The 288,358-nt window shown below is 39.3% G+C and overlaps 7 protein-coding genes across 10 annotated transcripts; 6 read left to right on the forward strand and 1 right to left on the reverse strand.

Moving 5' to 3' along the window:
• Positions 1–5,747: 5,747 nt before the first annotated feature.
• Positions 5,748–91,648, forward strand: fndc3ba (fibronectin type III domain containing 3Ba). Its single transcript, XM_079262466.1, has 27 exons — positions 5,748–5,829; positions 28,037–28,182; positions 31,311–31,386; positions 49,792–49,868; positions 51,358–51,589; positions 51,714–51,885; positions 52,238–52,365; positions 65,308–65,366; positions 67,063–67,214; positions 67,313–67,372; positions 67,497–67,635; positions 68,070–68,123; positions 68,270–68,394; positions 69,124–69,298; positions 69,814–69,900; positions 71,159–71,294; positions 71,479–71,550; positions 72,597–72,715; positions 72,883–72,988; positions 73,613–73,785; positions 74,532–74,645; positions 74,948–75,097; positions 76,019–76,299; positions 78,443–78,661; positions 87,662–87,828; positions 88,797–88,924; positions 89,543–91,648. Exons 2-27 carry the CDS (start codon positions 28,066–28,068, stop codon positions 89,852–89,854), a joined length of 3,630 nt encoding a protein of 1,209 aa, XP_079118592.1. The 5' UTR covers positions 5,748–5,829; positions 28,037–28,065; the 3' UTR covers positions 89,855–91,648.
• A 6,536-nt stretch (positions 91,649–98,184) lies between these two features.
• Positions 98,185–99,547, reverse strand: ghsra (growth hormone secretagogue receptor a; the record flags this gene model as incomplete). The annotated part of the gene is made up of 2 exons (XM_079262419.1): positions 98,693–99,547; positions 98,185–98,498 (listed from the first exon to the last, which is right to left on the reverse strand). The coding sequence occupies exons 1-2, from the start codon at positions 99,531–99,533 to the stop codon at positions 98,185–98,187; spliced, it is 1,155 nt and encodes a 384-aa protein (XP_079118545.1). The 5' UTR covers positions 99,534–99,547.
• Positions 99,548–103,745: 4,198 nt separating this feature from the next.
• On the forward strand, positions 103,746–135,949 carry pld1a (phospholipase D1a). 2 transcript variants are annotated; one of them, XM_079262586.1, is made up of 26 exons: positions 103,746–103,885; positions 114,812–115,027; positions 115,840–116,009; positions 116,112–116,254; positions 117,124–117,235; positions 117,461–117,526; positions 118,301–118,359; positions 118,551–118,643; positions 119,517–119,669; positions 120,096–120,245; positions 121,320–121,403; positions 122,745–122,826; positions 123,388–123,498; positions 123,878–124,063; positions 124,428–124,641; positions 124,835–124,963; positions 125,274–125,392; positions 126,285–126,398; positions 127,664–127,774; positions 130,661–130,749; positions 130,910–131,023; positions 131,199–131,248; positions 131,361–131,495; positions 131,952–132,105; positions 133,338–133,455; positions 133,813–135,949. In XM_079262586.1, exons 2-26 carry the CDS (start codon positions 114,844–114,846, stop codon positions 134,035–134,037), a joined length of 3,165 nt encoding a protein of 1,054 aa, XP_079118712.1. In that variant the 5' UTR covers positions 103,746–103,885; positions 114,812–114,843; the 3' UTR covers positions 134,038–135,949. The 2 variants fall into 2 exon arrangements, with proteins under 2 accessions (XP_079118712.1, XP_079118713.1); XM_079262587.1 differs by having other exon boundaries at positions 124,428–124,617; positions 124,910–124,963.
• A 4,265-nt stretch (positions 135,950–140,214) lies between these two features.
• tnika (TRAF2 and NCK interacting kinase a) lies at positions 140,215–200,956 on the forward strand. Of its 3 annotated transcripts, XM_079262650.1 has the most exons (35): positions 140,215–140,333; positions 150,715–150,780; positions 171,118–171,174; positions 172,208–172,333; positions 175,278–175,388; positions 176,642–176,732; positions 177,120–177,250; positions 177,364–177,418; positions 177,955–178,033; positions 178,172–178,347; positions 179,623–179,689; positions 179,787–179,985; positions 180,615–180,728; positions 181,817–181,903; positions 182,616–182,816; positions 187,267–187,431; positions 187,773–188,033; positions 188,899–189,005; positions 189,269–189,384; positions 189,916–190,013; positions 190,173–190,196; positions 191,083–191,151; positions 192,991–193,097; positions 193,289–193,391; positions 193,585–193,734; positions 193,830–193,926; positions 194,034–194,204; positions 194,319–194,462; positions 194,714–194,848; positions 195,801–195,901; positions 196,049–196,198; positions 197,529–197,546; positions 198,431–198,590; positions 199,532–199,671; positions 200,596–200,956. In XM_079262650.1, exons 1-35 carry the CDS (start codon positions 140,277–140,279, stop codon positions 200,677–200,679), a joined length of 4,017 nt encoding a protein of 1,338 aa, XP_079118776.1. In that variant the 5' UTR covers positions 140,215–140,276; the 3' UTR covers positions 200,680–200,956. The 3 variants fall into 3 exon arrangements, with proteins under 3 accessions (XP_079118776.1, XP_079118777.1, XP_079118775.1); XM_079262651.1 differs by lacking the exon at positions 197,529–197,546; XM_079262649.1 differs by lacking the exons at positions 181,817–181,903; positions 190,173–190,196; positions 197,529–197,546.
• Positions 200,957–203,694: 2,738 nt separating this feature from the next.
• Positions 203,695–209,594, forward strand: slc2a2 (solute carrier family 2 member 2; the record flags this gene model as incomplete). The annotated part of the gene is made up of 12 exons (XM_079261828.1): positions 203,695–203,709; positions 203,975–204,070; positions 204,519–204,697; positions 204,851–204,975; positions 205,095–205,210; positions 205,307–205,469; positions 206,290–206,396; positions 207,288–207,368; positions 207,613–207,717; positions 208,784–208,885; positions 209,077–209,280; positions 209,403–209,594. 12 exons carry the CDS (start codon positions 203,695–203,697, stop codon positions 209,592–209,594), a joined length of 1,485 nt encoding a protein of 494 aa, XP_079117954.1.
• Positions 209,595–212,314: 2,720 nt separating this feature from the next.
• eif5a2 (eukaryotic translation initiation factor 5A2) lies at positions 212,315–218,997 on the forward strand. The gene is made up of 5 exons (XM_079262282.1): positions 212,315–212,372; positions 213,545–213,719; positions 213,857–213,961; positions 217,404–217,535; positions 217,904–218,997. The coding sequence occupies exons 2-5, from the start codon at positions 213,558–213,560 to the stop codon at positions 217,964–217,966; spliced, it is 462 nt and encodes a 153-aa protein (XP_079118408.1). The 5' UTR covers positions 212,315–212,372; positions 213,545–213,557; the 3' UTR covers positions 217,967–218,997.
• A 53,832-nt stretch (positions 218,998–272,829) lies between these two features.
• On the forward strand, positions 272,830–283,362 carry slc7a14a (solute carrier family 7 member 14a; the record flags this gene model as incomplete). Its single annotated transcript, XM_079262447.1, has 9 exons — positions 272,830–273,136; positions 273,459–273,695; positions 275,360–275,577; positions 275,680–275,826; positions 279,285–279,493; positions 279,585–279,732; positions 280,719–281,214; positions 281,290–281,526; positions 283,064–283,362. 9 exons carry the CDS (start codon positions 272,830–272,832, stop codon positions 283,360–283,362), a joined length of 2,298 nt encoding a protein of 765 aa, XP_079118573.1.
• Positions 283,363–288,358: the final 4,996 nt, after the last annotated feature.

The following is a 288,358-nucleotide window of genomic DNA, read 5'->3' on the forward strand; positions in this document are numbered from 1 at the left end:
AAAAAGAAGCAGAGATGAGGAAAAAGAAGGAGCGAGCGAGAAAGCAGCTGGGTTGGTGGTAAACATCTGGTGGTTGTCGAGGCCTGGACCTCATATAGAGGGGAAATAGCTGCACGGCTGTTCCAAGATCTGCTCCCTCCAGTCTTTCCTCATCCGCTCTCCTCCACAGATCTAATCTAATGTGCCTGTCTGTCTGTAAAGGTCCAAGAAGTCACCTAAAGTTGCCCCGCTTTGCCCAGACTTATTCAGATCCATATTAGATTTTTTTTTTTTCCTTTTAAATCCACAACCACGTTGTAGACGCTTTCCACTGAACAGAATGGTGGGAACATTTTTGTTGATGTTGAGTTACAGCCTCAGTTGCACAATTCACTTTTCACTTGTATAAAACTTTCAAAGCCCCTCCCTGACTCATCTGCTTCTCTTCATTTACATCTCCTCCACTGTGGTGCTCTTTAAGATTAAGACAATTAAAATCTTCAAATGAAAACCGACTGTCTCAGTCCAAACGGCCCTTTTAGCACTAACACTTTGTCCAACTCCTCTATTTTACAGGGATGAAGACTTTTGGAAATCAAGGAGTAGTGGTCACTTAAATGGGCTGATGGAAGCTATTTGGATTGCTGGATGATCACTACTTCTTAATACCCAAACAAAAAAAGCCCTTGGAATGACTGAGTACTCAGGCAAAGGACAGAAATTGGGATTAGACCATAAATTCTGCTGAAGTTCTCATAGTGATTGATTATCCCAGCACCCAGTGGACAAGGGAGCTGAACAGATCACCTGGTGTCTGCAAGAAAGAAACCAACAACAGAGACAGTGTGATTTAAGCAGCTATTTGTCGTCCCATAAGGAGATGAATGGTACAGTCCTCGTGTCTAAAGTGTGTTGGGATTTGCAAATGACAGGTTGTGATTATGTTTGTCATTATTATGGAACTTACAAAGACTTCACACATAAAAAGTCATTATGAAAATAATAAGCAGTTTTCAACTTTCTACGAGCTAGTTGGGGACATAGCTTGACTACCGCAAAGTGGCAGCAACACGTTACGGGTGGCAGATGCGAGTTAATCAAGCTTTATGACAACTCTGCAGAGTGCTGGCAGCACCTTGTTGGGACAACTACAGTCCTTTTAGATTTCATACTGGGACTTTTCCTTGAAGGTTTAACATCTGATCCTAAATAAGCACCCCTGCAGCAGAGTCTCTGTGCTAATCAGAGTAAAAGGTGAAGTTTACTCTGCATACTCTGATCCTTAAAGGGGTGCTATTATGGTATTTGGAGTTTTCTGAGCTTTCTACAGTGTTACAGTGTTGAATCCTCATCAGACATGTGAACGGCACTGTTTTTTTTATCACCTAAATGCATTTTTGAGTTTGAGTTTGAGTTCCAGCACGCTCTCCGTTTGGTTTCCATGGCGACGGAAAACGCGTCGTTTTAGAGAGTTTTTTCTACTTGGAAATCCTTGTGACGTCCCGGGGGATAAGGTTCGGTGATTGGTTACCTTCTACTGGTTAACAAGGGCATATACAAATACATCAGGCGGGTGGAAAACGCCGGATAAAGTTATTTTGAACGATGGCTGGTGAGTTTACCAAAGTGAGACATCCTGCTGCATTCGTTGCTGTGGGTTGCTGTTTTCCACTTCATTTTCAGGGTTCCAACATGTAGGGCTGTATGCTATGTGTTGACATTATATATATATATATTTTTTTTATTGAGTTCATATTAGCCTAATCCTTCTGTTTATGAGATGTTACAATAACGGCGAAAGCAGGTGCGGTGCGCGCTACCGATGTAGTGCAGTGGCGGGAGGCGGGGCTTAATGCGGAAGAGTCTCAATCCACTCGTTTTGCCCACAGGCTGATCTGACAGCCTACGGAGAGGGTCGGTCTGAAGTAAATAAAGCGATTTGTGACAATAACTCGATCAATCCCAGCCCTTCTGGGCTCAGAAATAAAAATGAATTAGCCTGAAATACACATAATAGTTCCACTTTAAGTCTGTCTATAATTGAGTGGAAATATCCATCTATGTTGCCTTCAGCCACTGTATTTTCAGTAAAGAGATTGATGCGAAGTTCTCCAAAAAGCTAACAGCAAGTTGGCTTTGGACATGATATACTGATCGACTGCTGATTGTCTGGAAGTTAGCACAGGTCAGTTGCAACCAATTTAAAAACAAAGCTGGTAAAATAACAAAAATTGTGAATCAGTCAGATTAAAATAAGAAAAACAAATGTTGGAACACAACATTTTTCAGACATCTGTCCCCTTTAAAGTCTGTCTCTTTCAAACCAGAGCAAAGCTAACATACCAACAACACAGTCAATCAGTTCAGATCGTAACATGTTCCATGAAAACCTCTGGAGACACATAGCACAAATGAAACATTTTTCAGATTTACAAAAAAAAAAAAGAAATACAAAAAGAAACACTGTCAGGATAATTATTAAGATCCCACTGGAAATATGGAGCTGCAGTTCTGAACATCTGTCTTATAAAGCTCAACAAAAAACAGATGTTTCAGTGGAGACAATTCAGGTGAGCTCTCCGCCTTCGCCATGTTCTCCAATCACAGCTATTTCATTCACCGACCACTGCATCCCTCTCTCCACATCTGTAATGCTTGACCCCAACCTTTCATTTGACCACCATATTCAACATCTCTGTAAGACACCTTTTTTTCATCTCAAAAATATGTCTAAACTCCACTCATCCGTTTCTTCTGGTGATGCTGAAATGCTGATCCATGCCTTTTTTTCCACCAGTCTGGATGACCGTAACACCCTCTTCGTCAGCATCCTGGAGGAGCCTGCAGAGACTTCAGCACACCCAGAACTGGGCAGCCCGCATCCTGATGAGGAGTCAAAAATTTGACCACAGCACTCCTGTTTTGCGGTCCTTGCATTGGCTCCCTGTCGAGCAGAGGATATATAATATATAGATCTGCCTGCTAACTTCCCAGTGTCTGCATGGCCATGCCCTAAAGTATCTAACAAAGCTACTGTCCCCACACACCACAATTCGCCGCTAAGAGAACACACGAGGACACACACACACACACACACAAACAAGATAAACACACTGCTAATCAAGAACATAAGTTCAATGTAATATCCTCACAGAGCTGGTTGTTCATTGCTGTTTAAAGGTTTTAAGTGTCATAAACTTCTAAGAGAGACTTTAGTAGAGATATTTGTACACATTATTATCAGATTATCAGATAGTAACAGTTATAATTATCAAAATTTTTACACCCTTTTGCATTAGTTTGCACAGTTATCAGGTAGCAGCTGTTTAGCAATGACAGCCCATGACTGTCTTGTTCAATGTGGGTCTGGTTCCAAATATTTGCCTGTCAATAACTTACGTGAGAAATAGGGTCAAGGTTGAAAAATATTCCTTTACAAGCTCAAAGAATTTTCTTGCAAACTCTTTTTCCCATCATCTTGCGATTTTTTGACAGTTCCAAATGATCCATTTCTGAATATTACTCAGCATTTTGATGTAAAACTGAAGTAATGTTTTGGAGGACTCGTTTATTTCTTTACTTTTGGTGTTGTCTCAGAGACACCAGCTGCACATCAAGTTTAAATATTATAAACTTGCACACTGAAAACCCTAATAATGCAAATTCATTTCAGTTAAATGAAAACTAATAAACTTTATCAATATCAATAAAATGAGCACAGTTAGATTATGGAGCTCCCTCACATGGAGGATTGTAGCGTTGAAATTACCTGTGTTGCGTGGTTACAACAGCAAGAGTTAAAATCAATAATTTTACAATGTGTAATATTAGCCAGTGCTTTATTACATATATATATATATATATATATATATATATATATATATATATATATATATATATATATATATATATATATATATATATATATATATATATATATATATATATGTATATATATATATATATATATATATATATATGTGTGAATATATATATATATATATATATATATATATATATATATATATATATATATATATATATATATATATATATATATATATATATATATATATATGTGTGTGAATATATATATATATATATATATATATATGTGTGAATATATATATATATATATATATATATATATATATATATATGTGTGAATATATATATATATATATATATATATATATATATATATATATATGTGTGAATATATATATATATATATATATATATATATATATATATGTGTGTATATATATATATATATATATATATATATGTGTGAATATATATATATATATATATATATATATATATATATATATATATATATATATATATATATATATATATATATATATATATATATATATATATATGTAATAAAGCACTGGCTAATATTACACATTGTAAAATTATTGATTTTAACTCTTGCTGTTGTAACCACGCAACACAGGTAATTTCAACGCTACAATCCTCCATGTGAGGGAGCTCCATAATCTAACTGTGCTCATTTTATTGATATTGATAAAGTTTATTAGTTTTCATTTAACTGAAATGAATTTGGTTTAATTCCTTTCAGGCAAATTGTTTTAGTACAACAGGGGCTGTTTTCTTTGTTCAGTTGCTGGAATGTGTGTGTGTGTATGTGTCTGTGTGTGTGTGTGTGTGTGTGCTAGTAAAGTAAAATCTAGAACTCAAAAACAGTAAGTAAATGCCTTTGCAATGCTACAGTAGATCATTTCCATCAATCCAGATGAGTTTAATTCATTTTTTAAAGAGATGCATTCATTAAATAGCAGACACATGGATCTGTATTGTAAATATTTCAATTATGCATTTAGTACTGAAGCATGTTTACCACTCTAATCATTACATGTACAGAACAAGTTGACATTAATGTTTTCATTTTCAAGCTCCAACATGCCCACATCTTTCACAGAAGAAGACTACCGTGTGAATATAATTTGAGATAATTTATCTGGCATATATTTTTTCTGAACTGAAATGAAAAGTAGTTAAACTTGCACCAAAGTCACCACAAATCATGAATTTTCCTAAAGACCAGACAATCATAGGTTTTATCTAGAGTTTGTTTTTTTCAAAGCAAAACCAAATCCTAAGCATAAGTATCAGACTTGTATCTTCCACAGCAGTCATTCAGGGGATGCTGGATCCATTAGAGAAACTTTTCTCTGTCTTTTCTCTGTCTTCAAAGTGCCAAGCCTGAAACATTTTAAATGTGTCCACATGACACATTTAAAATTTTATACATCAATGTAAGAAGATATAATCAATGTGATCACAGCCAGAAGGGTGACACAGGGTCAGGGTGTTGGATATTATCCTGAAAGGCAAACCAGAGTAAACTGGATTCAGCCTTGCCTTTATTTGCAGAAGAGTTCACCCACCTTTTGGAGGTCGATTCCTTTAATCAACAAATAGTTAAGTCAGTACAATAACTCTCAGAGTAAGGCACAGTTTGTTTTGGTTGTGTTCATCAGCACAACGACACTAAAATGAGTTCAGACGCTTGTCAATGTCTTGTTTTCATGCGGGACTGGCAAACGCTTGTCTGAGTGGCGAGAGAGCGACTGAGATTTCTGTTTTGGCTTTCCTTTTTTCCAATGCGCACAGTGTATTACGGTAAGAGGGAGGCGGGACCTGACCGCCATGTGCGTCGCGTTTTGATTGACATGGCGGAGTCTCCCTCTCCCAGTACGCGTCGCGCCGCGCCAGCAGACAGGCAGGACCCGACCCTGGGAATTAAAAAAAAAAAAAAAAAAAAAAAAAAAGGAACGCACAGCCCTGTGCGCTTGAAGATTATTTTATTCCAGCGAGGTGAGTTCTTTCTTTTTTTTTTTCTTTTTACACTTCTTCTTTCGGTACAAAGCAACCCGGAAAGAAAGGGAATCGAGGCCAACGGACTCGATGTTTGGAAAAAGTTTTCGAAGTGCGTGTCTGTGTGTGAGTTTGGAGAGCTGAGCGCTGACGCCGGCAGTCTGGGCCACTTGGCCAACGCAAAGGAAAAAGGAAAACTGCTTCATTGCCGTGGAGTGGGGGTGAATCGAAACTTTGGGAGAGATTTCCCCCCCCCCAGTTTATTCTCAAACAACAAGGAAGAGCATAAAAAAAGAGAGAAAAAAAACCATTGGGGACTGCCGTGCTGGTTCTTCAACACCAGACGGGTGAATGTGTCGGGCTGTGCGCTTTTGGAGTCTGCTCTTTGTGGTCCCGATTTCTCAGCTTTCACGAAAGAATGTGTTTTTGTCTCCGAGGACTTCAGATGGAGTGAGTGCGCAACAGGACAAAACCTTTGCCTTCTTTTTTTCCTCTGATTTCTAATAGATCACAGAGGATTGCGCTTCGGCTTGCATTGTGGAAAAATGTCGGGTGTTTATTTGTTGCGTAAAAGTACGAAATAAACACTGTTAGTACTGCTAGAAAATAACTTGGACTAGAAGATGCTGATGCAGTCAGATTTGACAGAGGAGGTTGCGAAACCACTGAATCGACACTATATGAGGGTATATTGCATTGGATAACTGTGGAGAAACGTTGAAGGGAGTAGTGTGGAAGTGTTTATCTGTAGAGGTTTTATGCGGTTGCAGAATGCAGGAGAAGGAAAAAAAAAGCTTTGGGGAGGAAAAAAATATCCCAACTCCAGCATATCCTAGCATTCCTTCCAGCCAGTCTGTCTGTCTCCCTCTCTGTCTCTGTCTCTCTCTCTCTCTCTCTCTCTCTCAGAAACGACTACGTGTCTGTTTGTGCAGAGAAGACAAATCCCTCTCTCAGCTTCTGTGATGCAGACGTGGAAATCAAACATTGAAACGATCGATTATGTGACTTGCATGTACCTTAAAGTGAGGACAGCTCACTGTGTTAGTAGTGCGTTGCCCCATATCTGAAAGTGGGCCAGGGAATTAAAGATGAGTTGATTTGCAAACTTGATATTTGATTGTCAGTTTTTGTTTTTTTTTTAATTGCCACTTAAAAAAAAAAAGGCACAGAGATGTTGGTTGTCATGCTGCCATCATTGGGGAGTCGTCTGCGCTGTGAAGGTTGGGGTTGCACGTCTCCAGGATCCAGTGGGCACGTTGGAGAATGTAGTCTCTGAGGGGGTTGAGGGGTCGGAAGAGAGTTTATAACACATTACATACACATGTACCCTTATTTTTTTCATGTGGGGGGGGGCTGGAGACTCAGAAATCTATAAATAAATATATGACGTCAGATGACATTCCTTTGGTAAAAGGCTGATGTGGCTGTGCAGTTTTTTTCCTTTACTTGGAAAAATCCAATTTAAGACTTTTTTTTTGGGGGGGGGTGCTGCTGTTGGAATTGGGGGGGGGTTGGGGGATGAATGGGGTTGGCTTCCAGCTGAAAAGGTGTGTTTCGGTTTGGAGTGAAAAGGAATTCTCTCCGTGGTGCGTGAATGAGCAGTTTATTTTGCTTTTCAGAAGTCAGGAGCCTCAGAAAGTCTCGGCATCAGAGGGTTTATGCACACTACAGGACGTTAGCAGAGCTTTAAATGGGATTCATTTTTAGAGAATCCGCCAGCATTTGTAGCGTGATTCATTTCATTGAGTTGTGCTGAAATGCTTTCTGGGAATGTCACATTTCTGGCTGTCGTCTTAACTCTGATTTCAGCAGTCACTTAACAGGTAAGATAGGATTTCTCATGGGATTTGGGGAGGCCCCTGCTCCCCAGCCGCCGGATGTTCCTGATTCTTTTATTGGTTGTAGTCGAGGATCTCTAACAAAGCCTGCAGCTTGCATTAGACGTGTGACACCTGAAACTAGTTCTGAAACTGTGGGATTCTGTGATTTGTCAATTTCTGCCAAGCAGTGGACACAAAGCATCAATGGTGCTGAGCTGGTCGCCGGTGTGATCCATATTTATTTAGGAAAAAAATAAAGTCTTTAGTTGCTTGTGAAGGGTTCTTAACAAAAGCTGAAGGTCTATTCATGTCTCTCTGAATGTTATGTTCTTTTTTGGCTTCAACATTTATACTCAAAAAGAATATATAGAAAGCTTACAGGCTTGTGTGTGAAAAGTTATGAGAGCTGTTCATCTTCCATTTAGAATAGATTGAACAAAGAGAAAGGAAGATCATTGTTGAGAACGCTCTCTTCGTCAACTATAGATGACGTCATATCTTCCAGAGTTTTTCCTCTCGGTCTGGGAGCTAAAGATGTGTTACAGCATAATTTAAGCAGCTTTTTGCACTTGAAGTGATGCAATTGGATGTAAGTGACTTTTCTTTTTAGTTTGCTTTCTGTGTGTGTGTGTGTGTGCTTTGAATCAATCCTGCTGAAATGATATAACAGTGCAAAAAAGAAGAGAGTAAAGGCTGGACTCAGGTTGAAGGAGGGTAGGCTTTGTTGCTCTGGCCTTTTTTTTTTTTTTTGCAACTTACATGAATAGGCAAGGGGCTTGAATAACGCTTTATATAAGTCAACCTGTTTTGTGACCATTTCAGCTTTCTCACACACACTTCAGTGATGGTGAGTCATTGCTGAAGGGGTGATAATGTAATACAATATCTGATCCCATTTAAATGGTGTTTCAGTTTGTTTTTTTTTTATTTTAATTAAGTGTCTGAATGTGGAACAATGAATAATTGCTTACAAGTAAACATTGTTTATCCGCTCCTTCCATCAAAAAGGAACAATAGGATTGACATATCATCCAGACTTGATGAAGAGACTATGTTTTAGTGGAAATGGCAACATTTGTCCCTTCAATTTTTGATGTTATAATCGTTCTAAGCACAGTGAAGAATTTATGTTTTATAAGGACTTGTGTCTGTCATTGTCTACCTGCACTGGCTTTTGGTTTGCTATACCTGCCTAATAAAACCTTTTGGTATGCCTGGTCAAAATGGGGTCAGGGAGCGGGCAGGATGATACTTGCCTTTGTGTGTGCATGCTTGTGTGTCTGATGGTAACCTAGAACATGTTATCCGATGGCTAAAGTTACCAGGCAGAGCTTGTGTATCAGGGACAGAAGCTGGCGAAGTGATAGAGTTACACAGTTCAAACAATGCTGTGCTGGAAAGTGTGTGAGAGCATGTGGAAGAGGTGATGAAAAGAAAAGGAAAAAAAAACAAAAACATGATCAATGTCACTGTTGTCTTCAGGCATAGTTCTTTGGGCTTCTTGAAGGACATTACAAATTTCTTCTTTGGAGGTTGGCTGTCTTTAGCTTCTTTGACAATATCATCCCAAACTGCTTCAGCACTGCTGAGATCTGGGATCTGGGGAGGATTCATCCCTCTATTAAACCCCTTCCTACTGACTTTCACTCTAGTTCTTGTATAGTTGATGCACCTCAACCTTCTATCCCCTTTTCCCTTCCTTAAGATTGACTTCTTGACAGCTCTCAGGAACTGTTTAAGGTGTTTGCTGATTTTTTTCCCCCTCTTACGTCTTACTTCTAATTCTTCTGTCTCGCTCTTGTTCAGTTTCCTGAAATCTGGGGTCACACTGCACAGCATGCTGACATTTGCCACCTTCCTGACTACTTGCTATTTGGGAAAAACAGAGCTTCATAGCTTCAAACTACATATGCATAAGAAATGGGACCATGTAATGTGTATTAGTGATAATTACAGACCTTTAAGTAAAATTTTAAATAGCTACTTTGCTGTGTTATGCTTAGAGACGATAATTGATTCATCCCTTGAGTTAGGTACTTTTTTACTACTTGAATAATTTTTGATTTGGTATTAAGTAGCTTTAAAAAACATTTTAATAGAAACAGTCAAGTACAGGGAAAATGTACAGGAAAAAAAGGTAAGAAGCAGCCAATGTCCAAAGAAAACCCTACTGCACCTGACAACTTTATAAGAAAAGAAAGCTTGGCTTAGTAGAAGCAAATAACAGAAAAATAAAGTGTCAGATATTGATATTTGGTCCATTTCCTTCCAGACACTGGTTCACTTTGTAGCCATGTGCAGTGCTGTCTCTGCATGTCTGCAGTTTTATAACATCTGCTGTCAGTTGTGCCATCTGCTTCTCCAAATGCAACAGGTGTCCTTTTCAGAAAGATTGCTGCCTTCACTATTACTGTAGCTAAATCCCTGTTTGGGTCAACGGGGGAAATCTGCTTCCCGCTTCCTTGTGGGTGACCAGCGGTCTTTGAGTGGATGTGATCAGGCGTTCCTCTCCGGTGAGGTAAAGGCTTCACACCTGGACTGGAGAAGGAGGACGACTAAAAGCGGTTTTCTCTTCGGTCTTTTTTCCTCCTGACACATTGTAAAGCACGCAGGTTTTCCTTGTGCCTAACTGGCTTTTTGTGTAAAAAAAATGCTTCGTTGTGATTTGATGATTTTGCAGATCAGCTCTGGAGAGTTCACTGACTCTAAAATACATTTTTTAATTCACGGAAAGTAAATGAGAACTGCTTCATTTATGATCCATGCGTGTATGGAAGTTTTTGTTCCTTCAAGACAAGGACTTTGTCTTGCATTTCCAGTTCCTGGCGAACACACACCAATTAGGAGTTGCATTGAGATCTGCCTGGGGAACAGTGAAAAAAATTGCTCGTCTAGCCAGTTATCTGCTGCATGATGCTTTCACTTTCCATTTCCTAGTTTTTGACTTCTGTCCCTGCTGGTGTCTTTCATGTTTTCTCTTTCCTTTTCTCCCCCTCTGTTTCTCAGTCCCCTTTTCTCTGCCATATAAATGGAAGCTTTTTGTTGAAGTATCCCAGCATCCCATGTTTGCTTGGCATAGAGATGTAATGTTTACCCTCTTCTTCTCTCTTTTTCTGTTTCCCTGCCATCCTCCCTCCTTCCTTGTGTCTGCCCCTCTTCAGAGTCCCATTTCCGCCCTTTTTTTGTCTCCTTTGATAATTTCCTGCATTGTTGGCAGTGGATTTAATAGGAGATAAAAGAGACCTTTCAACTTGCCATCCCATCTATCCTCCTACATCCACCTCGTATTTTTCTTTCCTGGTGTAAAATTGATGTATTATTTTTCAGAGGTTTTGTCCTTAAATCAACTTCTTGTTTAGACCCCTAAAATGTGAGAAAACTATATTTATATAAAACACAGTAGTATTTACAAGGTTGTTGCTCCTTAATAATTCATTGATGATTGCTTTATTATATCCAAAATAGTAATTACTTGCCATATTTCAGTAATAAAATAGATGACCTACAACTTGCTGTTCAGTACAGTATCGTCTACGAGAGCATACGGTTAATGTTTGTCCTAAAGACAATTTTTGAACGGCTTATTAGCATGTCAGTACAGCGTGTCTGACGCATGACTCAACTCAGCATGTGACTTCCCCAAAAACATTGTTCCAGCTCAACGGTGATGAAAGGAAAGGCAAACTGAAAATGATTGCAGCAAACAGATATTATGTTGATGAGGCTGTCAGGTTTGTAATCAGTCTGGGAAATTTTTGTTGACGTCAGCATGTGGAAAAGCTGCAGTGATTCTGATGTGGTTTATTGCTGTTGGGTCGGCCCGGTCTGCTGGTGCCCTTGTACAGTTCCTCAGGGGAGTCATTCATGGCAATGACTTGCTGAAGAGTTGCCCACACTGCTCTCTCTCTCTCTCTCTCTCTGTGCGTGTGAGCTGTTGGGTAGTTGAAGGGATAAAGTGTGCACCTGTACACACACAACATGGAGTTAGTACACATGCATGAAACATACACACACACACAGTTAGCTTTACGTGCTTTATTAGCATGCCAGGCGTGTTGTTGTTGCTAGTTGGCAGGCCCGTGGAAAGTTCCGTCTGTCGTTAAGAGCTGTTTTTTTGAGAGTGTATCTCAAGCGCCTTGGGTCTGTGTTGAGTTTGGGTTCTCCTGTGTGTGTGTGTGTGTGTGTGTGTGTGTGTGTGTGTGTGTGTGTGTGTTTCAGTGCTTAAATGAGAGCATCAAATGTGTAGTGGATTTTAAATCTAAAATTAAGCTGTTTTGTCCGGTATAGGAAGTTATACATGCACATAGTTTTAACAATGCTTCTGTCTGCATGTGTTGCTCTCTTTGTTTGGATGCAGGTAACACGATTGTGTGTGACAGAGCTGTAAATGCACATGTTGAGCAGACAGAACCTCAGTTAGGGGCTCAGTTGAAGGAGGAAGTAGGTGCTCTTTAATAATGCAAACGCACGTTTTTGTTTTTTTTTTATTGCTTTTCCTTGTTAAACCACGCCCCCCCCCCCCCCCCTCCTTTTCTGCTCTGTCACTCCCTTCATGGCCTGCAGACACTCTCCCTCCCCTACCGCTACCACGTCTACCCCCACCCGTCTCAACTCCACATACCTGTCATTTCTTCTTTTTATTTAGTCGTTTACAACCCATCTCTACAAGACTAATGAATGTAGATGGGAATGGAAAATACCGATAAAGTGATTAAAGCCATTTGCACTCGAATAAATCAGAAAGAAGGTTAAATCTGGAGCCTATTGTTCTGCTTAAAACATTGTCTTTGATTGTGGGTCTTAAAAGACCCTCTTAACCCATCACGATGGTCAAATCACATTATCTTTCCCTTCAGGAACACTTTTAAGGATTCAGAAATGCATTTTGAGGGGCTCCTCAGATTTCTCTGTGCATGGTGTAGACATGGCCTCAGGTCTCTTTTTTTTTTTTTTTTTTTTTACCTTCACACATCCCCTCCCTGCCCTCAAGCTGGACCCCCCACAAATCACCAAAATATCCCAAACTTACATTCCCACACACATACACACTCCTGAACGAGTGTGTGAAATCCTGAGGCTGATTGAGGAGGAGGAATGTAACCTTCTGACCCTGTGCTGTGGGGAGGGGTGCTATAAGTGCGTGTGTGTTTGATGCGAGGAAGCAAGTGATTGTATGTACACTTTCCATTGGCTTCCTATTCCCAGAAGTGTCTTCTCTCATTTTTCAGCCTGATTTTCTTCTAATGACTTAAACACTGACACCTGCACTTTCTTGCTGTTTTTTTTCTCCCCATCTCACTCAAACACTCTCACACACACACACACACACAAACACACACATATTCAGAAACAAACTTTCAGCTATAGAATGAAGCACATAGAAAGGATTCATTCATGATTGCAAGCCATGATGTACATTTAATTGACGTGTAGATGCAAAGGATTTTGTGTGTGTGTGTGTGTGTGTGTGTGTGTGTGTGTGTGTGTGTGTGTGTGTGTGTGTGTGTGTGTGTGTGTGTGTGTGTGCACATCTCCCAGACCTGCTTGCTGTCCTGTCTGTGAGGGAGTAGACAGGATTCTCATGTAGGTGTGACTAAATAGTCTTTCTCTCTCAGCACACATGCACACCCACACACACACACACACACACACACACCACCCACTGAGCAAGCTTTTTCATGGCCCATAAAACTGATGATCTGAATGTCTCTTGGGGGTTCGTGCTCCTTCATCCAAAAAAAACAGCGTCTCATGCATCCGCGTGTGTCCGTGCCTGTGAGAAGAAGGGGGGAAGGTAGAATTCACTTCTTGACTCGGCATAGCTGTCTTAATTAAGACTCATGGCATCCAGCCCTGATGGAGCTGAGCATTAGTGGCAGAGGCATGCTGTGTGCAGGCCTGGACGGCAGCAGGTCCACTGGCAGTGAATGTGGGCTTATTGTCTGGACTCTGTGGTTGTCCTCCCTCACTCCTTTTTACAAGCCGCTTGTAATGTAGAGCTGATTACAATGATTGTAGGTCATTGCACTGAAACACACGGTTAACGCCGAGGTCTTTGAGCCAAAGAAGCTTTAAAGCAAACTTCACAGCTGAGGTCAAACAATGAAAATGATTTTTAACAACTTTAAAGCTAAGTGATAGCCGCACATGTTTTGTTATAATATCCTGCATGGAGTAACTTGCGTAACTTTGGCTTCAACTTGGTTTGGTTCAAGCTTCAAAATTGAGAGGTTTTACGTGATTATTATTCCTGTAGCTCCACTGCAGAGATTACATTAATTAATTCAAATGAAACACAGCTTAGTTTTATTAAAAAATGAGCGATAAATGTTTGGAATGTTGTAGTTTAACAGTCCATTACTATAAATTGTAAGATGGTCAAGAGCAGGGGGGTGTATTCATGCGGACCAAGCTGCACTTTGGTCAAACAAGCCAAAGCAGTAGAGGAATATATCCCCATTCTCACCAAAGGTGGCGCTGCAATAGTATTTAGCAAAGGAGAGGACACTTGAAGAAGAAAAGTCTGTTTCCTTCACTTGTGAGGTAAACATGGAGCACGAAACTCTTGCTGTTTTGGGTTTTTATTTTGTCTTATGCCAGTGTACTGCAGAAATACACTGCAACAATCAGCGCAGAATGAGCTACAGATGAGGCAGAGGACTCTTAACGTGCTATGTTATTACCCACAATGCAAAGCTACACCAAATGCAGGAACTGAGATTTTTTTTCGTGACTTTGTAGTCTGCTTCCTGTATTTGGTTCACTTGAAATGGCCCTAGACCTGCGTTTGAAGGTGGACCAAGTCCGCTTCTTTGATCCAAATCAGAGTTCGTTTGGCACATTCGCATTTCCCCAAATGAAGCCGACTTTCTGAGCAACCGAACTGGGATTTAAATAAAAAAGTCTGATGTGAATGTGCCCTAAGCACCCTGCAGATGTATGGAGATGTGAACTGTTGACCTGGTAAATGAATTGACACATGAATTATGCAGATTTTGTGCTGTGGAACAATGTCTTTACTTCACGGTCTCTCATGCCACAGGGGAAAGCAAAAAAATGGTCTTGCTGTCTAAGTTTCAGAATTTGTGGATCCCTACTTAACAAAGAAATGCTAAATGCATAAAGATGCCAGTGTCTTACCCTAAGCAATTCATAATTGTCTAATTAAAACTATAATAATTAGAATAACAACATTGTTTCAGGAGTCACTGTGTGGAATAAAGCTAACTAAATACATTTTAACAGTTATGCTACAAAAACAACAGATTCAGGAATTCCTTCAATGTTTTTCTACTTTTAACTTTCTTTTTTTTTTTAATTTTAAGAATAATGTTGTAAATTTATGTAACAGTTCTGGCAGCACTTAAGACATTCCTCAAAGAATTGATTCAGAAATTTGGTTTATGTTAGTATGTAAATGCTGTCACATTTTAAAGGCTTCGCGTAAAAGCATCTTTAATATTACTCTTAACCAGCAGGTTCACATTAAAAGGATTGTCAGCCTGCATAAAAGCACATTTGTAAAAGTTCTTGTTCCACATGCAGTTTGTCAGGATGTGATGCTTTATCCACAGGCAAGTGGCTTTCCAGTAATCTGGTTGCGTGGACCATGTCTTGCATTTATGTGTTTTCTGACACATCAAACAATCCATGTTTTGTATATTGTGATTGTTTAGTGATGGTTTGGGCTCTTCGAATTAATTCATTTAAATATATTGTAGATTATTGGGCAAAACTTAAAAAAGAAAATGCTTGTACATACTTTCATTATGATCCCCTGCGTTGTGACTACTAAGTCTGGGTACAGCTTCAGATTTTGTGGCTGGAGAGCAACCTGTCTGCTACTTGTCAGGGCATTCTGTTGTGCATGTACATGTGTGTGTATATTTTGTGTACCTTTGCTTGCTCTTTGTGTATCAGTGTTCAAACATTAGATTGTGTGCGTGTGTGCAACCGTCTGTATGTCAATGTGCACGCTGAGGAGGAAGTGGCTGTGTTTGTTTAAACTAAGCACGCTCAGCCATGTGGGACAATTTAGCGGGAATGAGAGCCTTAAACTACCCCCTCGCTTCCACCTCTTCCCAGCCTTCTCCACTGCTGCATTGCGCTCCTCCTCCATCCCACCCCAGCCCAAAAAACTTCTGAATGGGCGGCTGTCTTTTGAAGGCTCAGGGGTTGTTTGGGAAGTAGGGCCAATAGTGCGAGTTGTGGGGGAGGAAGATGAGAAAAAGGGCCGAGACAGGTTAAAGCTGGAAAGCAGGCAGTTAAAGAGCTAGTGCTTAGAAATCAAAGTGTAACTAATGTTCATTAGCCACCGATCTTCTCTTGTGAAAGGCATGCAACCACCACCGTTATACATAACACACTTTTTCTGCTGTCTCTGAGTTGCTGTTTGGAAATAATCCAGCTCCACAAGCAAAGCCCCATATTTGTGCTAAAGGGCTGCATTACATGGAACAAACTGCATTACACACTTATAAAGCAGAAGGACATACAGTGAAGAGATGAATGAGGATGTGGAGCTAGTTGTGTACAATGTTAAACTAGAACAATATTGTCATGGCTGGGATGCAAATGCATTTCTGGTGCCTTTGTAAGGCTTGCTGAAAGCTCACATAGTGGATCATTTTGTATTGATGTATGTGTGTGTGTATGTGTGTGTGTATGTGAGGAGGACAGACAAAGAGTGAATGTTTGAACTTGAATTCACTCCTTTATATCACCATGACAACAAACGGAGGAGAGCATACTATGGATTTTGTGTAGTGTCTCACACAACGGAGTCTAAACAGAAACACAAATAAACAAGTTCAAATCAAATGTTGAAGTATTCATCAGTTCTGTAGGTCTGAAAGTTACAGGTCAGTTCTCCAAACACAGTACTTTTGTCCCATCTCTTACATGTCTGAGTACACTGATGAAGATGCTCAGTTTGACACACTAATCAGGTTTGCTTTCACACTTGCAACTGTACTTACTTCTCCACTTCATACAAAGATTGCATGATTTATGATAAGATAAATATGATTGCTGAGTGAAAACTTGACACAAAGGTTTTGTCTTCGCAGCTCCTTGTAGATTTGATAGATACTTTACATGGTTCCTTCACTGAAACATAAGGTGTGGGGAGGAGCTAGACACCTGTAAATGCAGGTTATATATGAAATTGTTATTGAAGCTGGAGAAAACAGTCCTCTGTGGATACAAATCTCACTCCTTTTGAGTGAGTGTGAGTTTTCATTTACTCATCTTCCATTGCTTCACCAAGTTTTGATAAATCCAGATTGGATTTTTTTTCCCATAGCTTTGGTGAAAAACACTTACCGTAAATATTCCTCTACCAGCTTTCACCTCAGTACAAGGGAAAAATAGAGTTTTCCTTTCTAACTGTGTTTGTCCTGCTTTCTTTCGGTTCCTCTGTCTTTTCTTTACTGATTCTTTGTATGTCGTGTATGACTGAAAAAGACTGTGTGAAATACCTAACATGATCTTTGTTTATTCAGTCTGAGTTATTGCTTGCAGTTTACCTAAAGGCATGCACATCTTTGGTGTTTGGCCAAAAGGTTGAAGATCAGTAGGGTAAGAATTTGGGAAATGATCCATGGATGTTAAAAGCCACTAGACTTAAATCTGGAAACTTCTAGGTAATATTATGTAGAAGTTAACCCGGCATGGCAGTACCCAGACTGTATGTGTATGCATACACACCACAAGCCAGCCCAACTTGGCTTTTAGTCTCCTGACCTGTGAGACCAGACTTTCTGCGTGTGGCCAGACTGATCCGTGGAGATCCAAGGTGTTAGGAGGGGGTTAGCCATGAGCTACGCTCGAGCTCAGTGCTCGGCAGAGAAAATCTCTTACTGTGGTGGGGCAGGAGGAGGAAGGGGAGGGTGGGATGAGTTCGGGAAAGAGAGAGACGAGAAGGAGGGGGAGAAAAGGACAAAAGGAGAAGAAAAATCTGGAAGCAACGAAGAAGAGTGAGTCATGTTCATGCGGTTGTGGGAAAATAGCCACTTCCTCTGTATTAAACACACACAAACTGCAACAAAATATGGCCTGTTCTGAGGGCAGTCTGCCACTTTGGTCAGTAGAGTCCTATTGGAGATGAAGTTGCAAGTAACATGTGTCACAACAGAAGTGATGTTAAAGAGATTGATGAATATGATGGATGTAGTTGGGACAATGACTTTTCACCAATTTGACCTTCTCTTTATTGCTATGATAATGATGAATTGGGTTTCTCTTTTCACCAGAGTTGCTTTATTGTATATGTGTGTATGGTCATCACTTAGTGGAACCAGGCTCTGAACATCAGCAGAGCTCAGCTGCCCTAGGTGGGAATTAAACAGTACCAGTGGTGGTCCAAGCTAATACAGATGAAAGTGTTTTATAAAGTCAGTTTGTGTCTGTGCTTGGCTGCTGCGTTGCTTCTGTTTACACTCCCACAGAATGACCTACATTATTTCACTTTATTAGTTTCTTGCTTCTGCTTGTTTTTTTCCCCCTTCAAACACCAGTATAGATCTCCTGCTTTTCCCTTCTCTTGTCTGGAGTTACGTCGTGGCTACGTGGCAAGCGTTGGACTGTCAGGGCCTCTGCTGTGGGTTTACTGCCTGCTGGCCTCCAGCCCAGACACACACACATGGCTAACTCATAGTTGCACAGCTGCAGGAGGGAGGGTTAGCTTCTGCAGATGTGCACATCTGCTGGAGATAGTGCTGCTGTGCTAATGAGAAGCTAGCTAGCCGCTAACTCCCGGTGCAACATAGAGCTTATTGTCAACGCTCTTCCCTCAGTGAAGTGAAGAGTGTGTCTTAAACTCTTGGCTTGATGCTTAATTTGCCGGACTCATTCAATTTTCTCCTCCTCTGTCCCACACACACACACACACACACACACACACACACACACACACACACACACACACACACATTTACTGCCTGCTGTCTGCGGTATGACAGGCAGGACTAATGTTTGCTCTGCAGCAATAACACAATTAGGATTCCACACATTTCTCCCTCCACACACACATCACCTCTGGCCCTCCCCTTGTCTTCTCGTCCCAATTTTCTCCACTCTCCTCTTTTCCTCTCCCCTTTCCTCAGGTGTTATCTCTTTACCTCCATTCTTCTTCCAGCTTTACTTTGTATCTGTCCTTCTCTTCATTAACAGATTACTGTCAGTTCCATCTTGTGCAGACAGGCAACTAATAATATTTATTTGATAACACCTGATTACTTTGTTTTTCACAAAACTGCAGGGCTGTGTCAGCTAAGTGTCCCTCTGTGTGTGTGTGTGTGTGTGTGTGTGTGGACTGTAGCCCTGGCACAGTGATCCTATCCGGTCCACTGCTCTTCCGCTTGGGGTTTGATGCAGGTGATCTTCCACTACACACCAATTAACCTTTCTCTCTCTCTCACACACACACACGCACACACACACGAAAACACACACACACGCACACGCAGTTAACTTGAAATACTCCTATCTGACCTGAGTGTAAAATAGCCATTTCCTCTTCATTTTGTTTCCAAGGAAAACTGATGCCTAACCTACTCCTCCCTGTCTTTCTTCCCCATTCTCAGCTTCTCCTCATCTTTTCTTTGCTCTCCCTCCATTATGCTGTCACCTTTCCTTCTTTCTGACCCTGTTTTTGTGTGTTGCGGCTGCCCTCTTGATTCCGGTTTGGTGGTACGTAACGGTAGTCTTTCTCTGAGAATGGACTGCTGCGTCTTTGGGATTAGTGTCTTGACTTTACCCACCCAATACCACGGCAACGGCCTGCGAGGGAAGCTGGTGATTCTCCATGAACCACTTGGAGAGGAGAGCTGTATTTTGACAGGGCACTGGAATGTAATGAGGGCGGGGTCTTTCCAGGAAGTTGATGGCAAGAGTCATATCCTGGATTTTTTTTTTTCTGACTGACTTACAGAGTAGGCACCTTGAAAAAAACAGATGTTTTATTTTTTATTTTTTAAGGAATATGGAAATTTAAAGTTTTCTGCATTATTTATAATGAAACATAGCAGTTAACAGAATAACTTGAAAACTTAAAAAGCTTATTGTGCTCATAAAGAAGAGACAGGCCAAGAAAGGGTTGATTTAAAGTCACTGGTTCGTGTGTTTCTTTGCCCGTGTTCCTGGAAATCCATCTTGATGAGAGGATTGGCTGGGTTTGTAGATGGATGTGATGGATGGGAGGATGACAGGGGAGAAAGGCTTTGCTCAGGGTACTCATTTTGTATGTGTGCGCATATGCATGCAAACGTTGGAGGAAGGAGAGAAATGCTGAGGGTGTCGTTTACCAGGCTGAGTCCTGACTTGCCTGCGCTCTGATGCCCGGCATTTGGAGGAAAGAGGAAAAAAAAAAGAGTGAAAATGAAAGAGGAAAAATAGTTTTAACTCAGCAAGAACTTTGGAAAACTGGAGTAATCCACATTGGTGTTTTCTGCTGTTTAATATTAAATTAAATGAATTTAGAGCGATAACTGGATTTAATCAGACGCAATGAAATGCAATGACTGTAGTCATCTGTAGAAATAGACACATGCTGAACTATTCACAAGTTATAAGATGTGGCTACATTAAAAACAAATATTTGACATTTATTGTGCTCATACAGTGAGACAAAGGTCTGTGCAGTGAAGTCGCAATTTTAATTTTTGTATCATTATGTTATTTTCATCACATATATTGTAAATTAAGCAGGCTTGCCTGGTACAGCAGGGTTTTTTTTTAATTGCTAGCTCATTGTCACTAAACTTTAACTGAGCATTTGAAGTACCATGCTAAAAAAGTTGGAGCTGCTAAACTAGATTAAAGTGCTTATTTCTTTAACAAAGGACAAAACTTTTTTTTTTATCACCTTCACCCATGGTACCATCAAGGTTAAATGGGCCGAATAAAATCTTAAGAATATGCTTGTTAAGAGAATTTAAAGTTTTAAGCAACAGCTGGCTGATTGAGACTTTTAACACCATCAGATGTTTTTTTAAAATTTTTTTTATACGCTCTATCTCAGCTGTTAAGAGAAAAAAAAGTTGTGGCTTAAAGTCTTCAGTTTAGGAAGTTTGAAGAAGAGCTTGTTCATAGATGGTTTACAAGTGGAACACGTGTGCGCTCATATGTGTCCGTTGCATTCCACCCCACCCCGCTTTGAGTTCTTCTTCTTTGATGACATATCATTACGGCAATTACAGGGCAAGAGGACTTCAGCCATACTCGGGTGCTGAGACGCGCACACATAAAGGCGCTGCACAAAATGCACGCACATGCATATGCAGGCCAAATGCAGGTGGGCAAATTGTAGAACAAACTACAAATTTTAATTTCGTCTCAGATGCTTTCCTGCTGTCTCTCACTGCCCACCCACTCGCCCGCTCTCTTCCCTTCTTTCACACACACACACACACACACACACACACACACACACACACACACATGCAGTCTGCATATGTGCTGAAAGCTGCTGGTCAATGTGGGAACCAAAAGAGGTTCCATCGCTTATAAATCCCCTCTCTGTAGCTTCCAAGTGTGTGTGTGTGTGTGTGTGTGTGTGTGTGTGTCAGAGGAGACTGTGTGTCAGCGGACGCCAAGCACAGCATTCCTCTTTTGCCTTCGTCTCTGCTCTTCTTTTTTCTTTTCCCACCCCCTCCCTCCTTTTCCACATGTCCTCTTTTTTTCATTGCACCTCACTCCCTTCTGGTTAAAAGGTACCAACCGAATCTATGCGTTTTTGTGTGTATGTGTGTGTGTATGTGCATGTGTATTAGAAAGAGGGCGATTGAGAAAGAGAGAGCCCAGGTCTCTCCGAGACTGAATACCTTTTGTAAAAGGAGCTGCGGTTGAATGGGAGTAGTGTTGGTAGCACTTTCCCACCATATTTAGAAGCTACCCCCATTTCTCAAACACGCAAGCACAATTGCACATTTCAGCGCATTTCTGTGCATGTATTAAAGGCCATCGCAGACTAAAATTGTCAGCTGAACGGACTTAAGTAGGTTTCAACTGTGGTTTGTTTGACTGCGTTTGTGAGCGTTTGAGATTTTGCTTTGGCTCTGCCGGGAAAAGTCATTCAGTGCCGACACCTGAGAGCATTCCTAGCTGCTCAACACACCCTCTACGAGAAAGCAGATAGCTTTTACCTGTGTCTCTTCTCTCTCTGTTATCTCTCCTCTTCTGTATCACTTCTACATGCATGTTACAAATATCTGTTATTTCAATCCAAAACAAAGCATAATGCACGCTCTGACTTAAACAGGAAACATTATGAATGAAGCATTTCAAGTCCACTGAAAATGTATTCATCCTATTTTCCACTAAGTCACAGGAAACTATTGTCCCAACTTGAACTCTGGGTCATCACTGAAATCAGTGAAGTAAAGTTAGATCTGTATTCATGACTATTAAACTACACAGTGATGGACAATAACACTGGCCCCCAGATAGTTTCAATTCTCCATCTTGCTTCCTCATTTCTCTTTTTGTCTGACCTACCACTAGCGAGATCCACCCAAAGGAAAGTTCCCATCGCTAACAGATGCAAGATAGTCAGACAGTAGTTGGATGTGCTTGCACTTATATTTTCACCCACTCTGTGTATCTTGTTTGCATGCATAGAAAAATCAACAACAGCCTAAAAATGTTTGGTCTGGAAACTTTGAAACTGCGAATGTGTCAGGAATCCTGCACGTTTTTAGCTAAACTGTCGGTGTCTGTGCAGTTCTTCTTTGTGTTTACCAAACATGTATGCTAGAAAATTTACATTACTTGACAGCTGATTGACAGCTGGGTGTTTAAAGGGTTTCAGACGCAAAAATGACAGGATTTAAGCTACTTTCTTTCCTGTATTTAGCATTGTGGACAGGTGGGACCCACTAATTTTCAGCCCAATGAAAACTAGTAACTTGGTTTGGAGGCAGTGTGGATATTTTGTCTTCTTGCAATGATAAAACAAGACTCTAAAAACACAAACCAACCAATCTATTTAAACGCCCCACATCTATGCAAATATTCCTATCTTTTTCATGCCTCTTCGTCACACAGTCTCATTCCATATCCAGATTAGAAATCAAGGTTACTTAACTCCTTTTGGACATTTAATCAGACCGGTTCAATTTTGTGTCTGTCCAGCTTTTTAGACTTTTACAGATTTTTTTTATATCCGCTCCCTCACCTTTGATAATAGATGTTAGGGATTTAGTTTGTGATGTTAGTCACATGGTCAGAGTACTGTAACAAATAAATGTCTGATACTCTGACCCCTTGTTGTTTTAAAGACCAGCAGTTGTCTGGTATAATTCTTTGGAAGACTTTGATGTGTCATTTATGAATGAAATATATATTTAGCCTTAAGTTAGATGACAAAGTAGAAATGTTCAGTTTCTCATGGTTTTTTCAAGTTTTTGTTTGTATGAATGATGCAGAAAATAATATGGGAAATAGCAAAGTGCCTCAGTAGTTAGTACTGCTTCCTCACCGCAACAGATTCCTTGTTGAAACTATGACTGGTACCCACTTGTGCTGGGACTTTAATGAACTGGCAATTTATCCAGAAAGCAAACTGGAAACACCAAGTTACAGTGAGATAGGCCCCATGTGACTCTGGACGGGATAAAACCCAATGCACCGATTCACTTTTTGGGAGTTCCAATCCGATACCGATACTGATACCGATACCGATGCCAATACCGATACCGATAACGATATCTGAAGTTTGAGTATCTGCAGATACCAATATTTGCTGATATCAAATCTGATTATGTGAACATTATTGTGACTATGGTTATTGTTGCTGTTATCACTGTGTAAGATTTCATTAGGTTGTAATTAATTATCTTTCTTAAGTTACTTCACCAATACAAATAATAACATTACAGATCTAACAATTTCAAGTTTTATTTTGATTTGGCACATTTTACCCAAATACAACTATATATGTGCAATTTTGCAACAAAGATCTTGCTTTTAGTGTAAAAAAAAAAAAAAAAAAAAGTCACATTTTAACATTCAAGGCATTTATTTCTTTTAAAACGTAACCAAAGCTTGTCATCAAACACATCTGCGCTGACTTAACTGGTGTGGTATTGGCTATCGGTTGTGGTATTAGAACACTTTTATAATACCGAGTACACACACATGGTATTGAGCCAATACCGATAATGATATGTGGTGATACTGTTGAACGAGTTTATTTATGGATAAATTCAGTTACAGCTTCTAAGATCAGACATGATAAGATGCCAGGCTTTGATTTTTTTTATTGTTTGATGTATTCACAATGCTGTGTGTGCGTGTGTGTGTGTGTGTGTGTGTGTGTGTGTGTTTGTGTTTTGGTTTCTTTGGTTATTTGACTGGTTGTAGGGAGACAGAGGTGTGAAGCAGTCAACTGGAAGTAAGTCAGACAGTCTGTTAAGTTGCTGTGAATATCCATTATGCTTCATCAGGATGGGCAAACTAGAGTCATTGGGTGTGTGTGTGAGTGTGAATAAGGAATGGCTGTATGAGTAATGACTGTTGTGTTATGAGGTCAGAGCTGCCACTGGTGCTTCTGTGTGTGTCTGTGTGTGCGTTACATCTCGGTGTGCACTTTTCTCTATGCATCTTTTATGTCAGAGAGGCAGTTTTCATGCTTATACCAGACTTTCTGTTTAATGACAGAGACACGTGTACGTGCACAGACAGTCTTTCAAACACACATTCACACAAACATTCATAAACTTATACAAGCAGCTGATTGTTTTCTGCATCCAACATGGAACTTTGCAACATTTTATCCCTGTTGGTAATCAGTACCTTATTCCTCCCCCATTCCAAAGTGGAACTGAAACCAGTATATGTTAAGGTGTGTGTGTGTGTGTGTGTGTGTGTGTGTGTGTGTGTGTGTGTGTGTGTGTGTGTGTGTGTGTGTGTGTGTGCTTAGCTAAAATTATAAAGACAGCAATATTTGGTCATGATTTCAATGAGAAACATATGTCCTTATTGATTAAGTAACGCATTCAGTCCTCAGATATGGATGTTATATATGTTGTAGACAATATGTGCAATACACAACAGTTGGAAATAAACATGCATTTATGGCTGCTTTTCTTTCAACAGCATAACCATAGTTACACTAGCAACATGGTAGGTCACGGTCAACAAATGCATCAGATGAGCATTTTTCTGTTATTGTTGTGTAAATAGCCTCTAACCTATATATATTTGCACATCAGTTCCTTCAAATTACAGCAAAATATTACATGAAAGACATCATCAAGCTTAGAACCTTAAATATTTGCTAACCGTAAAAGTAGAGCAAGAAGTTTTATTTAATCTCAGAAGTTGGAATTTCTGAGTTTCCAGTAGCAAAAAAGTCAGCTGCAACATGCTTGAAATGTATGTTCCTAACTAGGTCTAACTTCTAATTCTAACAATAATGTAGCAATAAACTGTTCAATAGCACTTCGATCAGGGTGTGTCATGAAATTAGCATATACACTCCAGCTTTGTATTTAGCAGACAGGAATGAAACGTATTTAAGACCCAATGAGAAAACTTTAAAAGTGCAACATTTCAGATGTGTAGTACTGTATAAGGTTGGGCTAAAAAAATCTGAGTACTTTTTTTTAATTTTACATTTTATTAAAGGGACAAATAAAGACCTCATATTCAAAGAATTTAGCTTATCTGATCATTTTGTCATGGGTCGTGTCTTTATGAGTTAAATCAACATTTTTATTGTGGGAGGTTTAAACATAATCTTCATGACTGCATGCCCCGAGATGTAGATGTGAGGTTTAAAACATCCATTTAGGGTTAAATCTATGTGCGACCTAAGTGTGAAATCACATCAATGGCATGCACTGTTGGTTTTAGTCTTCTCTTTTCTGTGGGGATTTAATTTTGAGCAAAAATATTATATGAACCATTTGATTTTGATAAACACTGTGTGATTTGTAGGGAGGTCTTGAACTGTCCTCCTCCTCCTGTATTTTATCATGAACTACTTAGTCCCATCGTCTTCCCCTCAACTTTCTTCTCAAACTTGGTTTCTTCTCTTTTTCCTGGCAAAGCTGACAGTGGTATTACCATCTGTCTGTGATGTATTGTGTGTGTGTGTGTGTGTGTGTGTGTGTGTGTGTGTGCGTGCATGCTCAAGGTAGGATGGCCAGGCTGAACTGGGAACATGGCTCAGACGGAGAATTAAAGAGGAGAAGAACAAAGTCAGTCATTTAAAAGAGAAGATTGATTGAGAAATGGTAAAAGATGCTGAAAGGGGTTGTGTGAGTGTGTGTTTATGTACGAGCCCCAGCTGTATGAGACACTAACCCTTCCAGCGACCCTGTCAGAGCCTGAAGAAGACCAGCTGAAAGAAAAGACACACAATGACACACAGCTGTTTTTGGAGAAATGCTGTGTGCGTGCACATGCTCATGCACTCTGTGTGTCAGTGATGGATATCTAATGGCTTTCTTATTTCTTACCAAATGAAAAAAAATCCCACATAGATACATATTTCATATGTCACTTGTGTGTGTGTGCAGCTTATATAGACATCAATCAGTAGATCTTTAGCAGTGGCTTCTTTCACCAAACACCTACATCATATAATAATCTACTTCTGGCAACGAATGTGTGTGTTTGAATATATGTTTGTGTGTGCAAATGATGTGCAACTGCGGAGCACTTTTGGCAGCACTTCTTAGCTTCCCCGTGTGTTTGTTTCTTTCTGCAGACAGCATATAGAGCTTTAGTGATTTGGCCGTGTTTATCTGTGTGGTTTTTGCTGTGTGTATGTGTAAGCACACACACTTTGTTAAAGGTTTGGGTTAAAACCCTGATGAGGACCCCGTGCATAGCTGACACATGCCTCTTTGGTTTCTTTGTGCTCTTGCCCTGTAGCCGGTTTGATGATGCCATGTTATTTTCCACTTAAGATGAATGGCACTGGTTGCTGTTTTATTTTCTTCACGCTGATGTTGTTTGGCTTTTACTTCTATTATTATGCAAGCCGAGAAAGCATGGCCAGATTTAGCTTTCACTCACTCTGCATAGAGCAAAAACGCAGTTGACCCCAGAGGACCTTAAAGGTGGAGTATGTAAGATTTTCAATATTTTCAAAATAAATTACCCAAAAAAAATAATGTAGGTTCCAGTCTGTCCATATTTGATGTGTTATTAAATTACAAGTTTAATTCATGACAAAGACCCTTCTTAAATGTTTGCCTACCAGTAAAAAAAAAGTGCTTTTTGTCATTGGTCATTAATTAAACTTGGACAAATATGGACAGACTGGAACCTACATGTTCAAAAAACTATCTAATTATGATTGTAGTTATTTTATTAGTTAATTGATTTAGAAAATATTGAAAATCTTACATACTCCACCTTTAAGGGACCTCTTGTATTTTAGTGTGCTTTCATGTATGGGTAAAATACTCGTCTTTCTTTACTGTATTGTTACAGCCATGCAGTTACCTCTATTCACCAATAAGCTTAAGACCTTTTTTTTTTTTTTTTTTTTTTGAAATCCCAGGTCTCTTTTTTTCATTAGCTGTCTAAACAAGACCATAATCCCAAAGACTATTGTTGATGGTGAAAAGTTTTAAATTGATTGAACACTCATTTGTTTTCTTCTTCCCTTTTCATCATACCTTTTATTTGATATTAACATGATATGACTTGAGATCTTTTGAAGGCTATCTTACCCATGCAAACCAGTGTGCAACAAGACAAACATACAAGACGAAATTGGAATGAGTGGTGTTTTTTCCACCTGTCTACTTGTTCACCTTTGTTAAAATGAACTCTACATGTTGTTCATTGTCATTTTGCATCAGTGTGCATAGCTTGTATTTCATTCACCTCCATTGTAACAAAGATCCTTAAATATTGCCCCAAAAGCTTATTGAAATTACGATTAAAAACTGCACGACTGCTTTAAACTCATTGGAAACAGGGAAATTTGATAAAAGCTCGTCATCAATGCAAAGACGCTTCCATGCTCACAGGGAGTGGAAAATTGCTTTGTCAATGAGAAAATTGGATGATAAACACTTTTGGACACACATTGTCTGGTTTAATAGAGGTGTAGCATGATCTGGATATAATTGCAAAGTCAGTTTGGGAAATAAGAAGACTTGCTTTGTTGTTTGATGAAAGCCCAATAATCAGTGTTATTTTTTGCCTGTTTAGTGTGTTGCTAGCAGCTATAAGCAAAGTGTAACTGGGCTTTCTTACATTGTTGGATTTGTGTCTAACTTTTGAATTTTAACTATTATAGCCATCTATTTATTTCTTCTGGTCTCTATTATGTGGTTAAAAAGATGGAGATGTGATTCTGACATTTACTGCCTTCGTGATAAAACAATAAGAATGTCCTGTTTTTTGTCTCTGTACTTTCCCAGGTAGGGCAGTTCAGTCAATTTCTCCATGAATGTACGTCACAATGATGATGACAGACCAGATTCCACTGGACTTGGCTCCGCACCTCCCCCTGAACGGGGAGGTCCCTCTCATGCCTCACATGGTTAACGGTGACGCAGCGCAGCAGGTAAAAACAAACGCCGTCTCACACAGGTGCACATTTGCATCCAGCTGTCTTTGCAGGGGTGAATTTGCAAATGGAGCCATCTACCTTCAGCATAACTTTGCCGTTCACATATGTTACATTTTGCTAGGATACACATGAAGCCAACTTGCAGCTCTTCTCTTTGTTGTCATTTCACATTGCCACAGGTAATGACAAGCTTCCAAGCTTTTGTAACACAGAATTAGCCACTGCCAGGAATAAGACTGAGCACCTGGATAGATAGAGATTTATTAACATTCATTCAGTACTACAGTTAAGCAGCTTAAGCTCACTTGCTCTACTGATGAATCCAAGGCCTTAGCTTTAAATACTCTGGAGTTCGCTGCTTCTGTGGCTGTTTTATCAGATGCTGCGAAGCCAGCTGGATCAGCATCAAAGTACAAAACCCCACCCGAGCTGTGCACAGGCAAAAGGAAGCAATCATTGTAATTAAAAGCAACACAGTCACTTGACTTGGATTTAATCCTTTTGTCACAGACACAGTTTCACACTGTGTGCTTTTTGTGGATGAGGGATGGCAATAGTTTTTTTTTTGTTTTTTTTGTCATCCCTGTTCCCTCACAGCCGAAAGGAAACATGGTGGGCGTGTTGTGTGACACATAACATTTATGGGGATTTTGGCTGTAGTACACAGCAGTTAGGGAGCTCTTTTTATTGTAACACCCTGCAGTTTAAACTCGGTTCCCAATGTGGAATCACAGATCTAGACAGATGATTATAAAGATTTGAGTCAGCAAGTGTGTGTCCTTTTTCTGTGTACATTTGTTTTCTCGGTTTGTCGTGCTCCATGTGTGTTAGAGTGGATGTGTTTGTTTCTTCAAGTCTTTCAGCATCCGTGTGGGCACACTAGTCTGTGTTGAGTCTGAAGACGCTCTGATGTGTTTGTCTGCTTGCTTGTCTATCAGCTTTTCTGTCTATCTGCATTTACATGCCTACACGTACATATCGGTGTCTGTTGCCTCGGTGCAATGAAACTAGGAGACATACATGTGTACAGTTGTAAGGTTTCGACAGCAGCTCATTTTAAGATGAACTGCTGTGCGAATATGTTAGTTGCATTATTGATAATATTTAACTCAGAGCTAAACTGCTGATTACATTTGTCAAATTGATTTTTTAAGAGAAAAAATATAATATTTTTTATATACTATTGGAATTTTAAAGCTCACCTTATGATGTATATAATAGCCAATACTTTTCAAATCTTTTTTTGGTACCTATGATCCAAGTGGTAAAGTCCTTTTGATATGAATGATTGGGAATAATGGCGAGAAGTCTTTTCTGTTAGAATGGTAGGACTTTATTTTGTGCCTTTGACTGTGTTTTCTCTTTGGCAATCCTGTCTGGGACTCATGCTAACACTAGTACTTAGAGTAGTCGGTCATGCCAAAAGACAAAAATGAAAAAATTTAAATTGGTGGTTGCAACATAAGGCAAGGCAATTTATTCATTTTGTACAATTCAGCAAAGAGATTTAAAGGGCTGAAGAGGACTTTTAAAATGTTACAAGACACACTATCTCAACAATAGTAAACTGAAATAAAATAAAATAAGATGAAAAAAAGTATAAGTGGCCTTGCTGTGACAGTTCATAATGAAAGTCCACTGATTTCCTCCAGCCACTCAGCTACACTGGCAAACATGAAAGTATGCAGATTTGATCTATAAGAAGCAAGCGTTGCAGCAAACCTACTGGTCCCTAGAAGTTTGCTCCCTCAGATATCGTGCATAAAAGCTGAAGGCTTCTTGTCCCTGTTTAGTTTTAATGATGGCACAGAATGCACACCTTTTCCAGATGACCTGTAAGACCCTAAAAGGATCAGATATTTATATTTGGGCTGTAAACTTTTTAAAACTTTGATTTTAATATGAAAAGTCAGTGTTATGTATAACGTAAGTAACTTTTGCTTGGGTCGTGTTTTTACTCTTAAACGTGTGCAGTAACCACATCATGAAATACATAATTTATCTGCCTGACAGAAGGAAGCACACACAACAAGATCCGCATCCGCTGTAATTTATTTATACTCAAATAAGTCCTGGAAGCCAAGGTTAATGCCTTTGTGTTTTCTTCCGGAAAAAGGTCATTCAAAGGGGTGTGACAGAAGGGAAGGACATGCACCGAGTTGCAAAGCCAAATCATGGAGTGTTTCTAAAACTGCAGTGTTTCAACATGAAGACAGAATTCTAACAGCTTTTATGCTTAAAATGTTTCGTCAGTTAATCAAATATTTTACTGACTGGATCGTCATGACGTTTTTTACATTCACGCACGCCATGATCTTAGAATGTGCAGGTTTTAGGTATTCCCTCCACACACTCATGCCCACATGGTCCGATATTGGAGTTTTCTCGGTGCTTAGGTCACCATGTACTATGCTGAGGTTGCCATAGCAACAGCAGCCGCTGCAGCAGACAGAGCAGGAAGTGTGTGAGTGTGTGTGTCTGAGGAAGAGGAGCAGGTTAGCACTGAGATGGGAGAAGATGCGGAGACAGCAGGAGGAGTGAAGGACATGAGACTGCTACAGCAGCACACCTGTGGAGGATAGACAGAGCTGCGCTTGGGTGTGCATGCATGTGTGGCCGGATATGTGTGCAATGGAGGGTCACCTGTTTCATGTCTACAGCCACGTGTACACTCTCAACAGTCTGTACGCGGAGAACATGACGGTAGGGAGCAGGCATGCTTTTTTCAGGCTCGTTCTGGAAACAACACTCCGAAAGCGAAACAATGTTTTTCTGGCTTCATCCGTCACCTCATCCGTTCAGCTGAGAGACACGCATCTCTGTGTGTTATGTCTGTGTGTTCTGGTTTTGTGTTGAAACAGGAAAAGCTTTTTTCTCAAATACAGTTGTGTTACGAGTGGATTATTTAACACCACATTAGTATGTGTGAACTCTCAGTGCACGCCCTGATACGATGTCTATTATGCCTCTGCAAAATGATTGACTGCACACAAGGGACTCTATCATGTTGCATTGTTGTTCAAGATTGATGTATTTTTAGGATGGTATATACATGCTTAAATTAATTTATTTAATTTGCATGATTTCTTTTTTATAATGATGTTTTTCTTTGTGTTTGACAGGTCATTCTGGTGCAGGTGAACCCGGGGGAGACGTTTACCATCCGGGCGGAAGATGGTTCACTGCAATGCATCCAGGGTCAGTTTCCTCTTACAGTATTGTATTATATTACCATGTGACCTGGTCACTATTGTCTTGTGCATCATTGTGAAATAGAGTTATTCCCCATTTTTTGAACGTTACGCTTGCTGTATGAGTTTTGAACTTAAAATATATCAAGTATGTTGCAAGGCAAACAAAAGTTTTACTTTATGGAGAATTTTACCTTCCACTTTTCCTTCTGGATCAATCTAAAGTTTGATCCAGAAGACCTGGTGGGAATGCTCCCTAAATGAACTCTTAAGTGTAAAAGAGATACACTGAACCTCAATAATGCAGAAAGTAAGGGTGAAAAGAGGGACAAGGGTGGGTTGGCATTGAAGGGTGTAATCTCCCAACTGAAAAGTGCTTGCTTAAAGCAGTCTGCTCAACTGCAGAGCCAATGAGGCTGGGCAGCTGTAGCTGTACTCAGGCTGTGTCCCATGTCTGCACATGAAAAGCCTGGAAATGTGAGCCACTTAAAAGCTCTTAAAGAAGGAGGGAGATGACAGTAACATGGGATTTCCCCCCCGACTCTTTTGGAACTGTCTCACTTTGATGATGTCAGAGAGTGTAAGCTGCTGCTCAGAAACTTTGAAAGGATGTCTTTGTTTTCCTTACAATCTTTTTCCTACAATCGATCCACGTCTTCTTCCTTCAGTCTTTTTTCGCTTTCTCAGTTGAGAGAAAGCAGTTTTGGCTCAGACACAGTTTTGCGCGCCCCCCCCCCCCCGCTCATAAAACCCTCACCACTAAAGCACTGTTTGTAGTAACAAATAACAGCCAGCATCCATTCCTCTAACCACTACATAATTCAATTTTTACTGAAATCAGAAGGGTTGCTGCAGGCAGACCTACAGGCAGAGAGAAAAATGCTGTGATAAGATGAGTGGATGCAAAGATTTACAGATTCAACCAAAGATCTCGGACATGGATAAGTGACTTGTGGAAAGATGGTTAGAAGATGAAAGATAGAGAAGTTTTTTTCAGTCATACCAGGGTCAAATGAGAGGGAGAACAGGTTTTGATTGGCTAAAAACTCACAGTGTTGACACAGTTCTGGTCTGGCTTTGGTGGTTGTCTGTTTATTTGTACGGCTGCATGTGTGCCACTGTAAGCAACGCTGAGCATTGAAGGCACAGTGTGTCCATGTTTGCCTTTTTCTGGTGCCTTTTTCTTCTCCTACAGTTGCAGGCAGTTAATATGGCTGAAAGGTTGGTGGCTGGAGGTCAACTTTGAATGCAGATGTTATTAATGTGGAGGGCCACACACACACACACACTCCAACTCTTTCCCTCTATCTTCCTCACCGGGTTTAATGAGCAGTGGAGTGAGATGGTGTGTTTTGAAGACGAACTGAGCTGCTCTTTAGACCGACTCGGTGTGATTACTGAGACCTCAGAGCTTTGTGTTTGCACATGCTTGTGTACTTGTGTGCTTACATTAGTACTCAGGGTGCAAGTGTGTGTGACTTTACAGAGTGAGATTACAGAGACCTCAGGGCACAGCCGGGGAACGGCTTTTATAGAAAGTAACCTCTGTGTAGCTGCTGCACTGCAGTGCATGCATGCAAGCGTGTGTAGACACACTCGGGTGCTCTGCCACGACAGACCAACTCCGGAGACATCAACTCAGCAGCCAGAAAAGATTATACACTATCCACCCAATATCTTCTTCATTAGTCTCCTGTTTTATTCTCTCTTAATGCACACCTGGAGCAGAATAGATGGTTTTGTATTGAAGGGATTGATGCTTAAGATTAGCTGCATCAGTGCTAACAGCTACTGAATCCATTTAGCTAATTGGTTTTAGACTAAAACTTACCCTTATAGCTTAAGAAACGTTTAGAAATCACATATACGTTTAAATAACTCACAGTTTCCCTGATTTATACTTATTTCTTTTTAGTCGTTTTATGTCAGTGAGATGCTGCTGCCTTCCCTCTTCACTCCCAATGGCTGCCTTCCATTTTAATTCCTCGCTTTCATCTTTTAGGGTGTTTTTTTTTCTTCTTTTGGTTCCTTTTCAGCAGAACATCAGGTTATCTTAATCTTATCCTTCCCTATATCAGTCAGCTAATTAGCATTTTCCGTGTGTGTGCAAGTGCCAGCGTGTCTACATCCCCTGCTTAAACAGACTGACCTGTCAGTGCTCCAGGGGTCAGCTTCAACTAGTGCCCCCTCTTCAGCTCCCCCTTCCCTTTTTCTCTCCCTCCCCCCACTAAGACCATTCCCCTGAGCTTTCCCACACTCACATCAAAGGGCAAGACTCTAGAGGGTGTGTTAGAGCACCCTGCTCTGGAATGCGAGTGTGTTACCATGCGTTTGTGTGCATGCAAGTGTCTATGTGTGCTTTACAAGGCTGTGTTGGTTTACTGTGTTGTTTGGTCTTTGTTGAGATTTTATGGGGGGATGATGAGGCCAGGGGGTGAAGAGCAGGAAGGTGTGCCCTGCCGAGGAGGATATGACATCATGAGTCTTGGGTGGCTGCAGCAACATTTTTCATGCAGCTTTGTAATAGGCTGTGGTTTGGTTGGAGTCATGGCCGTCTGGCAGCCACGCTAAAAGTCCTCAGTTTATTGGATATAAAAATGGTGTCTATGCTTCAGGTATATAAGAACAAAACTGTGCCATATTTTCTCTAAAACCGACATGCAGTTGTAGCTTTTATGCTTTTAAAGGTGAATAGAAACTAAATGCAAGGGGACAGACCGCCACATGATCTCATTTTTATTGTTTCTCATCTTCTGTTTGATTGATATATTAATTCATTTTTTTCATATTTTTTTAGTTGTTTGTATATAACTATACTAAAAACAAATGTATTTAGCTATTATTAAGCAATTAATTAGTAATTATTAAAATGAATTTAAAGATTAATATTTTAAAAGAACATCATCTTAACAATTGTCTTTGATAGCAAACTGATATTAATTTTGTGCGATGGTTTTTTTTGCAGACTGATCCCTTAGTTCAGTCTCAGTGCTGCTGCAGTGCAGGGGCATGTTGGGAAATGCAGTCCTGCTCTCTGCTGCAGTCCTGTTTGCTATTTTTTTTTCTGAAAAACACATGGTTGTGTTCAGCGCTGCCTGTGTGACCTCTGTTTTGTGTTGCTGCATTAGCTGGCTGGATGTTTTCCTCTGAACACATGGAGGTGGGAATCAGGGGTCTGTTTTGTGTTGTGCCAGCAGATGTATGCAGTTTTTTGCTCCCTCTACTCTCTGATTAATGTTCTTCGTGCTCGTCCAGGGTATCCTGATTCTGTTATTTCACGTCTTCACGCTTCTTCAAAATCGATCAGCCCTGCTGTCGGTAAAGACGTTCCGCTGACCTTAATGCTGCTCAGAATGGCTTTGATAAGACATCAATGCGATACTTCTCTTGTAATGTTAACTAGAAACTGTATTGTAACCACAACATGAAAGTGCTTATCAAAAAAAGTCATCTAAATGAGACATGCTACAAAAAGATTGTAATGAAGAAGCTTTATAGTCTTGGTTTCATGGAACTCACCTTTATCGCTTTATTGTAAGTTTCAGCCACCATGTATGAACCACAGACTCTTGTTGAAATGTCGTATCTTCGTTAGTTATATGAAATTATTTGGTCTCCTTATGATGCATATTGTAAATGAAATTCCTTAAAGATTTGTTCAAACTCGGGCAAACTAGGAAAGAATGGGGACATGAGAAGATGTTAAACAGGCAGAATATCCCCTTCATTTCACTTCATTCCTCCACTTTGTTGCCCTCTACGTCTCTCTTTCACTGGGTTTGTCTCTGCTTCTCCTCGCTGCACTGTTTACCCCGTTTGGATAGGCTATGCTGATATTGCTCTTGTTGGATTCACTGCCTTGCTTGAGAAGTTTGCTGAGGTTTTCTGTGACTAGCCTTCTGCCAGAGTGTGCACTTCTACTCTCTGAGCCCTTTGATGTAAATGGAAATTGCTGGTTGAGAGAAAAATGATGGAAAGTCTCGCGGCCTGTGTTTACTTCCAGCCAGATGGCTCTAAACAAACTGGGTGAGGAGACACAAATACATTTTTTCAGAAGGGTTTAATTTAGTGTACTGTTTTGGATGGTCCTTTTGCTGTTTGTAACCAGAAGTGGTTGTTTTAGGATCTTTTTCAAACCTGCCTTGAAATCCAAATCCCACCCATACGGGACAGAGTGACAGGGTCGCTGAAATAAAAGTTGCTGTGCAATAGAAATGTGGAAGATGTCTGTATTCAGGTCAGCTGAAAGCATATACAGTGCATTTATGATAAATCAGCTTATTGTTTTAATCGCTCTTCCTTGGGAAAATAAATAATAAAGTCATATTATCCCAAAATAGAGCCCAATTTTCTCTTTGCTTTTCTTTATGTTTGAAAAGGTGTCATTAAGAATACTAGCAGGTACTAATGTTATTGTCAGGCTCAGAAATGAATCTTTTAACCACCTTAATTTAATTTTAAGTGCCCAGAACAGTCATTGTGTCCTATTTTCTTTTTGCCATTATTTGTATTTTATCTGTCTAATAAAACTGTTTGGCACTACAGAAAACAGGGTTCTTTTCAGCTTTTGTTGTAAAGGTTTTTTTTTTCTAAATGATTCAATGGAGTTTTAAATCATCAAATTGGATTGTGTAATTTTCAGTCAACTAACAAATACAACTCAACAAATTTCCAGCTGCAAGATTGTCACCTGGCGTCCGCATTACTCACATAAATGCATTCCTAAAACAAGCAGCCCAAACTATTTGTCAAGCTCATTGCAATGAATTAGCAGTGATGTCTCAGTTGTGTGTTGAGTCAAACCGAGTGTTTTCCAGCTTTCTCTCTGCTAAACATTGCATCTAGCTGACTTCTGTTGAATCTATGTTTATGGAGCATGCTTCATATCATAGCAGAAACAGATCAAAGAATGGCAAAATCCTGTATGTGTGTGTGTGTGTGCTGTATGTATTCGTGTGTAAGTATGCCTCTGTGTGTACTTAGTATTTATGTAATCTCAGCTTGACAGGCGGTGAAGAAAAATCTTTTTGTAGGATTTACCTACAAGATTGTCTGCCCTCGGGGCAACTGTAAAACTGGTTAAAGGGAGTGTTTTGAGTGCGTATATCTTAATTTTGTGTTATGTCCCATTGTATTTGGGTAACTGGTCGCCATGGGAACTGTCTCTGACTCCAGGTGGTGTGCAATGGAATGTGATCCCTCTGGGCACAGTTAAGTGTACTTTGTGCATGTGTGCTTGTGTGTTGCATACCTGACTTTCTCTTTTTCTTCAACCAACAATCTCAACTCCAAAGTAGTTTGTAAGAAAGAGAAGAACAGAGACAGAGATTCAATTCGACGCAAGGTAGTTTAAACCTGTACTTCAGTGTGTGTGAGGCATAGAGAGAATTGGCTGTTGCTGCATGCCCTGCCTGGCACTTAATTATAAACTCAATGCCCTCACTCAGTAAAGGCATGAGGAGGCAGGGCAAGGATGAGAGAGGGGAAGGAATGGAGGTGAAATAAAATGACAGAATGCAGGAAGGTAAATAAAGGAGGCAGGAAGAGAAAGAAGGATAGAGTGAGAATAAGCGAAGTAGACGCTGCATGTCTGGTCGTGCCTGCTGCTGTGCATTCCGGGTGAGGCCACTTCCTCCATGCGATGACCCCAGCCACCTCTGTGCTGCAGCTGAGCCGGCCTAGTTTGCCAGCTCATAATTTCTGTTGCGACTGGCCCACTTGGGTAACCTGGGAGTGGGAGTGGTTTGGAAGAGGAGAGCATTGTGACTGCAGCCCTTGAGAATACAGCGTCTGTGTAGAGGAGATTTTTCCAGACAGACAGGGGGAGAAGGAAAGATCTTTTCCAGGGATGAAATTCTTGGCTATATTGAAGCTCAGGGTACAGCTGGAGCACTTCTTTCCCCTTTCTCCACCTTCAAAACTTCCTCACCTCTTTCTCTTTAACTCTTCCACTTCCACTTGTCCTTGCTTATCTGTCTTTAAATATGTTTTTTTGGTTATGAGTTTTACTTATAAGCACGCAGTTTTTAAACATAGGTCTCAAAACCTCTTCATTACTTCATAAACTGTCAAGAAAATTGAAAGTAGGTGCAGTGATTTATTAAAATGTGCACAAAAAAAATAGAACTGCAGAGTTTGACAAGTTGTATAACCATAAAAGTTTATATTGGGTTCAAACATCCTCATATGTGAACACATCCTGAACTTGCTTTAAAAAAAAACAACTTCTTTTTATGTGTAATTTCTTTAAAAAGTTTAAAGGAATAGTTCTGCAGGATGTCCTAAAGCTTTTCTTAGGATCTTGGCTGTCTTTTGTTTTGCACACTGTCAAGATGATCCCACACAATATAAGGTCTTAGCTCAGGGGAGGATTCACTCCAAAATACCAGCTTTTTCTATTCATCTCCTGTCTAATTTGGTAAACAAAAGTCTTTTCACTCTGTTTCCTTCTTTAAAGGAAATATTAGCAGGCGCCATTTCTAATCAGACCACCTCCAAGATCCTAGACCAGGTCTTTGTTGTTTTTTTCCCCATTTCTTAAGGACATCACTTTCAGGTAGTGTTCATCTACTGAAGACAGTTTTTCAGGCCTGAGACTTCTCATTTTGCCTTCCACTTCTTTGTATTTCTCAGTTCTTTTGAGGACACACAGCCATGCTGAAATTATCCAATTTTTCAGCTAATAGGTCTTTGTGAACATCTTGTTGGTGCAAAAATATTACTTTGCTTGTTGAGCTATTTATCTTTTGGTATATTTCATAGATGCAACCACATATAAAGGATTTAAAAACTAAGTGTTTGCAACAGGCTTCTAACAACTATATTCCAAAAGATGCAATTTGAAATGTTTTGCTTAGTTGTCTATTATGTGTAGACACAATATTTAATCATCCCTTGAGCCAGGTGACTTTTTACACCTGAAGGATCCATAGTTCGTCATGTTAAGCAGCTTCAATAAGCCAAGCATTTCTTTAAGAGTGATCAGAAAGAAGAAGCTGTTCAAAAAAACAAATTAAATTACATCCAATACCCAAACATAAAACCTTGGAGATCCATTCCTTCAAACCATTTTTAAAGATTATAAGAACATCTTTCAGGTGTCGGCTTCCCCACAACCCTTAATCAGACTAAGCGGTTAGAATAATGAATGAATAAATGAATGAATGAAGAACATTTTGCCTCTCGGAAGCAGACTTTTGTAGAGAACTCTGAATCCTGGGATCAGTTTAAAATGTTTGCATGCTTGCACATGCCCTGTTTTAATTATATAAATTATATATTGTATTCACCAATCAGCACCTTTTAAGTTGCAAGTTTGGATAATACATATCAATGAGTCTGTATTTATTACAGATTGAACCAAGCGTGCCTGAGTCTTCCTGCACAGCTGCACGAGCTCCACATGTGATTGTTTACATCATGTGTGTTTAGATTTCACAGGGAAGCCCTTGTTTTTTTTTTCTTGGATTGATCTGGGGGGGGGGGGGGGGGGTGTCAGTCAAAGGGTGGGCTTAACCAGGGAGGTCAAGGAATAATTGGAGACAATGGCTGAGAGACCTGAAAATTTTTTTTAGTGTGACCTAGATATACACATCCAGCATGTCTTCACTTACTTGCTCGTCTTATCATCTAACAACAGTAAAGCGTGCACACGTACCCATGCACACACACACACACACACACACACATTACTGCAGAAACACACACAGAAACAGTGGAATTCATAGTTGGAGTGTGGGGGAAAGTCCCTTCTAATTTAGGCCTTCCAGTCTTGTCTTCCATCTTTTCCACTGACATTCTCAACTTCTCTTCTCTTCTCTTCTCTTCTCTTCTCTTCTCTTCTCTTCTCTTCTCTTCTCTTCTCCTTTCATCCATTCTCTCCTCATCCCCTCACACACTTTCTCTGCTCCCAGCGGTGGTGGACACAAACTTGGTGCTGTTCAGACGGTGACTCATACCCCAGGAATGCCCCACATTAACATGTGGAGAGATAGGAAAGAAGTGAGGGGGAGAAGTACAGCGGGGTACAAACACAGCGCATCGTGTACAGAGAAGGGGAAAAAATTTGTAAAAAGTACCAGAAGTTTTGCCGTGGCTCGATTTGAGGATTTCAGAAAGTGGGGGGGAAACAGCAATGAGCAAAAAGAAGCAGAACAGGAAATGATTCCACGACTTTGTGTCTGTCTACGCACCAACAGCTGTTTTACTTCTAGTCTTTCTTTCTCTCTTTTTCTTACTTTCTTTTTTCTAGACTTCTAGAGGTAATTAGAGAAGGAACACAGTGAGTCACCCGTGTCTGGGTTGTGTATGTTATTGTGCACAGGTGCATGCTTGCACATCTTTGCCAGGGGTTTATACACACAACCGTATGAATTTGTGTATGTGTGCATGTACGTTTGGGCGATGAGTGAAGTACAGTATGTCAGAACTATGGGTTTAATGTTGCTTGGATACCAATCCCAAAACATTTGTTTCTCCATGCTTGAGAATAGTCTCATGTGATAACACTGGGAACAAGTAGTAAGAGTTTGTGTGAGTGGTTATGTCCAGATTTAAGCCATGCTAGCCTGAATGTGTATTTGATTTTAGAATGTCGTTTAAGCCAAGGTGACCGTGATTTATGTCAGTGTACACCATCTGAATGCCACTATGCTTTAAATGTTAGTTGTGTATCAACAACGGCAACGCTTTCATGTCTCTTTTATGTCAGCGCAACACCCAAAGAGGTCATACACTTATGTCCAGGTGTGTATCCAGAAACTTATCTGCTGGCTGAAATTTGTTTGTCATAGCGTGTACGTTTGTGCCTGTGAGTATGTGCGCAGCTGTTAAAGTGTCTGTTTGCACATGTTTAGGATCTTGAGAACAAAGCTTAGTGTCCCTCCAGACATTACGTTGCTCTGCTCTGGAGCCGATCCAGCAGCAGAAGTAGGTCGCCCGACAGCACCCTTCCTCTAGGTGGGGAAGAACCAGAGAGCGATCTGGGCTGGGTGGAGGTATGGGCTGGCTCTCATACAACATGCTGAACACACTGAACAATGTTTGTAGGCTAGCGGGTAATTTAGACGACAATCAGGATAAAAGATCATAAGGTAAGAAATGTAATGCTCCTGGCAAAGTTTGGAAGCACCTCCCCCATGATGAGTTGACTTGAGTGTATTTGCCAAAATAGGAAAGACTTATTTCAGTATAACTGCAGGAATCTAGTTTTATAAAAGGGTAAATCATTTTTGAAAACTGCAAGTATTTGATACAATTTCTGTAACTTTTAACAGTGATGATTTTTATGTGTTCATGTAGAAATAATAATACTTATGGTGTGTTCAGACCAAACGCATTTTGAGCGTCAAAAATGCTCAAAACGCTGAATGCTCGACGCTGGTCACTAAACTGCCACTTTTGTGTCCGACGCCCAAAACGCTCCTGACGCTCCTGCCGCGTTTGCCACTTGTCTGGAGCGAGCGGCAAATGTGGTGGAAAAGAGAGGGGAGAAAGGCGAAACTTTTCTTCCTGTCAGTCTGAATGATGGCAGATTCAGTAGAGATATGGCATGGTTTTATTTAATAAATAAAGCTAGAGAACGTCGTCGTAGGGCAGTGATAGTCACTGTTAATGCAACAAGAGCCGCACTCAGCAGAGAGCCGCCACCCCCTCCAAACAAAGCGTTGCCAGGGAGCGTATCCTGCTACGTTGCCAAATCAGTAACTTTCAGCTTTTTAGCAAGGAATGGTTATCCTAAATATTGCACAGAGTAATGGCGTCTCAGCCCCCTGTCTGGGTTCTCCACAGAAATCCTCCAGGAGCTGCAAGCTGATCGCTCTGATTGGTTGACGTCCTGTGTCGAGCGGCCAAAGTTCAGCTTTGCCCATCTCTGGCTTTTGATGCGCGTTCCGTGCGGAACGCACATTGAGCTTAAAAAACTTCTTAAATTTTCGGCGTGTTCCACGCGGAACCACAACGCAACACGAGAAAGCCACGCCTCCACATAGACTTTACATGGCAACCTGCCGCTCTTGACACTCAAAAGGTGTTTGGTCTGAACACACCGTTAGAGCAAGATCTCATAGGCCACCAGCTCCACTGTCAGCGTAATGTTCACATTTTTTGCTTGATTACGACACAGTTTACCACATGATGCACATGTTCACAAGTAATTTCTTGCAAGTCAAAGTCAGCTCTCAAGTCTTTGAGTGGCAAGTCCAAGTTAAGTCCCAAGTTGCTTGTATTAACTCATTCATCATTCATTTTCTATCCCACTAAGTCGGTTCACAGTGAAGCTGGAGCTTATTCCAGCAATTAGCACCTGCCTTTTCTGTGCTAATTGCTGGAATATGCTGCAGCTTCACTGTGAACCTGAACTGGACTTAGTGGAATAGAAAATGAATGATGAATGAGTTAATACAAGCAACTTGGGACTGAGCAGATCACCAGTCCATTGCAGAGCCAACATGGAAAGAAAAATAACCGCTTACATTGACTTTCATTCCGACTGAGAATTTAGTGACCAATTAACCTAACATGCATGTCATTGGATAATGGGAGGAGTCGGGAGTACCAGGAGAGAACCCAAGTCTCCTTTGGTTGTAATAAAATCAAATCAAATGAAATTTTGTTTATAAAGTACTTTTTATGCTGAAGGGAGCACGAAGTGCTTTACAGCATAAAAGAAATTTATGCATATAAAAAAATGTAAAAGCCATCACCCACCAGAGTATATAACAGTAATTTAAAAACACACACCTCATTATAGTCTCTTTCTCATGCGTTCACACACACAAACATTAGTGCATGAATAACCGCCTCCACTCCCAATAAGTAATCCGCCATGCAAAGCCTGTCGTCTGGTCTGCCGGACCACTGCATTGTATTATGCAAGGAATTTCAAATCCATACTCCCCCTTTTACCTAACAGCAAATGTAACAGCAGTGATCTCAAGCTTTAAAAGCTGAAGCAGTCAAAAGCAGAATTTGGGAAACCTTGAGATTAAAATAAAAATGTATTCAGACTTGTTACTATGCTTTTAACAAGCAACTTATTTAAGAGTTTTTAATGCGCAAAAATATAACTTTGGACACATAGAGAACTTTTCAAAGCTAATCCTGTAGTTTACAGCTTCCTTCTACCTCCTAGGCTAGAGTCCTGATGTTTCACTGGCCCTTTGAATCAGGTGTGTTGCAGCAGAGGAACATGATGCAGGTCCAGAGTTGGTGACCCCTGAGTAGGGGTGTAATAAACAAAAATACAAAATAAACAAACCAGCAAACAAAAAACTCGAAATGACTGAATGAGATGAGTGCAAAAATATTCAAATAAAACTTGTAATCATTTTTTTTTTTTTTTTTTTTTTTAATTTTTTAAATAATAAATGCATATCATTAATGTATATGTCAAATATTGAGGGAAAAAAAGGCACATAAAAGGGCATGTTATGGTGCTTGAGGTCCTGGGTTCAAATTTTGGACGAACCCCAATTATGTTACTGTCCCTAAAACACGAACAAAATATAATGTCACCACAGATCAGTAATAATGAAAGAAGTTTCATAAAATAAAGGCATGACAAACTAAAACCATAAAGGAGTAGAGTGTCCGTGCTGCTGCGGTTTCATACAGCTATGTGAGCATTTCCAACCAATCACCAAAGAGGCAGAAGGCAAGTTAGGCTCACGCGTTCACCACGCCTAGACAATGGCATGCACAATGGAAAGAAGCCTGCAGAATTACCTGAAAATGTCAGCGTTTGGCTAGTATGGCTGTTCGCCAGCAAGCACTTCACCACAGTTTTTTTCTTGAGCTTTCTTAATGCTGATCTTTGATGTTGATGAGATCATCCCACTGTTGATAGTTTCATCAGCTGACACAACAGATAAGAACTTTTACTTGTTTCCTTACGACACAGTTATGCAACTTTGAGTTTAACAGCTTAAAGTAGAGTGGCTCACTCATCCTAAGGAATGTGTTTACACATACCTGCATAGACACACACACACCCACACAAACACACACACAAACACAGAAAAATATACATACAGCAAGGCCCTGTGTTCAAACGTTGCAATTCTCAAGCTTATGATTTACATTCCACTGCAAATCAGCTGCCCGCTCAAATTACAGCCTCTTGAGTGGAACATAGATTCAGGATCCAAAGTGTGGATATCCACTCTTCTGAAGGCGTTCGTCACATGAGACACCAGCTGTACGTCCATTCATCCATGACTGTGTATGTGTGCTTGAACATGCGCTATATTCCACCTCACCCTGCTGAGTGTCAGTGTCAGGAGAGCAAAGGACCGAAGGCAGGGCAGTGCAGGAAGTCCTCACTTCCTCCTTGATCACTGAGCCTCACCCTGCCCAAGGCAAAGACGTCCGCTGGATTTGACTGGAAGCAGAAAAACTGGAGGCCTGTGAATCGGGTGCATTATTGTTAGTCTGTACACATGCAAGCATTAAGTGATACAGGTTGTGTGTATACTGTGCATTGACTGTGCTATTTATAAGTTGTCTCCCATATTTCCTGCTGAAACAATCTCGCCATCTTCCTCACTCTGTTTCTCCTTTTATTGTTTCCCTCTCATTACACTTCCCATTATGCTCCTCACTCTGTTCCCTCTCTGAGCATCTAGTAGCCACATCAGCTGACTAAAAGATCCATTGGGATTCGTTTCATTTTTATAAAAGGCATTTGTCTTAGAAGTGACAATAGGCCATGTGCTCCCAGTGTGTGTTTTTGTGTGTGTGTGTGTGTGTGTGTGTGTGTGTGTGTGTGTGTGTGTGTGTGTGTGTGGATTGGCTAGGCAGTAGAGGAAGCTGTCGTGGGAGTGACTTGCTCTCAGAGCTCCAAGGACAGATAACATTACCCTGCTGATGCTTACATAACTTCCAGGCAACGCCACGTCACAACTGACCCAGACGCGTGCACACACACACTCATACACACATGTATGCACAGACGCACATTTAAGATATACACATACAGGAATACAAATATCCATCTAGACTGGACAGCTGCCTCCATGGGGCTCTGTTAGGGTGAACAAACTTTGTGCTTTTTGTGGGAAAGTTGTATTGTTAAAGTAAAGAGAACAACAATGCAACTTTTTCAAACTTTTTTGTTTGTTTCTGTGTCGTTTGGAAATCCTTTTGAGTCTAGGTGGCTTGTATGTAGGTCAGCTCACGAACAGGCCCCAACACTCGACACACACACACACAAACAGACACATGCACACATGCCTTCCCGAGAGGGTCTGCGTTTCCTTTCAATGTGGTGACCACATGTGCCGAGATGAAGGAATTGAAGGGAAAGAGAAAAAGCACTTTGCCTTTTTTTTTTTTTTTTTTTTTTAAAGATGGAAAACACTTTCAGTCTGATACTCACAGTTGGCATATATTCACTGTTCGTACTGTCTGATCTATAAGTGTGGATGACCGCATGTGTTTATATGGTGAGCACAAGTAATTGCATTACAAAGGACACAAGTAATTTGGTGTGTGTGAGGCCACTTTTTCTGTGCTGTGCTTTGGGGGCCCTTACACAGCTGTCTCTGACAGCTGTATCATGGGAAACAGCTGATAACATGTTGCTTCATCTCCTCTTTTCTGTGTGTTTATCACTGTATGCATTGGTGCCTGTTGCCCCCTTTTTTTTTTATTATTTAATCATTGTTTAAATTGATTTGCTTTATAAATCAAATCAGCCCGTTGACAAGCAGGTTTGCTGCCTGCCGGAGTTGTGTGTTTGTGCTTGTGTGTGCTAAAGTCTGAGACAGGATGTTTACCATGAACATGTGTATATTTCTTGTGTAAATCTTTATAAGCAAGAGTTTAACTTTGTAAGGCGACACTTAAAAAATTGCGCGCTTGTGTGTACAAATGTTTTATTAGTGTGAGCATGTGGCTGTCATGGGTTTCCTGTTGCAAATTGTCATTTCCAGTTCCAGCCAAGTTCTTCTTATACTATTTCTTTGATTTGGTGGCAGTGGAGTTTAATTCCAGCTGTTATACAGCGAGAGGCAGGGTGCACCCTGGACAGACCATGCCAGTAACAAACACACAGACAAACAGCCTTAAAAAGCCCTGCAACTCCACACCTATCATCAATTTAGAATTACTAGACAACATAACACTCAAGTTTTGGACTGTGGGTGGAAGTTTAACCATTCTCCAGCTGAGATCCTTCTTGCCACCACCCAACTTCACTCTGTATACAATTCACATTATAATTCGAGCCACTTTTCATATCTGCATTGCCTCCCATTAACTTTGATTTGTTGTCATGAGAAAACTGCAGGATCAATGGAAACATCTGTATAGACTTAAACTGAGCAAGATGCTCTCTGCAGCATATGAAGTTCCACCATGGTTCTACATGTCTGTGCTCAGACTCTTTGTCATACCTAACTTAAATTCACAGATTAATTATTATTATTGTATTGTGTCAATGTATTCAAATTTAATTTTGATCAGGATGACCACAACATGTAGAAAATATTGCTTCAAGCGTGTGCATTAACTGTGTTTAGCTGTACCCATCTTTTGTTTGATCTCATTATTTGTTTCTTTTGAGGAAAAACAGACAAGCAATTTTTTTCAAAAGTCAAGAATCACACATTAGGAAGTCCGACAGTAATTCTAAGAAATGCTGGACTTCAGATTACAAATGCTGATGTGCTGTAATAGTGACATCATGCTAAATGCAGGAAATGACCTCATTACTGATCCTCTGATCTGCCTCCTCCAGCGGTCGGAAGCGGAAGAAGCAACAGATGGAAGATGAGTGCAGGGAGCACACAGGGGCTGTGGAGTTGCTGAACTGTGTTGTCTGGGATTTCAACAGGATTAGGCAGAGGAAGTCAGGACTTTATTTGTGGTGCTTAAAGGGTACAGCTGGAGACGAGACCGCAGAGTGACGTTACTGCTATGCAGATCACGGACCACACTCACTTGTGTAACTTATGTATGTGCACCCCCACACGCACACAATTACAACCGTTTCTATGCACATGTACAAATGCTCGATTATCCTCTCTAAATGGAAGTCAGTCTAATATTGTATGACTTACAGCTGTGTGTGTGTGAGGGATTGCAGGACAAAGAGTGTCTTGTATTTTGGGGAAGGGTTGGGGGTAGTTGGGCCTGTTGGGTCCAGTCCTGGGGGCCAGGGATGGGAATGTTCCCTTAGTGTGTGTGCATGTGTGTGTGTGTGTGTGTGAGCAGAGGAATGCTGCTGTTTGCTGAGTGAAGAGCACAGAGGCAGCAGAGACTGTCCAAACACACGTCTGTTTGCCAAGAGTGTATGTGTGTCTGGGAGTGTGTGTGTGTGCAAGCAAGAGGGAAAGTGTGCTATGAACAGGGATGGAAAGAAGTTTAGGGGAACTCTGTGTGTGTGCTGTGTGTTCTCCACATGCTATGACCTTCTTCTCAATGAGCACTTTCATATCCAGTCCCGCTCTCTATGCTAAGGAAGCGGATGGGACAGAAGAGGCCTGTCTCTACCTACCTGTGACCCACTCACTGCACACACTAGTCCACACTGCAGACTTTGCGAAGGTTGTGTTTGCGTGTGTGTAGGTGTGTGTATGTTTACTGTACTGTTACCCGTTTGTTTGGTCGATGAGAGGTCAGGCCGGTGGGTGAGAGGCGGAGGAGTGGAAGGGAAAGTTGATGGAAAGAGGTGGGCAAGGAAGATGGGGAGGAATGGCGGAATATGAAAACGATGAAATTAGGAAGGGTGAAGTGAGAAATATTTGGAAAAAAAAAGTGAGGGGTGTAAGAAGATTAGTAAAAGAGGGATTTGATATTGGAGGGATTCTTCAAAAGGAGATGAAAAGATAGAAATGAAAGTAAGTGAGTGAGAGCAGAAGAGGGAAGATATAAGAACTGAATGTGGGAGAAGTTGTTAGCTCGGCCTGTGCTGAATGGAGGAAAAATAAAAATGGGAAACATGAACAGAATCAAAAAAGATATATAGGAAAGATACACTTCATCTGAATAAATTTCGCTCCACTCCATAGACCTCCACAAGAACCTGTTGACACTGATTTTCAGTCCAGCTATTATGTCTTTTGGCTCACATCAACGTTTTCTTCTAGTTTCCCTTAGATTAAATTCATGACAGCCATCTTTGCATGAAGACGTATTATGATGGGGTTTTTTCGCAAACAGTGACCCAGGTCATCTCGGGTCCTGTGTCAGATCTTTCATGAGTTTGTCTCAATTTCTTAAGTGTATCACTTTCAGATACTGCAATATTTTTTCCCCCTGCCACTTCTTTAGTCCTCTGTTTATCCAGTGTTTAACGTCTCGCTGTAGTCAGACCATGCTCTTTGGGTATGACCTTGTTAAATACAAAAGTATGATCTTCTTTCTGTCAAACTTTGTTATCTTTTGTATAATTCATATGCAATTACAGATATGGGAACAAATTCTGTCTTTTCATCAAGTATTATCTATAAAGACGCTGATTAAAATAAGTTATTTTCTCATGGTTGATTATCCAGAAAACAGCAAATACATGCAGCATTTATGTGAGCACTAGGCTGAAACTAGGTGATAAGGCAATCACAGTCAAAAGAAAGCAAATAAAAGACCTTTAGAAAACTATTTGTTAGGACTATCTTAGAAGACTGAGTCTGTTCCCTTGGCAAGACAATTTAGAAATGAATGATGTCTCCTTACTTTTGCACATTACCACATATGCCAGAGTTAGCCACACTATGTGGTGATGTACTGCCTTATAGCGTGTTCATTTTGGGGCTTTTCTCGATAAGTCACATGCAAAAATTACTGACAAACTAATGGAAAATTGGTACAATGTCAAGGAACATACTTTTACCCAGCAACCAGCAGGATTTTAAATGTTTGAGCCTTTTTGGGTAGCTAGCAGATGCTAACGGCCTCAAGTTTGTTTGTAGCTGCTTGCTTAACTCTGGTTTACTGTAATTTACTGTAACATTATCTTCAATAACAATTACTGTGTTCTGACCAAACAAATTACTCCATATCACAATATAGTGTCTCTAAACTTTATACTTGTTATTTCCCTGTTTGGAAGCTTATGAGGTTAAACCCTTCTGGGTGGCACTCACATGCTAGTTATCTCAGTTTGTTTTTAGCCAAGTGCCATATGGCTACTTGTTGAATCCAGATCTAGCTCTTTAATGTCATACTTTACACCTGTTACGCTCATCTGGTTTCATCCTAACCTAAAAATTGCGTCTTTTCTTTCAAATTCCGACCTGCTAAAAGTTATGCGTACTTTTAACTATACTTGCTACTGATTATTGTAATCTGGGATCAGCCATGTCTCCCTCCATTGCACTGAAAAAATACTGCCGCAAGACTCATTACTGGTGCAAAAAAGAATGAACATATGACTGCTGTGCTAATTTCCTTCACTTCCTGATTTTGGATTAATTTAAAAAAAAAAAATACTGCTCACTTTCAAAACCTTACTTGGCCTCTCCCTGACATACATCTCAGGTTTATTTACATGGTATGTGTTCTCCTGGACAATGACATCTACAGACATTTTCTCTAAACATTGTTTAATAACTTAGGTGCAATTTAATGTTTACATAAAGGTGAATTCACTTCTAAGCCTGATCAGCTGGTTGTGTTTATTCAACTTTTAAAAATCAAATTTTGTGTGATTTTAGTAAGACTAACTTGTTTATATGCATTTCAAGTCTAGTTTTAGTCAGACTAACACAAAATGTGTAATCTTTTACCAACATTAAGCAAAATCATTGCGTTGTACCCCTAGATGTTGTGTATTTGTTTTTTTAAAATTATTTTATGTGTGACAACGACCTGTGAAGTAGAAGAGGTTGAAGACATAGTTTTCTGTTATTCGGCACACGTCACCACAGACAGAAAATATTAGTGTTCATACTTGCATGTGTGTTTGTAGTTAGTGGGGGCCTCTGTTCATGTGTGTGTATTTTGTGTGTGTGCCTGTACTGTGTGATTTATTCTGAGGCCAGGTCTGCCTCCAGCTGTCCCAACGGGGTCCCAATGACTTTAACAGCTCCAGACCTCCATCACAGAAAACGGAGGAAGAGAGAGACGGAGAGATTTGGGAGGAGGAGATATGGATAGTGGAAAAGTCAACAGAATTTTCAGTCTGCTAATTCTATTTAGATTTTCATGCTTTTCCATTAGTTTGTTTATATGTATATAGTACTTACTACTTTACATCCTACAAATTTATACAAGTTTGAAGCCATTGGTTATAGTGGTTAAAAGTGGTAAAAGAACGAGAGAAACTGTTGCAGCCAAAAGCACTGCAAGATAAAATATTACAAATTTCTGTTGCACTTAACAATTAATGCAGTGTGTAAAATGCATTTGTGTCTCTGTATGTGAACTGTAAATTAAACATTTTATTTATTTATTTATTTATTCCCCCTTGCAGGTCCTGCTGAGGTTCCAATGATGTCCCCAAATGGATCAATCCCCCCCATTCATGTACCTCCAGGATACATCTCGCAGGTATGTCTGCATGATTTTCTTTAGTCTGATGCATTAGTCATCTGCCGTTTTCCCTTTTCTGCTACAATAACTTTATATTAATTATTAATGTATAGTGTTCAGTTTAGAAGCACAAACAAATAAGGCAGTCTCTTCTATGAAGAGCAACAAGCAGGGACGTGCTACTTTTGGGGTCTCACACATGCATGTGCGCCTGCGTTCACCATTAAATGCTCCTGTATTTTTGGAGAAAACACAAAAGCGGGGTTTGCAAAATGTTACAATAAACTGTCCTCACATGTAGAGTGTTAGAAATACATCTGTGGGCTCTTTGTGGTGAGACTGTGCTTCTACGCCAATAGAAGTCAGGTCATTAGCTCACCATGGGTGAGTGTTTGTCTTTGCATGTGTGTGGGTGTGTGTTAGTGGAGAGTGGGCCAAGCATGAGCGGGAAACAGTGTCACTCTTACATAAACAAGTCTGATAGGGGAGGCAGGCGTTCACTGGGCAGTTCTTTTTTCGGGGGGGGGGCCAGTCACACACATAAGATGGACTTTGCATGTGCGTATATCTGTGTGTGATGTGCGTGTGTGTTGTTGCTTTGTGTTTGAATGTGTGTGTCATTTCCAATAAAAGTTACATATGGCGCTGGTATGTAGGCCAGATCATGCAGGAACTTTGCTCTTGTTTTCCTGTAAACACTGTTTTTCTCTTCTTTTTAGCAGCAAAGGGGACGAGGGGCCTCCTCCTTCCTCCACCTCTTACTCTCCCCCACTCTACTAGATCTTTCTCACTCTGATTAGTTTTGTAACCCTCTTCGTCCCCTCCTGACACCTCTTTTATTTCCATGCTTCTTTCTTTTTATCTGTCTTATTATGAGAGTCTGTTACATCTCAGTATGTGTTGGGAATTTTGGGGTGGTACTGTTTGGTGTGTCTCTGATAGTGTGTGTTGTTGTTGTCAGGGACCATAGATTGCTTCCCCTCTCTGCAGGGAGTGTGTATTTGCTCTCTCCTTGGAATGCAGGCATGTGAAAGTGTCTGAATAGTTGGAATGTGTGTGTCCCAATCCATGAATGCGAAAGTGAATACGTGTATAGAATCTATGGTAATTTGAGGCAGATATTTAAACCTTGTTGTTATTGAAATGTGCCCACCATCTGATGACAATGTTGCACTTGTTTGCGCCATTTTAAGGGACAACACCACGTCGTTTTGGTTGCCAAAAACCTTTCTTCAATTAATTCCTTCATTCGATGTCCTCATGTCCCACACAGAACACCTGCTTTTCGCTTGACTAAAACTCAAGCCAACTTTACCATGGGAAACCTCTACTGCACAATGAAAAAGCAACCATATATTTGTGAAGTTTTCCAAAAAACCAACTGCTTGTGGGCACAAAAAAAAAAATCTGATATCTCAGTCACATACACACAAACACACACAAATGTGTCGTCTTTGTTTCAAAAGTCTGTATCTGTGTCAAATCTCCATATTGCTTTGTCCCACAGGTGCTGGAGGACACAACGGGGGTTCGCAGAGTGGTGGTGACTCCTCAGTCTCCAGAGTGCTACCCTCCTTCCTACTCTCCAGCCCTGTCCCCCACACACCATCTGCCCCCGTACCTGGCTCACCCTCACTTCATCCCCAACTCTCACACTTTCTACCCCCCTGTAAGCCCAGGGGAGATGGCACCCCACCAGTACTACCAGCACCACCTTCCCCCCATGTATGGTGATCCAGGTACTGACTGAATGGACTTACCTGCTGAACAACCATAGTATTTTATGTTAAAAAAAAAAAATGTTAAGAATTGGAATAAGTTACATAAAAACTGCTATTTATTATTATTATTTTCTCTCCTCAGAAATAATTCCAGTTTATGGTATGTCAAACTACATAAGCAGAGAGGAGACATACAGCAAGCCCCAACCTAAAAAGATAAAGGAACAGAGACAACTAGAGCGACAGAACCGGCTTAATTCCCCTCCCTCCACTCTCTACAAGGGCAGTCTGGGGCCAGCACACAACGGATACAGGTGATCCATCACATTGCATCTGGGCTTTTAATGATTGGCATGAAGATGAATTTACTGATGTATAGATTGTCTTTTAATGTTTTTTTTTTTTTGGGGGGGGGGGGGGGGGGGGGGTTGTAATAAACTTGAATAATTGCTGTTCACCTTAACATGTCATCACATTTTGATGAAATACATAAACATGTCACATCTGTCTTTTCATTTGTATACTTATTTATTATTTGTCTGTTTAGTAATTATGACTGTTTCTTCAGTTAATGTTTCATTGCTTACACCTTGATTGTCACAATTAATTCTTTTTTTTTTTTTTTTTTTAAATCCTTTTGTTTTTTTTGTTTGGTTTATATTGCAGCAACAAATCGCACGCGTCATCACTGGGGTCAGTGGGATCAGGCGGAGTCAGCAGTCCAGGGGGCAAGAAGCCAGAAAGACGACTCCGCAGCAGTCCACGAAACAGTGAGCCAGAGACACACACACAAGGTAAGAAACCCACACAAGTAGAAAGCAATTAGAAAGACTGGCAAGGTTTTTTGGGGGCTTAGATAATTTTTTTTTTTTTTTTTTTTGGCCTTTCAGATATTGAAATTACAACTACACAAGGACTGAGTACAGAAATGTGAAATCAATGAAATTTTCTTTCTCACACATTAAACCATTAACATGCCAAACTACTGTGATTAACAAAAAAGAGCCCATCACTATAAGCATTAAGACTATCTAAAACACGGTATGTTAAATTCTTGATTTTACATATCTGTCAATAGACATGTCAAAAAAAGAGCAGTGGAACTGCTTTATTGTTTAAATAATGGATATATTACCAAGCAACAGTAACGTCATATCTTTTTGTGGAGGAGTAACTTATGTTTTTGCTGCATGCTCTTTCTGTTGGTCCCCATGTGACTGCATCTGTTGTCTTCAACCTCGGTGCCTCTCTGCATTCAGAGGCCAGATAAAACACACCCTTCGTTCCTCTGTTTCTACTCCTCTCTGTCTCTTTTCTGCACAGAAAGTCACCTAATAAATGAATGGATAAAGAATGAATGCCGTCTCGCTGAGATGAAGCGCTCAGAAGGGGGCAGGTGGAGGGATTGAGGTGGGAAGATGGGGAAGGGGGTAAGAAAGGCTGTCTGGGTAACCACATAGCTGAACCCGTCCCTGAGCGCTATCGTTTTACCCTCACTACAATACTGGCCTTGTTACTGAAGGCTCAACCACAGAGACGGGGGTTTGGTGGGAGAAGTGCGAGAGAGATAGGGGGAGGAGGGAGTCACATACCTGTAGAGTCCTGCTTGGGATGAAGGAAACCTTTGAGCTCAGAGATTTAGACACCAAAGTTCAGCTTCATCACTTGTGCAACCACATATACACACCAGCACATCTGCTAAGACAGCACACGCTCACATACACTAACATGTGGTGCTACTTTTCTTTAATAACAAGTCTTTTTCACATCAAAGTTATTGAGAAGAGCAGAATATGTCCTTTATGTGCTCACATGTAGCACACAGGGGTCTCTGTGACGGTGATGACAGAAAAGCTTACAGACGTATGAATTTTTTGTTTTCCTGACTGTAGCTTGTCAAGCTCTTCTTAAAATTCACCATCCCCATTGAACAACAGTTAGTCCTTCACTGCAGGACTCCAGCTGGGTCAGCGTTAGATAATTTTTTTCCCAAAGATCATGATCAGAACTAACAAAAGAAAAAAAATTACAAGTATACCTGGTTTAGGTCTGTAAGATTTTCACTGCATGATACATTACAATAATGATGTTACTGTGATAGCAATGGAAAACTTAGATAAAATATACCATTATCAGACTGAAACCCTCTAACATCTGGTTCCTGATAGCAGTGTGAAAGTGTTTAATTAGCATACAGTCCCAAGTCAAAGAACTCTGCAGCAGACATGAGATTTAATTAGCTCCAGCTTGGCTCTGCATTAATGGGAATACAACACCAGGATATACTTTCTAATTTCACTGAGGATGCTGCGGTCAGGGCAACAGAAATACATGTCTCCCAACTGTAGCATCTCCCAAAGGCTCTGAAACTGACAACAGCAAGTCAAGGAGAAAGGATACAGTCAAAAGTAGCATATATACATATATGCTACTTTTTATATATATTTATATATATATATATATATATATATATATATATATATATATATATATATATATATATATATATATATATATATATATATATATATACTGTACTCTTTTAATAAGTAGTTTGTGTATAAACTAAGAATTTGAAATACAGAACTGAAAAATAATGGACTGAAATTGTGCAAAAATGACAAAACTATATCAGTACAGTATCAGTTTTTAACTCTTAATTTTATTCACACTTGAATAATTAACCCACATGTGTAGTAACATAGGAGACCTGGAGGACCCTCATAAATTAATATTAAAAGAACCTTAGTTTAATTTCTATTCAAACTAGTGTGTTAACAATCTAATTTAACATAAAATCTGCAAATGTCTTTACATTTGAAAATATGTGTTTAGGATTAACACAGCTCAAATTGATGTCAAACTGAATCTGAGTAAATGGAAAACTTAGTAAGCACAGCAAATAGTCTTTCATTTACATGTTGATGCAGATTAGATGCCGTGTTTTTTATCTGCCAGTATTTTTTCGCAGTAAACCAAGGAAATGGTGTACATATAGGCCATTTCATTTAGGCATTTGTCTCTTAAATGTTCAATTTCCCTTGAACGTGATTTAGGAGGAAGGCTATTCCAGTTGAGATGGGGAAAAATAGATTTATTCAGTGCAGATAATGAAACGCTGAAAAAAGTTTAAGTACACAAAATGATATGCTGAAACGTAACAACAGGAAATAATTGTAATTACTTTCATCTCTAAAAGTCATTACTTACTATGCTTGCCTTCATAATGAGGCCTGTGGCTTATCCAAAGTGACTGAAATGCTATTTTGTAATGCTCTAGAAGGTACCAGCTTTGTAGGCACAAATAAAACCTCCAACCAAGGTTTTGAGAAAACAAAACAAACTACTTGTGCAGCACGTTCCGATCAAAGTGACATACTGTGAGGTTTAAATGGACCGATCAAACATTCTGCTCTATGCAGTTTGAAAGTCAAGTTATCAGGCACAACTAAACCTGCACAAAAGCTCTGCTAAAAAGGACTGGATTTTTTACATTTTTGCACATACATGATACACACAATAATATATTGGAAAGGCAGCTAAGCCTTTGAGTTTCATAGTTTCTTGTAATGCAGACTTCAGCACCCAGACATCAATGACACACATGACTGACAGGAACATGTCAACATGTCTTCGACTGGCTGTTCTGGTCTACCAGGGTCTCCGTACAGGGCTGGAGATCAGGCTGACTCCGCTACACATGTCACAAAACACACTTACACATGTACAAACACCCTGTGAATGAGTTTCCAGTAAGCAATTGAAGCATGAGGGTCCGAAGGATGGGATGTAAACAGAAGGAGGGGAGGAATGTATGATTTGAGGGAAGCATGAGAGCAGACAGATATGGAATGATTGCGAAGAGCAAAAATATTGAACCAGAACTCCTACATCATAAAGTGAGGAAAAATGGAAAGACAAGAGAGACGAAGAGCTAAAGAGCAGAGTACAAACATTCCGACAAAGTTGCTGCTTGGCCTAGCGGATCCAAGTGCACCACACACATCCACACACAGACACACACAGCCGCCTACGCTTTGCCCTTGATGCCCTCTCTTTCCCTGTGTGTGTGGTGATTGCCTCGTGCCAGTAAGGCAGCAGGCTGACTTGGCTAGCGCAGTGTCCATTCCCTAGGAAAGCCAGATCCGCAGGCCTTTTGCCTCAGAACTCAACTGCTTGCTGAGCAGAAACAGATGTGTGCTTCGTAGTCTCTGTTCCTCCATCTTGGCTCTGCATCATCACCACCGCAAATCCTGTCTCTCACTCAGAAAAACTGGGATTTCAGCAGAAACAGATGGGCCGGCTCCCTCAGCCCCTCCATCTTTGTTGTTACGTCATTGCCAAGTGCTGTGAGTTCTGGAGAAACCAGATGCGTGCTGCGACTCCTCTGTCTGCCATGTTGGCTCTGTTAGCGGACAGAAAAATAAGGCTGACCATACATATAACAGTGATCTGAGATACTGTGGAATTGTAGAAGTGTGGAACCACATGAATCAGTTTCAAAGATGAAAATATTCTTTACAAAAAAAGCAAAAGAAAAGAAAAAAAAGACTTCCCAAAAAGTCCATTTTGGCTTTCACTGGGATTTTTGAGGTGAAGCTTAACTTGCACAATCATCTTGGCAAAAAAAAAAAAAAGAGAGAAAACATCTCATGCACCCTTACTGTTGACATATAAAACCCAAAGCAAACAAAATGACTAAAGATTTTTTTGTAATTGCCTCTCATATCGACGGCTTTCCAAGACTGATGTTTTGAAATGAGGAACGTACGACTGGAATTGAATGTTTTCTCTGTGGCACATCTAAAATACAGTTTTCTGTCTCGTCGCACTTTCACCTCAATTTTCTGATCATGTAGACTCTAAGACATTATAAACGGTGTGAATTCTCTTCACCATCAGATTTTCCTTCCTCACTCCTCTTCAAACATGGCTAACTTTAGCTGAACTGCGGCCAAATTTCAATTACAGGGTAACTGTAAATGCTTAAACATATGGTGCAACAGTAACATAAGTAGAAAGGAGTCATAAAGTCAGTGAACTGGGTCAGTAGCATCAGTTCCCTACTTTTAACAGAAGCTATTGGTATTGTCCGAGCAAATTACACCATAGCATCTTATAGCCAGAATTTACAAGAGTGTGTTTTCTTATCAGCTGAAATTTTTTTTTTTTGGAAGATAAGAATTTGTTTTAATCAATTTTAACATAAATCACTGTCAACAAAGCATTTTTGTTTACATTATTAGTTGTCTTTACTGGTTTTGACATTGAGGAATCATGTGCCACAACTTTCAAATCAGTTTTAGTAATTAATGTGGAAAGTGTTAGTTGCCAGGTTTGGAAAAATTTCACTGAATCATCACTGGTTTTCTCTTCCCACTTATTACTCATACTTGACTGGTTAGAGTCATGACTCAGCAGTTAAAGTAACTATTAAACTCCCCTTTCACCCCCTCCTGCTGTGACCGTAGTAACAGGCCTGGAAATGTGTGAAGGCACTCACTCTTTCCTTACCAGACTGTTTTAGTAAATCACCATGGTGATAATCTCCATGCTCCCCACACCCCATCCTCTTTCCTCCCACACACACAAGCTCAAACCTCTTCCCACCAACCCCAAATACGGCTATGTTGGGTTAGATGGCAAGATGGGGGGGCAGTGAGGTGGAAAAGAGACACTGGAAGGAGGGGGAGGTCTGGAGACGAAAGGCAAAAGATGAGATAGAAAATTGTAAAGGTGGTGGTGACGGTAGTGGTTGTGGGGTGTTGTGGGTGGGAATTACAGTGAAAAGGGGCCAATCTCAAAAACGGGAAACAAGGGATGGATTTACAAGCAGAAAAATGCCTTTCCTGCTGATATCGTGTAACGGGACCAGAAGAGGATTAGAAAAGGAGGTTGTTCGCACCAGTCACAATAGGTTTTACATTAAATCCAACTGAGTAAACAACCCCTGCACTGTGCGAAAGAAGATAGGATGCTGACCTTTACTTCTGTTAACATCGTATGTCTGAAAAACAAGAAGAAAAACATGCATAACTTTTCTTTTGCATCATGCAGAAGCAAATCCAGCTTTTTCAGTTCTTGAAAGAAGACATGTAAGCATAAAAGTTACGTCCAACTGGGAATAGGCATTTTAAGTGATCTTTGCAGTCAACTAGTCAGGTCAGTTAAAATCAATTAGTTGATAAGTTGTGACTGTTAATAATAAAATGAAAAATACCATAAAAATGAAAACAAAAAAACAACAACTGTATATAGGAATTTAAAGTCAAGCACTATTTTTCACAGTGTAAATACATCCATGCTGATTGTTTAGCTTCGCGATCACTGGTGCTTTTCAGGGAATATGCAACAGAATAGGATTTGGAGCATGTTTCGCTAAACGAAACATCAAGTATCCAAAACAAGGTTATGAGAGTGCTCTGTAACTTGCACATGCATTTGCACTTTTTGAAAGAAAGTCTGTGAAAACATGTTAATGAAGCAAAACCACCAGAACCAGCTGCAACAGTATAGATCTATTTTATTTAGCTACCTCCTCATTGGATGCTACAATTGGAGCTTTTGCGTGTATGCATTTCAGTCTGGAAAGCGAGACTGATCTTTCTTGTCAGTAATGGCGGTTTGACATAAATGGCATCTAAAAACACAATACGTGTGTTTTTAATTTGTTTTGCTCCAGTTTGGATATGTCGTTGGTGTCTGTCTGTCTCATCCCAGCCACCTACTGTGCTGTTACTCTCGCTAACTGCCTTTTCTGTCTGTAGATTTGCCTTCTACAGTCACTCTCAAGGTTTTTTTTTTTTTTTGGCTGAGCAGGGTTGAATGGGGTCAGGGTTCTGAAAGCCACATCCCCATAATCCCTCTCGGCCTGGCTGTGCCATTCATAGCACACACACACTAGGGTAAACACGCATGCATACATTTGCAAAAATTCTTAGTGTTGTTTTTTTTTGCCACTCTTGGCAGCTGAAACGCTTATTTCTTTGCTGAGTTGAAGGACTGTGGACGAGGTCTCTGTCTCCAACTATGTTTATATGCACACATGAAACCTAATTATTGAGGTAAATCAGTTTAAAACAAGGAACTGGGGAATGCAATTTTATGTGAATATACAGCCACCTATTTGTTTTAGTTTCAGTCTAAGTCAAATCTTGGAATTGTTTTGTCTATTTTGGACATATGGTCTTTTTTTTTCTTTCTGTGCTCTAGCTTAAAAAGGATGTCTTGTAGTCTTCCATACAAAAACGTCCTGAAACTTCGATATGTGGTCTGGAAATCGTGCCCCTCCTGCAAAAATATAACAAATAAACATATACTGAAAAGGATTTTACTCTCTGTTTTTGCAATTTTATTTTATTTATTTAATTTTTTTCTTTAACTTTCAATCTTTCTTACTCTCTTTAGAACATTCTCTGTGCCAGTCCCTCTGCCCACGTCTCCCTTTCTAAGCCCCTCTTTATAAACAGTTAGGGTCCTGGCCATGAGAACCAAACCTTCACCATGACAACCACAATTTCAGGCATGTCCCAACAACTTCACTGTGCATGAGTGTGTATGTGTGACTGTTTGCAGCCCAGCTGTTGAACACATGGAATGCTCACTATGCAGCAGATGATAATAGTGTGGGATTCAAGGTCTGTACCCCTCTCTACCTCCACTTTCCTCCTACCTCTATTCCTCTTTCTCATCTCTGTTTCGCTTCTGCTTTTCCTGTCTCCCCTTTGTCTTGCATCTTTTTTCTCTTTTTTTTAAATTCTTTTCCAGATGTTTCTATCACTTTGCTTTGTCCTCACTGATTAAATGCTTCCAAAGATCCCTTTGTTTCCTTAGCGCGACACACACCACACGCACTCTTTGGCCGGTATTTGTGTGGTGTGGGGGCTAAGTGAGCAGCCGTTACAGCATTTTTCACATTTTTTTCTTCAGGCCTTAGAGGTCTTTTTCTGTCCCGGTGCAGACAGACTGAGGAGACGCACAGGCCGTCATGCAAGAGGAATGCAACCTTCTCAGTGTCAAAGCAACTTTTTTTTTTTTTTTTACAAAAGCTCTGTTTGCAAGCTTTGATACTAAATTACAAATATTATGTATATGCTGTATATGCAACATTAAATAGATGCCTATTTTTTTTTATTAAGCCACAAATTTGAAGAAGTGATGGGGCAAGCGAGTTAGAATGATTGAAATGACTAAACAAAATAAAAATTATTCAAATGAAACACATTGACTGTGAATACAAGATGGATGTAGTTACCATGACATCAAACAAAGGTAAAGGTAAAGAACATTGTTTAAGGAAGATATCTTAAGGAATATCTTGACATTTTGGGGGGGAAAAAACATACAGAACTGTTAAGATTTTCACAGATTTCCTTGTTAGCAATAATAATCAGGCCCTTCACTGCAGATGCCTCACAGCAGCTTTGCATACAGAATGACATATGTCAGCGTAGATTCTCGGTCATCCAGGTCAGAGTAATCCAAAGTACTTAACTGGAAAGCAGCTGGACTTCTTTTTTGGAGTGAGCCAAAAGCAAAGTCCAGCTGTCCTCTACTTTAGCACAAACCAGAACAACTGAAGGCAAGGGGACGCTGCTAACCTCACTGTCGCTTGTTTGGATGCTAACAAAAAGATTTCAAACCATTTGGGGCCTAGTTGCAAAAATAAGTTACTGTGTTGACATTAACCCTCTCAGGTTCTGGTCTATCCTTTTGTTAAAAGTAAATTTGCAGCGACTTTGATTAATTTGTTTAAAAAAATTGTTGAAACAAACCTGCCTGAGCCATCTCTACCAGTTGGTTAGGGTATGTATATGTTTGTTGTAACGCTACTGATTCAAATTTCAACCATTTACTGTTGTCATATTGTCATTAATTCTTCTTTTTAGCATCTCAACTATTTACTAAAAACATTTATTCTGTTTATTCTCATCCAAAACAAATGGAAAAAGACAGACTAAATTTTTTTGGGGGGCCTTTTTGCTAGTATGAATATTAAAGAGTTGAAGCAGCTCACTTTTGTTGGGGAACATCATCAGAGCAAACTTTGAAATGGAAAACTGCTACAATACATGTATATTTTCAGTTTGTTTTTACGACTTTAAGGAAATTCAGCCTGTAATTGTGAGCAGTGAATCCTACAATGTACTACTTTGAGATCAGTGGCGCGCATCTGCTCCGTATCTTCTGATGATGTCACAAAAGTTAGCGTAATCCTCGCCTCACATCCCGTTAAATCCTTTCCCCCCCTTTACCCTTTCATCCATTCCTTCCCCCTCCTCTCTGTTGATCCCTGGCTTGCTCTTTGTCTCTCAATTTCCTTGTGGTTTTTTTTTTATACCTAATCTCTTACCCAGACTCATCTTGCCCGTCCTTTCTCCTTAAACTCACTGTCCTTCAGCGTCTCTCTCTCTTCCTCTAAATTCCCGTCTTGCCTGGTTTTGGCTTGGCTCAACCTCCCCCCCTATCCTTTTTTCCTCCCATCCTTTGCACTCCCTCACTCCGCCTGAGTGTCCTCAATAACCAAATACAGGCGTTCAGATGCAGACAGGATGTGAGGTCAGACGGGGAGAGGAAGTAAGGGTTCGTGGGCTGCACAAAAACAGACAAGAGAGGACAGGAGGGACTGTGTAGATAAAGCAGAGTCAGTGGCGTAACACAGAGGGAGGAGGGTCGGTTTTTGTTTCAGCCGTCAGCATCAGCTCTTTGTGGTTGATATCTATATTAAACACTTAAGCAGCTGGACTCGACAGGCCACAGCGAGTCATAACAGTCAGCTGTGAGGTAAAGCAGCAGTTTCAAACTTTATTGCTGCTCTCTTGAAATTTCAGACTTTTTGCTGTCGCAATCTGACCTTGTGGTTTGGCCGTGGTTTTTTTTTTTCCCTTTACTGAAATATTGATGTTTTGTCTACTACTGTTAGTACCATAGCTATATTGTAGCTCAAATTCAGGAATATTAATAATAAGAAGAAATATGCTGCTTCATACAATCCTTTAAGTTCAGATTCATCCCAAGTCCAGGAAAAGTCACAAGATGGAAAAACTGTTCAAATACTTACTGAAAATTTATTGAGAATGCAACCTACTGTAATACTTACTGCAAGATGTATCCATCACTGTGTGATGTGAATGTTACTGAACTGGGATTCACCAGTATCCAGTTGAAAGAATAACGGTAAAATCTACAAATTTGTGAGATGTAGACGGACATCGACCTTGATTTCTAACTGAATGTGAAGTCATTTCCCCTCCGCTCGTCTGGGAGCTTTTGGATACATAAGAAAAGCAACACTGCTCTGAGCAGGCTGTGTTCTTCTTCGTCACTCAGCCTGTGATAAATTAGTGGAATAAGCTGGCTAATGTCTGAAGTCAGGTGTGTGTGTGTGTGTGTGTGTGTGTGTGTGTTTTCATCCCATAAAAGACAAAAAGTTCAAAGTAGATGAAAGAGGACAAGAGTGCGTGAAATAGAAAAGAGAGCGCTAATGAGTCAATGTGTTGAGCGGTGATACAGAATGTGTTCTTCACCTGTTGAACTCTCCTCATGCGCTGCAGGTCCCGACTCACACACGCACACACAGACACACACACACACACACACACACAACACAGTAGCTTAACTCCTCTCCTCCTGTTGCGCATTGCCGTCTCCTGTAACCTGATACTGAGATACACATAGTCTTTCTTTCGCTCTTGCTTTTTATTCTAACACACACACTTGCAGAGAGGTCATGTCGAGGTTGTGATTCCATGACATCACTGTTGCCATGACTCATAAGTGAACCCCCAGGCACAGTAAAGCCCTCTCTCCTACTGAACCTGTTAGAGACTCACACGCATACACTCAGACAATTTCTCATTCATCACTTACACTAAGTATACATCCTTCACAAACTACTTTGTATAAAAATACACTCAACATATTAGTGCATAGCCAGTCCAGAGGAAGGTTTGAGTGCACCAGCTATTCAGTTTAAATGTGTTAATATGTAAAGTCATTTCACTGTTACCATACTGGTGCATGCATTCATGTAGGTATACACAGTGGCATGGAAAGAGTAGTTAAGTTAAAGGCTTATTAATAAAGAAAAATGACCAGACTTTCAAAATAGCTTAAGGTAAAGATAACACATTTCTTTTACAATATACTATATTACATAGAAAGTACTTGCAATTACAAATAGGACACAATAGAAAATGTAACATGTAGTAACATTAGTACCCTTCTATCTTCTATACCTGCTTAGTCCAGTGTGGTGTCACAGAGGAGCTGCAGCTCAGTCCTACAGCAGCTACAAGGCGAGTTCTAGGATCCACCTTGGACCCAACATTAGTACTGTAAAAACAATTTGACTTGAAAGAGGTTGAGCTCAGGTGTATCAGCGAGGGCCGCACTTCAATTAGAAGTCCTACATTTGTGCACGTTTTACTGCCACCTGACATGCACAGGTGCACAAGTTTAATGCAGCCCTCCTTAATATAACTTAGATGAGCACAATATTTTGTGGGGTATATTTATATGTTGCATGTCATATTTCCGTTACAAAGTTTAATAATGAAACCTTGTAATTGATCAAATCAAATCAAGCTTTATTTGTGTAGCACCTTTCATACAAAAGCATATCAAAGTGCTTAACAACATCCAAATAAAAAACAGTTTCACACCTTAAAAACACTTATGCACACAACCCAACCCTTCCACCCTTCATATTAATATAATTTGATATTCATTAACACTACCCGTTGCTAAATCTCACAGCTTTTTTAGTCGATTGTTTTAGTGAGATAGGACTTCTGTTCATACACACATAAGGTATCTTGCGTGATCTGAGACTGGCAACATGATTCAGAAGACTTATTTTTAATCTTGTTAAGATGCTTCTGATGCTTTTGGTTTATGGTTGTGAAATATTAAAAGGTTTGAGAGACTGTTTTATGTTTCATGTTTTGATTAGAGATTAGTTCTTATTAATTTCCCTTTAGCTTTTACTGAACGTGATTAGAAGTGGCCAACTTTTCTCAAGCCACTTTGTGTGTAAATACTTGCCTGATCCACTTCTGTGTTTGACAGTCTTCTCAGTTCTTTAGTCTGTAGTTTCTTACTTGTATTACTTACTTTTTTCACAAACATGGACACACACACACAGACACACACACAAGCACATCCTGTGTGAGTTGGAGCAGTCAGATGGAGAAAGCAGGTCTCTTCTGGCTGGAAAATCCTCAGCTTGGGGGAACACACGAGGGAAATACTTCCATTACCCACACATGTGCACACGCATACGCTTGTGCTGGCTCTCATAACAACCTCCAGCGTCCAGTAAATCACCTTAAGATGAGTCAGTGGCCCAGACCAGCGCATGGATGTGTGTCTGTGTGTGTGATGATGATACAATTTCATTCAGAGGCTGACTAGCACCTCATGGCACAATCACCCTTATGGCATATTGGGCGGCAGCTATTAATAAGTTCTTATCTTTACACTTAGTGTTATCTCTATATACCTATCAGAAAACAGCTGATCTGCTTCTCCTGGAGCCTGAAATGAGCTTCCTCACATTTCTTGTTTGGCCGAGTCCAGCAGAGCAGCTAAAGGTTCAGTACAGTCAAATAAAAGGAGAGAAATAGTGAAACTTCAGCTCTGATAAACAGACACAATATAAGTTTGGCATTTTTCTGATATAAATGACATAATAAGCGTCAGCATTTCTCAGGAATAATTGGGCTTTTTTAGTCTGTGGAGAGTTTTTGTATTATTATAATGCAAAACATGACGTAGCAGCACAATTACCAAAAACACACATCACTGTACTGTATCATGGCACACACAACAAGCTGTATGGAAAAGCTAGAAGCAACAGCTCTGCTTACGTCAGATGTTTCTGAGCATAATTGTTCACAGGTGTACGGACAACTGTTTTAAAAATTAGACATAATAATGATTAGAATAATGATTTCCAGGAGAAAATTATATAAAATATAAGTCCTAGTTCCTACGTACAGGACAGAACACACTGCTGATTATGAGTCATGCATTAGTTTTTTTGGTGATCCCTGTGTTATTTGCTCTCAGAAAGGGGTGAATAATACTTTTCCACAGAACGTTGTATAATTTTGCCTATTTCTTTCTTTTTTTCCCCCCCTAAGAGCTGTGTTCATTGCAGTTTGATATGATGAAATAGGCACATGTTGAAGAAAACAAGTGTTGCATCACACGCCATTAGTCTGCGTGCTCTCTGGAGAATTTCAGTCTGCTTTTGGGCAGTTCCAGTTCTATTTTTTCACAGATGATTGCAGCTGGATGGAATATGCACAGGCAGTAACAGGGTTGATTAAAGCATTTTAACTGAGGCTATATTTAGTCCCACAACTTCACAATCAAAATGCAGCCTTTGACTGATCTTGGGACAAAAACTGTGTGATAGATTTTTTTTGACATAAGAAATTAAAGATTGGTGCAAATATCAGTTAATAGCCTTTTTTTTAATATAAGCATTGCCAAAACTGCAGCTGCAGATCTGTTTTTTGTTCTTTTTTTTAATTTAATGAAAACTAATCATATTATTAAATGCAAAAAAAAAAAAGCCCCATAAACAAAACCTTGGTGAGAATGCCCCAGCATGCAGAACTTCCTCCCAGTTCTTACGTCTCTCCTCTGTGTTTTATCTTCCATTTGAACTCTTCCTTCAAGCTGATTTATTGTTAATTACTTTGTTTTCTCTTTGTCTGTCTGCTCAGATCATGATTCAGAGGGGAAACGTGTTCAAGACATGTTGTCTACCATCGACAAACCGCAGGTTGGTATGCACACCTCTTCCCATTAAATGCACACACACACACACACACACACACACACACACTTAAAAACTACTTCAATCAATCACCTCTTTGTCGCCGGATTGAACATTGATGTCTTCTTCATATGTGTATCCTGTCAGTATTGTTGAAAATCAAATGTTAATACTGACAATAACACCCACAGTTCTTCATCCTGAGGTTATTTCTTAGAATTTGGCAGCTGATATAAACAAGTTAAAGCTGTGCTCACTGTGGCCACATGAGGGCAGCATCCTCTCATCCCTGCCATTAACTTGCCACCGTACCTCCATAAGCTGAAAATGATTTTAACTTTTTTTTTTCTTGGCCATCTCAAGGGGAGGGGGGGGGGGGGGGGGGGAGGGGGGGGGGGGGGGTGTGAATGACTGAACCCATGTTGTGGTTTGGCAGAGAGGAATTGCTCACTCCCAGTGAAAAGAGTTTGGGCAGCATTCTGTGCAATTGGACAATTTAACATAGTGAGTTTGTAACAGGGTCTGAAATTGACATCAGAAAGTGCAGTAATGACACACAGTGAAATATTGGGGTACTGGGAGATGCTGAGAAAGACTGGAAATTTATGTCTAGTGGCTATTTGTCAGTCTGCATATCCTTAAGTTACCCCTGAAGTGATGAAGTCTGCAGATGTGAAACGGAGATAAAAGAAAGGAAAGAGAGAGAGTGCATAAAAAATGGGTTTCCATTTCTTTAACTACTGTCACTTCACACTTAATAGTGATAAAATAGACATGGTGTGAAGAGCCACATTGGGATTGAGCTTTTTCAAGATTTATTGTCAGATGCTTCTACGTAAGGATCAGAAGGTTAACACTGTGCAGGAGTGTCAACATATTTAGTTTGATAAGACTTGTGCCATTCATGCATTGAGCATAAATTTTGCGCCAGACTGAAATCTCACAAGATCAATGCTTTAATATCAGTTTATTCCCTCCACATAACTTCTGACCTTTGCACAGCAGTGCATCAGTTTGACAATTTGTCTTTTAGGATTGTAAAACAAATGATGCAGAAACCATTAAAAGGTTCCTTCAATCATCCTTCTGTTTATGATCCTCTTTTTCTCCTAACCTCTTGTTTCCTGGTGCCATTGTCTTGATGTCTCTGCCATCATCTCATGGTCTCTGTCTTTGGTTCTCACCATTTGTCGCTCATCGAGCTGTTGTACAGTAAATCATCACTTTTCTTAGCTGTAAATTGGAGCAGCATTGTGTTGTTGTATCGTACTGCAGATACTGTAGCTTAGACCTGCGTGAAGTTCATTAAAAACAAAGTTTGGTCTCACCTACAGTCTTTTGCTTGTCTGTGCCGATCCCTGTTCATGTCCTTACTGCTTTCTAGATTTTAAAACAGCAACCGAATCAGTTGTTTTTTCTCTGTTACACACATATTGACTCTTAAGATAAAAACAAACATGGACATACAGACATGTAAAATGTTTCTTTATAAAACAATTGTACTTTTTTGAGGTTTATTGATAAATAAAATGCAATAGAAAGGAGCATCAACAAAGAAGCTATACTAGATTATTTAGGCTGTATCGCTGTGATAATAAACCTATTTTTAAAACAATTTAAAAAAAAAAGATGCATGAATGATGTTTTTTTTCTTGTTTTATTTGTGGGAATAATTTTTAAATTTTGTGTTTGTGTCTCACAGGTATCCAATGTTCAGGCGCGGGCTGCTCGGCTGTCCTGGGTCCCCCCAGCTGGGCTGGTAAACAGGCATAATAACGGGATGCCAGTGTCCTGCACCTATGACGTCTCGCTCTCAGACAAGGGAAAGGATGGAAAGTATCGCTCTATATACAGGTGAGAGGCCTCTTCAGGCTTAAGTAACACACAGCCGGTCACAAATGGGCTGCAGACACTGAAGGTTCTTTCTTGCTTTATGTGTGTGTGTGTTTCAGCGGTGACAAATTGGAATACCATCTGGAAGACCTACGGCCAGCGACAGACTACCATGTACGGTAAGGAATCAAGCTTTAACTGAACTTTTCCTGTTTAAAAAGGTCAAACTTCAAGTCATGCAGAATCATGAATCGTGAGCGTTATTGAAAATTGTTGTTTAATGTTTGACTTCTGTTGCACCAGGGTTTCGGCAACGTACAACTCAGTTCGAGGTTCATGTTCAGAGGCGGGCTCGTTTACCACACACTGCAGCGTCCCTGATGTCCCGTTAGCCCCAAAACTCTCCCACCGCTCCAAGAGCACCCTAAGTCTACAGTGGAAGGTACAGCCACATTACATATACTAATATCATGCTGCTAAACTCGGATCATGCAATGCTATCCATAGAGTGATGTTGGAGGAATGTTAACCCTCCAAAGAAAGTAAACAGCATGATTTGCTTTTTCTGGTTTATCGTCCAGCTTAGCTTTATCAGGCTTTCAGCACCTAATAGAAATTCTTGCTTTCTTGCCCAATCCTCTCTGGTGCCTCCTTGTTGTCCTTTCTGACCTCTCCTACACAAGTAATTTTTATCCACTCACACTGCCACTGATAAAGTGTACCATCAATCACTCAGACAGGAAATGAGGTCAATCCCGAAAACACAGCGGGTATTTTGTCAGTCTCTTTGTCAAGAGTCTTTCATCCTCGGCTAATCTCTCAATCTCTCTCGCCTCTCACCGGCCCTCGCTCTGTCCGTCTCGCCGTCATCTGCAGCCCCCAGGCGACAACGGATCCAAAATCACAAACTACCTGCTCGAGTGGGATGAGGTGCGTCTACTTTTACCCTACAACAAAAAAACTTTTCATCCTACAACTTGTAATTGGTTTTGTTGACAAGATTCCTCTTTTCCTATCTTCAACATTGCAATGAGGTCCTCTCAGTCCTATGACAAGTCTTACCTTCTCCTCATCAGGGAAAGAAGAACAATGTTTTCAGAGAATGTTACTTTGGGAGCCAGAGACACTGTAAGGTGACACGACTGTTCCCCGCCTGTGGCTACACGTTCAGAGTGGCCGCACACAACGACATTGGCACAAGGTACCGCATCCCTCTTGTTGAATATGCAAAGATGTAAGTTACACTGTATCCACACATGCAAGCAAGTGAAACATGTTTTCATGCACAGCTTTTTACTTGGGCTTCATCATGCACCACCATGAGGGTTTACCGAGGCAGAAGCATGTGGGCCATTTAACGCTATTATTCTTCATATGACAAGTCGTTTACCTCTTTTCCCATTTTTCCTCCATTTCCCCTCTCATCGCCTTCTCTTTGTCATTATGGCGGGGGACATGGAGCTTGCAGTAGTTAAGGTGACTGAGTGGATGGGGAAGGTGACAGAGGGATGTGAAAGCAAGGGATGAGATAAAAGCTGCCTGGCAGAACTCAAACTAATCTTAATGTAGTCTTTATTTAAAGCCACGGACTGGCAAACTTGAACAAGCCTACTATCATTTTTGCTTGATTTAAAAAAAAAAAAAAAAGGAAGTTTTCCACGTCCACCCTTCTTTGTCTTCTCCACTGAGACTTCTGAAAAATCCTCACCTGCAGCCCCCAAACTGCCCTTCCTTCCCTTTAAATGAACTTAAAAAAAAGGAAATTTCCACAGCTGTCACTTAAAAATTCTCCTGCCTTTGTGTCCTTTGAAATGATAAATAATGTCCTGTGTGACACCTCTTTCCTCTTGCTGAGGTCAGTCTTATGCTTTGTTTTTTTTGTACGTAAAAACATATAAAAATGAATAAAATGGGATTGTTTTCTTTGCAGTGGCTTCAGTGCAGAGGTAGTGTTTTATACCATGGGCACACTGCCTGCCCTACCTGTGGCGCCACGGCTGGTGAAGGCAGGGGTAGACTGGGTGACCCTGGAGTGGGGACGTCCTGAGGGCAGTCCCAGTGAGGAGCAGCTGAAATATACACTCGAGATCCAGGAGGACAACAGCGTGAGTACCACAAAACATGCACACTAATAAAACCTCACATCTAAAACAGAAAATAACGGAAAACAGTGCATACCAAAACAAAACAACATTATCATTTAGTAAATGGAAAATATTGGTTTTGCTTTGATCTTTTACTTTTCACTTTATATATTTCTATGTCAGGGCTGTGTTTTATCATAATTTATGGCTTTCAGTCATGGAATTCCTCCGGGAAGAAGAAAATCAGAAACTCTGGAGAACTATCAGTTGGAAAGCATTTAAACAAATTTTGAAAAATGCATACAGAATAATCTGCTGAAAAGGAGTTTGTGTGAACACACAGCAGGCCCAGAGCTGTAAATCCTATCATGCAGAGGCATACTGTGTTAGAGCCAGGTGCTCCTGCGAACTAATTCAGTAAAACCAGTGAAAATTTAGATATTTATTACACCCATATGCCCAGTGTGTACAATGATGTTAATACACAAAAGACACACACCCCGACACAAAGTGTACTTACAATGTGTCTCCCACAGGGAACGGACTTTCATCCAAAGTACACTGGAGAAAACTTGACCTGTACTGTACAATGCCTGAAGAGAAGTACGCAGTATAAATTCAGGGTAAGAGATATACATGTGTCTTTCTGTTTTATTTGGTCCCCCCCCCCCCCCCTCCCCATGTTGGTATTTCATAAAGTACCAGTTAAAGAAGTGTATTTTTTTTATTTAGCATGTACACATAGTGCCTTCTTGTATGTGGCACTCTTATGATAATACAATACAATACAATACTGTTATATCATATTATATTATATTATATTATATTATATTATATTATATTATATTATATTATATTATGTTATGTTATGTTATGTTATGTTATGTTATGTTATGTTATGTTATATTATATTATATTATATTATATTATATTATATTATATTATATTATATTATATTATATTATATTATATTATATTAGGAAAAAAATACACATACAACAAAATCTGTCACATTAAGCTGAGACCATTGCCGTAAACAGAACTTCCTTAATAATTGAGACTATTCATTAGATGCAGGGTTTAGTACGTATTCTGACACCTTTGCATATTTTTTTAAACAAGATCAAATCCAAGTCAGTATCTATTTCTTCCGGTTAGATAAAAATGTTTCCTAAGGTATCTTTCTGTGGCAATGCAACATCTATCAATCAAAGAGTGAATACGGCATTTTGCCATCAGAGAGTTGGCTGCCATTTAATGGGGGGAAACAAGGCAATTTAGCATCCATTTATTAAGCAGAGAACAGTCTGGTTCCGCTAAAAGCCTTGATCAAAACTGTTCATAATGAGAGGACATTGTGAAACATGATGTACCTATGGTTTCCCTGTGTGAGTGTGTTTGCATGTGTTTTGTGGTGCAATCGTCTCCAATAACACTTCACATATGCATTCAAGCGCACTGCCAGATAAGACGTCAGGCGTTTGAAGATGCAGACACACATGATCACCCACGATGAGGCGACTGTGTTCTTTCTGTGTTTTCCACCCTATCTGAACATGTGAGAACAAAGCAAATTGATTGCCCATTGGATGGGGTAATGGAGAGAGTAAAGTGAAGACAAATGAAGGCAGAGTACCAAGTGTAGCACGGACAAAGAAGCAGAGAGTAATGGCTTCTATTATTCAAGACAGCTAGTTGGCCTTTTGATAGATACCTGTGCGTGTGCACCTCTATGCTTACTATGCTACTGTCTTTTGATGTGCACACCATTCCTGTTCAATTTGTCTCCTTGCTTCACAAATGTTACCTTCTATTTTTCTTGTTTCCAATTCCGACTCCTTGTTTTTGACCCTCTGCTATGTTGTTTGTGTCTCCCTACAGCTCATAGCATCGAACGCAGAGGGAAAGAGCAGTCCCAGCGAAGTGTTGGTCTGTACTACCAGTCCCGATAAACCAGGCCCTCCATCTACTCCCCGTGTTACCAGTGCAACGCCCCATGGCTTTACCGTCACATGGGGTAAATACTAGTCATTTGGTCCTTTTAATGGTGATTTTTTTTATATGTCAGCTATGTTTTTGCTTTAGGTAATATAAATCACCCCCGCACTCCCAACTAGATGAGAATTGTTCACTTACATTAACCTGAGAATGAGAATGCTGTTCATGTGAAACTAAAATCTACCCATCAACGCCTCCAACAGATCCTCCGCAAGACAACGGAGGCTCAGAGGCTCTCACGTACCTGCTAGAGAAATCAGAGGGATGCTCCGAAGGTACGATTGTTATCTGTTTTCCCACCATCTATCCATTCAAGCGGTCATATCAAGCAAATTTGAACATTTCTCTTCAAGACTTGCAACTCAAAGCTCAAAGCGTGCCATTCATCCTCTACTGATTTGTCGCATATTCTATGTGACCCGTGACTCCAAAAAATAGCAGCTACAATTCAATCTTTGTTTGAATCAATTTAGCGTGCAGTGTTGTTTCAATTTCCTCCGTTTCGCATCACAGGAAACCAAAAGGAAACCAAATGTTCTCCAGTTTCGTTCATTCTTTGCAGCAGAGAATGAAATGAGGTGTAATTTAGTTTTAATCTGTAATTGTTCAAGCACACCAAAAAGAGGAAATTTGTTGTTTGCTAAGAGCTGGTGTTGAATATCAACTCAAATAAAATTTAGAATATCCCAAACCCCAAGTTTGTTTGTGAATAAATGCAAGTTATTTGGGTTAAATCAACAGTTTCCACCTACCATTTACTCTGTGTTAATAAGTTCATGTGACTTTATGGAATATGTTGACTTTAGCTACTCTGATGTTAAAGATAAATTACACACGATTATACAGTTTTTTATTTTTTTATTTTTATTAAAATTACTGTTGAACAGTGTCTACTTGATGCACCATATATGTAATATTATTTTAACTTCTATGTATGGAACCACAATATGTAGATCATTGAATCAAGTCCATAACACGGACGCATCATATATCGCTCTATAAAATAGTTTCCTCCTGCGTCTCACCATGATGCACACAGTGACCCATATTTCCATGACATAAATGCGGAGTGCTGTGTTTTGCTTGACAGTACTTCCCAAAAACAAGTTAACACCAATACAATAAGTCATGAGGGTATTACTTAGGTCAGTGGGATTCTGTTTCTGGGCAAATATGTAGGCTAACTACAAAAAAATATACAAAATAACAAGAGATTATATGTATGCATTCTAACTCATGAATATGTTCAGCTGTGTAATTGTGTTGTCTGTGTGTGCGTGTGTGTGTGTGTATGTGTGTGTGTGTGTGTGTATTTTTGCAGGGAGCCAGTGGGAGGTAGCGTACAGTGGTCCAGCAACAGAATGTGTGTGTGAGCGGCTGACACCTGGGACCTTATATCGCCTACGCGTGTGTAGCATCACAACAGGAGGACACAGCCCGGTAAGGCACACACTTATACACGACTTTCAACAAACAGTGAACTTTGTAAACAACGGTACTCTAGTCTGTTTGGACTAATCAAAGTTATAAAATAGTTCTAATAGCCAGATAAATTATATAATTTCTTGCCTTGTTTTGACTTTCCATCTCCATCTGTGCTCCCAAAGTGCACCGTCAGTGTTCCAGTTCGTACATTAAGTGTCCCACCAGGAGCCTGCCAGCCGCCAAGGATTGTTGGTAAAGCCAAACATAAGGAAGTGCAGTTAGAGTGGGGTGAGTACAGACAAACACATACACTTTTTTTTTTTTAAACATATTTGATTTTTCATATCAGGCTGCTAAATCACCTTCTGCCTCTTTAATATGTTTGGCTGGCCTGCTCTAATGTAAGCTAAGTCAACAATGTTTTAGGCTAATTGAACCCTAATTCAGCACATTAAATTCCTAACCTACCCTCATATCTGGCTTAACTCGCCTAATGCCAGCCCATTATTGCAGATTAGTACTGTTATCTCTTGGCAGCCCAAAGCCTTGCAGTTTTCAGTTCTGGGGAAGTTCTTTCTTTAACCAGCTTGATACAGCTGGTCACATCTCTAATCAGCTCAAATTCAGGCAGCACGGCTGCAATTATTGGCTCAAGTTGAAGGTCAGACATAATGTATTGAAGGGTTTTCCCCAGTGCTCTCATCATTTCCTATTTTATTTTGCTCCAAGCAAAGTCAGGCAGATGGTGGTGGAAAAAAAAATGTTGCTTTCAATAGTCTTGAATAAATCTTTACTAGTTTGATGATGTACGATGTGAGACTATGTAATCTGCTATGTATCCTCATTTAGCATCTGATTGGTTTGATTGGAAATTTATTGCTCCTTTTTTTTTTCTATTATCTTTTATTTCAGACTCTGTTGTTTCTGAGGGAGTGTGTGAAGAGTGTGTGTACAGTCTGGAGATGAGCGAGGGAGATGCCAAGCCAACAGAAGTGTACCAAGGCCCAGAGCTTCAGTGCACCGTTGCCAGTTTGCTACCTGGTGCAACGTACAGCTTCCGACTGAGGGCTGCCAACGAAGCTGGGGTGAGAAACTCACTCGGAATATGATAAATTATCAGAATCGTACAAATGTAAAAGCTCCTTTAACATGTCATTTTCCAGGAAAAGCTGTAAACAGTAAAAAAAAAAAAAATAGCTTCCTAGATTAAACCTTTTTTTAAGCACAGCCTTACATCACCACAGATCAGCCTGCCAAATCACAAAAGTAATTTCTGTTTCATGCACTCGAGGACCATAAGATTGTGTTTAATGGGATTTTTTTCCCCCTTTTAAAGCCACAGAGCATTTAACCATGAACGCTTTCAGTAGAATTGCAGTTTAAAAAAAGTTAATTAAACTTGTAGCACAAAAAGACACAAGGCCAGACGTAATCAGGTCGGAGTGTCCCAGACAGCAAACCCAGGGATGCATTTGGATACCAAAATGCTGAACAGTGTGAACAAGAACATCTGGCTGGTTTGATCATCCACTCAGTCAAAGGTGAGCTAGCGCTTAGAGTGGCTGATCAAAAGCAGGCACAAACACATTAAAAGACAGGAAGAACAGCTTCAACATGCACAGACAATTAAGTATAATTTGTACTGTCTGTCCAGCTAGTTTAAACCAGTGCTCTGCACATTTCAAAGACAATGAGCATGTGATCTCATGTGGAAACTAAACCATTAAATCACTGTGCTCTAACAACTCAATACAGCAGTTTTTTTTTTTTTTACCCTTTTGTTTAGAAATACTAAAAACTTTCGCCAATAAAGCGTATATTTGTCTGGCAGTTTGGGCCATACTCTGAGCCAACAGAGGTGACGACGGCAGCAGGACCTCCTGGTCAATGCGGGGCGCCACTCATAACTCTCACAAGTAACACTTGTGTAACGCTGAACTGGGAGGTAAGACAAAAACACTTCTTGATGTATTAAAAAGGAGGAGAAATTTCATTAAAGAACAAAAAGAAAAACTTAAAATTTCATTAAATTGTTTTTTGTTTTGTTTTTTTGTGTTCTGCCTTTAAATACCATTTAAAATGGAGTTTTCTGGAAATTTTCAGTTTAAGAACAAAACTAAAAGTCTCGATAATAATAATCGGGCTTTTAATTTTAAAAAAGATGCACATGCTGCATCGAGTCCCAATGGGTTAAAGTCAGGTTGCTATTGATTTCATGGGTTGATTGTGCGTTTCCTTCTGCTGTAGAGCCCTGAGGGTTCGGGTACAGACATCTCAGAGTATAGATTGGAGTGGGCGAGGGAAGATGAATCCATGGAGCTCATCTACTGTGGGTCCGCCACGCAGTGTGAACTGTCAGAGCTGACGCCTGCCACAGATTACTGCTGCAGGCTACAGGTAACACATCCACCACGAGACAAAAAGCTGTACAAACCTTTGTACACAGTACAAATATACAGCAGTACAGATTAAGGCAAAATAACAAAAACAGAAATAAATAACAGGAGTAAGACAGAACGCATTGCCCAGAGGAGCATCAAAAACAAGACAGACACAAACACGCAGGAGACCAGTGATTATAGCTGATTTAATTTGAGCTCCAGTTGTTAATGTGGTGCATAAATAAGCTCTCTTTCCTATGTGTGTGTGTGTGTTTGTGTGTGTGTGTGTGTGTGTGCATGGTTGTCAAATACACTCATGCACTCTTCCTCTCTCTCTTCACGTGTTCTCTGAAACTACGAATCCAATAAGCATGGTTCATGGCTCTTGTCTTTATTGGCTCATTTATTAACAGGACAAGGTCAGCCTAATGTCCGCATCACTGCTTTCATGTGTTTTTTTTTAAACACGTGGACAAAATTGTTTGTAACCTTTGGTTAGTGAAAGGAAAACTCACTATGGTCACAGAAATAACTTGAATCGAACAAAAGTACTGATAAAAAAAATTCTATTCTATGAAATTTAACAAATGAAAGTCAGACTTTGCTTTGCATGCTTCAGCAGAATCATTTAAGCTCATGAAATAGGCCTGGACAAAAATAATCATACTCTTAACTTAATATTTTGGTGCACAACCTTTAGACTTTTTATTTATTATTTTATTCTGTGATCATTGTGAGTTTTTCTTTCCCTGACTGAAGGGTACCAACAATTTTGTCTACGTGTGTATGTGCGCTATAATGTGTAGTGTGTACACATGTGTTCATTTGTCTGATTTAAGAAGAATCTAAAAAAGGAGAGAGATTAATTTGGTTGTGCTCCTTATGATTCTTTTTTTCTCCACCAGCTGATAATTTGCACTTTTTGTGTCACACTCAGGCAGTGAATCAGGCGGGTGCTGGTCCTTACAGTGAGAGGGTGAATTTCCGGACCCCAGCCACAATTCCAGACCAGGTCTCGTCCCTCACTCTCCTGGATCTCCCGACCTCCTCAGAGACCCTTCATTCCCCGTCTACCTGCCTCCTCCTGAAGTGGGAGGAGCCAAACAGTAACGGCGCAGAGATCACCTCCTATATCATTGCTCTGGAAGACCAAACCATCAGTGTGGAATCTGGGACAAGTCATATTGTCACAGGCTTGCAGCCAGACAGCGAATACAGGTACTGACTTACAGGCAGCAGAGCTGATAAGCATCAATACTCATGCTTCCCTTTCAGCTATATTTTGATTCACTTCCACGATAACAAGTTTCTCGTTTCACTGTGGAGGAACTTTTCAAGCTTCAGATTATACAAAATACAGCATTACAGTCAGGTTTAACTATATCATTTTAATATCTTCATCCTTTTTTATTTGCGATTCTTGTAAAGATACTGTTGTTTTTGGGATCATTGTCTTGTTGTATGACGGGGACCAGCCTTTAGTGACATAGACACACTTTGACTTTGCTACACGCTTTAGTGTAATGAGGAGCAAACTCCTTTTATGGAACCATCGAAGCCATTTTTGCTGCTGTTCATCTGATGCTGCATTTACCCAAATGATACCAAATGATACCTCCACTACCTGAGCAGCTGTAAACAAGTTCTCAGTCATCCGTATCACCAGCTGCTGTTGTGATGCCTCTGAGAACACTCCATGATTACATGTCGGTGTGTGCAGGCATATGATTGTGTGGTGAGTTCTCTGAATTGTGATTTCAATAAAAACAGGAACAATGTCCAAAGTATGGTAACATGTGAAGAGGCAGGATGATCACACACCATTGTTTTCCCTCTGAGGTTGTTTTCGTCCCAGTGTCACTCTGCTCTATTGCATAATGGCGGCCACCGAGGCAGAACACTGCACACGTTTGTTTGTGGATGTCAGCGTGCTTGTATGTGTGTGAGTCTACCTGTGGGAGTTTTTGTGATTCCCAATGGCTGTGATGTTGGTTATGTATTGTATATGTGTGTGGTGGTGGGGGGGTCTCAATGTGTTATTTAAATGGGCTTGTTATGTGTCACTTTCTTACATGCAAAACAAAGAAAAGATGCATTTCCAAGAAAAAAAAATAGTCATTTGGATTTTTTATTTGACATTTTATACACATTCACTATGAGATCTGCTTGAGTTGAATTGAGCTGAGTTTAATTCAGTTAGTCATGCACTGACTGAAGTGAAACACTTATTTAAACCAAAATCTATTACAACTTAAGGGGAAACTTAAGATGATGTGTTTATATGTGCTGTAAAATTCTTATCAGTCTGGTTTGTCATTAGGTTGATGTTGATTTAAGTGGCCAGCAGGAAGGCTCTGTGTTTTGAATTACCTTAAGATTGTACAGTAATTGCCAATATACTAATAGTTTTACTTATTTTTAATTTAATGATTATACAAAATGCAGAGCAGCAAAACTCTGTCACAAACTTTGACACACAACCCTCTACTTGTCTTAATGTGACCCTATCAAAAGTGAAACTTCTTTATCTTCCATTCTCCTCCTCTCATCATCTGTTATCCATACGTTAATTCCCTGATAGATGGATGAATATTGCCCTTTCTCCCCCGTCTTTACTCAGCTACATGAAAAGGTTACAGTTACAAAGAATCATTGGTTAAATGTCAGATGGAAGATGTTCTGTTGTTCCGATGCTAATCAGCTGATCAGACAGGCTGACAGAATAAGGGGGGGGGGGGGGGGGGGGGGGGGGGGGGATTCGGAGAAGTCAGCCAGCGGGAGAGTTTGAGGGAAAAGAAATCTATTTCAGTAGGTTTGTGTGTCTTTCTGTGTCTCCACGGAAGCATGTTAGTATTTTTTTCCTTAACTTGGTTCATGCATACACACTTGACTCTCTCCTTCTTCTTCTTCTTCTTCTTCTGCGTAGTATGACACAGAATTCGGTTTGAACTATAATACTAATACTAGTCTCCCCAGCAACCCGTATAGATCATTGTCCATCAGTGAGTTCACTTTGTGAGGTCCATTTAAGTCTCATGGTGGAGATTACAATGAGTTGTAATGGGTGAGTGGAAATAGGAATGAGAATGCTTCTTTCCTGAAATTTACCTCCCCATTAGATAAAAAGGTCCAATACTCTAAAAGCATACAGAGTTACTTAGTACATATGGTTTCCAAAGCATTCATGTGGATGTACTTTCTGGTTATGGCCTCAGTGCAGGTGTAAGCTCTCATTCACCATAAAGCCTGATTTAGAGCTGTTATTTACACCAAATTGTAAATCAGAATAAACAATAAATATATAACATAATTTTTTTGGCCACAGCGTGATATAATGTTTCTCTCCTTTTTTAACCTTTAGTGTGCAGATCCAAGCAGTGAATGACATTGGATCCGGTCCATTGAGTCTGCCACTGCTAGCGAGGACACGCCCCCTCCCTCCAGCCCCGCCCCCACTTGAATGCTCAGCAGCTGGCCCTCAGAGTTTGAAGCTGAAGTGGGGTGAAAATGTCGGACACACACGTGCACTTCTTGCTGATGAAATGGTCTACACACTACAAATGGAGGACAAGAACCACAGGTAAGGTCACAGACTGATATGTCCTTGGAACGCCTTTAGCTTCGGTTATGGTGGAATTCACAGTGGCACCATTTCATTAAGCTTCTGCAATGTGAGAAGATATAATTCCATCAAGTATCATATTGACTTTTCACCAAGATCTTGTTCTGATGATGGGAGAGTCAAACCATTGCACAAAGCCGACTCCCAAAGATTCTCATTAGAGTTTAGGTCTGGACTCTGTGGTGGCCAGTCCATATGGGATGGTGCCTCATGCTCTCTGAAGCACTCCTTCTCGACTGCTCGATCAATCCTGACAGTCATCTTGAAAAATCCCATGCCATCAGGGAAGACAAAAATCCATTGATGGAATAATCTGATCATTTAGCATATTCGGGAGGTCAGCTAACCTCATTCTTTGAACACATAATGTTACTGAACCTAGACCTGGCCAACCGCAGCAACCCTAGATCACAGCACTGGCCCTACAGGCTTATACAGTAGGTCCCTTGGCATGATGGTATCACTTCATTTGCCTCCATTCTTAACCTGATTCTTCCTTCACACAGAACAAGGTCAATCTAGACTCATTGTCTTCCAATGCTCCAATCTTTATGCTCCTCAGCAAATTGAAGCCTTTGTCTCTGTTTAGCCTCTGTTTAGCCTCAGCCTTAGTGGTTTGCTTATGGCTTCACGGCTGTTCAGTCCCCATCCACTGAGTTCCCTTCACATGGTGCATACAAGTGCTCTTATATTAAACCCAACCAGGAGTTCTACTGTTGTTTTTCTTTGATTTGCTATAACCAGTTATTTAAGTGATCGCCATTGTTTGAGATTTTTTCTGACCATGTGTCTTCCTTGAACATGATGGATCCTTCCAGGTTTTAATATTCTGCTGGACAGATAACCCAAATTGTAATAGTTTCTGCACCTCCTTAGATGTTTTCACTGCTTTATGCATGTCAATAATTTCAATCAATCAATCAATCAAAACTTTATTTATATAGCACTTTCACATACCACGAGGACCCTTCTTCCCTTTTCCCCTTCCCTTCTTAAACAACATAATATCATGACCACAAGCGTTGTTTCTCCACATGATCAAGAGACGAAGAGCTGTTCATTAAATCAGTTGGGGTTTAATAGCTTGTTGCCTGCTGAAACATAATAACCCATGCAAAAAAAGAGGGCAACCAGTTTATTTAGTTAAATGAATTAATAAAAATATGAAATAATAATCCATCCATGTTTAACAGCCCTCATTTTCACTGGAAATAAAAAAAAAACCAACCTTTTGGGCTATTTCTACTGGTAATAATGTATGTTTGTGTACACTGGGCCTGAAAATAAACTAATAAATCAATAATTGATTAAATAAGTTTAGAAATGTAAATAAAAAAATAAAAAATGTAAAAATGTAAATAAATATAAGAAATTATAATTTAAATATTTTTTTTTAAATATTCCAGCGTCTTGCTTTCATACTTGTTTTTTAAATTTGGGATTGTTTGTGGCGGACCTGCGACAAAAAAATAAAATAAAATAAAAACTAAAGAAAAAATGATCAAAAATGGTTTCAGTGACATTCCGTTGTTTGTCATTTATATGACCGGTGATCTCAGTATGTATACTCCTGCTGGGAAAAGACTACATGGCAGGTGAGAAGACAGCTGAACTGTATCACCATGAGGGAAAAAGTGACGTGTGGTGCAAACATCATTTGGTGATGAAACCCCCCCCCCAAATTGAAGTCTGGAAGTGGTAGCTTCATGCTATGATGTTTGCACTGCAGAGCCTGGGAAATTGTAATGGATTATGCCTTGGTAGGCATGATAGGACAAAGATTCATACAGTTAAGCTGTATGTAGGACATATGTTTTTATATGTATGTGTAGTTGTTTAATAAAAATTTTGAATTGAGATAAAATACGAAGTTTACAAGTTGACTCTTCAAAAAAATTAGTTACTTTAATATGTCTTAAATTGTTATATCGTATTTTTTAAGTATTTCATTTATCTGAGAGTCAGCAACAACACTGAATATTAAAACATGAATATAGTTCATGTTTTAATATTTGTGTTAAAAAAAATCACTTCATAGGTGCTTTTATTATTTTTTTAATATAATTTTTCTGCATCTTCAACTTCATCTGCAACATGGGGATTGAAGCATAAATATTGTCCTTGAAGAAAGTGATTTCAGAAACACTGCGTGCCGATTTTCCCTCGGACCAGTCAATACAGACAATCAGGATCTAAGTCAATACCGCAGACACACGAGTGAGCTGCAGAATCACAGTGGCTTGAGGAAAGCGGGCAACTGTGAGTGTCCAAGTGTAGTAAGAGGTAATTGTGCAGATCTCTATATTTGTGTGCATGTGAGTGTGTGGGGAGCAGTAACTACATGTACCAGCGAATAGACATGCTAGGAGCATCTGCAGCCAGCAGGGAAACCGTATCCAATAATCAGCTCTTCATTTACCCACCGACCAGACAGGAGCAACTGGGAAAGAGGGGTAATAGCATTCTGGGGTGGATGGGAAGGACTGGGATATAATCTCTAACATGGAGTTAAATACACAACTAAGAAGAGGGCAAGAGGAGGGATTTTTTCTTTTATTTAATCAGCATTGGAGCTAGCAGAACATTAACCTCATGAAAACAGAAACAGTTTACTAAATAGCAATAAAGAGCCACTTCTATGAGCTTTTCTTTCTGCACACCTGTCAGATTTTCTCCCCCTTCTGCTGTGAAGCCTTCTACTCTTCCCATTGGCTCCTGTCAGGGTTAAATTAAGGCTTGGCTGGCATGACGTTGGCACCAGCATAACCTGGCAACACTGAAATGGGACGGCGTGGAGAAGGCAACAGATGGGCACATATACAGCAAGCTGGGTTTTGTTAACCTCTGTAACAAACATATTCACAAATCAGGACAGAGGACACACACACACACACACATGCACAATATTGCCAGCCAAATGGAAACAGCCTTCACAGTTTAAAGAGTTTTATTTATCTTTTTTTTTTTTTTTTAAAGCTTAGACCGTAATTAAATGTGACTTGGTGACTGCATTGGAGCATATTATACATATTATATGTCTGTTGAAGACTTGTCCCATCAATTTTTTTTATATTTTTTACCCTGTGCAATATATTCCTTATACAGCTGTTTCTGGCATGGTTTTAATAAAAAAAAATGCTTCAGGTATTAATGATGCGGTAAAGTTGGCAATTTCATTTAAAAAAAAAAAAAAAAAAAAGATTAATTCATGACTTATCCTGCACTACTGTTGGACCCAATGAATGGCTTTTATTAAATTTTAAGGTTAAGATAAGCGGATTTGTGATGAGGACAGATTATGTTTATGGCAAGTGGTGCAAATGAATAAGAGATGGCAGATTTTGGGGAGGGGGACTGTCTAGCTTAAATTGTGTTAAGAACCCAGAAACATGTAGAAGCAATCAGTACACAACTTGCTGTTGGAAAAAACTTTTTATGTAAGTAATAGATTGGAAAAAAAGTTACAAATATTTAATCAAATTAAATGAAAATGACTTTATTCATCCCTTAAAGGAAATTGCACTAATATGGTTGTTCTTTTCTTCTTCTTCTTTTTAATTAAAAATAATCAATTATTAACTGGTGATCTTAAGTCTTGTTCCTGAGGGTGAGGGCTGCTGACAGGAACAATCTCCCATACCTCTCAGTATTGTAGCGTACTTGAAGAAACCTCTAATTAAACACAGCATTGGATCCACACTGTGTTCTGTGGTGGACGTGAGGATGTATGTTCAACAACTTGTGCAGAATTTTTTGCTGGACATTCAGCTCCAGCTGCTCCAAAGTTACACCCAACACAGAACCAGCCTTCTTCATCAGTTTGTTGAGTGTTTTTAAGTCTCTGCTTGGATGCTGCTGCCCTAACACATGGCTGCACCCACAACAGACTAATGGAAGATGTGCAACATTTTGGTGCAGATATTGAAGGATCTTCGAGTCCTCATGAAGAGTCTCATTTCTAGTCTGTTTGTTGTTGTCCAGTTTAACTCCCAGTACCTCCTTCTCTTCTCTCAGGATTCAACGCATAATTTGCTTCCTCCTGAAATTGAAAATGATCTTTTGTTTGTATTCAGATGATGTGATTGTTTCTGCACCATCTCACAAGTTGATTTATCAGTTCTGTGGACTCAGCTTCTTGTCCATCACCCCACTACTGCAGAGTCATCAGAGTATTTTCACCATCAGAGTTAGGAAAACAACTTGCTGTTTTAGAAAACTCCTTATGGGAGCAATAAACTGACGAAATACAATAAGCATTTGATAAGTTTTTTAATTTTTTTTTTTTTTTTTTTTGCATTTGCTGTAAGACTGAAAGATACAGAAGATCATTCCTGCCAGCAGCCATCAGCTGCCGGAACGAGACCTCCTCCAGTTAATTATCTGCTACAATATTGAATTTCCCTTTGGGGATTAATAAAGTATTTTTCATTTCATTTCAGAATCCCTTTGATATTCTATAAATTCTGTTCCAAAACCAGTTTAGATTAGATTGGCTGTTGTAATTATTAAATAATAGATAGTGTGTTAATTATGATTTTTAGTTTTTATTTTTAAGACATAAAATGTTTAAATAAGGTCCAGAAATGAGGATTTTCCTTTCTTTCAGAAATACTGCTGCTTGGTCTGAGAATAGATTTAAAGTGGAGGACAATTTATCCTCTGTATGGCCAGTTTATTTCTGTTCTAGTCTCCGTGTTCCCTCCTGCTGGTTTTTAATAGACTTGGGAGGGAATTCAAGCTTTTTCTCCTTTCAGTCTAATCACCTCAAGAACCAATGCTTGTCCAAATAGCCGTGTGCTTCTCTGAAAAAACAATCCTGAAACATTTTGAGTGAAGCTTCAAAATGAACCAGAAATCAAAATCAAGGTAGAGCTGAAGGTTTTATAGTGATAAGGAATATAGATATTTCCACATGATATTAAATAAATGACTCCACAAAGTTATCCTAAAGTGCTGAGATTTCACTTAAATTTTCAGAACATTCTGCCCTTCAGAAAATCATTTGATTTTTGTGTGCTTGTTTTAAATAAAGTCTCCAAAATATCTATTACAAAACATTCTAATAACTTGTACAACTCCCGTATTACCAATCAGTAATAAATGCTCTTTTTCATGAAGTGCATCATCAAAATAACAAAAGGGGGGAAAAAAATCTGAGTAGAATTAGAGTTTGTGAACACAAAAGCAAAAACCAGCCCAGTTTCAAGTAATAGGCTCTGAACAGAAACTCAATAAGTGTGTTTAAGGGACGTATCGATATTATACTTAACAGAGTGACTCCTTAATAACAATCTGTTCCTTTGGTTCAACCTAGTCGGGTCTGCTTAAGAGTCATTCACTGCAGCTGCTGCTGGCTATAAGATGATGCATTTGGTTTTGTTAGCTGCTGCATTAGCAGTGGATCATCATTTGATGACGTGTGTGTGTGTGTGTGTAGAGGTAGATTGTATAAGCAGATAAATGAGCGGAGCTGGTTTCCAGGGGATGCTCCTCATCTCTCCCCTTTGCACTCTCATCACGCTTTGTAACAAATAAATGAACATTATTGGGGTTTTTTTTTTTTTTGTCTTTGGTTTGGGCATTCAGGTGTGTGTATGTAGTAGGATAAGAAGAGCATTTTCATAGAACAGAAAGTATAAAGTCTTGAAATATTAACTTTGTAAACAAACATATTGGATATCCAGCTGTAATTTCTGCTAATATGCGTTGGGATTTTGCATAAACCTTGTTATATTTGACTGTCCTCTGGTCTGTGTCTTTTTTATTCTTTCTCTGTCCATTGATTTAATTCTTATTTCTTAATCCCATTTTATTTGGTGTGCAGGTGACTTCACAAGAACCTCATGGGAAATAAATACTCCTTTCATAATTCTTTCAGTCCTCCTCCTTTACTCTCCTTGTTTTTTTCTCCCATTAAACCAGCAGCGCCTTTGCGTTGTGAAGGTATAAAATGATAAAGAAACCTATTTTCTTTGCTTTCCTCCCCTTTACCTCACCATTCCTCTTTCTTGCTTGGTGTGCTTTCCCACCATTCCTCTATAAAGACTCGCAGCCCATGTTTTGACCTCCCACTGCTTTTTTCATGTTTTCTCATTTTCTTTACTCTAATGTTGCCCTCGTAAAGCTGGATGGATTCATTTGATTTTTCTCATTTCGCATCCTCCTTATCCGTATTACCCAAAATGCCTTCTGGTAAGGCTATTTGGAGTTGTAAGGATGCCATGGTAACTGGTGATAATGCAGTGTAGCGAAGAAGGGCTTTAAGTGTCTTAACACAAAGAACCAACATGCAACTTGCATTTTTTTTGTCTGTCTTTAAGCCTTTCAACCAGTATGTTCCTAATTTCTTTGTCCATTTCTTTTGGATTAGGCATTGACAAGTTGCAAAGTAACTGGAGCACTTTTTAGGTTTCACTTGCTTTTGATGACTAAAAGCAAAAGTAAGACGACGTTGTCACACTGCTTGCATGTCAAGAACGGATTTCCGCTTCTCTTTGTGAGCAGAAACATTGCAAGCTCTTGAAAACAAGTCTTTTAAAATGACTGGTGGGTACAATGATGCTGAATTTAAGCTTGGATTTAAGGCTGAAGAAAAGAGAAACTTTGCCATTCAAGGAAATTTGAACTCCCAATTGCATAATCCTGCATAGTGACTCAAGAGTGGTGGAAAGCATCAAACAAAGCCGTAGCATGTCCTTCTCAGCTGCTTTTTGTGGCCAATTGGTTGGCTTTGGCTCTGAATCAAGGATGCAAATGATCTCATTAACTGTGTCCTGGTGATGTGGTGGAAGGGTGTTTACTGTCTGTGCCATATTATGTGTTAATTGTTTTGACATCCTGCCTCTCATCTTTGTCCAAATGAGAGAGGAGGTCATGGCTCCTCACTGACATATTTGTACTTGTACATATCCAGTTCACAAGAGAGTAAACAAGGAAAGATGCAGATGCATGTGACATCTACACTGGTAATCAGCCAGGTTATTGTGCTATAACTGGGTGTGAGTGTTTATTGTGTGGTCTAACAGTAAGGCAAAGGATTAACAACACCATATATCAGCCAGAGAAACACATCAGCTTTCGGTGGTGCAGCTACATAAAGAGCTCCTCTGGAGTTATAGTCTTCTACTAAACTGTGACCTCTCTTGTCTCTCTCTTTCTCTCTCTCTCACACACACACACTTGGATTCTCAATCATCAATTCTTTTCTTTTGATTAGCAGTTACTCTTCCTGCTCTCCTCTTTTCTCATTGCACTCTCTGTTCTCATGCACCCCATCACCTTTGTCTTATATATCATGTTTCCCTCTCTACCACAACTTCCATCCTACACCAGACCTTGATTTTACTTCGCTGCACAACTGATGCAGACATAAATAACCCCTCAGATCTACCGCTCTTCCTGAATCACTCACTTATTATTTCTCCTTCAGTTTGTGAAGCTGTTCCTCTCGCAACCTGCAACAGTTTAGGTTGTTTTCAGTCATTTTTGTGACTATGACCTGTCAGTATGAGTAAGTGTGTGTTAATAGATGGCCCAACTATCTATTTTTTATGTCCTTTTTAAATTATTGTGGTGGCAGAGAGATCTGGACCCTCTTATAGTTGTCGTAGTTTGAGAGCCATGATGCATTCTGGATGGGTCAGTGGTCTGGACCAACAAAAGAAAACAAATAACCATGCATACTCACACTCACTCCTGGAGTAAATTTAGAATCACCAGTAAACTTATGCAGGTTTTTGGAGTGTGGGAGGAAGGTAGAGTATCTAAACACAGCGAGAACATGTAAACTCCACAATGAAAAGCCCCAGCTGAGATTCTAGCTGTGAGGGCTCAGTGCAAACCTCCATACCACTGTGCAGCTCTACATAAATACCCACTGTCTTATTCCTTTGAGATGCCCTCTTCTCTCCTCCTGCTGATTTTGTTTTTTGACATCTCCTCTCTAGAGCATATGCTTACCCTGCATGTCACACACCACAGAGCCATTATCAACAGTTTCCTTGTATTGCTTGTTTCATTGCCACTGAAAGTCGAGGGAAAATGTGCCAACATTTAATGAATGAATTATACTTGTGAATTCCTAAAGGAAGATTGTAGCATAGCAGTGTAAATTATGGAGGAAAAATGATTTGGTAATAAATATAGTATGAAAGGTATTTGGACACTGAAAAATAGAAATTGACTCCCAATAGAACATAAATATATCAGATGTTGAAAACTTTAGCTCATTTGATGACAGCAACATATCTTTAAAACATTGTAATGGGGCAACAAAAAGCTGGAAAAGTACTTTCCACAAATCAGAAACACGCCAATCTATACATTTCTGAGGCTCTGCTTCTCTAAAATGTTGTATCTATACCCAGTCATGTCACTGCCCTGTTGCCTTTTAGCCTCATTAGCTGTCAAATGCTCCTCCAGTTTATGATTCATGCCAAGACTTTTCCAGTCTTGTGTTGTCCCTCTTCCAATTTATTTAAGATGTGTTGCTGCAATCAAATTAAAAATGAGCTAATATTTTGGTAAAATGCATGAAATGTTCTTGTACTGGGAATAAAATATGATATGGATTTATGACCTGGGCTTTGGAAATCTCAATCAGCAGCTCCGACAAGTAAACGACTGCTCCCGTTGTCATGGTTACTCGTCCTAAAAGATGATAGAAAGTGCATGAATTACCATCTGAAAGCATTCCAGTACCACAACACCCAAATGGCCCAATAAAAATTACCATAAAAAGGTGTATTCATCTTCATCTTGGAAGAAATCTTGGTGGAAAATTTACAAAAATATACAAATAAAGACATGTTATGTCCGGAGTTGCTGTGGCAGGTTGACATTAGGGATGTTCCACCATAGAACTTTAGAATCTAGAAAGGGGGTTTGCATCAGCCACATGTAGTTAAGAACACAGGTTAGTCCAGATTTGTGACTTAAGATTTTTTGGGGATTTTCCAGGTTCATCACCATCTATCGCGGTCCCAGCCACACCTACAAAGTCCAGCGATTGATGGAGTCCAGCAGCTACAGCTTCAGAATACAGGCCATCAGTGATGCAGGCGAGGGTCCCTTCTCTGAGACACACACTTTCTGCACCACCAAATCTGTACCACCGGCTCTCAAAGGTAAACCCACTGAGGGAAAATCTTTTTTTTTTTTTTTTTTTGTTTACTTTTACTGCCTTTTCTGTTGACTAACAGGTGCCAATAGGTTCTCACAACTCCAACTACACATACAATGTAGTATATTAGATCTTATCATATCGTATGTATGAGTTGAAACGTCTAAATCATCTGGTGAAACAACTAATCTCATTTATTGAAGGAGGAAAAGAAACAAGGTTTTTTCTTTCAGGCTGTTAAGGATGACATGTTTATTGTAACCTTGCTTGATTATTGGTCTTTGCTGTAAACTGAGATGAGCTACAAAATGTAGCTGAAGGAATACCCACTTGGGTGACATTCCCTTAAAGTAACAGGTATTACTGCAGAACTGTAAATGTGCAGTTCACCACTGATATATCAATTAACAGCTTCAAGGGTTAATGCTACTTCTCTGAAGTTCTCAGAAATGTGTAAATTTAGGATTTAAAATCATATGTGCATCTCTTAAAAAGTTTTTCTCCAAACTGGCTTTCATTTGGAGGTAAATACGCAAATAAATCATTGGTCGAATGCAACATGAGCTGTTTTTAGCACAGCGATTGATTGCATCAGAGCTGTGATCTGCTACATTTCAGTGTAAAATTACGTTATTCCCAGAGGATGTTTCCGCCATCCAAAACAATTTCCACGATGAGTAAAACAAAATTAATGCACATGACTTTTTGTTGTTTTATTTTTTTTTCATGCCGTAGCTCTTAATCTAAACAGCCCTCCATTAACTACCATTAACAACTGAACCATTACTGTTAATATGAAGCAATCAGGAGAATCTCCCAGGAACGCTGCATGTTGAGAGTGAGCAACAACAAAAAAATGGCAGAAATTTACATTTGAAAGGAGATTTACTTGTGGAGAAGAAATGCTCCTCATCTGATTCTGAGCCTTTTCAAATGTTTGAAAAATTCCTTAAATGTCTTTCATTCCAACAGCCCCCAGGGTGCACCAGCTGGACGGGAACATGTGTGAGATCACATGGGAGACTATTCCACCAATGAGAGGAGATCGTGTGAGCTACGTGCTCCAGGTGTTGGTGGGACGTGAGTCTGAATACAAACAGGTTAGTCTGTCTCTCTGTCTCTCTCTGAAGCAGAGCCTTGTTTAAATCATATTATTATAGTAGTTTTTGAAACATATTTTTAATCTTTAGAGGGATTAATTCAGTTTTGATTGGAAGGCAGTTACACCAAAAGCGAAAGGAAATGTTTACTTATTTCTAAGAGGTTTTGTAAGACTTTTTTTTTTTAATAAGCTGAAACACTGAAACAGACACTTAAAATCTGAGTTTGGATGGTTGAAATTGCAGAAAGAAACGAGAACTCATTTATCTTTGTGACTGTTATTATTTTCCATAACTGAATTAGGAAATGGTTGGATGGAAAGACTGCTGAGGCTTTATAGCTGACAAAGCCATAATTGTGTGGATATGTGTGGAAATTAGATGTGCATCCAGTCATTTCAAGTCATTGTGTTGCTGGAAGAAAAACCTTTAAGCATATGTCGCTGTGGCCTTAGCAGACATGCAAGTCAGTCGGCTAAACGCGCATTGTAAAACAATGAGCTTAAATCTTCTCACTCGCTGTTCACGCTGTTATTTTTTATGGAAAAATCATTCACACTGCTCAGTAATTTGCTGCACATCTTGACAGTTTAACTTCCTTTTGACCTCTCCTCGCAGGTGTTTAAGGGAGAAGAGGGAGCATTCCAATACTCTTGTCTCCAGGGAAACACAGACTATCGTTTCCGCGTGGGTGCCTGCCGTCGTTGCCAGGATACATGCCAGGAGCTTTGCGGACCACTGAGCCCCTCATCCTTGTTCACGCTGCGTCGCCAAGAAGCAGCATCCTCGGGAGAGCAGTGCGCCATGGAAACGGGCAAGGGGGCAGGCCTCATCTCGAGCGATGAGCGCTTTGCTGCGCTGATCGTGTGCGTGTTCGCAGGCCTCTCCATCCTCATCGCCTGCTTGCTACAGTACTTCTTCATGAAGTGAGGGAATCTTTAACTATAGGATAGAAAGAGAAAGTAAAATCACAGAAAAAAAAAAACTTTTTCAAATGTCTACGAAAGACCCGAATGAAATCAAAACACTTGAGATGTACTTTTTGAGGCTATGTATGTTTTTTTTTTCTCTTTCTTTGTTTTTTTCCCCTAGTCTAAGTATCGATTCAGGCTATTCCTGTTGTCTTCAGCCTTCACTCAGTTTGCTCTAAGTTTGTTCTACTTTACTGTTTTCTTCGTATGATTGTCTGTGTCATTTAAGTATTTCTGTCAAGGAAAGCCTTGGCTTTACCTCGGCTGTACCTTGGTTGGGAAAGAAAACTGATAATCAAGCCTTAAAATAACTGTGAGCAAAACATTTGCTCTTCATACTGACTTGCATGTTTTTATTTTATATCATTTTAAAACATACTCTTTAGAGAAAGTGTATAATTCTTGACAGTCATTGCCTTACTTTTTTGGGGCTTTTTAATTTTTTTTTTTTATTGTTTTACAGTGTTTAATTTGTCTGTGTTTTAAAACTACAGTCTGCATTCATTCAGCCATACTCAAATGTAGGTCTTCAAAGCTTTAGCTGTTCATACTTGCTCAGTTTTGTTAACAGGCTGTCGTAAGTTCATGCAGTCCGTACCTGTTCTCACATACAGTCTGACAAAAACCCAATGCTCAGATGCACATGAAGACCTCCGTATGTAATCATGCACACATGCAAAGTCGCTCTTGCATTGACAATGAGAAACACGCATTTCCTCCGAAGAAGTCAATCACGTATCTGCTCAGCTTTTACCATTCAATCATTCACTTATTCAGTTACCAAAGTGATGCAATCCACGTGTGGTGTAAGATGCTGCTATCCTGTGATTTTTATTATATCTAAGAAAGAATGGAAACTGGTAATCTAATATATACATATATACAATATATGTATTTTATAGCAAATATCTGTAATGCTATAAAATGATGTAATATAAGTGATGGCAATGTAAGGATTTGAAGTACAGATTAAAAACACGAGGAGTGAGTTAGGTGCTCATGGACAGCAGCTCTGAGGTCAGTTCAGCAGCTCACACAGAAGGCTAAAAGAGCCATTAAACACTGCTCTTTTATCAAAATCGGAGTCTTCATAGGTGTTTATATGCTGGACATAAATTGGCTTTTGGAAGCCAGGCTGGGATCATGATTGGCTGTGAATTACTGGGAAAGGATTTGGCTGTTTGTTCTTAGGTCAAGCCCTTCACATTCTTCCATCTTAGCCACCGTTGCTCCAGCCTGTTTAACTCTAGCTTTAGTGACGATGTGTACGCACTGTTATGGACCCAGAGATGATGCTAACAGTCTGCCCGCTAGCCGCCCTTCTCAGAGCTACGTGTGTAAGCCGTGAAAGCCAATAGGAGTTAGCTTAAGCTTTACCCTGCCTGCGACTTAGCCAGCTGCCAGAGCAGCGCTGAAGCTGTTCCTTTTTTCCAGCTCGTCTGTGAATCGATGCATTTGAAGACTTTTCCCTTCCTTTCTCATCTCTCGCTCATAAATATCTGTAATTACCTTTTTCGCTCTGGCTGTTTCTTTTTGTATACGATCTATCCCATCTCATCTCTCTGCCTGTGCACCCCCCCACAACTTCTCTTTCTTTTTAAAAGGTGCTTTATTGACATGTAATCAGAGCAGTAACAAGTCTGTGATCTCTACTCAGATGGACATGTTCTCTGAGGACTTGAACTAATGTTCACTAACCAAACAAGCCTTTGACAGAACACAACTCAACAGAACAGGGCATTGTGACAGATGAACCCCCCCCCCCCCCCCCCCCCCCCCCCCCCCCACCAGACCTCCTGTCTGAGCCCCACATCCGCTTTCCACCCCAAACCTGTGCATCGAAGCCAAGGTACAACCCATTTCATTCCTTGATAACCCAAAGAAGTCGCCCTGACCTGCGCAGTTAATGTGTTATGTCCACTTTTGTCGGGTGGGGCGTGGAAGCGGATGGATTGATGGGAGACAGAGGTCCTGTTTAGCTCTTCTTGGCAGCCTGTAATGTACCTCAGGGATAAGGCCTTACAGAGGGGAGCTCTAATCCTGTCATCCCCATTGCTGTCATCACCATCATCATCATCATCATCATCATCATATAATAGTGTCTTCTTTTCATTCTTCTCTTTTTCTCCTTTATTTTCTCTCCCCCCCTTTTTTTTTTTTTGCTGTATCTTGTCTTCTGTCTTTGCTGTGCCTTGCTCCTGTATGTGTCAGTAAGCAAAGTGGTTTACTAGCTCAAAAAAAAAAAAAAAAAACCTTTGCCAAAGTTGATGGGAAAGTTAAGGTAGAGTTTCTTTTCTAGGTTTTATTTATACTATATATTTGCATACAGTACTTTACATGCCAATTACAGTGCAATCTTCATTTATTTATTGTTTAAAGATTAAGAGACAAGTGTAGTTATATACTAATTTTTTCTTGTAGCATGTTTTTTTTTTCTTTAAGATTTTTTTTGATGGATGTATGTTAGATTGTATGATTAAGGCCAGCATTCCTTATCTCAGTAACCCTTTAAATGTTTCTCTTAGAGCTGTTGGGAACCTGTAGCTTATCAGTCCATGCATTGCAGTCATCATTGCCGTTTCATACATGTAACCAAATGTATTTTGTTGTTGTCATCTCCTGTTTCGGCCGTGCACAGGCGAGCAGTTCTTGTAACGCTTAGAAAGACATGTAGCAAGCCAGGCCTTAGGATCAGTTCAAGTCCTTTGTATTGGGATAAATGTTTCTGCCTTTGGCTTTTTTTTTTTTCCTGAATAGTGTTATAATGAAGCTTTTGGTATCTTTTTATTTTTTACTGTTTTAATGCCAAAGTGCAGGCTTCTTGTGTCCACTAGATGTCGCGTTTGCAGTTGTCGAAAGGGTTCTGTGATGTTCTTCTGTAACGACACACCATTATGAATATTATTATTATTATTATTATTCTCTGAAAAGGAAAACAAAAAAAACACACAAAAAAAAACATTAACTTGATCTGTGATTATGCTTCCTTTCATATTATCTTTTATTATTTTGTTTTGTAAAGCAAAATGTGCCATTTTGAAATGCAGAGCCCCTTTTGGAAGAGAGTTTTGAACACAAACTGATTTCACACTGAAAGATAAAGAAGGCAAAAAGGAAAAAAAAAAAAAAAAACAATCATGCGATGACTTCAGGCAGATGTTGACAATAATATTCCTTCTTCATGGCTAGTGCTGGTATAGCAATAGTGATTGTTTTGTATCCCGTGTTTTGCTATGAGATGATATACAGAGATATCTATAGAGCTATAGAAAGAGATGGTAAATACATTATGACTAACAGAGTTGAAGCACTTTTTTTTTGTTTTTATGCCGAGCATTAGACGTGATGAGCTTATGAGTGAGAGGAGAAGGATCCTATGCTCCACCAAACACTACTGCCAGCGATTACTGTTACATTATTGGCATTATTCCGTCGTTGGCATCACTGTGACGTTGGCATTACTGGAGTATGCTTCTGTGCTATACCCGAATGGCACCCTTTTTTCCCTGTAGGATGCAAAAACAGCACCAAGGAAAGTACAGTTTATAGGGGTACGGTGCCTTTGCCAAATGTGCTCATTGTGTGTTTACTCAGCCTGTTGCATTGTAATTGACTGGTGGCATGTAATGTATCCTGTCCTTTAATCCCCTGATGATATGTTGCCCGCACACAGCCCTTTTTTTTTTTTTTTTTTTATCCCCCTTTGCGCTAGCAAAGGTTCTTTTGTTACTGTCAGGCCAGTTATACTCATGTTGAACAACCTGAAGTTAACAGAGTGTTAACTGAGAGGCTTTGTGTTTGTGGGCTGGGTACTCCCTTTTTTTTTTTTTTTTAATTATGTGATTTTTTTTATACAGTCCCACTCATGCAACCACAAGCCCTGCAGGTCCTGCACCTCTGGTGGCTACGTCAAGACAAAGAGACAATGTTTCACCCAGCAGCCCCCCCCACGTCTGTGCCTTCTAATCAGTTTCACTTCTTTGATTTTCTTTTTTTCAATGTACATTTTACAGCAAGTAGAGATTGGCGATATGACAAACGTACAAGAGCCTCACAGGTATTTAACTATTTTTTAAGCGAGACAAATAAAAACAAAGCATATTTTTACCTCACAATTTAAAAAGCAAACATTCCAATGTTGTCATGGTCGACGATTTGACAAAAAAAAAAAAAAGAAATTCATGCATTTTTTTCTTGTATTGTAAATGTTAGACAATTTCATATGCATTATATAAAAAGAAACTGCCATATCAATTTTAATGTATAGATTTTTGCAAATACTACCCTATGTATGTAAGACGTAACTGTATCGGTAGCGTATATATAATATATTTATGCCCAATAAATGTTTTAATTTTTTTCTGACTTTGATTGCAACATTTATTTTCATTGTGTGTTTTCATTCATCACACCTTGCTGAGACATATGAACTGTTTTAATGTAGTCGTGTTTCATGACTTTTGTGTGGGTGAATAGTGAAAGAGCTGATATTTTTATAGCAGCAGCTTTGCCATGGTCAGAATCAATGGACAAACATTTTACCTCACATCCACCTCTGTATTGCCGTATCAATTTTTTTTATCAAGATTCAATAAGAAAATTGGGACTCTCCCTTTAACAGATGCACCTTCAGGCACTGAAGATAAATAAAATCATAAATCAATATTTATAGTTTTAGTGTTGAAAATTGAATCACTCCATTTGAGATGGGATTTTTTTTTTCAGATCAGTTTTCTTAAATGTCAAATGGATGAATTAAATCCTTCTTGGCACTTTAAGTTTGGAGATGTAGGATGAGTCTAACGGTGTGTGTGTGTTTGTGTAGATTTGTCCTTTAGATTTACTCCCGTCACCTCGACAGCATGAAGCCAGAAAGCAATGAGGAGAGTAATTACATATATTATTACCCCTCTGCTGTCCCTGAAGGCGACAGCACTGACTTCACAATTCACACACTCAACCTAAAGCAACCAAGGAACCGCAGAAATGAGTCTTTTCACAATGTTTGTGGGGCATTTGCATGACTTCATTTAAAAGTGTGCAAAGGAAACGTTCATTTATTCATTATCCGAACCGCTTAGTCTTATGAAGGGTCACGGAGAGGCTGGAGTCTATCCCAGCAGGCTTTGGCCGAAAGGCAGGGTACACCCTGGACAGTACAAAAGTAATGCTGTCTTTGCTCCTCTGAAGGATTTTTATCCATCCATTAATAGCAGTATTTGTTGGAGCGGTGAACAATTACACAGTAGTGTCTCCAGTGTGGCCTAATAGAACCCATGATTTGAGATCATGGGCACCATATCATCCAGACTGACATGAAGAGGAAGCATTGAATTTATTATTACACTGATGACAAAGCCTGCATTAATGCACTATGCATTAGTGCCTCCGCAACTGGCAACTCGCACATCCGGAAAGGCACGCTCAATTCTGAAGGATATTTAAAGGATTTAAGTCCATTGCTCCTACAGTTTTGCTAGTATCAGCAAGACAATACTAAACAACTTACTGCATCTACTGTTACAGCATAGCTTTGAAGTATAATGATCCAAGTTCTGGACATATTTTGAAATGCAAAATATGTCAAAGAAGCTCCAGACCTGTTGAGAAGCTATAATCTTTCATAAGACAAGATTGGTGCAACATTTCTCTTCCAAATGTTTATCAAGGTTTCTTCAGTTCTCAGGGGTTTAGGGACTTTTAAAGAGTAGATGCTACACCAGGGGTGGGCATCTCCAGTCCTCAAGGGCTGCAGTCCTACATGTGCAACACTGTCCTTGTTGCAACACACCTGACACCTGTCAGACTCGTACAGAGCTTGAAATCAAACTGCCCAAGTTTGCTAATTACCCATTGATTTGAGTCACATGTGTTGCACCAGGGAATCTTCCAAGACTTGCAGGACTGTGACCATCGAGAACCAGAGTTGCCCACCCCTTTGCTACACAGTGGTAAACATGGCCACGTTTCTAACTCTTTACTCCCATCATATTGAAAATGAGTTCACATTTAATCATGAAATGGTAAATTTCTCACGTTCAACATTTGATGCTTTCTCTGTGAGTGAAATAGTGTTTTGTGAAATTTGCAAATCATTACACTGACAGAGTGTCCCAACTGTTTCTGGCATTGTGGTTGCAGAATATAATCCCTAACCTGCGGTGGTCAACTCTGGTTCTGGAGAGCTGTAGTCCTGCAAGTGTTAGAAGTTTCCCTGCTATAACACATCAGACACACATCAATCTTAATCTGCAAACTTGTGCAGAGCTTGACATAGAATTCTGCACAAATCTGCTAATTAGCCAATGATGATGTGTTATAGGAGGAAAACTCCTGACACTTGCAGGACTGTGGCTCTGTAGGCCTGGAGGTAGCCACCATAGGGTTAAACCATTGATGGACTTAGATACTAAATGACAGGGTCTACCAGAATAAGATTAGCAAATGTGTCCCTCTTGAATTTCCATAGATAAAAAACACAAATACTGCAAACAAAAGAAACAGAAAAAAGAAAGTAGTCTTGCCTTTAACTTTTACTTTTCTTTTTACTTTTACAAGACTTTATCAGACAGGAACATTAACCAGCAGACGTTTTTCACAGACATTAAAAAAAATTGGACATTCTCCTTTTTTAAAAAAATCATAATACATTCAGTAGATCATTTAATAGTGTGGCAGGTTGTCAGTATTTATATGAAAAACATTTTTTTACAGAATTACATTCTTCACTGCCAGGAGGCCACGTTTTAAACACATTTCAGATGAATGAGTCTTGCAAAGCATCTATTTACATCATCTTTACAGGTTGTTCATTGATCCTCTGAATCCAAAGAATGACACAATACAAGACAAACCTTTCCAAATGAGTCTGTTCTTGTTCTTCTATCTTACACAAGCTTAAGAATAATTTACATCGTCAGACACAACAAGTCATCAGAAAGGATAAGACATGCAGAATGTTTAAATAAGTGTGTTTTAATTTAAAAGTGAGGATCACTTTTTTTGGTTAAAAAAAAGTGGGTCAAAAATGTTACAGCACAGTATAGTTTCTACTAATAACCCATTTTTAACCTTCATTTTATCACATAAAATCAATTGAGATCAATTCTCGTTTGGAACAATGACCTGACAAGGCTCCAGCATGAATGCCTCGTCATAACATTCATATTTCGAGCACTGAGAAAATCAACAAAGGCATGTTGTCCCTATTTGGCTGTGAAAAGAGGATTCAGGACTAAATTTTGCATCGAGGTAAGTGCTGTTTTCCTGATGACGTGCTAGAAAGATTCAAGAATGAACAGATCACAAGAGGCAGACACTCAGGGCTTTATGGTCATTGATGATTTAAATGATTATAATGATTTAAATAGTATAATGATCTTATTATATCTTTTTCTGTGTTGTGCATTTGGATTAAATTGGACTTTAGTTCATTTGACTTATATTTAACTTTCTGTGCTTTCTCTGCAGGTGCCCTGAGATGACTTTGCACTGTGAATTGAGGCTATACAAGTAACCTCAATAGAAATTTCCCTTTGTTTATTCCACTGAATGGTAAAAAGCGACTTTTACAGAGTTAATTATCAAACTAGAGAAACTCAGTTAGAGGTGCCGATTTGATTCTGAATTTAAACTTTTTATATGCCTCCAATTGGATGGTGTGTATCTGTGTAACACAGAAGGCAATGACTGATACATTTTTTAAAAGCTGTAAACTCACAGTCACAACAGAAAATGCTGCTGTCCACCAATCCCACTGACCCCTGTTGACAGCATCACCACAGGATGGAAATATAATAATTTGATACATCTTAAAATATTTTACAGTGACATTGTTAGTGACAATCACACCCCACTACACAACACACACTATGCTAATGTATTTCAGGCACATAAACACACACACTGCACCTCTGTCCCTCTCAGAAGGAGAACAGAGCAGTGCCACAAATTCTACAGTGCTTTCTTTGTCATCCAGAATGCGAATTCAGTATAAGGCAGTTGTAGATGTCTGTGATTTTTATGTACAGTAGGTCTGCGTGCATGTGCGCATGAGCACTTCAGAGACAAGCTAGGTGTGGAGGAGTTTGCACGACAACCCGTCTTGTTTTTTTTTAAACTTTACTGATTGTTTTGCATGAACGATGTGTGGCACTTGCTGAAATGATCCAATAAGAAATGTTCTCTCTGCGTTTTGAGTAAAAAGAAGCGCGCGCAGTTTCTTCTTCCCTTGTTTTGCAGAAGTGATGGCTTTCAGGTGAGTAGTCTCAGAACTTTCTATCAATGCAGTCAGAAGCTGGCCATGGATTCCGTCCAGCCGTTCGAGCTGTCTCCCTTCACTGTGCTGGTTGTGCGGCTGCGTGACGGCGCGTTTTCTGCCAAGCCGAAGAGGCGCGCCGCTGCGCTCCGGTATTTCCAGGACATTGTGTTGTAAAGGATGGGGTTTATTGCCGCACTTAGGTAGAAGAGAACCACAGATACCAGGTTACAGTACTCAGACAGCACAGACAGCAGGGGAGACGGTGCGTCCAGGAAGCGAAACTGCAGATATCGACCTACGTGGAAGGGTAACCAGCACAGGACGAAGGCCAGCACAACCACCACTGGAGAAGAAAAGATAAACAGAATCATGATGAAGATCAAAACAAGATATACATTTTGTTTATACTTTTATTTTAAAATGACCTATGAATGTGTTAAAGTGTAATTTACATTGCAAAAAGTTATAATAAAAAAAAAAAAGAAAGAAAGAAAATAATTTTTGCGCTTTGCGCATTTTGTGCACCTCTGAACTTACCCAGCATCTTGATAGTTTGTCTGTTGCTTTTATCCCTGTGAGCCACACGGGTACTCATGTTTGTCTCCCTGTGTCTCTGCCACAGCCGGCGGCCTATAAGGCTGTAGAGCACAGTCAGACAAAACACTGGCATGAAGAAAAAAACTGAGCTCAGCCACACCATAGCCCCCATCAGGCCTGATTCCACGGCGTACTGCGTCATCCTACACTCCCGGGTGTCCCCAGCTTCCAAAAACCAGTCGCTCTCGTTCATCCAGGAGTTGAAATATTGAGGTTCCATGCTGTCCCTCTCCACCCCCACCAGGACAAACACGGGGCCAGCACTCAAAAGGGACACTGTCCAAAGGATGAAGATCAAGGCGCGCACACGCCTTTTGGTAACAAGAGCCTTTGCGCGCAACGGGAAACAGATAGCCAGGTAGCGCTCCACTGAGAGCGCAGTGATGCTCAGAATAGTCGAGTATGTGGACGACTCTGACACGAACAGGAAAAGTTTGCAGAGGGCATCTCCAAAGCGCCAGGGCCTATACCTCCACATGCGGTACAGATCCAGCGGCATGCAAAGGAAAATGAGCAGGTCTGATGCAGCCATGCTGCACAGGTACAGGTTGGTGGTAGTGCGCATGTCCCGGTACTTGCTGACCACCAAGATGGTCATGACGTTTCCAGCCACTCCAACCAGAAACAGCAGTGTACAGGCGATGGTGATGAATGTGAGGACAGGGATTGAATAGTAATTCAGAGGAGGCAGAGAATGATCAGGGTTATTTGTGGTGTCGTTGGTTTTTTCCCAGCTGCAGTTATGGGAGAGACACTCCGAGTCATTTGGCCAAGATGGCATGCTGCCGCCTCGCGGTTATTCACGGGCACGCGCCTGCCCCGTGCTGCTGAAGTCACCTCGAGACTGAGACTCTTCATTCCCCTTGATGCTACCTTTTTCTAAGTTCATCATCATCTAGGTTCTGGAGTAAATGACAAAGCTCAGGGAAAGATGGCACGCGTGCGTAAAACCAAAAGCCCTGCGCGTGTTGCATGCAAAACGCGTCTTTTCTCTGAGGGGATAAAGGAGGAACAACTGTCAGTTATAAACTGACAGGCATTGCCACAAACATCCAGGAAACCAAATTCTTAGCCCTTAAGACAAAAAAAAAGCATTTTTGTTTCCATTTCATCTAAAAAAAACACACATTCTGTGGCTGTCCAGAGGTGGCCTGTCCAGAAAGCTCGGCGCTGATAGTTCAGGAGAAAAACAAAACATCGAATTTAAAACATTTAAATTACATGCTGGATACTTATAAGCTATTTTGCCAACATTTAATTGGGTGTTTTCTCGAGAAAAAAAAAAGCCAATGCAGATGAAACTGCGCTGATATATTTTGTTTTTATTTTAGTCTTACTTACAGTTTATCTCCTGCGCTGCTGAGAGAACCAAGAACAATTTAGAATCCTTCATTCGTAAAGACTTTCTAAAGAGTTCCCATCACCACCGCCAAGTTCCCGCACGCGAGACGAAACCAAAACACTGGATCGGTCCAGGAGCAGCTGATGGTGAGTCAGACTGGAGGTCCTGTGATGCGGCAGCAGCGATCAACATCTATCCTGGGGAGGGACACCGAGGTTCAAACTCACCCGAACACAAACGGATAAACAACGACCACCGTGAAAATAAAAACCCTGCGCCGGAAAGGAGTCAATTGGATAAAACTAACAAATATTAGGAAAGAACGACGCATTTTCAACATATTCAACAAAAGAAGACTCTCCAAGATTGAAGTGCAATAGTTTTTATGCTGACTGTGAAATCCAGATTGATGCTAGTTTTGATGCTTTGGTTATGGTGCATATCCAGTGTGTGGATCCTGATTCCCAGTGCGCACAAACAACATAGCCAGGTGAAGTGCTGCTGCTCAAGGGAGGGAGGCACGAGGGTCTGCAGTGAACCCGACGCTGTGACACCACCTACTGGAGCAGTTAGGACAGTGACAACTTGGGGCAAACGCAACAACAGTTTCAGGAAAGCTTCTTTTTCAATAGAGTTAACAAACATAGTGGGAGAAAAAAGGGAGACATTACAGAAAGTTCTCCAAATGTTGGCTGCGTGTTCATTTCTAAAGATTACCCAATTCAGAGGTGGATTTGTATACTGACTCTGCAAGGGTGATGGAAAAGGGTTTTTCCTTCAGGCTGCCTCCCCTTGGAGATTTTCCTCTCATGTTTTACCGGAAGGAGACCTCAAAGCAGACCCTAGAGCTGGAAGGGTTATAAAACCAATTGGACCCTAGGAAGATCTGGGATCCTGAAGTGGTTTGGAAAATAGATGTCTGTCCTTCCTGAACCTGTTGTCTCCATGACATGACCACAGACAAATGAACAAAAAGGGTTGGAAATATTTTTCTGTCCTTTTTTTTTTTTTGATTCTTTAAAATTCTACCCTGAGCCCTCCCCTTGTGACTAAGCTACTCATCCTATCTACAAAAAGTGTGTCCAAACACCCTTTGGAGGAAGCATATTTCCGCTTGTCTTTGTGATCTCAGTCTTTTGATCCCTATCAAGCACTCATGACTACATTTATGGGCTGGAACGTGCGTTATCTAGTAAATACAAAGTGTTGCCCTTGGGCTCAGCTTTCACAACAAACTGGTGCAGCATCAACATCACAACAAATGTTACTCCAACATTCATGGCAGCCTTGTGTTCCATTCTACCACTTATGAATGAAACTCCTACAATTTAGGCAGCAACTTACTCTCAACCTAAGGGGCCTTAAGGGGGGCTGTAACTCAGGACGAAGAGCTTCTTTCAATGGGAAAGTTGGGAGATCAATTCCAGGCTTCCCCTGACTATATTCCAAAGGGTCTGGATAAAAGTGTCTGCTAAATGACTGTAGAATAGAACCTGTTGAAATCAATACAACCTTCTGCTCATCAATCATGACGTCAGTTCGCCCCAGCTTCTTCATGCTCTGTAGAAATGGAGGGGTCCCTGTCATTTGCCTCTGCCTGCAAAATTCTGTTTCAAAACACTATGAAGAGAATATACTGGCTGGGCGAGTTCAGGCACCTAGCAAAAGCAGATCCAATCTTCTGTAGCTAGGATACGGATACCATTGTAAACCTCACCTGAAATGTTGTCTTTGTACTTCAGCAAGTTGAGTCCCCCAGCTCATCAAGGCCTCTGTGAAGTCCACGGCTTCTGCTTCTGATGTGTCAGTCAAGTCAAGTGGATCCTCAGACACTGTCTTCTACCACCAAACCACTGTCCCAGTGTGCAGCACACCATCCTCTCTGCAAACAGTTCTGGCAAAGCACTGCTCCCTCCTCCTGAAATGACCGATGGGTCTCTTTGAGGCAGATTAAAGCAAAAAAGAAAAGGCTGACTTTAAATTTCTAAATAGCTTTTGGACCATGGGTTGTGATGTCCCAAGTGAAAGCCTTAATAGTGACATTTAAAAGTGCATTCCTTTGGCTACTCCAAAATGTCAACGTCAATACAAGTGTGTCTGGTGGAAATACACTTGCAGCACATTTCTGATTTTTACTGCACTGATGCGAATCACCTGTTTTATATATTATCTCGCTGCCCTTTGTGCTGTGTTTACCAGGAGAAATCATTATGTTTATGACCAGTGACTCACAATGTGTGTGTGTTCAGGGTTGGTAAGAAAGCTAGACGGAAAGAAAAATCATCCAGAGGGAGATCTGACACTAGCAGGGCACTTGTCTTTTCATCACATTTGGTATGTACAGTGTCTTCCTCTGGTCATATGTGTGTAATATTTTGTTTGTGTGTGCTGTTGCTGTTTCAACATAAATATTGCATTTGGATAAATATTGCGCATTGATACTGCACAACTAAACCAAACTTTGTAAAACTGCTTATAACATCAGTGGTAGTCACGTTAAAAACCTATCAAGGGGCTTGTATTATTATTTATACAAACAATGTGTGCAAATCGAGCTGTTTTTCAGACAATAGGATCTGATTATGACTGTGGTGATTGTCTTTGCTGTGATTCCATGGCTTCACTTTAGCTTGGGAAGCTATTTTCTGTTTCTTTTAATGCTCTTATGAGTTATTCATATGAAAAATAAAGTCTCTTGTAGTTACCAGCACTTCATTTCTGTGTCTGATCTTTTTAATCGCAATGCTTTCTGTACATAAAATTCATCTGTAATCTCATTCTCTGAGCCTAATATTTCTTTACGGCTTCCCTGCCTCGTGAATATGTTGGAGCATTATTGTTAGGGTGAATCTTAGGGTATAATTTTATATGAGATGGGCTTCCAGGGTGTGGTAGATTGCAGGTTAAAGTCCTTGCTATGAGAATACAGGTAGAATTCATGTTGATCCACACAGCCTCACCTCATACATGGCGCAGTACTTTACTTTTTCCTCTAGATGGAGGAAAAGATTAATTTTAGGTTTTTATGAGTTGAACGTGCTGCTTTGTATGTGGATTTTTTGAGTCTGCCAGACTAATGAATGGTTTTGTAGTGGAGGGTTGCTTTGAATCGGAAATTCTTTAGTGGAAAAACAGTTTTTTTTATTGATGATTATTCCTATTCATGAACTTTTTAGGTTGGCATTTAAGTGTTACAAAAACAATCAAAAGTTGTTGTTTCATTTTTTTTTTACTGTTTTGTTGCCTGTTCTATCAAACCAGTGAAGATTCAGTGCTTATACGTGTAAATATGCAGGCATACACTAAAACACATGAGAGTAGACTCGCATACCAACACACACACACACACACACACACACACACACACACACACACACACACACACACACACACACACACACACACACTGATGATGTCAGAGTGTGAAATGGTGAGAAAACGGGCTGGACCCGCCTCAGTATCTTTCCCAGTGGACTCCTCCTACCTCACCACAAGCCCAACACTTTCTGTAACCCAATGATGAAAGCCCGTGATGAGAATATCTTCCTGTGATTGGTCTAGAGTTTCAGAGAGCCCTCCCTTCCTGAGGAGTTGGAGAGAGTTCACTGTTAGTTTTTCTCAGCCACACTGACTGAGTAGCAGAAAAGGGAGAGAATAAACTGCTCCTGCCATCCACTGCTTTGTCTGCTCAGAAAGCTTATGTGTGTCTCAGTTTTGCCATCCGTTCAGTGAAACCAAGACGATTGATCAGACTGGCCAACATGTGGGCTTCACGTCCACCCAAAGAGCAGGTTGGTAATGTCTCCCTCTCTGTTTGTCTCTGTGTCTGCTCTGTTCTATTTGTGTCCATGGACTTTAGAAGAAACAATCTGAGTCTCTGCAACACTTCTTGGCTTAACTTTGTCTGTAGGATTATGTGCCAAGCAAATGTTGAAAGGTCTGTCAGAGTCTGGGATTGGATCTATTTTATTCTTGTCTTGTACATTTCAAGTATGTTATTAACAACACTTGTCTATCATCTTTCTGTATGGTAAAAAGGGAAGTGTTTATTTAAGTTTTGTTAAGTATGTGTTGTCAGGTGAGTGTGCTGATGGGTTTTTGAGTCTTTTAATGGAAGATTTTTGCTTTTAACTGATGAACTACTGCTCCAGGTAATGTGTCACCTGTTGCATAAGACAGTCTCGGCGTGTGTTTGTCCTGGTGTTGCTTTTCTCATGCCCTGTTGTGAAAGTTTATTGCAGCTGCTGGAATGTCATGGGGGGGACTGCAGATATTTTCCTTGACTGTTCATCCACACTGCTGACTTTGCCGTGTCTACATATAATTCAGACCTCTGGCATTCAGTAATCTTTTGCACATGCTGTGGGAGAGGAATGATCTCAGCATTTTTACTGTGGTGCAGCATAGTCATACAGACTTCATGACTGTTACCCCTGCCCGAGCCTTTAAACTGCGTGAAAGGGTACCTGGTTGATGCAGTCAGTCAGAAAGCTGGACAATAGTTAGAAAAAGCTTGTCTATGCCATCAAATGTTCTTTTGTATCCATGCAATGGAGCAATGAGACTTTCATTAATGCAGTGTTGTTATGGTAACAATATGAAACCTTTTCATCCTGGAAGGCAGATTCAGAACTGTAAATGTAATCCAGATGTGTTTTGCATGCTCAGATATTCTTGCAAAAGTGAAGCCTGAACAAAAACTGGCAAACATTAAGTTGACTTAAGTTGTCTCAAAAAAGCATCTGCTGTGGACAGGACACAAGGAAGAACAGTCTTACAAACTTTAGAGAGTGCAGGTTGCTGCTTTTTATTTCCTCCAAAGTCTAAGTTTGTCCAGGTTTATTGTACCACCATCATTTAATGTATCATATCAAGCAGTAGAGGATATATGGACCTACACTGTCTTTTCTTAGTATCTGAGCTCACTCTCAGTGTACAGATGTGTTTTGTGTAATAATATAGGTGAACAAACCCTTTAGTCAAGAACGCAAAATATCCTCACCTGCTCTAATCATGAGTCACTTTAGTGGTCTGGCCACAAGTTGTAGCTTCAGATTTTCCAAGCTCAAACTTGGCTGCCCTGGTAGGACCGAGTCAGGTTTGGCAGAAATGGAGAGAGGGAGCAGTTCCCTCACTCTGTCAGTACAATGATGGCCTGTGTCAGAAGCAGCAAAAGCCATTTTGGCAATGATGACGGTTGCTTTCTCTCTTTTTCTGGCATCTACTGTATGTCTTGCTTTCTCTGCCTCTGTGACCGTCCCAATCCCCCTATCCATGGTGTGAAGGATTAGATAATAGGCAGCTTTAGTGTGGGCAGAGAAAAAGAGGTGTCACAGACCTCTCTTATTGCCTCCCTCCCTCCCTTCCTCTATCTATCTTCTCTCTCTTTGTACCATCTGCACCATGAGGCGGTTGGCACCACACAGTCTATAAATGCCAAGCGACATTTATGTTATCTTTGTAGTGCTGTATGCGTGCGCACGTGCAACACACTTGTTGCATACACAAAGATGGTGTTCACGTGTGCGGTCATTTTGAAAATGGTTTAAATCATTTGTGTTGTATGCCTTAGTTTTTATTATTACACATCCAGAAATAGGTAAAAACATTTCACAAGTTTCACAATCAGTGACAGTAATTTTGCAGGTGTTGACACTGATATTAACTTCCCCAGCACTGTTCTTTTCAGTAAGTTGACACTTTAAAAATGGATTTTGAGCAATTTCTTTCACTTTAATTTATTCACATCAATATATAATATGATATAATATAATATAATATAATATAATATAATATAATATAATATAATATAATATAATATAATAGACTTGGCGGTGGAGAAAATGGATGGATGATTAATTTAAGTAAAGACACTGACCTAAAGCATTCAAATATGTTTTAGCATGTTTATCTGAAACCTCTCCTTCCAGCTCTCTTGGAGGCATTTACTGTTTAGATTTTGTTCTCTTGCTGCGAGCCCTGCCTAGTCCCCAAATTTTTCCACAGCATGTTGAATCCCTACCTCGCAGAACAAACTAACTTGCAGAGGGAAAGATAACAGTGTTTACACACCAGCCCAGAATGCTCAAGTTTCTTTTTTTCCTTTTCTTTTTTTGAGTCAGTGCATTCTGAAAATCTGTAATTTCGCCCCCAATCAACCAAAACCTCAAAGTTCTTAGTATATAAGTATGAAGGAAACATTTAATTAATACTGAAGTTGTTACAATTAGTAACAAAGTAAAGAAACTTCAGAAAACTCAATTTGACTATATTTTACATTTGAATCGCACTTTGAGACGTCCCACACAGACCCCAAAATTTCAGCAAAGAGTCAACGTTTTGGCTGCAAATCGAACAAATTCCTGGCTTAACTTAAATTTGGACAGCTACAGCCACAGAGCTGATATGAAATGCAGATTCATGTTCTCCTCTGTGGTGGTTGGACGTACACATGGTCACAGTGACCTTGTCTCTTTCCCATCTGTCCCTAATGGGCCTTTGCAGCAGTAGCAGCAGAGCGAAATCACACATAAGTTTAACATGTCATCTACTCATACTATAAAACCACATGGGGAAGTGAAGCAAACAGATTTTCAATCGTAAATTCAACATTGTCACTCAGGATATGAATACACTGAAGAAAATATACATTTACTGCAGTTCATTTTTCCTCCAGACAAATGTCAAGTATTGTGTAAGATGAATAAATCAACTCTGTGATGAATACAGTTTTGGTTTAATGTAATCTAAAGCAAAATATTTATAGATAACAGGATTTAGCAAAAGAAGCGTCATAATTGGGAAAAAGAAACACAAGCCAGAATGAGTTTTTCCAGTACAGTATGGCCACTGAATATTGGTATTTTAGTAATAGATTTACTCCTGTTAGAATCCGTGAACATTACTTTAATCACTCAGTGGTGCATGGCAAAAGATTTAATTACTTGTGAGTCACGTGTCGAAAAGCTTGACGAGTTCCCACGCTACTTTTTCTGATTCCTCATTTCTTTTTCTACCACACTGCACTGAAGCGCCACCATCGTTCTCCCACTAATTGACATTTTAAGGATGTTAGTACATGAGGGGAGAGGCGGATGTTCCTAGCGCTTTCTCTTGATATTTATGTATAGCCACTAGCTGTTGAAAATTATCTCCATGACAACAGGACAGGAAGCAGGAAATATGCATTGTTCCATTAGAAAGGAATAAAGAGACAGCTCTTCTCTCAGGTTGCATGTTGTGGAAACTGATAACCAGCTGCCATTAATTTTTTATTGTATGTTTGCTTGTGAGTACATCTAAGGCAGTGTTTCTCAGCTATTGAATGTAGAAGTTCAAAAATCTAACTCAGGTGCTTTGGAGGAGGATCATGTCTAAAACAGGCAGGGCAGGGGGGCCTGTGGACTGGAATTGAGAAACACTGATCTAAGGCAACATAAAAGTAGCAGTTGTGGAAGTTTCCCCCTTGGGGAGCATTCAGGTCCCTGTTAGCACTAGGATGAAATTAAACCAGAACGTATCCTAGAGAAGCTATTGTTGCTGCCCATCAGTGTGGGAGGAGTTAAAAGAACATTTCATGTCTAATTGGAGTTGATCTGATGGAATCTGAGAGGGATTATTCAGAATTAGGAAATATTTGCCCCCACGCCTCCTAAGAGAAAATAAGCAAAACTATTAAATCACCAAGGAGATTATATATAAACATACAATAATGAAATTAAACTTTACATCAATAACAGAAAGTAAATAAAACAAATAAAGATAAAAATGAAATCATATATTTAAAAAGGGGGTCTCACTTAAGAGCAAGATGTCTATGCCGTCATCTGCAATAATTATAATGTTAGGATCTTTTTCAATTTATGTTTAACTTCAGTTGTGTGTGGGGGACAGGAAAATAAAATAAAATAATAATAATAATATAATATAGTAATAATAACTACAAATCGCTTTTCTTGCAGAGGAGCAAATGTGAATGCCCTTTTATGCTGAATAATTGATACGCAATTGCATAACCATTTGGAGAAGCAGCACAACTATCCAACTTGACTTGTTCCCAAGGCAACGCATTGGGATTTGAACCCATCTGAACATGAACCAAGTTCTTTAACCACTACACCAGCACAGCTCTCCGCTGAGTTTAACAGAAGTATCAAAATCTTTTACCATTGGAATTGGAATGTTATTTTTAAAGCTTACTGCAGTGTGGAATCGGCCAAAGAGCTTAAGATAAAATGGGTGAAGTAGCACATCATCATAAGAAAAAGAAGTACAACCATCTGATATGATTTCTGAAAATCCAGCACATGGATTTTAACTCACAACCTTCTGAATGAAAGGCAGTTCATTTTACAACTATGCCACTCCAGTTCTTCTTCACACTCTGGTAGGAGCACTAATATTTTTGCCATTGGTATGGGATTGCCTTTGCCACCAGTGTGTAATCAGCAGAATTGCAAAAAGATGTGAAAGATTGAATTCCTGTCAAGAAGCCAAATATTATTTTAAATAGTTTGTGAATACAACTAAAATGCTGAAGTCAGTAGTTAAATTAAATTAATCATTGCAGAAAATCATTGCTGAAAACCATTTATAACTGCTTGTGTAATTAGTTAAAGACTTTATTGTTCAACATGAGCAATGTTTTCATTTGAAGAATTTTAACAACAAAACTGTGATATTTTACTGTCATTTCTGCAGTTTTTTTTTGTTTTTTTTTACCTTGACCTAACTCTTCGTATTAATTGCACAACTTTTAGGACAGACATTGCACAGGATATATCTTATTTGTGCAAACAGCCCACACTTTAATTGCACAGTTTGCAGCCAAAACCAAAGTCAAAGTCAAAGCTCTTTGATCAGATCAGTCCACAGCATTTTGTGTGCATAACTGACATACCATTATAGTGTACAATGTTCAAGACTGGACTTGAACCATTGATTTGTATACCAATACCTACCTGTGTACCAGTGCAGAAAATGGACCAATCGCTGAGCTGCATTTTCTGTTTTGTCCAATCACAGGAACGGATTTTAAAAATTTGAAAAGTATAAATGTTCCAAAGACCAAAACTCATAGCACATATCTCCTGAATGGGCTGAAAAGTTTGATACTTGAATGGTTAAACTGAGACAAAAGGTATAGGAAGAGTAGCTTTTCAAACAATTTGCAGGAAGGACCACTTTGTTCCATTTGAAACATTTTAACTACAGAAACGTAATATTTACCTGTTATTTCCCCACAGCTTTTAAAAAAAAAACAACAAAAAAACAAAACTTGAATTACCACCTTGTGTTACTTGTACAACTTTTCAAGACAGACTTTACACTTACATTGACTTGTTTGTGCAGACAATCCACATATTAACTGCAAACCTTACAGCACAATCTAAGCACTTTGATGGAACAGTATGCAGCACTCTATGTACAACATCTGGCATACCATCATGATGGACAGTGTTCAAAACTGGATTTGAATCTGCCTCATGTGTACCAATGTGTACCTGTGTACTGGTGCAAAAAATGAAACAATTGCTGAGCTGTATTTTCTGTTTTGTCCAATCACAGGAACAGATTTGAAAAATTTACAAAAACTTGAATAACTTGGAAAAGTTTAAATGTTACAAGGACCAAAAGTCACAGCACATATCTCCTGAATTGGCTGAAGAGTTTGACGCTTGAATGGTTAAAGTGACACTAAAGGTGTGGGAGGAGTAGCGTTTCAAACATTTTGCAGGAAAGACAGTAGGGACGGGAAATTGATGAACCAGACACTTCAAACTGGTGCAGAGCTCTGAAACCCTGTTGAAGCAGTTTTCAGCTCATTATGCAAAAATTGACCAATCGCTGTGCTGAATTTTTGCAAGGTTCAATCCGCATTTGGTTGGAAGGATTTTCATCCAATCACAAGGCTGAATGAATTTTTTTACAAAATGCTAAATATCTAAAAAAAAAAAAAAAAAAACTACAAAGATTTGAAACGACAAAAGTCGTAGCACACATCTCCTGAAGGAGCTGCAGGGTTTGAGATGTGAACGATTGAAGTGACCTGAACGACGTAGGAGTAGTGCGGCAAAGTCTGGTGGAATAATAATAAAAACGGCAGAACAGGATCTCATCATGTGAATGCCCCCATGGTTTGTTTGGAAATACTGCAAGAAAAATCCTCTTCAATGGTGGTAAAGTAAGGTGACAGGAATATGCATATTTATCTAATCCCCAAAAACACAATATTTGTCATCAAAGCAGTGCAATTTTCAATGCTTCTCTTACTGACATAACACACCCTAACCATTTTATATATGCTTTTCTACGCAAGTTCAAAAAGTTTTCAACGTTAAATAAATATGAATGTATATATTTAAACACTCTTGTGGCAAATGGCAACACAGCTGCTATTTGAATTTGTTTTATCCAATATAGAAGACCTCTGGAACTATGACCTTTCAACAAATGAGATAAAAGTGGAGATGTTTTGTCTATAATGTAAAGCACCACAACCAATGAAAACCAAACAAAGCATATCAGCACAAACAGCGACCACCAAGTGTGAAGCACGATGGTGGATGGTGATGATTTGAATTGTTATGCAGCCACAGGACCTCAACACCTTTCAGTTATTGAAGCAACAGCTGGATAAAATTGGGTCATACAAAAACACAATTATCCTAAACACAGCAGCAAATCTACAAGTAAATGTCTGGGAAGAAATGAATTGTGATGTGGCAGTATTCCAAGGTTGGCTGAGCATAAACTGCTGTTTGCAAGCCTCAAATACCTGAAGCAAAGTAAATAAGAGTGGGCTTAAATCCTTCCACAGCATGAGAGACTGATGGCATCATACAGGAAAAGATTAGTTGAAGTTATTTCTGCTAAAGATGGTTCACTCAGCTCATGAATCAGGGAATAAACTGCACTTTTCACTCACTGCTGAACTGCAGTTTAGTTTTTCTTCAATGAATATCATATAATAAGCTGGTTTTTGTTTTGATGATCTGATTTTATGACAGGGTTTTAAAAGTTAATATATTTGACATGTAAAAGCTCAGCAGTGATGGATATTTTACATGACTGCTTGTATACATACTTATATGTCATCTGAGTCTCCACACATTGAAACCACATTTAGCGTTACAGGTCCTTTTCCAGTTCACCTCTATGTGGGTCAAGTCTTTGGGGTCATGGATATTTTAAGTGAGGGGGAGATAACCGTCCTGTCATGAATCCCTCTGGAATCTAAGATAGCAATCGCTTGCACAAAACTTTGTTCTATGAACATTTTTGAAACTGATAACCATTTCAATACGGCTGTGGATAATTACATCTTTTCTTTTACATGTTAGTTTTCTTGAGCTGTAGAACTGCATCGTCCATTGCTGTTTTACTCATCACAACAAAAAAATCTGAGCAGAAACAACAGAAAAACTTTGTTTACCAAGGAAAATATGGCTGAATTCCCATGACAACATAACTTAAGTTATACATTTAGTTATCAAAAGTACTGATGACGTATGGAAACAGCAAAAATCATCAATTCAAAAGCTTTTATCTGAGTGGTTATAAAATTATCAGCATTCCCATTTTGGATTAAAGAAAGCAAATGCTTATAGAAAGAACAGTTTCAACAACTCAGTCAGGCATGTAGTCACTGCAGGGAGGGACTGCTGGTGACTCCTCTGTCTGTGAGAACAAGCCAGGTCTTGCTCAGATGAATGGGGAAAGTTTACTGTCATGTTATCTGCTGGTGTATCATGTGTTGCATATTTGCCAAGGACTTTTTAAACAAAAGAATTTGACACTTTGCAGGAAAAGGAAAAAAAAAAAGCTCTCCCTAGATCACCCGAAATGCATTTTACGTGCCGTTAAAACTGTGGACATTTTCCAATTAGTTCAAAATGACTCAAGAGAAATGCCTTATTTGATTTTTCTTTGTGCGTGTGTGTGTGTGTGTGTGTGTGTGTTTGAGTATTCCAAGTTCAACATCCTTAGCAGATTTCCCAATATTTTCTGTACTAAGTCAATAAAGCTCCCTTTTTCTTGTTTTTGTGAGCTGTTGTTCCAAAAAGAATGATTTCATATAATTTCCTGGGTATTATTACAATACTTATGGCTGTTTTCTCTCTTAGCTGAGTCATTGTTATAGTTTAACCAAACTTTTTATTTCCAGAAAACCCCTTTTGACTTCTGTCCATGGCTTTGTAATGAATGTTTTGCCCTCAAAGTGCTATAAGATCTTTCCATGCTCCAATACATAGACTGCACTCTTAACCTTTAACACAAATGACTGCAAACATGCATTTTGTATGTATGTTTAGTAGATCATTAAGCTTTGCTTTGTTTAATTAAAGTAGTGATAATTGCCTTCAAGTCAACTTTTTTTTAACAAACTAACCCTGTGAGATATTAAAATCTTTTGGTAACTGTAAGACATTAGAAATATGGCAGATTGGGGGGGGGGGGGGAGCCAGAGGGTTATTTTAGAGTGCAGTAAGGCAGAATAATAGGTAAAAATGTAAAATGGAGAAAGACAGTCATTCCTGCACAGTCTTCTCTTTTCAAGGTTTTCCAGCTGAATCTGCTTCCCACTTTCTTTTCTTTTCTCCCTGCTCTCTCCGTCCAGAAACTTAACCTATTCCTTCTTTATCTACACTCTGAAGGAGGTTTGTAAATGCATCCCATGAGAAAGGGTAGACTTGGATGACTAAGCATGTAGCTCAGGGTTCTGCACATGAATAGATGTTTCTCTTTGTCAGCTTTTCTCTGGAGTTAAAAATGCAGGTTTTGCCACGTATAGTAAATATGCTAGGTTTTTTTTTTTTTTTTTTTTTTTTTTTTTTTTTTTTTAAAATCAGAGCCTATCCCATATCCTGTTTCACGCCTGGATATGAATATACTCTGTAGGGAAGTTGATGTTATTCAAACGGGAAATCTGTAAAACTGGTTTAACAGGTTTTTATTTCTCCAGAATTCATCCTGAAACCAAATTATTCTTTTCTTCAGATTAATTCTGAAAATGCAAAAGTAACTGGCCGCACAAAAGAAGTAACACACTACAACACACAGATAATAAATATTTTTAATCATGAATGTTATGCAATAACCTGGATTTTTTTCAATGAAAACTACAAGTGATGAAAACAACTTTTCTTTGAGAGTCACTCAAGTTGAATTTAAAAAAAATTGTGTAACAGCTTAAAATCACTAAATATGTTTTAAAGACAATTTTGTCCATTTTTGAGGACACCAGAGTTGCCTCCTGGAGTTGTTGTTTGGAGATAAACTTCTGCTCATCCTCATAGATCTTTCTTTTGAGTGTTCCCAGCAGAGTTAAGGTCGGTGGGAAGATAGTGGTCCCACTATGAGCTTTTCTCCCTTTTATACCCAGAGGTTTTGCTGCAGCATGGGATGGTGCATTGCCTTGCATGAAAATGATTTTACTGTAGTAGTGATTTCTCTTGGTCAGTTTTTTGGAGATTTTGACACCCTCTGATGCCCAGACAGCAGTGTTTCTCAATCCAGGACTTCAGGACCCCTGCCCTGCATGTTTTCCACATGTACCTCCTCCAAAACACCTGAGTCAGATTAATGAAGTTCCTCATCAAGCTTTTTTCAGCCTGTTAACAAGCCATCTGTTTAATTCAGGTGTGTTCAAGTAGCGTTACCTATAAAACATGCAGGGTAGGGGTCCTGAGGACCTGGATTTAGAAACTGTGCCCTATTGGAACCGACCATCTCATGCTCAAGTATTCCAGTTTAAGACATCACTTGACCGCCAATTTCATGATTATAGCATTGTTGAGCATGATTGTTGTCCATCAACCATCCTGAACTCCAACCAGTGTTGCACAGCATTCATCATAAATAAAACTAGAAATCAGTCTTAATGTATTTCTGAGCCCACCTCGAGCATTTTTCTTTGAGAACACTGGTTAAAAGTGGCCCGAATACAGCTTTGTGCACAATAGCACGCCAAGCGAGCATCCTGCATGGAGAGGTTCCATGAAAGTGCAGGTTAGATATGTTGAGGTGTTAAAGGTACGAAGTCAGGAAATGAAAGAGTTGCCTTTATAAAGAGGGAACCACAAATGAAAATGGGCCGGATTAGGAATCCCTTGCACCAAATTTCCTGAGAGGATCACAGTGGCTGTGGAGCATAAGCCTGCTTATGGGCCTGGAGACCCTGTAGTCGCTCTGCATTAAAGACCAGAAGCATGTGGAGTTCAAGAGTAACGAAAAAAACATGTGTCTGTTTCTTTGGCCGATCAAACACCAGACGTGCTGCCTCGTTTTGGCCATCTGTCGAGATTTCAGTGTGCATGCAGGGAGACAGTAGCTGTATCTGAGTGAGTGATAACCATGGTCTTTATCGTGAGTTTGATGATATCCTGAGTCAAATAGGGTCTGAATTTATTTATTTATTATTTTGACGTAAGCAAGAGACAAATGCAACGTGGTTAGAGGATAACTATAAATGCGGTACTGCTATTACAGCTGTGTCCACAGTATAAGTGTCTACTTTTGGAATCATTTGTTTAAACGCCTGTATACTTGTGCTGCTTGTCTGACTCATTATTGAACAGCTGGGTCAGAATTTGGTCACCGGAAGGTTAATGGTCAGAAGACACTTTGGGAGTGTGGACTCAAGAAGGAGTCACAGAGAAGCTTATATTTATTACAACACTGACTCCTACAATGTCATGATCTCCTCCTCCCTCTAGGCTCACCCTGCTCTGGGGTCTGACTGCTAAGCATGCTGGGTAAGGCTCAGCCAACTTCAAGTAACCTCAACCTGGTGAACTCTGAAGTTTCCGATACCATGTCGGCCTCAGACGTACACGATGGTATCAAGATGGCCGACCTTGTGGAGAGCCTGGATGCCAGAGAATTGGACATAGGAGATGGAGAGGAGATGGACTACGATGGAAATTACTTGGGTATGTGTGTGTTTATGTATTGTTTTTTTTTTCTGGTAAAATATGTAGTATAATCTTACACTGACTTCCCCGAGTATCCAGGCAACAACTCAAGACAGCGGATATCAATTAAACAAGTAGCTGAGAAACATGATCGATTTCAGAGATTGTAAAGTATCAAATCAATTCCTCATTGATCAGCAGATGAAAATGCTCATGTGCTGTAGGCCTGTGACTGTCCTCAGGATCTAAATGTGAAAAGTATGTAGTGTGTTTTTAAATCCTCTCTTAAGTGCCTTTTTTAATTGGCTGTTTTTTATGTTTTACTTTATCCTGCTTTATCGTTTTATTGTGTGTTACTAGTAATTTTATAGTTTTTATAGTATACTGTTCTACTCTTTAGTAGGATGTCTGTATTGGTTGATGAGCCAAGGATTGTTTACAACAGTTTGGTCAGCTATGTTGTTTTAAAAGTGCTTTAGAAATAAATTTGGATTGGACTGAAGTGGTAACCAACCAGGTTAGGATAAAGTGGGCTCATAAAAAGCAAAGATTTCAGCTGAATTCATTGAGCTTCCAAGCTACAGTTTAAGAATATGAGGGTGGATGCTGCGTTTCCATAATTAAGATCTCTCAAACTCTATAAAAAAAATGAAGAGAAGCTGTTTGCTCTCACACTGAAAAGTCAGTGAAAAATAAAAGCACAAAAATCTTGACCAAAAGCCGACTTCTGAGAAATGCAGCCTACTCGTTCTTAAACAGCCTGAGGAACTCCTACACATGCAAACGGAAAAGAAAATCACACTTACCGCCCGCCTGGATTTCTTTCCCAGGGGACTGTCGTATCCCATTTTCAGCCGTGTATGCTACAGTGGGCTTCAAGGAAGCCAATGCTAAGGTCTATCTGCCCACTGTGCCCATTACTGTTCGGATCCTGGAGGTGGAGCGGTTCACCACGGCACAAGATCGTTTCAATGTGTCACACCACAGGAGTGTCAACAAGGTACTGCGCACAACTGTGTAATAACAACAACACTATTGACCCCACTGATTTATTTGTGACTTTAAAACATTTTCCTGTGTTTCTGCCTGTGTGTGTTTTCAGTCTTTGCCTGCAGTGTTTCGTATTGAGCTGAAACATGGAGAGTTTACTTGGGTGGTTAAGAGGAAAGAGAAGCATTTCATAGAGCTTCACAGAGAGCTGAGGACATACAAGACCTTCATGAGGATACCACTGCCATCACGCAGGTTTGCACTCATCAAAAACTGCACAATAGATATACACACACATACACACACACACACACACACACACATATATATGGACATGCTCATATACAAACACCAGTATATTATGTGTAAACAAATATGCACAAGCATGAAACCTACTCAGTGAGCTGTAAAAACAACAAATGGGCTTTTCTGTAGTGCTTGTGTTTCGAGAGCAGGTGCATTTTCTATTAGAAAAAACATGAATGTAAGCTCAGGTAGGAGCTAACTTTTGTAGCTTCATGTTTTGGCACGCAGACAAACAAAACTGGTATTGATTTGTTCAACTGACTTCTGGCAAGATGGCTAAAAGCACATTTTGTAACAAGGCAAACAATGGAAATGGCAGTAACCTTCTGCTGCTTAACATTCCCTGGTGCTAATTTATTCCTTTTTACAACACTCTGATTATTTTAACTCTGAAATGGTCATTTGCATTTCTTTTTTGCCTTTCTCGCTTAGTCTTGAATGTAAAACTGGAGTATTAGTAGTATTGAAGACATTTTCAGAGTCCATCATGCTGACTTTATCTGCTCATGAAAAGAACAACCTCAACTAAGTAGGTTTTTTTTTTTTTTTTGGTTTTTTTTGTTTTTTTTTTTAAACCAAAAAACAATGACTGGATCTCAGTGTTTAAGCTTTTAATTTTCCATTCTAAGCACCTGTTGAGAGGACTTTTATAGAAAACGATGTTTTCATTTGTGAGAAGCCAGTGGAGCTGTGCTTTCCTTCTCATCTTCTCGCCATGAAGCTCACAGTTTCTGATTGTTTTATTGGGACAAAAACTCTTTGGTGAAGCATTATAAAGGCTGCTCTTTTTCTGAGCATTTATATTTCCTCTTTTCCAGTCATACAGTGAGGAGGAAGACTGTGAGAAAGAGCGAAGTGAGGGAGATGCCCTCCCTGCCTAGGGGTGGGGGAGATGAGCTGGTGCGAGACGAGCAGGTCTCCAGCAGAAGGGTACGTCATCATCGCTGTGATTGCAGCTTTGCTGCCTGTTTTCCTGGATGAAAAACAACTGTCATCATAGCTCAGCCTCATTGCGTTAAAGTCTTTTGTTGCCATGGCAGTCTACTCCATGCTAGCACATTTTCTCCAAATGTGTCCCTGAGTGCGTGTTTCTGTGTATGAATTTTGTCATTAATGTACCCACAGTGGTCAAATATAGTGTATGTGTTTCTACAGCGACAGTTAGAGGACTATTTGAACAAGCTGCTGAAGATGGCCATGTACCGCAAATATCACCATACTGTGAGTAATTATATAAAACAATATAAACACTTAAAGCCCCACAAGCTTTGTCGCTTGGATTTCATGTTGGCTCAGCTTCACACGGATTTCAGTCAATATTATTTTTTTTCTCATCCACTATGTGAAGTTCTGTCATAAAAGTAAATGATTAACAGGATTTTTCTAGTCATTGCCTCACCTTTATGGTTGACTGTCATTACTGTTAAATGTTAACAGTAATGACAGTCGTAACACTTTCAGCTACAGCAAACTTCCTTTTATCGAACTAAATATAAGAACTAAAGATTATCACTGCTTATTCAATTTACAGTAATTAAGGGATTTTTATGAAGCCTTCTTATCTATGGATGGATTAGCATGAAACTTAAACACTATTGATATTCTTTACTTTAGTTATCTTATCAGGAAATAATATTCTAATATAAAATAGGTTTACTTTAGAATTGAATCTCTCAAGTTATGCACAGGATATTTAGATCCATACTGTGTTTTCACATCTTCTCTATAGTCCTTAGTGTAATAACATAAACCCTATAAACAAACAGAGCATTGCCATGGCGCTGGGCTGTTATTATGTATGAACACTAATATTATAATATTATATCATTTCAAGTCAGTACATGAGATGACAAAGCAAGATTTCACAAGTCACATTAGCAGTCTAAGTGTTTGGATCTAACACTTGCCTGCTCTCGTTGTATATTTCACAAGTTGTGGTTTGTCTATGCAAGAATGACTGTGTGCAGCTCCTTGTCTCCTCCTTTCTATTCTCAGATGGAGTTCATTGACGTCAGTCAGCTGTCTTTCATTCATGACTTGGGACCCAAGGGACTGTGAGCATTTTCCTGTTTTCCAATTCCTCTTTCTCCCAATCCTACATGGATGGGATCAGGATCAAAATGATCCTTTAATGCTTGAAGTTTTTCTATCTTCATATGTGTGCATATGCAAAATTCTACTTATAACACCCCATGACGCAATCTTTATCTTAAAGAAGTGTGTGTGCGTTTTTAATCTCTTCCAGGGAAGGAATGATCTATAAGCGCTCGGGTGGGCATCGTATCCCTGGAATGAACTGCTGTGGTCAGGGTCAGGCTTGCTACCGCTGGTCCAAACGGTTTGTTCATGTCCAGTACAATACAATATTCAAGAAATTGTGTATCTGTACATATAACTGTATTGATAATTGTAATTCCTATAGTTTATCTGGATTAGGATTATTTGATTGTTATTATGTTGTCTTGTCTGAACCCCTTATATGATGGATCAGGCAATCAGACGGAAAGGATTTAAGCAAGTGCATCAGTTGGTGCTACTAGTCTGAGGAAGGGCACAAAACGGCACTACCTTTTCTGTTGGTGAATAAAAACCACACTGGGAGCCATTTCTAGTGTGCTAGATCTCCCACAGTTCTAGTTGCCATGTTGACATAGTGATTGATTTCTTTTTTGTTATAAACTTCATTACCGTTATGATTTATGGACACTTCTTTACCACTTCTCACATGTTTATTAGTAACAAAATCAGAGTCTTAAAACATTACAGTGTAGTTACATTTTAATTCCAGTACAGAGTGACAGTATTAATCAGTTGATGGATTTATTAAAATATTAATGAATGTCATGGAAGTCTTTTTTTTTTTTTTACAAGTAACATCAATCACCCATTTTTTTTTATTTTTTTGTTTCTGTTTTTCTTTATCTTTGCCAAATTATTATGTGAGCAGTTTGTATAGTTGTTTTTCCTACTTGTTTGAAGACATGCACACAAAAAAGAAAACAAAATCCCACTTGTTTAGACCGCTCACCATCCACCTACATCCTCATGATGGTTCGTCTTCCTACACCCTTTCCTTCAAACAAGAAGAAAAAGAAGTGCTCCACAGCAACCAGTTGACAACATAGACACAGAAATCAGAAATTCTTTTGTCATAATAATGTTGGTAATAACCGCATGTCTCTGTGTGTGTGTGTGCGTGTGCACATGGTAGCTGGCTTGTGGTGAAGGATTCATTCCTGCTGTACATGAAGCCAGACTCGGGAGCGATCTCCTTCGTCCTGCTGGTAGATAAAGAATTCAGCATCAAGATGGACTCCAAAGAAACAGAAACCAAACACGGAGTCCGGATTGACAGCCTTTCCAGGTTATATTTCAGTTTGTGTGTTTTTTAGTGTGTTGTCACCCACATTTGCCCACACAGTAATCACACAAATTTTGAGTCAAGCCTTCCATGGTTAATATTACATAAAAACAAGTTAATGTAAGACTCTTCATCCCACTCCAAACCTCAGTCTGTCTTAAAAAATAACGAGAAATGCTCGATACATTTAAAAACCATTTTTATCTGTTGATGCATAGATTAATTATTCATCCTTTTATTTTCCCCACACTAGTAACACAACCCTAATTTTGTTGTCAGAAAGGTTTCTATTTTATATACCTTTTTGTGTACATGCTTAGATGAGGTATTTATTTGGTAGGTTTTCTAGGATATGGTTGAACAATATGCACGCTAGCTGAACTTGTTTGACTCCATGTATGTTTGTATCTATGTATATCCTGCTGGCAGGACTCTCGTGTTTAAGTGCAGCAGCTACCGGAACGCACGCTGGTGGGGTCAGAGCATTGAGAGCTTTGTGAGGAGTCATGGGAAGGCATTCCTCCGAGAACATCGCTTTGGATCTTTTGCGCAGGAACAGGAAAACGTTCCTGCCAAATGGTAACCCCCTGGGGGAGAAAACTGAGCTCTCACTTCTGCTTCTTATGCTTACATGGAACTAGAAAGACTGACAGGGACCTAAAGAAGAAATGAAAAAGGGGTTTTTACCAGTCTCCAACTGCCAGATTTCTTTATTTATAAAATATTGATCTTTTTGAAAATGTTAAATACTTTTAGCTTTTAATATGTCTTACATTTATACCATTTAAAACAAAAACACACACGTCCTGTAAGCAGGTAAAGCTAACTCAATTTTTCAAATGTATTAGTGGTGTGAATTGACCCACTGTTATGCTCAAGAACTAATAGCGTGTAGATGTTGCATCTGTCTTCGGTTTGCAAACTTTCACCCACTATTGTGATTTACAGGATTAACAGATATGTTAAAATATGTTGGGTTTTTTTATAGTTGCACAAAAATTAGTCAAATTTGTGTTTTTATATATATATATATATATATATATATATATATATATATATATATATATATAATTTATTTATTTATTTTTTGTTAGCAAATGGGACTTAAGCCAACTTTCTATCTTGGTCCTTCACTGGTAACTGTGGAAACGTATGACAGTACTGAGCTGACAACTCTCTTTTGGCTACATTGCCATTCATTTTTCATTATTTTCTCCCTCTATGATACAGAGTCAGGAGATTATTACATTTTCTCAATGCTCTGCACAAAGGAAAAATATTATTTAAATAAAAGTAAGCACATTTTGAGGTAGACTTAAGCTTCTTGGGGTTTGCAAAGCAACCAGAGTCAGGCAAATAAACAGAAATGTGTTTTTGTCATCTTTCCTACCACTTCTTTGTTCTTTTTCTTTTTTTTTTTTTACACTGCAGATAACTTGATGGGTGTTTAGTGACAGTTTTGAGGCCAGCTGTGATCACACAGACGGCTATAAAATTAGGAATAATTGTTCATCTCATGTTGTAATTGAAAATACAACACACTGCACCCTTCTGTTATTTTTCTGCATGTGTGTATGTATCAACATAACCACAGGAGTTAAGCTGTGTTTGTTTTCACAAGTTTCCCACTGTGCTTATAATTATCCTTTGCAGGTATGTTAATGGAAAAACATACATGGAGGATGTGGCTGACGCTTTGGAAGAAGCTAAAGAGGAAATCTTCATCACGGATTGGTGGTGAGTTTCAGTGTTTTAAAATGCAGGATGTGAGCTGAGAAGTGTCTCCTGTCAACCCCAATATGTGAGGAGTAAAAGTTCTGTCAGTATGGGTCTGTTAAAACTAAATTCTGCAAAATTTAGCGAAGCCACAACATTTTCTATTGATGTAAATATAAAGAGGAGTAAAACGAAAAGGCAAAACAGCAGCTGTGTCAGTTACACATACACAAGTGTATGTATGTGTGTGGTGTATATAAACTATCTGATCTGGTCTTGTTGAGACTGTAAATCCCCATCCATGCATTTGGTAGCTGATTATGATGACTAGTAACACATAAACACACCTTTAAAGACTGAAAAACTATTTATCAGAGGAGGATTTAAAAAAAAAAGACATTTTGACTTGAGTAAAAGACAGGCATACACTGTGTTAAAGCTAATTATTCTAACTGTGTATGTTTTCAAACATTGAAAAATACACAGAATAGTTGTACTGGCTGATTTATGCATTGTTATCATTGCAGACAATGAATGAGAGGACAGTTTACTTCTGGTTCCAGTTAGTGTAAAACATGTTACTGCACATTATAGTGTGTATTACCCCCAAGTCTGAGCCTGTCATGGAGCCATGATTTGCAACTGGCTCCAGTTACAGACACAAGCCAAGAATAGTAATGCAGACGGTCTCCGGATCCATTTAAACATCTGCTACAACCCCTTTGTATCACTCTGTCTTTCCCTAATTCACTGTCTTACCTGTTCACCACCTCAAAAACTACTACCCCAGATAGTCAACACATACAATTTTATACCCCAAGTGAACTATAACATGTCAAAAGGAAAGAAAAAAAAAACCAACCCAAAAACAAAAGAATTTCTCTGTTACTACTTTCCAGGACTTTAGTAGTTTTTCTCAGGCTTTGCTGAGGGAAATAACACTGTTTTTCATTACGGATCTAATGCCCTTGTGTCATCCTAATGTCATTATAAACATAATAGTTTATGGTCCCATAGAGCCAAACATGGAACTGTTTAATATGGCTGAAGCCCTGTGTGTTCCAAGGCTATAATCACTGGGCTTATGGTCTTTACCAATGAGGTGTCAGCTGGTGTAATGTGAACCAATAGTATTGTAGATGTGTAAGCTTGGCATGCCAATGTGAGTGACTCATGAGACTATATCATTATGTCATGTCTGTTTTACTGTAAAGATGTGCTGGTGATGCTGACTGGTGAAAGTGAGCACCCTTTATCTATCAGAAATCAGTAAATTATATTAATGAATGAGTTTGTTCCTCTTAACATTTTTCTCAGTGCTGTTTTTTGTTTTCTTGTTGGCTTTGTTTTTGGATTTGACAGGCTGAGCCCAGAAATCTTTCTAAAAAGACCCGTTGTAGAGGGGAACAGATGGAGGCTGGACTGTATCCTCAAACGCAAAGCAGTAAGACTTCATCTGTGAATACTTTTTTTTTTTTTAAAAAGGTGCCATTAAGTTAGGTAATGAGCTATTTAGACTGTTCTTTTTGAAAAGGCAACCTTTTCATGAAAATATGTTTCTTTTCTTTCAGCAAAATGCATAAAAAAGTGCATAAAATATAGCAGCCACAATTAGATTCTCACAAATTTTCCCTCAATTTTCAAAAACTCCTTTAGTTCACACACAGAATTTTACTTTATCCACTATACGCATATACTGGAACTTGAAAGGCTTTGCATTAATATACAAACAAATACAAGAGTTCAACTTGCAAATAAGTATAATTAATAATGTAGAAAGTCACAGAAAATTATTAATTTGTTGTACCCACTAAAAGGCTGCTACAAATGTTGAGATAATAAACTGTCATACATATCCAGAAGTACCATAACCTTGTATTTAGGGTTCACATGTCAGTATTTCTTGCTGCTTTTGCAGTTCAATCAATGTTCTTAATGTATTTCAACCAAGGAAATATGTAAAAAAAAAAAAAAAAAAAATCAAACGTGTATTTTTTCCCTACAGCAACAGGGAGTGCGGATCTTTGTAATGTTGTATAAGGAAGTGGAGCTGGCACTGGGCATTAATTCAGGCTACAGCAAAAGGACACTCATGCACCTGCATCCTCACATCAAGGTATGCTGTTGTATTATAGTTGTGGCATTGAATTTCACTTTATTTATGGAAACATTACTAAAAAGAAAAAAAAAGTATACATGTATGTATGTATGTATGTATGTATGTATGTATGTACATATATATATATATATATGTATGTATATGTATGTATATGTATGTATATGTATATGTATGTATATGTATATGTATGTATATGTATATATATATATATATATATATATATATATATATATATATATATATATATATGTGTATATATGTATATGTATGTGTATATATGTATATGTATATATGTAATGAACAAATATCTAAATAAGAACCACACTATGTCCAAGGGGATATGTGTTGATTTTCATGCTGTTTGTTTGCGTTCCAGGTGATGCGTCATCCAGATCACGTTTCCTCCTCTGTATATCTGTGGGCGCATCATGAGAAGATTGTAGTTATAGACCAATCGGTGGCCTTTGTGGGAGGGATCGACCTGGCATACGGTCGCTGGGATGACAGAGAGCATCGCCTGACAGATGTGGGCAGTGTGACACGCTCCGTGGCCCTGGAGCAGGTCAGACTTGCCACACTTCATAAAATTTTCCATCCATACTTTGGATTTATGAGCAATAAACGTGGTTCTCATTTCCTGACAAATCTGAGAAGGTGGGGAAAAAAAAAAAAGCAAAGGAGAAAAAATGGAGAAAATAGTTTTACTCACACACACCTGCAGAGGGGGAATGAACAAGGAACACTGCAGTGATGTCCTGGAGTAAAAGTGCAAACACTATGTACTATATGTATACACATATGTTGTATAGTAACTACATTTTGTCAATTAAACTTTGGTTCAAATCTTTAGACATATTTATGATGCTAAGTATTAGAAATCTATAACAGGAATTTTGTACGTGCTTCTCCTTTTTCCATGTTCTCAGGCTGGCTCCACCAGCACGCCATCTGCGAAGGACGTGTCCTCCGCTGATGGCGTCTCTCAGAGCAATGGACGAGGGACGCCGCCCAGTGAACCTGTGGAGTTACCGAAACTGAAGGGAGTCGGTCGCAACAGGATGGCTCGCTTCAGTCTGTACAGACACCTGCACAAACACACTCTGCAGCACGTGGACAGTGTCAGCAGCATTGATAGTGCAGGTGTGTGAAGCCAGAAAGAACAGAATTACTGAGTGTTTGTCATTTTTTTTCCCCCCAAAAAACACATTTTACCTATTTTTTTTGTCGTTTTGGTCAAGTTTTTTTTCCTTCCTATTTACATATATGTGGTAGATATTCCCAACGTGAAGTTTATTCTGGTGTAATTATATTCATCATATGTGCATGTGTGTAGGGAGTTGTTCTGTCAAAAGCCTGAAGACTGGCGTTGGCGAGTTACAGGGAAACACTCGCTTCTGGCACGGAAAAGACTACTGCAACTTTGTCTACAAGGACTGGATCCAGCTGGAGAAACCTTTTGATGGTATCCTACACAAATACATACATGAATATCCTCTTAATTTGACCTCTAACATGCTTCAATGTCTTAGTTTTATGTAGTCCTCTTTAAAAAAAAAAAGACATATTAGAAGAAAACGTGCTGCTTTTATTGCCTCTTGTTCTTGTCTCATGCTCCCCCTAAATGTCCAGTGCGCTTCCACCTAAAATCCAGCTTTCTTTTAATCATTTCTCACTAGAATGCTCTCTAACTTTTTGCTGTTCTCTTTGTCTTTCACATTCCTTCGTACCTCCTCGTTTATTGATCTTTTCTTGGTTTGCTCTCCTCTACACAGACTTTATTGACAGATACACCACTCCCAGAATGCCCTGGCATGACATCGCCTCAGTAGTTCATGGGAGAGGCGCTCGGGATGTGGCGAGGCACTTCATCCAGCGGTGGAACTTTACTAAGGCACTGTTTACTCACTGCTAACACTAACAAACACATAAAGATGTAAAGCAGAACCGAAACATGAAGGTTTACATGTCGTATCAGGACTTTTTTTTTCTTTGTGCTGTAGGAATTAAACTGCAGTTTTAGTCTGTCAGACTGACTTTAATGATTAGATAATAAAACTATCTCTAAGTTATGGATCTGGAGAGCACAAGTTACAGTCAGCTGGTGTAAACTTTAAATGAAGGAGGTGGTGATTTAATGGTAAAATAAACAAGATAATATGCACAAATATGGCTAAAAAAAAAAAAAACCGAGGAAAGGTTTTACTGGAGCAATAAAAAAAAAGAAAAACCTGAATCATGTTCATACTTGCCATTGCACCAAGACTTTTCAACATTTCTGCTTGGTTTTGGGACATCTGACATGTGAAAAATGGCAGGAAGGATATTTAGCTCTCTACAAAAGACCTTAGATGAACTTCACAGCTCTGCCGTCCAAAGGAAAACTCCATCAATAACTAGAGATAAAACACACACCCTTCACAGAGAGCTTGAGTTTCTCCCATCAGGACGGTGCTGCACCTTTGGTAAAAGAAAAAAAATCTATAAACAATCTTTCATCCCTGTTGTGGTTACTGTGGTCAACTAATTTTGGTGGCTGACACATTACAGTGCAGGCTGCAGGTAGATGGTTGAATATGTTTCAGTGGCTGATGTGTGTTAACATGGGAATTGTAGTGTGTATCGTATGTTCTGACTCCAACGGTTTTATTGCTGCTGGTGAGACCGAAGACAAATTTCCTGCCTTGGTTGGACAAAAAAAAACTTCTAATCAACATTTTCCTTCAGTTCTGGTGTTTTTGCTCTTAAACAAGTTTTCCCAAATTCTCCAAATATCTGTCACACAGATCATGAAGCCAAAGTATCGCTCTCTCTCTTATCCATTCCTGCTGCCAAAGTCTCATTCCACGGCCAATGAGATCAAATACCAAGTTCCAGGATGTGTTGATGCCAAAGTGCAGGTAAGAATACATGTCATCTGCCTTTTGTATCACACCAAAAATCTCAGAGGTCGTTAAACTGTACATTAATAGAGAAAAAACTGACACAAAACTAACTATAAAGGCAGGGCAAATTTATTTGTCTAGCACTTTTCATATACCAGACAATTCAAAGTGCTTCACATAAAACATTAAAAGCCTTACAGATGTTGTAAAGAAGCATAAAAGACAACAACATGGCAAAATTGCAATAAAACAATCAATTAAATAAAAATAGTTAAGAGCTAGATCAGTTAAAAGTTGCCATGCAGATTTTATGCAGAAGTGCATGAGAAAAGAAATGTTTTTAACCTGGATTTAAAAGTTTCTACAATTTGTAAAAGTTTATCTCCACAGGCAGTTTGTTCCACTTGTTTACAGCATAACAGCTAAATGCTGCTTCTCCATGTCTAGTCTGGACCCTGGTCTGGAATAGCTGACCTGAGTCTTTAGATAAGAGCTGCTTGCTTTGGATTCCCCAGTAGGGTTGGGAAAATCAATCAAAAAATCAAAAACTGGATTTTTTTTGCTTCACAATTTCAAAATTGATTTATTTGTTTAAAAAAAAAAAAAAAAAAGATTTTTTAAAAAAATAAATAAATATTATCCATAGTAAAATTTTTGTCATTTTTATTGATCTTTTAACTTGTCTTCTTTGGCATTATCGCAGCAGAATGATGGTCTGGCTACTGTGTTGTTTTTTCCTCATTGAAATCAAGAAAAATGATGAGCAAAAAAAAAAAAAAGTTTTTTTAAAAAATAAATCTACAAAAACCAGCAATATTGAAGAATTGTGAGAATCGCAATTTAAATCAAGTGGGCACCCAAAAAATTGGAATCAAATTGGGACAAAAGCATTTCATCACGGCTCTACATATCAGAGATTTGTTCTGAGCCTGAACTGTTCTGGGATTTTTTTAAGAATAAGTAGGGTTTTAAAATTTATCCTGTGACTGACTGGAAGCCAGTGTAAAGATTTTCAAACCAATAAGCTCAAAGCCCACAAGGATAAACTCCAACAATCCCACATATTCTACATCTTCATATATTGCTGGAAACAGGTAAAAGAGAATAAATGTTGCAAAGCTGTATGGGCCAGAAAGTTATGTAACTACAACCACTGATTTAGTTACTACAACTAAAGTACAGCTTTATGCTACTTAAAATTCTTGGGAACAACAAGCAATTCATTTTAACCGTATGCAACAAAGTTCTTCTGTAATAACTCATCTTTGTTTGTGTTCCAGGTGTTGCGATCAGCAGCAGACTGGTCAGCGGGCATAAAATACCACGAGGAGTCCATCCATAACGCCTACATTCAGGTCATTGCCAAGAGCAAGCACTACATCTACATTGAGGTATGATAAACCGCCAATGCAGCCATGTTTAAATGGCTACAAGACAAAAGAGATACTCTTTCAGTTTGAAGTTTTTAACATCAGTTCATCTGGTCCTCAGCAGTTATTGACCTCAGTTCAATAAAACTTTAAATCGGCAGTAACAAATTTACTGTTAGATTGTGTTATATTTCTAACAAAAGTAACCCCTATTGTGGAAACAGCATGTAAAATATAAAGGACAAGTTTGCTGCTTCCGTTGGAATTGGGAGGGCTGCTAATAAAATGCTACTGATTAGATGATCAGCAGTAAGCGTGTGAAAGCAGACCTTTTGGGGGCTTTTTGGGGCTTTTCTGAGGCTTCATTTATTAAATATGCACAGTTAATAAATTCTTGCATAAAACAAAGATTTAGAATGTGTGTAAGTAACAAAATATCCTTATTTCTGTTGATAAATCCCACCTCTTCTAAATAACCATTCTTGCGCACATTCATGGTCATTTGCATTCAGAAACGCCCTATTTTAGCATATACAGAAACAACACGCCCCTGTAGTCACGTGGAAATTAACTGTGTTACTCTGTGATGGAGAAAAAGGTTTTTTTTTTTTTTGGTTTTTTTTCTTCTTCAGTCAACCAAACACCTCTGTTTACTTCACTTGTTCCAGTTCAGTAAAAATGTCTTTTTTAAAATACGCCTGAAGCTGATTTGCAAAAGCTTAAGTGCAGGATAGAAGTATTATTTAACAATCCTCTGTGTTACATAAAACAGTTAACAAACTCAGAAAGAATAAATAACAGCTGAAGAAATGAAAGCAGAAAATAATTAGGGATCAAGGAGAAATCGTTCTTATTTTCCTTCATATGGAGAATTTTTAAATCCACCAAACATTTATCTGCAGCTGGACGACAGAACTTCTCCTGAAGCTCTCTGGTTTACCTCGGCAGGTTTTATATGTTTTGTGGAGAGGAAAGAGACTTGGTATGGTGTTACTTTCATACACCTGCATGATTGTGGCACTTTCCTTCCATCGGTTTTGCATTGTTCAAGAGAAATAAATGCGTTTTGGTCTAAGGAAACTGTAAAGCAGTGCAGTGGTCGATAGGTAATGTCAAACCACGTTGATTTTCCCTGGAAGAGTAGTAAGTTTAACTTTATAACACAAATCCAAAATGAAGGCAGAACTTTTAACAGGATCAGAAAGAGGTTTCTGATCAGACGTGATCTCAGCGATCAGATCAGCTGATTGTCTGATGAGCATCACAGAGGAGCTTGAAATACTATCTAACATCAGATCCATGGTGATCAGTTCTCACATGTATCTCACAGGTATCTTTAAGTTTAGAAATCATCTGTTTATTTTGTTTTTTTCTGAAAGTTTACATTTTCAGTGTTATATTGATAAAGAATGTGGATGCTGAGATCGCCGTGACGCCTGCAGAAATAATGCACTTCCTGTGTTCTACCACTAGAGTCTGTGAATATACTTAGTAAGATTTTTCCATTTGCACATTTTACTACACACAAGTATAACTTGATGAATCCCACATAGTATGTGTGCGAATGCTGGTGCGCACATTAAGGCTACAGAACCTGGACACTTTTCACAGATTAAGTCAACCATGTGCACCTCGGTATATGTTCAGTCTTGTGTTGACGGATAAAAGCTGGGATAAAAGTAAACCATAATCCCAATCTCCAACAGCATGGCTGTGAAAAAGAGGCACCCGAAGGAAGGAGGCTGCGAGTCGTTCTCTCAGCTGGTTCAGGAGTTACAGCCTGGGGCCCTTTGCTGTCAGACATCCTCATTTCTTAGTCTGCTATCCCATCTGCAAAGAAATGCTTGCAAGAGCTGACAAAGACTTTTAAAAACAGCATAAGAGAGAGATAATCAGGGTGTTACAATAAACCACATGCAGCCCAGTCCTAACCTAAAGAGAAGTTATTACTTCATTCAGTTTTTGCGGTTTCAGCTGGTTCTACAAGCAGTCGAAACTTAACTTATTCATCTAGAACTTTTCAAGCATATGAAAACCTGCTATGCTGTTCAGAATAAAAACAACCATTCAGACAGTGTTTATTGATTATGTACAGCTGTAAGCTACTGAACTGCTGAATCATGAGGCGTACTTAATTTTTCCACACACTGCTTTTGGTTAAGTATTAAATAAATGAAACGTGTTGTTTTATTCCTAATATTTTTTCCTGTTTTCGGCTGTGGTTTGATCAAATCATACTTTAGTTACAGACACCTTTATCATACATAAAGTGCTTTACAAAATAAAAATGTACTCCCTGACTACCACCACTGCTACCACACACACACGCTCACCATATCTGTCAGAGCTGAATTAAAGAGCCATCACACACACTGAAAGTACAGCAACACAGGACATCAATCACCACCTCCTAAATGACATTTCACCACAGTGCAGCACTGGACCATTGACGCAGGGTGTAGAATTGCTCTGTTTATCAGAAACATGGGCACCCGCCATGATGACTGTAAACACAACATCCTTCCCTAAAACTAGATGCCATGTTTTCATATTGTGTTGTACCTACTATATTATTTTCTGACATTGTTCTGTGATGGGCCCTGTGATGAACTGGCGAGCTTTCCAAGGTGTACCCTGCCTTTTTCCCAGAGACTGCTGGGATAGGCTCCAGCTTCCCCCCCCCCCCCCCCCCCCCCCCCCCCCGAATTAAGCAGTCAGGATAATGAATGAATGAATGTTCTGTGATGATGATTATAATGTCAGTTCTAGTGAAGATGGAGCAGTGAGGCAGAACTAATGCAATGCTTTTCTATCTTATTTTTATAATCTGTCATAGGGTCATAACTATTTTCATTTTCACTTTCCATGCTTTGAATTTGTGTCATTTTGGTCTCCATCCCTCCTTAGAATCAGTTCTTCATCAGTTGTGCTGACAACAGGACGGTTCACAATAAAATCGGAGATGCAATAATCGAAAGGATCCTCAGGGCACACAAGTACTTCCCTTTTATTTAGATTGTTTATTTATGAACAAACAGAAGTGATGCTGCACTATATAACTCTGTTTTATGTATTTTGCCTCTTTGTTTAAACAATTTCTCTCTTTTTCTGTTTCTTTCAATGCTGCACGCAAAATCCAAAACCATTTGCTTCTAGGGAGGGTAAGACGTACCGTGTGTATGTGGTCACGCCTCTGCTTCCTGGTTTTGAGGGAGACATCACTACAGGAGGAGGGAACGCCATCCAGGCTGTCATGCACTTCAACTACAGGTTCACCACATGGTTCTTTTATAAAAACTGGGTTTGATACTGAAAGAGAAAGAGGAGATGAGGAGGTGTCATCAAATCAAATAGATTCTGTTTCTGTCTAACTTTGCTTTTGGATCTACTTGTGTGTCTGAGGTCTGAGACACTTCATGATGGCTTTTTACTTTTGCTTCCTTAGAACTATGATTAGAGGGGAATATTCCATCATCTCCCAGCTGAAAAAAGAGAGTAAGATCAAGAAAAAGAGAAATCCTGTTAAGGCTTGAGTGTAAAAAAGTGCTTCTACTACTATTTTATCATGTATTCTTCTTCATGTTTGTTTCTTTCCTTCATTTCCCAGTGGACAACGAGTGGATGAAGTACATCTCCTTCGCTGGGCTGCGGACTCACGTCGAGCTGGAGGGACGCCTGGTCACAGAGCTCATCTACGTCCACAGCAAGATGCTCATCGCGGACGACAACACAGTCATCATTGGTTAGAATGTTGCTCGTCTCATCTGTCACTTTTTCTTTCTTTGTGCCGTTTTCGCTTCTATTATTTGAGGGAACTACTCTGCTTTGACACCATCAAAGTGTGGGAAAGCGGAAATTCTGAATAAGTTTCTCAGCCCTTTGCCGAGTGTGCTGTGAAAAGATGTGCAATGATACTGTTTAAGTGTGTGGTGAACGTTACGTGGCTCTGCTGTGCCCTCTGCTGGTAAAAACCTAAAGAAGACCCGTTCTTAGACACAAGACTAGATCTCAATGGAATTTCTCAATATCAGTAAGAGGAATTAAAATAAAGAAATCGAATTTATTGTGTAGATCATTAGATTACTTAAAAAGCTTGGAGTGAAATGGTGATTCTGTACATAACTTAAAAGACACTGTTGACACCAAATCCAGTGAATGCATGAAATAAGTTCAGTCAGGTGTTTTGTTCTTCTTGTAGGCTCAGCTAACATCAATGACAGAAGCATGCTGGGTAAGCGCGACAGTGAGGTGGCTGTCATCGTTGAAGACTCTGAAAAAGTCGCCTCGGTGATGGACGGACAGGAGTATGAAGCCGGGCCCTACGCACTTCAACTACGCCTCGAATGTTTCAGGTTTGTGAGTTTAAATATCTCACATAGATTGTCGTGTTGTGAAAAAATAAGTGTTATTAATCCAGTTTACTTTCAATTTGGATAGTTATGATTCTAAACTGGTGACCTGTCCAGATGTCTACCTGCCTGTCACCCAACAATTACTGGGATAGATTCCAGCTTCCCTGCGACACTGAATTGGACTTAGCGGTTTAGTTTAGTTTAGTTTATTTATTATTTGTTTTTATTTATTTACCTATTCTTCCTGGAGTCCGGCACAATTATAACATTCAAAAACAAAAACTTGTAAAAGTTACACAGCACATCAGCACTTCTGTTCAATCATGGACTACAAGCTATTTACATACTCATATCAATCTATTCACATCCATTTTTACGTACTAAAATGCATGCATGTCATGTCCATGCATGTTATATCAGGTACTTTAACCCTAATACATTGTATTCTATCATGTAAACAATATGATAGAATACAGTAATACACACCATATTCATGCACAAAATATGCTTACTCATAATTGAAATCAACCTATATATCTGATTATTTATAATACAAATCTTCTAGTACACCTCTATCCACATTATCAATTAGTTTTCTCAATTACACATACATTTGTATTTATTATAGTTTTATCACCAAACCCTTATAATTATGATTTATAGAGATACCTGTGCTTTTGACAAATAGTCTTCTAATAATATTTTAAAGTTTTTTTTTAAGATTATTGGTTAATTTAATATTCTTTGGTAGTGAATTCCATATTTTCATGCCTCTATACATGACTTTTTTTTTTTTTATGGCATCTGATTTTGCTTTAGGCAAGCTGAAATTTCACGTCTTTTGATATATTCGGTTAAGAGAAATTAAAATGAAAAATGAAATGAAAAAATACTTTATTAATCCCCAAAGGGAAATCCAATTATTTTATTTTATTTTATTTTATTATGTGAATGAATGAATAAATCTAAAAAAAAAAACAGGAGAGGAGGAAAAAATATGCTAAGAGGAACAGAATTTTTAAATAAACACGGCTGAAAAATTCACATATAAACATCTCAGGGACTTTACAGACACATCTGTTTGAGTCAGTTCATAAATAGCCTGGATAAGGAAAACCAACAGGCTGCACTGAATCTGGATTTCGATCCAATCTCCCATCCTGAAAATGCACAAGGCGCAAGTGGAAAGATTGTGTCTCTCTGTCATTTTGTTCCTTTTCCCTACATACCAGGACTATCCTTGGGGGCCACTCAGATGCCAGCATTGACCTGTCTGATCCCATCAGTGATAGTTTCTACAAGGAGGTGTGGATGACCACAGCTGGCCGCAATGCAACCATTTATGAGAAGGTAGAGTTGACATGTGGATTTACATTTTCAAATTTATTTTTCCATACTCTCACATATTGCAAGCTCTCCTCTTAAAACAACAAAACTGGAAGTTAATGTAAGACTGAAGCAGTACTAGTAGATCAAGCTTAGCATTAATCATAACCCCTTTTATTTTGTTGAATCATTTTATTTAACGTGATTACTTATTGGCTTTGGAAAGATTTTCTTTGGATCAGAAGTGAGAAGGTGGATTAGTCTGTCTAAAGCATGCACCCTTTGTAGGTTCTTGTAGTGTAAGATTTTATATGACACATCTCAGCACATACATGGGGGCAAAAGCAGATGAATAAAAAATGAATGTGTGTTTTTCTGCAGGTGTTCCGTTGCCTGCCTTCATCCCTGGTGAGAAACATGGCAGAGTTGGAGCAATACCAGTCCAAGCCAGGCTTGGCCCAGACTGACTTGGCCCGCGCTCAGGAGGAACTGCGCAAAATCCGAGGCTTCCTCGTCCAGTTTCCTCTGGACTTCCTGTCTGAGCATAACCTCATGCCTTCCGTTGGAACAAAGGAAGCCATGGTCCCAACGGAGATCTGGACATAAAGAACACGAACTCCTCTTGCTTTCACATATGAACTTGAGTACGTTTCTTACGTGAAGTCTCCAGACTGGAATGGCCTTTGGGAAATCACATTTGATTGACACAATCTAGTGATGAGTCAGATTGACAGTTGTTTGGGGCCTCGTATGACAGCTGGGCATCGACAAATCAATTAAATCGGTTCGTACTGAAAACACTCAGTCATAAAGGTTCCTGTTTGTTAAGAAAAACATTTTTTGTGCAGAACAAAGGACATCAAAAACAGTTAAAGTAAATGTTTTGAGACTACATTAAAACTGGGAACTGTGGGTTTTGGGAAGCAGTTGCACCTCTGGATGTTAAACTGTGGAAAAACACCAAGCATTTTACGGGACCAGGATGAGAAAACAGGTGGATCTTTTTACGATGCTTAAAAATGTACTGCTCCCTGATGAATTATGGATGATAATGCATGCCACTGAGCTTGTGATGTAGGATGTCAGTGCTATATGGGCCTGCACATACGCTGCTTTTGACAAATTCCCTCAGTTTTAGGGCGCGTGCTCTCAGTGGTATCATGAAGATCTTTCCGTTTTTAGAAAATGAAATCATAAAATTGACCCACTTTTGACTGCGTGGCACAAGCACAGAGATGGTTTTATTGGTTGGTTGCACAAATCTTAGCACGGCTGCCGTGATACACGCTCCACATGCAACTTTCTATTTGGAAAAAGAAGCTGCAGAGACATTCGTCTCTAATTTGTTTCCAGTATGAGATTAGGATATTCTGTACTGATGCAATCAAAGTGAATCAACTAAACCAGGACAGAACACTTGGTCGTGTTGGCTTTTATTATTTACTGTTGTTTTAATTGTGGACGGCAGCAGCGGGGCGACACAATCGTTGGAAGGAGTCATTTTCTCTTCGCTCAGCAGATGGTGCTAGCTTCTTAAAATGTCACTCTGCACACAGTAGTTGGACAGTTAAGAAAGATGATCTGGAAAGTTTGTGTTGTTAAGTCTAATGAAAGTTTTTTAGTCACCTTATTTCCTCATTGCAAAAAGTATTTAGACGAACACCGAACGTTTTGTGTTAAGTATGTTTTAAAACCAGAGTTTTTAAAAATGAAATCATTTTAAAAGAAACTTCTAAATGCAGTTATTTTCTGAGCGACAACTATTTCTCATTATTTACAGTTTGTGGCGGTTTGAGGAAATTATGTTTCCACTCTTGAGGCGTATGATTCAGTCATTAAGTGAATGTGCATGCACATGGATATGTCACCGATTTAGTTTTAAGATAAACTCGAAGATCTCTACTTTAGAAAAGCCCATTAAAGCCTGCAGGGACTAAATGGTTAAATATCTGCACAGTGGTTATGAAACAGTCAAATCTGTCCTGGAAGATGCTCCTGCTTAACTGGTTCATGTCAGTCACCAAAGTAATTGACTTCTTTTGGGAGAGATTTTATTTGCAAAAGAATCACACACCCAACATATAAATCCCTGGTGTTTGTGTCAAAGAAAACAGTAAAACAGAGGGTTATGGAATATTGTGTGATCAGATAAAGAGATATTCATTTCTAGAAGGGGACCATGAAATGTAAATTAGAGTGATAACAGGCAGAAAGAATATTTTTGTCTTTTTTAAAGGCATACTATTTTTGCTTTTCCTTTTTTATTGTTGTAGATAATGTCTGTGATGTTTACCTTTGCTGTTTTTGTCAGTGTTTTATGTATGGACTATGAAGCACTTAACACTTCAATTGTATATTTTAATTAATACCGTAGTTCTACGGGGTGGATGACAATTTGTAATTTAACTTCTTTACTCTTTTTCATAACCATTCTTTTTTTATTTGTAACTCTGTGAACCACTGTCTGTGCATGTGCAATAACTTTTTTTTGTAATGTTGAAAGTATTTCTAATCCCATTTAAAATGGCTAATCAGTAAAATCATCTTTGACTTTTTGGTTTCGTTCATCTTGTGTGCAGAATATTTTAAACCAAGTTTCAAAATGCATGATGAGCCTGTGTGACCTGGTTAAAGCTTTTACATTTTCATTTATAAATTAGAGTTTCACTTTACCACCTTTATTTGGCTTGTATGTGTGGTTAACAGTTTCCTGTTTTACCTGTTTGACGAGGAAAATATGCCAACAACAATCTGTCTACATTTAGGTGTTCAGCAATTTATCTTTTTAAGTTTAGTAAAAAAAAAAAAAAAAGATACATTGAAAAGAACATTAGCATCAAAGATTTACTTATCCTTTGCGACTGATGAGTTTAGTGTGTTGACAAATGCAAATGCAAAAACACAAATGCAACAGTTATGGTTTTATGAAAAAGAGAAAATGGCATCCAAAGCCCGTATAGGAATAGTAGTCTGTTTTTCAACGCCGCACTTTCTTCCCCGGAAAACAATCCATTTAAATGTGATTATGTTGTTCAGGGGAAATTCATTGATATCTTGCAGCCAACTAAATGTTTTACCATGGAACCCTTTAACAAGTTGAGTCATAAAGGAATGCCCTCTCAGTGCCAGCTCTCAGGTTAAAAAACCCACAGGGAAGTCATGTAAGAGAACTCCTAAGAAATTTGTACCACACCTCAAAATGTTACTTTACACGTGTGATTGTACAGCTCAGCCTGCTTCACTGGAAAGGTGCTCAATTATGACTTGAAGACAGCAGGTCTTTGTGCTCTTCAGCACCCAACACACAATACGTCAAGTCTGATTCCTATGTGCTGTCAGGAGAGATTCTTTACCAAATGATGGATGTGGGATTAAGGTGTTTGTCAAATGCAAACTGCCTGTCAAAAAACTTTCCTAGGAAAGTTAGACTCATGGTATAGTTACTGTAAATGATTGAAAACATATTGTGCATGTACTTCTCATGCACTTAAAAAACGGTTTAACTCAAATCTATCCTCCCCCTAAAGTTCTGTTAAGTTTCCAGAAACGACCCAAAGTTTTTCTTTTTAAGGACAGAGAAAGAAATTCCTCTCTGTTATCTGTGAAATCACCTTGTCTTTAATTGGGAAAGATACAATATTTTACATTTTACATGGGAATTAAATGTATGACCTCTCACATGAATTTCACTCTAGCACAGTCATATAATCCGGTTTCGGTGAAAGAATTTAAAAGAATTTTTATTTTTAAATTAAGAAAATATATAAAATTTTTAAACATTAAAATAAGATCTTGCATTTTAGATAGTTTGGCGAAAACAAAGTCATAATAATGACTCGCCACATGATGACATTTCCTTCTGTTTGAGACGAGATAAAAGGAAAGCTACATCCATTTCTTAGGTTTATGTCAGGATATAATCAAAAACAAAAACACCCTTTCTAGGACTTAGAATCAGATGTTCAAAGCTTTATAACAAAATAAAACCAAGCTCTATAGCTGTCAGAAACTTTAGCTCACATTTGAGTCTAAAATACTTTGGAGTTCCTGTTTAACTCAATAATTTGTTTTTTTTTACCTAACTTTTTACTACAGTTTAAGTCCAAATATCTTTACTTTGGTCTTGTCACAGAATACAACCCCAAAAGCGTAAATATGGGTTAGATGCAAATTTGCAAACCTAAGCTGTACTTTCTTACTGTTTTTAGAGGGGAGAGAAATTCTCCAAGAAACTTTTAAAACAGGCCATTTCAGTTCACTAATTTCACTACTTGTGCCATCATGAGCATTAATCTTTCAAATGTTAAATAAAGCCTCCAGAGTCTGAGATGTAACTCTTGTGTTTTTGCAGTTCAGCGGAGCATCGCATGTTCTGGTCGTGTGCTGGGATGTCCACTCCTGTGAAACTTGACATTTGTTCGGATTGTCTTCTGCTTGTAAATAATCAAACCCCTTTTTTCCTTCGTCAGAGTGACCGACTTCAAATGGGTTAAAAAGGGCCTTTTAAGTCTTCCCACACTGATGGAAAGGAAGTTTAAAAGCTTACTGGTGACACTTTCTTGGGTGTTGAAACAGAACTGAAAGCTCGAAACAAGGAATCTGCCTGAAGCTCTGCTATTGTTGATCATCAGCACCTGGCTGTTGTGCACCATCTTTATTTCTGATGTCTGCGGTTTTTCCATACGTTCATTCAGTTTTGTTTTTTTTTCGTTTTTTTTTTAAATTGATTGCATTTGTTTAACTGGACAACCCTCTGAGGACCATATTATCAATATTATTGATATCCAGAACCATAAGAGCTTATTATATGGTTTACTTTCTTTTCCACAAGACTGTTTGTCATAAAATTGTTCTTAACAAGACAAACAACATTTCAACCACATTTCAAGATGACACATGTCCTAGTCAGAATTGATGTTTTGTACTTTCTAGTGTTTAGCATGCAAAAAAATAAGAACTCAGAACTTTAATGAGTGTAATTCTCACGCAGGTGTTCATGTGAAAGTTTTCATGCAGTTAAATTATTATTTCCCAACACATCAGTTTATTATCAAATACTAGAAATAACTCAAGCATTATGACGTATTCATATTTTGGTCTTTGCCAAAAACGACTAAGACAAGTGTTTTAGGTTTTAAATAAAAATTGAGCCCAGCAACGGGTTTGATGAGTGTTTAGTCTTTTTTTTTAAAGAACCTGCTGCACAGCTGAGCAGCTGAATGTGGAGGATTGGCTTTGGAATCTTTCTTCTGAATCACAGCTTAAAGAAAGTATCTTTAAGAAACTGAAATCAGATTTGTATTGTAGGTCAAGTACCTTATCCCCAAACTACGGAAACCATGTTGGTACCCTTAATCCACCTAATGGACCCTTACTACTTAGAGAAGCAGCCTGTGCACCATCCTTTTGATCAATCAGGAGTCACTGGGACTTTTTGCCTATGAAAGCTGGGTAAAAACTGCTTTTTGGAATGTTTTGTTCCAGTCTTGGTACTTCAGCTGTGGTTTTGTTTTGGTCATGTTGCCTTTTATGGCTCAAAGTTTTTCTTACCCAACCCTTTTGGATATGCAATTTGCAGTTCAGAGTTCATTTATACCTCAATAGCCTGGTCAAAAAAGAAAAAAAAGGTGAATTTAAAAAATAACTTTATAAATCCTGAAGTTACCTATTCAGGAGCACTCAGATCAGATGGCCATTCTGTGGTAAAATGGTCATTTGGAGACCTCACCTGGTCTCTCTGTACCACAACCTCTAACTTTTTTCTAAGTTGGCCTCTTCAGATATAATGCTCAAATATTTGACTGTGATTTGATAGAAACTTAGACTTATGTAAACTTAAAGCAAAGGAATATTCATGTTCATTCTGAAAGCATTTATTTTTTAAAAGTGAGACAAATTTTTTCCATCTGTACAATGTGCCATCTTCATATAATCTTCACCAGGAACACGCAGATACATATCTCATAATTCTCTGTGATTCCATTTCATCAGTGGAAGGTCATTCTGAACAGAGGCTTGATATTCGGCACCGGACTCATTGTTGTCTCTGAGGTATCAATAAAAATGTTCTTTTATCCTCCAACCATTTTCATTTTTATTCCCAAAAGGCTAAATAGAAGACTAGTTTGGTGGTGTGACAAGTATGTCTGACAAGATGTGTTTTTTTTATATCTCCATTATCCTTTTTATTCTTGGAAATTAAACAAACAAACTCAAAATGAATCAGATTTAGGACAAAGATTATTTCCATTCGAGAAAAAAACAAGTGAAAACTACTTTTATTACATTTCAGACAAGGCAACACCTGTCGTTATGTATAAGGGTTATTGCTCACGCAAGCCTTGCTCAAGAGGGGAAAAAAGAGGGAAAAAAAAAAAAAAAAAAGTTTGCCGCCGGAGCCTCAGCAAACCACGCCCAGCAGGAGGCGTGGTTTGCTGAGGCGGCCGTGCGCTCCACTCCCATCTCCCTCCCCCTGAATATTTACCGACTGCCTGTGACAGCAGCAACACCAACAGAAGCAATCCATCCTCCGCAGAGCTTCACCTTCCTCTCTACACTCTACAGCCTGCAGACATGGACGAGAAAGTGCTGATGTGCACGGCGCCCTTGCTCTCCATCCTGCACTTCTTTGCGCTCTAGCCGTGCGCTCCCGGCCCGACGCTGCTGACCAGAGGGGGACTAGTGGTGTTTTTTTTTCCTTCCTTTTTAAATTCTGTGCTGAGACATCACTGGCAGGAGGAAGAGGGGCGACAGGAGAGAGCGAGCAGCAGAGGAGACCACACTGTCGGTCGTGACAGCAAAGGCCGTTCCAGGATATCTGGCGACTGCTTTTTGTGTCCTCCATAATGGCGAGTGAGTCTCCAGCGCGGAGTCTGGACGAAATCGACCTATCAGCTTTGAGGGTGAGACGATTTCTGGGCCGATTTCTTTGAAAGATCTAATAAGCAGATGTGTGCGCGTTCTTCCCTCTCGTGCACCTGACGGTGCTCCCTGAATAACAACCGGAAAGCAGTGAGGGCTGCAAAAGGCGGATGTTTGGGAGACACAATGTGTCAAATTATAGAGCAAATTATATATATATATATATATATATATATATATATATATATATATATATATATATATATATATATATATATATATATATATATATATATATATATATAGACATATATATATATATATATATATATATATATAGACGTGAACCAACATGACAGGTGGTTTGTGGACTTGGAAGCCCTGTGTTCATTCATGGCAGTAGTAGGCAGTAGTAGGAAGCTTGGTGATGATGATGATAATGATGATGATGAGGAGGAGGAGGATGCTGATCTCAGGTTGTAGCTATGATTTTTGCTGACCTGGATGGGGGTGCTTGTGTATCTATATTCTCTGAGCCAGTCTGTTACAGCCTCATCAGGCTTGATTCAAAGTGAAGTGAAGCTATTTCTACCTCTTACTGCATATCAGATTGCGACACACAGGAAACAAACTAGTTTTTCTCTCTCTTGCTTTTGCTGCAGTTTGCTCAGCTTCATTGTGTGTGATGGAAACAACCTACCTGTGGTCAATGTAAAACCCACTCTGACTGCAAGCTGAAGCCTCGCATGCTGCAATAGCCAGTTCTTTTGTTCATCTGCTGTGTACTAGGAAGGGGGGGAAATAAGAAGAAAAGGAAAAAAAAATAACATACCACAGTCACACATACAAACCAGCCTCCTTCTCTTGTGTTCATGCGTGGATACTCTTGTTTCCACCTCACTGGGCTTTATGTGTGTCATTCTGAGTCTTTGTGTGTTCCTAATGTGTGTGGGTGTCTGCCCAAGCTTACAGTCAGCTGCATACAAGTAAAGGATGCTGCACATGGGAACAAGGTTTTTAGCTTAAGACCTGTTCTTTTACTTTGAGAAACAAAAACCACACCTCCTCCGCTCTCTTTCTCACACACACACACACACACACAATGCAGTTGTTGTGTGCCTGCCTGCATTCACCAGGCTCCTTGTCTGCTTGATTGTGCCCATATGCCCATTTTTATAAGCTTACTCTGTCTTCTGTCTGCGCTAGCTCCTTTTTCTCCATTAAGCTTGCTTGCCTCCGCTTCTCTGTCAGCCTCAACTGCTCATCCGTCCACCTGTGTGTACTTTCTTCCCTTTCCTGTTAATTTCATCGCCTGCTCCCCCCCCCCCCCCCCCCCCCCCCAGCATCTTGTCTTGACTGTCTGTCTGCCTGACTGAGTGCACCTCCCTGTCTCTCTCCCAGCCGCCTTGTCTCTTAGCATTATGTCGGTGTGTCTACCTCCCTGCCCTGCCTGCTCATACATAGAATGATGTTTGCTTCCTTTGAGCCTTGCGTGTAGCCGGTTTATAGCTGTTTATTAGAGAACTTGTAAGACAGAATGTGAAACAAGAGGAGAAGGATGTGCATGGGGTGAAACAGAAATAGGAGGGATGAAGGATAATGAGGAAGGATGGGGGGGGGGGGGGGGGGGGGGGGTATCCATGTATTTGTAGTCATGCATCTCTTGTTCTTTCCAAAGTATGACACTAAGTGCTTGTTTCTGGTAGCTACAAGGATGCACAAATGCAGTCTCATCCTTAGTGATGATTTGACAACTTCTCTAAACGTCTTCCTTTTGCATGTTTTTTTTTCCTGCAGCTTGATCGTAGAGAGAGAGAAAAATCTGGAAAGGTTTTCCTGTAAATCATCAATAAGTCTTTTTAAGGTAGCTGTTGCGTGCACTCTGATGTGCTTAACCTGTCATGAAAATCCCAAAGAAAGGGGTTAAATATATTCTCCTTTGGTATGGATATATTTATAGACCCAGACTGATGTTGGGCAACCAGAGGTTACCAGAAAAGTTTTGAGGAATCCAAGTATCACTCCTAAACGTGCCTGAACAAGCCCCGTCCTGTTTGTTTATAACAGATAAATACCCCTACATTAAAAAAAATACAGTCACGCAGTCAAAGATAAGCATAGAGTCAACAACTGGACTGGCTAGACAGGAAGTAGGTCAGCTGTCTCTGACGCAGTAAAGAGGGGGGGTTGGTAATTATAATACTGACATTAGTGGCGATGATGGGGCATTGTGCTTTTGTGTCTGTAAGTGTGTGTTCTTCAGCCTGAACATCATGCAGTCTGATACACATAAAGGCACAAAGAGACAGACAGAACTGAGTGGGAAGTACAGTGAAGAGAGAGAAGTGGAAGTGGTTTTTCATGTTTGCTGTCTCTGCACTTTTCTCTGTCTTACTTACCCTGCGGCTTTTTTTGTTTTTGTTTTGTCTTTTTTCTTTTATCTGTGGGTCTCGTCTGCTGGCTCTCTGCGACATTTGCTGCTGTTGCACATCAAGCCCCGGCAGCACCTGTGTAGACGCAGCGTGTCTTGCTTGAGCGGGAAAGGCCAGACTTAGCCACCGCGCCGTGTGACTCACAATGACAGCCAAAAAGGCACAAGGTCGAAACGCTGCGGTTTTTCATACAGACAGTGGTTTTTATGTAAAGCCATGCGAGCATGCGTAGGTCAGAGGCATTGAGAAGCACGGGCTCATCCAGTCAGCTGATGAGAGCAACAGATGGCAAACCAGCAGGAAGTTCAGCCACAGCGTTGCACATACACACACACACACACACACACGCACTGGCGGTAGAGCCGTGTGCTGCGCAGGGACTCAGGTGTGAGGTCTGAGATGAAAGAGAGGAGCAGGTGAGTATGAAGAAAGGCCGACATGGTCAGGGAGAGGTAGAGGGAGGAAGAATAACAGGAGATGAGAAGATGAATGCAGCTCAGAGAGTATTTAGAGTTGGGAGATGGAGGGAGGGACAGAGGGGGAGAAAAACGGTAGAGGCTGAAGGTGGAGATGTGACCAGTGACTAAAGTAGTCCAATGCAAAGACCCCTGATCTTGAGCTTCCCTCCTCTCTCCCTTTTCTTTCCCTGTTGCCCAGTAAGGCCACATTCCTCGGCCCTCACCATGGACGCCATAGTAACGGGGCCAGCACAGCGCCCAAGGCTTACACAGAGCTTATTCATGAATAGTCTATATACTGTATGGCAGTTTGTCGCTGAGAAATGACCCTCTCCCTCCCACCCTCTCTTCCACTCTGCCTGCCTGCTTCTAGTTGACCTATTTTTTTCCCCCTGAAGTCACTGATGGAGTTGTGCTAAGTGTTTAATTCTCTGCTATGCGAGTACAAATGTGTGTAAGGATGTTGGGCATGTTTGGTGAACGTCTGTTGTGGGAACTGCTCAACTAGCTCGACGTGTCCCAGTCACAGTGTTTGATTTGCATGACTTTTTGGGTGTGTTGAACACAAAGAACGCAGCGCAGTGTGCCAAAATAAGTAAAGAAAACACAAATGTCCGATGTGTTTGAAAGGCTTTTAGGGTTCGGATAGAACCTGAGGATGTGCATGCACCCTCTTCCTTCTACTCTGTCTTCAAGTAGACACACTCGCGCTCGATCAGAAGCGCTTGAGAGAATCATGCGCAAGTAAACAAGTCCATAGCGGGAGCTGAATCTCTCCTTTGTGCTTGAATCACATGACACAGCGCAGAATGTTAAGGAAGATGGATGGCAATGACAGAAGGAGAGAGTGGCAGTCAGAAATTGAGAAGAAAAGATGAATGATGAGGGGGACGGATGGATGGGTGAAGAGATGACAGGGAGAGGTGTGAGATGACAAGTTGGCAGAGACGGATGGTGAGAGGCGCCAAGCGGATGGGTTGTTCAGCATTGCAGAGTACACCCTGCAGCATGTATCGTCTTCAGCAGGCTGTAAATCTGTGATTAAGAGTTGACTACTGTTAATGTAGTGTACATGTCTGGATGGGATGTACTGGGAATTAGGCCTCCGCCACATCTCCTTGTAAAAGCAAGCGAGGGTGAGCCATGTCGTTAAGCGTAAGTGGTTTTATAAGAGGCAGACCCGGTCCCAGCATGACTTCTATCATCCTCTTAGGGTCTCTAATTCAATCCACCTCACTTTTCTAAAATCACTTTCTGCAGATGACAACTGAACCCACCTGTTTTTTTTTTTTTTGTTTGTTTTTTTTGTCTTACACACAGAAACACAATTTACAACATATCTTTTAGATATGTTTAAAGAATACTAGTTTCAGGGACCATTTTCCTGCAAGAAATATGAAATGAACTCTTAAAGCAACATAACTCCACTATGCCAGATTGGAAACAAGATAACAGGAACTTTAATTATACAGTTGAATTGTGGACCTGTCAAGAAATTGAGTATTTTTGTCCACTAAATACATAGCAGCCGGCTTTGAACCATCTGGAGAATGTAAATCTGATATTCACCCTCTTTTGATCCATATTTTGAATTTTAAAGCTGCATAAAATGAGCTGGTTTCTAACTTTGTTTCCCATTTAGTGCTGGGACGGTAGCGTTCAGTTTATCGTTCGACCTGTTAGGCAGCTGTATTTGCAGCTTTCTGGAAGATAGGACGGTAAGGTGATGATAGAAAGTGCCTGCAAAAATTGTTCAAAAGTGTTTTTGAAAACATGTTGCAGAGTTGAAGTGACTGATTTAGCTTCAGGATGAATAAGTGTGTTTCATAAAAGCTCCAGCTCCTAACTTACAAGATTTTTAAGCATCTACCGCGGACATTTTATTGTCTGAAAGCACAGGACACCTTCAAAGGTCTTGTGAGTCCGTTCCTCATTTAAAGCTGTTATTTTTTTCATTTATATCTCCACTTATTTCCCTCCAATAACTTCCTTTTACCGTGTTGTTCAGGTATTTTATTGGGGAAAACATTTCCTTGTGTGTCTTGCATGCGGGAGCTGTGGATGCTGCCAAGCTAAAAAGAGATGCATGAAGAATTTCTGTGGAAAAGGTAGCAGGTATTTAAAAATAGCTGCCACACCGATGCCACTCCTTTCAGTGAAACATTGCTTAATTGGTCTTACAGTTGTACTTACAATGTATTCCCTCTTCTGTCCTCTCCGGTCCGGATTAAAACCCTGAATATCAAGGGGAGCATTATATCTATGACGCTTCCTTTGGCAAAGTAAACTTGCCCAGCAGAACACACCATCCAGAAAATAAATTTTGCCTGCTTAAATGCTGGACAAGACAAAAAAAAAAAAAAAAAATGTAACGGGTAGGTCTGAGCTTAGTTTGCAGTATGAAAGAATAAATGCAGCCAATAAAAGTCCTCACATGTTATAAAGTGGCTTTCACAACAGTCACAGCTCTACACTCTAAAATCCATTATTGATGGCCTATGCCGCCCATGGACCACTATTCCCTGTTTGGAGAAGAGTGGATGCAATGCTGAAGTCATCTCAGTGCTCATGTTAGTGCCCAAAGTGAAATCAAGTGCAACCTGTTTGTAAGTAAAACCCAGATGTCCTGTCCAAAAAGCCAAAAAGCAAAATGGACAGACAGCTTTTAGCTATTCATTTAATCTTCTTAGTGTGGAGTTGCACACAAGTCCAGGTGTATTAGTGAGGGCTGCATTTCATGCACATGTTCTACTTTTGTGCATGACCCACAACTAACCTGCAGGCCTACGTGCAGAAAGGGAATTCATTAATTCAACACGTATAAGTTTTCACAAGTCAAACGGTCATGGCAATACTCAACAATCACCTTTTGTAATGTTGTTGTTTAAACTGTGGTAATAAATGAAATGGAAATTAGTCATCTATGATCGGTCAAAGTTATGCATCAACTGTTGCAATGTTTATTCAGAAAATGAAGGAAGTTGTGTTTGTTTTCTGTGTGAGGAAAAATCTTATCTGTCAAGTTTCCCACAAAGCTTTGTCACTCAAGCACAAAAATAAAAAAAAATAAATAAAAAAAAAACCTCTTTGTCATCAGATTTACAGCAAACCTCCCCTTGACATTTTGGAGAAGTCATGTGTCTGCATTCTCACATGATATCTGAAATTTGATGAAAATCATTCTTTTTATTTTCATCAGGTATAACAAGGAGCAATAACTCTGATGGCTGACTGCTTCTCTATATGGACAATGCACAGTGATTCACTGGCCACCAGTGAGGTCCTGTGGCAGTCATGTGACCCTTGCAAAAGCTCAGCAGGAATACAAAAGAGAGAGAGAGAGAGAGAGGAAGGAAGGGAAGGGACAAAACTGCTGCAGTCATTGGGAACTTTAAACCACGGACACAAACGTGCACTCACACACACGCACACACTCATGTAAATGCACTGACAAAGGCTGGCACATGCTGCGAGCCCATTCTGCAAGTGGCCTATAAAATATGAATGATTCTGCACTATATTTTTATCAGCCAGCCTAAGGACATGCTTAAACTGGAACACAAAAGTTCTCTGATTCTTTATCTGAAGCGCTCATTCTGTGTGAAGTGGATGTAAGAGCGGGCCATGTGCGCCAACATGTGTCTTTCGCTGCTTGAAGTTCCTGTATGCATTTACATGAACAGATATATCTTTCTTATATATGTGCCACACTCTTTCTCTTTCTTTTCTCTCTGTGTTTCTCTTGTGTATGAAGGGAACAAGAAGTGCACCCTCAGTTACGTCTTGGGAACTGCTGTCAGAACTCGGAGAATTAATTCACACGGCTGCCAAATCCACATACACACTCACTTGGAGAGGAAGCAAACGACGGGCGAGAAAAACAAACTACCTGGCTCAGTGGAAGCCGTGGTATCGAGGCAAACGGTCACAGCTTGCTGTCTGCCACGGGTCCACATCCCACTTTATCTTTCACACACGTGTTTAGTTAGACATACACTCCTTAGAACATTTGAACACTAGCTCCTGTGTAGGAGTGTGCTCTTCGCAGAGTGTGTGAGCATGCATGTGTGTGGCTATAAATGTGTGAGAGAGCGAGACAGCGGGAAGATGTACTTGAGAGTGAGAGAAAGTTTGTTGATGTGTGTTTATGTGTGTGTGTTGGATGTGAGGGGAAGTGCATGTGGGTTGGCATCTGCAAAAACACAACAGAATAAGAGGGTTGGGGGGAAAAAATGACAAGGAAAGGAAGGAGAGAAAAAGAAAAGCGCTAGGCCCTGTCTTCAGAAACAGCTGACAGGTTGACAGGTCTGCTGAGACCAACAGAAACAAACATCTAGAGACAGAGCAAGAGAGACAAACAGAGGGAGGTGGGGATGGGGTGAGAGAAACTAGAAAATGAGGGGGGAAAGAGCCAAAGCTCAGAAATATTCCTTATGACAATATAAACAAGCACATAAAAACACAGTAAACATACTCTAAACTTCTGTTCCACTATTTCAAGGCATTTGACCACACTTTTATAATACTTTATAATATTTCCCTAAGTGTGTACTATGGCAGCACAATGACTACTTAATGCTGTAAAAGTTGGCTGCCATTTTGACTATAAACACACAGACCAGACATGAAAGTGGAGTGCAGAAAGTAAGAAGGAGGAAGCAGCTGATGCAAAAACATCTGTGTGAATATGAAACTAGAGAGGGAGGTGGTAAAGCTTGAGAAGAGATTGAAAGAGATGCATGGGTGGCTTTTGAAAACGGAAAAAAGTTATTAAAAGGTTTTTTTTTTTTTCATTTGTTTCAGTTTAGCTCTATGCAACAATGTTGTTTGTTTCAACGAGTCAGCAATTAAATAATTCACAAGTTTTTTGACTTGTCCCAGCACACACAGTTATTAAGCAGTTGCATAATCTGACCTTATTACTATGTAGATTTTCCAGTTGAAAACTAAATAATCCTCAATAATTAAACAGCTTCCTTAGCTCATGCAAAATGCACCAAAAGAAGTTTATAAAAAAAAACAAAAAAAAACAAACAAGAAGTGGTAAAATACTTTTCTGGCCTACTTAACATTCCTAAAATGCAGAAAATATCATGGAGTAACTAATCAGTGGTGATTCAATCACACACACACACAATGCAAAGTGTTAAGAAACCAGTTAAAGAAAACACTAAAAGCCCATTCAACCCATTCATCCTTTAAATCAAATCAAATCAAATTGTACTTTTTGAGCCCTTTTTTACACATAAAAGCAACTTTTAGTGTTACACAGAATTAAAACACAGATTTAACGTGTTAAAAACTAAAGTGTTTACACTCACACACAAGCATACTTCAGATCATAGAAAGAAACACACACCGTCCACGTAGAGATAACTGGACTTGACAAGTAATACCATAAAGATCAGATGAATCTCAAAAGGATAAGAACAAATAAATTCTACATCTATAGAAGTTCAGGAATTGATCAAACTGGTGTTTGGCTAAGCTACATTAACAAAAAAAGAAAAACCCACATAAATAATGTAAGTAAAATGTTAAAAAAAAAAAAAAAAAAATCCTGTTCACTGTAGCCCTAGAATTCTTGGCAGGCTCTTCCACAGATGAGGGCCGTCGTGATAGAAAGGGGCTTTACCACGGGTTTTAGTCATGTACCAAAAGACCTCAGGATTCGCGAAAGCTCTTAATTTAAGAGCATCACAAATAAATATAAAGGCCCAAGACAATTAAGATATTCAGTACCCTTATATTTACGGAACTTGCATTTACTTGAAGTTTTCCAGATGAGTAAAACTGAAAAACAACAATCTCTAAATAAGATTCACAATTATTATTATCAAGATGAGGCCAAAAAGAAATACTTCAAAAGAGACTATGAATTTTTTATGGACTAATAAATTGTGAGTTATATTGATGGATGAGACTGGATAGCAAATCGGGCACCAGTGAAGTAGAGGATGACTGGTATGGGTTGGTATTATCACACTTATGCACATTTTCTGAAAGATACCTTCTTTGAGTGGTGGTTTAAGAATATGCAAATATTTACTTGCAGGACAATAATCCATCACATGAATCCAAAAACCATATTTCTTTTTAATCCAGTGAAGGGATTCAGACTTCTTTTGACACGAGATGAAAGATTGTAAAGACAACACATCTCTGCCAACTGATGGATGGTAAATTATGAAATGAGAGGATAGCTGTACTGGTCACTGAATATTTTTAGTGTGCATAATTAAAAAAAAAAAAAAAAAGTATAAATGTCCTACCTTCTTTGTGCATGCATTTCTTTTAGCTATTCCAGTTTTGTTTTTTGTTTTTTTTAAATATAACCCATAAAGACGTTGAACATTTGCCTTTCATACAAGTCGTGTGACTTAAAGTCAAGGACAAAAATGGTACAAAATAAATGCAACATTTAGCCTACAGAGTTTAATTGTAAGGACATGAAGAGACATTGTAGAAACTAGCAAAAGGTCCTGAGAGTGTTCCTAGGAGTCATTCTCCACTGGTATGAGGAGAGTGTTGGCAAGAGGAACTTGTCCTGGTTACTGTCAGGAATGAAAGAGGGTTGTGTAGATAAAAGAGGGAGTGAGAGAGACATAGATGGACTTTGCCTGCTTGGAAAACAGAAGCTGGTGGAGCTGAGAGGATGTGGATGGAAGAGAGAAGGAAGGAGAGGGTAAATACCAGCTATTGTTGGAATGCCGTAGCAACGTGCGGCAAAGAGGGAGAGGGAGGTGTGTGAGTTTGTGGGGGTCAGTGGGTTTTATCCCCAGTTCGAGGTGCTTCCAGTTCTGTGTTGGCAACCTAGCGACAGCAGGCTTGAATTATTAGCTAGTCTGGAAAGAATCCTAAAACAATCCAACACTGCATTTCAGAGCAGTGTATGACACTTGGAGAGCTAGGAGATAGTCCAAGGCTTGCTGCTGACTTAACCAAGGTCCAGTTATTTTGGGTGAGCAAGATAAGGTCCCTAAGCAAAGGAATTGTAAGAAAACAATAACAGCTGCTTTAGTGCTAAATGGCACAAAAACCTCGTGTATAGCTGGTGCCTAAACACTCCAAGAACACGAGTGCCTACTTCCCGAAGTTTAGCTTTCGAAAAGCAGATGATTGGCTTTAGGAAACAAAAACAGGAGGCAAGATGTGTCATATGATTGGTTTGTATTCGTCAAGTGATTTACTTGCTTTCTTCAATGGCTTTTATACACCAAACACCGTTTTGAAACCCAATGTCTGAAATTGCTACTAGCTTAGCCGCTAGTTACACTGCATCCAAACTCAGCATATTCCCCTGATTACGCTGACCATGTCAGTGATGTTTAGCAAGTGTTAGTTTTCTATTCTGCTAATACATGCTAATTGGTAATAGCAGATGGTCTTATTTTAGCTGAATGCTAATCGTATTCCTAGAATTTGATCACAAACTCTTAGCAAAGCTTCCTGTAATTGCAGAGCTACATAAGGATTAGTCTGTCTGAATCCTAATCATTTCATTGTTTTCTTTTTTTTCATTGCATTTGCAGGATCCAGCTGGCATCTTTGAGCTGGTTGAGCTGGTTGGGAATGGCACCTACGGGCAGGTGTACAAGGTAAGGAGCAAACTTTCATGTCCATTAGCCTGCCATTCTTATAGCATGTTAGTCCAGTCTACTAGCTTTCTTTTGTGCTCTCATAAAGAAAAGACATAAGGCCGAAGGAAAACAACAAACACTGGAAATAAAAGCAGCCCAGAAGCTTTGGAGAAATGGAGCATGTAAAGAAGGGCAAAATTTGCAGGCACATCTTTTAGGAAATTTCACTTTCATGTTTTGCTTTCCTTTCTCCTTCTGCTTCTTTTGCTGCCTTGGCAAATGTTTTCTGTGTCAGCCCTTCCAGATGCGACATTTTAAGAGGAAACGCTTCTTTGTGGTGCTTGACGAGGAGCTTGTCCTAAGTTGGTCTTCAGTTGTGACATCACTGTGGTTTGAGCAATCCTGTCAGTTGGTCTCAGCTGTTTCCTACAGTATCTCGGTCTATGTCACTGTCTTAGCTTCCTCCTTTATCTGTGATCGCCTGTCACTTTCTGGTTGAGGCTTCCTTTTCTTACTATCCATGACGCATGAGATGGCACAAGCACATTTCATCGCCTGGTATAGCATCACACATCTTTGTTCAGATCAGATACATGTGTCTGGCTTTGACGTATGTAAATCTCTGCACACAGATGGATTTGTGTGTGTGTGAAGGTGGTTTTAATGGTTCACAGCGTCAAGGTCAGGTGGTGATGGAGAGGGGCTGTTCTTCCAGCTGATTGGAGCAAATGAAAAGTAAAAACAGTTTCCGGGCATGCACCTTCTTGCTTCCAGAAATACTCTGACATGCTCTTGTGTGCTTGCTTGCTTGGACGGGAAAGAAATACAGAGAGAATAGCGAACAGCGGCGTTATGTGTAACCATTTGTTGCTGCCTCTGCTCCATGCTAGGTGAAAGTCATGGCTAATTTATTGGCTGATGTTCTTTCAATTGCTTGTGTTACCAAGTCACAGAATGGCAGTAACATCAGCCCTACCCTGTTGGGTCTGAGGTCTCAGCTGATCCTCACCACTTTGTGACAGTGCAACTTACTCATCAGAGATACATTTATTTTCCTACTGCTGCTCTAAGTAATCTAAAATTTTGAATCAAATATAATCCGTTGAAATCTTCACTGTCATTTGTGACATGAAACAGCCAATGCTTGTATTTTAAAATATAAAAAAAACAAGGCAGAAAAAGCAAACAGTAGACATACTGTATGTACTTTTCAGTGCTGTAGAAAAGCTGTTCATACATACAGATAAGGATCCAAGTCATTTGAGCAGAAATGCCATCTATTTAAAACCTTTCAAGCGGTTGAGGTCCTTCATCTAAGCGAGTCACCTGAAGAGAATCTCTGACTCACTGAGATGATAAATTGACCCTCAGCCTGCTGGGTGTTAGGGGATTGGAATTGCTTCACTCTCTGAACCATTTTCATGTCTGTTATATCAGGAAAAAAAAAAAAACGTGTGAATATCATTCGGTATAATCTGTGGCTCCTCAACTGGAGTATTCCCATACCTGGACCTGGGGTTCCTTGTAAGTACACTGTAAAATCAGAACTTTTTTTTTTTTTCTTAAATGTATGATTGGAATCAAAACGGGCAGAATATATTATTTTACTTTTGATTTTGAAAATAAATTAAAGTATTTTGGTGTCTAGAAACCAGTTTTAATTTGATGTTGCTGTGGTCATAAACTGCCCTGTTTTAGCTTGACGTTTTCTTCAGTTGGCTGCAGCCTAATAAAACAACTTCAGCTACATTTAGCTCCATGCTGAGTTTTAGTAATATTAAAAGCAATTGTGCAAGCTCCGGTGCCTGACGGAGTTGGCGTTTGCTGGTGTTACCCTGCCGGTGCAAGAGCCTGTGCCCCCTGGCTGCGGGGGGGTCTGGCTGGGGTCTCCCTCTGCTACCTCCTGGGTGGATGAAGGGTTGACTTGGTAGTGGAGTGGCTGGGGTACGTGCTCTGGGGTGGCTGTCGATCATCCTGGTCTCGGGGTGTCCCTGGCCTGCCTCTGACCTTTATGTAGATGGGGTCACCTTTACATGATCCTTCATCTCCGAACATTTTTTACTCCGTGCAGTCTGCATGCTCACACAGTCACTGTGAAGGTCCTAAAGGTTTTTCACTTATTTTTTTCTTTGTGTGTATCTGGTATTAGTTGAAATCAAGCGGCAACCTCCGGTGGTAAAAAGTGAAGCCTATGCGGAAGTGCATAAAACTGCAGTTCCCCCTTCATCCACTAGGGGCTAGCTGCAAAACAGAGCAAATCCCCATAGACTCCCATGTTAAAAAGGCCAACTTCACGGCAGAAATAAACATGTTTACAGCCTGGTTCAAAAATCCATTTTTGGTTTATAGGTCAGGTTTACCTTCATGACAACTGTGGGGGGTGGTGAATTTTTTTTCTAACTCGCCCATTTAAAAGTAATTTAATCTCGAAGTTCGGCATATTTAGGGGCGTGTCCTTTTGATTGACAGTTACCAATCTCTGGCTTCAAGTCAGGAGAATGTAGAACAACCGCGGTTTTAAGACGGTTAGCAACGTAACTTAGCTTTAGCCCGCTTACCTCCGTTAATTGGTTAGCTAATGTTAGCTCTGAGTTAGCTTGGTTAGCTTTTAGCTGCAGAAAGCTCGGAGTTCGCTCGATGTCATTCATCCACCATGACGCTCAAGGCTGCCCTCTCAGCTCCACCTCTTTGCCCATATTTTGTATTTTCCGGGCGAGACGACGCACATAACGCTGCCAAGATGTCGATGGTAGGAACCTCCCACCAAGCTTCAATTCAGCTCTTCAGAAACCTGTGGGTGACGTCACGGAGGCTCCGTCTATCTCTTTTTGTACAGTCTATGGTTTCTTTTTAATCTGTTCATCTCTGGTGCTTCTGTCAGTTGTTAACTTTGTCTTCCTGCGAGGGCTGTCGAATGTACTTTTTTCTTTTCTCTACAGCTGTAGCAGATGGTCTAGAATCTGTGGTTGGATTGAGTTGTTTTATACATTGTGTATCTTTGTCTCCTTACTTTTTTCTGTCTATTTTCCCTTCTGTTCTCTGTATATATATTTGATATAATATACAATGCAGTAACAGCCCATCTAAACTCGCTGCAGTACTTTTAATCACTGCATGTGTAATAAAGCCAGAGATATGCAAGATTAATCATGCATGCCTACTTTGTTCTTTGTATACAGGTGCAATGGTCAGCAGTGTTTTACGCTTTTGTTGATAAAAGGCCAGTAATGTGTGTTGAAGCTGCACTCTTGTGTGTCTGCGAGCAACAGATAACAGGTTTGTTTAACAATTCCATTACCCCCATCTCGTTAAATGATACACATCTGCTCTTACAAGCTCTTCTCTTCATATCTGTTTTCCTTCCTACGTGTAACTAAAATCTTGTTTCAATTAAAAAAGCGTGAGCCTTAAAACAGTTTTATTTCCGTTGCAAATTCCACGTCAGCAGAAAGAGTGAGGGGGTAAGAACAGGAGCAGATAAACACCTCCAGTGAAAAGGTTATTGTATTCATTTTTTATTGAGCATCTCCCTGGCAGCCATGTTTCCATTTTCCTCTTTTTCCTTGACTCTTCATCCCCCTTACTTTTCATCCTTTGTTCTTTCTATTTCTCCTATCAATATGTAATCACATTCTTCTTCTAGCCTCCCCTGATTTCTTTTTTTGGGGGGGGGTTTGAAACTTCCCTTGTGAGTTGTACTTATGGGAGCGACCTACAGTATGAGTATATATAGCTTCTACTTGGTGCCTTAAAAGGGCCATAAATATAGAACATGGGTAATGCTGAATAATTAAACATATTCTATCTCCACTTCCTTCCCTGTCTACTACTCTCTGTGTATCTTTTTTTCATTTCTTTCTCTCTGTTTTTACTGTTATCTACCGTTGCTCCCTGCTTCTTCTTTTATTCGACCTCGTTCATCCCCTATATGTTCTTCCGTTTTTTCATTTTTATCAAGATCCTGCTTTTGTAAGGCATCAGACTGATTATTTCTTTGACATACCTATGAATATGTGATGGATTTTATGGGTTTTACACCTCTACAAATTGAGGAAGCTCTTTATTGTCTCTATTGAGGAAAAAGAGCAGAAATAATTCCTGCCCAGTTATTGGACAAAACACCACCAAACAGGCTTATTGCTTAGTTAATTGATGAATTACTGATCTCTGTTATTCTTACTGGGAGAAATAACTTATTTATAACTGCAAGGGCACGCTTAAAGAACTGGTAACCACGTCACAGTCTTAAGCACAAAAAATGCAACAAACACGTGGATACAGATTTAGCGCAGAGACATCTGCTATAACAATGGCTGGCAGCCCATGAATTAAGCTTGTTACATTCTCCACAGGAAGTTCGAATGTCGATCTTGTTCTTCAGGTCGCAAGAATAAGAAAAAAGTTTTGGTTTGCAAATTCATACTATGTCCATGACAGACATTACTAAGGAGGGATGGCTGGCTCTTTATTTCATATTTATCTGTGAAACTTCCATTGCAGGGTGTGATTGTGTACATGTTGGTGCCTGTCCCTTTAAGTGCCACTTGATACATTGTCATACTTTCTCAGCACTTTGATCGGCTGTTTGTTGAATTGATTAAACTTTGCATTGCAGAAGTAATAACTTTCCGCTTTGTGCTTTTCCATGTTAGCCACACCCATCTCAAATGCTGACCAATCACATGATACTTCTCAGAGCCCTATGAAAAGACCTTTGTGTGTATTTTGTCTTTGCATCCAACACACTCCTCCTATCACTTTGTTGTCTCCATGCAGCAAAGAAGCGGTGGAAATAAGTGGAGAGGAAGCTATCTGCCTCCCTGATGACAGGACACACTCACACAAGCAAAGTGCTCCACATTCTCTTTAGATATTTACCAGCCAGTCCAAAAGACACACTTCTACACACATCTATACACACACACATACGGTAGCAGAAATGGCAATTGGAGACCTTGGCCATATGGCTCATACAGTGTGCCCACCCACTATGACAGTGACTCTGCACAAAGAGCAACCGTGTGGTTTCCATGTGTTGCTGTGAAATCTGTAGACCAGTTGAGTCACTGATGCAATTTCTGCTTTTATTTTCTTTCAAAGGTTTCACAACACGTAAAAAAAAACTGACGCGTTTGCAGTTCCAACCTCATGTTACTTATGTAATGATGGCTTTGTGGTCATGTCAGGCTGTGGATGTAAACATGCAGATGGGATGCAGAGTAACATTGGGGTTTAAAGAAATACTTCACCTGTTTAACCAGTCACACTTGAGTATTTCTTTTTCTTTATCTCCATGTCATCTTACCATTGTTTACCTGCAGCACTGCACCCATTTTCACCTATTCTCCACCTCTACTTACAAACTGAATAAAACTTTAAGTCATTTTTATTTTAATTTTCCTTATCTGCTCGAGGTTTCCCTGCAAAGGACCATGGGACATGTTTCCATCAGCCATCTCTTTATTAGATATAAGAATGATGCCCATCCTCAAGTTACATGCTCATATACACAACATATATGCACATCTTAGTGAAGCAGCATGATGTGGATGGGCTCTCCTCAATCGCATCTTCTGAACAAGAAGGCATTCCCCAGATGGCTAAGAGATGTGTCCTTGATCTATCCCAAGGCTTCCTCTTGGAGGCTGGTACAGGAGCGTTTATATCACTGTAGAAGTTGCACCAATAAACCTGTCAATCTCTTGTTTTTTTTTACAATCAAATATGATCTTAAAGTTTTCCATCATTATCACCATGGAGGGTAATCCATAGGTTTCCAGTCGAAGAGCTGGACATAGGACTTAAAGGTTCAGATTTTTTTATTCTGTCTGTTAATTTCCCAAATGTTCACTGGGGCTGTGACAATATGCATTTTTCCCGATTCGATTCTGATTTTTTTGGGTGCCGATTCGATTTAAATTGCGATTCTCATAATTCTTCGATATTGATGGTTTTTGTAGATTAAAAACAAAATGAATGTACAAAACTTTTTTTTTGCTCGTCGTTTTTCTTGATTTCAATGAGGAAAAAAACAACACAGTAGCCAAACCATAATTCTGCTGCTATAATGGCCAAGAAGACAAGTAAAAAGATCAATAAGAACAATAAAAATGACAAATTTTATTATGGATTATTTTTATTTGTTTGAAAAAAGAATCGATTTTTTTTTTTTTTTTTACAAAAAATTGATTTTAAAATACTGATTTCCAATTTTTCGATTTGATTTTCCCACCCCTAATGTTCACCGTGGTCACCCCTACATGGGGTCAAAAAGACCACATCATCTGCATAAAAGCAAAGATGCGGACCTAATCTTGACTGAGGAAACCCTCTACCTGTTGACGGTACAAAGAAATTTTATCAAGTGCATGTCAAAGTGACAAAACAGAAAGTTCAACGCTCATCAGAAGCTACTGTCAGTTAATGCAAACTCCAAATCAGTAGAAATGAGAGTAGATTTCTGTATCATAAACATATCTTAAAATCTACTAAAACAGCAGCTGATCATACTTTCTAAACTAGTGTGATAATAGAGTGAATAAAAAAAGAAGTTATGTTATTGTTGATAGAGATGTTATAGCGTCTCAGCTGTGGAGCCTGCATGCTACAAGGTTCAGCTATAATTTGTGTTTATCCACGCAAACCACACGTGTTGTCATGTTACCATACAGAAAAGCATCTCACTGATTCATAGGCATTGCTGCAGCTGCTGACATTGTTACGTTTTTATGGCTTCATTTTTGCTGTTTAGCTACACACACACTGACACACAGACACATGCACAGTTCAATCTCTGGAGTCTTTTATGAATGAAGTGTGAACCGTGACTGGGGTGGATGTTGCCTGTTACAGTGGGAACAGCAGATGGACTTGTTCTGTGCACATTCAGAGATACACATATGCCTCCGCACACACCCACACCTGGCAGTGTGTTCATTAGCCTACATCCATGCTTTGTCTTCCCCAAGGCCACACGGCCCACTTACCCACAATGCACTCCTGCCACCCAGACCAGAGTCAATTAGTCATGCCTCATGTCAATAGCAATCTCTTTCTCTCTCTCTTGTTTTTCTCTCATTCTGTCTCTTTGGACACGTCTCCCAGATTAATCCCAAACTCTTGAACTGTTAATGACAATAAAAGGTTATTTAAATCAGATTTTCCCCCCTGACGTGGATTACTGCTCATCAATACTTTAAATCAATTATTATAAGAAACCCTGACTCTCTGCAGTTCCTTATTGCTTCTGTCATCTCTTTACCACAGACTAATTTTCTCTCCATCCCAATTCTGCTTCTTTAGCCGTGTTTTCTGTCCTTCCTCACACCCTCGTTCAGCTGTTTTCTTCCTATCTCTTTCTCACCCTCGGTCTGTACAGTAAATCAGCTTGGCTGTTCGTTTGACCTCCAGAGCTGTTGGAGCGTGATGCCAATGTGCTGAACCTGCCGCTTTCCCTCCTCGCTGCAACCCTCCTCCTCCTCCATCTCTTCCTCCACCTCTGTAGTGGTCCCTGACTGGGGTAAACTCTGCCTCTCTTGCTCTCACTTAGACCTCGCTGTCGCATTTAAGGGGAGAATTTGTTGCTTTGCGAGAGGGCGAATGCAGTTTCTTTTGAAACAAGAGACGAGTGTGTGAGCAGGCAGACTCACTGCTGTCAGTGAATAAGCAAATTTATGAATGAGTTTTGGTCTTTGTATGAATTGGGTTTGATATCTATCTGTTCATTCTCCAAATTGCTAACTCTATTTCAGGGCCATGATGCTTTTAAGGACCCAGCTGTATTTGAATGATGAAGAGATTTGCTGGTTCTGTAAAATTAGGTTGCCAAACCATAAAAAAAAAAAGAACAGTCTGTTTTGAAATGCTGGAGGCATGCCAGCTTTAGCTATTACACTGGCCCCAACTGAGATGTCCTTGTGGGAAGTGGAACTAAGCTGTGAATGGATACTAACTCAGAAACTGACATAGTAAAATATAAAAATTATCAGTCTCTTTACAACTACAGAAGACGTTGTGTATGTAGGCAAGCATACAGGGTAATATGACCCCTTTATGAGTGAATATGGCTGATGATAAAGGACCAGGTAACCAAGATGATGATCATACAGACCAATTGCCCATTTGGTCCATTAATTATGTGCCAGTATGACATCACTCACTGGTTTGGACCTGTGAGCACCATATTGTTTTTTTTTTTTTAAAGTCACATATAAGCATGAAGACCACATTATAATCCAAACCCCTTTTCAGACATGTCCATGTTCTGTTAATGCACCACAATTAGTTCAGACATGCCAGTAAAAATGACAGAAAAACTACAATGAAATATTTGCTCACAGAGACTCACAAAAAACTTGGTGTATAGGCTCAAATTTTCAGTGTTCCACGCAGGCTGGGGTTGCTCAAAACTGAATCAGTAGCTGGAAGTAGGACCGGGCAATATGGCGATTTATATCGTTTGGATGATAGAAAATGTCTATTGTTTCAAATGAGGCTCTATCATTTACACCATGATAAGGTGCTCTACTGCAGTATTTCACTTCAAGATGCGCTTTACGGCATGCACGCTGCAATATAAATACAAACATGGAGACAGACGGTAGCAGACGCATTTCAGAGCAGGCTAGTCCACTAAAAGAGGACCAGCCAGCCAAAACTGATGAGCGGTTGGATGCGGTTTGGATATAAAAAGACCAACGTGGAACTGACAACACAGTCCCAACAATGGACTCCACAACAACTAACTCATTTTATCCCTTGCGTAAGAATCAGGATGAACAATACAGAATAAAGAATAGAACCAACGAGCAAAAGCCGCAAAAGTAGCGTCAAGTGGTGGCGAAAGTGCTCATAATAAACGCTGCAACAGGTATTTATCCGTTAAACGCCACACGGCCATAGTTCCCAGAGATGGAAGGAGGTCACTGTTGGTGTTGCAAAAACATCTGACAAATTTACTGATGACTGACACAAAATCACACAAACAATTTTATATCGTTATGTATGTTGTTATGGGGATATAAAATGAGCTATATTGGGATATGAGATTTTGGCCATTACGCCCAGCCCTAGCTGGAAGTATCTTAAAAAATTACCCCGGGGTTTAATTACTCTTCAAAACCAGCATAGCTGTTATTGGCACAAAAAAATGTGCACTTTTGCTTAACCTTTGTTCAACCTGTACCTGCTGTAAGAAGCCACGCCACCACACAAAACTCAAGGAGTGCTAGAAGAATAATTTTCTAATAACAAAAACATCCATCCGTCCATTTTCTTAACCACTTGTTCTTGTGAAGATTCTCGGGGAAGGTGGATGCTGTCCCAGCAATCATTGCTCAAGAGGCAGGGTACGTCCTGGACATGTCACCAGTCCATCAGAGGGTCCACACAGAGACAAACAACCATTCATGCTCACATTTGTTCCTAGGGACAGTTTAGAGTAGCCAATTGACCTAACATGAATATATTTACACATACACACACTAAGGGAAAACATGATACCCCCCCAGCCGAGGCATGAACCAGCAACCCCATTGCTGTAAGGCAAAAGTGTAAAATCTTACTCAATGCCAACAAGAACAGGATGGCCGGGGGCTTTTTGCCCACTAAAGAACAGCTCTGTGGCGTACATGATAAGAAGCAAGTATTTGTATTTGATTGGTGCAGATTTCAGCCCAAACGAGTTTCTTTATGGGCGGCTATTTTTATGGGATCCAGCTTCCATTTTAGGGGATAGGGTCATACATCTGTTGGCTTGGATTTAATAACATCAACAAGAAGATTAAAAAAAAAGCTATTTGTTTGCATTACATCTGTTTATACATAAATTTGTGTTTCAGTTAATCTGGGTCACTCAAATGCTTAACATAAATGAGCCTTGCATTCAGGGAGAGGTTATCCTGTTAGTAATGATAGTGCCATCACATCAGAGGATGTATTATCAACATGACAGCAAGCATTTGCTATATTTTGACCTTACACACGAACAATGCATGCATACATACACTGAAATCTTCTTTTTAATGGGTTACAGTAGAATACAATATTATACTAAATAATGTCTCTTGTGATATGATAGACCTTGTGTTTCCTACATTTTAGTGCCAGATATCCCTTCGATCTAATTTTTTTTATGATCACAGTTGAGTATATGTGCTCATGTTTGCTACATGGGTGTGCATTTGTGCTTATTTAGCACTCCAGATCCGTCCCCTGAACCCAGATTAGTTTCATTTTCTTGCATATTTGTTCTGTTTTTTAGCCGACTCGTCTTTCAGCAGGCAAGGTAATGAGCGGCTGTAAGACTTCTGAAAGATTATCATTTCAATACGCTTCAGCTGATAGCAACGGTTCACTCAAAGTTGAATGAACGCTCACAGACGAACTCATACTTCACCACCACCCCCTCCCCCCCGCCCTCCCTCATCTATGAATGGCCTCTATTCTACAGATGGTTGCACTCATCCTTCTTTGCCTCATATTTCTTTCTTCCATCACTTCCATGCCTTTCCCACTTTCCCCTCCCACAAACTCTCTGCTTGTGTATGTTTCCCTCATCTTTACTTGCCCCACTTGTTATGTCTTTCCTCCTTTTAAATCTCATCCTGTCTCAATCTGTCTCCCCCCTCTCTCCTTGCTCATGCGCGAGTGTGAGAGCGGCCCTGGGGTGCTGCTATATTTCCTGGGTAATGCAGTAGTAGATTGGAATGGAGGCCTTTGTCACTTTTATTTACAGCCTCACTGATTTCACAACAGCAAGTGTGCGTGGACACGCACGCGCATGCTTGTCTGCGCATATTTGTGTGTGTGCGAACGTGCGCGGATGCGGAAGGATTGCAGGTGTTTGAACTGCAATGAGGTGTGTCTGGGAGTATTGCCCTCGTATTTCTCTGGGTTCCTTCTTGCAGAACTGTTTGTAATGTTTGTTAGACAAAAGTAGCTTTTATTCTGCATCGCAGCTCCTGCACCCCTCTGCCAAGCTGGCTGGGATTTGTAAACCCACCGTCTAGAACCGCTGGGTGCTGCTACAAAGGTTGCAGAGTAAAACACCACTTGTCTGAAATCCTTCAACCCTGACACAACTGGAATTGTGTTTATGTGTAAGTGTGTGTGACAGCAGTCTGGCTCCGGGACACATCTGTCACAGACAACCAATACAAAGAAAATGGGGGGGTGGGAGTGCAGGTTGCAAAGGGAGTCCAGTCCACTTTTCGCACATATTTTGTAGTTAAGGAGTCCTATAAGGGTCTGTACAGTACGTCATTACAGGTCATGGGCGAGGGGAGTGATGCATAGACGACGTTTACCTCCTGATTTTCTGAATATAATAGTGTGGATTACCAAGAGGGCACAGTTTAGGATTATGTTGTGACCCATTTCCTTTTTACAAAGAGTTTGAAATGCAATCTGTCAGTCTGCTTGGGCTTGGTAAGCCTCTCTGTACATGCATTAACATACAGTACTTAAACATATGTATTTGCTTTTTAGTTTCTTGTTTTATTTCCAATTGACACAAAGTCTGAGGCACTATGTGTTGTTTTTTTTTTTTTTTTTGCAAATACAATCGAAACTTCTTACCATGTAGTCGTTACCTAGAAAAGTGAGCATACGACTTTATAACAGTTTTGTTATGTTTAACTGTAATAACTGTTGCATGCCTTTTATTGATATGATTTTAGTGACTGCTGATAGTGATGCATGAAGTAGATAAGGGTTGTAATAAGTCCACATCACAACTAAAGAACTAGTGTGGAAGGAATTATTGGACCCCTGTTTGCAGGCCCCTTGTTTTATAAGCTTGAAGCTTCTCACATTGTTCCATTTTTCCCCATTGTAACATAGTAGCTGCTATTTCCAGCGTGTGGGTGTGGAATTGTGAAAATAAAATGTATTATTTGGAATTAATTTGCTCCTTGAATAAAAAATATGACTATTTCAGAAGCAATCGTATGTGAGATGTCGCAGCTTTGGACACATGAACAGACAGAGCAAGGTTTCTCCTTAGAATAGTGTTTAGCACAGGTGCAAGGCCACACAAGTGGACACAACTTGCCTTGTTGCCTTGTGGCATGTTTAGTCTCAAGATTTTGGCACATAGCCAGGCTTAACTGAACATTTCAGAGAATTAATATAACAGTATTCATTACTAAATTATTAAAGGGATATAACATTTATTTTAAGGAAAGATTCTATTCTACTGTATACATTTATTAAAAAGTTGGTGGAGACCTTTATTTCAAAGCAAACAAGTCAATGTCAGGTCTTCAAATTCCCTTTTAATCTGTAGGATGTGTATAAACTACTTGAAAGTATGGTATCAGTCATACTTTCTGTAGGCATGCGATAATTGTAGCAAGTAATAGCATGTCGAGTTAATGGACTAGAACCTCCAGAATCATCTATTAAACTTTTCAAATGTGGTCGAAGCAAATTAGAGGCTTGAAATCTAAAGGAGCACCGCTTTTCAAATCACAAGCTCCATTCTTTACGTAATTAGAAAGTAACATTTCGATAGCCTGTATTGACCTTGCCTCTTGACCACATCTTTTTCGTTGCGCTTTAAAATTCAGCTCTTTTACCGAGCTAGCTCCTTCATCTACTTCTTTCTCTCTCCCTCCTCTCCCCACCCCACCGCTGCCTCTTCAAAGCAACTCAGACAAATCAAGACAGTACTCACTTATTTCCTGTCCTCTCCTTCTTTCTGTGTTTGTGTGGAAGCGTGCATATTAGCGTGTGCATGTGGGTTTATTTAAGTGTCATACCGACTACACTCTGGGCCAGTGAAGACTGTTGCTAGGCTACAACAGGAAGTGTCCTGCATAGTAAATGTGTCCGAGGGGGGTGAGTGTGTAATTGTCTTGGCAAGGGCATGGATGTGCACACAAAGAAACAAAGTACACACATGCTGCAGAAGCATTGCATTTTCTGACACACACACACCAACACTGATACCTTGGAATCACAATATTCGCAAGCAGTTTGCATTATGGCTGTGGTTTGCAGCTTAGTCTCTCTGAGGCTGCAAGCTAAGAACGATGAGGAGATGCTTCCCTCTGCAGCCTGCGGCAATCATAAATGTATTTGTCAACATTTGGCTTCACCAGCAGCAGGAAAAAACTATAAAGAATCATCACAGACAATCTCCTTCTCCTTGCCTCAAGAAACACAGGCTACATGTTCTCAAATAAGGATGCTGCTTGTTTCCCCGCAACATTTTATTCAACTTTTCAGATAAAGTTAATCATAACATGCTGAATTCTGGAACAGAGATTTCTGTTCTGTTTGTAAATCATCAGGGGGGAAGAGGAAAGATGAACTTGCACAGTGAGATCTGACATTAAGATGAGTTTTGCATCACCACAGAAGGAAGGTTATGATGTAAGAGTACCTAAATCTGAGCAGGATATAATAATACTCAACAAAATATAAACCATGATGCCACTTTGGTCTGTTGGAATTAGGGAATCTGTCAAACTATTTTATTTTTAGTGCAACATCCTCCTAAAGGGTAAATTATTACCCAACCAGTGGTAAAGTAGTAATCTTTGAGGGCATCTGTCTTGCAATAAACTGTATGGGATTTGTTAGAAAGACCAAGTACAAGGTTGAATTGTTTAATTGACATTTTCACTCTGTAGCATTTTATAATCAGCTCAGGCATAGATAGGAACACTAATTTTCACTGAGCATGCTGCGGTCAGGGCTACAAGAATAGAAGCTTGCTCTCTCTTCACAAAAACACGTTTATTGACTGCAATATGTCATACGAAGACTGGAACCAACAGCTGTGACTCAGATGAAAATAGAAGATTTGCAGTTTGATTAAAAACGATCAAACTTCACTTTTTTGTGTTTATTCTCAGATGGATATTCTTGATTATCAGAAACTGTGGCCCAACATGTAGCAGATAAATGAAACCATGTCCTTCAGAGAAATTAGAGTAAGCTTCGGGAACCTTTGTAAGACCTGGCCCAGGACTAAAGATGAAAACGAGTCCTTTAGCTGAACGTGGCATATTTAGATTTTTCCTTTTTTAATTCTCTGAATTTCTCAAAAAGTAAGCCCATATGACTGGCAGTAAGAGAGTATTTAGATCAAATTGGATTGGCGGGTTGCCCTTGTTTAATGCCATTGGTTGAAAAACATGATATTTTAGTTTTCATCCACTGTGTTCTGGTGACAAATCATTACTGATTTAGAGCAGTCATATCCCTATTCTGGGACTAAAGATAAATAATAAAGGCATTGATATTTTTTTTATCTATTTAAATTGAAATTTCCTGGTACATAGTCTTCAAACAGAGGCTTCTTCACTTTTGTGGCAATAAGGACTGGCACATAAAGTCATACCCTCCCAAAGCAATATCCTCAATCAGTCATGATCTGTAATTACTATCGCAAGTAATCATGTTTATTTTTTATTGATCTATTTCATTCGGATCTTCAGTCTGTCTTTATTACACTGCACCAACTGGAATTCTCTTTGGGGATTGATAAAGGAATAGTCTGTTCTTTCCATATGAACACCTCAGCAAATGGATGGAGATTAGTAAAGTGGGGGGAAAAAATAAACATGACAAATACACCTCAGATGTTTATACTTGCTCTGGATGTGTGTAAGTGCCTTTGCTTATACATGTTCTTCATAAGGATATTGCTAAGTTTGATACTTCCATAGAGAGCTGTATTGGATTAAAAGCTTTTAGCCTTTATTTAGCCTTTTCACTAGTTTGAGTTACATCAACCTGCAAGGTCGAAGCCGAGTAATAACCCTTCCATGATACTGCAGCCTGTAGGCTGATTGGAGATCAGTTTATTATCAGTTTTCTGTCTCCATCACAGCTTGGTCATCCAAGCAGAACAAATGCAGTCAGTTTGGGCTGTTATCACTCAAACACACCTGGCCTTGTGGCATCACAGCTTCCTCGTGGATGTGTGTGTGGGTAACTGTTATTATGCTGTCTGGTCAAAATACCCCCACTGGATTTAAAAAGAGGTGACAGTTCAATGATTTGAGGCTACTTCTATTGAATTTGACAGACCTGTAATGCATCGTGTTCTGAGTATAATTACTGTTCAGAAGTATAAAGCATTGTTTGCCACACTGCATGGTTTGTGTGTTTGCATTGCTTTGCTTTGTAGCAGCAAACTGAAAAGGGTTTCTATCGAGTCTTCTGTTCCTGTCAGACATACCCATCAAGCCCAAAGCTGAACACGGTTTCGTTGGCATTAGTGTCCAGCTCAGTCATATTCATCTTGGACCAACATTTCACAGGCCACTGGACTGCGCTGTGAGGCTAGAGAGTGACAGAGATGAAAAATAGACGGGACAGGGAGAGGAAAATTAGGCGAGACATTCTGAGAATTAATGAAAAGGCATAAAGAGGAGATTGTGAGAAGTTAAGAGGGTTTAGATAATGAGCGAGAGAATCAGAGGGATAAGAGAGGTAGGCAGAGAGAGACAGAGGGAGAAAACTGCAGATCTAGGTCAGAGAAGCAACGCAGTCAACAAACGAGTGGAGGAAGGGATGAACGAGCCTGTGAGGCTCAATGCTGCTCCGTCTGAATGGGATGGATCAGAGTGAGTGGGCCATCCCTTCGAGAGACAGAAAGCGAGGATGACAGCATACTGTGTGAAATCCATTGAATTATTTATCATTATAAGGGCTACAACTGTTTTCATTTTTTATGACGGGAATTATATAAAAAAAATACACATGTGTAGGGTGAAGTTGAACCATCTCTAAAATGTGTTACTCTAATGTGCTTCAGAGTTGTGGACAAGTTCAAGTTAAAACTTCTCATATTTATGGCTTAAAATCAAGACAGAAATAAAATGACGGACATATAAAACAAAACAAGAGTACAGAGGGGTGAAATGCAAATGTTTTCATCACGGGGGGCGGACTGTACAAGCTGTGCATACAGCCAACTACCTATCCATTATCCATGTAATGGATAACAATGGTAGATTGCGATCAAGTGTGGGAACTGGTCCCATTGGGAAATGGTTATGATGGCCTACAGACCAAACAGTTTTACAACAAGGGCTCAGATGTGAAACAGCCAGTGCTGTTTCTATGCAGATTCAGCTTATGTTTCTTTATTTTACACATGGTTTCACCTCTGCATTAGGTATTCCCATGTCATGATGCCCTCTTTCCACGTCTTGCAACATTCATGTGCTGATAAACAGATAAGAAGGTAAAGCCTGTATCCATTGACCTGAAAGAGGTCCTGCTCTCCTGCAAGTGTTACAGGTTCAGGATGGCCTCTGGATATGGTTTATTACCATGAATTGTTGCACTTTGTTTCAAAATGTGGCAAACACACCTATGGCACATTGAGATGCTCAACAAATCAGTCAGCTGACAAGTTGTCCATGTTGTGCACACTCCACACAGCAGCTTCGTGGAAGCATAATATCTTTAATTTATCTTGTAATGCTAAGAATATTTACAGGGCTTTGCTGTAATTAGATCTGTAGCTTAGCACAATTAGGGAAAGGTGATGGAAGAAAACATAAACATGTTGTGGCCTGTTGTTTGCTTTTGCTTTGCAAATCAGGGAGAAAAGACTCTGATTTGTAAGGATTAGGAAAAGCTCATGGTTTGGCCAAGGTGCCTTAACAGATCAGCAGTTTGTAATGTCTGGAATGACAATCGTCTCAAAATAATGTCTGGCTAAGGGAACAATGAACGCACTGATTGTTTTAGCCGTTATCATTGTATCAGTTTTCCTCTTGAATTGCTTCAGTGTTTTTTGCCGCATGCGTTATCCTGTTAACTGCTCTATGAAGACCATTTTAATCCAGCCCTATCACATATTGGAGTTTGATGAAAAGGGAGAGGACAAAGACAGAGCAGAAGCTAAAGATAAGCAGACTGTGCTAATTCCTTTCCGATGCTCCTTTCAAACTTGGTCATTTAATAAGGCTGGATGACATTACAGCTTGGAGAGGAAGGATGAGAGGAGATGGCAGGGAGGGAAGCTGTCAGGTGGCTCGGAGTAATGAATCTTTATCCAGCTCTGATGGTATCCATGTCTAATGTCTGTTTGACACATTTACTGTCTTGCGCTCTTTGTCACCCTCTGACTCTCTCAGACACCCCCCCCCTTCCATCTGCATGTCTTTGTGTGGGTGTTTGCAAGACTTCTTCTGTCTGTATGAGTAACAGGAAAAAAAGAAGTTTTTTTTGTACTGTGCGTGTGTGTGTGTGTGTGAGAGAGAGAGTTTCTGGTTTGTAAGTGGCTGTAAATCTTTTGTTAGTTTTCAACAAAGCCAGTCCTTGTGCTGGTGGAATTGGGGCAGTCTGATCCTAATGAGAAATCCCTGCTCAATCTTTCTAGCTCTTTTACTTTCACAGAATCAAGACTGTGGTGTTAAACGTGCTTGCATGTGTGTGTGTGTGTGTATGTGTGTGTGTGTGTGTGTGTGTGTGTGTGTGTGTGTGTGTGTGTGTGTGTGAGAGAGAAAAGGGAAAGAGAGCTGCTGAACGTAGCGTCCAACCAGCCAGTGGTGCTTAGTTTGCATTGTGATGTGTAAAATTACCATATTAAACCCCCAACTTTCCTTCAGCTATGAATCAGCCAGTTTAAAAGTTGAGCTGTTTAAGGGGAAATTTAGCTTGTGGCATTAAAGTCATAAAAAGGCTTGTCATGATTCTAAAATTTCTGTAGATTATTTATTATTTACCATAGAACTATTTGATATTCCTTTTTTTTTTAATACTAGTTTTATAAATAACCCCACGGAATATTTTATGATTTACATATACTTTAACAAAGTTGATTTAAAACATACTTTAACATAGAAGGAATAAAGAATAGAAAATTATTAGGTTTTTTTGTTTGCCTTTTAGGCCGATGATAAGCTATGTCTTGGCTGGGAAAAAAAATGGGTTCATGGCATTATTATCAGTTTCATCTGGCTGCTGTCAGACAGGTAAATGAAGATTATTACAACAATTCTGCAGCCAAGATTACCTTTATCTGTAATAATTCCCATTACCTACTTGGGCCAGTTCTGGAAGTTTATTAAATATCAAATAGGATTGATATTTTTAGTTTTAAACTCCTAAAAAATGCTTCTACTTGAAACATGTGGTGACTTTTTATACATTTACTAAGGGATAAATGAATGAGGAACTTGTTATTGTTAGTAATTTGTTTTCAAAGTGAGGCCATAAAATCAGCATCTGACACTTAGCGATTTAGAAGTGAACCTTTTGCTCTAAACATCTTGGAGACTGATGCTTAATAAAGATTTTTCTGTGTCCTCATGCTGACCACCATCAGATTTGACCACACATTCTTTGGAACGCCACTGTTAATAATTATGTAGTGAGAAAAATAAATACTCACAAGCTATTTATCAGGCAAATTGAATTTTGTCAACCTTGTAGGTGCTATTGATCTGTTAAAACGACAGGAAAATACAATATGAAGTGGTGAGAATGACTAATGACCAGTGGCAGGGTGCAGGTACTGTCATGTACACGATCAATCCAGCAAACAAGCTGCAAATGTAAGAAGCAACTAACTTTTGGTCATGATTTGGATCCCATTCTTACCACGGCGTTCCAGCCTGTTTATTGACTGTAGCACATGTTATTAGAACCACCCATCCATTAAAAGCCTTAGGAGGTGCTTTAGAGCCAGACCCTTAATGCCATCTGGTTTATAACAATTCCAGAAGAAAAACAGTCTTGCCCTTGTTCTAAGTGTGTGTGTTTTCTGGTCTGTGTGTGTAAGGATTTGTTTGTTTGTATCACTGCTGCTAAGCCGTTCTGATCAGACTATAACATGCTAATCAGTTGAGTTCAGACAGGTGGAATTATTAGCTGTCTGTGGTTTTAGTATCTCTATCCCTGTTGGCTTCATTAGTTAATCACAGCTACAGATGCTCTGTTGCACATGAACTAGTTAGGCGTTAGGCTTCCTCACCCCTTAGATCCCCCAGGCATCTGCCTAGCCTTGATATTACACAATCGTTGGGTGTGTGAGTCTTTTTTTTTCTCATCCATGTCTTGTAAGATGTCTTAGATGTGGTTTAATGTGTTTCTGCTGATATTCATGAGTCTTGAACAGCACTTAATTGCCACCTTGTCGCTGGAGACCTGCTCACATGGGTTCAGAGCAGCTTAACATAAAGGTAGAAATGTTGAAACTTTTATCAGCGGAGACTAATACATTTTCATTTTACAGATATGAGCAAAAAAGCGTAACTTATTCAGTAGAGCTACTGGTGGCTGGTGTGGAAACCATTAGAGGTGACTGACAATCATGCTCCATTTAAATCTGTTTAATCTTTTGCATACAGGCGGGGAAAAGATAAATACATTTCTGATCCATGTATAACTAATATTAGAGTATTTCAGTGGTTGGTGTAAAACAATGGAACACACTTAATAGTGTTTTTAAAAATTGTTCAAATTCTTCTCAATTTAAATTGAAATATAAAGAGTACATTCTAAAACTATGCAAAAAACTGATTATAAAAAAAAAAAAAAGTATTTCATACCTGTGTTTTGTTCTTAGTGTTTGCCGTAGATGATGCCATCCAGTTGGTTTACTTTGAAATGAGGATGGGGTAGGGTTGATAAGATTAATTCCTCTTCCTACTCCAGTTTTCTTTTCTTTTCTTTTTTACATGAAATGTACTATTAGTTGTTGTAACTCTGGAGTATATTTTCTGTTATTTTTTTTGGGATTTGCCAATACATTATGAAAAAGAAAAGAGAATAAAAAATGTTGAAATTGAAATATACCTGTGCTGTAATGATTTCGACAGGTTTGATGTAAAAAGATATATTGTTAAATATCGCTGGGTATACTAAATAAGTAGAATTTAAGAGATGGTGCCTTCCTAACAACCTAATAGCTGTACATTTTCCTATTTTCAACGCAAGGTAAGTTTCTACTAAAAGAAAAAGCTATCAGTTTGGGCACTTGTTTTTCAAGAACTACATTATTCTGGTCAGATTAAAGTGAGTAAAGTTGTCAAATCAAGTTCTCTAAAAATACAACTTTACAAAACGCCCAGCTTGAGAACTGATTTTAGACAGTACACACCTTATTGTCGCACATGTTATAGTGTCAGGCTTACCCCACATTAACATTTAGACAGGATTCAGATCATAAACCAACTGCTGAGTAAAAATATGACATAATTCAGTATGATATCTAAAAGGAATGATGTACAAATGTGGTGTTTTTTGTGTTTTTTTGTGTTTTTTTTTTTTTTTTTAAAAGAAAACTGAAATGTTCACTTACAATTCTCTCTTCTTCTGTCTTTCCTGCCTCTCTTCTGTATTTGTCTTCTTTTCCTATATCTGCTTTCTTCCGTTCACCAGGGTCGCCATGTTAAGACGGGGCAGCTGGCAGCCATCAAGGTCATGGATGTCACTGGGGTGAGACCCACACACACACTCACACACTCTCTGGAACACACGCGCACACGCCCACATACCCATGCAAAGAAAAATCATCTCCAGCGATTATACGGCTGTCAACCATGTCATCTAATTATGAACGATGAGTCAGTGCTGGTGTGTGTGTGAGTGTGTGAGGATGCGTGTGCACGTGATGCAGAGGAGAGGAAATGAGGACAGGCCTATTGCCATGGTAATATTAGCTGGAGGTATTAGGACAGCAGTGTGGTCCCAGGTGTGTCTGTAAAGCAGGAGGGAATCTCAGCTATATTTAGAGATGCTCTCACCTTACGCCTCTCTGTCAGCACTCAGCTGCCAGCAAAACCAATGAAAGACTGCAGGTATGAAGCAACATGGATCTTATGAATGAGCCAATTAATATAAGCATGAACGAATGAATGAGGGATTGAACACAGAGTCTGAGAACTATGAATAGTTATGAATGCACAATTCAACACAAGTTCATAAAAAACAATGAATTAACAAAAAGAACTGTACGGATGCAAATAAATTTGCTTGCGCACAATAAGAATGAGTGACTATTAATTACTGATGAGAATTAAATGAAGGCTAAACACAGAAATTGAGAATTTAATCAGATGCAACTGTGGAAAAAAAAAAAAAAAACAGAACCGCAGCTGACTAAAGCAAATTAACACTAAATGTAATTAATCACGGCTCAGTTCTCTGACATTTTATATTATGAATAAGTGACCTCACATTTGCCATCATAACAACTTATTTCAAACAACTGGTTTTTGGCTTTGTGGCAGAAACCCTCCCTCTCCAATATGAATCTAATTAAAAAGTAATGCTGTTGTTGTGGATCATTTCGGGCCCAGCTGTGTGCTTCACAACACCCATTTTTCTGAATTTAAATGGACTCAAAATGCAAACCCATGAAGAACTCGATTGCTTTGGCTCCATGAGCATCCCATTAAGGGGTGTGTTAGGGCTCAGGAGTGGAGGTCCTGCTCTAAAAGCCTGTTGATATGTGTGTTGTTTGTCTCAGGATGAAGAAGAGGAGATTAAAGCGGAAATTAACATGCTAAAGAAGTACAGCCACCACCGGAACATCGCCACCTACTATGGAGCTTTTATCAAGATAAACCCTCCTGGCATCGATGACCAGCTATGGGTATGCATTGCATATGTGTGTGTGTATATATATATATGTGTGTGTGTGTGTATATATGTATATATGTGTGTGTGTATATATGTATATATGTGTGTGTGTATATATGTATATATGTGTGTGTGTGTATATTTGTGTATATGTGTGTGTATATATGTGTGTATATATATATATATATATATATTTATATATATATATAATATATATATATATATATTATATATATATATTATATATATATATATATATATATATTATATATATATATATATATATATATATATATATATATATATGTATATATATATATATATATGTGTGTGTATATATATATATTATATATGTGTATATATATATATATATATATATATATATATATATATATATATATATATATATATATATATATTATATATGTGTGTTTTTACATTTACATTTCTCTGTTACATCGCTACATGAAAAGGCACGAGTGCACTGATGCACACAGTAGCTGTAAGTTTGCATTTGCTCGGAGATGAATGCATGCAAGGTATATGTGGGCAAAAGATATAAAAGATGTGAATCAGTTTATGGCTGACTCGCCGCTGCAGTAAATCATGTGTTAACTAGAACTAAAGGAACTCTCTCCTCTCTGACGCTGTTGCATTCATCACACAACAATAGGATGGCACACACACACAAGCAAATGCAGAACACACACAGAAACACAACAGCCAAATTTACAGCCTGCATAATTCTTTCTGACTCAACGGCCACTTTTTTTTTTTTTCCCGCCCTTTCAGTGTGTTAGAGTGCACAGCTGTCTGAAGACTGGTTTTGCTTTCTGTATTAGCGCATGTGCTGTGGGAGCATTGTGTGTTTGCGTGTCTCAGTACACATTCAATGCCTTGATGAGGAGTTTGGCCTTTTCTTGCCAACTGCTGCTCTCCCTCTAATCAACAGGGTTGATTAGTTGGACTTGAAGCGGAGCCAGAACTGAATAGCTGAACTTTTGTCCAATGCTCTCTATGGATGTAACACTGAGATGAGAGAGAGGGGAGGATAGGGGGTGGGCTCACTGTCCTCCTCAAAATTGTTCCACTTTGAATACTCTGATGTGCCTCGATGAGTGAGGATAAGGGACAGCTCTGAGGGTTATTTGAGTGAAAAAAAATTAACAGATGTATCACACTGAGTTTTCAAGATGTGTTTATGTTTGGTATTATTTAAAACCAAAGATTTTTCCATTTCTGCTTCTTTTTTCATGTTTCTTTCTCTCACATCCACATTTTGAAGGGCTTAAGCTGCAAATAAGGAGAGGAAGAGAGTTATTTTCATAATGGAAAGCATCCATTACATTTGGGGCAAGGAACAGACTTGTTTGAATCATTTGATCTCATGACTCCATGGAGACAGTTTATGCCCGTTGTTTCTGTGTGGAGTGTGTGGAAAATCACTCTGTAGAAGAGCTGTGGATAGAGAGTTGCATCCATGCAAGCATGTATAGGCAAAACTATTACCTAAAGTTGCTTCAGGTGTAGCAACAGTATGTGCACCAAAGATTTGGTCAGCTGGCTACTTTACTGTACTGAATGACCATACTGTCACGGCAGGGGAAACTCCCACGTTATGATGGAACGTAAAGCAGACAGAGTGGAGGAATAAATAATAAATTTATTGCTTGAGTTTTTTATGTTTAACAAAACAGTTGTTCAGTCCAGAAGGAAAAAATTAGTGGAATCCAAAAAGGAAGCTACTGATTGAGTAAACAAGTTGGGTAATATGGCTTACTGTGTCCAGAGGAGCTTGATGAGCTGGAGACGGTAAGAACAAGTTTCTGGGTGTGGTGAGGGATTACCAAGATGGCAGGGTGAGCAGGCATGTTTAAACAGCATACTGGTTGAACGACTAGAGATGAATCCTCAAGGGTTTGAGTGGTAATGCTAGGATCCAGGTAAGGCATTAGCTGGTGGTAAGTTAGCACATTCCCTTAGAGAACACGGTATTCCCAGAAGGAGCCAGATTTACCACAGATACTGTAAGATTATCTGGCAGAGGCTGGAGCTCCTGCAGCGCCAGATGAGCTGCATGTATGTTCAATCAGCACTCCAGACTCCGCCCCCTGCCTTCTGGTTACCTGCTCACCTCCACCTAAAATCCAAAGGACAGAACACCACCGCCAGGAGCAAATTACGACACATACAGCTGTGAAAACAAACCATCTCCAGATATCTGAAGCTACCAATGAAGTCAGTACATGATACACGAATATGAGTCCAAGTGTCAGCTGAAGTCAATGACAGATTTGTTAAAACCAAAAATTTCAGGTCTGCCATCTATCACAGTACGAACACAAACGAGCAAAACAAACACGAACACTGTGGCTGCTGTAGAACCATCAATAAACTTTTTGTACGTATTTTTGGATGGTACTAGAGCACTCACACAGGTACAGAAAAAACATGCTAGTTTTCAAAGAAACGCTAACACTCACAAGTCGCCCTGATCCATGCTACTCATCCAGCTTCCCACTGGATGCCAAGCAGGCTGCAACTTCTGTGCTTCAGTTTGTTTTTGACGTTTTTTTAAGATTGAGAGGCGTTTCTAGGTTCAGTTACTGCCAGTCATCCAGAAATGACTGAAATAAAAACAAACCACAGTTGTCATAACTTCTACATTCTTGGCAGGCCTTTGCAGACGCCTGCCAATAACAACCAATATTGAATTATTGTTACTATCCTGATCTTGTCACTTGTATTACCTATTCATATACTGAATGGCTTGAGTGCATTGGTGTTTGGAAAAGAGACTTTTCTTAGTATATTTATTCCTGGATTCTGTCATTTGTTATTTATTAGTTTCTACTTCACATGAAGTAGCTCGGTGAGAGTTTTTGGCTTTTCTGGATCATGTTGTTTCCTTTTGCAGACCTACCAATAACCTGCCTTGTTTGTGTGTATGTGCACAGCTTGTCATGGAGTTCTGTGGAGCTGGTTCAGTTACGGACCTGATCAAAAACACCAAGGGCAACTCTCTGAAAGAGGAGTGGACGGCTTACATCTGCAGAGAAATTCTCAGGGTAAGTTGCAAGTTGGAGTTTAAATCTGCGTTAAAACAAAGGAGCTTTATATGATTACGCAATTGCATCATAGTTACTGCATCAGCGAACAAAAACCAGAATGTAAAATGTGGGAACTTTTTTCAATTTTTTAATTTTTTTTCAATCCAGCCTGGGACATAGAGATTAAATAAGCTTTAGTATTTCACTTTTTGAGTATGAGAATTTTCTTTATGGATGGAAAGCTGCTAAGTGGATCATCAACCTTCTTGTATCCATTGTGCATTATAGGGTAATGATTAATGTTTACCCTGCTTGAATGAAGCAAATTAAGCATGTATTATTCAAGGGTAGTGGTATAAAATGAGATCATTTAAATGCTTTTCAGACGTATTTCAAATGTTAAAGCAATCAAGGAAATCTCTTGAAACAAACTTTCCTTCACACATTATTTTCACAGTTATTTTTTAAAGCTATAGCCTACAACACTGACAAGCCTGTTGTTTGATAACCTTCATGAGTCACCTGTATCCCATGGTGTACTAGTTATAAAAAACATTTTCTTGGGAAACGAGATTCATTCTTCCACATTAGTCACAGCTATCTGTGATGGCACGTTATGCGTACTGAGGGCAACGGCCTCAAACACAGCGCAGCAACATCTCAACATCTCTGAACTGTCAGACATCAGGGATGTCTTTTCATCCATGTTTTTCCCTTCATTTCTTATCTCAATCTGTTCTTTTTTAGCTGTTTGTCATCTTGCAGCCTCTGTCTCTGAACCCGTTGTAATTTCGCCCTCTTTACGTTGTTTTCTGCATCTCCCTGTCTTCCCTCACTCTGTTACTTTTATAATTCTTATCCACTATTTCTCCCAATGGCCTCATGTTTCCTTATATTCTAACTTCTCAATTTCACCGTCGGTATAAGAACTTCCATCTGAAATGCAAAACATTGAGCAATGAAAGCCCACATATCTAAGAAATTAGGAAACTAAAGGTGTTCTACAGTTTTTTTGTGGAAATCCCAATTTTGCACACACTCTGCATTAACTGCAGAACAAACGCAAAATAAAGGCACGTGGTCACATTTCCTGAACATTTATTTTCTCCAGCCAGCCACTCACTGGGAGGCCAGAGGTGCAGCTCATCTTCACACAGGCAACACTTTAGCAGCTAGTCCTCTTCAAGGACAAAGTAGCTCTTTTTTTCTTGAATAATAATTATTGCAACGGTGGCTTTTCCTTCACGTCGTGTCTCTGTCTGTGTCTGCAGGGTCTGACTCATCTCCATATGCACAAGGTTATCCACAGAGACATCAAGGGACAGAACGTCCTGCTGACGGAGAACGCTGAGGTCAAACTAGGTCAGTCTGTCATCTAACCCTGCCTGAAAAAACGGTTTCATGATTGGAAGGGCAGTAAAAGCTATAAGGTTTCCAGGGTCTCAGAAGCGCAGGTGTGTGTAAATGTGTGTTTGTGCGTGGCTTTTCCCTCTTCTCTTATGCTGAACACCAGCCTACTCCCTCTTTTGCAGCTTATATTCACGCTGCAGACTGCTGAAGAAGCGACAATCTTGCCCCTTTTCTCTTAAAGACCAAGGGATTATGTAGCGTGCATAAGTGTGTGTATCTGAGTGTGTGTGTTATGGGAAACTGGGCAAGCTATTGCTGGTTAGATAGTTGAATTCTATGAAGAACCTATCCTGGATTTTCATCAAGCTCATTGGTTTTGTCTGCATGCTTGCATTGTAGTGGACTTTGGGGTTTCAGCACAGCTGGACCGAACAGTGGGAAGGAGAAACACATTTATTGGGACCCCGTATTGGATGGCGCCAGAGGTTATTGCATGTGATGACAACCCTGATGCCACATATGACTTCAAGGTTATTCCCCCCCCCCCCCCCCCCCCCCCCCCCCCCCCTTACATCTGTTCCTCTAAAAATGCACATGCCTCCCTCTTTTTAATACCTGAGTATTTATGCTTCTTTTATTACAGAGTGATTTATGGTCCCTTGGAATCACTGCAATAGAGATGGCTGAAGGAGCTCCACGTACGTGCAGGCAATATCCCACACCTCCATTAAACGTCCTTTATTAGGGCTACTTCAGTCAGGCATCAGATCATTCTTTAGTCGAGGATACTGCATCATGATGTTAATAATTGCAAAGAAGTACATGTAAAATTGTCATAATGCTGGGCTGCTAACTGGTGGCTGGTCTTTCACCGTCATCTTGTTCAGTGAAGTACAGTTGTTATCATTGCCGGGGAAAGGACTTGTATACGTCTTGGTGCCAACAAGTCACAACTTATGATGAAAGACTGCCCAGTCGATGATGAAGATAATCATTTTTCATAGTCAAAGATGAACGCAAATAGATGTGGACTCAGTAAAAACATTGATTAGAACGTAGACTCTGTTGAACACATGGCACAAACAGATGAAATAAAACAAATGGGACAGGAGTACATGAGGAAGGGTCTGTTCAGAGATGGATAATAATTACTGAAGCGTGTAAATTGAATGGATTGTTATCAGTATTGGCAGCACAGGTGGCTAACTTTAAGAACACTTCTTTGATTCTTTAGCCCTGTGTGACATGCATCCAATGAGAGCCCTCTTCCTTATTCCACGAAATCCAGCCCCGAGACTCAAGTCAAAGAAGTGGTGAGTAGTTACACAATAAACTGAACTCCTTATTTGCTGATAATTAAGAGTAAGACAAATCAGCTACTGCTCTTACAAATACCCCAAAAAAACAACAAAAAAAAAAAAGAAAAAAAAACATCCTATGTGTGCTTTCAGGTCAAAGAAGTTCCAGTCTTTCATAGAAAGCTGCTTGGTGAAAAACCACAGCCAGAGACCCAGCACAGAGCTGCTGCTCAAACACCAGTTCATCAGAGAGCTGCCCAACGAGAGGCAAGTCCGCATCCAGCTGAAGGACCACATTGACCGCACCAAGAAGAAAAGAGGAGAGAGGGGTAAGGGAGAACTTGTGTTGTAGACATAGGCGGCTGTGGAATTGAACAGAAGTGTACACAGACTTCAGCTGATGGGGCAAGTAGAGCAACGGTTTCATTTTATAGTTCCCTGTGATGAAGATGTGTGGCTCCATCACCAAGTATTGCTTTATAGTTCATGCAAATGTTGAATAGTGGCAATAAGTAAGCACACTGATTAACTGTTTATTGAAATTGTACAAAGTCAAATGTATATAGGTGTTTGTGGAGGAGGACCAGCCATCCTTGATGTACACACACACACACACACACACACACACACACACACACACACACACATATATATATATATATATATATATATATATATATAAATCGATATATATAAATCGATATAAATAAAATCAATAAATATGTTAGGGGGGGGCTCTCATTTGTTAGATAAATAAACAGATGGGGTAAAACGTGTTTGCTGCCCAGACTTAACAGCTGATGTGTTAAATTAAGCACCTTGAACCACAAAAATAGGAGAAGGATCAGTTTGGATGAATCATCAAAAATCTAATATTGTATATCAGTAATAAAAGAACAGAACGCTCAGTTTATGACCGAGCTGCAAAATATGTACTTGGTGAATGAAAGAAGTCCCATTGAGGGAGGTTAGATCTGCAGACAAACACATTTTCTCACACACATGCTGTCACGTTCATGGTTATCAGGAAGGTGGTAAACAAAACTGACAGATTTCCATTAAACGCCGCCATGACACAAACGCACACTGGTGAGTGACAGACTGACACACGGCATGCAGAACAGCACGTGTAAGTACTGCATTAACCGCGTCAAGAAACAACATCCCGCAGGGCGGACGTGGTAGTAATCTATAGAAATGTCCTGCTACTGTAGTGGCAGTGACTTTCTGCTGCTGACACTTTTGTGGTGTTCAGAGGAAAAGTCTGTGTGGATGCGTCTCAGGAAGAGCTGGGCCACTTTCACTGCCATTATGCTGGAAGCTCTGTTGGACTGAAAGAGCTCTCGAACTAATGTTCTCCACCTCACTACATGCAGTGAAATTACAATTTATACTCTTATTCAAAGCGGCTAAAAGAGTGCCTGGAAGGAATGAGAATCTGGGAATGCCAAAGTCCTGAGCTCTTTGTAATGAACAGAGGTAGTTCAAGTGGAACACTCAGAAATGGAATGGCTTTGCTCTCCTCATGTCATTACCTTACCTATTTGTGTTTTTTTTTTTTCTTTCTTCACTTGTTCCCTTTTCTTCCTCTCTCTCCCTAAAAGATGAGACAGAATATGAGTACAGCGGGAGTGAAGAGGAGGATGAAGGAAGAGATACAGGTGAACCAAGGTCAGTGTCTTTACAAACGTACAAACATAAACGTCTATCTGTGCAACCGCACATATTCGCCGTCCCTTTACCGACTCCAAATAACGCTACTTCCCAGCTCCATCATCAACATCCCTGGCGAGTCAACCCTGAGGCGAGACTTCTTGCGCCTCCAGCTGGCCAATAAGGAGCGATCAGAAGCACAGCGGCGACAACAGCTGGAGCTGCAGCAAAATGAGGAGCACAAGCGCTTACTGTTGGCTGAGAGACAGAAGCGCATCGAGGAGCAGAAGGAGCAAAGGAGGCGGTTGGAAGAGGTAGGAGGCCATGTTGAATGTTTTTATTTGTTCTTTTAATGTACGTTTTCTCCAAATCGTTCTCTAATTAAACTGCTGGGAATAACCTCAAGCAGCAAAATGGGTTAAAATCATCATGACAATCATCCTGCTCCTAGTTTCCAATGTTACAGTCGAAGAAAGAGTAAAGATCTGCCATTTCAGTAGAGGAGAAACACAGTGTGCAGTACAGAGACGAACATACACACACACTCACACTCAGCCTTTCTCCTTCGTGTCCCTCTCTTAGTTCCAAAGAGCAGGCTTACAGGAGGAAATCCTTAGCCCATAATCTGTGTGCTCTCTGCGGGTTTCCACCAGGGTTTGCCTCCCAATGCACGGCTAAGCACCATGACTTGACTCAACTAACATGACCTTGCCACTCAGAGCCAAGTGTATGCCTGTGTGAGAATGTGTGAGCGCATGTGCACACACTGGTAACAGTAAGAATTCAGCTTCTGAGTGGAAGCACTGCAACATTTCCTCCAAAAAGAAGATGGAGAAAGTGTGACCGTGGAAAGTGTGAAATATCAAAAACATTTTTTTTTTTTTGTTTAGAAACATTTAATCTTATGTAGATACTAAGTCCACATCTGTTTTTCTGCCAACAGCAGCAGCAGCGAGAGTATGTGCTGAGGAAACAGCGTGATCGCGAGCGGAGACACTATGAGGAAATGGAGCAGCTCCGTAGAGAGGAGGAGAGGAGGCATGCGGAGCGGGAGCAGGTTCACATATTTAATGTCATATTCAGGTTCATGGTGCTGCGATGACAACTCAGGTCTTAAAATAACTTATTTCATCTCAGCATCTCTTTTTCTTTCTTTTCTTTTCCGACAAACATATTTGTCTGACTTGGTCAGAGACAATTTGTGTAAAGTATGATTTCCTCACCGTTTTTATGACACTGATTTTAGTCTTTGTCCATATTTTCTGCAGACATTCAGGTTTAAGCTCTTGGATTTTCCCTTTGTTGCCCTTTTTGGGCATTTGTAGGCGCTTTTTCAAACATTTTAAGCACCTGAAAGGTGTGCTCAATTGCATATTTATATGCACATTTTTGATCCACAATCTGAGTGCTCTCCAAATTTTTTGAAAGGAAACATTAAATCTTAGAATTTTCAATACTTTCCAAAGTTTGTTAGCTTTCAGCCAAATGTGCTGTGTCTGCTGTAGATTCACTTGTTTTTTTTGTTTTTTTTAAAATCACATTTAATGGTCTTGTTGGCTTCCAGTCGCACTTTCTATTTCTTAAAACATTTCAGTACTGAGATCAGATGGATTTTCTTGTGCGCTTTAATCAGATTTTATACAAGAAAATTGCAAAAAACTTGAAAGAAAACTCTTTTATTTTGTCTTAATTTCTGATTTGTCAATAAGTATTGGAATGTCTCTGTTTACTCTCCTTTTCTCAAGTCTGTTTTCTGTCTTTGAAATTCACTCTTTTGTCTTGTTCATATTGATTGTGTTGTTTTCTCTTTTTATTGTTCCTTGTTGTGATACTCCTTTTTATAAAGCAAAAATCTTAAAAAAAAAAAAAAAAAAAGCTTTCCTCATCCTGTCTGTGAACTCTGTTCTGGTGCCTTGTCATCTGTTGCTCTTACATCTTGCTCTCTCGACTCTCAAACAACTGTTTCTTCTTTATCCAGCCTTTTTCTTTTATTTCTCCTTATTGACAGCCACCTCGAGAGATTATCTGTTCTATATCTCCTCTGTCGTGTCTGCTTTCCTGTGTGGGGTTTTTTTCCCCCCAGATTTCCAGACTTTTTTTTCCTCTCTAAGTATTTCTCTCTCCTTGTTCTGACACGCTGCTCAGGAGTATATCCGTAGGCAACTGGAAGAGGAACAGAGGCAGTTAGAGATTCTCCAGCAGCAGCTACTACAAGAACAGGCATTATTACTGGTAACCAAAGCCCCCCTCCCGCTCTACTGCTCCTCATCTGTGCTGTGTGGTCCCTATCCTCACTGCATGCACCCGAGGGACGGTTGAACAGAAGAAAGTGGCTGTTGGGAAATCTGCAGCCTGAGCCCCTCAGCTAGTTAGATCATTTGATGAAACATGTGAAGCTGATGCTTGTGTTGAATATATTCAGATCCCTCATTGCATGTAAATGTTTGGTACATGTATGGTGTCATTAAGTTGGCTGGATCTCAAAGGACTCCCCAGAAAGTGCAGATTTACCTCTCTAGCCTGCGCCAATGGAGAAGAATAGGGCATAGTTGTTCTTCACAGTGTTTTTTTCTCAGACTCAAAGGATGCGACAGCCATATTTAATTTGTCCTCCAAATAGCACGGTATGAATCTGCTTTCATCCAGTTTAACGTTTTATTTAATATGAAAGAAGAAACCTTCTGAGATCTAGCCATCATAAATAGCACAGGTCAGAAGAATTACTCCAAGGATCAAAACCTTGGCCTCTGTTAGTGTTCCAGCCTCCATCTGTCCTGGCACCAATCCACTTCTTCCTTTATCATCATTGCATAATAATTGAACACCTGCTTCCATCCAAATCTCACTTCCTGCCTCTCCTACCGATCCTTTTTCCTTCTTTTTGCTCTACTTGCGATTCTTAACTTTTCTTCTCGTAATTCACGTATCACCTTTCTTTCTCCAGGAGTATAAGCGGAAGCAGGTTGAGGAACAACGGCAGGCAGAGCGTTTACAGAGGCAGCTCAAGCAGGAGAGAGCCTACCTGGTGTCTCTACAACAGCAGCAGCAGCAGCAGCAGCTGGACGGAAGGGCAGCAGAGAAGAAGCAGCTTTACTACTACAAGGATGTCATTAATCCTAATGACAAGCCTGCCTGGGCTAAAGAAGTAAGTCCCAACATGCATGGGAGGATGTAGAGACATACATGCTTATTTGAATGTGAGGAAAGTTGTGCTTTGAATGTGGAAAAAGTCCAGAAATGTTTTCAAAATCAAGATTAAGTGGCCTTCATTTGTTGTAAATAATTGTGAATTATTCAGCAGGTCCTATTAGAAGAACCAAATTTATGAAGAAAATAGTTGTGGATCTCACAATTTGACATCAATGATACCTAACCCTTTGTAGGGCACTCAATGATATACCTTGAAATTAGAAATTTTAACCTAAAATTGTACATCTGGTGTGCGCCAAGACTTCCATTCTGTTGTTACATTAGCAAAAAAATTCACGCTGAATATGAAAGAAGTGATCAAAAATAGTCACTTGCCCCATAAAGGGTTAAAGTGTTATTTTTATAATTGCACAGTGTGTGTGTGTGTGTGTGTGTGTGTGTGTGTGTGTGTGTGTGTGTGTGTGTGTGTGTGTGTGTGTGTGTTATTCTCCTGACCCTCCTCTAACTCTGACTCCTAGGTCCAGAAGCAGCAGCATGCTCATGGTAAACCAGCTTGCTCCCAACTTCGACATCACCAGTCATTCAACCAGCCAGTTTTAGCCTCCAGCCCTCATGGCCAACCCAGACCTCAGGCCCCTAATCATACCCCATCCCATGGTTCCCAGATCCATTCCACCAACCTCCCTCAAATATTTATTTCATTAGATCCTGGGGAACACTTAGACCCAAAGTTGAAGGAGGAGATTAGTCAGCATGTCAAAGAGTTTAGGAGGAACAGCCAGAAGGGGCATACCCCAGGGTCTCTTCAGGAAGGCAGCAGTGCCCCTAATAAGAGCAATAAAGACTGTTCGGGTCACGGGCCAGTTAGTCAGTCTAACCCAGTTCCCAAGCTTTATCCACCTGGGCCAAGTAATCAAAAGGAGAAGCCCAGAGGCAGACCTGTGTCTGCCCCTAGTCAGGTCGCCATCCAGGGTGTAATGCCTCCAGATCAACAGGTCAAGGTTCTTCAGCCTCGTCCACAGTCTTCTGGACAAGTCCAGACTCCACAGTCTGGATCCAGTCCTGTTTCCTTCCCGATGCTCAAACCGGTTGGTGCCCAATGCCGCCACAGGTCGCATTCACCCCGCCGTAGAATAGATGTAGAAATAGAACCGGAATTTCAAAGAGGGTGGCACAACAATTTGAAGCCAGCTGTCAGTCAAGGGAACCTTATGGTACCCTCTGACTGGGAGGGATTTGAGCAAACGGACCCTCTCTCCCAGTCCTTCCCTGTCAACGCTCTCCACTTGGCCCTACCCAGACGAAGGAACTCCTATTCACCTATCTCCAACAGTAGCAGTTTCCTCGAATTTCCTGTTGACGGCCAGTTCTGTTGCCCTCCTGGTATGAACAGGGGCAGAGAGATGGACAGCGGGACTGTAGTTAGAGGAGGCCAATCCATGTTGGATCTTAGTGCTTCTGCTCCTGCAGGCTTCTTAAGATCTGGCTTGGCTGGCTTTAATCTAATGCTTGCTCGCTCCTCTGAACACGTGGCCTGTCCAAATTCTCAGTCAAGTCTTTCTCCTCACACCTCTCCACAAAACTCCCCCACGCTCTCCCCCTCGCTTTCCCCCTCACCCACAGCATCATGGTCTGGAAGTAAATTATCCCCTGACAAGCTTTGGCTTCTTCATAGTCCTTCACTTTTCAATGCCACCCTCTTGGTACCCCAGCAGCCCGTCATTCCCATCCTGATCTCACCTGTCTCTACGCCTCACTGCTCCCCAGAAGGCTCTCCCTTTGGATCCCAGACCGAGATCACCATCAGATCTGTTGGAGCAGAGTGTTAAACTCGTCTCCAAAAAGCACAGATAGAAAATAAACACTCACACACAAAAACACATACACACATACACACAAACGCATACATTTGTACGAATATATTTATAAATGAAATGACAAATTTCCTGGTTACTACCACAAGGAGGGGTTTGTTTCTCAAGCTTCTTCTGTGGTTTTAAATTCAAATGCCGTCTTCATCATTGATGACAAACAAAAAAAAACAAAACGGAGCAATCTGATGTAGTCTCATGCCTTTTTTAATTCCATAATTTAAAGTAGAAGATGACACATATACACACAAAGTGTACATAACATATTTACTTTTATCTTTAGCATTGTTCTTTTACTGACTCACTTTCCATATTTTAATGGATTCTTATTTATGTTCTCAACTGGGTCTGCGATTCAGAGGCGAGGTGCCAGGTTTCAGAGGTAGTTAGGTAACTGTAAATAGCTTGATTAACTTGAACCCAGCACCAGTTCCCCAGCTCCCTATGGTATGCTTCATCGCCCAGTACCCCATAATACAACATGGTGGGCCCATGCTTGTACATATTGCACATGATATCGTCTGGGAAACCCATCATCATATATTCATTTTAGGTCAGTGATGTACTTAATCTAACTCCAGTATGGTGATGGGTGCTGGCCAAGTGGTGATGGGATATAGCAGGAGTCTTCAAAAGAGGCTCCTCTTTTTTCTTTTTGTCCACAATGAACTTCGTCCACTACTGATTTTTTCTTATTAACAGAAAGAAAATTTTCGGGTACCGAACGGCGATGTAACCAATGCTACCCAAAAGTTTTTTTCCTTCTCTAACGGACTTTACTAACAATAATCTCTCCATTTCTTGTAGGTCAGTTAATGTTTATCCTAACTTTGACTACACAATGCTTTTACAGATCAACCTCGACTAGGACTGGAGCACCAGTCCTGAGCCGCCATGACTCTTTTCCATTAGTTCTTCACACATTGTGTGTCTACAGCAGATTTTCTTAATCAGTAGTTACATTTCATGTGAACAACTACCAGAGAGTGTTATAATAAATCTACAGATGCTGTTTTTGCAGGCACCTTACACTGATTTGAGCAATGACGCAGTACTGCATAGTTCTTTTTTTTATGTTTGCTTTTGACCAAGGTCATAATGTTGAATAATCTGCTAGATTATGAGCTCATGTGGATTTACAGAAAGCCTCTAAATATGGTAGACCACACTACACATGTAAAGCCATCTGAAAAAGAAAAAGAACCCTCTCAATGGACATAATTATAAACATCATTTGGTAACAACCAGAGTCATCAGAAACCAGTGATGATCTAACACCCCATGCTACCTTCTGAACACGGAGGTGGTGGGGTGATGATATGGGCTCATTTTGCAGCCAGACTGCCGCACCTTATAATCATTCAATCATAAACTCCTCTATATTCCCAAAAAATTCCTCAGGTAATCTACAACCAAAAGACTAAATAAAGGAAAAGAATTTAGACGTCGCAACAATTCCTCCATGATGACGGAGAGAAACTCGTAACATCGTGCACAATAATTAGACATTTTCCTGCAAAAAAAAAGGGGTTTTGTAGGAACTATTAAATATACTTATTTTTTCCCCACTACTTTTTTTAATACCTTTTAAGACCACATGATTCTTATAATGTATTTTATAATATATACAAGACTGCAGAACAGAAATAGTGTCCTTTTTCACATTGTTGTGTGCTTACCTGGGTTCTACCAAAACTATACCCTACTGAGCCATGACTCAAACCTCAATTTATGGAGTAGATCTTTTTCAGTGTGATTTTGGTAGCTGAGAGTGCTCCTTAGAGCCTTGTCTTGCTGCACAACAGATAATCTGATAATCAGATTACACTGGCAAGAGGAGCTTTCTGCCTTTTTCACACAGGCATGTCGTGTGTCTGTGCTTTTCCACGCATTAAAACTCCTAAAGATCTCTGGAAACAGATTTAAATGCATTTACAAATGCAAGCAGTGAGATATGGTTTGGTATATGTGTACAGTGCCTTTTCACAAAATCAAATCCATTATTCTGGTTTGAATCTCATGCCTACTAAAGAAGGTTAGGGATCATTCTTGACCTTTTTCCGACAGCCATCAGACACTCTTACTCCTCAGCTGTATGAAGGACATGAAGACACACAATTAAATGGGAAACAAAGATGTGGCAGCTTGTACTGGACATCATGGAAGCTGACACGACATCCTGTCAGTTTAGATTACAGATGTGTTTAGATGAGGCTCTCCAGTTAATTCTTGATGAATTTAAAGATTGACTAAATTGGGATGTAAATCTGAACTGAAAAATTGCGAAAGAAGATTTTCGAGGAATCCCTCAGTGGAGGAGTGTGTGATGGGGGATGTAATAAAATAAAAAAAAAGAAAAAAAAAAGGAAAATCAGATGTGTATTGCAGTGATTAACAAACCGATTGCTTTTGCAGTTGTCATCATGTTGTCCTACAGAGCTGAGAGATTCTAAGATTGTTTTTATGGCTTGTAGGGGTGCATCAGGGTGTGCTAGGGGATGCAGTGTGGTGATTGGTTGTGCTGTGCTGTGTTGTGCTGTGCTGTGAGTGACAGTGGTATGTGACCTGTCTCAGGTGGAGGAGCGATCTAAGCTGAACAGACAGAGCTCCCCAGCGTTGCACCACAAAGTGTCCAACCGCATCTCCGACCCCTCCCTCCCTCCCCGCTCCGAGTCCTTCAGCAGCGGGGGCATGCAGCCCGCCCGCACCCCACCCATCCACCGCTCCATCGAACCACAGGTGTGTGTGACTGGGATGTGAATGTGAATGTGCGGCGGGATGTTTAGACACTGGTATTTCCAGACAGACACACACTGGTCTTTCCTCCTTGCTCCCTCTCTTTAAAGTGTCAGGCCGTCTGATCAGTTTGTCTTTAACTGTCATTTTTGTCTCCCTCCTTCCTTCCCTACTTTTCTCTTTTCTACACATCTCCATTTCATTCTCATTTTCATTTTCTGCTCATCTGTTGTGTGTAAATGGATGCCGTCTCCCACCTTCCATCGAACAAATGTTCCATCCACATCCACGTGTCCTCACCACTTCTCCCTTTTCCCTCCTCTTCCATCCTTTTCCTCCCACAGATGGCTCACCTGGTTCCTGTGAAGACGCACACCAGCTCCATGTCTGGCTCCCAGTCTCTGCAGGACCAGACAGGCTCAGCTATGAGTGAGGGCACCAGCACGGCGTCACCAAGGCCCGAGATGCCACGTCAGAACTCAGACCCCACTTCTGACACCCCCGGACCTCCTCAGAGCATCGTCGGCAGGGAGGAACGGGATAGGGACAGAGACAAGGATCGGGACCGAGCTGCTTGGCTGAGAGAAGAGGATATCCCTCCCAAGGTTGATAACTGCCGATCTGTTAAACTGTTTTTAGCCTCAATCTGACGTCGTCTCAACCTGAATCTTTTTCCAATCTGAGGGCAAATTATTTCTTTTAAAAACCAGTCACTCAAGCCACCGTATTGGCTGAAATGAGTGTCGTTTTAGAGCTACTTTGACATGTTATCTTGCAAACGTACATATTTAAAACAAGGTGGATGGCATTGTCTGACTTCTCACTGGACTCTGCTTTTTTATAATAACTCTCCATGAGTCATTCCCTGTTCTGCACTACTCATACCTGGAGTATTATATATTTCTGGTCTGTATTTTCTCAGGCACACCCCTTTGTACTGTCTATAGGTATACCTCCAGTTGAGACTATTACTTGGACTGTTTTTCTTTTTATTTATCTATTTTTATATTCTATATTTGTCATTATCTCCTATTTTATTCTATGCCTAGCCCTTTTTCTTTCATGCTGTTGTTGCACCATAAATTTCCCTGCTGTAGGACAAATAAAGGAATTTTGAATCTTGAATTACTCCAAGGAAATGATCGTTATATAATAAGCAGGATAAATGCATGGCCACTAGATTATAAAAATTATCAATAAAGATGCATAAAATAACCCAAATCTGCTATATGATTCTTGATCTCACGCTGATATTATATATCTTTAATAACAATTCATCTTAATTAAGCCTAATTTTTCTCATTTCTTTTAGTAAGTTGTCTGATTAGATTCTTGAACCCCTCCTACTTTGCAGAGCATCGCTGTTGTTGCCTATTTTATTCTTTTTGTTTTACAGGGTAAACATTGCCCAAGCTGTGCTAATCCTTTTTTTTTTTTGGTGTCTGTGTGTGTGTGTTTGTGAATGTCCAGGTCCCCCAGAGGACGACTTCCATTTCTCCTGCCCTGGTTAGGAAGAACTCTCCGAATGGCGGTGTCGGTCTGGGCCCCCGTTCAGGTTCTCAGCTCATACGCGCCAGGTAAAGACTTAATAACAAACATATTTAGACAAAACAGGTTTTTTTTTTTTTTGTTTTTTTTTTTAATATATACAACTAAATTAGCTTTCATGTGTTTGATAAAGAAACCGATATTAGCATTTAATCTTTGAATTAGATTGAATTTCCACTTTTTTCCCATTCAAATCCCACCATGCTGCACTAACTCTATTTTGGGAAGCAGTTGCCTTTGATGGTGTGAAGCACACAACAAAGGAAGTGAAAATGTTTTCATCCTGTTTCAGTAATCCAGACCTGCGGCGCTCTGAGCTCTCTTTGGATGCCATGCTGCAAAGAACGTCCTCCAACTCATCATCCTCCTCCTCCCCTTCATCTCAGGGAGGCTCAGCCGAAAGGAAAGGTACATTAAAGAAACAAAACAACAAATAAAAAAAGCTCAGATACAAATTTTTCATCACATAAACTAGTAAATACAAGCGCATTCCTAAAACGCCATGTATGTAAATGTAAAAAAAAAACGGGGTGTGTGTAAATGATTTTGTGCAAAAGCAGACGGAGAGCCAAACTCAGAAGCAAAGTCTTTCAGCAGGATATTGTCAGTTTTCAGTTCTGCTCTGATCAACCTGTCTGATGTGCCCTGTTGCTCTCAGCCTCCGGAGAGATACAGGAGGGGAAATGAGACAGAGAGATAGAGGGATGTGTCAAACAAGTGGCCAGAAGGATAGCTGAGATATGCACGCACGTGTCAGAGAGAGGTTGAAGAACAGATTAGTTTTCCTTTTCTCGGTAAATGATATATATTTTGTGATCGTGGTAAAAACTGATAATGAACAGTGTGATGAATAGAATAAATACTCACCGAGAAAGTAGCTTTTCCTTTACATGTAAACGGAAATCTGAGATTTTTTTTTTTTTTTTTTTGTTTCTTTAGGCCAAGCCAAGAAGGAAAGATCCCCCCCAGGAGCCAATCAGGAGGCTAAACCCAAACAGGAGGAAGGTCGTGAATCAGCCAGACCCAGCAGACCTGCTGTGAGTTTTAAGCTTTTAACACACTCACGCACTCTCTTTCTATCAAAGCGATCTCCTCTCTGGGGGGGGTGTTTCTCAGGCCTCTTTCCTCTTTTTTTTCTACTATTCACCTTGCTCTCTTTTTCTTCTCTGCCTTTCTATTTTCCTTTCATTCTTCAGAGCTATAAGAAAGCCATAGATGAGGTTAGTGACTATAAAGACCCCTTTTTCTCTGTCCTAATTTTCCTTTGCCTCAATCTCCAGAGCCCCTCTTCTTCTCCTGGCATGATGGAGTTAATTTATGAGAAGTTGGCTTTTTTTTTCTTTCCCTGTTTTCAGTTAACTCTGAAGTACCAGGATGCGCTGGCGATGACAGTGCATGTGTGCTTTGACACACATACCTGAGAGAGTGTATGTGGCCGTGTGCTTGTGCGAATTTGCGCGTATACCTGCATGAGTGTGCGGAAATGTGTGGAAGCAGAACTGCCAAGCACCTGAACAATTTCTTTTCCTGTTTCTTTGTTGTCATGGTTACTGGTCAGGAGGAGCTGGTAAGCTAACCGCGCATGACGGTGCTCTCTCCCTCCGTCTGCATGAATTAGTCTGACCCATTTGCTGGGGTTGACATTGGGAAGGGAGGGAGGAACCATGGGCCAGTCAGCATGTGGGTGGATGTTAAAGAGGGGCAGAGTGATGCAGCCCACCACTAGAACATCAGCCTGGATTCTGTATTTCTATCTACTTGTGTCTTCTTAAAGTCATTTTTTTGCTTGTGAGCGAATAAGAGTGCTGATTGTCATCACTCCAAACGATTCGTGTAAGTTTGAAATGCTCCCAAATCGGCACTCTTATTCCGTGACAGCTATGTTTCCAGGTACCGATCTGTGTGTGTGTGTGTGTGCGTGTGTGCGTGAGACAACACGGTAGTTGTCTTCCTGCCATGCTGCTGATGGCTTGTCCTTCTTTGATCCTCTTTGCCCCACGTGCCCTTGTTTGTGATTAGGTCCTCAGATTTATAGATTAATGGCAAAGAACTGATGGACTAAAGGACTTTTTCCTGTTTCTCCTCTTCTGCTCCATTTTTTTTTAGGACTTAAGTGCTCTGGCAAAGGAACTGAGAGAACTGAGGGTAGAGGAAGGAAGCAGACCTCCGGTCAAGGTAGAGCAATGTTTGTTAGATGGATGGTAGCTGGAAAAATATCTGTACCTGCAACTGTTACTGCCACATAGAAAGATGATTGCCACCACTATGAAATATACATTCATTCATCACCTTGATCACGTGTAGGCTGTTGCCATTTTGATTTGGAAAAAACTCGTTTGATAAGTGATGAGTTGATCGTTTTACTTACCTCATATGTCAGCTTTTTATTTACCATAAGTTATAAAATAGACATCATGCTGTATTAGAGAACAAACTGATAAAACTGTAAACACATTAGTTAAAAAAATCAAATGAGAATTGGTCATTTTCTCATTGAAATGTTTATTCATTCATTCATTCATTCATTTGTTTGTTCGTTCATTTGACACCAGAGGAGTTTCCACTGATGGTTGCAGGAGCAAACGCTTTGCAGACACGTCAGTATTAGTTTCATATCTGAGACCCAGAGCTTATCTTCAGCCTAAAGTTACCATGAAACAATTCAATTCAATCCAGCTTTATTTGTACAGCACCACTTCACAACAATGTTGTCACAGGGCACTTTACATACACGAATCAACATACACATCATTTCAAGCCAGTTCATACATAGCCTATAACAGAAACCAACTGATTGCATCGAGGCAGCAGTGGGAAGGAAAAAACTCCCTTTTAACGTAACAAACATCTAGCAGGGTGGGATATACTCAGAGTTGGAGCTTGAAAAGCCACTTTCACAAAAAATCCAGTGTGATTAAAAATTAGCACCTGGAATAATGCTTTAATAAAAAAGATGGAAACAAGCAATTCAGTTTCAGTAGAACATATTTAGCATACACACAGAAATGACCTGAGCAAAAGGCTTGTTTTCTTTTGTGATCCTTGTCAAAAGGAGAAATATAATGTCACAAGCATTTGAATTAGCCTCAATCTGTTGATGATTTCAAGATAATTTTTCATGTAGCCTCTCAGACGGACTCTTACAGTTTCTAAGGATGTATCAGAGATGAGTGAGACCTAACCCCTCTTAATATCTTGTTTTAATTAAAGTGGAACTATTATGTGCATTTCAGGCTAATTTGTTTTTATTTCTGAGACCAGAAGGGCTGGGATTGATCGAGTTATTGTCACAAATCGCTTTATTTACTTCAGACCGACCCTCTCCGTAGGCTGTCAGATCAGCCTGTGGGCAAAACGAGTGGACTGAGACTCTTCCGCATTAAGCCCCGCCTCCCGCCACTGCACTACATCAGGAGCGCGCACCGCACCTGCTTTCGCCGTTATTGTAACATCTCATAAACAGAAGGATTAGGCTCATATGAACTCAATAAAAAAACACAATACAATATCAACACATAGCATACAGCCCTACATGTTGGAACCTGAATCAGAGCCTGAAAACGAAGTGGAAAACAGCAACCCACAGCAACGAATGCAGCAGGATGTCTCTCTTTGGTAAACTCACCAGCCATCGTTGGAAATAACTTTATCCCACGTTTTCCACCCGCCTGATGTGTTTGTACATGCCCTTGTTAACCAGTAGAAGGTAATCAATCACCGAACCTTATCCCCCGGGACGTCACAAGGATTTCCAAGTAGAAAAAACTCTCTAAAACGATGCGTTTTTCGTCGCCATGGAAACCAAACAGAGCGAGTGCTGAAACTCAAACTCAAACTCAAACATGCGTTTAGGTGATAAAAAACAGTGCCGTTCACATGTCTGATGAGGATTCAACACTGTAACACTGTAGAAAGCTCAGAAAACTCCAAATACCATAATAGCACCCCTTTAAAGTGGTGGGTCATATCCCTTTTAAAAGTTTGTATATTTTCCTTTTTGTTGTTCTGTTAAAGGTCACAGACTACTCATCCTCTAGCGAAGAGTCAGAGAGCAGTGATGACGATGGGGAGACGGTGGGGCATGATGGCACTGTTGCTGTTAGCGACATCCCCCGCATCATGTAAGTTGTCTTCTCGGCTTGTTTTCGTTATCTCTTTATGTTTTCCTGAAATCTGACCTGTCGCTGTTCATTTACGATGAGATGTGCTTGTGTTTGGGATACGCACCATGCCAGAAGCTTGTCAGCATAGTTTTAGCAGGATTTGTTTGTAAATGATGGTGTGTGTGCGTGTGTGTGTGTGTGTGTTGCAGGCCAGCAGTGCAGAGCAGTGGTGAGTCGTACGGAGGGCTGGCAGAGGACAATCTGGGAGATGCCTATAATAGCTCCAAGGACGGGACTCTAGTGATGGGAGAGGTGATGAATGTGCGCACACACACACACACACATACACACACACACACACATACATTCACACTCAAGCAAACACACAGGAAAGCTGCAAGGATTTAAGCAGGAGAACAAAACTGGACTAAATTCTATTTATTTTGAATTTCAGCTGAACTTATTTCTATTTTTCTCCACTCGTCTTGGTTTTTCTGTCTCTCAGGCCGATGAGAGGAGGAGAGGGGGTCACACTGAAAGCAATGGGTTTGGGAATCATGGTAACCATGGCAACCTGCCTGACCTCGTGCAACAAAGCAACTCTCCCTCAGCCACACCTACCTCTGCCCTGCAGGAGCTGAGTGACATGGCTGAGGTCAGACACGTCAAATGAAGCAAACACACTCATTCATGGAAACAGCGTGTGTCTCTGCTGCTACATGTAGGAATCTGTGTGTGTGTGTGTTTCAGTTTGGTATGGGTGGGTCCAAAGCATCATTTACCCCGTTTGTTGATCCACGGGTCTATCAAACCTCCCCAAGTGATGACAATGAGAACTCAGCTGCAGGTGAGCTTTGAATACTTTTTTTTATTGCTATTATAAACAAAAGTCTTTCATGGTGGTTTCGCATCTTTACCGAAGTGTATCTTCCCAATCTTTCTGTGCAATCCCAGCTATGTTTGCCAATGAGCTGCTGAGGCAGGAGCAGGCCCGACTTAATGAAGCCAGAAAGATCTCTGTGGTGAATGTCAACCCTACGAACATCAGGCCCCACAGTGACACACCAGAGATCCGTAAATACAAAAAACGCTTCAACTCCGAGATCCTGTGTGCTGCACTCTGGGGTAGGATGGATCGTCATTTATCCGCAACAACACACGAGAAAATTCTCTTCCTGTAATATCCTTGTTTCTGCCTCCACGTCTCTCAGTCTTTAAATCTTGTTTGTGTGATTTTAGGTGTGAACCTGTTGGTGGGGACAGAAAATGGTCTGATGCTGCTTGACCGAAGTGGACAGGGAAAAGTCTACAACCTGATTACCAGGCGGCGCTTCCTACAGATGGATGTGCTGGAGGGCCTCAACGTGCTCGTCACTATATCCGGTCGGTTCACCGTTCAGTGTTTATGCTCTGTGCATGCTCACACACACACACAAATGCACTTCCACACATTTCACAGAAATAAAACAGAAGTGCACTTTATTCTTTGCTGTCACATGTTTTGATCAAGGGATGAATCTTTGTCATCACATTCAGCCAGGAGGGCTTTTAACTGCGACCTGCGTTTTCAGCTGAGCTATCATTTATCGCATTAAATTAAATGTTTGTTTCTGTGTTTCTCTGATCTCTTTCAGGGAAAAAGAATAAGTTGCGTGTCTACTATTTATCCTGGCTAAGGAACAGAATATTACACAACGACCCAGAAGTAGAGAAGAAGCAGGGTTGGATTACTGTAGGAGAGCTAGAGGGCTGTGTGCATTATAAAGTTGGTAAGAACCCTTTCAAACATATGAGTGTATTATTTTATAAGTGGCCTTAATTTTTCCAAAATAAAGTTTAATGAGGCAGTTTGGTTCTTGTTCTTGTTTTCCCTTTAAACTGTAAAGGCCCAATTCTGGAATATTTTTTTTTGCAACACTGTTTTATGATTAGTTTAGAAAAAAACAAACCCCTAGAACATTATGACATAGGCAGTAAATATATTTTTGGAAATGGGGATATACCAACAAGGGAGAAGATGCGGGAAATTAGTGATGATGAATAAGCAGAGTGTGGGTTATCTCACTGGTACCATGGTTTGGTTCCCCTATAAACAGTATTTTAACTACTCAAAATAGGAATTACAATTAAAACAAACAACTGCAAACACAAAAATCATGTATATTATACATTTTTACAACTCTACACTCCACAAGAAAAGAAAAAAATCTTTCACACACACACACACACACACACACAAATATATGTATATGTTGTGTATCAGAGACTCAGAAACAGTAATTCATGCAATGCAGGGGGAAAAAAAACAACAACATTGTCATCCTACCACATAGGAGATGTTCATGATCCTGCAAATCTACTTCAACGCAATCAGCATCTAGACCTTTAAACATGAGCTCAGCATTAGTCAACCCTGTTCCTTTCATTTAGTTCCTCCTTGTTAACCAGATGCTCCTTTTTGTCTGACCTACGCAAAAATTAATGAAGCAGACGTGCTCTCTTTGTTTTACACTGTATCTGGGGCCACAAATGGAAAAAGGCTGTCATGTAGAACGTGATCATACCCTACTAAGCACTTCTCCATGAATCAGAAAAGAAAAACCAGTCTGGGACCGACAAGTACTGTAAAGCTGAGAGAAGAGTTTCAGGGCAACAAAGATGACCACTTATATCTTGTTATGTGTTTAAAAAATGCGTTATTGTCTTTTGTCGTGTTTCTAGTTAAATATGAGAGGATTAAGTTCTTGGTGATTGCACTGAAGAATTCTGTGGAAATATACGCCTGGGCGCCCAAACCCTACCACAAGTTCATGGCCTTTAAGGTACAGAAGTAAAAACAAGCATACTTTGTCAACGCAGTAAGCTGGTGTTCAGCAGGAATGTTTAACATGTATTTGGGTTTTAATGAGATGACTATCTCTGTGCTCCAGACTGCTTCCTTAACTCTCCTTTCCCTGTCTGACTTTCAGTCATTCACTGAGTTGCAGCACCGCCCGCAGCTGGTTGACCTGACCGTGGAGGAAGGTCAGAGATTAAAGGTCATCTATGGCTCCAGTGTGGGCTTCCATGTAATTGATGTGGACTCAGGCAATCCTTACGACATCTACATCCCCTCACATGTAAGCGCAGTGCTGTGTTTGTACATGTGTCTGTTGGTCTATTTTAGTTTTCCCTTAGTTAACACACTCTCTGACTGTGGGGTCTAAAGTCAGCCAGTAGTTTTACCAGTAAGTCTTGCTACAGTACCAGATGTTGCTCTGAATTATAAAGGCTACCTGTTGCTCATGTTGTTTCATGGGGATTGCAATTTAAAAATGACTTCTTGTACAATTAGATCATTTTCACCAACTTTTACAGAAGAATTAGTTTTTTATTTATCTATTTTATTTTTAGTTTGCTAAATATGTTGAACTGGGCTTGGACCACCCATGTGGGGGAGACCGAACACACAAACTGTTTAAGAGATCATGTTACAAAACATAAAGAGGAGCTTCCATGTTTTCTGTGCCTATAAGAGCTGTTCAGAGAAAGTTATTAAGAAGTGTTGTTTTTCTTTTTCACTGATCGTTCAGTGACATGCATGCATGGATGCTTTGCAAAGATTCCTGCGCCTTGTTGCATGCTTGAATGCAAATCAAGTACTCGCATGCAGATTCCTTGATTCCTTTTGGCCACTGTTTGCACGCTTTTAATGTAGTTTAATCATCACTTTTGTCATATTTTCATCTTTAAAAGTTCAGAATATTAACAAAGGAGGAAAAATAAAGAAAAGTGTAAGGTTTAGGAATCCCGGATGGAAAATAGAATATCATTATGTAGCTCATATCACAGCACTGAATGCTTTCTGCAGTCACGTTTCCTTATAAAGGAATTTTAGTTCAAAGATTTACTTCTATTTTGAGGTGAGGTCCTTCCACATATATTTAGTCGAAGGACTGAGAGGTGCCATGTGCCTCTTTTTGTTCGTTTTGAGGTTTTAAATGTGGATATTCCATTGTTTTAAGGTCATGATCCTGGTTTAGATGCACCCTCTTCTAATTACATTACTGCAGTCTTCACACACTGAGTTGTTTTATTATCTGATGACACATATTGAGTTGTCTTTTTTTTAAAGATTTGAAACAATAAAGATTGAGAACAAACTGCAGCCCCAACAAGCTACCGGTAATCAGGTTTGACAACTTATTAGAAGTTAAGTAGGAGAAATAAACTCATAAACTGCTCAGATCTTTTCCTCATAGTCTTTTCTTCCCGCTCTGAAATCTAAATAGTAAAAAACAAAAAGCGAAATTAATGTTTGACATGCTGAGAGGTTTCTCACCATGCCTTCAGATCAGCTCATCTTTTCAAATGAATACTGTGTTTACTGTGCCCTTTTTTTTTTTTTACCATTTCCATCCTTCATTCATGCCTTCTCTCTCTCTCCTTCCCCGCCAACCTCTCCTCCAGTGTTCCAAACAAATGAAGGTGACATGCTGCCACCCACCCGATAGACTAGATCAGTAGATGTTTAGCCGTGTCCCCCATTGCTGATATACAGCGTTGCGTGTGTTTCTGTGCGGTCCAGTTCACTAGAGTAGATATTAACTCATAACTTAGCCAGAAACTGGTGTTTGTGAGTGAAGAAATTCGTCTTTCCCACATCAGACATCGCAAGGCTCTCAGCAAATTTGTTTCCTGCCAACAAAAAACAAGAAAATCCAAAAATTAAAGCATATAAATAGCATATTCTTTGAATGGTTTGCATTAAAACTGCACTGATCTTAAATCAAACATCATTCATCAGTGTGATGAAGCATGGACAAACCTACTTCCTTAATGTTGGCAGATTAAGCAGAAGTGTGACAATAAGTGCATGCCATTTTGCATTTTTGAGCTCTTGTGCAAAAGTGGCTTTGAATGGGATAAGATGAGTTTTTTCACATCCTGCTGAGCTTCTGAAACGTAGTCTTGATGTCACACCTCATGGTAACCAGGTGGGACGAATAACAGGTTTGTTCATTAGGTAACACTCTTTGTACGTGTGCAGATTTTAGCTCTGTTGCAGTGTGTCTGTACCTCCTTTCATGCCTTCTGATTTTATTTGTTTTAACTGCAGTCTGACAAAACTAGAGTGAATAAGATTCTCAGCTAAACAAAGTTTCCTTTTCATGTTTGGCAGCTCTTTTTTTTTTTTTTTTTTTTTTTTTTTTTACAGATTATATCACACAGCAGAGCCAGCCAAATTCAGCTGCATTAAAATTCTCCAGATGAAGGAGCCTCCTATAATATTTTAATCTAAAGTAGATTAGGATTAAATTTGACAGATTTAATTAAAGCCTCTGAAATGTTCGTGTCTGTATCTGTGTCAGATCCAGAGCCAGGTGACGCCCCATGCCATCGTCGTCTTGCCTAAGACTGATGGAATGGAAATGCTGCTGTGTTACGAGGACGAGGGTGTTTACGTCAACACCTACGGTCGAATCACCAAGGATGTGGTGCTACAATGGGGAGAGATGCCTACCTCTGTTGGTACGTCTCACACATGCTTATACTGTATATACATGTAATAAGTGGATGTGAATAGATTATATCAACTTTAAAATCATCCATCAGATGCATCCAATTTAGCCTGCATGGACCTTTCCCGGCTGATGTCGGTTGTTTACGTTGCTGACATAAAGAAACCGATAAAAAACACCAGTCAGATTCGGTACCAGGAAGCTGTGCAATTAAAAATAAACATTCAAATCAACAAGCTTACTGTATTGTAGTCCATAAAACCTTGTTTCATTCTAGTAGTCATTAAAGTATATGAATCCTGAAGTCTACTGTAGATCAAAAGTGTTTTGAGGTCTCTCAGAACTGCGCTAATGGGGTTCATTCAGGGTTTAATGGTATTCAGACACAGTTTGTACTATCAGCCTCCAGTGGAAGGTCTCACAAGCGGCTGGCAGCAAAAACAAAGAGAGCTTTCATGAGCGAGGGTTAAATATTAGGAAAAAAAGGAGAAGTTACTTTTCTTGATTATTAATATTGTATATAGGTAATGATAGTGACAGGCAGGAGAAAACAGAAGAAGCAGTTAAAGGTTGACAGACTGGCTGATCAGCAGCTCTTAACCATATAGTGTCAATTTTCTGTGTTTTACTGCCCTCTTGTGGCTGGTTGGAAAATTACACTTGTAAACATGGGGACATGCTTCCAGATTGGAAACGTTTGGATTGTTAAATCTAATGTTTTTACTCAATGGCATATTCTGAAGACTATTTTATAGATAAAGACTTACTTTGAAGTTTAACTTACAAGATCTACAGGTTTTCTGAGCTAACTATGTGACCCAAACAACTGATGTAGTGTGGAAAAATGACCACCTCAGAAAATATGTTTGTGATATAAAACATTGTTACTTTATGATATAAATGTGAATTTAACTTTTCCACAAAAACAGCATATTTTTCCCTTTTTTTCAGCCTATATCCATTCAAATCAGATTATGGGCTGGGGTGAGAAAGCCATAGAGATCAGGTCTGTGGAAACGGGCCATCTGGATGGAGTCTTCATGCACAAGAGAGCCCAAAGACTCAAATTCTTGTGTGAGCGGAACGACAAGGTAAATAGCAAGGTTTGAAATGTCATTTTCCAGTAAGAAGTTTGGTTTATATTGCAAAGTTGTAAGTGGGGATTACATAAATCATCATCAATATGTTAATTTATCAGAAATCAATAACATAAAAAAAAACATGGGTTTTATTTTCCGAAAAGACTTAAGTGCAAAAAAATTATCATAGATATTTGATATTGTCTTTTTACCGATATCCGATATACCCAACTCTTAATTTCCGATACAGATACTGGTACCAATTTTTTTTGGAGGAAGTTGTGCCAAATAAACAAAAATATCTGAAAAATGAAATATGACATCTCTTATATTTTTTCATTTTGAATTAGAGGAGACTCAGCCGAAGAATTTTTACAATGATATATGCATGTTGTGTAATAGATATGTCATTAAAGAAAATTTTTTCCAATATTACATTTGAAAGTCAATTTTGGCCCATAATATCAGCATACCAAGAATATCGGACATCTCTAGAAATAATGTTAATCTGTTCGCTAACCAGCTTGAACAACATAAACTCCATGAGTCTATGATCCCATGCTGAGCTGAATTATTTGTCCCGTACTGTCCTACCTAAATAATCAAAAAAGGGACCTTGAGTGTAAGATATGTCTCCAAAAACACCAATATAGACCCTTTAGACATACTGTATGCAAGTAACACGTGTCAAAAGGCACAGTTCCTCCCTGGATTTGGCAGATTTTACTTCTAACAACATAGAGGAAAGTATTAAAACAAACAAAATTATATATATTATGCCATATTACTCATTACCTAGTACTAATATCAGGCAGGATATCTGTGTTATAAGAGAAAAACGCCATGTCTGCATCACTTTTACTATGATAAGAAATGTTTGTATTTGCGTGTTTAGTTTGTCATTATTTTTTTTTCCCTCGTTTTCTTTTTTTCCAGGTATTTTTTGCATCTGTGCGTTCGGGAGGTAGCAGCCAAGTTTTCTTCATGACACTCAACAGAAACTCTATGATGAACTGGTGACGTGTCTCCTTGTCCACTCTGCCTCACTCCTCCATCGGCCAGACAGTCGACTCCCCTTCGGCCCACTGCACATCTCACAAGAGAAGCCGATTGGCCGAGACGCCATATATGAACTCTTAACAATGGAGAGACTTGGAAGAAATTAAAATAAATAAATGACTATAAAAAATGATGAAGAGACAAGTTATTCTAGATTAAGTCGGGTCATGCAGAAGCCATTGTAACTCAACTGACTGGCAAACAGGTGCCACTGACTTTCCAAATGCTATCTTTTCTCTTTCTCTGTAATCCTTTTTCTTTGATCCCCCCCCCCCAAACGGACCAGTGCATTCAAGTGTTCAGCAAATGTAGTGATACACTTTACTCCTCCTTCCTTCTGTCTCCTCTTCCTTTGAGGCCTCAACTCCTCTCCTCCTCCCTGGTAGATTTAGTGAGCACGGTTCCAGTCCCCCCAACACTAATTTCCTCCCTTTTCCTCACTTTTTATTTTCCCACCACGCGGTAGCTTGTTCCCTGCGAGCTACACCTCAGAGGTCGGAGCAGAAAGGAATGAAAAGAATTTCATCCCAATGTAATTATACCTCTGAATATGACAGAGCTGGGAGGGCAGCTGCGAGATGACAAATGTAGCCGAGGAAAGCCGTCAGCCTGATGGATTTATCTCTCCCCTGTCTGTAACTCCCCCCCTCTTCCTCCACGTCTTCCCCATGCTGTCGTTTCATTCTCTGACTAAACTGATTTGTGATTTACTGTTTGATCGTATTTCACCGATAGACACACTCTGCTGTCAAGTGTGTTGGAAAAAAAATATGCAAGTACGATGTCTTCGTCCCTTTAAAGTCACTGGTCCATCCTGTCATCATCCCTCCTTTTGTTCTCCTCCTATCAACATCGTGACCTCCGTTTCTTCACTCTTTCGTCTTTAAACTCTGAAGGTGCTGCATCAGATATACTGTAACATTAAATGAACAATGCGAGCGTCATTCTGTTCATTCTTTCACTTTCTGTACTTATTTCCGTGGAACAGTTTGGAGTCAGTCAGTCTCTGAAGTTTAAAATGTACAGCACATGTGTCTCTGATATCAGGAGTGGATGTTAATGCGCGTGTGTGCGTGTGTGTGTGTGTGTGTGTGTGTGTGTGTGTGTGTGTGTGTGTGTGACTTGATATTGAATTTGGTTCTGTTCAAGTCAAGTCTGAATCAACCAGTGGAATAATTCATTCTTTGTGTGTGAACTTTTACCCGATGCGATCGAAGCAATGTTGAGTTTGTTTACATGCGGAGGTATATTATCTTCTTAGTGTGAAGTTTGGTGTGTCTGAACAACAGCACGTGAACACACAGCAAGGTGGGAGTAGCAAATAAAGATGCATCTAAACGGCTCATCTAAACCTCGACAGAATTCAAGTTTTCTTCCTAAATCCTTGCGTGCACATGGAAGCACTCATTGAAAACTGTGTTGTCTTTTTTGTTTTCTGGGATCATCGTCCTCCCTGTTTGGTTCTTCTGATTTTGGCTCCTAACTGTTTGTACAGTGCCTAGCATGATGTAAGCAAAACTCAAACGGAGGCCAAAAGATTGATGTGCTCACATTAGAACTGTTATTTTTTTATTCTTTATTTTTAACGGATGTTTTGAGGTGTGTGTCTTTTAACTCATTGCTGTTTTATTTTTCCTCCTCTAATGCAGATGTGCATTAACAATTTCAACACTTAACTTGTTCTTTAAAAGGAGCAACTGAATTTAGTGCGATCCAAATACTTTAAACAATCCATCAAGATTATGAGATTCATATTTTTAACACTGGTAAAGATGGAAATGTGATTTGTCCACTTGGATGAGAATTGTACTGCAGATTAATGTTTTCTGCTCAGTGGATTTGTGCTCTACTGCAATAACCAGGAGCTCCACTGACTGATGGTTTCAAGTTAACAACCAAAGAAACCTGAAAAACTGCTGCCATTCATACTACAGTATATTCCTCTGTGTGGTAAACAAATGGAAAACCATTCATAATATCAACAAGTTCAGTAACTCCTTTGGAGCTCATTTCATGACCATTTTTTTTCAAATAATTGAATGTTTTCTGTTGTATTATCAAGGGGTTTTTACCTTTCCATACAGTAGCTGTACTTAGCCTGTTCAGATCAATGAACCCTAACATTTTAGCAATAAAGAGCCGAGCTGAAGAAACCACCGTCTTCCCTGGGTTTGCACGCATGTGTCTACGGATATGTTTGCTGATCGAGTGTGAATGGGGCATTATTAATGTGTTTGTTCACCATGGAAGCCACTCTTTTTTTTTTTTTTTTTTTCCTTTTTAGAGAATGCAGAGCGTCATTAATTCTGAGGTCTCTCTATTCAAAGCTGAAACCACTGTATTCCTTATTCTCTTTCATTTGGTGTTTTCTTTATTTTAAAAGAGCGTTACTAATGTCCTGTTTTGGGATTTATTTGTTTTGTAAAAGAGATGCTGTAAGAGAGAAATAAATTAAACTAGCATTACTGGAGTCTGTGCTTGCATCTGTTTGAGAAATATTTTTGCAACTGTGCACCTTTGTATCAGCTTCGACCCTCAGACTTTGTCCACCCCTCAAGTATATCATTAACAGCAGGCGTGTGCATGTGTGTGCATGTCTGTGTGTGAAAAACATACAAGCACAATGAAAAGCACTTGTCTGTGTACAAGAAGAAGATAAATTAAAACCTGTATTATTCAAAATGAGTCACTTATGAGCACCATAATGAAGTCTATGATCAATTGCAATATGCAGTAAATATTGTCAATGTCTTGGCAAAGACCCTAAAACTGCTTCTAAAAGTTATGTGTGTGCAGATAATAATGGGATACTTGTTTTTGTGGTTTGCTAGATGTCTATCTGCAGTAAGGATGCGTGTGTATCCATGTGCATGTGTGCTTACGTGTGTTAGTCGATTAGCAAGTGGACACTGCGTGATCAGGCATGCAGTTTTCATTGATCATTACCAACGTCCTGGCTAACACTCTGGACCGATCATGGAGACAGGAAAGGTACAGTTGGAGAATTCTTACAATTTTTTTTTTTTTTTTGTTAAATCTTGAGTCGCATGGTACATCATTTAGAATTTTCTCTCAGATAAGAATAAATATATTTTTATATTTCTTTTCTTCTGTCCACTTTCTGTAGTTATTTCTGCCTCTCCATGTAATAATAATCATGTCCTTGCAGGTGTATAGATTTATTTTATTGGGTGTGTCCCTGTATTGTTTTATGTGTGTGTTTCTTTATGAAACTGCTTTCTTTTCACCCCTGCAGCAGCTAACAGGTACATTAGCTTTGGCCGTGTTCACGGCAGCTCTGGGGTCTCTACAGTATGGATACAGTCTTGGAGTCATCAATGCACCCCAGAAGGTAGCAAATGCTCTGCTGTAACACTGGTTTGGATAGCCCCCCATACCATCAAATGCATATTCTCTGCTTGCAAGCACACTTTTATGCAGCTCCTCAGCTAACATGTAGATAATCAAAAAGTAGATTATTTTTTATCTTGTATCTTACTGATGCTAATTTTTTACTGTTCAAATCCCTTTTTTTATTGGCTGTTAAGCTTTCATCTTTTTTGCTTTCTTTTATTTATTTATTTATTTGTTGTTCACCTGATGGTTTGCAAACCACTTCCAAGGAATGCTGCTATTTCAACCATAGGGCAAAAAAAAGAGGAAAAAAAAAAGCTGTAAAGATGATCCTTTGTACCAGAAAAGCAACAGATTTGCCACTTTTAACATGTTTAGATTTGGTTCAATTGCAATATAAATCTGGTTTTTAGTCTTCATGATGTGTCCGTGTATCTGTGCACCAGGTCATTGAAAGACATTATGCCAGGTCCTTGGATTTGGAGATAAAAAACAGTACAGATTCTCCTGATGTGGGAAGCCATCCTTCTGTAGTCATGTACTTGTCGTTGTCAGTGGCCATCTTCTCCATTGGCGGCGTGGTATCCTCCTTCCTGGTTGGATTTGTGGGAGACCTGAAAGGGAGGTGAGACAGGAGGTGTAAAATAACATCATGTGGCACGACAGATAGAAGCGAAAAGGAACATAAAAAAGGAGCTATACTTGGATTAGTGTAGAAATAATAACCGCGTAGCCTGGTGTGCATCCTGTCACTAATGCTCCATCTTCTGTTTTGCAGGGTGAAGGGCATGTTAATGGTAAATATTTTGGCTGTAGCGGCTGGATTGCTGATGGGTCTTTGCAAGCTGTGGAAGCCACACATAATGGTCATCTCAGGCCGTGCTGTTATGGGCTTCTACTGCGGTACGTTGAATCCAATGCTATCAGCTTCTATTAATAAATTGTAATTAGACGGATGAAAGAAAGAAACCAAAGCAAGATTTTAAATGTTTTAGTCTACTAGCTTATGATGTGTGTTTCAGGGTTGACATCTGGGTTAGTGCCTATGTACATTGGAGAGATTGCACCCAAAGCATACAGAGGTGCTCTGGGAACTTTCCACCAGCTTGCTATAGTCATTGGCATCCTAATCAGCCAGGTGAGTTACAATCAAACACAGATAAACATGTCTAGCATCGTTGTTACATTAAATCACGCTGAGAATGTAACCTTAGGCATGTGTTCTTGGATGTAGGTTATAGGCTTGGACTTCATACTTGGTAATGATGAAATGTGGCCGCTGTTGCTTGGTCTGTCTGGTGCTCCAGCAATTTTGCAGTCCCTACTGCTGCCTCTATGTCCCGAGAGCCCGCGGTATCTTTACATCCTGCTGCGCAAGGAGCAAGAAGCTAGAAAAAGTAGGAAAATTCATGTTCTCGCTTCTATATTTTCTACATATTATGCTCATATGCTGCTCATGGCGTCTGTCAGTTATGTCAAATCTCAACAAAGCTTTTGAGATTAAGTCTCCCTACAAAAAAAATCCAGTTTTCAACTATAGTAGTAGCATGTTCATTCAATGTTTCTCATGTGTTACAACAACAATACTGAACCATCCGTGCTTTCCCTGAGAAATTAGGTTTTAAATGTCAGCAGGTCCTACATGCAGATCCCACTGTCCACATTTTTCACATGAAAGACTTGAGCTCTACGCAAATTTGCAAACATAATGTATAAAAAGTGCATCTAGCATTTGTTAGTTAGTTTGGAAAAGTTTGATCAAACAAGGTGCATAAGACAATGAAAGAATGGGTTTAAAACATGTATTTGTGGCAGGTACAGATGTGAGCTGGGCCACTTTGGCATTTTATAAATCTGTAGAGGAGGATGTGAAGTTACGTGTTACATGATGGGATGAGTGCACCATCTGCAAAGGAATCCTTTCCTGTTTCTCATCTCTTCCATTAACAACCATTGTAGCCTGGTTAGATTTAGTTTGATCCTGCAAAAACAATCAAATCTAACAGACAAGGGAAAAGACTGAGAGAGAGACAAACGGAGAATAGTGTCTTAATTTGAGCCCCTTGATTTTTAGGAAACTTATAAGAAAGAATAAAAATAAAGTAATATTTTCCTGATTGGAAAAAAAAGTCATTTTAACAAATTTAAATCAAATGAAGGATGATTCTTCTTGCGCCTGAGTGATGTCTACATATGCATTCATTCTGCCTTTGCAAGGTCTGCATCGTCTAAAGGGGGCTTATGATCCAACCCCTGATCTGGAGGAGATGAGGAGAGAGAAAGAAGAAGCTGACAAAGAAGAAAGGATCTCTATTTGTTCTTTGGTAGGTCTGTATAAATGCAAGTCCTTTAATGTTGTCGTCTAAATAATATAGTTTCTACACTGTAAAGGAATATTTTGCATTTAATTTTGAGCAGCACCTTTGAATAACATCTCATTTGTTTTATTTTGTAAAAGTAAAATTGTTGGACAGCATAAGGCAGCTCTTACAGCCCTTGTAACACGCCCAGTATTGCAACATGGTACTGTTACGAAATGCAAACATACACACAGTTTGAATTGTCCAGATTAAACTGTAATCAAAGCATATACACAGTGACTCATCTCATAAATCTCTGGTTTATAAGATTAAATCTTAAGTACAGTACCTCTTCAGCACCAATGATGGATTGGCATAAACACTTTATGAGGCTTTCAGTTATGTGAAGCCATTTTATTTCATCTTATCTCCCACATGAACATCAGACCATTTCCTGTACAACAATAACTCTCTACTTTGTACACACTACTGCTTTTATTCATATTTCTTTGTTTGTTATTATGTTTTCTTTGCATACACTATTCTGTCTTTTATCCTTCACACCTGTGTTCAATAAGTTAATTATGATTTAACTATGCTGGTAAAAACACGAAACATGTCTCAGTTTATGTACTTGGCATTCATTTATCACTAGACTGTCTTTACTCTGAAGTTCAAACAATTTGAAAATCATTTTGTGTCATCATTTTAAGCCTTTATTTCTTAACTCTTTATTGTTAATGTGTGCTTAACCAGATCTTTTGTTGTTCTTATTGTCTGGATTTTTACCTGTCTTGTGTCCAGGATTGGAGTCCATCCCTGCCAGGACTATAATACAACAAATAATGAATTTTTATGTTGATATGTGTTTTAGAAAACCTTTTGATGGTACTTTACTGTCATTCCTTTTCCTAGATCGTCTCCTCTGTTTATAGGCAGCAGCTGTTTGTTGGCCTTATGATGCACCTCTCCCAACAGTTTTCTGGCATTAACGCAGTGAGTGGCTAAACTCAGTTCAGTTTTGCCTTTTTCTTATATCGATATTAAGAAATGATCTGAACAGTAATACTGAACTTGAAGTGAGCCAATTAACAAACTTAATATTTTTGTAGTAATCACAAACAGGTTTTTAAAAGTTGTGTACTTCAGTGAATAACAGTATCTCAATCACAATTTTTTCTATTTAAATTTGTATTTATTAGTAACCTTTACTGTTTCTTTATCCCTCCCCCTCTCTCAGATTTTTTATTACTCTACAGCGATCTTCTCACAAGCTGGTGTCAGTCAACCAGTATACGCCACTATAGGAGTCGGGGTCATCAATACAGTCTTCACTCTGGTGTCTGTGAGTATCCACACAATATACAAACAGAACAATAGAAACAACTGGGAGGATGCACTGGTATTTAATGTTCCGTCTACTACTCCTCATGACTGATTCAGTCATCTACAGTCCACTTTTGCTCTTTTTTTTTCTAGCCCACTGCAAGCTTGTTTTCACCAGTTTAGGGGTTAAAGATGGTTCATGTCAGCTTTTTTCTGTACATAAATCCTGTTTACTTTAGTCAGTTCCATCTTACAAATATTAACTCCTATTTCTGCTCTCTTTTTGTTTTTGTATATATATATGTTTTTGTTTATATTCCTTTAAATGCTCTGTCCAGGTGTTTTCAAGTCTTTCTTGGTCTACCTATAAATGGTGTTAAAAGTATTCACATTCCTTACTCAGGTAGAAGTATAGATACTCAGGTTTAAAAAGACTTCTGTAGAAGTAAAAATACCAACTCTATTTTTTTTACTTAAGTAAAAGTGTAAAAGCACTGATTTAAAAAAATACTTCAAGTATAAAAGTAAAAGTAATGCAAGTGTGAAAGATACCATTGAAAAGGAACGCTTAAACTGTGGCACCGGAGCCTACAGTACAATCCACAAAATAACGTTTATCTTATAGTTATTAAGACTATAATGTTATATCTGAAAATTAATACTTAAAAAGCTGGGAAGCACTACACCTTTTCAGCCACATAGATTCTGATTAAAAATCGACATTTTTGAATGCAAATATTTTAAAGAACCATATATGAGCATTAAGATGTGTTTCATGGCCTGGATATTTCTTGGTCTACCTGTATGTTTCCTTTGAGAGCCTTCCAGTTTTGTTTCTTCTTAGTTTAAATATCAGAAATATCTTTTGCCTCACTCCATGCTGAATAACTTCCTTGGATAATTTTTTATTTGCTTTCCATTGTTTCACATGATTTAAACCATTTTTTCTATTGATTACCCAGCTGTGACAGCTGGTTACGGTTTGCAAACCTCCATTTTTACCTGAAAACTAATTCCCATATTTCAGCTGGAGCAGGTTTTTGTTTTTATTCATATCTACAGATAAACAACACACTGTGTTGCAGGTTGCAATGGTGGACAGAGCTGGCAGACGTACTCTGACTTTGGTTGGTCTGGGAGGGATGTGTTGCTGCGCTGTTGCCATGACAGTCGGTCTCAGATTCCAGGTTTGTTCATTCTGCTGTCAGAGCTTCAGCCTGAGCTGAACGCTGCCCTGAGACACAGAGGCAAATACAATGCAAAGATGAACAAAACATAACCGATAAATCGCGTAGGTTCACTCTTCTGACCAGCTTTAATAGTAGTTGGCTTGAAATTTCTTTTGCAGGGCAATTTCTCAACTGTTCTTTTCTTTCAGAATGACTTCACATGGATGAGCTATGTCAGCATGTCAGCCATCTTCCTCTTCGTGAGTTTCTTTGAGATTGGTCCTGGTCCCATTCCATGGTTCATAGTGGCTGAACTGTTCAGTCAGGGACCTCGGCCTGCAGCCATCGCCCTTGCAGGCTGCTGTAACTGGACCAGTAACTTTATCATTGGAATGACCTTTCCATATATACAGGTAGGTAGCAGGTCTACAAACCTGTACATTTCATACTGTCATGCTAATTGACATCTTTGTTTCAGAAACACAAAAATCAAAGATGTTCTCTTTTTTTTTTTCTTTGTATATTTTTCCATCAGGCTTGGATGGATTGCTACGTGTTTGTTCTCTTCGCTGTGTTGCTTTTTGGCTTCACTTTGTTTATTTATTTCCGGGTCCCCGAGACAAAGGGCAAAACCTTTGAGGAGATTGCTGCTGTCTTCCAGAAGAAGCGCCGGATCCAAAAGGATAATAATGAACTTGAACAACTTAAAACATCCACAGACGCTTAAAACAGTGTTTACCTTGAAGTTTTCCATGAATTATTGATTAAAGATACAATAGGTGTTATTATCTGTTCACACAGTGAAAATTACACTTTTCACATATTAATGTCAGTTATACCTGGAGCAAAGTTTACAGAAAACCAAAAAACACCATTATTGAAGTATTTTAAGTTGATAAACTGTCTGTAATCAATGTTTTAAACTGAAAACTAATGATCTAAGTATTGTATTTGTTTGAAAGAAGTTGAATATATTCACCATGAATATCCTTGTGGCCCAACTCTGCAGTTCACCTCAGTTCTTCTGAACTTCATGGCTTCTTTTATTGCTGTGGTGTTGATGTTTTAGCCCAGTTAAGACTCCAATCTTGAAACAAATGATTCCTGGTTCATGATGTATCTCTCAATCAGCATATTCTCCGATAGTTTGCTTTTTTAGTTCCACTGTAAAGTATTTGCCTAATGAACTGCAATATGCTTATTGATACAGTTAAGATTACAAACATGTGGATAGGATTAGAAAAATACGGTCTTGGATTTAACAGTTTTATTGTCATCAGTTTTGGTTTCTATCACGTAATATAGTGCAAATTGCAACAAAAAATTACTGAAAGAAGTCATTTGACAAATTATGAATTTCATGTTGTGACATTACTACATAATGCAAGCATAGAGAAATGTTTAAACTTGATTATTTCTGATAAAAAATCAGTTTGTATTTTGCCGTTTATTGAAGCAGAACAAAGTGAGGAACTCCCTTGTGAACACAGTTACATATTGAGGACTTAAAAAGCCACATATCCCAAAGAAAACTGTGGTGACTGCAAAACAAAAGTTTACGAAAAGAATACCAAAATACCAAATACTGGATGTACACTCACAATTTGTCTCATTGATTTTTAACTGTTGTTCTATGTGTATTGGATGTGATAAATCCATAAATAAGTTTTAACACTTTAGGAAGAAAACAAGACAGTATTGATGTCTGCAGAATCCTAAACAGAAACTGACAAAAAAAAACCCAACATTTTATCTTTCTCTCTCTCTCTCTGTGTGTGTATATATATATATATATATATATATATATGTATATATATATATATATATATATATGTCTACACATACATATTCTAAAAGGGGAAGTTGCACGTGCCAAAGTTAAAACTTTTTGAGGACACAATAATTGAGCATTTTTTAAAAAGGGTAAATATTACAATAACTTTTGATAAAACTTCTAGAAACGTTCTTAGTCATTAACACAAACTGAATCAACTGTGCCAGCCTCTCTCTGTAAGCTTTACATTTGAGTTAACTAAAACTTGGAAACACGGGAATATGTGCACAAAATCAGCCTCCAACAGTAAATACAAACACTGGACACACTTTTTACTGTATTTTCTATTTTTGTCTTCTTTTAATTGTATGAAGGAAAAAGAATCATACATGCAAAAATTTGATATATGAGTTCTGAATAAAGAAATTAATAAATGGAAAAATGTGTAAATGAAAAGATGCATTTCTTTTTTTCAAACAGTTTTAAGAAAATAATGTTTTTTTCTTTGTTTAGAACAGAATAAAAAATATGATTAGAAGAAAATAATGTTTTTTCTTTGTTTATAACAGAATAAAAATATAGGAAAATAATGTTTTTTCTTTGTTTAGGACAGAATAGAAAATATAAGATAAGAAGAAAATAATGTTTTTTTCTTTGTTTAGAACAGAATAAAAAATATGATTAGAAGAAAATAATGTTTTTTTTCTTTGTTTAGAACAGAATAAAAAAATATAAGATAAGAAGAAAATAATTTTTTTCCTTTGTTTAGAACAGAATAAGAAATATGATTAGAAGAAAATAATGTTTTTTTTCTTCGTTTAGAACAGAATAAGAAATATGATTAGAAGAAAATAATGTTTTTTTTCTTTGTTTAGAACAGAATAAAAATATAAGATAAGAAAAAAAAACGCTTTTTTCTGTGTTTAGAACAGAATTTTATATATATATATATATATATATATATATATATATATATATATATATATATATATATATATATATATATATATATATATGCTACTATATATATATATGCTACTATATATATATATATATATATATATATATATATATATATATATATATATATGCTACTATATATATATATATATATATATATATATAGTAGCATATATATATATATATATATATATATATATATATATATATAGTAGCATATATATATATATATATATATATATATATATATATATATATATATATATATATATATATATATATATATGCTACTATATATATATATATATATATATATATATATATATATATATATATGCTACTATATATATATATATATATATATATATATATATATATATATATATATATATATATATATATATATATATATATATATATATATATGTGTGTGTGTGTGTGTGTGTGTGTGTGTGTGTGTATAGTAGCATGTAAATTCTGATTCGCGCATCTTAAAAAGCTTTGAGTTTTAATCGTCCTGTATCAGTAATACACCACATAGCCCATAAATACATCAGTAATACATAATCTTATTAAACCTCTGACAATTAATTACAACATTTAAATAGTTTTTCATGGAATTATAGCAAAGTTGCAGAAGTACCGTGGGTTTTTCTTGCTACATCAACCCCCCCCCCCCTGTACCTCCCCTTTTTGTGTCGCTCCAGCGTTGCAGAACCTCCACGCATGCTAAGTGACTCTCCTCCTCCTTTGGTGTAAGCGAGACTGAAGGTAAGCCAAGTGAGCAAACTTAACTGTAACATTTTACACTTCGAGTCCTGTGTCATACAGCTTTGACTTATAGCAAAGCCTTATTTTATGTGTAATAAAGAGAAGGGACCGTCCTGTCGGGTGTTGGTAACTTGCAAATAGTAAAACGACGCTTAGTGAGCGGTGGAAAGAAGTGGTTTAGCTAACATTAGCAGCCGGTTTCTCAGCGGATATGTGCCGTGTTGGCAAGCTAATTGGTCTGACGACGTCAGAAAATACACGAGGTTTGAGCTTGGAGCTAGCTTACTAGTTAAAACAGCCGAGTCATATGCTAATCTGACCCAGCAGCCGCACAGTCTAAGTACTCCAGTTCAGGGTTTTCTTAGCTTTGTAGCCTAAAGTGTCTAGCCACAGTTATGCTAACTTGGGCTTTTGTTTAGAGTACTTTATATGAGACGTGAAGCAATTGTACCACATTTGTTTAACAGCTCAGTAGTATTCCACAAACTGTGCAAAAAATGAACCTCAATCGGCCTTTTGGAGGACAATTAAATTTCCCACATTAGCGAGTTACTAGCTGTTAGCCGGGAGGGTTGCTGGCCAGTAGATGCTCCACCTTGGATAGGTGCTGGCACACACTTTTTTTTTTTTTTTGTAATAAAAGTGTGAAATTTGAACAGCTTCATATTGTTACAAAATCATTTTTAGCTTAGAAATAGTACCTATTAATGTGACGGATTTAAAATAGAGTAAACTGCAAATTAACTGTTTTATTTAGCATTTAATGTCGATTCAGGTCAAGCAATATGTCAGCTGTCATTATTGTGTCAGGTCACACAATCAAATCCCAGTCTACTACAGGGGAAAAAAAAAAAAAAATCAACAAATAAATAAAAAGTATCACATTACCAGTTTGTTGTGCACCATCTTACAGCCCAACATAGGGAACTGTTAACCTGATCTACAGCTAAAGATTACATTGTTTCATCCTACTCCATCTTTTTGGTACATTTGGAATAAAATGTGACTTTTTGGCATAAGACCACTGAGAGCACCACCTCTACCATTGTTTTTATAACTACTTCGCAATAAATGGTACAATATGCTCTTTGTAAGTTTGCAAAATGGGTTTTTATGCCATATAAATTATGCTTAATACCATTTTTTGTGTGTTTTCTGGTGTGGCGGAGTAGCCCTTGGCTCATTATGGCAGATGATGACTTCTCCACTGCGGATGCTGGGGCTTCTGCAACTTACCCCATGCAGTGCTCTGCACTGAGGAAGAATGGCTATGTCATGCTGAAAGGGCGTCCCTGTAAGATAGTCGAAATGTCTACCTCCAAGACTGGGAAGCATGGGCATGCAAAGGTAAAAAACAAAAACTCAAGGATCTTTTTGGAATTTAAAGCTAAAAGCATTTTGCTGTTTCGTCTTAGTATTCTCAAGCAAAATTCAATACTATTTGACAAAAAAGGTAAATCTAATTAGTTCAAATATATCTGTAGGTGCATCTTACTGGACTTGACATCTTCACCCAGAAGAAGTATGAAGACATCTGCCCATCTACCCATAACATGGATGTTCCAAATGTGACCCGGAAAGAGTATCAGGTCAGATATTCCTGTAATACACACACAGACACACGTCATGTAGCTTTTCCAGAGAAGGCCAGCAGCTGCTGTCACCAACTGACTGTGGAAAAGAGTAGACTTGGACTTAACTTTATTGATCCCTTTGGGATGACTCCCCCAGGGAAATTAAAATTTCCAGTAGCAAAAGGAAAAGTAGCATGCACATTAAAATTACATAAATACATAATCAAATAATAAAGTAGCAAAAATGAAACAAAACAATAATAAATTAATTAAATAAACTATAAAATACACAAACAACTGATTTAGATAGAACTACCTTTTGTACCTTTTTGTACCCTGCCTTTTGCCCAAAGACTGCTGGGATAGGCTCAAGCTCCCCGTGACCCTTATCAGACTAAGCTGTTAGGATAATGAATGAATGAGTTCTCATAGAAAACATTTTTCCAAAGAGTCATTTGTGCTTCAGGCAGGTGAGTCACAGGTTTTTTTTTGTCAAGTGACCCATCCTGCTTTTATGAAATGGAAAAGCAGGCTTGTCTATTACAAAAAATGACAAGACAAAAATCCTAAATATAAAAAATGCATTGCAGTGGTTTGTATATGATGCTGAAAATATCTTTAAAACTATAAACTGTTCAACTAGACAACTTGTGTGTCCACTATTGTATGACATTAAATATTACATGTTTTTCTTTGTTTTTGTGGGGGTTTGTTGGAGATTTCTTATGAGTCAAGCACACCTGTTGTTTAATAAACATTACAATGGAAACTTGAAAAATATCCAGCTGATGAGCTCTGAAGTGTAACTCAGCTCTATTAAGCTTTTTCTTGTTTTATGAGTTTTCTACAGTAATGTAGTTTTGAATACTCATCAGACATAAAAGCGCCGCCGTTTTTATGACCTAAATGCATGTTTGAGTTTTCAGGCACACTGTTTGGTTTCCATGGTGACAAAAACAATTGGTTTTTGAGAGTTTTTTCTACTTTGATATATTAGTGACGTCCCGGGGGAGGGACTCAGTGGTTGGTCATCTTCTTTAGGTATCATACGTTCACAGGAAGAAAGCCACACCCACCTCCACTGCTCAGTATAACTATTCCAAGCAGTTGACCAATCAGATACAATCTGCAGGCAGGACATAGGGCGGAGCTTTCTCTGATCGCTTGTTTCTGGCAGAAACTGATCTGAGGGGATCAATACAAAATGAATGAAGGGGTTTGTGAAAACTATTTGATTATTTCTTGCCCTTCCTGACTTGCATACTAAAATATATTAGACTGAAATTTACACAATAGAGCCACTTTGAATGTTTTTTTTTTTTTTTTTTTTTTTTTTTTTTTTAAATTTTAGATTACTAACAGAGTAGCTGAGTACTAACAACGGTAGCCTCTACAATAACATCAACATGGAAAAATGAATTACAACATCACATTTTTTAACTTGTCTAAATCTGCTTAGATGCTAATTTTATTTGTACTTGGCATAATTAATTTAGCCTTGGATATATTGTTTCTTCATGCAAAGACATTCAGACATAAAGTAACACCACACTCTACATACCCATCTTACAAAAGACCAACTGTACGTACAGTCCTGGTATAGCTTTAACAAAAAGTAATTTCCTGCTGCTTGTATCATATATTGAACATTTACTTGTATAATGCAGATGTTTAGAGCAGCCCTAAACTAGACAGAAATGTATGTTATGTTTTTTCCTACTGATGATGATCCTGAAAAATAAGCTTTAAGATAGGGGTGGGACTCAATTAAAATTTGTAATCTAATTAAATACAGGGTTTGTAGCTAATTCATCTTATTGATAGTATTTTAATAAAATTAGCCTCATAAAAGCAACATTTTTTTTCATTTAAATGGATTTTAAGGGATTATTAAATCAAAAACAGGCGGTCCTCAGGTCACGTGGTTCTTGACTTGCATCGTTTTGACTTTACGATTGTCATTAAATAAATGTAAATAAAAATTGGAGCAAGTTTTGAAGTTACAAGGGTCCGTATAAGCTCTTACAATGCATGACGTAGAGGCTAAGATGATGCCTCAGCACATGTATGTTATTTTAATTGAAATATATATACATATATGTGTGTGTATATATATCTATATATATATAATATATAGATATATATATATATTCACTGTACTTTTTCCATTAATAAGATGTATAATATGTCTATTTAGATTATTTAGTGATCAATAGGGGCATTTAGGGGGTATTAAAGGATAAAAATCTAACTTGCGCAGAATTTCAGGTTACGCTGTGACATAAGAACGGACCCCTTCTTAAACCGATCACTGCCTATAATAGAATAAGAGAATAATATTGTAAACTAACACTCTATTAATGTCTGGATGTTAGATCGGAATTTAACTTTGAAACAGTAAAGAAGAAATAGAAAAACATTCCTAAAACTGAACAGACCCAAAGTTAAAGTGTAATTTTAATCAGCACAGCTCTAGTTAATCTCTGATTAACTATTAGCAGCTTGTTACAGTAGTATTAACTTCATAAATGTTTTTATCCACACTCTCCATTAATATCTGACAGTAAATCGGGACAAATTAACCAGCGGCAACTTGAGTCTAATCATGCAGCAGAGGTGATCATCTCTTGCCTTGACTGCAGAATGGAGCTGCATGAGGACCGAGCTGCGTGTGTTCTTTAGGATGGTGGGGGCTCGGCAGCTGCTGCTAACGGAGAACAGAAAACTACATGTTCTTTTATTTTTACTTACCAAGAGTCCCTGATGCCAGGAAAAGACGCTAGACTTGTTGATGCTTGTTTTGTTTTTAAATAAACCCACTAAAGTGTCTGAAACAGCGCTAAATATAGCGCCAATGCAGCTAAGTTAGTCGCGGCAGTAGCGTGTGCATCAGTGTTCTTGGCGCACCAGTAAATTGTCCTCTGACAAAGGTTCTGTGATTAAATGCATTATTTAAAAAAAAAAAAAAAAAAATTACAATTAATAAATTACAAAAACATTAACATTAAAGTTCAACCCCTACTTTAAACACATTTAAATTGCAATTAAAGCTGTACAGGGATTGTACATACACAGGATCTTTTGTAAGATGGAATCCTGGATTCTTAAAAAAGGGATGGCAGAACGCTGTTTGATTCATTTCACATAATGGAAATTAATATTCTGATACAACTCCCTGCTGATTTGTTTTTCTCCATAATTTCTTATGCATATATTTGCCTGACTATGAAACTCTCACGAAGCTACAGGCCAGAAATCCCTGCATCCTGTTTTCACTATTTAATCCACTGAAATTTGTCGCCAACTTAACTGAAGGGAAGCATTTACAGCTGTTAATAAATAAAAACCTGTTTAATGATTCTCTGGCTTGCTCAGCACTGAATCTATCTTTACTGTTTATTTAGCTTAGTAGGTGTTTGACATTTTGCTGTCTCTTTGAATTTGGTGACAAATTTAGGTACTCGATGTTTCTGATGGTTTCTTGGCCCTGATGGATGACAATGGAGAAACCAGAGAGGATCTTAAAGTGCCAGATAGTGACTTGGGCAAAGAAATTGAAAAGAAGTTCGACAGCGGAGAACAGTTTATGGTAAATTTGTTTGTTCTTATGATTATCTGCTTATATTTTTTTTTTTTTTTTTTTTTTTTTTTTTTTTGGGCAGATTTTGATTATTTGTTGAAATGACTCTTCTGGCATTATTTAAACCCCCTTAAAGTCAAGTTTCTTCAACTTGGTATTATTTTCATGATTTTTTTTCCTTGAAAATCTCATTAGATTTTCCAATCTGTTTGTTATAAGTAGACTTTAGTCCCTAATTCCTTTAAAAAGTGCAACCCTCCAAGTATTAAGTTTTTTTATTTTCATTGTTTAACAAGCTTGCCTTTGAAATTCAGGCAGATGAATAAAACTTCTGCTGTAATACAAAAAGACTTGTAACCTTATTTTTCCTTTTTCAGGTCTCCGTGCTGAAAGCTGTTGATGAAGAGCATGTCGTTGGCACGAAGAACATAACATCTTAATTAGTCCAGGACAGCGTCAGAGACCTCGTCCTTCCTTATTCTCCTTTATGGTTTGAAGCCTCACCAAAGCTACTGGCCTTCACCCCACATCTCCAGCAGAGTTGCTGCTGTCAGCTGAAATCTGGAAACTGGACTTGGTCAGCTTCATGCATATTTCAGACTCAAGCAAGAGTGTTATTCCCCTCAGTTAAGTTATCCACTCATAGACATTAAGGTATCATTCCAGTGCATACTGGTGTTATTCCAGAAATTCCTGACCATATTCCAGCAGTTCATAACATTCCTGTCAGTGTAAGGACATGCGCTGTATGGGTGCAAATCCTTCATTTTCCTTTAGAATGAACTCCATAGTTACCCAGTTGGATACAGTTTGGATGCTGTCTCTGACTTAAAATCTCAGAATTTTTCCTTTTTAGATCTATTATATGTAGCATGACAACACCTTAAGCATGTTACAGCTTTACATGATACACAGCAGAAAATCTAGAAACATTACTTCACTTAAAGTTGTATTTTGCCTTCCCACCTCTAAAGAGTGACATGTACGCATCAACACGGACACAAATGGTTTATAAACACATGCCTTAGCTGTTGCGTATTCATGTAGACAGTACAATTTGATTTACTCTGCACTTAGACTGTAAGTTTTCTACTTCATAAAGCCAGGTGTCACGGTCAGCCTTTTCTAGCTGTGTCAGCAGCTGGGGCAGAGGTGGCTGGAAGGGGCCGTTTTCTCCTCTATGCTATAAAACTTTCTTTTCACTTGTGGCCTTTACAAGCTGACAAATGAAAGAACAAAAACATTGAAAACCTTTTGCATATGACATTATGGTCCAAAACTCTTACCTTTTAGTTTTAATTGTAAAATAATAAGCCTGTTTAGAAAATGAACATTGCATTTTCAGAATGTTCCAGATGCAGATTTATTTGAATAAAATGAGAAACAATTTTAAGATTTATATGATTTAACCAAATCTAATTAAGTAGTTTGTTATTGAGTCATAATTAGGGTTGATTTCATGTGAGAGTGAGGAAATAAACTGTAGAAAGAATTGGGGGGGGGGGGGGGGGGGGGGTAAATGCTGGCCTTTTTCCACTTTAATGGGACCTTAAAGGGTTTTGTGCAGAGTTTGCACTGTAAAACACTTCAGGATAGTTGCTCTTGTGAGTTTTATGAGATGATGCTAAATTATGATGCTGATTTAAATTCGAACTGTTTTGGGTGACATTTGGTCATGCCAAGAAATTAGAGTGCATGTTCATGCAGTGCATGCTGGGACTGCATTGCAGTGCAGAACGTTGGTTTCCTCCCCTACCTCCTATCTTCAAATTTCTACTGAATGGCACATTTTATTTGTATTAGCAAAATAATTGAAGCACTACAGCCTAAGGTTTTTTTTTTGTTGTTGTTGTTGTTTACTATATTCTGATAGCAGTGTTTGGATTAAATGAAGAAGCCAGTCTTTTAAGAGTGCATGTGTTCAGAAAATTACCATTCAGTTGTGGAAAGGATGCATCTTGATTTAGAAAGTTATACAGTTGCAAGGGTGCATGCGGATGAATAAAAGCAATACTAATCTAATCTTTTGGCCATGAACCTGCAGTCTTGCAAAAACACGTCTAGAAGCTCAGATAGGCATACACATCAAGAAACTGATTTCTGTTGCAGAAATCCCTTCATCCCTTACAGCAGGTAAGGAAAATGTTTACATGATGTTAACGACATCAGGTTCATGTTAATAATAATCAGATTTCTTAGTTATTAATTCACAGATTGTAAAATGAACATTTGAAGGTATTCTGTTCAGCTTTCCAGTTTATACAACAGCAGCCGGTCTGTTATCTTTCTCTGTTCAGTCTGTTTTTTTTCTTTCTTTTTAGGGGGGGGGTGGTTGGCAGGATTGGTTATGTCTTGAATTATGTTTCTCATCATTCCAGTCTAGTTTAGAATGTGATGTTATCACTTTATAATACATACAAAGGAACTGCGACATTAAAAACCAGAAATGTTCTGGATTACTAAAGAAGAAGCTAAAGCCATGTGACTGTAATTACATTTGACTATGACAAGAATACTACAAGACGTGTATTGGAGGAACCTGTGTTGCATTGTCATTGGACTGTGTGTGCATGGCATGGAGCAGGCTGACCTCCTGTGACAAATTGGAAAATGGTGAACATCCTGAAGCCCCAGCTTGCTTTCATAAGCGCATAAATCCTCTCAAAACTTCAGCTTTTAACATTTTACTCTGATTCTACCATAATTGTGGATCCAAACGTGCAAAGAATGTGAAGAACATAATCTGTTGCTAACCTGTTAAGCTTAGTGGTTTTAGTCAAGTAGGTGACTGCAAACTCAAGCAAACATGAACATTGTGCTCTTTGTTTTGTTTTCCTTTGCAGTATTTTTTTCAATTGCATACATGTTGTGCCTCTGACAAACAGACGTGGTCTGCTTCTAAATGTTATAGCTGTGGATTTTAAAATCCTAATATCTAATTGCTTCACTATTCTGCCATCCCAGTTATCTTACAAGAAGAGGTGTCTACCTTAAGCCATATTTTTTTTCAGTTACATGCTGCATCCGCAGTTCCATCTAGTTACCATACTCGCTAACTCATTTTGCAGTGGGCAACAGGACTTATTGTTTTAGACAATAAAAGGTTGATGGTCCCAAACCTTCCTCTTCAAGCGCTGATCTAGGACAAGAGTCGTGTGACGTGAGGCCTCTGGATTGAGTTGTCAGAGATGTGTTGGTGTCAGTGGTCTGTCTAGATCCTTCAATCTTCTGGTTGTGGAAAATATAAACTTTTTTTTTTTTTTTAACACTCTGACATCATTAGCTTTATGTTTTCTTTCTCTTTTAACCAGACTGTCATTTCTATTGGAAAACAAAATTATCAATTTTTTTTTTTTTTTTTTTTTTTTTTTTAATGTTTTGAGCACCGGTTGTAGACTTCATAGTATTACTTTTATGGCAGAAAAATGGACACCAGCCTATTTGTTGAATTTGTGGGAGAAGTTGTATTTGGGCATTTCCAGAGCTAAGCACAGGTCTCTATTTGGCTTTGTTTTATCTGGGGAGAAATCTTTAACCTATTCTGGAAATTAACAAATATACGGACACAATTATTTCTGTATTCTGACTAATGTATGGCTACTGTCAAAGAAATTGTTTTTCTGTTTTGCAAAATAAAGTTTATTCAAATGGGATCGGCTACAAGAAACGCAGCAGCTTTTGTCTTTTTGTTCAAACTGACAAATGCCTCCATGAAAATCATGTTGAAATGTTCTTTGGTTAACCTCATGACAAAATAATGCCATGATAGGGATCAGTAATTATGTCACAAATTCCACTTAGTAGAAGAATGAACATGGTGTGAAATCAAATTTCTGTGCTAGACAGGTGAGTGGTCTTGGTTGTACCCTGCCTCTTGCCTGCTGGGATTTTTCCTGACAACCCTGCATTGGAATAAATAGGTATTGAAAATGAAAGGATGAATTATATAATAAATAAAATCAAGTACTGCTTGGTGGGGTCTGAAAGTCTGTTTTTGGTGGAGGTGTGTGAACAGAACTAATCTTGCACTTATCGAATTATTTGAAGAAATCAGATTCCACACAGCAAAAAGTTTGCATTAGGAGCATTTTTGGACCTTAAAGCTTTCAGTGCGATTGACCACAACAGTGAAGCAAACCAGGAAGGTATGGGATTCAGATGGGTGGGTGAGATGGCTAAAGAAGCTGGTTAAGGAACACACAACAGTGCAAATACGTGAGCATAAAACAGCACATGGAAATCACCTAACACTGAAAACAAGGTCAGCATTGGGCCATGTTATTTTTGACGTACGTCATGACATCAGCAGAGTATCCAAGTCACTGTCATTTGTTTTGTTGGCAGATTAAGCAAATATATATATTTGTGTGTGTATATATATATATATATATATATATATATATATATATAATTTTAAAAAAATAAATTTATAATATATATATATATATATATATATATATATATGAAATTGAAAATATACACAGAGGGGAACAAAATATTTAGATTTGGGAGAGGGAAACACTGAATCACTCTCAGGATTGAGTCTTGATTTTTATCCTTCTGAAAAGGAGAACATTTGCAGCAGGTAAAACGTGACTTAGAAGAACTGTAGCAGTAAGTTTGTTAGAGTTAATCCTGTAAACTTTAAACTTTTTGTTCAGATGTGAAGGGATACAGTTATTTATTTATTTTTATTAGGAACCTTCCCAGCTGAAGAAAATTACCCAGAAGTATAAGCAGCAACCCTGACGAGAGCCATGTCAATCCATTATTTGTGTGCATGAATGTAGTGATAACAGGATGGTAGTAGGTCACTCTTTTTTAATTATGTACCTTGACAGTGAAATAGTATTTTCTTTTAAATGAGCGTATGAAACTAAAATTTATTTATCACTGTGACCAGATTGCTTTAGATGAGTTATGTAAAGCTCTTTTTGACAGAATATTAGAAAATGTGTAGTTACAGTGCAGCTTACAGTCAGCATTGTTGGAGTCTTTTCCTAAATCTTTCCGAATTCTTATTCTTCTTTTATGAATATTTAGTTATTTCAGAGAATTGTGAGTCTTTACTTTTAAGTGTGAATTCTAGACACATGTATGTCCTACCATATTAGCATTAGCTGAGAGTTAACTTGATATTCACTTAAACTGAACCTTTTTATGGTTAATTTCTAACTGGTCTTTTGCCTTTTAAAACTTTTAGCTACTGTTACACATGGAAACTACTGTATCCAGTGGCAGGATAAGTTGCAAGCACACTGGTAGGAATTAATTCTGAACTTACACAACTTAATGAACAACATGCTACTTCAGCAGCAATGCCTGAATCACGCAGCAGGTGGCACTAAAACATCATATTTAATAAGATCAAGTACATTTAGAAAATCCTCCGACTGTAAATTATTTATTTTCTGTTATTATATTTGAATTTCCCCTCGGAGATGAATAAAGTATCTTTGATTTCATTTGATTAACAACAATATTTGTGTTAAGGCAGTAGATCAAATGCTGCTGTGGGGGTGAAAAACATTAGAAAATAACCTGTTGCATTGAACCTCATGTAAAAATGAGTAAGTGAAAAAGAAAAAAAAAAGTCCTTGTCTTGTATCAGTTCTGTGTCAAATACAGAACTGAATTCAGATTGGAACACACCTTCTTTTTTATTGATGAAGCTACATCCACTACATACTCTTCCATCTTTCACACACACAAAACACTGAGACTTCCCAGTGGGAAAAACACGTGGAATCACCTTACAGTGATGGGAGCCTCCATAACACAGACTTTACTGCAATTACAGCGAAAGCTCCAGTGCTTCTTTCCTCTCAGAGTGTTTTGCTGGGATATGCATAACTCTTTCAAGGCTCAAGTGGAAAGTGAAGCTGGGATTGTGGAGAGGATTGGCCAAGGTTTTACAGACCATTCCACAGCGCTCCAGACCTGTTTATCTAGACATGCGAAGCTGTTGGATCCTTGGCTGATTTATGGGGAAGATGAAGTGGTCTGAAATGGTTAGAGATTTGATAGAGTTTTGGAGCACGAAGCTTGTCTTATAAGTCAGGAAAAACAGTACTTTCAGCACACACATAGGGTGCATACATCAACAGTTTGGTAGGGTCAAGCATAGAATGGGTCTTTATGTAACCGCAGGACTTATTTCTCGAAGCAGCATGAGTGGGGAGGGAGAAGAGATCAAAGCGTTAGTGTGAACCATGTGCTTTTATTGAAACTGTATGAGATTAACTGTGTTGTCTGTGTGTGTGTGTGCATGGGAGACAATGTGAGTATGCCTGTAAAACACATCAGCTACTATGAAGCTTCCTTTAGTTTCTTCCAGTTGTTTCCCAAAAGTGCCACCAAACACTTTATTATATAGTTAGACAACAGGTTCTCATGACTTACTTCATACAAAGTTCATTTGTAAACCTCTTTCCCAGACAAAAAGAGTTTTTTTTTCTCCAACAAATAAAAACCTTTGTCAACTAACATCTGTAGAGTTTTTTTTAGTTCCAACTTAACTTTTTGTATGTTTAGGCAGCTGCATGGCTTCTAAAACTGTGTCTCTTATAAACTTAGATCTAAATGCAAGTTTTTTTTCTGCATGCGTTTGTCTGTGTAAGGGGTGCTTGAGTTTCATGATACAGAAGTTTGTTTTTGCGGATGAAAGAAGTTATAGGATCCAGATTGACAGTTAAAAATAGAAGCGCCCACAGAAGCACTTTCTATCGCTGTCTCTGACTGGATTTGGAGAACTGATGGAGGACACACGGAGTTCCATTCATGTGATCAGTCCCACTAAGACATTAGAAGCTGGGCAGGTTTCTGTCTGTGTTTGTGTGCATATATAGAAGGGGTCGAAAGGTGAAGCATAAATGACCATATACTCCTGTTTATAGATTTTTCCCCCCCCCCTATTAGTCACCCAAACTCTTTAGAGCAGGCTGATATTTCTCAGCAACTACACCTTCAAATGACATTCCCGCCTTTGTGATTGGAGTGGATTGGTTTTACAATACTCCGCTTTTGCATGTCCAGAAAGATGCTAAGTCCGAACGATGCTGTGAAGCAGTGAAAACAGGTGAAAAAGGCACAATCGCACCTTTAATTTATGGTCACCGTTCCCTAAAGCCAGGTCAAGATCTACTCAGTGTCAACATGTTTAGGAAATGTGGGACACTGTGCTTTTCTGTCTGTGTGTGAGTTTGTAAGAAGCTGTGATTAAGACCAGAAGGGAAGGGGAGTGTCCTTTTTCTGAAATAGCAATGATAACACATGTGTTCATATGAGACAGCAGCACACAGCGTGCACGTTCTATTTTAGCTCTACACTCATGCTGCTGTGATTTCTTGAAAGGCCTTCCAAGGAACTATCAGTCAATGACTTCATAGGCAAAAAATCTGGACAAGGCTGCTTTTTTTTTTTTTTATTTGTCATTTAGGAGTTTCATGATACAGAAGTTTGCTTCTTTGAATTTCTCCTCCTCTGAATAGAAATTTAAATGATTGAACATCTGGAATGAAAGCCTCTAGCTAGCATAGCATTACTATGGCTAATCATATCAGGACCAATTAGTGTGAGTTTGTCCAAAAGTATGTAAAAAATTGGAATACACAGCAGCTAAAATGAAACTCAGAGTACACATGTATCACATTACATTCGTTTTGATTGGAGCTTCTCTACCTGGTGAGTCCCTTTAGATAAACCGAGTCTGTTCAGGACCGTAGCCTCCTGCTGCTGAGTGTTGTTTCTGGCCACCTGCTCCCCTCTGGCACAGCTTTGAACTTTCCTGTGTGTGTGCATCGAGTGTGTGTGACCTACGATGTATGTGTGTATATTTGTCAGGGCAGTTAGTAGACTAGTAGTTGGAATGTTGAAAGGTTGAGTCCAACATCTGGAGGTTGACTCTAGCAGGACTATAAAGAAGAGCTGCTGGGTCGGACGGGTCGTTATTCAAACCAGATGAGCTTCTCATAGCCGGCGAATAAAAACACGACCAAGTCTTATTTGACCAGCTTACAACATTATCACACATTTGTCTGAATGCAAGAGAGTCCGCATCACTGTCTTTGCATCTTGTCATTAGAAAGATTCTACATCAGCGCCTCATGATCGTTTTGTTTCCAGACGTTTCTTTTGAATGAAGTGTGTGTAAACCACTAGATCGCTAGATCATAGATACTTCATGGCAGCTTCCCAACCTGTCCTACCTCTTATCAGCCAAGTTTGACAGGACATGTGTCAGATGTTATCTGGCATGCATTGGTTTTTGCAAAGCTTTACAGGAGCATTTTTGTTTGCCAGATTTTCCCAAATCTACCAGTTTGCACCTAGTAATTTTTTTTTTTTTTTTTTTTTTTTTTTAGTGAAATCCGGAATCTGCAGCAGGAGACGTTGGGAAGCTTTTTCTGCATGCAGGGATACAAAGCAACATGTTGAGAAAATAGTGTCAAACCAAATAATTGTCAAATGCAAAACTAACACGATCCTGTGTTTTGGTTCCTGCAGATGAAACTTTTGCAAACCTAAGTTGTGCTTTTTTTTGTTTATTTGTTTCTGTTCTTATTTTTAAGGACAAACACTTTTCAGACTTATTCAATCTTTTTCTAATTGTATTTTCTTGACCTTTAACATTTAACCTGGTCACCGAAGTATGTAGAGTCTGGGATGTAGCTCTTGGTTTATTTACAGTTTCTCTGAGCAGTGCAGGTTCTGACCTTGTGCTGAACTTGCTAGGGTGTCCACTCCTGGGAAGACTGGAAGCTGTGGTAAACATTTCAACCTGTAAAATGTCCTTGATGGACTCCAAATTGTTTGTAAACATCATTATCACCATTTCCAGATTGAAATTATTGTAACTGCCCCCCCCCCCCCCCCCCCCCTTTTCATTTTTGTTACTCTGACACATAAACACCCTGAAAGTTAAAGAGGGAATCTTTTTATATAAACATAGATGATACTCAAACATAATAAATTAAGAATAATGTTAATCCAAACACATAAGTGCTACACAAACACATTTTATTTTATTTTACATTTTATTTTACTTTCCCACAGACTCAGACTTCTCAGACAAGCAGCATCTAAATAGTTTCAGCATATTGTTTTTGCCCTATCAGCAAAATACATGGAAAATTAAGAATATGACTGCATGAGTCAGGTTACAAACAATGTTGTCATCAACCATTGGCGGAAATCTTTCTACTTTTAGCTGCGCTGATGCACCAAGGTAGGTGGGATGGAAAACATCTTTTAGTAATTGTGGAAGAATTCTCACACAATGCTGTCATACAAATAAGCAGGTGTCTGCCCACAACACTCCCACCCCTATTAGTTTCCAGGACATAGCCAGACCCACAAGACAGCTGCTTGTGGAACAAGTTACATAAGAAGGAAATAACAATGTTGTGTGTTTATTTCCAGTGAACCTGGGGTGCATTCCTGGTTATTGAGTGGTTGGTTACTGTCAAAACTCAAGAGTCTAAAGTAAAAAAAAAAAGAGAAAACCACTGTTCAAAAGCATGATAAAGCTGATGTTTGCGTTTAGAAAAATAGCTGAAACTAAAGCTGTATGTGACACCCAATGTGGCTTATGATCTTTATAGTCAACATATACATGAGATGGACTAGAGAAAAGCTAAAACTGTATTTCATTTAACATCTTTGTCAAATGAAAATGAAATTTCTATCCACCTTAAACATTTCCTACCAGTCTGTGAGTTGGAGAGTGTTGACAGCAAATGATGCGCAGGAAACAATCTCAAGGACGTCCTAAGAGAGCCACCTTGTCTCCATTTTCTGCAAGCTGTTTGTGAAACATCTCGCTCATGTTTAGTCTCGTCTTGCAGGAGAATGCCATGAGAAAATGGTCATGTTGTTGCAGAGGTCCTATCTCTCTTCAGCAAAGCGACTACCGGTAATAGTGACTAACTGTCACGCCCTTTTGATAATCTGCAGCTGTGGATTTCAGTATTTTGTGATGACCTAAACTATAAAGAATGATGATAGAAAAACTTGTTAACTATGCAGAGATGCACACTGATTTATTATTTAGCACTTTGTGCGTGTTGAAGACCTCGACTAGCTGAGAGGATCTACATTTATTCAAGGTAAAAATGTGCGTCTGAGCAACATAAAGTAAGTTCACTTCAAATGCCGACTGTTTTTGTATTTATGTGCATGGCAACGATGAGCAGAAGAGTGTGTAATGTGGTTCATATGTTCTGTGGCTCTGTATGTTTATGTACTAAGGACTGGGAGCGGTTATGAAAACACTGTTACCGAGAGTACAGTTCCCGTGGATCACAGGTTTCAGCCCCAGGGGGTTGTGGGATAGGCTGGGCCACTGTGGGGAGCGGATCGACCTAACAGTGACTCTCAGACAGTCATTGTACGCATATGTGGAGGAGTGTATTTTTCTGACCCCAAAAGAGCGGGAAAAGGGGAGGCAGATGCAGGTGACGTCATGGTAAATCAGAACAAGCTGTTCTCATCAATCACTGCTGACATTCTGATCTGTGTATGTGGGTGTCCACGAGTAAAATGTGTTTTAAAAAAATGCATAAAGTTTCTCCATCCATCTATTTACTATATTCACATTCCTCAGCGGAGGGTTACAGCAGACTGGAGCCTGCATTGTAGGCAAGAGGCAGGTACATCCTGCACGGTTCATCAGACGGTGATCTCTCCAAAGAGATGTGACAACCTTCCCATTCTTGCAATTTTAACTTGTCACATCATCTGAAAGCCAGTAGTGATTGTTTTAAATGGCAGGTGGAGGCTGGGCATGAAGCCCCTAGATGTCTCTAGAATCTAGCTGCTTGTTACATTCAGGACTTTATTTGCCAAAAATCAAAAGCCAAAGAATTATAAAATATCTTCAGTGAAAACAACCTATGTTCTATTTTTTTTTTTTTTTTTAATTGACTAACAATTTCTTTCCTTATTCTGTGATGGTTTTAGTTCATCAAACACTTTGGTCCTGAGATATTTGGACTTGTTACCGAAGTTTTAACTTTTTAACCCCTTTTTCTTATTATCATTCATTCATTCATTCATTATCCTAACCGCATGATCCAATGAAGGGTCGCAGGGAAGCTGGAGCCTATCCCAGCAGTCTTTGGGCAAAAGCCAGGGTACACCCTGGACAACTTGCCAGTCCATCGCATGGATTTTTTCTTATTATAATTCATATATACTATGTTTTTGCCTTTGAATGCCTTTGAATGAATGAAAAGGTGATGATTTATGGTTTTGTATTGTAGGGGGAAAACAAGACCACCTAGAGAAAACCTATACAGACACAGGGCGAGTGTGAAAGCAGGTGACATATTCGACTTACTTGGAAACATATCAAGAAAGAATTTCATATCTTTTCAGACCTGTACATACATCCTTAGGCTTCATACTCAACTCCTGCTGAGGGGATTTTAGGCCACAGTTACACTATATCTATAAAAATGTTGCATGAATGCTGTAACTTAGGAGACTGTGCATCATCCTTTAGAAAAATTCTAGCATTTAGTCTCTTCAGAGCGGTTACAAGTAGAAACTCCTCCTTTGCTACTGAGTGTGTTTCTTTTGGAAACACCAGGTGGAGCCACAAAATGTGAAATATGGAGCATGGTCAGCATTCCAACAAACGCCCTTCTGTTTTTATTTGAATCTAAGAAAGAGCGAGGAAGGGGCTCCAGAAACAGCTCCACTGCTGTGATAGAGAGAACATTTTGCTGCTAAATTCTTCGGCTTCACATTGTACAGGTTCTGCACATGGATCCTTTGCCACATAGCTTTACCTCATGAGTTTACCTCGTTGACCAATCACTATCCCTATTTTCCTAAATGCTCCAAAACTCTTGTCTCAACCTGATCACTATTGGACTAGTTACTTTTAAATTGTCCCTTTTTTCTTGTACTTGGTCCCTTCTGTCTTTTACTAAATCCCTCTCCTGTTGTATCTCACTGTCATCTGTAAAGCTCTCTGATCTGTTTTTGTTCCAAACCAAAATATAGCATTACGGCTCTTCACATCTGGGATGCACCTGTCATGGTGGGATGTTGAGTTTTCCCACGAGATTCCAGTTCGTCTGAAGTTAAAAAGTCTTCAACCCGTTTAATAAGTGTAAATATTTACCCGCACAAGCTACAAGGTACAGATTTGGAGATATCCTTTTGGCTATGATTTCACATCAGTCTAAGATATAATTGTCCAAAATAGGTAAATTGAGTATTGTAGACTGTGCAAACAAAACAAACTTCATAAAGAGTATAAAGAGAGAGAAAAAAAAATACAACTTAAAATGTTTGTTTCTGATCATTTATTGAGAATTTTGCTGGTTTATTGCAGTTGTCTACAGTTGTTTGTTCATGTGTCCTAATTTAGTTTTTCTTCCCACCTAATCTGGTTTAAATTAGGTGGTTGACGCAGTATTAGGAAACTATACCACTACTTTATTTTAAAACCCTTGGGTTGCAATTGCAGTGTGTTTTGTAACATTTTCCATCCAAATTTTGAAATTCCATCCGTTCAGCTTTGCTGTTTTGTTACTGAATCTGACCAGACAGCTCAGAATGAATCTGCTTCTGCCATTTTTACATCAATAACCTATGTAAATAGAATTTCTGTAGGGAAAAGGAACAAAAAGCTTTAGATTTTCTGGTTGTGACTTGAACTCTGACTTTCACATCAGATGCTGGTCACATTCATGTAAATCTGGAACACTAGACAACAGTCTACCAACAATGGACTAGGGTCTACTTATGACTCTTTCACAGTTTTTCTAGCCAAACCCCAGAAATATTGGCAACAGTTACAATCTGTACATATCTCTTAACGAGTCGACTGGTAATATCAGGGTACAGTAGTTTCAGACTGTACTGGTTGATTTAGCTACTTCTTGTGTTCTTCTATTATCTTGTTGTGTTATTATCTTCAGTCATTTATCTGGTTTTTGTATCTTAAATATGACATGTTTCATATGCAGTCAGCTTCTTTGAATGCGTGATATGAATACACAGGAACATGAGTTTATTTGTTTTCTAGACCTTTTGCATCCAGTTTGTCAACTTGCTTACAAGTTCCTGGAAAAAGAGTTCTACATAATGGGAAGATGTTATTCTAAACCATGTTTTCAGTTAAAACTGAGAGTTTGCACTGAATAGTAATGGACAAACAGACAAACAGAACTCTCTCACAGTGCAGAACATCAAATGACAAAAAAAAAAAAAAAAAAAAAAAAAAAATCCTGCTAAAGTGAAAAATAATACCACACCAGATGACTTGGTAAACAATAGCTCTGCCTTTTTAGAAGTCCAGGCTGCACAGTGTGAATGCATTCATTGATGCTAAATGCATAATTGAACTAATTTGTCATAATTAAGCCAGAACATGCTTGTTCCTCCGCTAATTAATCAAATTCATCGATTTTAATCAGTTATTTTTTTAAATATTTAACAAAATTTGCATGCTTTCTTAAATTTGCCAACAATATATGTATAAATACCAGCAGATGTGCTCTTCTGTATTTGATACATTGGATCATCTGCAGAGTCTCTCTGAATCATTGTTTCCACAGCCGGTTGCCGTGGCAGCAGGAACACTAAGGGATCTGCTTCAATATAACCACATAAATCTGCACTTAAAAGGGAGCTGACCCATGCCGCATCTGTGTGCATTCAGAAAACACCTTTAATATGATGTCCGTGCTTCTAGACCACATTTGCTTGGCAGTAAATTTATGACTTGAAGTCACAATAAATTTGCTGAAAGTACATCATTAAGCTGTTCTAGGACTGTATTAAGATCTAATGCTGGTGTTTAATGATAATGACTGATAATCAATGCAAACAATGCATCTCTTTCTTTTCCTCTCTTTTCCTTAAAAATAATTTCATACAATCTAGACTAGAGACAGGGTAGTTAAGGAGCATAGGTCCACTGACTGATCTGATGTGAAGTAGAATCATGGCTTGTTTGTAAGAGAAAAAATCCATTGGAAGATGCCTCCATGACTAGGCTTGCTGCATCCGTTGTTCCATTTGTGTGTGTGTGTGTGTGTGTGTGTGTGTGTGTGTGTGTGTGTGTGTGTGTGTGTGTGTGTGTGTGTGTGTGTGTGTGTGTGTGTGTGGTTGCCTGTACCCACCAGCATGCTAACAGACAATCTGTCATAGCTTTGTTCTCACAGTGGGAAGGATGCAAGCTAAACATTGATTGGAAATCTGCTCTGTGTCCTCTATTGTTAAACTGCCAATCTGTCTGCATCCAATAATAAACATCAGTCAGAGTGTGTGTCTGTGTGAACTGGAGGTCACCAAGCAGCCTCTTCCTTACTGCTTCCAATAACATTAAGGATGGTGTTGAAGTATTCCAAAACAAAAACACATGCACACACATGTTTAAGGGTCAGTATTCTGATGAGACCTATGCCACTGTCTTTTTCCCACAATGGTGGAAAACTCCAGATGTGGGAACAGGAATGGATTCGATGCGATACACCGATGACTACATGGCAACACATATAAAACTTAATGTACTATTATCAGTGATCTTGTCTCAGGACTAAATATCCAGCATATTGCTGAACCTGTGTGGCTCATTTGATAAGTTGAGGATTTGACAGACTCAGTCAGATATGTCTGGAATCCTGAAGGAATTAGCTCTGGTCATGAAGGCTAAGACGACATGTTGGGGGAAACCAGCATCGAGATGCATTTCTGTGAAGGGAAAATCACTGATGACACATTAGAAATCAGAAATGCCATCCAGACTTTTTCCCCTCATTTTTCAGCCAGGAAACCGTGTGAGAAAAATACTTATAAAATAAATTTATGTTCACTGTAACTCACACAAAGTGTTGTTCTGGGAACTTACGGCCTTCCTTGTGTATATATAAAGACAAGCAACCACAAATATCTACGAGCAATACAACAAAACAGGCATCAGACATGACACTGATTAAGTCAAGATAGAGCATGACATGGAAGAGCACTAGATGTCTGAGATAATACTTATTGGTAAGGGAAGGTGAGATAAGGTGATCTGTGCAACACAGTTCAATGACAGAATGACTCAAAGTGCTTCACGGAAACATTAAATCACTGGAAAATGAGAAGTATTATTTAAAATTAAAAACAAAGGATAAAGGAAAAGGAAAAAAACATTAGACAAAAACCCAGTGTTAAAAATATGGTCAAGTTTAAAAGTTCAAGCTGAAAAGAAATAGAGCAGATTTGGACTTTGAAATAAAGAACGATCGAACAGGTGGGTTTTTAACCTGGTTTCAGCTGATCCAAGGCTCTCTGGAAGTTTGTTCCAGACATGTGGAACATAGAAGCTGGAAGCAGCTTCTGCATGACTCTGGGACCTGATTAAAGACTGGATCCAGATGACCTGGGGTCTACTAGGTTTATACTGGGTCAAGATGTATTTTGGTCCTAAACCATCAAGAGCATGGACCTGCAACAGAACTTTGATATGACAATTGTGACCATTTTTTTCTTTAAAAAATTGTGAAAATAAACCTGCCTGCGCATGTCTACCAATTGATTTGGGTATGTAAAACCCAAATTAAGTGTTATAACATTATTGTTTCATATTTCATTTCACTGTTGTTACATTGTTATTAACTTCTTCATTTCAACATTGCAGCCATTTGCTAAAAAAAAAAAACATTTATTCTGTTTTTTGTTGTCCAAAGTGAACTGAAAAACACAGAGAGACTTTTTTTTCTCTGGCCTTTTTGTTAGTGTGAATGTTAAAGGGATAAAGTCACATCTGACAGACAGGCAGCCATTATAAAGACCTCAGAACTGGACTGATGTGGTCTACTTTCTTTGTCTTTGTGAGGTCCTGAAGGAGCTGCAGATTTTGGTAAAGATGGAAGCATGCCCTCTGGTGCTTCTGTAACATCAGATTATTTACACTTGATATAAGAGGCTGTCTATTAGTTATAACTTCTTAACTCTTTCAGCACAAACTGGCAGGTCTTTCTGGTCAACATTCACTATTGTCCTGCAAACTGATAAAATAGTTGTGTGAAATGTCTTGTACATGCACAAGATCTCAATAAAACAGTGTGCCAGAAAAGTTTGGCAAAATGATGCGTGAATAAAGGCTGTGAGAAATGATCCTCCAGGAATACTTGTTGCTCCTCCAAGAAAACCTGGAAATAACATCTTACATTTAGTGTGGGACGATTTAGTTAATAAACGCTGACACGCCTCTGCAGCATTGCGTGGACATCGGGGGCAGTACCGCTGGATTGGCAGACTGGGGTGGTGGTCCCCCTTTTTAAGAAGGGGGACCGGAGGGTGTGTTCCAATTACAGGGGAATCACACTCCTCAGCCTCCCTGGTAAGGTCTATTCAGGGGTCCTGGAGAGGACAGAATTTCTAGGCGCAGCCGAGGTGTTGAGGGGATCCGACTTGGTGGCCTCAGGATTGGGTCCCTGCTTTTTGCAGATGACGTGGTCCTGTTGGCTTCGTCTGGTCGTGATCTCCAGCTCTCGCTTGAGCGATTCGCGGCCGAGTGTGAAGCAGCTGGGATGGGAATCAGCACCTCCAAATCTGAGACCATGGTCCTCAGCCGGAATAGGGTGGATTGCCCTCTCCGGGTCGGGAGTGAGGTCCTGCCTCAAGTGGAGGAGTTTAAATATCTCGGGGTCTTGTTCACGAGTGAGGGAAGGATGGAGAGTGAGATCGACAGACGGATCGGTGCGGCATCTGCAGTAATGCGGGCTCTGCGCCGGTCTGTCGTGGTGAAGAAGGAGCTGAGCCAGAAGGTGAAGCTCTCGATTTACCAGTCGATCTACGTTCCTACCCTCACTTATGGTCATGAGCTGTGGGTCGTGACCGAAAGAACGAGATCTCGTATACAGGCGGCTGAAATGAGTTTCCTCTGCAGGGTGGCCGGGCTCTCCCTTAGAGATAGGGTGAGGAGCTCGGTCATCCGGGAGGGGCTCAGAGTAGAGCCGCTGCTCCTCCGCATCGAGAGGAACCAGTTGAGGTGGCTCGGGCATCTGGTCAGGATGCCTCCTGGACGCCTCCCTGGTGAGGTGTTCCAGGCACGTCCCTCTGGGAGGAGACCCCGGGGAAGACCCAGGACACACTGGAGGAATTATATCTCTCGGCTGGCCTGGGAACGCCTCGGGATCCCCCCCGCAGAGTTGGCAAATGTGGCTGGGGAGAGGGAAGTCTGGGCTTCCCTGCTTAGGCTGCTGCCCCCGCGACCCGACCCCGGATAAGCGGCAGAAGATGGAGATGGCGATGGAGATTTAGTTAATATTACAGTGTAGGATTAGGTTGCTTGCTTCCTTTTAATTCTCTTTAGTTACTCAACTATCAACTAAAATGAAATTTTAGTTGACAGTTAAATGTTGCACAAAGGTCCCAGATCTGACTGGACCTTTAATTCACCAAGATTCACAGCAAAACTAGATGTACTAGCCTGAACCGTAGCCGCAGGAATCAGCTTCCATTATGACATTTATAAACATCTGATTTTCAGAAACAGGAACCTCCTTTGCATCTCTTTGGCATGAGAGGAAATCTAGAGCGGCTTAGCAATCAGTCTAAAGCTTGCAAAGTCAGAGAAAAATCATTATGAGGAATAATAACAATAATAATGAGTGAAGAGAAGCCTAGCGCATCAAAGACCTTTTTCTGAGAAGCAGATGAGACCAAAAATAATGATTTTTGTCCAATTCTCTGTCTCTAGTCTCTAGAGGCTATAATATGGCTACACAAGTTAATCTGTATAAGGAATAAACGTTGTTTTGCCATATTGATTTTCATTGTAGCTGCAGTGATCTTTGTTATCTTCTGCCAACAATTCGCTCTACGTATTTGACAGAAAGCCAGGGTGTTGCGCAACACCATCTTACAGACAATGTAAGGATTTAGTAAGTCCCTAATAGAATGAATGTGAAGATAAAAGACAGTTGGGATGAGAGAGTGGTTTTATGAAAGATGGGAAAATGTCAGAAGCCTTGACTTCTGGTGTGTGAGACACCTAATTGGATTATTGGACATCAGACATGTCGCAGATGGAAAATAGGAGGGATGTTCGACATTTGACTTTCCAGCTGAAAGCAATCATTCTTTCGTTTATCTCTGTATCTTTTTACTTGTTCTTTTCTCCCAAAAATGTCACTGTATTCAGTTTGTCAATGGAGACACAGTATTTAGTATATATACACACACAAAGCCATGCTTGTATTTTTAGCTGTGAAGAAGCAGAAAACAGAGAAGAAGCCATTTGGTTGTAGAGCATCAGCATAACGAAAAAAACAGTCTTTTCGTTTGAAGAATGTTGTAGTGATGCAGGTTTTGGAGCTGAGGGGTAATAATTCCAAGCACAGTATCCATGTCAGGGTTTTATTTGTGGAGCACAGCCGTAATCTGCCTGTGCGTGTTTGGAGAACAGGGTGGACTTGCATCTACGTGTGTGTGCGTGTTGTAACCACAAACTTAACACTCAAATCTAAAACATGTTTTTCACTACTGTGCACCAGTTACACATGACAGAAAGGAAGGGAGAGTGAGTGAGCTCTCTCTCTCTCTCTCTCTCTCTCACACACACACACACACACACACACACACACACACACACACACATATAAAAATTGTGGTTGCCGGCTACATCAGTCAACCAGTGGTCCTGCTTTCTTTGGGCCCCATGCCTTTTCCTTTGTTGTCCCTCTCTCAGTCCCTTCACATGGGCCACTTTCTCCTCTTACCCCATGTCTGGCTGTCTTTTATACTTGATCAAAGACCGACTCCCTCCCTATGAACTCCCATTTTCATCATAACATACAAAAACAGAAGTGTGACAACTATTCCTAACACTCCCACTTGGTCTTCTTTGTTCATACATTCACACATTTGGCAAGTCTGGTCCAACTTATTTAACATTTAACTCATAATTCAAATTGAATTATTTCACATCTAAGAATAATTTTCTTCCATGTTAACCTTTTGCACACACTCCAGCACCTGGAGGGTAAGTGTGTTCTCATGAGCAATAAATGGCTTTTGTCAAGGTTTGTGTCTGGATTATATTAAGCAGACAGAGTGAGGAGTCCCCAGAGACAACAACAACTGCTTGCCATGATTTCCTTTTAAATTCTCTCTCATTTCATCTTTTTTTTTGTTTTGTTTTTTTTTACTTCACCACTTTCTTCTGCCAGCAATTAGCCGGAGCTTCAACCAACCTCTTGCTCCCTCTTTAAACGCAAAACCTTTTGACCAATAAAATCCTCACCATCTGCTCAGCGATCCTTTGAAACATTCTGAATTTGCCATTTATTACTATCCTATCTGTTTCATCGTAGCATATATCTATAAAAGTAATTTGATTTCAAAGTTGTGTTTTTTTCCCAGCTGCCAGAAAGTTGGTTTTGTAGCTCAGACAGCCATTTTAATGGCGAGTTGTCACACTGTTGAATGAAATGAGTTAAATCCAAATTCAATGCAACCGCAAAGATGGTTTTCAAAAAGTTGACGAAGAGAAGTAGATCTGCCCTTTCATGCTAGGTGGTGGCCAAGCCAGTTTCAAAGCCAGAGTGTGATGGTTGTGTCCACAGCCACACATAGGTGGTATCAATTTGCATCCCAAAGACACTTTAATTTTTAATTTTGTTAAACTCAGATTTAATTCAAAGACCAATATTGTTGTGTTAGACATCATTTCATTCATTTCATTAGTGGGGGGCAAAAGTGGACCTGACTACCCAGGGCCCGATTTGGGAGAGGGGCCCATAAAAATCTTGATTTTTTTTTGTGATGTTTTTATTTTGAATGAATTGGGCCCTCCAATTAATTGGTGTCATATTTTATTTCAAATATATTGATAAAATCAACTGAGAGAAGGAACCTTGTGTCACACAGTCCTCCCAACATATTGGACTTTCTTGGGGCCCCACCTTTCTGGAGATGCAAAAAGGTTTAGTCCGCCTGACAGCAACTGGAGGTAAGTGTAACGTCAGTGAGCCCAGATTGAGGGACCTGGGGGACAGAAATCATGCTGGCCAAGAAACAGAAATTAGGGTATGAAGAGAAGAAAGAACGAAAAGAAAAAGAAAGAAGGCAGAACGAAGGGAGGCAGCTGTTGACTGCTTTCTTTCCCAAAGGCGAACCAAGTTTGCTTGTTATGCAAAGTACAAAGAAAGTCAACGTCGTCCACTCCGGACAGTTGCTGATGATGATTGTATGCTAACGTGAAGTCTTTAGCTTAGCTAGCTGCCAACCAGGCTGCTTGCGACTGTAAGTATCAAGACAGTTATAAGTCACCAAACGTTCGCTGTCAACATTAACCAGCAGTTTCCAAAACAAACAGTGGCGCTGGAGCAGCAGTGGCCACACAACTATTCTGAAATAGCGTGCATTTTAGTTTATGTTGTGGTGGTATGATTGATTCATTTGTTTTCTTTTCCCTTAGAGTTTCAGTAGCCCCTGTCTGTTGGCTGTAAACCAGCAGGTGGCCACAGGGTGGAGCCAGCTAGTTGAACCAGACCAGTTGCAGCAATATGAGGGGGAATTCCCCATAAAAAGTTAGTGAAGTGAAAGTAAAGGAGTACGTATAACTCAGTGCTACCCACCAGACATGTCTTTAAAGCAATGCTACGAAACTTTCCAAACCTAAAACACTGTGTTTCTGACTTCTTTTCAACAGCATGCAGACATTCATGATATTTCCCTGCAGCATCTTGTGGCCATTTTTTTGCTGTAACTGGCTTAAATAACAGCAACTGGATATCTACACATTGGTCATTTTGTTAATGCATCTTGGCTAAGTGACTGAAGAAACACAAGAAGGAAAACAAAGAGAGAAAGTGGTAGAGCAAGAGCTAAGACAAGCATCAACGCTGGACTGGCTTTTTTTGGCTGGAGAGAGCTCAGATAAGAAACAGGATGAAAGATCGATGTCTTCGTTGGGTTGCGCTAAAGAAGGAAAATCTGCTAAAGTTCAGCATTGCTTCTTTAAACTATTGTACAAAAGCCAAACAGCAGAATTTGTAGCTCATTTACTCCCTGCTTTCTTTGATCCCAATAGATGTGGACACATGGGACATTTGTGTTTGGCCGGTTCCATGCTAATTCCACTCCCCAACAAACACGTTTGTCAGACATCAAAGAAAACACGGTGAGTTTCTGTGAGTGTCATGTTATTATTGGAAGCATAAATTAAACTCTTGTACAAGGCTGAGTGTTAAAAAGATAAATCATAAGACTATTGAGACATCAAAATACCTCAAGTTTTTATCCCCCTTATTTATTTTCTCACAGTTAATGGCCTCTACAGACAAACCAATATTCTCGCATTTGTGTTTAATACATTTTAAACTGAATCTGCTGCCATGAGCATGTGAACTGAGGCTGCACATCCAGCGCCTCTCCATTAGCTGGGACGTGAGATTCTGGGTGTATTTTATCCAGAGAAGTTGAATGCTGCACTTCCTTCCTTGGTTCAAATAAACCAACCACTTTCTAATCAGACTGAGGAATCACAGTGCTGAGAGAGGCAGGTATTTGCACACTCAGCGTTGGTGTGTGAAGACACACACGTGCATGTTCTCACGTAATTCTCACATATTTAGCAGCTGTAAATGAAAACATTAATACACGTGGATTTTTACGTTCTCCTTCCCCCTTTTCGGTGTCTCGGGAAGATTATAGAGGCTTTAGATTTAAGCATAAACCTCCTCCTGTTATTTATCTGAATTTTACCCAAAAAAAACCCCATGAAAAACCAAAACGAAACAGATGATCTTATGCCAACCTGTGTTGTCTTGGTAAACCTGCTTGGAGCCAAAAGTGCAAAGTATTTGCTTCTCTTCTAGGAGTTTAAATGGAAAGGAGAAATTGCACAAACATTTTTAGCTTAATATGGTAAATTATACAATGGTTCCGATAAGCCGATATGAGATCCAGACTTGTGTTGCAATTTTACAAAAACTCCTTTGTCTGCAGTGTGTGTAACCTGGCACTCAGCAGTGGAGATACCATCTAAACTTTGAAGAATGAATTATATGCTTGTCCGCTGTGTGAGTGTCCGTCATGCCATGCAAATTGATCTGAATAATATTTCAATCTGTGGTATATAATCTACAGTTAATACAGTACGACTTGAGGGAAAATGTTTGTTTTGCTTTAAGAAAGTATGTCAATATTTCATGTGTGTCTTGCTCTTTTTCTTGGTCTTTTTTTGTTTTGTTTTAGCATTTGCATGCACGTGCACGGTTGCACGTGGACGTGAATGTGTGTGATTATGTTGGCATGGTGCTCGCTGTGCTAGTCTGACCTCAGTGGTTTTTGATGATTATCAGCCAGCTGCCTCGTCCAGTATCCAAAAGATCAAAAATAGACATGTTTTTAAAGCAAAATGGTGACTGTAGGATACAATTACCCAAGGTTGTGTGTAAATATCACACAGAAATGTGCACAAAGCTCCATTTGCTTCTGTTTCCAGTTTTTCTTTGTCCCAATGCATTCCTAAGTCTGCATTGTTCTTTCATCTGAGAGGTCAGATAAAATCTCAGGGGATGTACTTTACTGGCTTGAGTTGTTGACTTAGAAAGAGTAATTGGTTTGAATTAAACTTCATGGCGGCATTTCATGCTGATCTACCCACCGCACATATTTTGACTTGCGGGTTTGGGGGATTTCAGCTCCCAATATGCTGGTTTTATTCGTTGCCTTGGGCTTTTTAAAAGAAGGAGCGGACATGTGTACGGTATATAAGCACGCCCATTATGTTCCTGGAAACTGAGGGGGTACTGAATGTCCTGTAGGTGTTGCGGCCTAAGTCCTGTTATTTGTTTTCAAAGATAAATGCTAATCATAAAATCACCCCTTTGTCCTTCTATTTTGAGGGAATAAAATCAACAGATATTGTACTTTTTATCCAAAAACCACAGATATTGTGTTTACAGGGCATAGAAAGGTACACACACATATGTGGAGAAATACACGCTCTAAGCTGCAAGCCATGTCCCAGTCAATGAAAGCTGATCCACGTCATCTGGCTTTGGTTTAGATAGAACCCCATTTCAGGACTGATTTGATCAAAGTTCACCCTGGTCGATGACTCACTCCATCTCTGCTTTTCAAGCTCTGCAACACAACCACACACACACACACACACACACACACACACACACACACACACACACACACACACACACACACACACACACACACATGCACAAGTGCTTACACTGTTATCAAGACAAAAAGAGATGTTTCCTGCATACTCTTCTCACTTGACCCCGTGTTCCGACATGTTAATCATTTCCTGCTGTATAATCCAATGAAACGGTTCAATTCACTGACTTATTAGATTAGTTAAACTAGTGTCCATGCTGGGAAAGCAAAAGCTGAACTGGATCTGGACTCAAATTGATTTATGTATAAGAAAATTACAAAGTTTTCTTTTTTTACAAAGACAGAAAACTTTGTAGGAAACAAGCTGTGCTTAAGTCTTTCAAACTTTAAAGAGTCATCTGTGTTCAAAATCAAATTATTACTGTTTTATTACAACGCACACAGCTTGATTAACGAAAAAAAGACATAATTCATTAACTCAGCAGTTTGGATTAGCAATAGGAGCATTTCTACAGGTAAATTAGAGCAAACTGTTGAATTCATGAGCATTTCACAGCAGTTTCACAATGTTTGACATTTATTGTTGGAGATGCTTTAGTTATCCTGTAGAGGGAAATGTTTTATCGTCGCAGAATTTGTAAGAAAGCAAGTACATACATGCTAAGGGCAAATTATACAATGTGGTGTTATTAAGAGGTTAAATGAATAGAAAATAGAAACAGTCTTCAGTAAAGTCAGTAAAAAAACTGTAATCAGACACAAGAAAATATTAAATACACGATCAAGAACTAAAATACAACACAAAAAGAAGTATTTTCTTGTGAAGCTCCACCATCAGCATTAGCCTTTTTAACAAGCAGAATAATATAGGAACTGACCTCTAGGTTTAGTTTGGTCCCATTTAAACTTTGACCCTCCCCGTTCATCAGCTTAATGCCTTCCTCCTGTTAACCTGGACTAAACAACAGGGTCTGGTTCTTGTGACCCCACCTTGGGCTATAAAAGAATAACTGGACGCGTGGTCATGCTTCATAACACTAGCTGACCCAGCTGCGGGGAGATACAGCTGCTGAGTTACTCTCTTTGAGCCAAATAACGGCTGCTATGGGTAGAATGAAGAGAGTTGAAACTATTAAATATGTTGGATAAAAATGGCTTCCATTAATTCAACATTTTTACTTCTCTCCTTTCTCTCTGGTTCGAAGTGGTCAATTTCAGCACTTTTCTGGCCCAGATTTAACAGCTTCATGTTATCTTTCATACATGACCTCTTTTGCATCACTGAAATACTTTTTTTTTTCTTTTTTTTACCCATTTCCTAAAGCTGCAGCGTGTGTTTCTCATCTAACACTGCTGTGTAAATGTTGAAGTCAGTGTGTACTGGTGCTACGCAAAGACACAAATACAGAGAGCTGAAATAAATTAAAAAGAAACATAAACCAGATGATAATTTGCACCCAGAAGAGGACTATAAAGAAAATGAAGGAGGTGATATGCAAAAGTAGATGAAATAGAAATCAGAAGAGGGCTGTTTGCAGTCTGGTTCTAGTCCCAGTAATGAGATCTCGACAGCTCTATTTATTCTTCTGCACCTGGCTGGGAGGGTTCATGATAGCCTTAGAGGCAGATGTTGAATGCACACCTCTCTTCGCGTCACAACATGTCTGTTTGTTTTAGTGCAAATGTGCATTTAAACAAAGAAAAGGAAGGTCCACTGTACAATGATTTTGTAATTCAGAGCTTACAATTAAACATGGAAGTATGTGGTTGACCGTGGAGTTGTTCATGTCTCCCCTTGTGTGTCTGTAAGGGGCAAATAAAGGCAATTCACACACACACACACACACACACACACACACACACACACACACACACACACACACACACACACACACACACACACACACACACACACACACACACACACACACCATCATTTACAAACAAATTCAAACTATTTTTATAATTTAGACTAAATCAAAATAATATAAATGCTGGACATTTCTATTAAGTGCTTATGATCATATCTAATCAGTCTCTGATGGTAGTTGACTGATATCAAAAGGCTGGTCAGAGTTAAATTAATCAGTGTTAAAACTATGAATATTAGCTGCATCTGAAAAGGACAAATCCTCTTGTAAAACTTGCATTGTTTTGATTATAGTTAAAGTTAATGTACACTGATCAAATATATAAAGGGAACGCTCAAACAATCAATCTTAGATCTGAATGAATGAAAATATTCCAATTAAAAGTCTCATGACTTAGTTGAATGTGTGGAGAATAAAATAACATTCGAATGCTCAACGGAAATCAAATTCATGGAACCTCAGAAGTCTGTGTTCAGAATCACACTCAAAGTAAAAGTGGAGAGATCATATCACAGACTGACCAAACTTCTGTGAACATTTCTCAGACTGGTAAACAGGCAGGTCAGTCCATGGCATCAATTCCTTTGTTCTGCAGCAGCAAATGAGGCTCCTCAGACCCACTGTCAGACCGTATGCGGCTGGTCTTTCTGATGCATGATCTAATGGCAGTCGGGAAAGCTCAGGCTAGCACCTGGAGGTCTGTGCAGCCCTCTGAGGATATGTATCCCCAGACCATCACTGATCCACTGCAAAACTGTGCTAGAGGTTTTTGCAGGCAGCAGAACATTCTCTGTGGCATCTCCTGACTTTCAAGTCTGTCCTTTGTGCTCACTCTGAATGTGCTGAAATCTGTGAAGCAGTGGCAAATCTGCTTATCCTGGTGTTCTCTCTGGCAAATGCACTGTGTTGAGCTGTAAGCACATTTCCTGCTTGTGACTGTCGGGCCCTCGTACCACCTCCATTTGAGCAGAAACATGCACATCAGAGTCTCCTAAAGGTAATTGTTGGACAAACAACTGTATTTCACAAATTGTGCGCTCACACTGGTTATTTCCTCACAATTCTGCAGGTGCTTCAGTGACGCTCGCCTGTGTGCATCAATGCGCAAAGAGCTAGAATGCCAATGTCAGGGTGGTATTTTATATTTTAGTTGAATTACAAGTGGATTTATTTTAGAGTCACATCGATCCCTCGTACATGTTGAGGGTTTCTATGAGAGGTTCCACTGAAAATGAATAATTCCTCCTCGATGGCTTAAAAAACCAATTCTTTCTTTTGTGAAGAACTCTACAACTTTGATAAAGTGCTCAACAGAATAGAATGAAATGAATTGATTTTCGTCCTTCGAGTTAATCACTGGATGGTCATGTTGTCTTATGTTGCAATGGAAGAAAGAAAGGGGAAATGGACTGAGAAAATAAAGTCTCCATAGGACCCACGCATGAAAAATCAGGAGGATGTGAAGACAGATGTTGGAAAATGAGCAAGAAAGGAAGAGAAAAAGAGAGGAATTGGGCCAAGAGTGAGGGATCAACAGTTTTCACATCACTTATATTCACTGATATTTATGTACTGTGATTAATAAGCGACTATTTACATGATCAATACTAAGGTGATTAATAGTTATACATTATTTAGTGTTTGTTTTTTCATTAACTACTCCTATAGAAAGGTGAGCAGCAATTTCCTCCCAGATGAGGCTGCTGCTGCCAGGGAAGAGGATAATGAAGGGATGCACAGTTTGGAAACTGACTGAAATGGAAAAATGTGTCTAAACTTTTTACTGGTACTGTATATGATCTGTTAGGCATGTGACATACACACCACCATGAGCAGAGCCAGAGGCAGCAGAGCACTTATGAGATTATAACACAGCAGCCAGTTCCTACTCAGGTAAAAGATGGAAAACTGGCTACTGATAGGATGTATAAAAAGAAAAATCATCTTTCATCAGAAAGGGTCATGTTCATTCATAGCTCTATTGTTTGTTATGACACTTGGACTTGTTTAATGAATCTGTAACCTTTTCACTGAGGCAGTAGTATCATCATCGCTGATTCATTACCATGGAAACCAAGTGAACGTAGGAAACTGCGGTTGGTTTTGTGTGGCAAAATTGTTATGGCTGACATTCTTCTTCCATTTAATATAAATATAATATAATATACAAGTTGTGATGAGCGCCCATCTCTGCTCTTCATGTGCATCTTTCCAACTCGTGCTCCCGTCTTACGTCATTTCTGAGAGGCACTAACTCCTGCAAGACCTGTTAGGCTGTTGTTCAACCATTCCAGTCACTCATATCCTACTGCTCATTTTATTTCCTTTCAACACATCAGCCTCAACACCGACTGTTTACTTCCTGCAGTATCTGATTAAAAGGTACCATGGTAACAAATAATAGGTTTTATCCACTTTACCAGTTAATTTATTTAGTGTTTAAACAATGTGGTCCACTGTTTTATTTCTAGGAATAGTATTTTCTTTCCAATGACTTTGAGTCATGATAAAAAAATATTCTGCAATAATCCCCAGTTTGAATACAGTGTAAACTCACAATTTCTGCTATTTTTTACCCCACCCCTTCTCTCTCTCTCTTTTTCACATAACCAGATCAAACATGCATGTTTCACAGTCTGCCAGAACATAAATGCAGTCATGATCCTCAAAGGATATGAGACACACATGTGCATGGGCTGTACGCGTACTGCAGTGCTGGTTCATACAGGATATGAAAACAACTGCTATAAATTGGCTAGAAGATAAAGGGTTACTGCCACACTCAAGGATGAAAGCAGACCAAGATACAGTATCATGAACATAACAGGATCAATGCTTCATATGTGGCATTATAGGGCAAAAAAAGTTGGATTTTAGGATGTTCAATACTATTAAAAAGGTAGCTATTCTGAAAATATATGAATCGTGCTACTACAAACAGAGTTGATTGGAGCCAAAATTGCACCTTTAAGTTCTTTATATTAATTTGTTCATATAGTAAATATGTGTGCTTAATATTTTTTGTGCGTTTGAGATTAACCTAAAAATTGGATTTCCAGTATATCTGGCTTGTGTGCTTTGATGGAAGGACAATTAGGCATCAGTTTTTCAGGTCTGGAAGAAGCAGTAATATCCCTTCTTCAATCTTGCTCCTTAAAGGTGTTTAAAAAAAAAAAAAAGTGATGTATGAAAAAGTTAAAAGTTAAAAAAGTTAAAAGTTAAAAAAAATGCAGCTCATATCAAGCATGACTTTAGCCAGAATCTATTAACATTGAAATCTATTTAAAATGACCCCTATGATCCTGTTACCATTCCCCTCTGTTTACCATACAAAGGATTTTATCTTTGTAGACGTGCAAGGTGTGTCTGTGTGTGTACACGCCGGTTTTCAGAGACATTGTGTCATCACCCAGGGTAAACACTGAACGAGTCATGCTGGCCTTAGGTGGATTTCATTAACGGGAGAGGAGCATCTATCTTTATCTCAATAATCTCAAAACAAGACGAAGAGTCAGACGTGGAACACAAGGATTTAGAGGAAGGAGGCTGAATGACGTGCAACATGGCAACGTGGCATCTGACACGTGTGCAAAGTGCAATAAGTAGACGTTAGAAAAAAATCAGGTTATACTAGCAAAGGAAGAGTTACAATAGAAACTGGATGATGAAAAGGCATCGGCAATGTTTTGTCCAGATTTTAATAAAACAGAATGCTCCCCTGCCTTCTTCCTCCGTCTCCATGGTGATGTGCTGCCCATTAGTGGGTAGATGCTTGGAAGAGAGATCAAAACAAGCAAAAAATATTAACAGAAATGGAGTGAAACAGTGCAGAAGAGCAGACCGTCTAATTTCTCTAAGACAGAGGTAGTAATATTATTATTTCCTGTCTCAGAAAGAGCAATTCAGCTGCAGCTTATCACGATGACTGCGGTGAATGTGCACCCTGTTACACACCATGAAGCACACAACTTCAGCTGTATTTAATTACAGCAAGTCCGACGGCACTATTAAAACACTTCACTGTGAAATTAAAAATGATGCTTCTTTCACTCGCTTAATATTTAGTCTCTTTCTACTTATTCATTACATGACTGCGTGCAGTAATGCAATGTAAAGCGTCAACAAATCAGTAATAACTTACGGTAGAAAATGTCTGAGCTCAGTGGAAATAAACAAAAGACGGTATTTGGACAAATAATTCTCTCAAATCCACATGCATATGGACGTGTGTGATTACACTCAGTTTTGCCCCCATGAATGCTCATAAGCAGGAACATAATTGAGTCGTTTATTACACGTGGAAATATATTTTCTGAGCTTGGAGCGAGGAGATTGTGCTTTCCATTCCTTCTTACCGAAAAGAAAATACATTTAACTGTTATCATTACTTGCAGTTTGAGTCAGTTGCAACTGCAGCTCACTTTGTCCTTCATGAATTTTCAAACTTTTACGTGTTTATTTTTCCAGGCCATTTTATGTTGAGCAACATGACAAAAAAGGAGAAAAAGATTCACTTAAATCGGCTTCTATGTTATCTTTAAATGTATATTTCATCATAGTCATTGTAATAATATCCTTTTTCTGTGTCCAATGGCGCTTCTCATGAGCTGCTTAACTTACAGAACAAGCCTTTCATGTCTTCGTGTCTCACAGAAAATACTTGTGTAGTAGCATTACATAAAAGATCCTTCTGCACAGGCCTGCAAGTTGTTCGAAATATCATTTTCAGATGTTTTTATTTTTTGCAGAACTCCCTATATAATTATTTTGATTTGTTTTGTTTTTTTACATAATCAAGCCACAATAAGCATGTAAGATAACATTTTATTTAATAATAGTTATCATTTCGATCATCATTTAAGCATGAATTAAGACATAAAACTGGCTTAAATATCTTGAGTTTTTATTCTTTTTTCATTTATGTTGAGAAGTTATTATATTATTATGTGCAAACAGCTGCTTTGATAAAAGAACAGTCAGCTGGCAGGTGTATAGCTTTATGCACACCTGTGCCTGCATTCTTTTTAATACACACACACACACACACACACACGCACACACACACACACACACACACACACACACACACACACACACACACACAGTTACCATGGTTACCCTCTCCATGTGCTCTGTAGATATCAGGGCATCACTGATCATCTGCATCTCAATGTTGAAGGCAATTAGAATGAACCTGACTTCACGCGCACACACACACACACACACACACACACACACACACACACACACACACACAGAGCTGCATAATCACTCTTCTGTTCAAAGAACCTATCGCAACATAAAATGTCAAGAACTCATTAACACAGGAAAATAATATCACAGACAATAAAGATATTAAATCACATTCAACATTAGGAGTTCTAAAATGTCCACACATGCACATACATGGCTGGTTTGCTTCCAAATAAACCAACAGTTTTTCATGCTTATTTGGACTATTAGTGTGTGTGAGACTGTGCCGCTGCTGAGCTAAAGCACCAGTGGAAGCAATCTCCAATGGCACCGTGCATTTGACAAACACCTGTGGCGATGGCCAACCTCAAAAGGGCGGCAGAAGATCATAGGACTGGATCTCCTGCCTCAAAGAATCCCCAGAAACCAAAGCATTTACTCGCAGCACCAACAACTAGTCATGTAAGCTTTTCTGAGTTTCTCTTTTTGCAGAACAAGACTATAAAATTGGTTCACATAGAATTTTGACAAGTCTTTAGTGGAAGAATATTAAAATCCAACCAGTCTAAAGTTTTACATGTAGATTAAATGACAAATGGCTTTAAAACGTTGTTTAAAAAAGCTTTTTAACCACTTTTTAGGACACGTTAAGGAAGTGTAGACTTTGGTTGGATTAACTGGTAAATCAGTGGCAGATGTTTACAGAAGGACAAGGAAAACAGTGTTGTAAGCCTTGAAGAAAGCAACATGATGTAAGTTTGCAATCTTCTGACTGGTTTGGATGGCTTGCTAACATTCATCGTACACATTCCTGGAGCCATCGTTGCCTTGCAGCTTTGTCGGGCTCAGAAATCCCACTTTACAACTTTACAACAGTCCAGGGCATCATGTGAAAGCTATGGTTTGATTAATGGTGCAGCATCACACACTAGCAACTGGATATCAACACACCGGCCAATTCGAACTTAAACTAGAAATGAAATGAGGGACCTTCTTTTTTTACTCATTACCAGTTTTTTATGTGTTCATCAGTCTGTCAGTGTATCTGGTCAGTTCCATAGCCTTCATGTGTTGTCCAGTCTTTTGTCTTATTAAACCTTTTTGTCCTTTGCCTTCAGTGTTTCTGTCCTGCATTTGCGTCCCACTTAGTCATCTCCAGTTTCAACAATTCATGACAATTTAAAAAAAAAAAGAAGAAATTATTGTCATTGTTTCCTGGCATTCAACGGGAACGCATTCAAAGGGAATAAATAAACAAAAACAACCAGCGCTGGTGCTTGGCCATGAATCACATACTTAAAATGTCTTAAAATGACTGTAAATGGATACATGCCTAAAATACAGTGAAGGTATCATCTGGAATTTTCCGTTTTCAGTTGCCTTTTTTGTAATGACAAAGTTTTATTAAACATGCTTCTTTGTTTATTTAATACTTCCAATATTATTTTACTGTATTATTGTCATGGATATTTGTTAAGGTATTTGTTAGCAAGTAAAATGAGTTGTTGGCTTATAACTTAATTGATCATTGTCCCAAAAAAACAAGCAAGTTTCCATATTTTATTTTATTCTCTTCCTGTCAATGGCTCTCCTGCGCCATAGAAAATAATGAAGCAGTTATCTTGGGACAGCGAGATAATGATGTTACAAAGTTCTTTTATGCTCCCGGCTTCCATAGTAAAAGACACTTTGGGAAGAATATAAGTCAGACATCTCCATTTACATATTATCTCTTGATTGTTTTTTTTTTTAACACCAGTGTTGCCAACTATATAAAATACAAAACTCCTGAAAAGTGGCAGCAAGATGAAGTCACTGCTATTCCAGGCTAATGCTCTGCTCCCATAAAATCTTTATGAAGTATGACTCCAGCTTCATTTGAGGAAATCTTTGTCCACATAAATTAAAGACAAGTGGACAAAAATATTTCCGATTCAAAATATTTTGAGTGAGAATTGCATCGGACAGGTGATTCATACTGCTGACAAGATCCTGGACAGGACAGCTACAAATATAGACCTCAACATTTCCTTCTTCTACTGGGTGTTGTGTCATTCTTTTCTGTTTGTGTGCTATTAGCTCACGACGGCATGTTATGTGATGTTTCCAAAAGAAGGAAGTTCTTGCTGAGTCTAATCAGACCTGACCTTATGTGTTGGTTTTTTTTTTTTATAGCCTCAGAAGAAGGAACGGCTCGCACGATTCTTTATTTTTTTTAAATGCCACAATTCATTCATTCATTTGGTGCTATTTGCTGAAATCAGTGTGCAGATGAACTCATAGGGGAACTAAAGATAGTCCCAGCCAGGGGAGGGGGAACTATAGTGGGTAATATAACTTCCACTTCATCTGCTACAGGTCTCTCTGCTCTTTGAGAAGCTTTCTTTCCTCAGGAAAAAAACTGCTCTTATGTAGGATTTGTTCTGCAGTGTGACTGGCAGAATTCTTCCCTTTTGAGAGGTTCACTGCAAACACCATGCTGTGCAATGTGCACTTTATAGACAGGAGTGTTTTCATCCATTTAAAGGGTGTGTAGCTACAACATTAGCATGCCCCAAATATGCACTTCTTCTTGTTTACAGAAAACTACAAAATGTTTTTTTTTTTTAGTCCAGCTTTGAAATATTGTATCTTTTAAGGGTGGCAGGGTACATGGTTTGTTATTTTCACCACCCACAAGAGTTCAAAGCAGAGTTTTCATGCAACACTTCAGAAAGATCATTTCCATAATGCCGTCTGACACTTGCAAATAAAAGCCCTTTAACTTTGCTGCATCCTGTCTTATATTATATCACATGTAGTGGCTCTTTGTCATTGTTTAATGTTGATCCAATATACAATTTTTGGTGCTTATCAATACTTTTTGCACTCATATAACAGAGAAAAATATGACCTAGCATGAAGTATCCTTCAACTTATTTATCTTGTGTCTCAGCATTCCTGCTCTCTGTTGTTGAACTGTACAGTTTCAGCGCTGATTATATGTATATATATATATATATATATATATATATATATATATATATATATATATATATATATATATATATATATATATATATATATATATGTTTCCAATCACTGTTAGCAACATTTGGGATTTTACTTTGTTCATAACATCTCTGGGTAGAGCTATTTTTCAGAACTATTTTTAAGAAAATGGATTGATACTGAGGGCCAACTAAGCACAACAGAGACTAATGATTTTTTTTTAAAAGTCCTTATTAAATGTTAAAATGTTTAAGCTGCTTTTAAATCAGCATTTCTATATTTTGCATCCTTTAAGGCAGCCCTGTCAAGTAATCTTGAGGTATAATTCTATAAATACAGTACTGCAGGCTAACAGGCGGTATAAACACTGCAGCGTCCCTGAGAAACTTCGCAGCCAAGCTGCTCAGAAATACATCAAACACCTCAGCTCAGTCTTTCTCTCACTCGCTTTCTTTTCTTTCTCTTGCTGTTGTCCTTCTGTCTTATCCTTCTCTTATCTCTCACTTCTCATTTGATGTCTTCGCTTTTTTTTTTTTTTTTTTTTCTCGCGACACCTTTGTCCAGAAGCCTCCTCTGTCTTCGCTCGCCTCCATCCAGTGCTGAAGCAAGAATACTTCCATGGATTTCTGTTGAATAATAGATGCCTGTTAGAGCAGAGCCGGGGAGGTTGACATGGATGGAGGAGAGACTCTTGAGTAGGATATAGAGTTTTTATAGCCTGGGAACGTGGAGCATTTATTATGAGGAAAAATGAGCAGGCAGGTTAGTTACAGGGTGGAAATATGAGATTCTATAAATCTGTTGGAGTCACTTGCAAAAATAAGAAAACCTGTAACGACACAAATTTATTTCTGGATGCGGCTGCATTCCTTACCGAGCAAACAGAAACATCCATCAACTATTCAAGTCTTTGTATCAATAAATGAACGACACACCAGTGTGTTGTGGAGGTATGTACAGTGCTTTTATCTGACATGGGGAAGCAGGAAAATGTGTGTGTGTGTGTGTGTGTGTGTGTGTGTGTGTGTGTGTTGTTATTCTTGTAGGTTCAGATCTGACAAACATGAGGGGTCACTCCAGCCCTGTAGTCCTGTGACCTCATCAGACAGCGCTGAATTATGGGTAGTGGCACTTGGGTCTCACAGCTGTCTCACTGCTTAGGGCACAGTGATAGTGACTCATTTCTTCCTCACACACACACACACACACACACACACACACACACACACACACACACACACACACACACACACACACACACACACACACACACACACACGTAGAGAAACTCCCACACTCATCCAGCAGCTGGACTGCAGGGTAGCTGACATTTAGTGAGGAGAGAGCAGTGTGAGCTGGAAAGACACAAACCCTTAAATGGGTTATAAGGCATCATGCAAAGGAGCAGATACACACCCAATTATTTACAAGGTAGTGAGGAATATTGGTTGTTAGTCTGCTCCCAAACCTTATTACAACAAACTGAGCTGATGCTTTATGGGACTTTGTGAGATGCAATCATGTAGTTTGTGAATTTGGTTTCTGAAGGGTTGAGACGAGAAAGCATCCAAAGTCAACATGGAGTCTTTTACTGCTGTCCCAAATGCTTGTTTGACAAACTCTTATATGTCCTGCTACATCTGCAAAGAGTACTTTCACAACCCAGTGTTTTACTTCTTCTGTACATAAGTTTTGTAAATCTGTTATTAGCTCTGAAACAGTCTGGCTTAAAGAATCAGGTCAATGAAGCTGTGAGCTCTTCTCGCTTTATCGCAGTCTTTCTTGATTCAACTTCAACTCCACTAATCATTTAATTTATTTAAGTCTTGCTTCTGCACTTCATAACAGAAGTATAAAGCTTGGATTTTGATTAAACTGTTTGTCTACCTTATACTGTACTAAAACCAGAAGTTGACGAATTAATAAAGTGAACACATGCATGACAGTTTTTTTTTTTTTTTTTCCCAGAATTATTTGTTGTCATGGTAATGCAATACTTTCTTCCATGCCTCTGAAGGTTTTCTTTCAAAGCTGCATGATTGTTCATCTAGTTGAGTCTCAGCTTAGTCACCACCATTTGCTTATATGGCAAAACACATTCACATCTGGACACATAAATACACACGGTAGCTGACATAAATAGGCTATCTGTGGCAAATAACATGGCCATCTGCTGAATATTTGATCAGAAACCAGCGGCAAATTAATAATTTAGCACCAGACCTTTGCAGAACTCTCAGTGCCACTGCTTTTGTGAAATGATTGATGCATTTCCTCCCGGGCATTTTAAAACTCCCAAGCTACTACTGCTTCGGTCACCTGACGAGAAAATATCCAAGGACGGTTTAATCCTGACATCATGGTGGTTGACAGACATGCTCTCCATGACCTATACCACCACACGGCATTAGGGAGGTGGGTTTCTTGCAGCTGATGTGTCATGTCAGAGATGAAGTAGAAGAAATCAAAGATTTTGCTGAAAAAATTGTTGTAAGTTAACTTTGAAACAACATTTTGCACAAGTGAAAAAGTAGATGTGCTTACTGAAGCTTTTTATTGATTATTTTTAAAATATATGGTGTGGAAAATGAGTATTAAAGGAAATTCAGGGCATATTGTGGTGACAATTCTCATGTCGGATTAGTTTAAATGAAGAAGCTGGGCTGGTGCAGCACGTCCCCCCTCAGCTCGGTGTGTCCTGGCCGGCAAGGAAACACAGCGGATGGATAATAATACACCGTGTCGGCGGTCACATGTCGTGCAGCGCGTTCCTGAATGATTTAAAGCTTTTTACATCATCAGCCTCTCCCTCCATCCCCCCCCCTCCCTCCTGTGTTGCCTCCCGCTGATGCACCGCGCAGCCCGGAGATGCTGCTGCTGATGTTGGTGACCGACCGCCGCATCCGACATGGGCATCCTTTAATCCGAACGTGGCACAGTGAGTGTTTTCCCTCCACTTCTCTCTTCCCCCTCCACCCTGACCTTGTTTTTAAACTCGATGTCCCCTTCACCTTCTCTCTCGACCACTCGTTCCAAATCCCTTTCTTCTCCCTCCACCTTTCTCCCTCCCCGACTTCCTTTGTGCAGTTCCCTCCTTTTTTTCCATAAGCGATGGCGCAGAACGCGCAGGAAACGGTGCTTTTCTCGTGCATATGATGTTCGGCTAAAACGGGCTGAAATGTCGGGGAATTGTTCCCTTTGTGCATGTACTTCTTGACTTAACTGTGTGTGCGGGAGAGATAAAGAGGGGAAAAGAGAGTTTAGGGCGGGGGTTTCGGTTCTCCCATCGGATTAGAACTGCAGCAGCTACGCTGGGAGGGTAGAACTGGAGTACAGGAAGAGACAGGAGGGCGGCTGGGACCCCACTTAAAAACAGAAAACAGGGTAGGACATGTAATTAAGAACAGCCTATTTTTTTTATTTTTATTTTATTTTATTTTTTTTTTTAGCAGGGAAATAAAGTGGATAATGTGTGGAAGGGGTATCAGAGATAAAGAAAAGAAGTAAAGATCATAATGTTTTTATGCTTCGGTATCTATCTATCTATCTATCTATCTATCTATCTATCTATCTATCTATCTGAAAAACATTGAGGCTGGTGCTTTTGGATGTGTGTCTCTTTGAGCACAAGAGCTCTCACACTGAAAGCCTCAAGCTGTGGAACTGGGCTAATCCCTCATGACATGGCCATCTCTCTCTCTCTCTCTCTTTCTCTTTCTCTCTCTCTCTTCATTTGCCATAAGGTCATGTCTCTCCTTTTCCCCTCTATTCTTAATTCCCTTTTCATACTCAGTTGTGATGCTGTGCTGTCCTTGGTGCTGAAAACAGACGTCAGCAGATCGTTTGCTAATGCAGTGAAGCTTGATGGTCCTGCCAATGCTCAACAGGTGCCTGTTTGTTACAAGAACATGCAGCTGTGAGTGTGTGTGTGTGTGTGTGTGTGTGTGAAGAAAGCTGATTTTAAGATTTAATTGGGTCATTTTCATTTTCTTCTTCTTCCTCTTTGTAAGGATGACATGGGTGCTGGAGGTTTTTGTTTGAGAATTTTGATACTCCTAGCACAGGATTTTAATTTTCAAAATGGATTTAGGAAATTAATAGGAGTGACAGTTTTAAAGGACAACAGGCCATTTTGGTCCTGGACTTTAGCTTCCATGTATATTGTTCCAGACAGAAAATCCATATGGCAGGGGAATTAAATTAACAGGCTGGGATGTCAAGTTAAATCAGAGACAGTTCTGGCTAAAACAAGGGATACTAAGGAGAAAATAAAAAAAAAAAACCATAATTACTATGATGGTAAAACTGATGAAAATAACAGCGATGAAAGGCAGAAACAGATTACATAACTGCCCAAAGCAAACTGCAGACTGTCTTCCTGCATATTCATAAAACACAAACTCTCTCACTTACACAAAGAGGAGAAAGCCAGATCACTAAAGAAGCTTGAGGCGTGGACACTGCCAGCTGAGGGGGGAGCAATCATCTCAGGCATGTCTGTTTACACTTGTTTTTTAATTTTTATTTTTAAGGTTTTCAATTCCACACTGGGTTAACTTTGAGCAAATGTTAAGTTTGCTATTAAGTGCTTAAGTTCCTTCCTTTTAACCGGCCCACAAATGTATGATATTTTTCAGTAGTGAAATTAAGACACATGTGTATAATATAATAACAATGCTATTACATAGTTGTATAGTTATCCAACTGTCTATAAAAGGGGGTATTTAGTTAGTATCTACATTTGTTTTCATTCATTCATTCATTCATTCATTCATTCATTCTTTCACTATCCTAACTGCTTAGTCTGATAAAGGGTCACAGGGAAGCTGGAGCCCATCCCAGCAGTCTTTGGGCGAAAGGCAAAGTACACCCTGGACAGCTCACCAGTCAATAACAGTACATTTGTTTTCATAAAATATTTCTTAAAGCCATATTTTAAACTACACATTTATCTTTTATCTGTAGTAATAAAATGTACACAGAATTGGACACAAAAATCCCACAAATCCCACAGCAGTAAAGTCAAAACAAGAAAACTTACCTATTTGCAGAATGTCTTGATAGACAACACGCCATTTCTGTCACTCAGGCCAGATATCTTTTTCATCTGTCACTCGGCAGGCAATTTGCCAAATCAGCATGCAGGAGACTTTCTTTAATGTAAATTTTCATTAAACACTCACACACACATCTGAAGGATTTTTCCTAAATCTGAGTGGCTAGCTATGCTAATAATAGTTGATGGAAAGAGTGAAAACTAAGAATTTTATTATTATTATTATTATTATTATTATTATTATTATTATTATTATTGTTATTATTATTTTTAAGTTTTTACCAGGAGCCTCCAAGCATGTTAGTTATTGTGCATCTTATGACTGTTTATTACTTGTGCATTATTGTCTACACATTTCATCACTCTGTTTTGAATAACACATATCAGATATGGAGAAACTTATAAAACCGTGCTAGCAAAGAAAACAGTTTTTGTTTTGGTAATAATTATTCATTGTAATGTTTGTGCATTTTCTATGGATTAGACAGAAAATGTGGAGAGATGAAAGGATAGAGACATTTTGAGTTAGTAATAACACAGCTCTGCGCTCTTGTACAGAGCTTGAGTGTCACTCAGGAGTAGATTATTTAATAGTAAGCTTTTATGACATTACTCTACCACATGTGCAAAGATGTTGGGCTTTGAAAGTAGAGAATTTAAAAGAAAAACATGCAAATGCTTCTGATCTACAGCATAATTTTTGCCATGCAACCTTATTGTGTGGCAGCCAATGCTGGGAATGTTTTAAAGAAATTGCTGTAACAGCTCAGGAATACTCTTTTACAAACTCATATGAATTATTATGTAACTCTTTGCTGAATGGAAGCCAATTTGGCAACAAAAAGCAATTACATAATAATAAATAGCAGCACAGTTACAGAGGGGTGATAATAAATATGCAGGCTGATGTAGTTCTATGTGTTTTGCAGCAATATTTATTAAAGCATCTTTATTCATTTGTGAGTCATTATAAGCTGGCTGGTAATACCAGACACATGACTCTGGACTGCTTTTTTAGTCCCAGCTTACCTTGGTTCCATTTGTCTTTGCACATTGTAGTTAGTTTTCTTCCGTGAATGCCATAGCCAACAGCAATACTTGTTTGCTGCATTACTGACCCTGAGAATAAAGGACAGGCTTGTTGCAGCCAGTAGAACGGGAGCATCTGGGATTTTGATTGCAACCTGCTTTGTGAAAAAAAAAAGAAATAGAAAAAAAGCAAGCAAACAAACAAAAAAAAAATTCCAATCTCCACACATGTCTTGGTCATTAAACCTCCTTGTGGTGCAGAATGCTGTTGCAGCTCAAAACCCTTTAAATCAAAAAGCGATGCAGATAGCAATGCTAATGCCATTAGCATGTGACAGAAAGCCCTCCTGACTGATGCCAGGATGTAGTTACAAGCTGTGAGTGATAATCATTGTTATTGAGACTAAGAGAGTCTGGAAAAGCTTCATTCCATTAGTGAATTTTAAGTCACAAGCTGTCAATTACATTTTTCGCAAAACATTAGCGATTAACGAGTGTTTTTTTTATTGAACAGTGTTTCGAGCATTAGCCTCAAGTCTTGTAAAATCTCTTTATTTTTTCAAGATTTTATGAAAATTGCAGTTTTTTCAAAGTAGACATGTAGCGTTATTTTAAATTCGTTGTTGTTTGTTCTTCACCGTGCCATCTTTACTGGAAATCAACTGATAATGACCCCCCACGTCACATCTGGGGACACGTGAATGAGAAAAAAGTGTTTCCATTACACTTTTGTGATACGTTTCTATACTAAAATGTCTAAAAAAAGCCCACTTCATAAGAGCGTAAAAAACTTTTTCGTGATATTTGAGACTTTTGTTTTTTTTGAAAAGCAGGTGTTTCTAGTAGCAATTTTTTATCGCAGTATTTAGATTTTGTGCAATTCTAGGTGTAATGGAAATGCACCCACAGTCTCCCTTAAAGTGAAGGGTGAAAATAAACAGAAGAACTCTGCAGCTGCAGAAAGGATAAAAATCTTACCAGCCTCTCCTTTAGTTTCATTAGATCTGATATGTGTTGAAGGGCTCGTTGTTTGGACACAAAGCAGACACGACAGGGAAGTGACGCTTCTTTAAAAAGATATTTTTATGTCTGTTTGGAAGCATTACAAATGATTTCTTATCGGAGATCGATGCTGTGAATCAGAGCTGTCATTACTGGGTTTTTACCGTAAAATGACTCATGTAGCAGATCCATGCAGCAGAAACAAACACTGGTTTTATGAATGGCTTATTGGCCTTCACCCCTTCTTCTTTATCTGATTCTGGTTGGCTATGACGTCAGAAAGTCTGCCTCACACACAGAAAGGCACACACACATGTGCAGACACATGGAAGTCAGGTTTATGTTCTAGCACACTGAAGAAAGGAGATTAGAAAAAAAGAAGAGACAATGGATAAAAAGAAAGAGAGAGAGAGGTGTGGGAGGTGGATAGCCTTGATCATTATCACCACATTGTAAGCCCTATTTTTTAATAAACATGAGACTGTGGCTGCCTTTTTATAAACTCAAAATATGCCTTTTTTTATTTTTAGCTGAAATTTATGGCTTTTTTCTGGCAACTCTTCCATAAAGCGCAGCTCTATGGCATGTATGGACACATTTTCCAGCCTTTGGAACACTGGAGCTTATCCAGGGTTACCTTTAGTCTCTGTGCTGCCTTTCTTATTAATGCTGTCATTTTCTGAGTGTTTTGGTGGGCGGCCCTCTTTATGCTTATTGTGGTGATATGCTTCTGTATGACCATGTAATTGTGGTGTTGATACTGCTCCTGGGTATAATGGAAGATTTGGATTTTTTTTTTTTTTTTTTTTTTAAAATCCAAACCCAACTTGCATTTCTTAACAACTTTGTCCCTGACTTGTTAGGAGAATTCCTTTGAACTCATGCTAATGTTTGGTGAGTGGTGCATCCTGCTCTGGTATTGCAGCCTCGGGAGTCTTTCAAATAAGGTTCGTTTGTGGCACACAGGTGACTTTCACAAATTATGTTACTTTTATGACTAATTATGTGGCTTCATAACATAGGAGGTGGATACAGATGCAGGTTTTCTTTCTTTTATTTTCAAAAGTTTTTTTTTTTTTATTATATATTACTTGCGCATTTAGAAGCTTAAATTATTTTGTGCATTTTACTGAAACAAGATTCAAACAAAAAATAATTTAAATTAGAGGTTGTGATGTAAAAAATATGTTTAAAAAAAAGGGGGGGGGGGGGGGGGGGTGAATTCTTCTGCAAAGCACTTTGATACTATAAAAGAATAAAGCAAGAGGCGTTAATGAAAATTAATTTTAAATCTAAGCCGGCTGAATGTAAAAGTTGTAATGCATTATTAACACAAGCCTACGAGGCACAGACCTTTTTCTTTTTAGCATTTATTAATAATTTACTGGATGCAGTCGTAAAAGAACAGAGGCAAAGCTTAAGTAAGTTGGAACCAATATCTAGTAAAGAAAACATCAGTATTTATAACTCTAAGGACATCACAGAGAATATAGATGTTTCTGTTTGGCCTACAGTGTGAGTTGTGGGGAAGGTGCTTAAAAAAAAACAAAACCCTGCAATATTTTCCTGCTGGTATTCACTCTACCAACAGGAACAGTGACTTGCGTTCCTCAACCAGGCACCAGCCTGGATAAACAAATTAAGCATCCAAAAATACAAATTCCAAATTCCGGAGGTACTCTGTGATGATCCCGGCTCTATGGGAAAGAAAGTTGTGATGCTGAACAGTTATTCATGTCAGTCATGTGACAGTTATTTATCTATGAGTGACATGGGAATGTCATGTTGCAGATTTTCATGCTGTTTTTTGGGTCACTACCCACACTACCTTGCTGTAGAGACGACCAGTCATGCTTTCCACTGATGCTTAACACAACATCAATTGCCACAATTAAAGGGGAGAAGCAATCAAACAAACACAAACTTCCTTTGTTTTTGTGTTAAGTTTAGTATCACTGGACCGTTTCTTGTCACTGTGGGAAAGTATAGGCATTCTGTTCTGGTTATAGATTCTCAAAGATTTTATTTTTTTCTTGTCATTCAATATAAAATGACACTTCAGGAGAGATTAGTGCTGCAGGATCTTTGTTATAATCATGGAGTTTCTAAATAGTTGACGTATAAGCAAAAATTTCGACAAAAGCCAATTCTGTTAAGTTGGAGAAAAAACAGTGAAATTGAATGTTGCAGTTTGGACCAGAAGAGTCTCATCTTTAAGTTAAACATACCAACTATTAATCTCTTACTCTTATTCACTTCTATGTTAAAACGCTTTGCACATATTTATTTCTCTGATGGTGTCATCGTGTTTTATACAAATAATCTCCTCTGCCAACAGCGATCGTTAGTTTTCATAAATATTTGTGATATTTTAGATTCTTCCGCAAAAGGTCAAGTAAGTGGTAGCATATATCCGATAAAATAAACACGAAGAATGTCCATTTATTAACACACAAATTGGATTAGAATGAATGACTCAACCTTTAACTCAGCGTGCACGTTATGGACTCCAAGAGAGAAGTCATGCCAAAAGATTTAGAAAGATCCACAGCCAGTGGGCAAGCTCCAAGGCTTGGCTGTCCTACCGAGCACTTCACACATTTGTAGAGCTGCGCTGCTCAGTCGCCGCTCTGCAGCAACAGAAACAGTCAGAAAATGGAAAAAAAAAGGCAGTCAAAAATGTAGGAAGGGTGGCAGGTAAAGCGATGGAAAATGACGAACCATCTACTGTCAGAAGATTATTTGAACACAGTGAGATGTGCACACAACAGGAACTCATCTGCTGGCAATCTGGATAAGATAACAAACAATTCCCCTCAGTGTCAGAGCAGGAGTGAGACTGCTGTGACGGTTAATTGAAATGGAAAAAAAAAGGAGGCTGTCCGGGGGGGGGGAGGTTGGGGTTAGAGAGTGAAGATAAAGTGATGGTCTATGACAGATGGGTTGTCAGTGACAGTGATGCTAGATAAACACACTTTCTTGACACTCCAAAAGCACTTCACTGCCCAGAAGGGATGCAGATTAAAACATTTGAAGGGGGAAATGTTTCTTGGCTGCAGCTGGAAATACTTTCTTTTCCTATTTCATCACTATTTCGGCTCTGGAACGCCTTGAAAAGAATTAGGCAACAAGGCAGCCCTGATTTCAGCCACCAGAGTTCATAAACTTGCTTTAGGCTCAAAAAAGGAAGCTTTGTCTCAGACTAAAAGTTTTTAGTTGAGGTTTTTTTTTTGTGTCCAACATTCAAGTCAACAGCTGCAGTCAGTTTCTGCTTGTGTTAGATGAGCCTGTTGTTCTTTTTGTGCTTCAGGTCATATAGACAGAGATGTCTCTGACATGGCTGCTTAAGCACAGAGCCTGAGGGAATGACTCTGTTGTTTTTATTTATCTTGCAGTCTGGTGCCAGATCCAGTTTGCTTTCGGCCAAACTGTGCTGCTTTAAGGGGAGACAGATGAAGATGTGGCAGCCTAAACTGCGAATAAACAAGTTTTTCCCGACAAGCCAGTCATGCAGAACAAGTGCTCTGTTCCCTGGAACTAGGTTCCACCTCGGAAACTTTTGACAGATAAGCATGATGTGCCTTCAGTGGACCAGCACCTGCAGTTCCTTCCCCTCCTTTTTACTCACATGTTCCTGCTACATTGCAAATGAGTGCACACCAACAAGAGTGGAGTTGATGGTGAGGACCTGTAGTGAACCAGAGCAGGAGCCAATAGAATTAATCCAACCACGAAAGACAATTAAAACAAAGAGAAATCGTCACTTAAATTGATCCAAAGCCATGAAATGAAAGTAAGATTAATATTAGATTATGTCTTATTAGATTATTTTCCACAACTCTTTTTGACACTTTAAATACACCCAACTTTCCTGTCTTCTTCTTTTGCTTAGATTTGTGTTTTTTTTTTTTTCTGTGTGTGTATCAAACAATTTCCAAAAGGGCTTGTAGAAGAATAGATTATTCCTCTAATCAGAAGAGGTTTTTAAGAGTGGAAGATTTACCCCGCACTTAATACAGACCTGGAGATACTTGATTCCTATCATGTTCATGCAGGTACCGAAGCACAGACCAACCAAGACTCTTGCATATAGAAAGACTAAAAATGGTGCTTAGCAGCCGTACATGAGTGTTTACTGTACGTCAGTCAAACAAACATGACTACTCTACACATACATGGATGTTTGTGACTATGCTTATGTTTTTTACAGCTCTAACTATGTAATCACCCATACAAGCTGCTCTGAAAGTGACATTTGTCATGTAGGTGGGGATCTGTGTTTTCAGGTAAACATATGCATGTCTGTTAGCATCAGAGAAAGAAAAATATTTTTACATTCAAGGTGTACTTTTACAAAGCAAAACAATTTAAAGACCTTGTCATGACAAAGATTGACATCCTTTGAGAGAAAAACTTTAACAAAGTCTGACCTGGACTGAAAACCTTCTGCTTTAAATGTAGCAACAAAACAAGCAGCTGATGACAACTACTTACTTTTTGGAGCTTAACTCTGCCGTCAATCACATCGATTAATGGCGTAATTAGGCTGCCAATACAGATAGAGAAATTAATAACTTGGGAGAATGTATATGCATGCACTACTATTTATAATAGAGGCAATACTGGGGAATTTGTGTAGGAACTAATAATCTTATAGCTGACATATCGTGAAAGCATGCGAGTGAAACCATTAGTTAAATTTAACTTTAACCTGTAGCTTAATGCAGCAACTTTTGTCAATCAGGTTAAATTAAACTGTAAAGCAACATTTTTTGTTTAAAGACCTTCTGTCATGTTAGTGTTAATCCCATTGGATCAAAGTGTAAAACAAGTGGAAAGAACTTGGTTTTCTTTGACAAAAAAGAAATAAAAACAAATCTATTAATGCATGACTTGTGACTGGAAAAGTTTATAATGTAAATGCAAATGGCAGACATTTATTATGAATCTATCAGATGTTAACACAATCATGTCATTTTTTTGTTTAAAGGAATGAATGCTTTAAGTTCATGTATTTTATGATCAAGTTCAAATGCAGGCTGTACGGCGGCATAGTGGTTAGCACTGTGGCCTCACAGCAAGAAGGTCGCTAGTTCAATCCTTGGCTGGGGGTGTGGCTTGAATGGTGGCCTTTCTGTGTGGAGTTTGCATGTTCTCCGTGGGTGTGGGTACTCTGGCTTCCTCCCACCATCCAAACACATGCATGGTTGGTTAATTGGTTACTCTAAAATTGCCCATAGGAATGAATGTGAGCATGACTGGTTGTTTGTCTCTGTGTGGCCCTGCAATGGACTGGTGACCTGTTCAGTGTGTACCCCATCTTTTGCCCAAAGATCCTGAATTGGATCCTAACAGTCCGATGAATGACTGAATGTAAGTTAAAATGCATAATGTAATGTTGACAAGCTCACAACAGCACTTTGGATTGGTCTTATGGAAGCTGAATCCCAAACAGAACTGACTCAGTTTTAACACTCGTGTCCAAGGAACACAGTGATCCTGTCAGTGTGTCTGTAAAACAGTATTTCAGTTTTTTACGGTGCTTCAACTAAATTAAATGGCTTTAACACAGAGAAAACACAGCAAACCATGGTTGTTTTTTGTCTTTGCATGAAGGATGCATGCTTGCATCTTTGCATGATGGTCCTCTCCTGTGTATTTCTGAACCAGTCTTGCAGCCTGCTCATTAAACCGATAGAAACGTCAAAGTTATTACAGGACAATCAGTCTCTGGAGATTTCTACACTGCCAGGGATGGCTGGAGCATGACCAGTGAGTCAGACGATGAAATCAACCTGCCAGGCAGCGATGTCTCTTTTGTCATTAGTCATTAGTTCTGTCAGACAAGGATACAGTAGCCAGTTATCCAAAGTACCCAAGCAAGCTGTCACCAAAGTTGGTCAACCAAAGAACAAAATGGACATTTCCACTTTGTAACCATCCAATTAAAGTTACAATTTCTCAGATCCAGTAGCTTGTGAGGTATATTTCTGGAAAAATGCAGTTGAACTGATTGCAAATTTAAAGTTAATAAGCCAAGATGTGAAAAATGAAGTTTTGTTGCACAAAACAAAATGACATTTACAAATAACTCATTCCTAAATGTAATTAGCTAAATGTACACTAACATGTTATAATAACTGATGACAATGGATCACAGCCTGCAGCAGTGCTCGAGCACTCACAGACTAACATCATAAATCTAATAGTGAGGAGAAATCCCGACGTGTTCCTCATCTGATTTCATATGCATGCTTGATAGATGGTCAGACTGAATAAGGATGAAAGAAGGAAAACATTTCCTGAGTCAGTTATTTGACCAAAACATTTGTCCCAGTGTGTGTGCAGGCGGTAACGCTGGTGCAATGGTTGCTTGCCAGGGGGAGTTTCTGAATGGGGCAAAATCATAAAACATAAGCCGGTTTTCCACGTTGGCTTTAAGTAATCAGAGGAGCCCTTCATTAAGTCTATGCAGGTCTTTACTGTAAAGTCAATGCAATGAAAGCTTGTTCCAGTTATTCATCCAGCACCTCACACACACAGGCAGGGGTGGCCACAGACACAGGCTTAGTCATGGCTGATTACACACACAATGATAGATGCTCTGACAGCTCTGTGATCTGGAGACGAGTCAAACTGACACTAAGATTCAAAAGGTGATGGTGAGGAGTATGTTGTTATGGATTCAACTGTTAATCTTCTCATGAAAGAGCCCAAAGTGAGCATATGATTGTGTTTATTAAAGGGTCCCCCTTCTTGGAGGATGCAACTTCCATGGTTTCCAAGAAATAACATCTCCACAGACTACAGGGTAGTCCTCCAGCTTGGCTCCAATAATGTACATAAGCACGAGTCCAGAAATGGCGATAGCATGTTGGATCTTGTTTGTGTCATTTTTCTCTTAGCGTATCCAACACTATACAATAACCTCACTGTCCGGGTGGGTGGAATCAATTCCAGGAGAATCCCATCGTGCTCTGTTAAATGACAGGTGTTTTCTGCTGCATCTGGATCTGGAAGATTCCTATCACGGACACAACGCGCTGATCCGAACGGTGCAACACATCTGATTAGGTGCCAGCGTTTCTGAGCTGCGACTGGGATACAGATCTGGAAGTCTTCTATGGGCTTTTAATCCAGAGCAAGTGTTAAATGATTTCTGCAAGTCTAAGCTGTCTGTGTAGGTTGTTATACATTGTATACAGTAAAAGTGGTTGTCCCCATAATTATTATCATTAATTCCAGCTTACTGCTACTCCTGCTGATACGAGAGATGTCTGAACCTTTTTCTTGTGTCTAATCAGCCATGACTAAGCATATCTCTGTGTTTGCTTCTGCCAGCAGCTAAATTGGCGGCAGAATAACCTTATTGACTTTATACTCGAAGCTGCATAGACTTAATAAAGATGAGAGCCCTTCTGATTACTCAAAACCAACCTGGCAACCAGCCTGCACTGTATGGTCCTGGCTGCTAGAGCAAGACCTGGCGAGCAGCTCCGACAGACTGAACAGGAAGCAGTTTTTTTGCAGAACACCTGAGTCAGGAACGTTTGTCTTATTCCTGTGGATTTAGTTCTCTCTTTGTCAGGCATTCAGTGACTAATATGGATGAATTACAGGTCAAGTCAAGCTTGAAGGTATAGTTTATACCACTGCTTATTTCAGGTCTTTATGCTTAGCTATATTGTTTGTGCTGCCTTCAGCTTAGACATGATGCACCCATGAGTCTGCCAGCTGGAAGAAGATCCTGAACTTTTCTCTCAGCTTTATGCTCGCCAGCATAGGAGGACGTGCAGGAAGTCATAACTACACTTATTTGTCTTTTTTCTCATAAACCTCATATTTACCAGAGCTGAATTGCTTTGCAGTAATGCTTATAATGGAGGCGCTGCATGCAGTTCTGAAGCAGAGAACAGATGGAAAAGCTGCTGCTCTTATGCTCTGTTTTTGATCTTTGACTGTGTAAATAATTTGTTATCAGCACAGGGCAGGTGGTCACTTTAAGTGAAACACAGCGGAGAATGTAACATGTTTATGAACGAAAAAAATACTGGCATAATTTCATTTCATGATTTGAGGTATTGAATGATGACAGTCTGTGTGTGTGTGTGTGTGTGGAGGACATGATGTGATACAAATCTACAGCATCATCTCTGATGTCTTAAATTGCTCACAATGATTGGATTCATGCGTGAGCATCAGAGTTTGGAATTAAGGCGAAGGTCTATCAAGCTGGTCCATTCGCTCTGTTTTACACGCACACACAGACACAAATGCACAATTTATGGAGACAGTGTGTATTCATGGCATCTGTTTGATCAGTATTTGCTTAGTTCTTCAGAGGCTGCCACCAGGCATTGAAAGTATGTACTTTAGTCTCGACCATGATCATTTTCTAATCCTAACCAGGTAAAGTTGCTGAAATTCAATCAGGAAGTAAAAAAAAAAACAAAACCCGAATTGTATCACATCTCTACATGTATCTACGGCAACATCTGGCAAAATATCATCCATGAGGGCCCTGGTCTCATGTAGAAAGAATGTATTTTAGCTCTTCCAGGATTTCTTTAAGGCTAATTATTATTTTACTTTTTATTATATATTCTTTTTTTAAAATTGAAAATTGAAAATTTTTCTGCATGCCCTTACCTTATTTATAAAATAGTTGTATTTGTACTTTTACAGTGTTTTTATGTTACACCATATCACCAAATAGGTCTGGTCTGTGAATTGTGTTCACAGACAATGACAATAAATTTTTCTGATTCTGATTCTAAACAGTTTGGCTTTTCAGTCCTAATCAATAATCTAAAACGCTTTCTGAAGGGAAAAATGTTGTCATAGTTTGTTTCTGGGCAGTTTTCTCATGCAAACATTTAAATATTTAAATGTGTATATAAGCTGTATTTCGCCATCAGCACATGACCTCCATGCTCATATCAGCTACACAACTTTTCAGAGAAGAAAGTTATATCGTAGTTCCCAATTATTTGGAGCCCATATCAACATTGATCTAATCTCTTGGTTATTCCACTGTTTATTATTCCAAAGCAAACATTGTCCGGTCCTTCAGGTGGTGGTGAAAGGAATCACGTGCTGCGTTTGGAGGAAACAGTAAAGTTACAGCAGAGTGGTGCCTTCACATGTCAACCTGCTCAGGCTTGAGAAGCATTCAGCGAAGATTTTGGCTTACAGCAGTGGTCTTTCTGTATGGAGTATGCATGTTCTCCCCATGTATACAAGGCTTCCTAACATGATCCACAGACGTGTATGTTAGGTTGATTGCTAATGTAGAAATCTTCCTGGGAATGTGTGTGCATGTGTATGGTTATCTCTCTGCATTATCTCAATGTAAATTTAATTTATTTTTCATCAATTACAAACACACTTCATGTAGCAAATGCATCAGTTGTATATCAATGTTTTAGCAGATCTTTTGGAAGTGCAATATTTTAATGCTTGTTTGTGTCCTATGCAGCCCTCTCTTTGCATGATAAACAACTTCATCTTCCTGCTCTTGGTTTAACAGATACATCATAATAAGACTTATTATACTTCATTACATAAATCTTTGATCTAAAAATCAAACAAATCACTTCTTCTTGCTGTTAGCGTATACATTGCTTAGTAATAAAAAATACTAAGCCATCAGTTTGAATTCTAAAAACTTTTTAAAGTAGTAGTTAATTGGGAGTAAATTGATAATAAATGATAAAAAAGTAATAAGTAAATCAAAGGCAGGTTTTCATCTACACAGCAAAACCTTAAGTAAATTAGCATGTTTACATATATTAGTTATTTATTTCTAGACATCTTTTTTGCTAAATGCAAACACTTTTCTAGCTTAACATCTGGAAGCAACAAGTTTGACACATTTAACACATTTTAAACATCCCTGTTTGCTTTGCTTTTGGGGGGAACTTTACACAATTACAATACATTTCACTTTTACATCTCTGTTTTGTCCACTAAGCTTATTCTCCAACTTTACTCCTGACGTTATCTTAAGTAATGATCAGTATAGAAATTCATCAAAGCAAACATCTGATGATGTGTCATCATGGATGTTGCCATCACAGAGACGGAGATGTAGGCAAACTGAAGGTTTATTGTAAAGATGATATTTCATCTGCATATATTTAGTCAGCTTCAACAGCTCTTTTATAATCTTTACTTTGTGCTACATTATTAGGCTTTTTCTGTTTTTCTTGTTTTTATTTCTTAAGTGAAGAGAGATTGAGTATGGAGTTTACATGAAGGTTTATGGGAAACACTGATGGTAGTAGCTGCATGTGGAGATGGGATGTGGAATTTTTGCCGGCTGGTGTTTGATGTGTAAGTGGGTATAGATGGCTGGTGGATGGAGGATTTATTTGCAGGCTTAAGGATGGAGGATTTTTTTTGCTGATTGATAAGTAAATAGATAAATCTGGGAAAGTACAAAAACCTGCATTAACTCAAAGATAACTTTTAATTTTTCATTTAAATTTAAATGCACAGAAGTATTTTTTTAGAACGCTTTACAGTAAACATTATACATAACTATTTACAACATTTTAAAAGATTTCAATTCAATTTTGATCTTACGACCCCATCAATTAGATTGCTTGTGATCACTGTAGCAGATTCAGATCGTCCTTAAGTCCTGGACCTTGATGTTCCTGGACTAAACTCCAGGGTGGACATGTTCACTTGTGTGCATATAAGGAAAAAATTAAACATAAATTATATAATTTTTTTCACTAAGTTATACATGATGTGTGGAATGATTCATGAAAGGGTAAAAATTTTCTAGTCTGTAAGGATGATGTGCTAGACTACTTTCCTTATAGAAGTGCTAGAAAGTCAAAGTAACTAAACCAAGTTGCTCGGGTGTTTTTATGGATTTCAGGGGAAAAAAAACCCTAAGATGAGAAATTAATTGTTATGGCTGCCTGCTCTGCTCATTCCCTCATAGTCTAGACAAAAAATTTGTATTGGTCCATCTTTCAACATCTTGCCACAGTTCTTCCTTTTGTTTGGCTCATTTGCCTGAGCAAAGTTGGGTCGTAACATTAATAAATTCTGGTTGAACCTGAGCAGGACTGACTCAATAGATGGGACTTATGGGACTTACATTAATGTCACATTAAGCTTGGAGGCTGCTCTGCCTGATAGGGCACACTCTGTATTTTCAGCAGCTGGCTGTCATCTGGTTGAGAACAGAAAGCTGTAATGCAAATACACACAAATAGCTCTGAGAGACTTTCAAGACAAGATGCAGCTTCTGCATCAGTAAGATTTTCATTTCAACTCTGACAGTTGCTGTCAAAAGTTTCTGCTCATTAAAAAGTACTGAACTAGTTTCTGTCCAGTTCTGCAGTCTGGGATCTAATCCAGTCAAATGTGACTCGTGAGGTCACAAGTCAGCTTTTCATCACATGATGACATGCGTTGATCTACACAAGTATTGCTTTACCTTTCAGAGGAGGTGGAAGCTGCATGCCACTGGGGCTTCCTTAGTGTTTTTTTTTTTTTTTTTTTTTTTTAACCCTTTAAAATCAACACTTTAGAATATTACTCTGATACAAACCGATATAAAACTCTTTGTGGTCATTTTGTGAGGTTATGTTTGGGTAGAAAATACATAGTTATCAGTGTTGGACCAGTCTGGATGCTGCAGCTCATGAAGTCGACATACTGCATTTGCTTCTGAAGTATTTGGCCTGCTGTTCTGGTGACAAGGAGCTCCACTGTGTGGACACATGACAACATACTGTCAGCTGCTTCAACTCCATCAAAAATCCCCTTCAAGATGTGATTCTTAGAAACCAATGTGACTTGAGAAGCTGCTGTGGCATCCATTACCTCAAACCAGTGTCACACCTGAACCAGTCTATAAGCACCTACCTGACTGACCAAGCGAGGGGCTCTAGGAGGCTGAAGGGAGGGACAAAATCCTCTGCCGAGATCACAGGAGGTGGCAACGGAGGAGGAGGATGAGAAAGTGAAGGTGATGAAAGGTCAGTTTGGCCAAGCATTCTTTCCATCTCATCTTTGAGAATGGAGCCATTTTCCTCCCTCTCCATCTTGGGGATGGTGCTGCTAAATTCTGCTGGTCGACATTTTGTTGACTGTTGCTGTCTGCTTCAACAACATGAGATAAGATGCACTGTACAAGAACAGTTCTCTTGTTTAGATTGTTATATACACTATGTGGGACTTGCTAGCTCCTGTTGTCAGTGCTGCAAATCAAAGGCTTTGTATCATGACATTGCATGGTAACACAATGACTAGTGTCATCATCTTGACACCGTTCGGTAATTTGTGTGTGTGTGTGTAACTATGATGCTAACTAATGGTCCATTACCACAGCTGGACTCGACATGTCTTGGTTTTCAGGGTTTTCCATATGGTACAAGCAACCTAGAACCAGGTACCTTTTACTCAACCAGGGTTCCATTGAGTTGAGCCAAGCGGACAATGTAAGGTTTACAGAATGCAGGCCACTGATTGGTCAGAGATAGGCTCTTTCACAAGCCTTCTGACAAACTCTCCTGTTTATTTCCAGACTGTTCCTTCTCTGGATGTCTTGGTTTCTTTCCCTTGAGTTTCAGAGAAAAAGACCAAGCATTAAGTTTACTATTACCTCTATGTCTCCCATTGTGTCACATACTGATGATGTCAAAGGACACCAGCTCTCAGAAGTAGGGGAGTAAATACTTTGTATTGTCACAGCAAAGTTTAAAGCAGTTAAATGATGCGTGTTCTGGAGAAGACTGATTTTTCTGTAACAATTAGAAACAATTGTTTCTTCACTGGTGTCCTAAGTGAAGAATCAATCTAGGTATATACAGAGCGAGCATGCGTTTGTGAGGATAGCTTCCTGTTTGGTTTTCTTTTCTTGTTTCATTCAACACAACAAAGAGATATTAGTCTTTGTTTTCAGGAATCAGAATCACAGGGCAATCTTTTTATATCCACATTTCCCCTATGACTACTTTTACTTTGATGCAGGCTGATATTTTTAGTTTCACTTTCAGCTAAGTTAGCATTCTGCTTAAGCTTTGCAGACAGCCCACTTTACATGTGCCTGTTAGTTAGAACTTCTTTATGTCTTTATCTTTCTACCAGCAAACTGTTGCGTCACCTTTTTCATACCCATAATTTGGCCTAGTAGCAGTAAAAGAGCTCCCGTCCCACTCAGTGCTCACTTAAAATAAACCCCCTTTTGAGGTTTTTATTACCACCGCACATTCATGCTCCCTCTAAGAGCAGCTACAAAAGCAGCCCAGGTCTCGTCTGGTTAAATAGCTGGATAATTGCAGTCATCATAGCTGAGAGGCAACGTGGGTGTGCCGAATATGATTGTGTGTTTGTTCAGTAACTTGCGTTTGTTTTTCAAAGTAGATGAATGGTGAGGGCTAGTTCAGTGCTGTTAAGAGAGAGTGAGAGAGGAGGGCAAGCTGTGCTACGAATGAGTAATATAATAGCTCTCTTTTCAAGCATCACTAATAGACTGTTATCATGCTTATAACAGACTCTGTGCGAGTGATGCAGAAAAGTATCAAAGAGCTCCTACTTATTGAAAAGTAACATACAATAAGTATATTGTAGTTGCAAAGAGCTGCAAATTTGCTTTAGCTAATGGCTGCCATTCAGATGGCATTATCAAACTACATTTGCGCATAGCTTTTATTGTTTGGGATACAAAAACCATAAGTTTTGGAATATTATGGATGACTTTGTGGCATCACTTCTCCCCCAACAGATCACAGCATAGCAGATAGCACTCACCACCACAGACTCGCCTACTGCAGATGCTAAAAAATCTCAACTTTCCCAGAAAAGCATGTTATTTACTTCTTGCACACGGTGTCTGTGTTTATCCTCCAGTTCAGCCTTTTCTTCAGGTATTAACATTAGCACTCATTATGCTCAAAGGCTTCAGGTTCAATATAAGTTACCCACAGATAAATTACTGGTTAGTTTTAGCTTCTTTGTTTTGAGGGAACAGTTGTCATTTTTCCACTAATTTCATGTTTGTTTTTTTTTGTTAAGCAAAGTTGCTGTTCTTTTTTTTATTTTTTTATTTTATCCCTGTCAATCATTTTCTTAACTGCTTGGTCGTGCGGATGCTGGAGCCGATCCCAGCAATCACGGGGCGAGAAGCAGGGCACACCCTGGACAGGTTGCCAGTCCATGACATGGCCAAAACACAGAGAGACAAACAATCATTTATGCTCATTCTCCCTCCTAGGGACAATTTAGAGTAACCAATTAACCTAACATGCATGTCTTAGGACAGTAGGAGGATGCCGGAATAGCCCATGGTTCCACGGGGGGAACAAAATTTAGTTTTACATGATGTATTTTAACATCCGATGTGATTTTCAGAGTTACCAGGTATTGACCAAACATACATATTGAAGCCATTAAGGTGCCACTAAATTCAGTATCAGAATCCTTTTTTTTACTTTCATGATCTCTAAAAATGTTACATGTTTGGAGGTTTGGATGCTTCAAATAAAATGAAACAAGATTTAATGGAATTATAAATGCATTCATTCAGTATTTTGCTCCCTAACAAACAGAAGAAAAAGAATAAGCTCCCATAGCTGTTGCTAATGAGCTTGGCTACCATAGCAACAGTTATACAAGGAGAGGATCTCTAATTAGTTCTCATTATGGTACTTATGTTTGTGGTAAAACTGGAAATAACCATCAATTCAGGCTTTTGGCTTTTGGGATTTGTTGTCAAAAATGAGCACAATGCGAGGAGCTTTAAAGAAGATGACTGGTGTTGTGAAATGCTGCAAAACTAAATATTCCCACTTTTGTCTTCCAGATAACGTTCACTGTCACCATATGGGGAAAAACTAGCAACTGGAACTGACTTAACCGGAAACAGAAGAACAAGCAAAAGAATAAAGTGAGTTTCTTCCATCACATGGATGAGGAATAATTTGGAATTCACATTGTAGTAGTGGACTGGATACTCAAGAAAACTGTTAGAGAACATCACAGAACCACTGTTTTGCCCTCTTTCTTGTAAATTTCCCCACTTTGACCTCACTCCCTCAGTATGAGTGGTCTAGTTGGGAAGCTGGACCCTCGCAGGATACAGTGGGGTTCAACATGGAACACCTTTACGTCCCGTGTCCTGAGGACCAAGCCTGTGGAGTCTATGTTGGATTCATCCATGTCGGGCACAAGCTCACATGGCACCAAACTGGCCCGGGTGTTATCCACTGTGGACCTGGTGTCGCTAGGTGTGGGCAGCTGTGTTGGGACGGGGATGTATGTGGTCTCTGGGCTGGTTGCCAAGGAGATGGCCGGTCCTGGGGTCATTGTGTCCTTCATTATTGCCGCTGTGGCCTCCATACTATCAGGTGAGAGCTTTAGCACATGCATGCACTGACTCTGGTTTAAAACACTTTCATTATCTCCCACTCTACATTCCACGGGGCAGCGTAATTACACCCCAGTATAAAGGACACTGCAATTCTTATCATCATTAAACTAATATGATTTATATGAATAGCCTTTTAGTGAGCATGCAGTTAATACAAGGGCAAAGACTTTACATGGGCAAAGCAATAATTTAAGAAGCACTCAAGGGAACTTTTGTAGCAACCCTAATGCTCCTATCAATACCTTTAACTCAGCCTTTTAATCCTGTGTCTGTACTGTTCTGGTCCCTGTGTCTCCAAGGGGTGTGTTACGCCGAGTTTGGCGTGCGCGTGCCTAAGACTACAGGTTCAGCCTACACATACAGCTACGTGACTGTGGGGGAGTGTGTGGCGTTTTTCATCGGCTGGAACTTAATTCTGGAGTATCTGATCGGCACGGCGGCAGGGGCTTCGGCTCTCAGCAGCATGGCCGACTCTCTGGCTAATCACAGCATTAGCAACTTCATGATTTCTCACATCGGCACACTCAACGGACTGGGTAAGAGCATTCACTTTAGTGCAAATAGACTTTTTAAAAATTGAAATTGTCCCAAAGATTTGAGCTGATAATGATCTAAAGGTGAGTTTTAAGGTTTGTTTTGCACATTTGTTGGGGTTAAGTGAAACAGATGCAGAGGTTTGGAGAAGGGAACTGGACATATGTAAAGGTATATCAGGTATTGTTACCTCAGTTTAAAGCTAATTGTCCTGGATAGAACGACAATTTGGATAATATGCTGCCCAAACAGCAGACTGAATAAACTGAAGCCTTAACATTATTTAGGATTTGCATACAAACAAAACTTGTGTTGTCCATTAGAGGCATTAATTAGCTGGTTAAAATGGAAAAGTGGCCCACCACCATTTCTAAGAAAAGTTGCATTTCTCTGCTTTACTTCTTCAGTACAGCTTTCAAATCCTAGTTCAAATATTGATGGTGGAATGTGAGCACTATCTGGGAAATCATCCAAAGCACACTAGAATATTTTTCCAGGAGGCATCCGAATGGCATTTTACTGTTTATCTTGGAAGTCGTATTGGGAAGTAACAGTGGCAGTGCCATCTTGAATTTTTAAGTGATTTATGCAGCACAGTTTTCCAGGTCACAGTTGTGAGGAGGATGCCTGCCTGTCTGGTGCAACGCTGTAGCCGATGTGTCTTCCAAGAGTGAGTCTGTCTGGGTGAAACTACCTTGTCAGATTCTTCCTGTTCCAGTCTAGCTCCTAGCTGGAGCTAGACTGGAACGACTTCAGTATGTGACCCAGTAAGCTCTAACAGCCAGCCTCGCTGTAGCAAGGTGGTGCTGGTGGTCACATGGCATGCACGTCCAGCTGTTCCATGTTCTAATGGAAAGCTGATGCTTTTTCCTGCTGGACAGTTTTCCCTCCACACCCTCGAAGCTCAAAATATATCCCAATAATTTCCAAACACACATCTACTGGGTTCCTGCTGAACAAGTATGTTATCTTAAATTAAATAATTTTCACTGGCTTATCCAGCTGGACTGTCTCTTGTTTTAAAATATCATCTTAATGTTTCAGTTTAAATGGCAAAATAGTTTTATTTTTGTGCCAAATAGAAATATGTTTCCATTTACAATTCTGCCAAAAAAAAAAAAAAAAAAAGCCAGCAAATAAGTTAAGTAACTCTGGAATGCCTTGATGTTTTGATATGGAAACAGAGCAAAACTAATCACCAACATATTTGCATCCATGTTGTCCAGCGTTGTCTGATTTTTGCTGCTAATTTAATCCTTTTAGATTTTACTTTGTGGCTTTTCTCGCGTCATTGAAAATGACTCTAAATGAATTTAAGTCATGTTGACATGAAAATATTTAATGAATGCTCCAGTTGGAGCTGAATATTTCTCCAGTCTCCATCTGAGGTTAACACTACTCTAAAGATCCATTATATAAAAACACTAAAAACATGTTTTTTGTCAAGTTATTGTATTTTGACAACTTTCCAAACAATCAGAACGGCAGGGTAATTAACTTGGCAGTATACTTTTCTTTGCTGAACAAAGCTGATCTAAGTTTAATACCTTTACTTTGAATGTGTGTAAATAAGACAAAACATTATATTTTGAAAACATTACCTTGAATAAATTACAACTTCAATGATCCTTTTCTATCAGTTGAAGCTGTGTGTTTCACTCTCTAGGTAAAGGAGAGCAGTCGTACCCGGACCTGCTGGCGCTGCTGATCGCGTTGCTGGTGACAGTGATAGTGGCTTTGGGAGTGAAGAACTCCGTCGGCTTCAACAACGTCCTGAACGTCATCAATCTCATAGTGTGGGTGTTTATGATGATTGCTGGAATGTTCTTTGTCAATGGAGAGAACTGGGATGAGGGAAGATTCCTTCCCTTTGGCTGGTCAGGGGTACGCATTCACACACACGCACACACTAATCACAAATATGCAATTGAATTGAATGTATTCTGGTTTTAACCCATCACTTTCTCTACCTCTTGTTGGTTGCAGGTGATGCAAGGTGCAGCCACCTGTTTCTATGCCTTCATTGGGTTTGACATCATCGCTACAACAGGAGAGGAGGCCAAGAGTCCCAACACTTCCATCCCCTACGCCATCACTGCCTCGCTTATTACCTGCCTCACTGCTTACGTATCTGTAAGTGAACTCTCAGACCAAAGACGCCTAGATCCCACCTACATGAAGGAGAGATTCTTTCTTTGTGTCTCTTTAGGAGGATTTAAGAGTTCAGAGATGGTTTTTGAATTTAGGGGAAATTATACAATGAAAAAAATTTTCATGGTCGTTGTGACTTGTGTGGCCCTGAAATGAGATATTTACTTGACCAGACAAACTGAATTTCTTCTTCATAAATGAGTATGACCATAGCCATCTTGAGGAGACAGTTTAGTACAAAACTGGTAGAGTTTTTACTTCATATAACTGCATATGATTTTCAGTTGTTTTAAAATGCAAATCTTAAAGCGATGCAGGTTTCATTTGAAGACATAACTTAGTTTCAGTTCATGCTGTGATCATATGTTTACTCTGCACCTTGTCATTCCTCATCTTCACATGCTCTGCTTGAGCCCGAGGCTTCAATTCTTATTGTTTTATTTGTGATGGAGGCTGACAATGTTGCCCCAAATGTGTAAGAAATTCTAATACAAAGATAGAGAGCTCTTTTCCCTGCACTCTGTCTGTGTGGGTGTGTGTATCTCATCCCTGATCTTTATGTATTCGGCTCGCACAGCTTTCAGACTGCCTAATGTGTGCTGGGTGCCTATTACTGCGGGTGCAGTGTAACAGCAGCCAATCACAATTTAGGAATTTTGTCAGAATTGCCTGGGGCAGAGATTGCAACAACTTCAAACTTCAACAACTTCTTTTTGAAATCCATGTCTCTCTCTCAGTCACATCCACCCCTCCACATCACACCCCCTGCATCCAAAACTTTCTCTTCTCAGTCTTTTTTTTAATCTTCTTGTTTTACTCCTGCGGTTAACATTCAATTTCTAGAAAAACTGTAATATTTAATGATATGTTAGATGTTGTTGTCTTCTTGTTGACATTGGTTTTTGCAATACACATGAATTAGAGTTTGTGAGACACTCTTCCAGTGTTTACATGGATGACTGTTTCTTCACATTCTTGCTACTAAGTGCCATTATGACAGATTCATTTAAAAGGACGACTTGTACTGAATAATTATGGGATTAAATGACTAGATGGAGTGGTGTGTCACATGCATCTGCACACCGTTTTGACAGTAAAAACCTCCTTAATTACATTTTTCTGGTTTGAAATGTTATTATTTATAAATAAGTATTTATCATTGTGCCTTGAACTAGCATTAGCCACCAGGCATTATGTCTGTCATAGATATGCATATTGCATTTACACTGTTATCTGATGTGCTAACTTTTATCTAATTCTGACCAATAGTCAACCCTGACACAGAGATGTTCAGAAAAACTCTGCCATAGTGGAACTGGGATATTATTTCCACTCATATTTCAATGGTCAAAGTCAAAGTCACTTTGAAAATAATCAAATATGTATAAATGCAGACATATTTCTGTACAACAGCTTTAAGCAAAGCATCCCAATATACAAAAACTTATCTGTTCTAGAATAAGTCAAAGGAAGCTAAATATGGCCTTGTCTGCATCTCATTACCAGTGCCAATATCTAATATTAAAGCGTTTATGGCTGGTACAGATGCTGTGCTGATAATCTGATAATACTGCATGTGTCTATACTTTTTGTTGCCCCGCTGTAAGCCATTTTCTGATAAACAAATAAAAAACCAAAACAAAAAGCTGTTAGAATCAAAGATCACTGTAAACTCGGAACCAGATCTCGTTATGATCTTACAGATCTTACACAGCTCTGTAATTAATATGGCCCAGTAGGTACTTGCTGTGTTTACTGGGTCTTATTGTGTATTCCTGAGCTGATACACTTTGATAAATAATCAATTTGGTGTGCAGTACTGTAATGTCAGCAACATAAATATATTTCAGTCCAAGCCCTCATTTCTTTCCCAGCCCTGAATAAATGCATGTGTTCTCTAAACCTAATCAAGTACTTTGTATGACTAAACCTAATCAGGAAACCTAACCAGCCATTTGTAAAACTAAAACAGAATGTGAACTCATGAAATATATCTTGTACATTTGATATTTTAGATAGATATTTGTCATCAGTGGTTATGAAATATAACAGCATGTACAGACTAACAGGGATTTATGCAGGTTTCCTTGCAGTTAGGTATAATCCCTTTTAACTGGTTCACACAAATACTCTGTGCCTGAACCAAATAAAAGTCAGCATGTCACTAAGACGAAGGCTCATCTCTGTATCTTCTTCGCTGTGTGAGCTTAGTCTGTGTGTAGCTTTCTAACTTAAAGATTCTGTTTCCAACTCATTTCGATAGTATTGTACATTGACATTCATTCTACACATTCCTGGATCCGGCTTTGGCCTGAGAAAGAGCTGAGAAACTTGCACTTCATATCTTTTTTTTTTCCTCCTTTTGCAAAACTGTTTTTTTTTTTTTTTTTTTTTTGTTTACTTTGTGGCACCACATCTCTCAGCAGCAATTGAATATCACCAGTGGCTGATTTGAATGTGCATCTAAACAGATTCAGCAAAATCAAAGCATATAAGAAGGGTTAGAAGTAGAAGAAGAAGCTAGAAAAGAAAGAGAGAAGTGATGGAGCTCAGCATCTGACTGACTTATACTGACTGGAAAGACATGAGAGAAGGGACAGGATGCAAGACCCTTAAATCAAACTTAGAGGGTTCAGTAGTGTAGTTTCATCCATTTATGTGACGGGTTCTTTAAAATCCTTAAGTTTTTTTTTTTTTTTTTGCAGTGCAGCATTCATGACAGATGGCCCTGCATGGTTCCACAAGTCAGACCTGAAGAAAAAAATAAAAACACACACACTGAGAAATAACTGTGACTAATGTGCATTTAGCATGTTATGGGATATACAGAGGGCTGAACATAGTATAAGGTTCCCGTTTTTCTGTTAAACACATTGCAAAAACTGAAATCTTAGTAATATTAAAAATCTTAAATTGAGTACACATATGCTTATTTTTTTTAAAAGTAAGATAATTCTTAGTTTTAATACCAGAGAATTCCTCTTGTTTTAATAGTATTTTTACTTGTTTTCGGAAGTCTTGACAAGCCAAATTTTCTTGTTCTGTTGGCAGATAATTTATCTTTATTTTTAGCAACATTTACCTAATTTTTGTAAAAAATTTTCTTGTTTTTTTAGGCTGGGTTTTTGCAGTGCAGGCTCTAAAACCTAAATTAGTTAATAACATATTTAATTTCTAACAGTTAAGGATGCAACCAAATGTTCTCATTCTGTTTTCTCAATTATATGAGAGTCTTTACATCAAATGTTGTTTTAGTTTTCCTGTGAAAGTCTGTTGTCCATCTTTTTCAGCTTATTATACTATATTTCTACACGAGGGCAGTAGATGAAGCTTTTGTTGCTTTCAGCTAATGAAATGAGATAGATTTTTATCTTCTCTGAACAATGAAGATTAAGGTATTCTAAGAAATGACAAGCGTGGTATTTGTGTCATCCATGCAGGTTTCTGTGATCCTGACACTGATGGTACCTTACAATGAGATTGATGCAGACGCTCCGCTGATGGAGATGTTTGCTCTGCACGGCTGTATGTTTGCTAAGTACATTGTGGCTGTGGGATCCATAGCCGGGCTCACTGTTTCCCTCCTGGGGTCACTGTTCCCCATGCCTAGGGTTATCTACGCCATGGCAGGGGACGGCCTGCTGTTTAAGTGAGTCATCACTGTGATGTAGGATTCACCTTTCAGATCAGTTTAAATGAAGCAGGCATCTGAGTCTGAATCAACTCATCTTTGTGTGTAGGTTCCTGGCTCATGTGTCCTCCTATACAGAGACCCCTGCTGTAGCCTGTGTGGTGTCAGGCTTTCTGGCTGCCCTGCTGTCCCTTCTAGTCAGCCTCAGAGACCTCATAGAGATGATGTCCATAGGAACTCTCTTGGCTTATACCCTGGTAAGTGGTGAAAAACCTTTAGAGAGGTAAATAGTTCTTCCTGAGAAAGGCATGAGAGCCTATCATTTTAAGGTTCTTTTAGTGGTTTATAAATGTCGTCATGGTCTTGGGCCTTATTTATCTGACCTGCTTTTAAAGTATGAGCCCTCGCGGACCCTGAGGTCCACAGGTACTGGCCTTTTAGTTCTTCCTAAAGTTAGTACCAAAACATATGGCGAGGCCACATTTCAGCACAACGGGCCCTCGCCTATGGAACAGTCTGCCTGAGGGCCTCATGGCTTCAGAGACTGTTGTTTTTTTTTTTTTTTTTAAGAAAAAAAAAACCACTCGATCTACGTTTTTAGTTTATCTTTTAACAAAGTTTTAACATTCTTGTATTAGCCTATATTTATTCTTCTTTTTAGTTAATTTGATTTATTTATATTTTATATATTTATTTACATATTCGTATACATTTTATTATTATTTTTGGATAAATTTTACTTTTGTGTAGTTATCACTCCAGTTTTCTCCTCATTGGGGTCCTCTTCACCGAGGGCTACCCCTGCTCTGACTGCATGGGTGTTGCTGTGGGGACTGTCCTTGTCTTGGTGGTCAGGATCCAGCGCTGCAGCCTTACAGTTGTGGCGTGGGTCTTCTCTGCCCGGACCTGGGTGGTCCCCACGGTGACAGCCTGGGTGGTCGTGGGTGGGGGTAGCCCTTTGTGTAGATGCACCCTGAGGATATCGTTTCCTTATCTGATACACGTGTACCCGGCCATTCGTCTTCTTTTAACTGTTATAGGGGCTAATAGTGCACGGGTGAGGGTGGGTGTGAGTGGGTGTACGGGGACTATGGATGTATGTGTGTGTGTGTCTTATCTTTGTTGATGTAAATTGTTTTATTATGTGAAGCACTTTGTATTGTTTTTTTTAAGCACGAAAAGTGCTATATAAATAAAGTTTGATTTGATAATGAAACCAGATGTTTGCTTTGTTGGGTTGCAGGTGAGCCTCTGTGTACTGCTCTTACGTTATCAACCTGAAGGCGACATCCACGGCTTTGTGAACTTCCTCTCAGAGGAGCAGAATAACAAGAGGAAGGAAGGTGTTCTAGCTGAGTGCGAGAAAGACGCCTGCTCACCAACCAGCGAAGCGGACGAGTACGGCGGCCCTCCTACTAACACCTGTGGAGCCAAGAATCTGCCCTCGCTAGGAGACAACGAGATGCTGATTGGTAAACCAGACAAAAACGCCTACACCGCCAGCCACCCTAACTACGGCACAGTGGATATGACCACAGGCATTGAAGCAGAGGAGTCAGAGGGGGGGATGTCCCGACGACTGAAGAAGCTGATTGGACCTCGCTACTATACGCTAAGGATTCGACTCGGCCTCCCAGGAAAAATGGACAGGCCAACTCAAGCCACAGGGAAAACGGTCACTGTGTGTGTGCTGCTGCTCTTCATCTTCATCTTCGTTTTCTGCTCCTTCATCATTTTTGGTGAGAACAAGACTGCAAACTCGTTCAACTTTACACCACGACGGGAGCATGCATTGATTCTTTCTTTTCTTTCAGGCGCGAGCAGCATTGGGGAGGGTCGCTGGTGGGCATTGCTGCTATTAATCTTCCTCATCATCTTCATCGCCCTATTGATCGTCATCATCCTCCAGCAGCCAGAGAACCCTAAGCGGCTGCCGTACATGGCGCCCTGTGTGCCATTTGTACCTGCTTCAGCAATGCTGGTTAACATCTACCTCATGCTTAAACTGTCTGCCATCACGTGGATACGATTTTCCATCTGGTGCCTCGTCGGTAAGCTAGTGCTGTGCCAAGTCGTCTGTTTCTCCTGAAAGATTATCTCTTGGTATATTTTAAATGCTGGGTCAAATTTCTTTCATCCTGGACATATTAAACAAGTTTGTTCTGACAATAAACACAAACTCATCTCAGTTATCTTTTAATAATACAGAGATTAATTTGATCACTCTTGAAAATGATTAATTTCTTATTGTCTCACTGTGACAGGAAAACTTCCAGGAGGTTTCTTTCTCTTGCTTTGTTTGTTTTTTTATGGAACAACAAGGGGGCCTAAAGTTCCTCTGCTCTGTCGCTTGTGTCTGTCTGTGTATCTGTATTTGTCTTGCCTTTAAAGAGGAATTTATGTGATTTGCCTCATTATATCACATAGCGACAATTTGTCAGTCAACCATCAGGATGTCTTCACTTTATGGGTCTGATTTTTTTTTTTTTTTTTTTTTTGTATTTCACAGACAGATTGGATGGTAAATCATTCTTTAAGGTCCTCACTTCCTCTTATTTTTCTTCTTTCAGTTTCTTACATGTTTATATGCAGGCAAATAGTGTTAAACTATAAAAACTACTTGGCGCCTCTGAACTGAAAAGATTTTAGTCTGTTTATCTCATTTGGATTTAAATTAGGAAATGTGAAAGCTGTTGTTCTTTGGGTCAATTTATAAACAAAAGAAATGAACAAAGCAAAAGTAACGCACACCACTTTCCTTTTTTTTTTTTTTAAAGTTAAAAAAGGATAAATGCCTTTTCATCTTAATCATTGCACATGCAACGATTACTAAATCAAATTACTTAACTGATAAAATTAAGTAATTTATGTTACATTAAGAGAACCTAAAGCACAATGGCAACTACTCGTAACTAACTAGTAGTAAAAACTGATTTTCATAGAAACAATATCTGTAAGTTAAAAAAAAAAAAAAATCATCTGTATTCTGGATTATCCTTTGGCCTGTGGAATTATGTAACAGATTTATTGTAGGAAACAAAGAAAAATACAAATTTGTCCATGGGGTTAATATACCAGTAGCGCTTGGTAAATGAATTCTTTTTAACCAGCAACGTTGCTAATATTTAACATTAAGCCAAGATTTTATATTGCGTTATCTGCAATAAAATGAGAGAAATAGGAATGCAAAACAGTTAGGCATGCGGATTCTCATAACTTAATTGAAACTGAATAACTGAGTTGGTTTCAATGCAGTGTTATTTATTATTATTTCCAGTATTATTATTAGTATTAATATTATTAGTAGGAAGTACACCTTCCGACGATGTCCTCTACTGTTTGATTTCGTGCTTGTTTTGTTCTCACTCATATGTAAGTCACTTTGGATTAAAGGGTCTGCTAAACGACTGTAGAATAGAATATTATTATTATGTTTTCATTAATACAATTATAGAATCTTTTGAAATATTTATCCCTGCATTTGTTTAAGCTGACATGCAAAGATCTGCAGGGGGATTATACTTTATCCACACATGTATGTGCTGCATGACTGTACATGTGAGTGCATTGTCGTGTGTGTCTCTTCAGGTGTGCTCATCTACTTTGGTTACGGCATGTGGAATAGTACGCTGGAGATCACAGCCAGAGAAAACGAGGTGCATGCCTCCACCTACCAGCGCTACGATCAAGGTGTGGATGAGGGTTTCTGCGGCTTCGATGATGATTTCTACCCACCTACCACTGACACCTGGGGTGCTCCAGATGGGGGGTCGGGGATGACCTCTCCCCCCAAGGCAAAACCTGAAAATGATGGGTTGCCATCAAAAGATGGCGGCAGAACCATTGCTAATAATGGCCTTGCAGAGGAGGATCCAATGGATTTCTGAAGGGACTGACTCTGTGTTATCCTGAATGTACTGCCTTGTTTGCTGCCTGGGGAAGGGAGGGAAAGAGTGTGTGAGTGCATGAATGATAGTGTGTATGCGTGTGAGTGTGCATGTTTGCATGTGTGTGTATTTGTTTTTGTATCTAAGCCTTGGGCTAGATTGTTTCTGGGCAGTGTAACAGCTTGCTTTTTACATTATTCAACTACGCTTTGCACATCACTCCCACACAAATGCAGACCTCAAGGTCATGGGTGTCTTGATACATTGTTATTCACTCACTGAAGTCAACATCCTATGAAGAAAGGCCAGTTAGAGAAGTGCAGACGAAGCAAGAGATTAGATTGAATGTGGATCACTGCACTGTGAAAAAAGTGACATCATGTACCGAGCAACTTTTTAACTGTTTATCAGCAGGAATTATGAGACGCGGGGAGGGTGATGATACAGTGCAGATGAATCAGCACCTCTCTTCCTGTTTCAGCACAGACTGACAGGAAAGTTAGAGGAAAGCGTGCCAAGCCCAAATGACTTCCTGAGGCCACGTCTGACTTTTTCCTGCTGTCTTTTTTTCCCAAAGAGAGGAAAAACATTTTTACACATGCTCTCAAAATCTTTTATAAAGCTGAAAAAACAACCATTCTCTCCCTAAACATCTAGCCCAAGGGACTTAGAAGTGGGTTTGGAAAAGGGTGTTCATGTTTTTTGTGACAAATCGTACTTGGACTGCTTGCAATAGTGCCTTCATCTACTGTGTGTGAGTCTCTGGTTCTGTCTGTTTTCTACTTTAAGTTTGCCTGTGTATGTATGTGTGTGCGGGGGGGGGGGGGGGGGGGGTTCTATTGTATGTGCACTCAAACTCAACCTTTTTATTGGTTCTTACGCCTATGTGTGTATAAAGTGGGTTTTCAGAATTTTTGTTCATGTGTGTGTACATTTTTTTTTTTTTTTATCCCCACCTTGCCCAAGCATGCAGCTTAAAATCAGTTCACCTGCAACTCATAGTGCAATGAAACGTGTGCTCCTCCTTGTACCTAAAGAGATTTGTCTGTCGGCTGAAGAAGAATTTGTAGAGATGAGGCCATGCTTTGTTTTCAGTCTTTTCTGTGTCTTTTTTTCTCAGTCAATGAGGTTAAAGCTCATTTTTGGTGCTTTGGAAGGAATATATTATTAGTTCATTAAAGAAAGTGGGGGTTTTTTTTGTACTGAAGGATTTTATCTGCAAAATGAAATCTATCCACCCTTCTCAGTTATTTCCTTCTCTGTTCCTTCTTTCTCACATCTTGTCAACATGCTTCCACTGCTCCTTTGCTCTTCCAACTCAGCTCTCTACATCAGTTTACCATGTCATTCTGCCCTTAACATGAGCTCGGCATTGTCTTTGGAGAGTCACAAGTAAAAAACCGAGGAGTGGTTTTCAGTCTTTTATTCCTAACAGTAAGCTGTTTGTGGTCTTTTGGTCCATATGCTTCTGTGTCCCTTTAAGCACCTTTTCTTTTTTCTTCTGTAATGTGTGACCAAGATATTTTATTTTTCTCCCTGTGATTCTGCTCCAAGCCTGTATATGTGATCCTGTCGTTTCCTCGAACTCCTTTTACTTTTATGCATGTGGCTAATGCTCAAGTTTCTCTCTTTATACAATACCTGTTGTTGCAGCACCCTGAGGTAGTTGTCAAAATGACTGAAACCAAACAATGGGCGCTAACAGTTCTCTGTACCGGGCATAAAGCTACCTGCAGTGTGGGTTTGAATCCATTTAAGAATTTAAGGCAAGGCGACAAAGTTTACCTGTGAGAGAAAATATTTTACATGAAAGGTATTGTACTTATGCAGTCATGGCATTGTGTGGGATTTTTGCATAAACCAAATAAGAAATTGTTTTGTTGTCATGTTGTTTGGGGAGTGGAAGGGTGCTCCTTCAATAGCTTCTGGTGCTTCTGCCTGCCCTGATTGTCTCCCTTGTAACCCTTTTCTTTGTGCCCCCTGTTGCTGCATCAGTCCCTTCCAGGGAAGCCTTATTTGTCTAATGCACTAAATCTAAGGATGCCACGCTAAGCATTCACCCCCTTCCCACTCCTACCACAACCGTCATCAATAAAAAAAAACAAAAAAAAAAACAACCTTTGGTGTGGTTAGGTAAAATGATTTGCAATATGCAAATGATGGCCGATTTTGAGGTGTTTAGGTTGATTATTATGCAGGAACTGAAGCATCGAGACTAAAAAGGTCCTTTGCTGAGATTAAAAGTTCCCATATAATCCTATTTTATTTTATTTTTGTCTGTAATTTCTGAAACTAGAAATGACAAACTAGGTTTAAAGAATTGTATTACTAAGAATTGCTGGGTTTTACTCATCTGGTCTGAAACACACGATATTCAGATGGTCGGTGGAGTGTTTTGCTTCGCTTCAACACAGTGCAATGGATAAGAGTGAATACGCTTAGGGATTTTACTGGCTTCCACAAATGCGATACGGCAAAAACCTAAAAACAAAACGTGTAAATTTAGGATCTGGCCCATACTGTTTATATAAATCTAACTTTTCGTAGAATCTGGAGGATTTACCTGCGCAAACACGATATCACAAATTATCTCATGCTGCAGACTTCACATCATACTACAAGCCAAATGAAGGCATTTAAATGCCTGAAAAAACTACAATAATTTTATTTTAGGTTGTCAACCATTAAGGATCGATTTAAAGCATTAAAAGGCTGCTGCCATGTTTTTAATTAATAATCTTTAGAATAATCAGCTATGCTAATGCTAATGGATGAACCACAGTCATTTTTATGGATTTACTTGTATATAATTTATTTTGTCTCTTTTTGATGTTAAGGCATCTCTCCGCTGAATAGCTTTCCCTTCTTTGCCTTTTAAGGTGGTCGCTGCAAACTCTCTCACTTGTCTGTTTCTGCTGCTCCTGTTTTTGGCCAGAGATTGTTGATCCACGTCTGTTATTTTTTTAATTGACCCTCTTTCGACACACAACTTTAGGGACTCAAAGTACATTTAACTTTTTCCCAATTAGACCAGCTGCAATAACTGTACACAGCACAGAATTGAGGCATTTTGAGTCAGCAGAGGGAAATTCTGTGCTGCTGCATTGACTTCCCGACGCCATCTGCATTTTGTAATGTCACGACTAAATCAGCTGAAACCCAGCATTATATATATATATATATATATATATATATATATATATATATATATATATATACTGATAAAAAGATACACTGTTTTCTTTAATTGTTAATCAAATGCAAGTGTATACAAGTTATAGTGAAGATATATCTTATTAAAATATTTAAGATTTAATTTTATTAAATGGCAACAAAAACAGTTTCATTCTTTCGATTTTTTTCGTTTGTTTTTGTGGTTTAAAAGCACCTCAAGAAATAATTTCACAGTATACCTATTCAAAGGAATTTTTTTTTTGTGAATTCATTTAACTTTTTCCACAAGTCAGCCATCCACTTCAAGCATGTCTTAAACACTAAACATGGAGAAGAACTAGATACTTAAAAAAATTCCTGGTGCTGAACATAATCTGCAGTTCTGCACAAATGTCTATTATCAAAACTCTGTCATGTGTCCTTAAGCATTTGCACATTATATTCCATCCACATCCAAACATGCATTATGATGTGTTTTGTACTATTCAGCTAAAATCCCTTACCTGCCCATATCACCTTCTAACTCAGCCAAAAAAATCCAAATGCTTTGCTTTCACAGCTCAGCCAAACTGATACTGGACTGTACAGTTACTCGCCATGTTTTCTGCTGTGTGTCTGAATAAAAGCTGTGTGGATGCATGTACAAGTGCAGATGTGGGTGTTTTGATGTGTGTCTGTGTTCTACTGTACACCTGCGCCTCAATGTGACTGTCTGGTGAATGTGTAGCATGCTATCATGCACGAGGCCCAGAATTTATACAGTATATTGTACTTGCATGTGGTGACTGACTGCAACAGGATGTAACAGACACTAAACCAAACTGCTTGCAGGCCTGGTTCTGATACATGGGAGCCTTGGTTTCTGTGCTCTGGAAGAATGTAACATATGTGTCATAACAGACAAAAATGAAACACTGTCCAGAAAATTTTCTTTGTAATTCTTGGAAACTACAAGAGTTTCTTGTTCTTTTTTGTTTTTCTTTTTTTTGAGATCCAAACCTATTTTTAAAAGAATACCAAGTAACTTTTAGCTGCTAGGGTTGCTAAAACTAAACCATCTCTGTCCATGCTGCTTCCTACTGAACAGCATATAAAACTAAACCAGGCCAGTTGTTAATCGTTCTGTTACTCCTTCGATTTTTATGTCAATTAGAGGAAATGCATATATTGAATGCAAACCAGCACAACTTGCGTGAAATGTTCAGTGAGGCTTGTAAGATTCGGATTGTAGCCAATTAGTTCCAAGTAGCCAAATTTAGCTTCTGCTAAACAGTAAAATAAACACACACCCCGCAGCTTACACTCACTGCCATTGTGTTGAAATAGTGCTGGCTTAACGATGTGAAAAAGTGCATCACATTTTGTTACGTTTGTACAACAGGAAAAGTTGGAGAGTGGGTTTTGCACCTACAATGCTCTTCACCAGACTTCAACCAGCGTATTCTTTGCCAGGGTCAACTTGTGCATTTCCTCTGGAGCGATCTCTTTTCTTTTTGTCGTCCTCAGACACCGTTTTCGTTCTGCTAGGACAATCGTTTGTTCAAAAAGAGGAAAAAGTAGCACAAAGCAGAGCCCACTGTGTTTATAGAGGGGGAGCCATAAAGCAAAGCATTACAGGTCACATGTTCCCATGAGAGACGGATCCGCTTCTGAAAGTTACAGTGTCTGGTTTCCGAAGAGCGCAGCCCCACTCGGAGCACCAACACTATATACTCACCTCAAAAATCGAACCTTTATTTCTCACATTAAGCTAATGTTTGGGTCAAAAGTTACATGGTATCCCTTTAAAATTTCAAGCCAAGTTCACTTCTTTTTTTTTTTT

Source organism: Telmatherina bonti (genome assembly GCF_933228915.1).
Source record: "Telmatherina bonti genome assembly, chromosome: 22".
NCBI lineage: Eukaryota > Metazoa > Chordata > Actinopteri > Atheriniformes > Telmatherinidae > Telmatherina > Telmatherina bonti.

Coding starts and splice junctions, on each gene's coding strand:
- pld1a (XM_079262586.1), top strand. CDS start 114,844: ATGCTGGGTAAGGCTCAGCCAACTTCAAGTAACCTCAACCTGGTGAAC. Junction 116,010..116,111: donor ACCACAGGAGTGTCAACAAG/GTACTGCGCACA, acceptor GTGTGTTTTCAG/TCTTTGCCTGCAGTGTTTCG. Junction 133,456..133,812: donor ATGCAACCATTTATGAGAAG/GTAGAGTTGACA, acceptor GTTTTTCTGCAG/GTGTTCCGTTGCCTGCCTTC.
- eif5a2 (XM_079262282.1), top strand. CDS start 213,558: ATGGCAGATGATGACTTCTCCACTGCGGATGCTGGGGCTTCTGCAACT. Junction 213,962..217,403: donor TGACCCGGAAAGAGTATCAG/GTCAGATATTCC, acceptor TGACAAATTTAG/GTACTCGATGTTTCTGATGG. Junction 217,536..217,903: donor ACAGCGGAGAACAGTTTATG/GTAAATTTGTTT, acceptor TTCCTTTTTCAG/GTCTCCGTGCTGAAAGCTGT.
- tnika (XM_079262650.1), top strand. CDS start 140,277: ATGGCGAGTGAGTCTCCAGCGCGGAGTCTGGACGAAATCGACCTATCA. Junction 150,781..171,117: donor CCTACGGGCAGGTGTACAAG/GTAAGGAGCAAA, acceptor TCCGTTCACCAG/GGTCGCCATGTTAAGACGGG. Junction 177,251..177,363: donor ATGCCACATATGACTTCAAG/GTTATTCCCCCC, acceptor CTTTTATTACAG/AGTGATTTATGGTCCCTTGG.
- fndc3ba (XM_079262466.1), top strand. CDS start 28,066: ATGTACGTCACAATGATGATGACAGACCAGATTCCACTGGACTTGGCT. Junction 28,183..31,310: donor ACGGTGACGCAGCGCAGCAG/GTAAAAACAAAC, acceptor TGTGTTTGACAG/GTCATTCTGGTGCAGGTGAA. Junction 78,662..87,661: donor ATGGAGGACAAGAACCACAG/GTAAGGTCACAG, acceptor GGGATTTTCCAG/GTTCATCACCATCTATCGCG.